We start from the raw sequence: 288,358 nt of genomic DNA, 5'->3' as shown, positions 1-288,358 counted from the left end.
GAGATGATTGATATTTTTTATAACAGAACTTATGATTTCTACCAGAAGCAGGCAAAGTTTAAGTCAAATCGTAAGTGTTCGGGGTCTTTTGAGTTTGGTTTGATGTCGCATGTTCAGTGTGTTATTACCCCTGCCAAACACCAAACGGTGGCGGGCAGTTACCATGGTAATAGATGCAAGAATTTGAGAGTGCCAAATGGGGTCACCCAGGTCCGAGCCACCGGTCAGTAGCTCAGAGGTCTAACCATGGGACTTCTGCGCCCCAGATTTTAGAGAGATTATTTCGAAATTAATTATTGCTTATGAGTTTTAAGAACACTAGACATTTTATCCGTCAATTATCTCTCCAGGGCGTAGAATCGTAAGTACCAGCATTAAAAATGTGTACTTAATGAACTGATGGTATAAATTTATTATCAGAAATAAAAAGCAAAGTCGAAAATCAAAAGGTACATAATGCGAATTAAATCCAGTTAAAGCAGTACGGATAAATTGGTCCGTACTATGATAATGTTAACTGTGGGACGTCGAAGTTCAGGGGTTGAGCGTTGAAGTCAAGGGCACGGATTCAATTCCCGGGTACGCCCCTCTGGGCACTCTCAGCTCAGAGTTGGGAAACGATAGCCGCCACAGAACCAGTATCCGCCCTCTTATTACCCTCATGTGTGAATTCCACGCGCCGTTGGGCTTGGGATTGGGTGAACTCTAGCACCACCCACAAAAATGGCATTCGGTTTGATTACTGTGCTTATGACTTTCATATTATAGCTACCTTGAATTCCTGCATTATGCAAATTAATCAAGAGCAATGATGTAGAGAAAAAAATCTAAAACTTGGTAAAAACAAAGAAAATAAAACGAAAACATATTTTATTGATAGAAATGAGCTCTTACGGCTAGTAATATATAATAAATTTGAAACTCCAATAGCCGTAAACAGTTTACCTTTCTAAACAAAGTGAAAATGAAATTAATTGGCTAGCGCCACAAGTCAAAAAGGGGTAAAGGTAAAAAAGGATAATGAGGTAGGTAAAAGGGGTAAAAGGTAAAAAGGAGAGGATAAGAAAGGTGAATACGAATACGCGTATTTCGGCCACAAAGTAGCCCTCTTCAGCGTACTGAAGAGGGCTACTTTGTTACCTTTACCCCTTTTTGACTTGTGGCGCTAGCCAATTAATTTCATTTTCACTTTGTTTAGAAAGGTAAACTGTTTACGGCTATTGGAGTTTCAAATTTATTATAGAAAACATATTTGCACAAGTTGGTTGCAATTATTTCTATTAAGCATGCCAAATAGACCGGAATACACTGAAGGTTTACATAATATTTCCCGAATAGCAAAAGAAAGCTTAGGAATCAGCGTGGATCTGAAAAACAGCGTTGAAACAGATCCTTAGAACTCAAGTCAAAGACAGAGAAGAAAACGAAAGATTTTTTTGAGAAATTCGTCAGAACAGAAAGACCATACTGATCAGCTCGGAGTGCCAAAAATAACATTTCACATGAACGGGGAAAAAAATGTCTTTACATTCTAAATTACAGGGAAATTATCCGAATTTCGAATAAATACTTAAATAAAATATGTAGAAAAGATTTCAATTTTTTTGTTTCGTAGAATTACCCGAGTACTGATACAACTTAATAGCATTTTCCATTGATTTATGATTCATTATAACTTTTTCACAAATTCCTTCAAATGAAACACCAAGAATAGAAAACAATGCAGGGTAACCAAGTTAAACCTTTGGCAGTTGTAGAGTGCATGTATATATCATGCATGGTTTGCCCATCGTTCAACTTGGTAAACGATGGGTTGGGTACGCAAATCAGATGCGAAAAAATGCATTGAAATAAAATGCTACTGAAGAAGCGTTTACTTAGAAAAACATTTTTAAAATACCTATGTGCCCCCTTGTGGCTTAGTAAATAAGCAAAATTTTCGTTTCCGGGAGACTCACAACCCTCGCGAATTTCACCCAAGACCTCTTCATAGCCTCAAAGTGACAGTTTGGTTCAAACTGTTACTATGAACTCTGTTCGGATTTTTGAGATGCTGGAGAACTTTTTACTTCCCAAAATGGAAGAGTATGGTGAGGAATATGACAGAGAAGCCTGTTGGTTTCAACAGGATGGTGCCACGGATGATACCGCCCGTCGTCCACGCCAAATCCTGCAAGAACAATTTCCCGGTCGCCTGACCTCCTTATGAGGGGATGTTCCATTGCCCCCTCGATCCCCGGATTTGAGCCCCTGTGATTTTGGGTGCATCTCAAAGCTTTTCGTTTTCGACCAAGGACCTTAGAAGCTCTTAAGGAGGCAATTACAGATGTCATCTCTGGAGTAACACAAGAGAGAGAGAGTTTCGGAAAACTTTTTGAATGACTCGACATATGAATCGCCCACCAAGATCGTCACCTGGATGAAACAATTATCAAACTCTTGTGAAAAAATATTACATTGGATGTAGTTTTCATAAATCAAATCCTTTTTTAATTATCTTTAAAATTATTATAAAAAAATGAAGCATCTATTTCAATTTGCTTATTTGATCAGAGGACCGTCAATTAAAATAAAATACATCGAATGGGATTCCAAAGGAGTTCTTAAAGGAAGTCGAAGTAAAACCTTGAAGTTGAATATCATAAACTGGAGCTTTGCGTTTCCACAGAATGTTCACATCCCAATGGAATTCCATATCGGCCCCAACTATCCCTCAAAAAAATGTCTAAGAAATGTTTCGGACGAAGATAGTCAAAGTAGAGGGGAAGAAAAATAACTGCGCTACGGAAAGTAAACTTTTAAAAAGAGGTGGGAGTTGACTCAAGGGACCTTGTTTAAGAATACAAAGAAATGATTGGTGTTAATATGGAACGTAGTTTTGTACGAAACTTGGCCATCGAGGCAAGAGAATGGGCAAGTCTAGGAGACTTCGGAGACGTGGGTATAGAGAGAAATGTAAACTGGAAAAAGTGAAACTTACCTGAAGGAAAACAAATAAGGAAATATTAGGAATGGTAGAATGAGGGAGAGGGGCTGTATGAGAAATTCAAAGGTGGCAGGCGATGTTGGTACAGGTCGTTTTCATTGGCGATTGAATGTTGACTTAATGCAATGAGCATGCTGGACGGAATGAAAGGGGGCGATAATTAGATGGAATAATTGAAGAAGGCTTTCACCGTACTTTACGATGCCGCTTGTCAGTTGTGACTTAGTAGCAGTGGTTAACCAGCATCCAAGGCCTATTTTTAACAATACCTCAATTAATAATAATGAAATAATTGCACAGATCAGCCCTTAACATGAAAGGGTTATTAGCCTGAGATTCGACTTAAGTGTTTGTTAGCATCTTCTAGCATTACTCTAATTTACTATAATTAGTATAATTTACTCTAATTTGCCAGTCTTCTTGGGAAACACATTCACGCACCAGAGAATCACTAACGGAAAATAAATGTGAAGATAACTGTAGAAACTGAAAGTAACTGACGTTTAGTTATGATTAGTAAAACGAAGAAAAACGTCATATCTCGCATTAAAGAATAAAAAAGTGTTGAGGAAATGCTGAAGAAGAGAAAATCAACCTCCTCGGCCGAAAGAAATAGAAACAGATTTTTTTGCACATTTGAAGGCGAAACTTTCTTTATTTTTTATTAACTTACTTTTATTTTTCCTTCTATTTCATTAATTATTATTATTTCGCTGTTCCGGGGTAATTTTCAGCGCTAACCTATAATCAGCACTCAACGCCGATAACGAAGAGAAACAGTTATCCAATGGAAGAAAAACAGCAAAGTTTGCATTGTTTTCTGACACGTAAATCTCGCCAAAACTGTACTTGATCAAAACCATATCGCTCTTATCATCTTTTAGTGAGTGCTGATAACTCTACGGCTTGATAAAATATTCCATTTTACATATAAGTGTATGTAAGAAGGTAATCGTAAAAATTGAATTCGTCTTAGCCAAGTTATTAACAAACATATTCAAACATTTTTCTGATGAAACCACGCAATTCAAATTTAATTTGAAACGAATTATCTGGCAGGAAGTCCAAATTAATCTGAACCAACGAAATTTCGCTGCCAGTAGTTCGCTGCCAATAGTTCGGAAGCAACTCCATAAATCACGCCTCTTTCGGTTGAATTCACCGAGCACTCGTCTGCGCAAAAGCTCGGCGAACTTGCTTTCCGTTTTTGTTGTCGCCTGCAACAGACTTTCCTCAATACGGAAAACATTCATGATTTGTGAACATGCTTCGTGACATATTATGGAATAAAGCTAGAAAATGCCATGCACTTTTTTGTTGAGACATTTCATGAATCCTTTTTACAGTATAAACACTAATGAGAACTCTTGCGATTTTCCACTAATTAAAGATTTATTTTCAACTAATTTTGGTGTACTACATAATTTTCAAGTCTTCAAGCAATTTTTATTGAGTGAAAAATTGCAACAGTTCTCAACTCTGTTATTATGATACGGTTCCACCACATCGCACCTGAATCTGTAATTTATAACATAAAGAAATGTACTCTAAGAAGCACAACCTTAAACATTACATATTTAGCATACAAAAGCGATACGTTAACGGCAGCAATACCAGGTGTAAAAGTATGAATTGTTTATTTTGGACAACAGATGGGTGGTGCATCAATGCAGTTTGTGGTATAAATATTTGGAACTTATGCCATTTTGTTGTGCCATCAATAAGCGTTAGACGCGCACGAGTGATAGATTGAAAAGGTTTTTGCATAGTATTGCGTTGCTGTGTTCAAATACGTCGACATTCATACCAAACAAAGAGCATTCGCGGACAGTATTAATTTTTTTGTTTTCATTCGAAGAAATCTGCTGCTGAATCACAGAGCGATTACTTCGAGAAGCTTATGAGGAACGTGCTCCATCGCAAGGTACATACTGTGTGAACGATGGTTTCAAAAGTGGTGACTTCGATGTTGCAGACAAGGAACACGGAAAACCGCCTAAAACATGTGAAAAAATTGCTCGATGGCTGGTTCGCGGGAAAAGGGAAAGATTTTTACTGGCGCGCTATCCACAAATTGCCCGAAAGATGGGAAGAAACGTCAAACTAGTAATGGAGCTTACTTTAAAAAAAACTCCTATTATCATTCCTCCAAATTTTAATTGTTTTTATAAATCCGCATTTCGTGCTTGCACATCTGGCAAAAAATATAGGTCAAATCAGTATAAAAATTAGGGCACCACTATAATTCATAAAATCTGTTTACTATAAGAAAACTTGAAGTTGTTTTTTTATGATGCAATGAGCAAATGCTGCTAAGTAAAATAACTAAGGCAAACAATTGAATGGAGTCTGAGTACATACAGGACCTTGTGATGGAAAAAGTAAAAAACGACCAACACTTTATTTAGAAAATCCATAAATCGACGCTGCGAGCGAAGTGACAGGTGGAAGTCACGATGGCATGACTGGAGAGAAGCCGCGGAAATGGTTTCCCTTTCCCCCGAATCGAAATATTTTGGTTAGTGCTCTCAATTTGTGAAAAGATAAAAAAGAGCGTGTCATATATGTAGGTTGAATGACCTGAGGAACAAAAAACAAACAAAATTACAGAGAATCGGCTCCAAAACCAAGACATCCATCAACGAATTGTCATTTTCATCCATGTGGGCTGAAAACACATTTACCAGAAATGGAGGAAAAAACGCCACAAACCTCAGAGGAAAGTCATTAGTAGTTTAATTTCCAGATTTCGAACAGAGTCAAAAACTGAAGATTCAGGTCTTCCGGGATTTACTCGGCGTCGTCCCATATTGCAGGGACAACAGTCACGCTGGCGTTGCAGTCGGCGTCTTCAGGTCGGAAGGACCTTTTAGCTGTAACGCCAGCGAAACTGCTACACCCGCAATATGGACCGGCATGGCACATACACCACCTTTATGGCGCTAACTAATTCTAGATTCACACGAATTCAATTATAGAGAAAAATTAAAAAGGCGAACCAAAACAAAACATCTTACTTCAATATTTCGGTACTCCCAGCCACCTTCATCAGGGTACAAGTAGTTTTTGTGTCCATCGCTTTATAAGTACATATATATATATATATATATATATATATATATATATATATATATATACACATATATATATATACTCATATATACAGAAACATATATAAGGAAAAGGGATAGGAACACGTATAAAGGACGAACACAATAGAGGTGGGGAAGGCGGAATCGAACGGATCACAAGAGTAAAAATATTTCCTCAACCGGGACTCGAACACCGGATCTTTCCACTTGCCGGGCGGATGCTCTTAACCACTTGAGCTATCGAGGATATGTAATTTACCCTGAGATCCGTGGGTCTTATATGTCGCCAAGCGCCCCGATTCTTTAGCCAAGAGATGGCGTCAGGGGGCTGTTTCACCCACCAAAGGAGAAATAGACAATACACAAGAGGAAAGGCCAGTGGTTAGAATTCATACAACATCATACAGGAAAAGAACAGTGCGTTTCGTGGCACGCATAGCCAGAAGAAAGAGATGAGCCACATTGGCCAAATACACATTCAAACAGGAAATCCCGCCAAACGGCGAATAAATACTCATATATACAGAAACATATATAAGGAAAAGGGATAGGAACACGTATAAAGGACGAACACAATAGAGGTGGGGAAGGCGGAATCGAGCGGATCACAAGAGTAAAAATATACGTGTTCCTATCCCTTTTCCTTATATATGTTTCTGTATATATGAGTATTTATTCGCCGTTTGGCGGGATTTCCTGTTTGAATGTGTATATATATATATATATATATATATATATATATATATATATATATATATATATATATATCTATATATAATGGGCTGACACAATATAACACAAATAGAATAGAATAGCAACATTTCAAAGACACTCCAGAGACAGTCTCTCTTGAAGAAGGCCGCTGAGAGGGCCGAAAGCTCGAACAATTATCCGTGTGAGTGTCTTTTAAATGTTGCTATTCTATTCTATTTGTGTTATATTGTGTCAGCCCATTATTGTGCCGCTCGTGTGAGTTTTTCCGTACAATCGTTATATAAATATAAATATATAAATATATATATATATATATGTACATATAAAGCGATGGACATATATATATATATTTATATATATATATATATATATATATATATATATATATAGTATATATATATGTGTGTATATATATATATATATATATATATATATATATATATATATATATATATATATATATATATGCACATATAAAGCGATGGACATATATATATATATTTTTATATATATATAGTATATATATATGTGTATATATATATATATATATATATATATATATAGCTACAATTATTATTTATTTTTTCATTTATAAATTTCAAGTTATCGCATCATCTCTGAAACTGTTAAACAAATCTAACACAAGAACATTTGGTTCCCAGTACCTTACCCCTTACCTTTTGAGCATGATATTATTCATCTTTATTAGTTTGGGATTTTGATATTAACATTTTTCTTTTTGTGTCCATCGCTGAAATATCTATGCAGCAAAACTGCATATTGTCTTAATAAAGAGCTAGGTGAGATCCATGACTGAAGAAAAACCTGAAGTCAGCCAGCAAAGTTAAAAAATCAGTTAGATTTACGCATTGTTATCATTATACAAATCTCGTTGTAACTGGGCAATTGTCCAGGTGGCAACGGTCAATTCTGGTCAACGGTCAATCTTACAATGCACATGCATACAAAGACGAGAAGAATAGATATGAGGCAAGATGCCCTTGTGTACAATGACACTTTTAGATAACCAACCGCACCTTTACCATCAAACAAGGGCTAGGTTCACACCATACCTACAACGCACCGTCCATCGCCACACACCGTCCATAATCACGCACTCCTCAATTTCACATACCGATAAAAATTACGCACCGTTAATACATCATTGACTTTTGAATACAACTTCTCACGCCGTCCACATCACATACAAAGAATATTTTAATTCAGTACAATAGTATAATAATCACTGGTCAATGAAGTTTATCACTCAGTGGTTGCTTTACACTTCTTCTTAAAACTCCTGAAATTGGATGAAAAGGGCTCAAATAAACCTCCAGGCAGCTGGTTCCATTCAAAAATAATTTTCTGTTTAAAAAAGAGAATTTTTTCTTATTTGCTTTTTGCGTTCTTATATTTATTTTAAAACAGTAGTCGTTTTTTCCCTTAAAGTTTGGTTTTTCTATATCTTTCCATAAATCTTCCCATGCTTCGTCATTTTTAACAATTCTATAAATCGCGCCTAACCAACTCCTTTTTTTCTTCTTTATTTCTAACTCTCCCATTTCAGGATATCCAACATTTCCGTGACACTATATGTTCTTTTGAACATTCCGAGTACATATCTTGCTGCCTTTCTTTGAACTTTTTCTGTCTCTTTAATATGTCCCACCTTATATTGTTCTCATTCTATGAACGAGTATTCTAGGATATGGCTAACAAGTGCCGTATATGCTTTCACTTTTGTGGCTTCGCGACTTCCCAATATTCCAAATATCCCATTACCCAACGAGGATCTTTAAATGTCTTCCGTGTCAAATTATCTACTTGGGCTCCCCACCCAAGATCCCTAGTTAAGAAAACGCCTAAATATTTGCAATGACTGCTACATGGGCTGCATTTGAAAAGAAAAATTAAAGACGGTGTATGTAAAACTTCACTTTCTCCCGGCGGATGATGGCAGTGAATTCTTCTCGGGATTTCATCCGGGTAATCTCCTCCATCTCCATCGCTGCCTACGTTTCGATGAATCCTTTTCCATCGTCATCAGGGCCGAGGAGATTACCCGGATGAAATCCCGAGAATAATTCACTGCCACGGTGTATGTAATATCAAATTACAGCTGTTTTCGAGGTTATTACGAGTTTTTTACATCTTCCTCATTGCTTTTTATTTCAAAACCGCAAATATGCAGATTTAAAGAAATGTAAATATTAAGTCGTCAGTACCATAAATAGTTATTAGTAATCCGTAATCCCCACACTTTGCACACCCCCTCGTACTCAATAAAACTTTCATCAGCCTATGCAATGGCGGACACTTTATTGCTGCGTCAAACCAGGGCCCCTAAACAGCTCCGCCTTGCAGGGGGAGAGCAGGAGAGACTGCGTTGAGGCGTCGCTACTCATTCCAATGACTGGCGAATGCGGAATGAACGCTAGGACGACCGACGAAGCTATTGCAAAGAATACAAGTCCAAAAATCAGGTACAAATTAAACGATCAACGTCTATCAATTACTATGTCCAAAGCATTATCCTGGCCATTATGCAAAACTGATATTTTCCCACAAATATTGTGAATTTATTTGGCATTTATTTCTTTTATCTATAGAACTGAGATTTCACTTTTACAACAAGCTTAATTCTTTTTTTTTATCCATTGCTAGATTTTAAAAAAAGTTAAAGTTTCTTTAACCTTTTTCTATAATCACTCAGGATGTTTTAAAAATCATTTAGATTGATGAATCTTTTTCTACATTTCAGTTTTTCTTCCGGAAAAAGTAATTTGTTCAACTTTGATCATGGATAACTGACAATTTAACAATATAGTCAGCGTCGGCCCTCACGATATTTTTTGTAAGACTTGCTTTGAAAAAAGGCTTAAATAAGTCGAAATCCATTGGGTGATTCAGAGTGGGTCTATCCAGTCCACCGTGACTCATCAACCAAAACTGATGTACTCGAGAAGCAAGGGGGGGGGGAGCGTTCTTCCACTATGGTTGTCATATTGCCAGAATCTTGGAAATAAAAGTCTCAGAACCATACGTCTAATTGAAATATTCGCCTGAATATAGCTAAGTGGGGTCGGTGCGTAATTTGACTCAGAGTCATCCGCTGCAACTACATCATATGTGAAAAGTTGCAGAAAAATTACGATTACCAGTTCTCGTATATAACAATAAGAATTAATGATTATACACACACTAGTGCAACTTTATTCCTTCAATTACAAAATATTTGAAATTTTTTTAAAAAAATCAACGTAGAACTGCATAATTAGCATTGCCATCCTTCGGAGGAATAACTAAATTTACTTAGGTCGGCGGTTAACTTACTGAGATGAAGATATAGCTTGTAAAGGTATGAATTAGTCTAGGATACTTGGCGAAAGAGAGGTTCTGTTCAAATTCACTCGCTCTATACCCCAGCCAACAAGGCTCTATTGATTAAATTTGATGTGACATCAATACCCAAAAATTGATATCAGCATCGACATTTTCCTGTGGAAAATACTCCCGATTTCTAGATAGTAGAGATAAAGAAATTAATTAGCACGCAATTAACCAATCCAATGGCCGCAATCGACATTCGTGAAAGTTATCCACGGTCATCTTTGCTCACATTCATCGGCGGTGCTTCACCGCGAAGTGAGCGCCTCCCCGTCACTCCATCTCTATTCCCTGCGGGAGCGAACCCTCTCGCGACCCGGTCGATCTCGCTCAGGGATACACTACGATATCCCCAGGGCGGACGCGGCGGAAGCGACCGGCGCCTCCTCCGGCCGCGCCGGTCCGGTGAAGTGCTGCGGTCTTGCTACTAGTTGCTCGCCCCACTCGCCCCCCCTCCCACCCCCTCCCCCGTGGCGTCCGTCCATTTTCCTCTTTTTACCATTCGTCGCGGGCGGAAAGTGTGCCATCTGCAGTCAGCCGTCCATGCGTGCGTCCATCACGACGCGTGATGGACGCAATTTAAGGGCAATAAGTAAAAAAAAGACGACGACTCGGCGACCGAGTCTTGTGGCTGAAATGCAACGTGGAGACAACGGAGAAGGAGGGGTAGGAAGGTGGGGGAAGGGGGAATGCTACAAGGCGTGGAGGGAGGGGAGGGAAGGGTCCTCTCGAAGAAAATTTCCACCGAGGATGCGGGAATCTCCCCTCCCCGCAAATTCCCCATGGCACGGAAAGTGACGCTCCGTTTTCGGAGGTGTTATGGTTGCCAGATACTATTTGGTGTATTAAATCAGGTCAAAAGAAATCATTAAACTATATTACGCTGAGGAGTTGATTACGGTGTCTTCGCACAAACATCGCACGTATTTTGGTGGTCCATAGGAACAACAAATATATATTAGGCAAGATTTTTCGAGGACGGTCCAGAAAGTAATTTACATTTGAAATAATCTATGAACCTAGTGACAAGGCAAAGTTTTATGATATAGTACATTTGATTGGCAAATTATCAAACCATTTTTCTACATAGTCTTTAGGCCAATTGAGACGTTTATTATAACAAAACTACAACAAGCACAAGCTTTTAAATTCCGTCTCTGAAGAAATCTACCGCCTTAAATCCTAATCACTTGTTTACAACAGCAATCAATTCTGCGTCACTTTCAAAGCGCTGTTTTGCAAGCCACGTCTAGCGAGAGATCCGTTGTCGTAAATCTGCGAATTTTTCTAAATGTTTTCGTTAATTTTCACCGTCAGTTCATCTGTCACGAGACTGGGTCGACCACTGCGGCCCTCGTCGTGAAATTTGGTGCCGTGGCCATTTTTGAACTGCACCACTGCCTCACTCCACCTTCACTCATTACTCCGTAGACTCCGTAAAAAGTTGCCTTTGCATTTCAATCGGCTTGCGGTTTTTGCCAGTAAAAACCTATTCACAGATCGCACTTCACAACTCGCTCGGATTGTCTATTGCAGCGCACATTGCAAGAGTTCGCAGTGAGCAAAATAGAAGAACCACAGTCTGCACACTACAAGAACATGATGCGTGCTGAGTGTAGGGACATTTAGACACCCAGATGGTGGCTCCAGTCCTACCCACCGCCACGCTAGACCGAAACGTAAATTACTCTCTGGTCAACCCTCGTACATACGCCCTGTCTCGGATATTTCAAAATTTTCAATGTCTTCCAGAATAATACTTGGCCGCCGAACACGAGATCATTTCATCACAAAGGTTGCGTGGATAAGTTACACAAAGTCTGCCATTTCAATAATAATCCCAATCTCGAACAAAGTAGTGTCAGAAAGCTTTGAACGTTTTCGCCTCGATTTAATTTTTCGGATAAATTTCAAAGGAATTGCAAAGCTGATCAGTGAGAATTGCAAAATACAAGTTATGCACCCTAATTTTTCTTCGTACTGCATAAAATCAATAATGGAAACTTTATCAATCTCCTTAACTTGCCAGAGTTACAATTTTCATCAAACATAAAGTGGTCATGTAGCCGAGTAGTTATCCAAACCCTCCTGTTCCTTACAAAACCTCTTCATTAATTCTTCTTCAAGCGTGATGCAGACGAGCTTACAACGGAGTCGATGAGCCTCCAGTTGAGGCGGTGGTGGTCTTCCATCGCTCTAATCACCGCCCTCTCACATTGTGCAACACGCTTGCAGTGAAACGAGTGTTCCTGTTTCCTCACACCGTGTTCTCCATCCTCACCCTTGAGAACATCCAGCCACCCCTGCCCTGGTTATTACACGACGTCGCCACCCACCTTTCCCTTTCTTGACATCATGCGAAGAAAAGAGCCGGACTTCCTTCCTTAGAGTGAATTGAAAGTGCTTTGCAGATAATAATAAAACGACTCAAAAAATGTTTCCACACAAAACATTCGGATTCACGAAATCTTAGCTCAACAGGTTTCCTCCGACAAAATTTCAACTTTTACGCGTGAAATGTCTGTGAGTCGAAAATGAAAAGGCATCAGAGGAGAAAAATTAACCTCGAAATGCAGTAATTTGTAGATCATCGAAACTGGCACAAAATCCCATTGGCATTAATATTTTCACATTTATGGTGAATTTTTCTTTCATTCTAGGCCTTTTATTTTAAAGTATTTTAATGCGCGTTCGATTTTCGTTTTACAAGCCTAATGCTTGATGTGCCCGGCATTTTCCAAATTTTCCCACCTACCTAAATAACTTAGGAAATGAAAGCAGAGAGCAGCGATGGAGAGAGCTCTATGGGAAACACCAGGTTATTTTCCGCTTGAATAGATTGCGGTTGATAACAGTGGTTAAGGAATTGCCAGCCAGCTATGCCAAGGATGAAAGCACATCACAGCTTGATTTAGTTCGGGGTCAGCGCAGCTCGAAGTTTGGGCATGCCTATTTTGGGATCAGGATCTATTGGAAGCATAATGCCACTCTTAACTTTGTTGCATTATTCGAAGTCAGTCACGACATAACCTTTGCTGATACTCCCTGTCAATGCAAACGTCTACTCGGATGTGTTGAACATCGTCACCATTTTTCCATCAGTGCGACATATAAAGTTGCGAATGCTACGGCATGAAAACATATAAAAAACAACGACGAATAAAATCATACATGGTTTGCATAAAAAGTATAGGAGAAAACTTTCAGAAAAATGGATATATTTGAGACATTGCTACAGTGCCTCCAAATTCTTCAAAGTACATCCTTTGAGCGCCGACTTTGCAAGAGGCTATTCCACGACTTGAAGGCTCCCTGGTGGGCGGATTCTGGAAGGTCCTTAAGGCTGCGCGTGCAAGGTTCTTTGACGGCACTTAGGGTCCCATGGTGGTGTCCTTTGAGGAAGGATTACACTTTTATAGGGAATAAGTAGTAGAAGTATTTAGGGGAGGCGACCGATTGCTGAGGTAATTTGCGCCATAGGGGATGGACAAGAAAGGACGAAGGGTTGAGGGAAACCCGGCGTCGGCTTTAGCTTACTCTTTACGAAAGGCGCCAAGGGGTTCGCAGCTTAACGTCCCATCCGATGGACGGCGTACTCACTCAATGTGCCCTCCACAAAGCACCTCAAGTAGGGATCGAGATACCTCTGAAAAATATTCAACACCGCCGGGATTTGAACCCGAGCCCTCTGGGTGGGAAGCAAGTACGATAAGCACCACACCAATACTGATCCCATTATAGGGAATAAGTAATAGTCTGCTGGTGCCAAGTCGAGACTGTAAGGGGATTGGGGAATCGTCGCGATGTCGTTGCAGAAATTCTTCGCAAGCAGACAGCCTACTTCACTCTGCTCTTAGTCGTCCATCAACACCTTCGGGGCGAGTTTAGCGTAAATCTTTCGTATCGCCAAATATTTAGTAATAATGGTGTGTGTACTATCATCTTTTCAATTGCAATACGATCTGCGATCATGCGCACACTTAATCGACTCTCCGAATTCAGCAATCCACGCACACGTCAGGAAAAAATTGTTACCGATAGCGATTCAAACATTATATGCTCTCAACAAATAAAAAGAATGCCTATAATGTTACGTAACTGGTAAAAGTAACAGTGGCGGCAATCAATTATCTAAACCTCACTTACTTTTACGAAAGAGAATTTATTTTAAAGATAGCGACTCAAAACGGACTAAAATAGCTCACTTCAAGGTGTACTCACAAATAATAGCAATGCAGTCAGTCCACTCGAATCAGGTTCAGGAGTATTGGATATCGCTGTGAAAGTTAAAATAAAAACCTTGCATTTGCAGTTAAATTCACCCATCCAACAAGCCATATCGCGAGTCGATATCGCGAGTCGATATCGCGACTCGCCGACTGCTCAAACTAGTTTCAAACGAAATTCTTCAATAAATAGTTTATTAGCCTTACATGACAATTCATTTTCATTACATTTCGCTGGATAGAAGCTGACCTAGATTACTTAAACTACTACTCCAAGGCAAAATAATAGCATTCATAAAATGCCTATCTAAATGTTACTTTCACCAAAGAATCTCACGAAACATATGCACACATACTTCACGTGGCCTTATAAACGTCCTCGACAACAACTTAACCTGGTTTGTGTAAGAAAAAGCGTCTATTAGTCTCTTCCGTCGGTGTGTTATGATAATATGATCCCAATCGGAAAGTAATAAGACACAGAATAGGGTTAATTCAAATTTCTATTCTTAATAATGGAAAATAGTGCCGGGCTTCACTCCGAATTTAGATGCCACACGCAATTACCAGCTCATTAGGTGTGCCAGCCGAGACCTGAGGAAAAATTCCATTGTGTGGGAAAACAGGCATTTAAACTAGAAATGTAGTTTGGGACTACAATATTTTTAATGATTTAGCAATTAGATACCACAGGGCCTCAGTCATATTTCGGTTTATATTCTATTTTCTTTCCCAAGTGCATTTTGGTAATGACGTTCCTTTTATTCATTCATTCATGATTTATTTTTGTGGAATCATTATTCAGTTACATGAATGCTTCACTTCGCCCAAAAAACCTCAGGCCATCAGAGTTTAAAAATTAAATTGCTCAAGTGGGGTAGAAACTAAAGCCTTTCATTTTAATATAATTTAAAGCAAAGTATAATGATGTCCCTATTTCCACTAACTACTGTACTTGCGGTAGGTACGAGTGAGCCCTGAAACATGTGTTGGAACTACGATGATCGAGATGCAGCTACTAGGGACAGCAATAAGGTAGTACGTAGTATGCTCTACAGTTGAACGTAGTAATTTTTATCATTACTTTTCACGCATCCCTTGTTGTTATCGGCATGACTTTGTGTCGGCATCATTGTAATTTTTTTTGAATTCGAAGTCACATGAATCAGTAAATTTTATAGAAGTACCATGAGGGCTACTGACAAAGGAAACGGAGAGGCATACCATAAGATATAAAATGAGATAGATTTCTGGGCTTGACCCACGTTCATTGGAAAAGTTTTCAATCATGACGATGAGATGAAGAGAGGTAATAGGTAGCGAATTAGGGTCAAAGAATAAGGTTAAATTGAATGGAAGAGTGACCACACAACTATGCTGTTACTGTACATTATTACTATGAATGAAAAAATTAGTTATGCGCTTATATGAAATCGTGTTTTTCTAAACCTGTAAATTTATGATTACTTTAATATATTTTACATGTTTAAAATGATTGTGACAAAGACAACATTTAAAAACAACGGTAAATAAGGTTTAAAAACTTCAAACTCGATTTTATCGTGCAATTTGCCAGGGTGCAAACTCATATAGGGTTCTAAATTATAACATGCTATAATAATTATAATGAAGAAAGTATAAAGTTTCCTGTCTGGATTGTAGAATTTTCCATCTGAAAAGTTGATTGGACAAAATTCAACGTAGGACCTGTGGATAGTTAACTGTAGATCAACTCTACCGCTTTCCCAAATTCCAGAGAAACTGCGGGAGATGCTGCAACAGTAACTTTTAACGGAGTCATCCGCTATTGGTCTACCGCTTTCATTTATTTCTTGTGTACCGCTTTATTTGGTGTCGAGCTTTTTCAATAGATTCCGACCGAGTATTATGATATATTTATTAATGTTATTAATGTTATGTAGATAGAATTATATGTAGCATTATAAATATGGAAACATTCTAAATAATGAAAATATTATTTTTCGGCTAAACGAACTTTAATATAGGTAAAAACAAGCCCAACGAGAAGGAAGCATCCGTTCCCTTTTGATATCCTTTAAGGATATACGAGTTGCATTGCTTGTGGCTCGTCAACGTTGAGGCGGAGCAATTTTATTTTCTAAACGATAGCTACCAATGGTATCTCGCTGAAAAATACGCCTTCTCGATCGTGACTTGACCTAAATTTAATTTCTGACTGTCGAAGATCCTTTCACCGTGTTAGGAGGTCCGTTATGTGATTATCATGCTTCAACTATTCGTTCATTTCTATGAATACGCTCTATGAAAGCTGCCGAAGTTCGAAATAATTCTCTACGCAGAATGCACAGGAGATGATAGGCTTTCTATAGAATTAGAACGTGAAATGTTTCCGAATAATCTCATGGTCACCTTGTGAGCAGATAATGAAGATCTAAGTCTTCCGAGGGCCCATAATGTTGGGACATGTTTCGCCGGCTTTGCAGTCGGCGTCTTCAGGTCAGAAGTGTTATCCTAACAACATAGACCGACGTGAATTAAATCCCAGAAGATCTTCTGTTCTCATGGCCACCATACAAACCCTGGGAAAGCCAGTATCATTTAAGCTTTTATAACCGGCGCGTAATTACTAGCGAGGAGTCCTTTTTTTGAGAAAGTTGATAAAATTCCTGTAAGGTAAAAATTCCGAAGCCTTTACATCCCATTCAACCGGGAAAACCAAATAAAACTCTTAAAGGGCAAATGGGACTCTAATTGGAAAGGTCTTTTGATAAGTAGATGAAAGTTATTTCAGCCAAACGCTCCCTATCTTATAGAGTCAAAAAATTTCTCATAAAATAGAATTACACATTATTGCTATAGATTTAAATTCAATTTTAAAGGAAAAACATATTTTACCACAACATAAAACTAAAGATGGTAGGCTACAAAAATAGACTAAGATTATCCACGTGTTCTCTGTTCAAGAAAGTAATTATAGTTGTGTTACATAACTCAAATGTCTTCTGGAAATAAAAAAAAATGCATCATATTTATAAGTGTACTGAGAACATTCTTGGGTGTATTCCACATGGGAATGTTAGGGAGATGCAGTAATATCTTAGAGCAATAGTAGAAGGAATAAAGCTAACGTTTAAACAAAATTAGAGTAAGTGGAGTACAAGAACGCTGAGGCCATTGACGCGTTAAGGACTCAGAAAGTGATTAGAGGCCAGGTGGGGCAGTGAACATAGAGTGGGAAAAATGTGGAAACAGATCATACGCCGGTCATTAGACTGAAATTGCAGAAGAGCACCAAGGCGTCCACAGTTTGACGTCTCACCACAAATCCGTTGGGGAAATGGAACGGAAGTGACCCACTATGAGCATCCTAGTTAGGGTCGACGTGCCGATGAAAACCGTCCTCGTGGGACACGAAACCGAACTTCGCCCTCTGAGCGACGATCATGTCGCAAATCCGATTGCTGCCCCAGTGCTTTGTGAAAGTCGCTCGCCATTGAAAATGGATGCCATCGAAGAGACTCGAGGACATCCCTCGACTCCGCGTGACCCAAAGTCACATCTAGGCCCCCCACTCCACCCTCTACCTCCACCCACCGCCGCACTCCCTACACGTCCACCCGAATCCAATCAATGCCTCTGTCCAAAGGCATCCTTGCCGGTTTTCTAACAATCACTGTGATACGGCACAAACACACAATACAAAAGGTTTCAAACTCCACGAGTCACCATGACAATCACATATTTCCTCAGAAAATAGGCCAACTTTACATATTGAAAAGCAAGATGCTATACAAGTGAATTTCTAGCAAGGTGGAAAAGAAAAATATTTTAAATAAATATGCTCATTTTAAAGAGTTCAGAAGAATTTTACCAATGCTTTGAAGTATTTTTTTTCTATCGAGCGAAATGTACTTAGCATTTGAGCTGCAATGATTTAGTCACTCTAATTAGTTAAATATGAGATACTACATAGAGTGAATAACGATAGAGTTAAAAAAGGAAATATAAATAAATATATAAGACTCTCACACTAAAACACACGCAAGTCAGATCGGTCAAGTGAAAAGAGATATTCGATTTTTAGAAAATACACGTAAGAGAATTTCGAGTGTTGATCAAACATTATTTTAAGAAAGGCAAATGGCCTCAGGGGACCAAAGGGAAACTTGATGAACATCATAGTGAATCTGCGCCTTTGATTAGAATGTTTTAAAAGTGATTTCAGAATTTTCTGAATGGCCATAGTTTGCGTACAAGTGGCGCTTATTTTTCTGGGCACCCTTTTGAGGTCAAACCCCATAAACCATTGCTAATATCCATGATATGATATGAAGAATGATAGAAGAGTGACGGTGCTTAGGGCTGCTCACTTCATGGCCATCTTGGAATGCGAATGGGGACGCAATATATCCCATTAGAATTTGGGCATGAAAAAGCAATGCGCAAGTTGGTCCAAGTTGATTAAAAACGAAATTCTTTAACATGTTTCAAGTCCGGTTTGCAGCTGCCTCATGACTTGAGGCGTCGTCACGTCACCGTGGATAAGACACGGACATACAACTACTCGCCAGGCAGAGCAAGGAATGGGTTGCCATTGAGGATTCTGGATCAAAGAAAGCGAGGACTACTCCTTCACTTGGAAAGATTACGGTGCCTCCGTAATATTTGCGTATGCGTCGTAATTAGACCACTTGAAAACCCACCTGCAAGAAAACCGTTCACTAGTGTTCCACAAAAAGTTCTAATCCACCTCGACATAGCAGCCACTCACTCCCCTGCAGTTGCGTCAGCGTACGTTGACGGAGTTAGGGTTACTACTCGTACCACATACAAGTCAAGTTTCTCAAGACAAAACGCTAAAAATAAACATTGAACAGTGTTACTACGAGTGTAGGCTGAAAATTAATGCACACGTGCTTGTAGACCACAAACAAAATGACCTTCAGAAGCACTCCTGGTGGCAAGTGGAAGAAACATTCCCCCTAAGCACGCATGCACAAGTTTCAGGTCGTTCATTCATCCAGTTTATTTTGAGAAGCGGAAGTATGGAGACGTGTTCTAGTGCTATGTCAACCCGAGTTATACAGCGTGCTGTTATTGATTTTTAACTGTTGAAAACTTACTCCTACTGGGATTCATCGTCGTTTAAAGGCTGTAATGGTGACAATGCTGTTGAAATGTCTACTTTAAATCGATGGGTAATAAAATGTCGTGGTTGCGAGCCTGGAAAAGCCATCATTGTTGATGAAACACGCAGCGGACGTGCGATCACTGCCACAGACTATACACATCGCAAACTCGTCGAAGATTTGATTCGAAATGACCGTCGAATCACTCAAAAACGTATCACAAACCATTTTGGAATATCCAAGGAAGGTGTTGGCTTCATTATTGAACGATTGGAATACCGTAAAATCTGTGCACGATGGGTTCCACGCCATCTAACAGACGAGAACAAACAAAACCCTCCTCATTCCCCCGATCTTGCGCCTTGCGATTTTTATTTTTTCCTCAACTCAAGAGACACCTCAAGGCTAATCATTACACCTCGGACGATGAGGCGAAGGCAAACATTCGATCACAGCACGCTGTTTAACTCGCGTTGACATAGCACTAGAACACGTCTCCATACTTCCGCTTCTCAAAATACACTGGATGAATGTAACGACCTTAAACCTGCGCATGCGTGTTGAGGGTAAATGTTACTTCCACATGCCACCAGGAGGGCTTCTGAGGGAATTTGTTTGTGGGGGCATGTGTTCATTAGTTTTCAGCCTACCCTCGTATAAGGGCAGCGTTACTACGTTGGGTTACTAAGTTACTACCGTTAAAGGTAGGTTTTGGATGTACGGCACATCGATACATTTCTTAGCTTCTCCCAACATAGCACCACCTGGTATCCAACACTACAATAAGCCCCTCTTCACCTCTGTGGACTTCCTTCCGTCCAATATCCCTATTCTAGTCCTGCCTCTTCCTCGCTTGACTAACATTGTCCCCTCTATAACAGTCTTCATCATACCATTGCCTATCAAAATGCCCTGTATCCACCTTTCCTTTAAAGTTAATTATTAACACATGTAAAAGGAATGAAAGTTAGAAATGCATTATCAAAATCCTCAAACTTAAAACGTTGCGAAGTAAACAACCAAATTTAGCGCAGGGATAAGTTAATTTTATCGCAATGAAGCCGTAACCTATGTAAATGAAAGTTATCCAAATAAGGTAACTTCATTTTCATCGTAAGGCTATAGAGACTATTTCGCACATATTTGTAACAGGGTTTGCAAGAGCGAAAAAGTTAAACGACGCTATCAAGTCTAGCGGGAGCAATCAGAATATCTATTAGTCGGAGCGGGTACATGACACATGCTCACGCCAACACTCTGCGCTCTTAATACCATGGAAGCCGCGCTTGGTTCATTTTCGCCAAGGAGCAACCCATGGAAATGGGACGGACGGGTGAGGATGGATCGGGGAGGTGGCCATGACCCAAGCGACGGCCGCGTCCCCTGGGGCGTCCGGAAGAGGCGACGGGTAGGGGTTGATGGTGGGGGGAGGGAGGCCACGGATAGGCGACCACGCGTCAAAAACCGCTCTTAAGCGCTCCACGATTCGGAACGACCGCTGGCGATGATTGCCCCGCAGAAGGAACCGGTGGACGCAGGGTCCCATCCCCGGACTGGATCCCACGCTGATAACTGCGAGTTTTTCCCGATAACCGTCGATATGGCCCAAATGGAATGCAATCAAATAACGGGCATTTCTAAGTGTGCGAGGAGGGGCCGTAAAGTTTTAATTATTACTGCAAAATAATCGAGAGAGAAACTTAATTGTTATTTGTTAATCTTAAGACTTTTCCACATAGTCATCACCGTCCGTCATAATAGAGCTCAATAGATTACGTCGACAACCATCGTTCCACCTCTTGCATGACGTCATTTTTGTTGCAAAATCTCCAACACAGCAATGGTTTTTGAGTTTCGGGAATAAGAAAAAGTCAATTTGGGCGAGATCAGGGGAATAGGGTGGGCATGAACAAATTTCAAAGCAACATCACCTGGTAAGAGGTCGCACCGTGTTGAATTCTGAACACTCATCTACATCTACATCTACTTAATACCCCGCAAGCCGCCGCAAGGGCGTGTGGCGGGGGGTGCTAGGACACCACCCATAATTTAGAAAAGAAAAAGAAAAAAAAACCGCATGCAAATAACGACAAAATCATATATATAAAAAAAACATGGCATACATTCATGCATGAACACTTACATCCCACACACATGCAAACACTCAAACTACCAACTAACATACACATGCACCTGAAAGTATACCTAACATCTCTATAGTGTTTAATTTTGTTCAGACTTGTAAATTCAACGTTTTTAATATTTCTAAAGTGACTTCGGTTTCTTGCTATTATGATTACTGATTGTTCGGGGAAAGAATGAGTATTTGTACCTATCTGTCTTGGAATCTATCTCCCTTAGTTTATCTTTGTGGTCTGATCTACCTAAGTAGTGTGGGGCCATTATAATTCCTTCAGTGTCATAGTTAAACTCGTTTGTTCTGAACCTTTCTAAAAGTCTAAGCCTCGCTTGTTCTCTCCGCACTTCAAGTGGTTCCCAGCCTAAATCCCCTAAGAGACCTGTCACACTTGTGTTTTTATCATAACAATTTTTAACGAATCTAGCGGATTTTCTCTGGACTTTATCTAATTCTAATTTTGCCAAATTTTCTCCCACGGATCCCAAATACTTGCGGCATATTCCAAATGAGGTCTAACTAGAGCAAAATAACACCTCTCTTTAACTTTTTCATTACATTTCCCCACCACCCGTTTTATGAAGCCAAGTTCCTTTAAAGCTGATCCGCATATTGTCCTGATATGTGCTCCCCATGAAAGGCGTGGTGTTAGAACAACCCCCAAATATTTAACTTGATTTGCCGTAGTCAATACTGAACCCTCTATTTTGTAGTTTATATCCTGTTCCTGGCTTCCTTTATTCCAAAATTTCAAAACTGCACATTTATCTATATTAAGTGTTAATCCCCATTTATTGCACCATTCCGAGATATTGTCTAAGTCTCTAGAGAGTAGCTCGCGATCTAGTTGGCTCCTTATTTCCCTGTATATCACCGTGTCGTCAGCAAATAACCTTAGATTGCTACTAACGTGTGTGCTTAAGTCATTTATGTATATTAAGAACAGAAGAGGCCCTATTACACTTCCCTGTGGGACGCCCGAAGTTACATCTCTCTCCGTTGAGCACAACCCATCTATGACTACTATTTGTTTGCGGTTTGACAAGAAGTCTCTAATCCAATTAATTATTTTCTCATTGATCCCATAGTATTTAAGTTTATGTAACAATTTATTGTGTGGGACTTTGTCGAAGGCTTTTTTGAAATCCAGGAATACTGCATGGACTTGTGTGTTGTTTTCTCCCGATCTAAGTATATCGTGAATGAAGAGACCAAGTTGTGTTTCGCAAGATCTGCTTTTCCTAAATCCGTGCTGGTTGTGGAGTCAGTAGCAGTGGAACCCAGCGTGCTGACACCATTGACATGTGTTGATCGTGGTGAATAATTTCCGCACACTGCCCTAGTTATATCAGTCTCATTCATGATCATTTGGATGGTTGCTCTTCGGTCTACAATAGCATAAAGCCCTCCACTTCTTTCACTGTGATGAGGATAGAGAAAGAAACTTTGCACTTCCACATAAATATTTATTTATTCACACGACCATGGTTTCGATGTTGTGCCTCATTATCAGGTGGCATGCATGAAAAACTTTTCAACTTATATAGCCTGGCTCCAGGAGAGGAGGAGTAGGTGGAGTGGAGGGAGGTAGGGGGAGTAAGTAGAGTGCTGTTGCGGCAACCTATTAGTGGGCTAGGGGGGGAGGGTGTTTTTCCGCCATGGTTTGACCCCCATTAAGTGACAGTGAATGGTCATGGCTGCCTGGGTAGGGGTAGGCTTCGTGCGGAAAGATTTTGGAGTCTTTTAGAAAATTTAGAAGGGGGAAATGGGAGATGTATATTGCTTCGTTGACCACCTCATATCTGTCCGACTGAAGGGATTGCCAAATTTCCAACTCCTCCAAAGCATTCAGCCTGCGCCCTCTCATTTCTTTGTGAAGAATGTCCGGTGTTAAGTTACTGGTATGGTTCTTTTCCAAGAAGTGTTCGGCGAATTGAGATCTAGTCTTTCTTTGTGAAGCTTGATCGGTGTTCTTTAATCCTAATATCATACGCAGCCCCCACTACACGCCCTTACGACAGCTTGCGGGGTATTGTGTAGATGTAGATGAATATCAAATGCCCTCCCTGTCTGTCCAATGTACTCATAGATGGCGTCCCAGCCCGCGCAATCGAGTTTATAAACCCCGCTTTGTTGCATTGTCTATTTTTTCTTTGGGTGAACCCATATTGTTTTGTAAAGTGTGTTTGTTGTAATACGCTGTCTTTATTTTGTTCTTGGAGAGTATTTATTGTATTCTGAGTGAAATTTGGCCAAGAAATAGAATTCTTCGGTATCAGTGCTCGTCAGGGTTAAATGTATGGTATATAGCTTTCTGGGCTATCTGTCTTTGTTCTCTGTTGTACATGTTGTCAATCATTTTTTCCCTGTACCCATTATTGACTCTGCAATTTGTTTTATAATACGGAGTTACCCCTGTTTGTTGTGTGGGGATATTGCATGCCCTGTATGACATGGCATGAAAAGCCGCACGTTTTTGTGAATGGTGATGCTTGGATGTGGAGTGGATAATTTGGCCGGAAAAGTCGAAACTTTGATTAATTATTTTCACAGTGAAATCCAGGAAATGCAAGGCACCGTCGGCTTCCAACTCACTTGTGAATTGTATACATTCATCTAAAGAATTTAATAAAGTCAAAAAATTGTCCAATAATCCAGTGGACCCAGTCCAAACACAGAAGATGTCGTCAATATATGGGAACCATAAAGCACATTTTGTTGTAGGGGATGGTTAGAAGCAAATAGCTGTGTTTCCCAATTGTCTGTATAAATGTTCGCTAGGATGGGAGAGAGGGGCGATCCCATGGCAAGATCTTCTAATTGTCTATTATGTTTACCGGCGAACACAAAACTACTTTGATTTTATGCATAATACTAATAAGTTACACAATTCACGCATCACAGGAGGTGGTGTTTTATCCTTTACGAGGGATATCTATGCTATATTTAGGGCTTTCTTCCTTGGGATGCTTGTGAACATGTTGGCAACATCGAAGGACATCATAATACATTTTGGCGGCAGTTCTATATCAGATAACCTACTCGCGAGCTCGTATAAATTCTTGATACCGTATTTTGGGGAAAAATGAGCATGCTGTCTGAGTAGGTTGTTTAACTTAGCTTAATGAGCAAATAGGTGGGCACTAGATACCACTGGTTGGATAGGGATATCACTTTGGTGTATTTTTCGGGGACCAAAGAATCTGGGTGATTTGGGATACATATGTACAAGTTTGATAGTATCACTCGGCTTTAACAACACTTCACATCTGGATAAGAATGTCTTGACATCTTTTTGGTGCTCTGCAGTAGGATTATGACTGGACTGTCTATTTTAATTGATGTAATAAAGTGTTCACATTTTTTTGCATACGACTCCTTGTTTAATACAGCGACTGAATTCATCTTATCTACTTTCGTGGCAATTAGCTTATTTCTTGAAATGGACTTTTTAAGGAATGACGCAGTCTTAATTACTGTATTTACATAATTTATGACAGCAGGTACACTACAATATTAGTCTCAGTACTCAAAATTACGCATTAATTACCCTGCTCCAAACATATTTTCATCCCCCCTCCTCCCCCATCACCTTCTACATTTTCCCCACCCTTCTAACGCTGCCACTACCAACCCTTCCCTTTCGAACACTCTCCCAGCCTTCCCTTTCATCCATCGCTCCAGCCCTCGTATTCCCTTCATTTCTGTCCCTCTCTATCTTGATAAAGGTGGCCACGACCACCGAAAATTCGAAAAATAGTGAGTCTCGTTTTTGTGTGTTTCTGTGTTTTTGTCTGTTTCCACCACTGCTAAGTGTTATACATTATTATTCACGTCCGTGAGTCTTTCAAAAAGTGTTATATATATATATATATATATATATATATATATATATATATATATATATATATATATATATATACCAGATTGGTGAAAATCCCACTGAATGAAACAATCTTTTAAAATGATGGAACTTGATAAAACATATGGCCAAATTGAATGGATACTAAACAAAAATTTTTGATTTTTAATATTAATAAAGCCCCTAATAGGTTTTCAGTGTCAATGCTGCCAACCTAGTCCCCATAGAAAATCCGAAGAAACGGTGCAGACTACCATTTTTTAAATATTTGTTTTGCTATGTAGATGTAGAGAGCAGCCAGGATAGGGTACTAGAATCATAGCATTACTCCACATCGACGTGAATTCGATACTTTTTATTTATTTATGAAAGTGTAAACTATGGTGAATTTACCTCAGACAAGTCCGAAATTCTTTTCTCAAGTATGGGCAAATTTTAGCTGAAGAAGGATATGAAATGCAGAGGGAGAGTTAAGGAGGGTTTACATTTTGTAGATCGATTGAAGTCAATTTATTTACAGTGCATGTTGCCCCATCTGGAATCGGATATTATGTGATTTGGTAGGTATAAATATTTCATTAAGATTGCATTTTATGATAATAATAAAAAGCCTATACTTGGGAAGACAATCTTTGTTTGCCACTGTTCCCGGAATTCCCCTATCCTTTACTTTTTCTATCTTTATTTCTAAAGATTCTATTTTTATAGTTTTCAAATAAAACTGACTACTTGCCAGAACTAATGCATTCCCAACTGTCACGCGATGAAATGTTTCGGGACGGACTTAATGATACGACAGCTGACACAGTTTCGTATTTAGGCAAACATGATTTTTTTTAACAAAACATGCTGTATTTTGAAAATTATAATTTTTTTTATTATTAGTTAATCTACCGGTTAATGTAGGTTTTTGAATGGACACAGCTCCTAAATAAATATTTTGTGACTCCTATCAAAACACAAAATTCAGAATCCTACTCTACATCAGGTCCATCTTCATCTCTGAGTACTTTCTTCCTCCCTTCATTCCATCCAACATTCTTATCCTGTTCCTTCCCCTTCCTCTTTTGCCCAACATTCTCCCCTCTATCGCAGTCTTCAACATCCCACTGCCGGTCAATACCCCATTCATCCATTTTTCCTGCATCCATAGGACTTCTCCCAAAAAAAACCCTCTCTTCGACCACCATACCAAGTACTTCCTCATTTGTTTTCTTCTCTGTCCATTTCACCTTCTCCATTCTTCTCCACACCCACATTTCAAAAGCCTCCAATGTACGGCTATCCTCCTGCTTCAAAGACCACGATTCCGCACCGTACATAGCTACGCTCCATATCAAAGTTTTTACGAGTCTTTTCTTAACATCCTTATTCAAAGTCCCCGTCATCAACTCCCTCCTCCTTGTGAAAGTCTCTTTGCCTAGCGCAATTCTTCTCCTTACGTCCCTACTACTTTGACCGTGTTGGTCCAAGGCACTACCGAGATACGTAAACTGTTCTACCTGCTCTAGTTTTTGCCCTTCTATTTTAATGTTTAGCTTAGCCTTTTTCTCTCTAGAAAATCACATAACCTTTGTTTTATTAATATTGATCTTTCATTTGTCACCTATTATCTTAACGACCTTATCTCTAACTGTTAGCATAGATCTCCCTTTCTTACTTCCCGATAAAGATTTAACTTTGCTGTACAGCGCACCAATTGCACCCTTCCTCTGCAGACTTTCCATATCCTCGCACTGTGTCTTCCACCATGCTTCTTTTGCTTTATTTGTTGCCCGCCTCAATTTATTGTTTGACTCTTTCTACTTCATTTGGCCTAACTCTGTATTTACATTCTTCCATTTGCTCTGCTCATCCATCTTTGTAATCACCTTATCCGTGATCCATGGTTTCCTAGTCCTTTTAGCGTTACCGTTTCCAAAAGTGTCTTTTGCGGCTTTCGATAAACCTTTCTTGATCCTTTCCCATTTTTCTTCGATAATACTCAGTCGTTGCCATCCTCCATGATTTCCGCTACCGCCTTATTATACTCCTTCCTTTTTACACCATTTAATGCTTTTAAATTCCATTTTCTAACCTGCCGCCCCTGCCTTATCTTTTTGAAACGGACGCTACATTTCATAACAACTAACTTGTGGTCAGTGTCCGCATCCGCTCCCGGGAAGCTGTGCAAATTTATCACACTGTTCGTAAACCTGTATATAACAAGAAAATAATCTAGCTGCTACCTCTCTGAGTCACCTGGCATTTTCCATGTATACCTGCGTCTTTTGTGGTATCTAAACTAAGTGTTGGTTATGACTAGCCCCTGTCTCCTGCAGAACTCAACTGCTTTCTCCCCGCGGTAATTTCTCGTGCCTAAACCGGAGTCCCCCACCTGACCACCATCTCTTCCTTCGCCTACCGTCGCATTCCAATCCCCCATCATTATCAAATGTTTCCCTGCAGGAACACACGCGATTATGTCCTCTAATTGATCGTATATCCTATCGACCTCTTCTTCCTTATGGTTGCTCGGTGGCATGTATACCTGAATAATAACCAAGTTCGTCGGTTCTGCTTTTATCTCTACTAGTAATGCTCTATCCGTTACCTGTTCTATGTTGACTACGCTTCTTCCTACCTCTTCATTTAATACTATGGCAACCCCTCGTTGGCTCTCGTCCCCGCCGCTGTATATTGTTCAATACTGATCACTCCAGTAATCCCCGCTATCTTTCCATCTCACCTCGCATAGACCTAAGATATCTATTTTTCCCCTTTCCATCTCTCGCTTAACATTCTCCAACTTCCCTGTCCTCATCATTGTCCTAACATTCCACGTTCCTATTCTAACTAATTTCGTCTTCTTCTCCTGCGTGTTCTGTCCTGCTGCTGCTGGTTTTCCCTTGCAGGGTTTCGTGGGATGACGACCTCGGAAGCCTTGCCTCCCCCGCTGCCGGGCACGACACACGGCCGATTGGGCCGAGCCCCGTGGTTGCCAGGACTCAAAATATCTCTATTGTCCATCATATTTTTCTTGGGAATGATAATTGAGGTGGTTTCCCGTTGCCTTCCTCAATAGGGTTTTTAACGTGACACCATCACTTACTGGCCGCCCCACTGGGGTCAGACGCCATTGCAGCCGCCTCACTGAGGAACAGACGCTGCGTGGACTACCTTTCATCTGGCTCCTAACCTTCGACCTATCTGGCGTGGGTGACCCTACCAGGAGCAATTATTATTACTCCCGCCAGCAGAGCTCTAGGGGTCATCGGAACGCACAAGCCCTTCCACCACGTCAAGGTTGTAGTCCGGGGAGGGACTTTTCAAAATATATTCTATGAAATATTTTGCTACTGAATTTACTTGAGGCAATTTATTACATGGACTCGTAAAGGAACTGGCCCCCCACCCTGATGTTTGCATTTCACACGCCGTCGGGCTTAGTACTGGGTGAACTCTACCATCACCTACCAAATCGACATTCGGGTTTATTACATCTACATCTACTTAATTCCCCGCCAGCCGCCACAAGGGCATGTGACGGGAAGTGCTAGGGCACCACCCGTAATTAAAACCGCATGCAAAAGCCAGAAATTTATTTAATCCACAAACAAAACAAAAACACAAAACAACACAAAAATGGTATGCATTCAGGATAAAACCCTTAAAACCTACTCACATGCAAATACTCAAGCTACTAACTAACATACACATACACCTGTAAATGTACCTGATGTCTTTGCAATGTTTAATTTCCCGACTTGTAAATTAAATGTTTTCATTAGTTCTAAAGTTACTTCGGTTTCTAACCATAATGATTCCTCATTGTTCTGGGAAAGAATGAGTGTTTGTACGAGCATCTATGAGTATTTGTATCTAACTTTGTTTATGGTTTTTTAGTCATATATTAGATAGAGGGGATTGAGTACACGCGCAAACATTATGAAACCAAAATTTGACAAAAATATGTATGCTGAGAAAGAGCATAATTTTTTTATAACTAGTGCTTTGCCAAATTTTCAAGCACTAACATGGAAAGTACAAAATGATAAAATATTTAAGCACAACTTTCACCTCTACGGTGGATCCGGTTTTGGTCTATAATGGCCCGGTTATTTTATACTTAATTCAAAAGCGTCAAATTTTGTTCCGTTCGGGTGAAAACATCTTATCTAAATTATCGTGCCGAAAGAATCGCAGTAACACCCACACGTGTGATGGATATGAATCGACCGAATGACATCTCGATGTGCTTTTTTTCGTGAATACCATCCTTTCTCCCTCACCTGCGATGGAGAAAGTGAGAAACCATGGACTGGAAGTCAGGCAGTCACGTATATCCCGGGGAAACGGAGAAATCCTTATCGGGTGAATTAGGCGGACAAATGGACATTTTTTACGCCAAAAACTGTCCCGTTTTGACTGCGTTCTCGGTGAGGAAGGAGAGTAATTTGAGGAGCCTTCGTGGTTTCGATCGAGGTGCGTGGCGTTCGAGGATACAGCGGGAACGCCAGCAGAAGTGGGATCAACTCTCCACCAGCCAAATCTACGGAACATATAAACTCCACGAATCGGCCAACAGACACCGGATAAGAGTGTTTGAACAAATTTCTGACATTCTTAGATATTCTCTCGAGACCAGAGGCTGCTATGTTTTGTTAACATATTACGACAGTGTCAATCTTGAAGTTTCTTGGTGTGATACTGAGTTGATAACCCACGCCACCACGGCACTATATTGACAGGTCAGGCGAGGGTAGCAATACTGAAGCGATACACTATCGACGGTTCGTTTTTCCTTCTTGCAAAAAAAAGCAATGGACGGAGGCACAGACTGGCGCAATAATTTAATTTAATGAAGATAAGACATGATTGATACCCATATAATTTAGTATTTCATTACACGGATAGTAGAGTGCGCATGAGACGCTCTTGAAGGGAAGGCATGATCAACTCAGGGTTGACATTGGCCATGACGCAGTGGCGCAGGCGACGGTAACGCTGGCGGTCTGTCTTTTTATTCTTGGGTACAATGGTTCACGCGTATCTCATGAGTGAGATAACGGTTTAGGCTGGGTACGAGAGTACTTTTTTTAAAAGTTGCAACATGATATGTAATAATTTCAAAATACTATAGAAATAAATATTTAATAGCATTATACTTGTAAATCTAATATATATATATATATATATATATATATATATATATATATATAATGGGCTGACACAACATAACACAAATAGAAAAGAATAGACACATATAAAAGAACACTTACACGGTAAATTGTTCGAGCTTTCGGCCCTCTCAGGGGCCTTCTTCAAGAGAGACTCACTTGAAGAAGGCCCCTGAGAGGGCCGAAAGCTCGAACAATTTACCGTGTAAGTGTTCTTTTATATGTGTCTATTCTTTTCTATTTGTGTTATGTTGTGTCAGCCCATTATTGTGCCGCTCGTATGAGTTTTTCCGGACAATCGTTATATATATATATATATATATATATATATATATATATATATATATATATATATATATATATATATATATACACACATATATACATTCAAACACGAAATCCCGCCAAACGGCGAATAAATACTCATATATACAGAAACAGATATAAGGAAAAGGGATAGGAACACAAAGGACGAACACAATAGAGGTGGGGAAGGCGGAATCGAACGGATCACAAGAGTAAAAATATTTCCTTGACCGGGACTCGAACCTCGGATCTTTCCACTTGCCGGGCGGATGCTCTTAACTATATATATATATATATATATATATATATATATATATATATATATATATATATATATATATATAAAATCTTCGAAATGGAACGCTCTTCGGCGACGCACAAATATATAAAAACACAGATGTAGATTTTTAGAATATAGAGACACAAAGAAAGGACAATCACAATTTGTGATTTGACGTTTCGACAGCACGGCTGTCGTCTTCAGATATATATATATATATATATATATATATATATATATATATATATATATATTCATTAGGTTTTAATGAAAATGCGTAACATACTTGTTTAAAAAGCTAGCTTATCTTGTGCTTTAACTTTTTCATGTACGTATAAAAGGCCTATTTTGTCATTCATGCCAAGATTAAATTCCGTTTGAGGACGTGAAACTAGTAGCTAAGTACGATGCCATTTTCCATGTATACAGTATGGGGTTGTATAGAGGTGTGAGGTCATGCTCCCTGTGAAAAAGCTTAAATCCGAATTTCCTTGATATTTGTTGTCTTCCGAAGAGGTGGGCTAAGGATTCACGACTTGATGGCCTCAGGTTCCTCTGCAGACGACGGAAGAGGGTGGAATTCACTTAGATTGAGGTCTAAAATAAGTTCTTTTAACACACTTCCATTTCCTTCTCCCCAGGGACTGTATTGGATTTTTTTCTGATACCTATCTTTCGGAAAAATTAGCATTCACCTATTCGCTCTTCTAATGCAAGCAGATATTATTTGATACATACGCGCGTGACATATATAGTATGCAAGGTTTTTCTCATAAAAAAAACAAACGTACTTGTTTATACAAGCATCGTTGTATTTGTATGGTCAGTCGTATAAGTAATCACAAAATCTAGTAGTTTCTTGTTTCGACTCTTTACGAATTGTGCAAATCTGTGTTTACGCTGCATGAGATCGAGTACGTAAACATTTAACGCCAAAACATCTTCATTTTACTTCATGCTTCATTTTTAAAGAAGCTTCAATCGGCTCAAGTGGCAATGAAGGGCTTCCGCTACAGACGCTTCACAACTTGTTTTACTCGTACTTTTGGAGAAATTCAATTTTGATCATTTTAATTTCGGCATCCCTTATTGGGACCGAGCTGTTCGTAGTAAGAAAAACAATTGCCATTTAACCTCCCGATGTTCTTTTCAATGATTCACTTCTAAGTGGCGAGGGGGTGCTGCTTTCACCCGTCACTGACCCAGTACAAGTGTCAGATAGAACTATCAGAGTGCAAAAATAAGGGATTTTAAAAATACAGTGCATACAAAAACACGATTCACTATTAATTTTTTAGATAACATTTTTAGTTGATTATTTAATAATATTTGGTACTTATTTAGAACTTTTTAATCAATATTAAAATCAATTAGCAAATTCCAATAATAATGTAAAGTGTAAAATGTCGCGTATGATCTCGAATAAAACTTCGTTAAGTCTCTAACTAAATTTAATATAATTAAAAGTTAAGATATATAATGTTAGATTTATGAAATCCTACGAGCCGGCACTTTCTTTCACATGCTTTCTCGCAAGCTGAGAAATTAAAGGGAATACCATAAGCAATTTAAAAAATAGCCTTGTTTCTTCGAAGTTCTGATGATATTTAGCTCTCAATTTGACGGTATGTATTTCTATACAATTAAAAAACCATCTTGCCTTCGATCAGTTTCCCCGGTCAAAATTTTGCGGCTTACAGATTAAAGCTTTTTTCTCTCTAAATCCAGTTGACTTCAGAAATTAAGAAACTCCTAAGTCCCCTGATCAATAAGTACTTCAAAATCAACACTGATTTCGAGCGCAGCAATAATTATCGTACTAAAACCGAGTTAATAGTCCCGGCCTCTTATCATTGTTACATTACAATGCAAAGTATCCCCCAAACCACCGCTAGGGTTTGAGGCAGGGGGTGATAACACCCCAGACTACTTTTGACCCAAGATATTTTTAGCGGGAATGGGGAACGTTATTTTGGCCCCTTATCCTTGGTGGGAAAAATGACATCTTGACTCTACCTGTTCTACACTTAATCTTACTGATTTTATTGATATGACCTAGCCTAGCGTAGTACAATGGGGCTAAAAATAAATTTTCAACATCACTTCTAAAGAGACCTTCCAATTTATGCAAGAGATAGGAATTGTAAGTTTACCTTTGCTCCGTGAGTGATCCCCCGCTTAGCTGCTCTAATATTTTGGATACGCTCCTGAGTTTATCATAACGTGTTACAAATCTAGCTGCACGCGATTTAACCAGCGATAGATAACATTGAGCTTTACAACTTTATTCATATTTCCCCAATACTCTAATAAATTCCTGAAAAAAAAACCCGAACTGCTGATAAATCCTAATTATTTGTTAGTCTGTCTACATATATTTGTTTCCGAGCTATTGATAGTGATATAACCCTTTGACTGGATCATCTCCGCCCAAGCTAGCATCGTAAAACCTAAGCGACGAGACGCCCTGGATCTCTCCGTTACTGGTCATCTAATGCTGCCACTGGATTTATTTCCTGCTTTCCCCGTCAGCCTTTCTACTCTCGTGAAACACAACTCCTCACAGGGAGGTTAAACTTCGGCGGCCGGCCACTCTCCTCCTTCCCTTCCGCTCACCCCCCTCCCCTCGGCAGGTAACCATCCTATACCCCACTCTCCTTCGACGTCACTCCGATTGTTCACATCCATCTTATACATTCATCACCGCTGTCAATATTTCCTTCCCTCCTGAAAGTCACTGAGAATGTGATTCGCTTCAGAAATTTCGGAGAGCATTGAGTGGATTGAATAAACCCCACCATTTACTTCGTAAAGAATTATCAGATTTATGTAATGGTCAGTTTATATGCCGTTAATATATGCAGCACCTACTAGGTGTTTGCAAGACGCTAGAGGAATAATACCATTTTTTCACCAATAAATGACATAAATGAACAGCAAACAACTTCAACTTGCAAATAATATGCCATGGACTATTGCAATAATATTTGGTAAACTACCTGTATACATTCAATTCATGGCTTTATTCCCCTCCGTATTTTATAGAAAGCTAGTGATAACACCACAGTACTCTAATGCCGATATCTTTATTCATTTTTGCAGATTGAACACGAAATCAGGGAGCTTCCTGTCGAGGCCCCCGGTTCTACTGCTGGAAGAGATTTCATGTTTGGAGCCAATTCGAAACCAAAATACTTCCAGAATCTTGTTATAATCAGATCCTACAGGAATTAAATCTTTAAGAGGATTGCAAGGCAATTGAGTGAAAGTCCCGGGAAGCAGAGTGTCTAGCTTGCAAAAGTCCGTGCATCCATCAGGCGAGAACGGGAAACATAATAAATCTCGCTGAAGTGAGAAGTTTCGAGAGGTTGACCTTTGGGTTGGATGGCGGTGGTACCGACAGTATCGGCACCCGCCAAAGTGAGAACGTTGACTCTGGGAGGAGGACATCGGAGGGCGTTTCCCGCCCCGCGAGTATTGCATCGTCGCCGTCAATTACCCAAAGCAAGATATTTGGAAGAACAGGCATGGCGAGCGGAGACGGCAGTCAGAGTGGCGCCCTGTGTTTCTGTTCTCACGTTGAGAAAAGTGTGATCGACTGCGTCGCCGACAACTGCTCCCAAAGCCGCAGCAGCAGAGAAAGTGTCGATGAAAGTGAGCCCTACACAGCTTGCCCGCGCGAAGGATTCCGTATAAAGGACGGTGGGAAATGTGAGGACGTTAGCTGGAGTGATAAGGTTCCACCAGTGGACGAGGTGCGCACATGTCATGGTGGACCAATGGACACTGGTAGTGTGGACGGCGAAAAGTGCGGATACCGGCCGAGAAGCAGCGACGAAAAAGGCCCTCCCGATTCAAGGGAAGCCCAGGTGGATATCGATGAGCAACTCGGTTTTCTCGAGACGTTGCTGGAAGGAAATCAGATCCCATTGGATGCGACAGTTTCAATGGACGCTCGCCCAGATTGGTTCGATCAGGAGAAGGTGGACAGGGGAAGGAAGTTCGCAGTGAAGTACTTACTGGCTGTCATATACGCCGAGATGGTGTCCCTGGCATTCCTCCTGTCCATGAAGGGAAGTGTGCAGGCTCTGGTTTTCACCGGTAAGTCCCACACGCCCCTGACGGCCTTCAAGCGGTACATGTCCACTGTGTTGAGGGTTATGACGTGGTACGAGGATGACATATGGGGCGGCAAGGGTGAAGCGTGGAGAAACTTACAAGTAGTGCGGAATATGCACGCTTCGGTGTCGCGTCGGATGAATTGGTGCGAGCCCGAAGAGCTCTCGCGCCAGACCACCCTGGAGGGTCAAGGAATCGGCATGCTAAGTTCTCCCGAGAAGGACATTCAGAAGGACTACGAGAGATCCTTGGGCAAGGTAGACGGTGACTGTCCGTTCGCCGAAGTCGCTTCCCTAAGCAGGGGTGGTGCCCCTGGGCGCGGTGGAGCGGTCCATCTTAACCAGGTGGAGCTGTCGATCACGCAGTTCGGCTTCATGGGATTGGTGGTTCTGTATCCAGAGAAGTTTGGTGTGCACGGAGCATCAGACGAGGACTTGGAAGGCTTCATTCATCTCTGGCGTTCCCTCGGATACTGTCTGGGCATCAGGGACAAGTACAACTTCTGCTCCGGAAACCTGCCGGAGACGAGGCAGAGATGCAAGTTGGTTTTGGACAAATGGATGAAGCCAATAATGAGCGAGGCCACGAGGGAGTGGGAGCACATGTACCGATGCGTGGTGGAGGGCACCAACTACTACGTGGGTTTGAACACTTATGGGGGATCCCTGCTGTACCTCAGCTGGGTTCTCGGAGTGGAGACCCCGCGACTGCTGGCCGCAAGCAATTGGCTCGAGCGGTTCACCTTTAAATTGCAGAAACTCGTATTCATCTACTTGTGCAAGATGTATTGGGTGATGGCTTTTTTAAACTTCCTCCTGAGGATCGCTCTTTGGCGTGGGAGGAAGCTGTCGACCGTTTGGTTCAAATCCCTGGAGAAAAAGGCATCTCGTCGCTATGAGAGAGTGGAGAAGAGCTTCAGCACTCGACTATAGTTGTACTCAAAGGTTTCTGGTGATACCTATGATTTAAAAAGTAACATAAAAACTTTGAGAGCAAAGAAGTACATATGTCTGATCAAGTTTTCTATTGAAGAGGGTGGGATTACATTTCTAACGCTACCAGAAAATTTCTATACGAAATTGACACTATAACGTGGAAGACAGAATAATTAAAGTGTAAGAGACATAAACAAGCCAAGGTGATTAGTAGGAGTATTAATTTCAAAACATTACAATCAAATATGTAAATACATTGGATGGCATAGTAATCATGTAAATATTTGTAAATTGAAACTTTTGTAGCTTGTTCAAGGTACTTTTTTGTAAATAAAATGTAATAATTACGAATTCTAAAAAAATGCTTTGAAATGTTAAATAATTTCTTTTTAAAAATGGGTCAGATTAGACACATTTACTTCATCTGTGATACCAACTATTGTGTCGTTTGTTATATTAGAAAGAGTGTATTTAATATGATGCACTGCCTTAATGGCAACTTTAATTTAACTACTCAAAGGTATTGTTATAACATACTTTTCAGATCTAAGAAATAAATTGAATTATTAAAGTTGGGCCACGCCCACTCTTCGAAAAACATCCAATGGGCTGACGCCCTTTGTGGTGCAGAAAGCATGTGTACGAAAGTAGAGAGATGAACTGTTCCGTGAACGTAAACAGGAATTTTTCTCCTTTTTAGATGGACATCATGAATTTAAAAAAATATAGGTGTTGTTTGGACTGATTCCAGGACTTTACCAGCAGTTGCAACAAAATCATGTCATTTTTATTACGCGATGAAGGATTCAGTCAGCAAAAAACCGGACTGGTAGCTACATGTGAAGTTTGTTTTCATGAAAGACGTTGTGCATGGTTTACCGAACGGCATACGGCATGTAAATTTAATATTTATTATTCTAACTTATCGCAGAGAAATTTACGATGACCATCCAGTGGATATGTGAAATTGTGAAGAGAAATATGTATACCCACTAACAGTGATATAATTCATTATACTGACAAAAGTATGCTCATTCAATTATCCATATATGTACATGTATACCTACCTACTTACGTGGTCACAGTAGTAGGCTGTTATTTGTACAAATTCATTATGCTAAGTGAATGCATTTGCGGTTTTTCACAGATATTTAAGCTCACTCAACGCCTTTTGAAGTGAATCCAGCCGATCATGAGGCATGAAATAGCACATTGTAAGTAGTACTAATCACACGGTCATTTTTCACGTATGAGTTTCACGTATCGTTTGTGGTCGTTCAAGTGACAGAGTTTAATTGATCGTGAAAGCCGATCAATTATAAGGATGGCGGTAACAACAGGGCCTCCCCTTCTTCTGTGCTTTAAACGGTCCTTCCCACCCCTAAGATAAGAAATTTCATTTTAACCAATCAATTCGCACCGTACCTGAGCATCGGTAAATGGTGGCCATGGCGTCACGAGTGACTAACACCCAAGTCAATAATACTAAAAGAAGATATTTGTCTCTAACTTCTAAAAATTTTATTCTTCTTTTATCGAAGTAAATGCTATGAATTGATGTTTTGATATGATGGAAAACACTGCTGGCTTTAGCACTGGACAGCGACACCGGGGAATGTTAACATCAAAACACGTATTCTTCTGTCGTGCTTTTACGGCAGCATCGGGAACGTCGGCAATTCTAGTAAAGCACTTCACATGCGTTTATATGTACTTTTAAAATTATTGATAACCTTGATACCACTTCCGATCATTACCGCATGAATAGCCAAAATAATTCCTCGATTCTGTAAGATCACCATTCGCCATTGTCCTGGATCAAGGGACCCCCACCACGTGCCCTTGCGGCGGCTTGCGGGGCATTATTTAGATGTACGTAGATGAAGAGACGTACACATTCAAAGGCAGGGATATGATAAGAGCGGGACCGACGAAGTGATCATGTGAACGTAGTAATGACCGTCGGGGATTGATACCTGATCAGCTACAGCTAAAATTAACTCAGGAATCGGACAGAAAAATGATACTTTGCACCTAATATACTGCAGATACCAGATGATGAAGAGTTTTGAAATAGAAACGAATTATACGGAATAATAAATAGAAAATTAAAAGTTTCTTGTTTAAAACATGTCAACATACAACGTGCATGCATACTTGCATAAAAACATAAATCTATTCTGGTCAAGGAGTCAGAGACATTATCAAAATATGATCGTAAGAAATTCATCATGAGCTTTTCGTGAAAATGACCAACCATTTGAAACAAAAACTATCCAAACTCCATCAAGCAAGCACTAGCAATATCATGCACTTCATACGCCAAGAATATGGTGTTCTGTGAGAAATCAATTTTTGCCCCGAATTCAAAGCGCAACTAAAGAAAAGATATATTTTCTTAAGGGCTAAACTCAACGAATGCCGGAGTTCACCCTGAAAAACGTCTAAACAAACGTTAGTTGAACTTGAGTGATCCCATCTATTATTTAATACCTTTGAGGCTTCTTTGCTTGAGGATTGTGTTATTTCATACCCTTGGGACAATTGTTTCGTGTGATACGTCGAATAAATCCTCAGAAAAACTTGTATTCACTGAGTTTAGTCGCACAGATTGGTCATAAGGCGTGCTCTGGCGGACGAGAGGTGAAGCGCGAGGCTCACCAAGGCTGCCTTAATATAAGCGAGCACCTCGGCCGGACACTTAATGAGGCAACCGAATTATAACTAGAACATACGTGTACACAACCTTTCAGCTAGCAGAAACTACATCAAACAAAAACACACCTTTCAAATTATTAGGCAATAGACAGGATTATTAGCCAGGTCGCAGTACAGGAGGCCGGCGGCGAACTCTCTCCGGTCGCCTTAATGGGAAAGAGATCTCGCTTGGAATCACGGCCTTCGAGACCATCCGAGGTCAAGAGTTACAGATAGGACACTTAGTCATCCTCCCCCAACAAAAGACGAACAGTGCTCCTCTAGGTCATCTGAACCATTACAAATGGCAACACTAATATTGATGGTTATTCGGTGAAGAAATCGAGAGTTGAGGTCATTTGTGTCATTATCCCGCCATATGACATAGTTGTGAGGTGAAACGGAAATTTTCAAGCCGGCCACATCCGAGACGATCCAAGAAGTGGAAGACCATCATCACTCTCGAACGATGCTGCCATAGTGAAGAAAGCGGAGGGCTTTATCCAATCCGACCGAAGAGCAACCATCAAAACGATAATGAAAGAGAATGATGTTAGTTACGGCAGTGCGTGGAATATTATTCTCAAATAAATGCACATGTCAAAGATGTCAGCACGTTGGATTCAACGACTCCTTTTCATAAGCAAACACGGCGCGACCTGCAAAAGTGACCACAGTGCGACCGGCAATCAAAGCGATTTGGCTCTGAAATTTTGCCACATCCACTCTATTCTCCCGTTCTCGCCCCATGCAACTTATTCTCATTCCCAGAAATCAAGAAACTATAGCGGGGTCGGAGATTTGGCAATACAAATGGCGTCAATCAAGAGGTGGCACAATGATTGTTGACGCTATCTTCTGAGTTCTATAAGCGGCCTTCGAAAGGTCAAGAAACGCAGGGATAAATAAACTCTGGATGGTGACTTTATAGAGAATTCTTAAGAATAACAAATAAATACCAAGGTTTTATATCCATTATTTTATAGTAATGATTAAAAGTTTACAAGATACTCTTAATGAACATCGGTAGTGTATATATTTTGTCGATATTCTTCATGTTTTGTAACATACCCATCTTTTTAATACTCCTTCCGCATTATTTGAATATATGTGTCCCGTCATTGAATATTCTAGCATGTAAGTGCCTCCTTTCGTTTGATTAACTTTCATCCAGTGCATTATCGACCTGATATTTGTGTAGAGGTGTCATGTTTGCGATTGCGCATACATGGCTGGTGACCTGACACCCTCCGCCACACACCCTTGAGGTGGCTTACGGGATATTTTGTAGATGTAGATGAATATGCCATAACTGCATAGCGGTATATGCGAGTATAATTCGTCCGGCAGCGGATACTCTTGTTTCATTGAAATTTCACATGAATTTATTCCAGTTGTCGGCCACATTTACTTTTGAACGAGGTTATCACAAATGCTGGGAAAATTGTCGTGGTCCTTCAATTCCCAGGGTTTCATCCGGGGAACTACGCGGTGGAAAAGTTTTGATTCCCTGAAAAAGGAGTTGCCTCAATGTTCAAACACTGTTTTAGAATGCACTTTTGATGGTCACCAAGCACCTATTGCACCAAGGCGATCGAAGCTAAGCTATATATTATTATGAGATTAATGGTGCATCGCATTGCAAAATCTATGGCTCTATTACTTTTAAAATTCTATAAGTTTCAAAAAATTTAAATTAATGTATTTTCATTTTCATAATAATAAAAGTTATGATGAATGGAGTTAAATATTATTTTGAAAATATTTGCTTGAAAATTTTGAATTTTGGTCATTCCTAGGATATACTTAAAAAACATCAAGCATGTATTTATCAAATAACGCAGTCTAATGCAACAATTTCAGAGCGTAAAAATCATTCGCCTTGACTGGGACTCGAACCCAGATCCCTCAATATCCGGTCGAGTGCTTTAGCCACTTAAGCTACCGAGGCGTCCTCTTAAACTCTGAAATTTTTGGGGCTTTTTTAGAGGAACTAGATGTTATGACGAAATACCGTACATACAATGTCACATGTATTCGTAGTCGTGCGCGAGGCGCCACTGTCCACGAGGTTAAAGCCAACTTTAAACACGTATGGTGTTTTCCCTTTGACAAATTCCAAAGAAACTGCGGGAGATGCCGCAACAGCGGATGACTCCGTTAAAAAAGTTACTGTTGCGGCATCTCCCGCAGTTTCTTTGGAATTTGAACGCAGTCTAAGTTGAGCACCGAGTTGTTGGGAAATATTAATTTTCATTTAAAATTAAGGGAAGCGCACAAACTATTTACAAAAGCATTTTATTTATTATTGTTGGTTCTTTTATTTCATATGTGCATGCCTCATACAACTTATGAAAAAATGGCTTTCCCACTATCACTAATTAGGGCAGAAAATTTTTAAACCAGTCACAGCAATATGAATTAAGTGTGTAAGCTACAGTGTGCGTTCCGAAAGTAATGCAATTATTTTTTCTAAAGTAATTCATCGAACAGATTTTCGCAAACACTTAAAATTATTCAAATTACTCCCCTTGTGCCTCTACACATTTTTTCCAGCGACTCTGACATGACCTCTGGCATGCGCCCTGGAAGGCGTCTTCGGGGACCTCTCGCAAGGCCTTCGCCACGGCTGATTTGATCTCTTCTATGTACGAAAAACGGGTTCCTTTCAGGGCTGACCTAATCCGATGGAACGAAAAGAAGTCTTCTGGAGCGACGTCAGGACTATAGGGGGGTGCGGCAGCGTTGGCACCTGGTGTTTTGCCAGGAACTCGCGGACTCGTAGCGCCTTGTGGCAAACACCTTGGGCACGAGCTTAGCGCACAATTTCCTCATCGCTAAATATTCAGTCAAAATGCGAAACAAACAAGTAGACGACAAATTCAGTTCATTGGCAACTATCTTGATATTCTCAGTTTAGCGAAAAACTTAGTAATCGCGTAACGTTGCTCGATCGACGAGTCCATTTTTTTCGTGGCACGGTCGGCTCGCAGAGGTTTACAATAACTGACGTTATGCCGCCTCCACAGCTTGGAGAGCACTGAGGCCGGTTTCGCGGCAAAGCTTATCGTCCCTTTCAGCTACTCCAAGTGGTTCAATCCCACTTCGACCAATGGGAGCGGGGCGGGGAATTTAATTTGCATTACTTTATGAACGCACTCTGTATTCATTTTCATGAAATAACTCAAGTCTATGAAATATCCCTCAGTAACCCGAGGGAGTCTCACAGTATTCGAAACAGTCTCTCCGAATATGCTTCCACTCGCTCTTGACATCCCGACTCCTTCGCCCCTCGAAATTGCGCAGGCGAAACGAAGAAGGTCCACCCGGCGCATGACGGACTTCGTGTGGAATTCTTCCTTCCGAAGAATTCCACCCGCAAACTGGGTCGGACTTGAGATACACATATAATATACATTCGGCTGCTCGCTGCAGGCCTGCCTAAACCTGTTCGCCCCGCAGAGTGTTCTGGCATCTTCGGCGGAAAAAAGGTTTGTAAACACACTTTAAGTCCAAGTGCACGGATAGGAAACCGGTTGTCAATGAGAACTTACTTTCATTCATGGGTGGGCGTAAAGCATGGATTTTGGAAACACCGATAACATTTGTGAATTTTTGGTGCGAAAGTAAGAAATTATTTGAAATTTTACCCAGTTTGAGACTGCGTATGGAATAAAACCGAATGAAACGAAGAAAAGAATACTCCAAATTCCAGAAATATGCATCGAGAAATTCTTTTACTACACGTGCCACTAACGGGTACCACGAGGTGTAAAATGAAATAGGTATGATTAGTTATATTGGATAGAAGCATCACTTGCACTCAGCACACAAGGAAATGTGTTTGCTGAAACTGTACATAATAGTGCATTATGTATGTTCGTTGCAAGGAGTATTAAGATAAGCTTAAGGTAACTAGCAAGGTATGGTGGGGAAGGAGAGGGGATTGTAAGGAGTAATCATAAGGAGGCAGGATAAATGAATGGTAAGCATATTGCTCGGGAGTGGGATGTAGAAGGCTCTGAGATAGAGGAGACTGTTCGGCAAACAAGGAATAAGATAGGGATGTTGGACGGGATGAAGGAAGTATCCGGAATCGAAGGGGGGCTCAAATAAGTGTTGGATTGTGTCAGGTTTTGTTTTATTAGGAGGGGCAAGGCAATTGTTGGTGTACAATTTGGTAGCTTGTGTTCATCCAAAACCTACCTCAACAGGTAGAGTACCGATAATAATAATTTAAATAATCGTACAACAACAATTATTTTGACCAAAAGGTGGGGATGCACACAGAAACGTTATTTTTTGGTTGAGTCAAATCGCAGTCGCAAATGGCAAATCTGTCAAGAAACGGTGATATGAAATATCTAAAAATGCCCTCGTCTTTATTGCATTAGAGGAAACTTTCGTGCGAAGAGTTTATTGTACGCATTGCCACGTGTTAACCAAAAATAAATTCCGAAGCTTCAATGAATGTGGCCGCTAGGTTCAATTACCACCGCCATTTTCATCTTTATTTCACATTTGCATCTGCTCAATATAGCATTAGAAGTAGTAAGGTTAAACAACAAGAGCTATACAACTAACACATAATGATCATAGCATTTTCAGGTTTAACCTTGAGGAATTCTTCCATGATGAGGGTAAAAAAAAGAAACTTTGCACTTCAAAATAAATATTTAATATTTCACGACCATGGTTTCGCGACCTGACGATGATGCGAAGGGAAATGACCATGATAGGTAAATATTAAATCTTTATGTGGAAGTCCGAAGTTTTTTTTACCCTTAACACATAATGATATTGCAAATCAAAAGTTGTGAATGACCTGATGAAAGCCAATATTCAAACCGATGAGCAACAGATATTATTTCTTCACGCATATTGATTTAATTAAACATAAAAGAAAGTATTTGGAAAATATATTGCTTCAAAGTAGTACACTTATTTGATAACCTTCCATCTTTCAATTGAATAGCGAAATTCAGAAGTCCGTAAAAAATAACCAACGCCACTATAATTCGACATTTTGCTTCTTTCATTCACTATTATCGTTGAAGAGCTCATTATTCGAATAAGATGCGGTAATATACCTGCTCTTCAAATTCGTTCATCTATCTCACTCAAACGACTGCCAAACAAGACCTGAGAGAAGAAAATGGTTGAAAGATTGGTGAGTACCTTCAAACGCATGCGCAAAAACATTCTACAACTTTTGTTGTGAAGAATTCCACCATTTTCATGTTAAGGTCGGAAACTTTTCAGATATAATAAATTCAGACGTCTGTATGAAGTGCTGTATTCAGGCTTTCGGTGTGCGCATGATTGCAGATAGTATTATTGGCATTGATAAGATGACAACACACACCATTATCATTGAAAATTTGGTTATGCGAAATATCTGCTCTAAAATCGTCCCGAAGGTCTTCTGACGGATGGCCAAGAGCAGAGTTGAGTGCAGGCTTGCGAAGACCTTCTGTAACGGCATCGCGATGATTCCCCATCCCTCTTGCAGTCAACCAGGTACCAGGTAACTATTTCCTATTCCCAGAAATTTTATCCTGCCTCAAAGGACAGCTCCTTGGGACCCAAACTGCCAACAAAGCTGGCACGCATACACTTAAGGACCTTCCGGAATCCGCCAGCCAGGACCTTCGAGTCGTGAAAAAGCCGCTGGAAAAAGTGTGTCAAAGCTCAAGGGATGTACTCTGAGGAATTTTGAGGCATTTCAAAAATATAGCATGTGAAATAAATCTACATATATGCGCGACATCGAATCAACAATATTTTGGTTTTGTTCTTTGGAAGTTTTACGACAGATTTGATAAGAGAAGTGAACAATATTTCCAAATAAACTATTTCCTCACGTTCAATTACGCCAGTGAAATATTTAATCACTGAACAGCAATTGTATTGATTAAAGTAGAAGAAAAAATTTAATAATTGAATTATTTATTTACATAGACATTAAAATATTTTAGTTTCATGCTGTATTATGTACGATGCGCAAATAGCTAAAACTTTTAATTAAAGGTATGAAATGTTTTAATTTCTGAATGTGAAAATACTTTCCCCGAGACTGTGATTCGAACCAGGATTCCTCGCTGTCCGACCGAGTGCATCAGATAGCTAAGGTACAGAGGCGTCTCCCATTACACCCCGAAATTTTGCTGTCTTTAAGGGAAGAAGATGTTATGACGAAATACAAGTGTGTGGGCAAGCTAAAAAAATTTTGATTTATTAGGAGAGCACTGGGTAAATGTGAATTAAAAGGTTAAAGAGCAATGCTATGTATAGTTTGTTAGGCCTGCTATTTTATGGGATCCTCACGAAGTTAGATTGATTGCCGGATTGGATCGCGTGCAGCGTAGAGGAACTGCATTTGTAAAACGTTGTTATGATCAACTTAGCAGAATATCCAACGTATTAGAGCAACTAGACTGGGAATCACTCACGGAGCGAAGGCTAAATTACAGATTTGAAGCTCTTGCATGAATTGGAAGGACGCCTCTTTAGCAGTGGCGTTGAAAATATATTATTACCCTCATCGTACTACGGTAGGAGAGATCATGTCAATAAAATTAGAGAGATCAAGTGTAGAAGAGATTTAAGATGACATTTTTCCGACGAACGATAAAGGGGCAAAATAACGTTGCCTGTTCATGCTAAGGGGGAAAAGTAGTTTAGGTCAAGAGTAGTCCGTCATGTTATCGCCCCCTGCATCACACCCTAGCGGTGGCTTGGGGGATACTTTGTATTGTAATGTAATAATAACGTTGTCCTACCGCGCTGGGAGCGAAGTGTTTCTGATCAAAATTAGTCTGGTGTTCAACCCCTGCCACTTACCATATAAGGGCACTAAAAAACAAAACATTTAAAAATTTTATCCGAGTAAATAATTGAACATTATCCTCGTTAGGGAACCTCTTACATGGAGTCCTTATTATTATTATTATTATTATTATAAATACACATGTGCTAATAGACACTGTCAGGTGGCACACAAGTCCCAAACAATTGCAAAATATAATACATAAAACCAGACAAACACAGATCTCTTTAACAAACCAAGTGAATCCCCATCCCATTTACAACCATTAACCAGCAAGAAAAAAAAAGATACATAAAAAAAATTAAGCTATAACATATAATACCATACACCACACATAAATCAAATTTTTACATATATACCTTACATCTATTCTTAAAAGTATACACTCTGTTAGGAAAGGGCTCGAATATTTTTGCAGGTAAGGTGTTCCACTCAACAATTGTTCTATTTAGAAATGAAAATTTTTTTTTATTTGTCCTCTGTGCCCGGCATTTTATCTTAAATTTGTGATCATTTCTGCCTATAAAATTTGGGTTCCCCGCCTCTTTCCTAAGATCTGCCCATGCTTTCTCCCCCTTCAAAATTCGGAACATTCCACAAAGTCTGCTTACTTTTCTTCTAGATTCTAGAGGTTCCCAGCCCAGCGTTTCTAGCATGTCAGACACACTCTCCATCCTCCTATGCTTCCCCAGTACATATCGGGCAGCCTTTCTTTGCACCTTTTCCAGTTTTTTAATATGACCTTCTTCATGAGGGTCCCATACAAGAGAAGCGTACTCTAAAATTGGTCTTACTAGGGTCTGATAAGCCTTCTCCTTGGTTGCTCTAACGCTCCCTTTTAGGTTTCTCATTACCCAATGAAGAGTTTTGAAAGCTTTCTTATAGATGTACTCCACTATTGATATCTATCTAACAGTTATTCATTTAACTGAATGTTAAATATCCTTGTAAAAATTATTTTTGCTTGGATCATTTGATACTGAATCATCGAGTACAAAAACTTGAATTAAACTGGACCAAGATAAACGATTAATACCTTTTTATAGGTTCTCAGAATGAATATGCTTATATATTGAATCCATGGTCCACTGATTTTGATGCCTGCAACCATTTGTTTATACAACATAAATAAAAATAAGATTTAAAATGAGAAGAACAATACGAAGAAGATTTAAGATGCTTACAGTCATGAATGATGCGTCCATCAAGCACTATGCTAAGGAAACTAGAACAGTAATTAAAACGTTACCGAAATGCTAAAAAAACACATAATCCGATATATTCGGCCAGAAGGAAACATGCACAACCAGGAAGAAGACTGGCTTTCTCGAGCAGCAGGTGCAGATTTACTCTCTCCACTTTGGATGATTGATTCAAGATAATTTATCAGGAGTGAGCACCATTTGTCCACGACCGATCGCTTTCGGATTACCACTTTTGATGCTGGCACCTTTTACCTCCTTCTCTTTTGATGACTCAATTGGCGTCGGGTTCAAATGGAAATGTAGCTATCACAACCTTAAACAAAAGATAAGCAAAAGGTCCGTTGTTAATTTATCTCTTAAAGATCAATTTTCGGCATTATAAACTCATAAGCATAACGCCTCGCTGCATACGAATGACAAAATCGGACGCTAATCTTTCACACTTGGAGAACAAGCCCACTGGGTGTCCAGACAAGCTTCGAACGAATATGTATTATATTTCTGCATCATATTTATCTCCACACATATTTAGATATTAAGTAATCAATATTAAAATATTTTCACTGTTAACCAATAATCTCTAGATGACTTCGTATTTAATTCCGGTGGCATCTTTTAACACAAGTTATCATTCCATCAAGTGGTTCATCTTTTGAGGTTCTCCATGCTGCTATCCTTCTCAAGTTCCTTGCACTTGGATATCTCCACTAAACATCCACAATTCGCGATTTACCCATATAAGGTCCCACTTCTTCTATCGGTATATTTCATTGGCTTACTTGGAAACCATCTTCATTCGCTGGAGCGCGCCCATTTTACTTTAACCAATCTTCTTCAGCGGCACATTCTTTTTCAGTCTGTGTCATCTCCAGTCAAACAGACGCCAACTGAAGTATATATTCCACAAAGTTAATGAAGTAAGGAATAATATCAACACTTCGTGCTTCCTGTATTTCCAACCCTTTTCCAAAAAAATAAAATCAGCATTTTTTCGAAAAAAATTTGATATCATGAGACTCAGCTTCTTTTGTTCATTTAAGCATGATAATATCGGGGAAACAATATAAAAGTTACCAATTATTATTAATTTGACAAAATAGTTTTCGTTGGAGTTTTATGCTTTGAAATAGACTTGTTTCTCCCATAAATAGCAAAATAAACTAATTCATCGAAAGCAATATTTCAGTAATGAATCAATGAAGAATATAATCGGCTCGCAAAATTCTTCCTAAAAACCAGCGATTAGTAGCGCCAAAACTGACGTAATATTTAGTGAGGCCATTCCTTGACATTCCCACGGGGATAAAATTGCTGCAAATTGCCATTATTATAAATTACACTTTATCATTATATCAATATGGCCGAACATGCTACAGGCTAATCGAACATCTAGGATGAAAATTTTTATATTTGCAAATACATGCAATCACGTATTACATGCCGGAGTTTACATGCATGCATGCGCCATCCTTTAGCATCCATGCTCTCATTAGCGAACGTGTCCCATTTGCTCCCTTGCCTTTTCTAAATCGAAATAGGTCTTCTTCTCCTATTCTATTTTAAATAACCATTTATTCAAACCTCCCTTGATGATTCTCCATACTAGTTTGGCCGTTGTAGATGCTAAATCCCAAACGTAGTTCTAGGTTCTATAGTAATCAGATATTGCCACATGATGCTTTCCCGGATGTAGCTGAAAACACTAAAATAAAATCCTTTTCCCAAACTTCTTCAAAATAAATTCTAAAAATAAGTCCAGAAGCTTCTATTCCATCCATTATTGTCAAACCTCTGTAGGAAATCGGCGAAGCCATGCGGCCCACATGGCTTCATTTCTCTTGGCGCATTTTTCCCACTCGCTAACCACCATTCCTGGAGCCAAGCCATGCCATTCCAGTCCATCTAAGGCCTATATTAAACGGTTTACTACCGTTAAAGTAATACTAATCTAAGGATTATCTCATGCTTTCACTTTTCCGCTTCTTTTTAAATTTGTATCCACCACGATTCACACCACCCCAGCCACCCAAATCTGCCAGAGTCATCCCACGCCTCTCTTCCCGCCATTCCCTTAACTCACACACACCCACTCAGCCATCGCATTTCCTCTCTTTCTCCATCTTGACATTTCTACTGCTCTTTCTCCGCTAAGGTGTGCTTGGAAAGGGAAACAGCCGGCGCCAAAGTTTGCGCGGATTTCTTTGTCCCAGCAATGATTGGAAATCATGGCACAATATAAGTAAAACTAAATCGTTTCCTAAAAACCGTGAGTGTGAGTGCGTGCTTTGGCCTCGAGAGGGAGCACGGGTGGATGGCACAAGCCATATTAGAATTAATCGATTCATCCGTATATTTGATATTTCCTATTCCGTTATTCCTTGTGTTTGGTTGGTCGGTGTCGCTGGAGCAACTTACCGCTAACCTTTGAGTTTCCGCCCGATTGGGCCCCAAAAAAAGGTCTCTCTCCAGCACAAACCCAAGTAGAATGGCAGTCATGCCGGGCCATACCTCATGTTTTAGTAGTGCCCAAGTATCATTAAGGTCGCCTAGATCCCAGAAATAGGCACTTAATGATGATCATAATTCGACGAAGGGAAGCAATGTCACGACTCGCTATTGGGAAATTACTTATTGGGGTGAAGCGCTATTATTGGTGTTTGGAAATTAGTATACTTGTGATAGCAAAAAATCAACTTTCCAAAACACATGTTGATTTTTCTTCACACTTAAATTAATTGTTTACAGAAATCCTTGCATGTTACTATAACTTGCGTTCCTACGATTCTGACTAAAATTCCATTTTGGTCTTGTCACAAAGATTCAGTAGAGCGTTTTTTAATAGAATATAATTACTAACCTTACCCTCCTCGTCTTTGTAACAATTCAGGCGGCACCGTAGTGACATTCATTTTTGAAAAGCATGCTTAAATGGCGGCTGTCAAAACTTTCCTTTACAAAGAAACTGTTTGTGAACTGAACAGTTCAGGGTGCCATTCGGTCTGCCTTTCCTCGTAAAAGTTCCTAAGATTAGCATTCTACTACTACTACTACTGTAGGGCATTGGGTATTGTCAGGTCTTATAGTGGCACCGCAGTTGCATTTCTTTCTGAAAAGCACGCTTAAATGGCTGCTGTCTAAACTTTCCTTAGCAAAGAGCAGTTTTTGCGCAATTACCTCCAGTGTAATGGCTGGAATCGGTAATTTTCTTCGTAGGTTTAAAAACAGGCGTCTCGCGCGCTCTTCTCCATTCGAATCGAATATGAAATTAAGCTTCCATTTTTCTCCGCGAGATGACGTCTCTCTCGACTGTTTCGGGTTGCGCGACACGCGTGCTGCCATCTCTGGGACATCGGAGGGGATACCTCGGCGGGGCGAAGAGAGAAAGAGAGCGGCAAATATCGCCCGCTCGCTCGCCGCAGTCAAGTGAGTTAGTTGGTTGGTTACTGGTGGGCGTGACCACGAAAAAGTTAGTGAGTTGGAGGAAAGCGTCTCTCCGCCGTCTCCCAAGGCTCCCGACGTCCGCTAGGATGGGACGGTGCTCGGCTCGGGGCTCTGGAGGCCCTGGACTCCTGCCCCTCGCGATTTGGTGCTCTCTACTGCTGGGGGCCCTTGCCAAGGCCGAGGAGGTGGACCAAGGTTTGTGTCCTTTTGTGCCCTCCAAAACCACCTGACGCCTGAAGATTTCACTCCGTCTCGTGCGTCAAATCAACGCCGTGCTCTTGTTTACGGTTGTGCTCTCGCGTTGATTGCGGTGACGACACCCGAAGGTACTCCGGAGAAAAAATAGCACTCTGGTTTTGTTTTGCGCTGACAGCTCAAAAAGTATCGGAAACCGTCGTATATTCTCCTGATATTCGATATCCATCTTCTACAGATTTGGAAACAAACCCGCTTCAGTCGCTATGACAAAAAACTGACCCCAAAAAAATTCCAATCGAATTATTGCTTGCACCGTATCGAGAATAGCTAATGAAGACGTTTAATAAGCAATCGTTTTTCCACAGGTCTTCACACGTGTTATAATGAGATGGATAACTGAAATTATTAAGATTCAACGGAAGCCTTTGCATGTAACTGCTATGACTTAACTTGGGTGGGGTCACACGGTTGGAGGCATTTACGATACCAATCTGGTGGGCTGCACTAATTTGTCACATTTCGCGTCGCAAAATTCGGAAAGAAGTCCGCACCAGCCGGTTTCCCTCGCGTGCTCTCATCTCATCCCACGACTTCCGCCAAAGTTGTAGCTGGTGTAATTGCAAACTTGCAAAGAAATCAACCTTAGGTTCAACGTTCCCCTTTCATTTATTTGGGAACACGTGAAGGGTAGTGATAAATGGTAATAGAAAGCGGTGGCACATGATGAACATCCGCCTGTAATACGTACCATGATCCGTCGCGGATTCAAATGAAGTAAACAGTGGTAAAATTTATATATTTACACATAAACAGAACACCATTTTTGTGTACATTTACACAATTTTGATAAAGGTCAACTGATTAACGAGCATTAAAATTGTATATACGATTCCATCCACGAATGCGGTGGGCAATACCGTCAAAGTCGATTATGGATGGCCCTGCAGGAAATGGGAAATGTGTACAGCCGTCAACCACGGAAACTGAATCTGCTCGCAGGGTGCTCCAATTTATTGTGTTAATGTGCGCCTTTAAACAATATCACACCTTGGTCTCATATTCCCCTTCCTCTCAGCCAAAAGGGGTCATGTGCGACTTCCACTTCGTGATTATTTACGGGCGCCTGTACCCTTATTTTGGTACTAGAGAGATGCTATCATATTTAAAAAATTGGTCATTTGTTCTATTTTCATTGCATCATAATCTAATCTGACATTTATCCGTTATATCTAAAAACAGGCATTTCAACATCAATATATATATATATATATATATATATATATATATATATATATATATATATAGGTATTTTTACTTTGTTGCTTCCATTTTTTCACTGGCCAAGCATAAGTAAAATCTGCGATTAAATTGGTGAGCGAAACTGATCTATGTGTGTTTTTGACTTAGACCAGATGTGTCGGGATTTTAAAGCAACTGGACGATTTTCAGGTTGTTCAAAACCCACTGACCTTGGTAACGTAAAATGCACCCATTTATGAGAATTATGAAACAATTTATAAATAAAGTAAACTACTTCTGGCGTAACATTGCGCAAGATTGGAATTCCCATATTTCCTTTGGCCGCAGTAAAATCACTGGGAACGATGGCGAATAATTTTGTGGGGAAAACTTATACACACACACACATATATATCTCACCTGAAGCAGGCCGAAAGTTTAAACTGTCTGAAATGTGAGTTTCCTTTTACGTGTTTTCTATTTATATTTTTGAGTCCTATTTTGCCGTCCAAATTCTATATTGCTGTCATTAGTACTTGTACATCATCGATGTATATATATACATATATATATATATATATATATATAATTATTATTATTATTAGGTAATCTACCGGTTAAGGTAGGTTTTTGGATGGACACAGCTACTAAATAAAACATTTTGTGACCCCTAGCAAAACACAAAATCCAGCACCCTACTCTACATCAGGTCCCTCTTCAGCTCTGAGTACTTTCTTCCTCCCTCATCCCGTTCAACATCCCTATCCTGTTCCTTCCCTTTCCTCGTTTGCCTAACATTCTCCCCTCAATTACAGTCTTCAACATTTCACTGTCGGTCAATACCCCCTTCATCCACTTTTCCTGCCTCCATAGGATTTCTCCCAACAAACCCCTCCTTTCGCCCACCATACCAAGTACTTCCTAATTTGTTTTCTTCTCTGTCCGTTTTGGCTGTAACAATTTCAAAAACACTGGTGTCTTTGGACAACAATATACGCGTAATAATGCAAGAACGCGAAGAATATCGTATGTGGTGCAGAAAATATAGAAAAACTTTAATTTTTTCTTAGAGATGTACATATATATGTGTGGGTGGTAGTGTAATTAAATATACAAATAAATAATACATTGATACATTTGTATGATGCACATATATATAATTTTTTAGGGTACCAGTTCTTCCTGGGAAACCATAGGCGGCACAGTCAAAGGAACTGGCTCCCCTACCCTGATGTGTTAATTTCACACGCCGTTGGGCTTAGTACTGGGTAAACTCTACCATCACCTACCAAACGGCCATTCGGGTTATATATGTATGTATATATATATATATATATATATATATATATATATATATATATATATATATATATATTACGCGTATATTGTTGTCCAAAGACACCAGTGTTTTTGAATTTGTTACAGCCAAAACAATAAAAGTATTGATTTAGCAAAACATTTAAAATTTAAAAAATTGTAAATAGTTTCATTCGGCGATCCTGAAAATAATTTAACATGCAATTATTGAACACCGTTGGGAAGCAAATGAGCGAATGCATGCAAACTATTCATCAAATCTATCGTATACGTAGTATACTAACTGCAATTACCTTGAAAGAAATATTTGTCACATAAATACCTTCAATATTTACATATCTGCTGCTTTATTCTTGTGAAACTTAAATGGCTTTATTTCTCCTAGCGGAACGAAACCTAGGCGACAAGACCGGAGCTGCATACCCACGAGCAATTACAGCTTTTAAATAATACAATGTTCATCATAGTACATTGTGAACTCAATACTTTTCCAAGATATTGATATCAATTCATAACCGGTTTTACTGCCGTAATCAATTGAATATTTTCGTTTAAATCGGTATTACTTCAAAATTGAAATACGTGAAAATGTGCTGAATAAGTATTTATTTCGGAAATGCTCCATTTTAATTCTTTTCATGGCATTCATTTCTAATATGATAAAGTTGAATATCGAAGCGATTTCATTTGCAAACACGAGGTTTAAGCAAGCGCTTCTCGAGTCTTATCATGCTAATTCCTTCCATTCCAATTAGCATTCATATGATAAATACGAAAGTCTCCCGAACATAATAACTACAACATAATTATATCGATAATAAATGAGCTAATTGTCACATCATACACTTGCATTGTATCTAAAGATAAGATAAAATACATTGAGTTAATATCCGTCAGTGATTTAACAGAGGTTGGTCATAGTTGTGCTTTATTCCTCACCCTCTGTTTTAAGGTAAAGCGGTTCGCAAATGAAAAGAGCTGTGCTCATTTCTGACTTTAAATCCTCTTTAAGACACTTTACTTATTTAAAAAAATGTAAATCCTTGTCCTTCCGGAATCCGATGATCGATTTTTTTAACGAAGAATGTCGGTGGGCGAAGTAATTCTCTTGAATCATTAAGTTCGCTACCTTTATTTCCCTCGTCCTTACCTAAATGCAGGAACAGCCTTTTCATTTTAGTTCTCGAATCCCCCCTTTTGCAATAATATTTCGAAACCGAGGGAGGAGAGTGGACAAGGGCACCCGGAATCCGATCATTCAAAGCGGTCACCCATCACTGTGCCTCACGTACGGTGACCGCCGAACCTCCCCGCGACTGCCCCACGGCGACAGAGCACGCATCTGCTACCCCCCCCCTCGCCAAATTCCCTTTTTCCGGACACCACTATCACCCATGCATCGTCAGGGATCATATCTCGCTCCTAATTTGTTATAAAAATGATTTTGTTGGCTCGAGAGTTCAAAAGTCAACGAGCGATATCAGTGGTAACCGTCATTTTATCAGGCGATGAGCACTACACGAAGTCAATTGTGAATAGAAAACGTGAGTTTTTGGGCGATCCGCCTCTAAAAGGATAGAGGTGCAGTGGAATCTCATGGCCATAGAAAGAGAATTTCACTTAATTTAATTTTATTCACGCGCGTGGAATATCAAATTATTGGACGTTTATAAATATCACAGCTTCAATAATTTTCATTTGAAAAAAGCATACGATATCTTATCATCACATCACCACCAAAAAATCACGAGTAACTAATTTTTACCTTTGAAATGCCTCATCTATGGCCTGAAAGGACATCCGTAAGGGTCGAACCAACAACGGGTGCCACAGCCGACGTGGGGAGGATCCGTGGTCAGATGACCACACTCGCCCCCGCAAACGGAGATCAACAATTATCCCTCAGAGGATGTTCTCGGCTTAACTGCCTTCGAGGTCACAATTAACATTCTGTTACTGCCAACAGAATAGCATTAATACAATGAGTCCAATTGGGCCTTAAAGCAGTGCCGTGAACCAGGTTTGATATGCAATGTTAGGGATTAAATGAGGAAATTCGATTTATTTGCTCGTTTATTTGTATTATAATTTTATCGCATGCGTATGCAACGAATTATTCATAAAAGAATCTTTAAAAAAAATAGAAAGAATTCACGCGTTTAAGTAATCCAAAATATTTTTGTAGAATATATTGTTTAACCATGACTGAAATAAACCATAAACACAGCAATCAAGTCGAAGGTCGCTTTGATAATTTTTGATAGAACCCACCGTAAGCCCAACGGTGTCACATATCTGGGTAATAAGGGGGGTGGGGGAATCCTTTCCCTGGGCTACTCATGGTTTGTCCCGATAAATCACGCAGCTCGGGTAAAGATAAAGGTAGTCGGAGATGCTTGCCCGGGATTCTAACCCGGACCCTGTTGTCCACCATGTTGACTTCCATGTTCCCTGACGACTAAAAATACATACATGTATAACAACTCATCAGTAATGAAATCTTACTGAAAAAAAATATTAATGGAATCACTCGTATTTCCCCCTGAAAATAATGATCATGTAGTCAATACGCTGAGTACCAAAACAATTAGCGTCACAGATAAACACGGGAGGGTCACCTCGTCCCGGACAATTGGGGCACGCGAGGTAAACGAGCACGCGGGTTGTATCCGATCCGAGGAATGTTTTTGAATCCGCTGCGTCCCTCCGCGATAGCTCTTTGGATTGCCCTTCAAAGCCCCAGGTTGCCAATTCCCATCTTTCCCTCCCCCTCCTGATACTGAAGGGTGCCCATACTCGTGGATACAGATATATAGATTGAGGTTGAAATTGAGACCTAATGGTCCCTTCTCTCATTTAACCCATTGTCGTATACATACTATATTAGGCATAAAATTTAAAATAGCATGCAAATATACACATAAATACAGATAGACAGATACAAATACGTTATGCACACATTTGCACATCTAAAATAAAAGGGGAAAAATACGTGTGTATGTGTGTGATATATATATATATATATATATATATATATATATATATATATATATATATATATATATAGGTAGGGGGGCCAGTTCCTTTCCCTGTGCCGGTTATGGTTTCCGAGGAAGACCTGGCACCTGAAAAATCACTTTAGCTTGGGTGGAGCTGCAATCCCGGGAATCGAACCCGGGACCCTCCGGCCAGCAGTCCACCGCTCTACCCACTGGACTACAGCGACCCGCATATCTATCTATATATATATATATATATATATATATATATATATATATATATATATATATATATATATATTATATATATATATATATATATATATATATATAATATGTAAAATATATATATATGTAAAATATATGCACATCCATGTATACTCATTCAAAGTAAATTACAGTGGTTAAATAGAACAATGAAATAAAGAAAGTCTTAGCAAAGAATGAGGTTAGTGGGAATAGCCAGGGAGAGCGTGGCATTGCTTATCTAGTAAAAACCCACGCAGGAAAAAACCCTCGAAGAGGAGGGGGGTGTGAAGAACCTGCGAAAACCCTATTAATTGGAGGATAGAGAGCGGAAGAGGAGCCAGGGTATCCGTTTGGGGTCCTTCCTTCCCGTTCTGCCCAGGGCTTTTCTTTTCGGCACACGTGGACTTTTCAGATATGGCGCTCCTTGGGTATTATATCCTATCGCCGGGGCATCGTGTGCCCCCTTCTTTGTGTGCTTGGGTCATTCTTGAGGTGGTGCTCCTCCGTTGACTCTTTCGGCGACTGGTCCTCTGGGTCGCCGGTGGTCGCTCTTGGGCGACGAAATTATCGCCCTTCAACCATTAACGCACCCACTTCGATGTCACTGTCGATCTGATGGATACGCTATTAGCAATAGTAACATTCATTAACATTTTTATTCTTCTCATCGGGAGTGGACACTTAAATTTTCCTAGAGACTACAAAGTTTGTATAAAAAGTATCGGTAACAATTTTTTCCCGACGTGTGCGTTAAGTGCTGAATTCGAACCGTTGGTTTTAAGTGTGAGCATGGTTGCAGATCGCATTGGCATTGATAAGATGACAGTGCACACCGTTATCACTGAAAATTTGGCGATGCGAAAGGTCTGCGCTAAACTCGTCCTCCCGAGGGTCTTTGGACGGACGACCTAGAGGAGAGTCGCGTGTGTCTGCTTGCGAAGACCTTCTGCAAGGGCATCGCGGCGATTCCCCAACCCTCTTGCTGTCCCAAATTGGCGACAACAGACTATTTCCTATTCCCTTAAGTGAAATCCTTCCTTAAAGGACACCTTAAGTGTCGTCAAAGAAGCTTGTACGCGTACCCTTCAGGGCTTTCCGTTATCCGCCCACCAGGGAGCCTTCGAGTCGAGGAAAAGCCGCTGGGAAAAGAGTGTCAACGCTCAAGGGATGTACTTTGACGAATTTTCAGGCATTATAGCAATATCTGAAATTAATCTATTTTTACGAACATTTTTCCGATACTTAATATGCAAACCATGTATATCGCTCGGCGGAAGTGCACATAGGCAGAGAGTGTATTAAGATAAAGTCTTCACACCACAAAAATTACGGCAATAGTAGCTCTACCGTGTTTACATTCGTCCAGTAATCAACTCCTTTAATCGCCGTTTCCCCTTGAAACTGCTACTTGAAGAGCACGAGGACTCTTACTTTTGAAGAGAAGTTCGCGGAAAAAGATTAATTTATTATCATCGAAGCATTCTGTCCGTTGAAAACTGACATTTGGGATTTCGGCTCTGATTCCATCCATTCTCAAAAATGGCAATGAACGTTCTCGGATGAAAGTGACTAAAGTGTGAAAGCAATTAGTGCATTCTTTTATTCCACCCAAAGAACAAAAATTATGGGAAATCAGAGAGAGAAAAGTGCTGGCGCGTGTTTATTTTCTCCTCCTCCGTTGGTGGCAGCCCTGCCGAGCGTCTTGATTTCTACGAGACGTCCTCAAAACACACTAGACTCGCAAAAAAAGGTACACCGAACCTTCAGAGAAACTAAGTCTTCTTCGGGTAATAATTAAATTGAAACCCACGAAAGTGAGTTAGAATGGTATGAATTACCATATTAACACAGGCATGACACGTATTTTACGTTGTGGTGGCCCGAATATAATGCTCTGTTCCGATGGTGTATTCACGGACTGGTATGCTAATGGGAAAATTCGAGAGAGTATTGTTGCGGCACTGAAGTCTTCCAGCGAAGATGAACCTGATGTGGCAATAACGTCTATAAGACTCGACCGCCTCGGTTCTTTCTACTGCGTCACGTAGCGATAACCGGTTCGGGACGTGCGAAGCGTTTGCGAGGTCACTAATATAAATATCGATTCGTATGGAATGGAGTAAAAAATATACCGCGTCCAAATGCGAAGTGTATTTTACACGGTCGAAAATCCTTTCTCCCTCTTTCGCGTATCATTGCTTGTAAAACTTATCCCACTCCCCTGCTCTTTATTACCCCGGCGAGAGAGGAAGTCTCCGCGGCCACGGAGTGTTATTAATCCAGGCGAGAGAAGGCGTAGATGCCGCGCCGCTTCCCACCCGTGGAAGAGAGTGCTGTGCGTGTTTTACGTGGTCTCACTTGTGGGAAGTTAAAAGGGAGTGAAATCCACACAACAAATGGAATTCAAGAATCCAGTGGAAGGGATCTGGTTCATCCAGCACTTTGTACGCTACATCCGATAGGGAGGTGGTTAGCTTCTCAACACGAAGAGCCAAGTTCAGATCCCATTGTACTGCGAATGAGTTGCGATTATACAAATACAATACACGTACCGCGTAGAGATCACCTCGCGTGAAGTGCTCCGTCCGTCGGATGGGACGTTTGCGAGATCTGACCCTTGGTCGTACCCTTCGGTATCACATGAAAAACCGACCCTGGGTTTGCCCCTCGATCCCCCTCGACCCGTTTCCTCTCGGTACCTCGCCTAAGGAGGCGCGGGGAATGATGCCGAGAAACATTTGCATCGCTCCGGAAGAATGCACCGATTGCCGCGGGGGAAGGGGGGAGATGGGCGCGGTCGCTTTTCTGCCGGGGAGGGCGGAGGGAAACAAAAGAAGGGAACAGTGACGTCTCCGCTGGAATCCATTGTTACAGATGTTCTGTTTTCCCGAAACCGTTTACTAATATTCCCTCACCTCCACTCTTCCTCCAAATTACCGGTCCTGCCCCTGAAATTGCACTTTCCCACTCACGATTTCTCTACATATAAGTGCTCCCTTGTATACCTGTAAGTCTTACATGAATATTGATGTGCGATGTAAAGGATTCCCGTGGTTTCTTCCATTACTGAGAAATTGTGTGGCTAAGATGTTTGTTCTGTTTTGCTCAATCTTGAATTATGTATAGCGGAATGGAATTCAGATCCTTATGAATAATGTCGCCAAACCTTCGGCTCAAAATCACTTAGCGTGAATTTCGAATCACCACTCCGAGGAAATGTAATGAATGTCGGAGGCGGCAATTCACGGCTGCTTTGCTCTGGGTGTCCAACATATTCGTGCACAACCCTTTTGAGAGCCTCTTTCTGTCTAGACCAATGAGTTTCGTTATTTCTTCCTTTTGAATCACTACGATTGAACACCCTCAATATCCTATCCACATTTCACGCACATCTATAAAGGCGTCAGGGACCACCGATGGAACTGAATATCCGTCGGGGCCTTTTTGACATCAGCAAGGCATTCTACCGGGTGTGGCTCTGGAAGCTGGACTTCTTCCAGTTTCCTCGGCGGTGGACAGCGATTACGGTGTCGTGACTTCAAGGCAGGTCATTTCGAGTCAGCTGTGGAGCAGCTGAGCCACAGCAGCGGCAGATACGAGCAGGAGTTCCACAAGGAAGCCTGCTGTCTCCGATGCTTTTTAACATCTTCACTGCAGACATCCCAGCTGACTTTAGGCCAAACGTCATCCTAGCGACGTGTACAGAAGACGTCGCACTTCTCTCCAGGTCACTACAACACCAGCTAGCGGGCCGCAACCTCCAACAAGCGGTGGACATCCTGCTGAAATGGCACGGGAGATGGTGATTCGGGGTCAACGAGAGGAAAACCCTGGCGATAGTCTCCTCGAAGGGGAGGAAGGAGCCCGACTAGGTCCTCCACGGCGCTGCGGAAATCCCTAGGAGGAAGGCGGTAACCTACCGGGGGATCACCCTCGATAAGCACCTAGGACTAACACGCCATGCCAAAAGGGTTGCGGCCAGATCTGCAGGCAGAAGGCATCAGCTGTGGCCGATCTCCGGTAACAACCTCGTCCCGGTTCGCCAGAGACATCCTCTTTACCAGGCTGTCCTGCATCCGATCCTCGCGTATGCAGCGCCAGCCTGGTGGGACGTCACGGGTATTACTAATTTTGCGAGAATACTAATTCTGCGGTTCTCCCGTGGAACAAGCACCCACGGCCCAGAGCAGACACCGACATAGCATCCGACCAACCGCCGCCGCCCAATATGGGGTGGGTCTCCAAATCTTGGGTGATTCGGAGGTGAAAATACACCGACAGAATTAACAACGCTGCCGGAAAATTGGTCGAAATTTCATTAATCGCTGAAGAGCCGCTAGAGCTGGCAAGCGCATTTTTATGGGTACATTTAGACTTCTAATAAATAAGTAGAGCCGATGGTCCAATATTCCCAACAAATACATTTATTCGATTTATTGGAGATCATCTTCTTCTTAAGTTGGCTCAGCACTTTCCTCTCCACTGCCGTCTTTCTCCTGTCATTCTCGTCACTTCACCGCAGTGGCTAGTAAGGAAGGAACTCTTTCCTTCTCTTATACCTTTGAGTTACCCACTTCTATTCCTTGAGAAAGGTGGCTTGTACCACCGAAAAGTCGAAAACGAGTGAGCTTCTTTTCTTTTTTGCGTGTCTCTGTATGTTTGTCTTTGTTCGGAAGTGCTAATTTCGTGTTCGCTATCCTTAAGTGTTCACGTCTCTGCACCACACTGGAATACACCCCACGCATAGCATTCCCGTAGCCTCTTTCTTAAATCTAATTCTAAATGTCCAGACAACATCCTTGTCATTTATTAAACACCTACTGCGACATTTTTATTATAATCTTTATTTTTTTCTCACTTTCGAAAACTGACGTCAACGAAGATCCAAGGTTTCTGACTAAACTTTCCAACCCCCTCAATTTCTGTATTCGTCATCATCAAACTCTAAAGGCAGTGGTGCCCTGTGGCAATAGCCTCCCTGTTCACCGCTGCTTCCTTCAGGCTAACATTCGATCTGAAGTACATCTAATGCTCCGTATTCTCGAAGAACGCAGAACAGGGACGCTCTCTTGGTTTCTTCCACACGACTTTTCCTTCAAAGATGCCCTTAAGGAATTGGTTATGCCTTTGTAAAAGTCCGATTAATTTTGCTCTTCTTTGTCCTACTATTCTTAAGAGCGATGTCTTTTCTTTCACTTCGGCTAATACTTTTTCATTACTTGTTATTTCTACCCAACTTGTTTTTGTTATTTTCCTCCAAGCCCACATTTTCATTGCCCCAAGCTTTTTTTCTTACCGATTTCCTCATTGTCCATGTCCCACTCCGAACGAAAGTCATTTCGAAATGCATTCCCTCTGTTTCATTTCATTTGATTTCTTCTTCACTATAATCATTAATCAATGACTAGATGAACAATAAGAAAAACCTCATTGTGTAATCTTCGTAACTAATAGGTAAAATTTTGCCTGAAAATCTTAGAACAGGGACTGCGGAAATACAGAGATCATTTCTGAAGAAGCAATCTGTCATAGACGCGATAGCATGAACGCTAAAGATCCCGGCGCCTCGCAATTGCCTTAGGCCATGAATGCCATGCACCAGAGCTGCGATGGCCTGCTTCAAAATTTAAGCCGTTAATTCTTTTTTACCGGATGTATCAATCTGTGGTATCATTTAGAGAGCATTGTATGGTATATAAAACAATGGTGAACTATCCAAAAATATACTAACACATATGCTGAATTTTGAGAGGAATTTTCATGCGGGGTTGAAAGTTTTCTGACCACGGTCCCTATACTGCCCTGCTACAGATTCGGGCGTTTCCCAGGTTACGCGAGCACCCCGCACCCTCGTGTTTTGGTGCTCCGCTGGATTGGCCTTTCCAGTTGCCTGGCGATGCGCCGTCGCCGTTCTCCCAGGGTGTGTTCAGTGGGTTTACCCCATTCGGCGAGTCTCCCTGCCTAAGACCCAACCCCCTGGCTTCATCTCCGCTGCTCCTCCGCGAGACCTCATGCCGAATAGAAAGAGGGGTCGGCGATGCGCGGTTTAAGGTGGCCCTGGCCCCGCTGACTCCACCATGCCTCGCCGGTTCGAGTACATAAATATAATATCAACTGTATTAAATCCGGGGCCAGAATCGCGGTATCTTGGAAACCTGGGAAAAGAATCGTTTGAGATGATATCTCATGTTATAAAATTAAAAACACCAATGTTTAATAGTTTTCCCTCTTCCTCTATCTCCTTAATCTCTGACACACATGCTAGTGGTGGCCTGCAGGGTGCTACGGAAGTATAATAAAAATATAATGTTTAATAATCTAGGTTCCCTTAATAAAAAAGTATACCACCCCAGTACTTCGTGGGAGAGGTAGTGATCACCGCTTTGAATTGGAAGACTGATCGAGCGGCATCCATGGTGGTTCATGTTGTATCCTCAATTGCACTTTCCAGAATTCTCATGGCAAGGTATTCAAGGCTTACGAGTTTCTCGCCGGCGTTCCACTTGGGCTGGGAATTGACGGTGCGCTACAATCCACAATATTGTCATTTCCAATGATTTGTTAACCTATACATATACTATTGTTTAAATTTCTTCTTTGTAAATGCTTCTTTTACGAGTTATGTTTCATTTATTTATACATATCGTGCAAGCAACCGCCAGGGTGTGTGGCAGGGGGTGAATACCCACCAGAATAATTTTACCCGAACATGACCCTACCGCGGCCGACCGACCACAGATCAGGTCAATCTATGAAAAAACAGTCTGATCGGACTTGAGCGGTCTACTTTCGAAAGAAAACAAATATTTGAGCTGTTTGTCAGTAATGAATAAGAATTACTTAATTTTTCCAGACAATCTTTTATTCGGCGGAAAAATTAAGTAATTCATATTCATTATGAATCGTTTCCACAAAGTGACGGCGGATACTATACAGTGTTTGTCAGTATTTATTCGGTTGGAGTAATCGCATCCATTTCGATCGATCGCTTCTGTCTCTACATTCGCATTTTTGTAAATTCACGGGACTGACATGAGTGAGGCTTACTCAATAGAACGTGGTTCTGTTGTAGAAACAATTTAAGCCATGCATGATAGAGCTGTCGCAAGAAGTCGGAGCCTTGAGGCTACAGCCATTGTTTCGCGCGCACGGCGGAAGCCGAGATAAAGGAGGAGAAGGGAGGGGAGTCGACCGGTAATCGGCGACGACGCAGACCCCAAAGGGGAAGGGCGGGACGACGGGGTTGGTGCATTCGCACGCGGCGGAATATACGTCCTTCTCCACCGCCTCAGGAAATATTTAGATTTTGTCCAGTTCGTGATCAAATTAACACTTTCTCGTTAACATTTCCAGGGTAGGGGACGTTGGAACCTTAATGCTTCTGAAAGAAGTCATAACTGTTCGAAGGACGAAACGGTTGGGCAACATTGTCTTAGAAGAGCTTATCGATAACGATTAAGGAAATCGATATCTCAATGATTTCAGAGAATACGCGCACCGCTGCTTTGATTACCTTAACTTTTTTCGAGGTATTCAACGAAGAACATTTCTTAAGCGTTCGACAGCTATGGGTTGGATAGGGAGGCTACACTTCATCACAATAGCGATGAATACCAGCCTGTAAACATGAAACCAGGTGAAATGAACCTTTTGCATGCTGGAATGTCTCAGGTGTCTACAATTTCCAATGCACATGCTCGTACAAGTATATAGATTCAAGTGAAAAAATATTTTTCATGAAGATAAATGGAAAGTTCGATGGCTCGATTTTATTTCGGTGGTGTTGCGTTGGTAATTGACGGGAAAATTAGAAAAGGGGTATTAGGAGGATAGTTAGATTGAGGACCGTACGCAATAAGTGATTAGTTGTTGAGAGAACAGAAGAGGAAGGTGTAAACTAATAGGAAAATTTAATCCGGGAGGTTGGAAAGATTTGAATAACCAGATACAAGCTAGGTTCCTTAATTAGATTAGTGTGGCTGAAGAAGGGAGGGAGGAAATAATGGACACTTCGTTGTTTTAATCAAAACTCCGTACTCATCCTACTCTGTTACTACGTCTTAAATGAATTTCGGTCAAACGCCAACGCGCTCGGCGGGGAATTTAAAATCTATTGAGCACAGTGGCCTAGCGCAACCAAGAGAGTAAATAGAGGCAAAAAAACAAATGTTTACGATGGGAAATCGGGGGATAACAATCTCACCTCGTGGTAAAGACTCTCACACCCCACACCACCTCATATTTCAGTCTCTAGTGAATTCGGTGATTGTCATCATGTCCCAACGGCTTGTGCTACATTTTCAGCAATAATTCCTTTTTACCATCAATGAAAGTAAAAAAAAAGAATGGAAGTGTCATTTTGTCACAATGTTTGGTTGTCAAATGAGGTAGATAAAAATTAAAGTTGAAACAAATAATAATTCGCGGACGACAAATGTTTAAGATGCAAACTCGTACTGCAAGGATTTATAACTGGTGGGCAACTGGTTTACAACTGGCCTTCAGGGGGAGGAGGGGGAGTAAGGTGTCTGCTGGTGTCCCTCCCATTGCGTGGAAACGGGGGTGAGTCGCCATCATAAGAAATTATTCAGCAGAATTAGCCCACTCAAGAATGTTTTGTCGAGGCGGCTTCCTCAGAGATTTAAGTAGTGGGAACCCACTACCGACAATGCGGGGAAACGTCGCACTGTTGGTGCAACACTGGCGCGGAAGTATAAGAAGTGATTCAAAATGAGTACATTCACCAGATTGGGAGCCCATAGACAGCCTCAGGTTAAAGCAAAGGCAGCGATAGAGATAGACTCCCGTATTGAGAGAAAAAAGAAATGTTTTTCCACAGTGGCGAAATTCCCCACCGCAGCACAACGAGAGGGTCACAATCAAAAAGCAATACGCATCTCCCCGTTGAGGTCATCTTAGTAGCGCACCTGCTTCTTCCCATTCCAGTGTTGGTGACCAGCGTCTTAACAGCCCCTGCCAGCCAGAGGTGGCTCTGCAGTATCTTGGAGGGTCATTTTGTAGACGTGAACGAAGGCAAATCTGAACCCAAGCACGCAGTGCCACATCATTTTTATTTTGAATCGAAGTTCACCGCACAGAAACAAAAACAAATTATTCATTCAAGGAATCACACGGCCGGTTCCGCCACTCGGGGATATCCCAGTTAAAAAAAACATAACGGCCGACGAAAATACATCGCGGCAGACTTCCAAGGAAATGTCCGGATGTCACGGATATTAGCAGACCGCTCTGACTTAGGAGTTTCTCGGAAGGATTCAGTGCGCCGGGTTCCTATGAAATACTACGGCCAAAGAGCCGGGTCATCGTTTGCTCACTCCCAATGTGAAAAGTACTCCATTCGCGATGGAAAGCGAGCGGGCCTTGGAGCGGATGAGGGTGGAGCGGATGGCTCTTCTTATTTCTTTGCGGTCGGAATGCAAGAGGTGGAAAATGACGGAAATGAAAGCTTAGGGGAGAGCATTGTTTGTTTCCAGTCTTACACTCGGGCGATAGGGAGCTGCCGAATCTCAAAGTCCATGAGTCACGACGGGCGTGAGTAAAGAGCTAAAATAGTGGCCGGTGGAGCGGGGGAGGATTGGCGGCAAATGCCAAGGGCAAACCCGCCTTTTCAAAATGTGGTCACGGACTGATTCCCCCACTAAGGACTGCAATTACGGCACTCGACGCCTGGAATCACCTCACTCCATGTCACTCACTTCACGTCGCACGACTCTCCACGAAGAGAAGGTTTATTTATCTGCATACCGTAGTAAGGAGAGCGGTTACGTAAACGTAGCGAGTGCTGAGTTTCTAATCAACACTCGCCATCTCCTTTAACACCCCGCGGCTTCGTATGCATAGGATATATATGCGTACATTTTCTGACTTAAAAAGAACCTTGGCGAAAGATTCCCGATTCATAGAAAGTCAACTATCGACAGAATTTTAGGAAGACCAGGGATGGGATAAAAAATAATGCTCAGGGCTTGTAAGAAAAACACTCATGTTTCATCCTGATTTCAAGGGGGCGATTTAACCTTCAGATGACTGGGAATTGAGGCGAGAACAAATGTGGATGTGAATAGATTACAGGGCCGTCGAATAAGCCAATAGTCAAGGGTTCTGATATAACATACCCTTTTACTTTTTGCTATATTTATAGTACGTACGATAAATACGCGAACTGGTGCATTCTGGTGACCATTACGCCGACTACGTAGTCTGACCTATAAATACGCGAACTGAGGCGTAAAAAAATCTTGATAGTGTGCGGTCCCTTGTCCTTACCGTAAATGCTGAGTTCTACCTTACAGTTCTCAAGCGTTTGAGAAATTACGTGCGTTTTGTGCGACCAAATTTCACTCGAGACGATGGTTGGATCTTTCACCATGACAATGCACCTGCACATTCAGCATTGATTGCTCGCTAGTTTCTGGCAAAAAATTCAATCGCCATCCTCCCTGGTCGCTAAATCTCGCCCCCTGCGACTTTTTCCTATTCCCAAAATACAAAAATGTGATGAGGGGACATCACTGGAAAGATGTGGACACAATAAAGCAAGAAATGACGAGAAAACTAAAAATCCTAACTGCCGAGGACTTCCAAGGGTGCTTTAAACAGTGGAAAAGAGGATGGAATGAGTGCATAGCAACGAATGGAGAGTACTTTGAAGGGGCCAAAATGGATGTAGACTAAATTTTGCAAAATAAAGTTTTTATGGCCTAAGTTCGCGTAATTGTTGGAGAGATCTCGTAGTATTTACGTTGTTGAAAGGTGAAATCTACATGGCAAAACATTTATAACAAATAATGCATCTTCTTAACTTGCTCTATTGAATATTGTCCATTGGTTAGTATTGATTCTGTCTCAAAGGAATCTGATTTGACGAAACCAAAAACCTATGATGCAGTAATTATTTACAAATTTTCCTCATCCCGCGTCCAGACTAAAGTTCTGTGGGTTAATCGACGATCTCACGTTCAAATATATGGAAGGCTGGAACTTATTTAACGAAGAGAAAAAGGTTTGGCCACTTTCCCAGAATATTTGAGAATCTAGAAATTCACTCAGCCTGAGTGTGGCTGGCGTTGGTCCGCAGGCATCACCCGAATGTGAACCAGAGAACCATGGGATAAAAAACAGAACACCCCCTCCCCCCCCAACAGGCCACCACGCCACCAGAAGATCAACATGAGATTAATGAAATCTGGGACGGTCGGAAATCTAAATAGTTTCGTTATGCCATCGGATTTATTGAAAAAGAGAACTTTCTTTCTTTTGCAACAAAAGGACAGAGATCTACATTTGAGTTCGGCATAATGGTGTGGAAAAATGCGTCACTATAAACTTAAAATCGAAAGCATTGCCAACTTTGGAGTGAGGTGCTAGTTGGGTGCCTGTGGCAAGCGTCATTTCCGACTGTACCTTCATAGTCTGAAGCGTAAATAAATGAAGAGTAATGAGGCATGGCATATCATTCGAACCATCTCCTCTTTTCACTTCGTTAGCATGATTAGGACTGCCACCTCCTTAAAAATATCTCTTGGTGCTACACAAACGAGTCTATTACACTCTCTCTGCAGAAGAAGCATCGGACGAACCTAATGCTTGGGAAGTATTAGATTGATAAGGGGAGATTAAATACATTTTTGCAAACATTTCCTCACAGTTCTTTTATCCGATGCAACCATTAAAACAAACAGACCTCTGTGTCATTAGTCCGAATATGCCTTAATTCCGCTCAAATGACGAATAGTTTCATTGTTATTTTCTGCATTCACTGTAGAGGGGTTTGCTGGGAGAAATCCTATGGAGGTAGGAAAAGTGGATGAAGGGGGTATTGACCGGCAAGGGGATGTTGTAGATCGTAATAAAGGGGAGAATGTTAAGCAAACGAGGAAAGGGCAGGAACAGGATAGGGATGTTGGACGGGATGAAGGGAGGAAGAAAGTACTCGGAGATGAAGAGGAACCTGATGTAGAGTAGGTTGCTGGATTTTGTGTTTTGTTAGGAATCACAAAATATTTATTTGGTAGTTGTGTCCATCCAAAAACCTACCTTAACGGGTAGATTACCTGATAATTTATTGATAGAAAAAAAGAGGGGCCCTTTTAATCCATCCCAGTTAGATAACACATAGGGCATCTGCCATTTTGACGGGAATACAAATACACTCTTCGCTATTTTTTCTCTTGGATAAGCACGTCAACTTTTTCAATTTTAAGTACGTATACAGTTACTGACATATTAGGACGATTAAATCAACAATTCACAGCCTAATATCAAAAATAGAGCGCATTGAAGCTGATAAAGAACTTCAAAATATACAAAAAAAGACATTTCTAGTAAAAATATCAGAGGAGTTGACCAAAACCCAGGATCTCATGACGAGAAGCCAGCGCACTAGCCACTGCAATCATCAATTGGATCCACGTGTTTCAAAGCAATTCTAACCTCCTGGCCGCTTTCACATGACTTGTGTCACTTGATTCTCAAGTCTTTACTACCTTTGGCAGCGCAACATCAACTAAATAAATTTCAGCGTTGCTCTTATCGTCCATATATCATCCCCATCTATCGGGGAGAGTTAACATCTTCAAGAAAGGCACTTGCTACCAATGGCCTAATGCAATAAGATTGAGACGTATATTCAATGAAGTCACAGTCGTAAAAATCCAGCGAAAAACCCCAGGCCCCATTTCAGCTTAAATTCATTTCATCAAAGGAAGGAATGAGGAGTGATTATGGCTGAATTTCACAAATGTAACTTTCGCAGAAACATAAGCCTTAGACCATACTATTGTCATTCTTTATGTGCCGTTTAATGGGTTCAGGAAGAGTCTTATTGCCGGGTAAATCCGACAATGCAGAATTTTAATTGAAAACACGGTGTGAGTTTTTATCGTGAAATGAAGTGTTTGTTTGGCATCGCTTCAACACGATATTAGTAGCAAGCATCGTGTCAACACCATGTCATTAACCTACAGCGTGAACGATGTGTGAAACCCTTATAAGTAAAATCAAATTCGATACTGAAAACCGAATGATGGAAATGGAGAGTAAACATTAATCAAGATAAAATAAGAAATATAAATCCTATATATGTCAGGTTGGCTACTTTTTATGCATACGTACTAAAAACCCATCCCTAATTCGAACTTATCCATATTGCAAGGTGTAGTGGAAATTGAAAATTTATTAGGTAGAAGTTAGGCATAACTTATACCTCATAACTCCTGGTAAATTAGTTTTTATATATAGACATATTTCTACGCTATCCCAACGAGTTCTGAAACTTTCGTGCAGTATTAAATTTCTCCAAAAAAATGCCGCCGTTGCCAAGGAAACCGTCCAAGATTCTTGCGCCACCAACCAAATACCTCGCCGGCGTCTTCCCTCGAATACTTGGAATGAATGCGCTCTGGGCGATTCAACTTTTCTATTCCGCTCCGAAACTGTCAATCTCCGTTTATCGATATTGGACATAAAACATTCACAATTACACGATACTAGAGTTGCACTTCTGCGTGGACAAGTGTTGGCTTCTCTCCGAGTGAGAAGACGTTTGGAACTGAAAATGAAAATTACACCATCATTTAATTAACAATCGCGCTTCGAGATTTCGGTATGTCCGAGCCGGTTGCGAATTTTTGGCGGAACTTTCCAAATCTCTATTCCTTAGATCTCAGCATGATCATCAACTATGTCTTTTCCATTTCTTTAAGGATCTGGGTGTTTCCTTTGCTGCTCATGAAAATGAATTACTTTAAGATGACATCGAAATTGCGAAGTGCAAAATCTAACGAGTCGAGATTTCACTTTGTTTGAAGAACAAGGTTTCCCGTCAATGTATCTTGCCCATTCGCGAGTTCCGACTTCACTTTTCAGTCCCCGAACAGCAACAACAATTTCCATAGTATTCACAGACGACGAACCACAGTCCATCGAGGGAGATGGATGCATTTCCTCCTCTGTGGAAGCGATTTTATTGGAGTTTCTTGAATGCGGAAATTCTCAAGTCTTTTGCCGTTGGAATGAATGAAGCGTTCATTCCCTCACACCTCGCTGGGGCACCATGCATGCACTCGACTCGTGCTCGACGCGTGACAGAGAGAGCGAAGGTGCGGGAGAGCACGCCTCCGCTCCTTTCTCTCGGGAGCCATGAAACGCCTTCACGGCTGCATGGCGTCACTGCGCAGCATCCCCCTGGCGCCCCCCCTCCCTGCCCCCAGGTCGACGGCGGCACTCCATCGGTCGGGCTGCAGAACCAACGCAATATTAATTGATGTTATTGAGGGAGTAATTAATGCACCCTAGAACTTCTTGCTGCTTGTAATGAGTGACAGCAAAAAGAATTCTGCATGTCCGGGTTTTCACCGCGTTGTTGTTTGAAGCCGACAACAGTTTCGCCGAAGTTTCATCCGGCGTCTTCAGGTCGAAGATGAGGGACTCAGATTTTGGCCGTCTTTATATAGGTGGTCCCGTCCAGGTGCTGCTCTCTGATTGGTCCTTTTTCGGAGGACTCTCTTCCACGCATTGTGGAGATGGTAGCCTTCATCTCTATTGAAATTCGCCGGGTTTTTGGCTATCTCAATAGCTTCTCTGATTAGGCGTGGGTAATATCTACTTTCTTTACTTATGATTGTTGCGTCATGGAATAGAATATCATGGCCGGGTTCACTCCACTTATGCTCGGAGATATAAGCTCGGGAACGATATGGTCCTAAAAAGGACCGCCAGGGAAGAAAGGCGAAGACGAGATTCTGACAAGTCAATCAAGCAGACGGAACCGGACCCAAAGGCATACGCGACTATCCCCTTCGTATCGGGAACATCCGAGAAGATAGCCAGAATCCTTAAAAAGCACGACGTGGTGACAAGATTCAACTGCACCAAGAAAATAGCGGACGCGCTCCCCGGACCGAAGGACAAAATCTCGAAAGACCTATACGAAGGGGTCTATCAAGTACCGTGTTCATGTGGGAAAGCCTACATCGGGGAAACATGCCGAGCTATGAAAGTTCGGATGAAAGAACACCTCCGGGCTACTACGAACAAACAGTTTCACCTCTCGGCCATCTCCGAGCATAAGTGGAGTGAACCCGGCCATGATATTCTATTCCATGACGCAACAATCATAAGTAAAGAAAGTAGATATTACCCACGCCCAATCAGAGAAGCTATTGAGATAGCCAAAAACCCGGCGAATTTCAATAGAGATGAAGGCTACCATCTCCACAACGCGTGGAAGAGAGTCCTCCGAAAATGGACCAATCAGAGAGCAGCACCTGGACGGGACCACCTATATAAGGACGGCCAAAATCTGAGTCCCTCATCTTCGACCTGAAGATGCCGGATGAAACTTCGGCGAAACTGTTGTCGGCTTCAAACAACAACGCGGTGAAAACCCGGACATGCAGAATTCTTCAAGCCACCGCCGCGAAAATCTACGCAGCCATGAGTGACAGCGGTTGACAATTACACTAAGGGGCCATTACTGTTACACGTCAACGCAAATAGGAACTTAACGTCTACGCTGGCAAATAGTTAGCACTAACCTATGTTATATAATTATTATTGACACTCTGCCGGTTAAAGAAAGTTTTGGATGGACACAGCCTGCATGGTGGTTCAACGATCCATTTCCAGACCTATCCAAACAAAACAGTCCGACATCCTACTCCACGAGTAACCTACTCTATTATCTCAATAGATTATAGATACTGATTCGGACTAATTTATTTTATATGAATGCAACGAAAATCGATTGGATGACTATTATTTTAATCATTATTGTATGGACATTGGATTGGATCAATATTATTGGATGGACACGACTATCAAATAAATATCTTTTCTCACCCTCTGCGAAACACAACCCAACATCCTACTCTACAGCCAGCCCCTCTTAATTGACGTGTACTTCCTTCATCCCTTCATTCCATCCGACATCTCTATCCTATTCCTGCTCTTTCCTCGTTTTCCTAACATTCTCCCTTCTATCACAGTCTTTAACATCCCTACGCCAATCAATATGATTTGCATCCATTTTTCCTGTCTCCTCATGATTTCTTCCAACAATCCCCTCCCCTTCCCTTACTTGCACTCCTTCCTTTGTTTTTCTCTCTAACCATTTCACCTTCTCCATCCGTCCCCACACACATTCAAAAGTGTCCAATCTATGCCTAGCATCTTGCTTCAAGGACGGGACAGGATGTTTCTATGGCGTCCAAATCACGATCCATGTCAAAGTTTCTCTGTTATAATTAGGACAAAAACTCACGTGTGATTTACGGATACTTCAATGAATTTACAAGATTAACCTTGGCTATAAACGATGTTTGTCTTACGCGAGGAAGTCGGAATCTAATCCCTGCATTTGGCAATACGCCACGGTAAAGTTGCTCATTTACAGTTTATTGGTGTGAAAGATTTCACCCATAGATAAAAGGGTTAGCCGACGACGGCACTGGCCATGATCACTTGAAACACTTTGAATCCGTCGAGTAACTTGTGTGCCCTGACGTCAAATACAGACTTTAATACCGGGCATGGGTAGTGTTGCCCCGTACATTAAGCTGATCGTGAGGTTCTTACGTAGGTGTGAAATACAATCGGAGGGCTTAACAAACCGAAATACCCCTTCAGTGTCTCAATGAGATAGAGCCGATCCCAGCATCAAATGTATGTACGCATTCATGATTTGTATAAAAAGTATAAGGAAAAGTTTCGTAAAAATAGATTTATTTCAGATATTGCTTTAATACCTCAATATTCTTCGAAGTACATCCCTTTTGCATCGATGCACTTTTTTCAGGTGCCTTTATGCGACCCAAAGGCTCCCTGATAAGCGGATTTCGGAAGGTCCTTAAGGGTACACCGGCAAACCTCTTAGACGACACTTAAGGATCCCATGGTGTCTTTTGATGCAGAATTTCATTTTTATAGGGAATAGGAAATAGCCTGCTGGAGCCGAGTCGGGACCTTAAGGGGGTTGGGGAATCATCGCGATGTCGTTGCGGAAAGCCTTCGCAAGCAGGCATACGAGTCTGATTTTGGTGGTCCATCATGACCTTCGGGACGAGTTTAGCGCAGATCTTTCGCATCGCCAAATTTTCAGTGCTAATGGCGTGTGCACTGCCATCTAATCAAAGTCAATGGGACCTGCGATCATGCATTCACTTGACCAACGGTCCGAATTCACCACCTCACGCTTACGTTGGGGCAATATTGTTACGATACCAATGTTGTTATTCATACAAACCTGCCATACGCACCAACCGACCATTTTAAAGAGAGAAAGGTTTCTACGCGGCGGGACCCGTCGCGCGTGAGCAGGGGCTCTTTTCCGTGAGCGTCCGCATTCCGTCCAAGGACCGTCCGTCCGTCGCTGGAGAGGGAAACTGGACACTCGGCGAAAGCGAAGCGAGGCCGCGGGCGCCGGTGACACACGCCGCAGGTGTCGCGCGGTTCGTTCCCAGAATCGAAGAAAGTGCTCCAGAGGGTTCGAAGCTGTAAGAAGGAGAGACGTCAAGCAGCATTCTTTAAAAGTGAGCACCACGACAGCAGATACTCCTTTGAGCCTCAAGGAAAAGATTAGCTTTCCTTAAAACTTTCCAATGAAATTCGGAGTTGTAAGGCTCAGAAAATGAAGATGAGGAAATGCGCAGAGGTTACATGAGAGGATTGCGAAGTACGGGAATGGAGAAGAATAAAAAAAATAAGTTGATCAGATAAGCGCAGGTATGAGTAGTGGTTCAAGAGAAGAAATAGGATGGGGAAATTCGAAGAAATTCGAAAAGGCCGAGATAGAAGGGATTGATTCTTATGAGCTTTGGAGGGCATTGGTTAGAAGATGAAGTGTTATCTCAATAGTTTCAGCCTCAACTTTGTGGAAGTTCATTTATTAAGATGAAGTGTTTATTGTTTGTTCAGCGCATTATTAAACAGAAGTCTAAAAGAGGAGGGACCAGCAAATAATTGACTTCATCTGTATGGGAAATAGTTTTATCTCCATGACAACAATGCTGACGATTTCTAAGAGACGCCTTTCCCACTATTCAGTCATTTTATTAAGGTAATACGCTCTAAATTTCAGGCAGCGGATCGGTGAAAGTTACTTTGATATGTAATAATGCAAATAAGAGAAGGATTTTCACTTTCCTGAGGAGAAAATGATGTGATGAGGGTAAAAACTGTACAAATTGATAGGTGCAGAAAAGCAAATGAATGCGAGAAAGAATATTATGCTTGGTGAGCTAGCAAAAAATAGAATTATGAGGGTTGGCTGAAAACTAATGCACGCATGCTTGTAGACCATAAACAAAATGACTTTCAGAAGCACTCCTGGTGGCATGTGGAAGTAACATTCCCCCTCAATACGCATGCGCAGGTTTGAGGAAGTTACATTGATCCAGTATGTTTTGAGAAGTGGAGGTAAGGAGATGTGTTCTAGTGCTATGGCAACGTGAAGCGTGCTGTTATCGAATTTTTAACTGCTGAAAAAGTGACTCCTGCTGAGATTCATCGTCGTTTTAAGGGTGTTTATAAAGGCTCGTACATTTTATGGGAAGAAATACTGAAGATGTGGAAAGGCGGAGAGGTGGAAAAATATGAAGGGAAGTCAAATTAAAACTATTTGCTAGAATATCCCATTTCCTGTATTAAAGCGATTATCCCTTTTTTGGTTCAGTAATGCCATACGTAGAAATTAAGAAAACCCAGAGTTGCACAAGTGGAAATGAGCATACGACAAGTAATGGGCGTGCACAAACAACGCCGTAATCAATTACGACGAATGCTCGCGCGGCCCGCTTTGGGCGTTTCTATCCGTGAAAGTCCTCGCTTAAAGACGTCCAGTAATTAATAGATATTCCCCGGAAATGGCACGCGTCACTTATCAAGAGGGTTCACTTTCCACAGGTCACCGGTAAGAATCTCATTTTGAATTTTTAAGCGCAACTAATCAACTTCAAAAGACACCCAATGGCACGTTGCTTTTTACCTGTTTTTCGGGTTTCCTGCCAAGACGTGGGGTTGTCCATTATTTTGTAGACGATCAGGGCAGTGAAAAGATCAAGATAAATTCACTCGAAGAACATCTTAACAGGCAATATATTATATTTATAAAATATAAATTTTACTATTTACAATATAAATTTATTACTCCTTCTACTCATTTATTTATCAGAAACAATACATGCAATAAAATCGTCAATACATTACTTTAAATTTCACTCTCAATTATTTCCAATGAATTCTGCAATATTGCAGAAAAGACAAAAATCATCAATACACTACAATTTCACACTGAAATTAGCAAAATAAAACATTCATTTTCTCCAACACAGTATGGATGAAAATGGCAAGGAATACGGTGAATATTGATTAAACAAATTACGAGGAAGTCGACGATCTTGAACATACGGGAAAACTCGAATGTACAAGTAATTGGCGTCTTTCGAAAATTGAGAGCTACTTGCATGATGTTTAAAAAAATACGCAGCCTTTTCTCAGTTGCATTTAGGAAAAAGTATTTTCCGAGAGAGCTGTAAAGGGAAAACGAGAACCGATTAAGAGACTGAGTGAATACTCCTATGTAAAACGGAAGACAGTCCCTCCAATTTATTTGTTTATCTTGTGCCAGAAAATCTGATAAACACTCGTGTTTACACAGCTCACACTCATAACAGACTGTCATCTGTCATTGATATCCCCACGTTAACGCCGCGACCTGATACCACTGCTTCTTCCAAACAAAGACTTCATTAGCGCCACCTTAGCATGGTGACCTATTTTACCTTCCTAAAAGTCATCGACAGCAGACGAGTACAAGGCGAATGTTGGCTGTTTCGCTTCTTCTTTTAAGAAGAAGTTTGGTCGTTAATGCGACGTCATCTAAATCGATTTATTCTGTCTATTTGTGAGTCTTAAAATGCAGTTGTTCTTCACGAACAACTATTTAGATGTACGTGACTCGTTCGAAAAGTCATTAGGATAAAATAAAATAAAATTTAATTTGATTTTTCCAGCATATGCTTCCTTTAGCTCTATACACTTTTCACAGCGTTTCTTCAAATTTTTTAAGCCACCCAAAAAGGAGGATTTGGAATGTCCTCAAAATGGGGATCAGTGTTGGCGATGACCTCCACCTTCGACGTGAATCGTTTTCGGACGAGCCATTTTTTTCAAATTGAGGAAAAAGGTCACCGGGGGCCAAATCTGGTAATTACGGTGGATTTTGTAATATTTCGAACTTTGATTTCATACTTTTCGCCATCGAAACTGCGCAGGTGTGCACCAATGCATTGCTTTGATGACAGGGAATTTTTTCTCTGGCGAATGAGGAATTTTTCTTGATTTCTTCGTTCAACCGGTGCAAATAAGGAAACATAATAATCTTCATTTATCTATTGTCTTTTTGCAAGTAATAGATGCAGATGATTCAGCGTGCATCCGAAATAACCGAGGCCCGCGGGCCATCACCTTATCGGCCGATGTCACGTTCTTCGCCTTCTTCGACAAGTCACTTCCACCGGACGCCCCGGACGATTTCCGTTATTTGCGGGTATACGGCCACGTTCGAACTTAGTTCCTCAATTGCAAACAAATGAGCAGGTCTACCATTAAGTTCATCCATTTTGGCTTTGATCTCTTTCGGTGTTGAATCTTTTAAATATATGCGTTTGATCACCGTACGAAAATTATATTTTTCTAAATGAGCAAAAGTTTGTGGCTTCAATTGTCTATGAAAATTAAACCAAGTCATTGATATTGCTAAAGCCTTTAACAGCAGTCTGATCATAGATGTGGCTTCCTAGAAGCAATCCTTTACCGAAACTACGAGTGCCATCTCTTGGATTTTCCAAGGAGTTATTGAACGATCCACGTACATGGCCACCACATACGTTATTCAAGAAGTTCTCTCGGGTTTCCCACCGGGTCAGGTTGTAGTGCACCGACGTTTCGAAGGCTGACTCTGCCATCGTCTTCCGCCTGAAGACGATGGCAGAGTCAGCCTTCGAAACGTCGGTGCACTACAACCTGACCCGGTGGGAAACCCGAGAGAACTTCTTGAATACCATACGCCGGGAAAACATGAAATCCTTCACATACGTTATTGTTTCTCAGCGATGTTAATGACATTTCATTCGAGTAGTCATCTGTTTTATCTTTGATGCTGTCAAGAAGGTCATTTCCAAACTACCGGGGTGGACACAGTGATAAATTTTAGTTACAGGACAGCAAATACATTCAATATTCGCGTCAGAATAAATTTTTCATTCGAAACTAAATATGAAGGTAATGAGATTTCTCGTTAGCGATGAAAAAACCTTCAATATACCTGCGTGGCCAATCTCTCTCACAACTCGTGCGTGGAAACGCATTTGGTTGATGCATACAACGAAGTAATTTTTGAATAACATGTTTCTCTGGAAAATTTCTACCCATAGATTTCTTCCGTATCCTATCCGCATGTACGTATCCTATCCTTCCGCTGTTCTGACGGTAGTTTCTTTCGTAAGCTGTTTCCCGTGCTATTAGCGCAAAGGCCGCCTGTTCAACATTTTCCTTGGGGCCATCCGGAGTGAGAGCGTGGCAGAATGCGAATTCTGGCCGAGGGCTTTATCGCGGTCTCAGCTGTCTACGCCGCTGCGTCGCAAAACGGCAAAACCGGAACAGAGAGATTTCCCATCTTCCACTGCGTGCGAAAGTGTTTTCGAGTCCACACCAAACGCGCTCAAGCTTTTTAATCTTTGTGGCCTGCCGTGACGGAAGGAGTGTTTTGTGCGTACTAAATTTAACTTTTTCTCACTCGATAAAAAAAGTCCATGCGACTCTCGTCCTCTCGGCTGCGCTCGCGCGAAAATACCGAGCGAACTTTTTACAGCACACAAAAAAACGGTAACCTTGACAAAATTCGACGGCTCAGTAGACTCGAGGATGAACGGCGGATATTCGCTTTACCAAAAATAAAGGATAATTGTGTGGTGGCGTAATTAGGGTTCGTTAGTTACAGTACAAACCGCGAGGCGTCTACGTCCCACAATTTGGACAAAGGGCACCCTAAAATGCCCGACTGTTGAACCAGTTGATTGTTTCAGATATACAATTATAGGGCACTGAAGAAAAAAAAAGGCCGAAACTGCGAAACACATCGACGGAGTACTCGAACAGTTTTAAATTTACGAGATATAATTGCCTGAGTTTGACAGCTTTATTTCCAATTTCATATCATTACTCTAACGTTAATGGTCAAGGTTTTGCAAGCAAGTTTCCTTCTTAAGTATCTGAGACAGAAAGTAGTAACGGAGGTTGAGTAAGAATACGTGGAGGTACGCTTGGGGCGCCCCAAAAAAATACTTGGGGAGAGCAAAATTATTTGCATTCCGCCCACCTGAATGGAAGAAATGAAAGCACTTCGGTCAAGGTGGATAGCTATAATCTTCTTCAACTAAGATTTCTCGGGTCTTCAACCTGGTCAGGGGTTGGATGCTGACCGACTTTTCAAAGCTCGATTCAAGCATCGTATCGACTAGAGAATCGTTTGGCCTCGGACATCTCATCGACTCGAGCATCGTTTATTTCCTTCCTTCGTAACAGTACTGTGAACTTTAATCTCGTCCGCAGCTATGACAGTTTATGCTGGACTGTTCCTCACGATCTGGACTATAAGTACCGTCTCATAATAGTGACACAGTGTTGCAGCATTGGTGTGGTTCTACTCGTAAGAAACATTTCTCATCGTTATCTCGATCCGAATAAATCTAGAGAACGAAGTTTTTAATTGAATAAATATTTTTGGCTTGAACGGCGTTTGAACCGAAAACCTTCGTAGTCTGACTAGCTACCTCCAGCCTACGACTGACCATATTCGTGGCTCTGTTAATGAAGACGGCGAGGACGCCGGAGGAAGACCCGGGACTAAATACGTAGGCACAGTCTTCGTTTGTGTTAGAGCGGAGCGGACGTAAGGAGGTATGCCCTTGAGGAGTAAGGGAGTTATCAACAGCAAAGCACAGTGCTGTACTAAAACAACCTCCCAATTTGAATGATGATGTTATTCGGAATGCGAAAAAGGAGGAACCAGAGAACTCTAGGATCTAAGTTTTTTACCTATTTTTTCATATTCATATAGTACCCTGCAATGTGTGGCAGGGGGTGACAACATACCAGACTAATTTTGACCCAAATATGACCCTAGCGCGGTCGGACAATGTTATTCTGATCCCTTATCGTTCATGAGAAAAATTAAATCTTAAATCTGTTCTACACTTTCTCTCTCTGATTTTATTCACATGATCTCTCCTACCGACGTACAATGGTGTTAATGATAAATTTTCAACATCACTGCTTAAGAGACATCCTTCCACATAATGGATGAGACTTAATCTATATTTTTTTTTGTAAATATTGCCGTGAGGAAAAAATCTCAGGATGATGTCTGCGGAATTCGCTACTTGTGTTTGCGAACGCAAAATTGTTTATTGTCTTGCATATTTGCGGGTCTTGGGGATTTAGAGTTACCTTCCGTTGAACTAATTTGTGAATCAAACGACCGCTTCCCTCGTCTTGCCTTCCATTAGCGACGCCGAAACTTATCCTCCGCGCTAAATGCAGAGGTAGGCGCCGGTCAGGTGACGTCATCTGGACTACTAAGCAAACGCGAGTAGTGGCAAAAGGGGAGGAAGGGTGAAAGGGGGAGGGCAGGCGTCGCGACGCGTCGGCGTCGGCCTAATGTCAACGAAAGGCCGCCGGTCAGTCATGCGTCGGTGTCTCACAGTCAGCGGAAGGTGGCTGTAAGTACTTCGCGTGAAATGTCCACCCATCAAAACGGTATTCGGATTCACCACTGGCCCACCGCCACTAATACATACAGTACACCCGGACCTGACACGTTGTGAGATGGACGACTGCTCAAAAGATGTCGAACCGAAAATACGAAGAAATTCAAAAGTCCAAATTACTCTTATTTTCTAATTAAAGTCATTTGTGAATAAAATGACATAACTTCTTCTGCTATTAAATGGGTTGCCGTGGGAGTGAATCGGTAGCGTTTATAATAGTTCGGGGATGCAGTTTCATTTTCTTCGGCGATGAATCGACAGGGAGCAAGAAGGCATTGGTTTCGGTGAAATCATTTCCTCCGAATTGAATTTGTGGCCTTGGGAAACGAATCTGTCCGTCAATGAAAGCAGCGTCTCCTTTCTGCTGAATCACATTTCGAAATCGAGAAAATATCGACTCTAGAGAAAAATTGGGAGTTTAGCGGGAGAATAAGTTTAATTTTGAATGCGAACAAAAACCAACCGGGCGAGAATATAATAACCGTTGACAATAAATGACGCATTTTCGGGCGTAACATATCTGAAGATGTTACGCTGTTACGAAACCTAGGTCTTGATAAAAAAAAATTCTACGTCGACAAGCAAAGTGTGTTCTTTCATCATTTACCGTAAACCACAGGGGGGGGGGGACATTCAACATTAGAGCAGGTTGGATCTTTGTTTGCCTGGACGAGCGGAAACTATAAACACGTTCTGCGTCACTGTGAATGTCGAATCGCGTTAATGTATGTAAATATTTCACTCCTTTGACTCTTAAGTCAGATGTTAAAATGTAATACAAAAAGTTTGTCACATATTAATCTATATTACGAACATTTTTTGCATTTACATTTACTCTACGACTAGTGACCTTGTGTACATTTAAATATATGTAATTAACGACTGTTATTATTCTATCATGAATCACTCAAGTACGAAAATCGGGTGTGAAATCACATTTCAGCTTCAACGAAAATGATCGACAAATGTCCTCTATTAATCAAAAATTGCTCTTTCGATTGACTGAAACGGCCTGCGTAAAGAAAAACACAAGAAACTCCGTCGGATGGGACATTAAGCTGCGGAACCCTTGGCGCCTTTCGTAAAGAGTAGGCTAATGCCGACGCCGGGTTTCTCTCCACGCTTAATCCTTTCCTGCCCATCCCCAATGGCACAAATGACCTCAGCTGTCGGTCGCCTCTCCTAAATACTACTACTACTAGGAGACTCTTTTGGTCCCCAAGATCTACACCCCACCAATGTTAGTTATGCAAACTTTCTAATGCACGAATGACATCGATAAAAAAACTACATCTCTGGCGAATACAGAATAATGCAAAAAAACTTTGGGTGTCGTAAATCCATTATAAAAAATGCATAGATATCTTAACAGACAAAATACCAGCGGTTTATCCTTCTAAATTATTGTCATAAAACTCGCTTTGTCGACCTCACTTATTATTATTCGGTATTCTGCCGGTTAAAGTAGGTTTTGGATGGACGTAGCCAATACAATGGTATAGCAATACATTCAATTGCCTCTCTGAAAAAAACACAACCTGAAATCGGACACTACAGTACGTCCTTCTTCAACTCCACATACTTCTTTCCTCCCTTCATTCCATGCAATATCCCTTTCCTATTTTTGCCCTTTCCTCGTTTGCTGAACATTCTCTCCTCTATCACAGCCCTCAACATCGCATTGCCAATCTTTAACGCCCTGCATCGATCTTTCCTGCCTCCTTATGATTTCTCCCAACAGTCTCTTCTCCTCACCCACCATACCAAGTACTTCCTTGTTTGTTTTCCTTTCTGTCCACTTCACCTTCTCCACACTCACATTTCAAAAGCCTCCAATCTACGGTTATCATCCCGCTTCAGTGACCATGTTTATGCTCCGTACAAAGCCTCGATTCAAATCAACGTTTTAAAGAGCCTTTTCTCATTATCTAACTTAACGTCCCTGTCATCAATTCCCTTCTTCTCGAGAAATCTTCTTTTCCCATTGAAATTATTCGACTTCACTTATGTGATAATTAAATTAACAGCCATTATACTCCATTAATATGTACAAAAAATCCGTTTGGTGTATCATTCGATTATATTACCATAGAGCTAATGATAAGATTACATGCTTCCCAAAATATCTTTCAAAATATTAATTCTCTCTTGAAGTGGTTTCCCATTTGAATCCGTTAATCCATATCAAATGGCAATTCAAATCTCTAATAGTCTAAGAAGAATAAATGCAATTTTGGAAGGATTTTAAGTGCAGTTAGATATTCCGAGAAAAAATCCAACCTTACCAGTATTTTTCTGAATTCGGGTAAACATTCTCGAATTCATTTTTTCCCATGAATAGAAATGCGAGAAGATTTCATGGGGCTTACTAGCACTAAATACCAGGAGTAGGGGGCCAAATCTAGGATTTTAAAAAACCAACCATAAGAATATTCACTCACTCAAATATTCTGATTAAAAAGCAAAATTTTTCTGTAATTTCTCCTATGTATTTATAAATGAATATGATTAGATACATTAAAACGTATTTGCCGTCGCGGAGAAAGCACAACGTGAATCATGGGTTAGATAACATTGGTAAGTTACTCTTGTTGCGCAGAGAGTTGCAAAGAAAATCAAAATTAGAAAAATTAAAATCTCTATAAGTCATTCCCGATAAAGCATGACTGATATATTGTTATTTGTACGAATTCTGTAGCAAAACATGAAAAATTATAGACCCTTGCGTCCCATTCGCCTATACTAAACGTATACTGCAAATATAAAACGTCTTCCTTCTTCAAAGGAACAGTTCCCTAAAAAGCTAATGCGTATTGAAATAAATTTTATTCTGGAACTAAACTTACCGTCAAATTCCAATATAGTAGTTGGTTATACCCTACAATTTTTTCAGTAACGATATTCATCTTACGCTTCATGCATTAAAGGCAAATTGAGAATTGAAGTTAGTGGCTCTGGAGGTTACAGTTTTCACAACATTTTTAAATTGTTTTGACGAGTTGTTAACTATTGATAAGTAAAAATGCCCTCTACGGGATAATAGCCAATTAATAATAACGGACATAATAACAACTTAAATAAACCGTTAAAACTGCTCACGAAATGGAATTGTTTTTGCGACGTAACCCCGACTTTGACGCGGAGCTCCGACGCCAAAGAGGATAAAATGGCATACCACCCTCCGTGGCCGGAAAAAAATAGCCATGGGCCTCTGGAGATAGAGAAAAGCATGCCGAGGTCTCTTTCCTCCCTCCCCGCCCTATCTCGGCCCGACCCCCTCCCTCACCGTCCCCCACGAACTGCTACCCTTATCTGAAGCACTCCAGCAGCCGAGACCGGAAGCATCAATCCCGAAGCTCTGCCCCGATTTCCCTCACCCTCACTCCGGAGAGGCGAGATCTTTTAAACGGGGCGGCCCCAGGCGACGTCGTCCAACAACACTTGGGTCTTCGACACTACATCCTTTTAACTGTCACTGAGCGGTGAAAGGTTATGGGCATTCAAGGAAATGACCCGTTGCGTAGAAAACTATCGAAAGGTTTTGCTGAATTCCACGAAACCCCTTCGGAAAACTGATATCGTAGATAAAATCTACCAGGGAAAATTAACGTTCAGAATATCGCACCTCTTTGGCGTAGCTTTTAATGGGTGATGTCTCAGCACCTCTGGTCTAATGCACGGCCGTGTGCGAAACTCGATGCCGTTGGATGTCGGGGTGTAATTTTCTTTGCCTGTTGCCGTCCGCAATTCACTGGAAAAAAGCTGGCACAGAAAATCAAGGTTTTTGATTTGGTAGTTCAAAGATGTCACCCGAGTATGACCCAGTGTCTCTCTAATTTGCGGTAATATTTCCCATTTAAAACACTCCACCGTCTATGTGTAATTAATTAGGGAGGTGCGGTTTCTGACATATAGTGAAGCCATGGGCAATTACATCGACTCGCTCGTGTTATCTTGTGGCTATTTAAGTTCTAACCCGGCCAGCTTATATCGTAGGTGTTTCATTTCCTGGAATTCTTATGATATTTTGAAATAGGAATTATTTTTATGTCTGAATACGGTCATTCTCTTGATTAATTTTTCATTATTGAGTTAAAAATAAAAATTACAGTGAATTCTGTACATGGATTAACTAATGATTCCGGTTTCAATTCTGAGGCTAAAATTATCCAAATGTTTATTCTTATTATTTAAGAATGTATTTGATACCTCAATTGCCATCAGCTAAATGGTTGCTCCGCAGTGCATTTAAATTAAGGTATTTCTAAGAGAGGCCATTCCTGAGGCATTAGTAATGTTATCATGAAGGAATAAAGGAAGAAATATCGTAGCAAAACCCTTGCATAGCGAGGTTATACTTAACTACAATTATTATTTCTCTAGAGCCAGAATATCGTTTAAAAATGAGAGGAAATAGCCCAGTTAATTCTTTTATTCAAAGTTTATGATTTTCAAGTAAATAAAGTGGCCGAATTAAAAAATCCGGACCGACTGCCGAATTCCCCCAGAATTCAAATGTGTCCGCCAAAATCAGCATCAGTAGTAAAGCAACAGGTTGTCCCCATTAATGGACTAAAATGTCCGTTTTCTGTAAATAAAAGGCATCTTCTGGCCTTTTTTTAATGTTCTTGCGCAGGCGTTGGGTGAATTTTGCTGACATCCTTTCTCATAGGACGTGTGACTCAAATAAAATCCCTCCCTTTGTGAACAGAGACAAAATCTCTTGACTTGGCATGTCGATTTTGCCGATAAATCAGGAAATTATCAGTTCGATCGTTTAAGTCGAAATGGAAGAAAATTTCACGAAATCATTGATATTTTATGCCCCTGTTCCAATGTCAGCTCTTCTAGTCTAAAAGATTGTCGCGAGAGAAAAGGACATGGCGAATCTTGTGCGAGTTTTCCATGAGGTCAATTTCTTCACTTCCTTCACCAAATTTCCGACGTGTGACTCGCCCTTTGTCCTCAGGAATCTAGGAATAATCCAAGGGTTCATAATTCATCCACACCTTTGAATAAAGAGATTGACCCGGCTGTAAACCCAATACTTTTCACACATAGCAAATCGTGTTTTCACAGCACAGTAGTTGGTAGTAAACACATGAGGCGTGACAGTGGACCATCGAATAAACAGTATTTACTGTTGACAAAAATATTTCTGATCAAGCCAATACAGCCCTTGGGATATGAGGAATAATTCAACAGATTGGGTTGTATAGTTCCGAGAAATACGCTTTCTGAGGACAGTTTTCCCTTTTGCGGGAGCACATTTTGTACAAGTAATTCAAGTTAAGTTTGAAGAGGGCTTTTCTACGGGAAAGTTGAATAAAACCGCTAGAAGAGGTAATTTTTATAGTTTGGTTGTTAGTTTTAGTTATTATGACATTATAGTTGGCCTCAAGCGTGTTCCCCAACATAACCATTTTTGTGACGGCAAATATTTCCGTATTCGGGTAAATAGGTTACGTAATGAGAAAGATTAGGGGTACGCTGTGATCCAACACACCGTTGTTACTAATATGCCATTTCTTCCACTCTAAAAACTTTATTATTCATATCGGATCACTAGGGCACTTGAAATCCAAACGCAAGTGTAGTCAGATGAATCAAACGCATGTTCGAGGCTATCTTTGCACTTCGACATATCCGTTATTTGCTTTTGACTAATTGGCAAAAGAACGCTAGGTGGGCAAGTAAGAAAATCAACTATACGTGGAAGACAACTTTTGACAGAGGACGTTGCATGAAACTCGCGCGTCTACAATCCACGATTCCAGAGAATGTAAACAAAGGAAGGGGTTGCTAAACATATCTACTCCTCGAAACACACGCGAATATCCGGGCTTACAGTCAACGCTCCGGATGTTTACGACTCAGGAGAATTCCTCAAGGAAAATGTCACGCTTGCTTGCTATAGTTATGATCCCATATTTTTTTACGGAAGCAAATGTAGAACAAATCTCTGACGGACAGCCGCAGGAGCCGGTGCCCTCAGGCGTACGGAGCTATCACCCAATAAATCACGTTTCCTTCGTTCCCGGTCTGAAACAAGCCTATCACCGCATCGCCAGACAGAAATTATTTCATAGAAGGAGGTCTTAGACCCATTACTATGGTTTTGGCAGTCATAAGTCTCCCAATCTGTGTGAGATTGAGGGCTAACATCACCATGTGTGCTGGAACAATATCTATGTATTTCGGCCCTGCGGAGTTCCTCCGGGGCCTGGATCGCATGCTACATCTCCTTCGAAACCAAAACGAAGTCCCCAACACTCTCCGATGTGAGAGTTTCTTGAAAATATGTCCCTAGTCTTCCTCTGTCCTCACAGAAACGGCATTAATGGACGAACACGTGTTCAACGTCCTCACGCATACCGATCCATTTCCGGCTGCGTGGCTTTACCGAACGTGTATACTTCAAAAGATATTTCCGGAAATATCCATGGCCTGATGTCAACTGCGTCATGTAATAAAAACGCTCCGACCATCTGGGTATCCATCAATCATCTTTCGTGAGAGTGAAGAGGTGGAGTATCACCTTGAGGGTTATATTCCACCTCTTCTTTTCGTTCGTAATCAACATCACATCGGTTTTATGCTTCGCGTAGCTCAGCCCCAATGATGGAACTACTCCCGGTATTATTCTGTTATTATTATGATTTTATACCCCGGTTATACCCTGAGGTATATGCTATAGGCCATCCAGATTATTTCTCAAATATCACCAGACCAAAAGGTCGCCTGAAACAAGAGATTTTCTTCAGGAAGCCAGGCCACGAGAAACTCATTGCACGGATGTTTCAGTATTTTGGTCCACCCACAGAGCCTTGGAGCACGCCACCAATCAATCTGTACCTTTAATGACCTTCTTCGGTCCCTTGTATGGTACTCTATTTCTGAAATGACTTTCTAGACCCTCTATAATCACCTCAGTTCTTTTCTCTAAGGCCCGACAGATACAGTCCCCATTTGTGGAGTTAAAGGCGCTTTCAATATGTTAACAGCCACGACGGTGCAAAAATGTTTCCTTCGTTTTTCTACTATTTCCTCCCTTTTTTTGCCTAAGACATTTTTCATTGCATCTACAATTGACCCGATATTTGTAAAAATCATAACGATGCCCACGAAGGCCACTATTTCGCTCATTTAGCTCTTTAACTTTGTATCCAGTATGCGCTTTAATGTCTTTAGTGCTTAGCAGACAAAGTGGTCGTTCGGCTGGAAGGCCACCCGGTGACTGGTGTCCTTACGGAGGAACACCGGCATTTATTTCTTCCGGTGCTCGTGGAGTACTCCTTCAGTGAACAACGCATGGCTTACACCTAGGAATGAATCTGGACTTCCTTTAATGAATGATCTCTTTTGAAGCGACACTTGGGATGCCATTTAGCCCCCACACCCTATATGTATGTACCGATCCTCCTGCATTCTCTTAGCAATTCCCCTCCAGTGACCAGGTGCGTGGCTTTAATGCTGTTTGCTTGGTGAAGAACTACGTTCAGAATCAATGCAACAATTTCAGAGTGTAAAAATCATTCGCCTTGACTGGGATTCGAACCCAGATCCCTCTAGCTATATTTAAAATTTCAGAGTTTAAGAGGACGCCTCGATAGCTTAAGTGGCTAAAGCACTCGACTGGATATTTAGGGATCTGGGTTCGAATCCCAGTCAAGGCGAATGATTTTTACACTCTGAAATTGTTGCATTGGAATGCACATTAGCTGATGACTCCGTTAAAAGTTACTGTTGCGGCATCTCCCGCAGTTTCTTTGGAATTTGTACGTTCAGAATGTTTCGCAAGCAGCTTTTATAGTATTCAAAGCAAAATTCAGCACATCTTACAACTAAGAATACACCATTGATAATGGTCAACAATTTAGGCAGCCAAGAGGGGTAGCCTTCCTCATTCAAAAGTAGTTTTGGTCTTGACTCTTTCAATCCTAGTGAATGGAAATAATTGACGGAAATAAAATAACTCACTAACACCTCACTTTGCAGTGTTTGATGTTGAATCTTCACTCACCATCAAATCAAACTTAATGGTCGCCAATCTCTTCAGGTGAATGCGTAGCATTTAAGAATTTAACAGGCCGGATGGCACGCATTCCGGAAACGATATATGCTTTCCGGTGGTTTGTTTACTCTCATGTTGTTGGATGTTAAATATCCATAAACATGAGACCGGAATTGAGAATTTACATGGGCGAACACTATTTTCCACAACCCACATTACTGGGAACATTGATTTTTCAATGGAAAACATTCCATTCATTTAGCGAGCACATAACAGGTTCGGGACAGAGATTTTTCAGCTCAGTCAGAAAAACAGCGAAATTATATCAAATATCCGAAGTTTCAATTAGGTATTAACGAAAACTATTTAAAAAACAGGATGAAGTGAACTTTGATTCAATTAATACTCCTAAAAAAACTGATTTCTTCGAAAATTATACATACTTTTCGTGGTAAATAAGTGGGGTGGGTCATTATTGAAAAAATATAATATAAAAGGCGAAAGAAAAACTAATTGTCTGAACGTTGTAAGTGCGATTTGAAAGATTATTTCTTACTAAGTAGACTTTAGAAACGAAATATGCATGCACTTAGGAATGAAATTAGGAGGATATTATTTTCAAAAACCGACGCAAGCCTTGGCTTATTTCTAATAATCGTCCAACTGTTTTCTCGCATTCACTATTAAAATGTCCTTTCTGCCCTTTAAATGATGGTGACTTAATCTGCAAATGTTTTTAAATAGAGGCGCACTTACATTCGTATGGTGATCGAAGCAGTGTTCCGATTGATACAAACGGCAGTTGCCAAGCGAAATCATTATTGAGCGCATTATAGGATCAAAAGGAGATACGTAGATGGATCAATTAAAGACATCATCGGGAATCAATGAGGTAATACATAAGTTACGAAGCTGAGATAAAAACGTTGAAGAAGTTAACAATAAATTAGAGCTAATTAAATAATTCTCCGGGCAGAATATCAGACAAATTTAGCTTTTTACCTGGGAATATCGGGAATACGATTGTACGGATTGGACTTTTGACTATTGAATACTAGACTACAGGGTACGCTCCAAAAGTAATGCAATTGAATGTCCCGCGACGGTCCTGCATTGACTTTTAAAAATGAAGAGTACCAAAAAGGGAATATATGATCGCCATTTGAAGAGTATAGAATAAGGAATGTTAGAAAAGACCTTAATATGGAAGGTGGCCTAGTGTTGACCAAACACTTGGGAGGACGGAGGAGATGCGATGATTTCGTCCTTTTGGAGTACGTTTCTTTGGAGAAGGATGAAAAATCATGGAGGATTATGGTATTATAATCACAAATTGCTTTTAAATAAAGCGCAATTAAGAGGAAATTAATTTTCTTTTAACAATTATATCGTACATATTCCATGATAAATTTGTAACATCATTGAGTAGTGAAATTATATAACAAAATTTAAAGGCTGGCGTGGAGAAGCGATGAAATGGAATGGTAGGAATTAATTTATTAATAGTTAACACAAATTTAGAGTGAAGGAGAAACAAAGAATTATTAGATAATTTGAGGAAAGAGAGGAGTTAGCTGAGAGAGGAGTTATGTCTAGCATGCGTAAATGCTAAATGGAAGAGAATTTACGATTCAACGGGATTAACTAGGCATAAGTAGCCAGAAATTCATTCCAAACGCTATCAAACAAATAAGAATACTGTCATGAAGGAGGCAGGCAGGATACCTAAGAAGTAGAACATGGATTTTGCATGACATGAAGAGCATTATAAGCAATGGAGCTCCGAATATGGTAACTGTTCAGATCAGAAATTGCTAATATTGCGTAAAAGTACGCATTATGGGAACATTCAGTGATAAGGCTTTCGCAGCGTCTCGTATTGTCTATCACTCTCGTGCTTTCTTCTCGTCTAAGGCCTTCTCCAAATCCACGAAGCAAACAGTGCCAACCTAATTTCTATATTCTCTATTTGTTCTATTTTGGTTCGTTACGTGATGAGTGCACTGCCCATTCCTTCCCCGAACTGACCTTCGTATAGGTAATTACTTGCATTATTATGCAGCCCTCTACTGATGATCTATGCACTACCCTTGTTGTATGTAAAATTAAAATTTCGTTGTTCTCACAAGTTTCTGCTTGCATCCTGTCTTGCGTCAGGGATCAAAATGAATCCAGTGAAGTTTCCCATCCTCGTAAATGTTGGAAATTAATCAAAACAAAACTCCTCCTTCCGTTTTCTCCTGAGCTCTTCATTTGATGCCTCCTTCCCCTCTCCCCCTTTTCCCACCATTGCGTTATAATATTTAGTCTCAATCATGTTCCCTTCCCGACACGATCCCAATTATTTCTTTTAATAATAAATACTTTTCGTTATTCCTTCGATGTGAATCAGTTTTAAACAAGCAGATACACCTATGATTCAAATATATCTATTTTTTCCGAGCAAGGTCTTCCTTGCCCGTCGAAGCGCCACTGGCCTTCCCTAACACATACATAAATGTGGTTTGAGGACATTGTAAAATATCGAAATGTAGTATTCGGCAACAAATTTTCGTTCGACAAGCGTTGGATAGTTTTGGAAATTTTAATTGGGTCATGCATACATTTAAAAACATATTATATCGGTTCCCTATTGGCTACTCCCGGGCTTCTACGCCACTCTTGGTTAGGAGAGAAAGACAATTGAGAGACGATATTCCGCATCGTCCAACGAATTTCTCATCCACTCGAAATTTTACTCCCGGGCACACCGGAATGTCTCCGGCCTAGCGGAGGACTTTGCCTCGGGACGCACGCCAAAGCTTTCCCGGCTCTCGTTGTGACACCGAATCAGTTTGCCCACCACTCCCAAGAGTAACGTAATCGGCGGCGGCCGTCTTCCTTCGTCCCGCCGAGAGTGGCCCCCTCGCTCCACGTGTCGCCCCCGCCCCGCCTCTCCCGCGACCACGCACTCTCTTTCCGGCGACGCTTTCTCTCCCAGGCACTGTCGCCACGAACACTTCACACAACACACATGTACCGTTGGAACGAGGGAAGAATTGATTAGCAAGTCTCCTTCGTCCTTTTAAAACTCCGCCTCTCGTAAACACACTATGCCTCAAGTCTTCGTTTGCACTCGAACGTCGGATCCCCCGATCGATGTGGGCGGGGTCCCACGACTGAATCACATTTATTTTCCATCGGTTAATACCCAAGGATGTTAAAGTCATTCCCTGCGTACTTTTTTCGGCTCTCGCCAATGAACTTGTCGAGCTAATAGTGATGAGATTCGAAATGTCACAGCATTGGACGACTTTTCACTCGAAGCAAACTGCTCAAAAGGTTAAGGAAATCATATTCCCGGTTGACGCTTTTTTTTAAAGAATAGGTGAATACGATGCTGGGTTTCTCTCCCTTCATTCTTCCTCATTTCCTGTATATTCTGCTTCTATCTGGACCCACTTCAACGTTCTGGCGCACATGACCTTAACTGTCGCTCACCCCACCTAATTACTCAACTACTACTGCAAGAAGGTAAGAAATATAAAGAATGTAAGAGATGTAAGAAATGGAAGGTGGTCAAGGTAATAGACCACTGATTCGGCGAGGTAAATGAGGAAGGTCATTGATAGAGCTAAAAAAAGTTCATTTGAAGTGGAGAGAACGCGTACAGGTGTCACGGTTAATAGATTAGAATGGGCCCTTTACGAACAACAAAGGACTGTGATGGAAACGAGGATAGCTTGGGGGCAACGAGTATCAGATAGGAACCTAGAAAAATGAAGTTGATTAATGATTTGCGAATAGATGTTATCCCGAAAGAAGAGCTCAGGAAAAAACAGGACTGGAAGAGTTTTGTTTTGATTAACTGCTAGCGTTTATGAGGATGGGACAACGCGAACACTTCATTTGATCAATTTCGATCCCTGACGCAAGAAAGAGTAAAAACAGAAACGTGCGAGAACGATGAAAACTTCAATTACACATACAACAAAGATAGTGCAGAGAACATCAATAGATGATTGAATAATACAAGCAACGCACGTCCTGTAACGGAAGTAATCACCTATGCGAGGGTCAGTTTGGGAATAGAAAGGGCGGTGTGCTTATACCGTAGCAAACATTTGATGGAAAAAATATAGAATATAGTTACCAGGTTGGCACTGTTTTCTACGTGGTTTTGGAGAATTTCTTAGACGAGTAGTGGTGGAAAAGTTTTGAAATTCAGAAGTAGAATAGAGGGATGGCTGACTTATTCGAACCTAGTGCATGAATCAGAAGACACAGGAAGAGTAGATGAGGAAATCATGATGGACCTCAGTTGGAGGCGTCTCTTTTTTATTTTTAAGTGGAATAAGTGATAAGTGTACATCGGAAGGGCTTGAGTTGCGAATAGAATTGGGATCAAGAAATGAGTCATTTGGACAGCCATTGTAAACACTGTTCAGTGCATGGCCAATACGAGAGGTATGCAATGAAGATTAACCATAAGAAAATCAAAGGAACGGGATTCTTTAGAATTAAGAACGCCAAGTTTAGCTTTTATAGAATGAATAAACTAAAGTTGTAACATTTAACGTACGTACATTGGAAAATTTTGGAGGAATATTAACTGGCAGAGAGATTGTTTTTCCCGAAAAATTTGCAGGAGAAGGGAACTGATGTCATTAACGCTAAGTAAAAACACGAAAAAAATATTATTAATGGCTATAACATTTAGCCTATTGTTTAACGGATCCATAAGAACTTTGCTATTACTTTGTATATTGAAATATATGCATTGTTCGGCGTAGCAAAGGGTTATCGCTTTTCTCTTGAATGAGACACCAGACTACTAATTTCCGTTGCACGAAATACCGAGGGTCAACAGGACGTTGTCGTTCGTGCGTGTTTAATCTTCCCACGAGCGAAATTTTCGGACAATTTAATTTGATGGAATCGGGTTAAAGAGAACGTGTGACGTCACTTCACCGTCATTTTCCTGGAATCCATTATCTTTAAATTTTCGGTTAGGTCAGAGGTCAGGCACGTCGTGGTAAATCATTTCGGTTTATCGGTTTATTTTTTTATAGAAGTACGCTAGCTGTGCGTCTGGCGTTTAAGGGATGAAATGGTGTCGGCGATGGGTAAACACCGTCAATGAAGTCACAACTTATTTCGTTCGCTAATGTTAGATAGTTAGAGAGATAGATAGAGGTCTTTATTTGGGTGAAATTGAGACCAAATGGTCCCTTCTTTCATTTAACCCATCAATTCCACTAATGTTGGCATGCTTTTAACGGATCGTGTGGATGGAAGTCTACTAATAATGACGGCAGGTCAAGAAAGTCATAGCCCCCTCTAAGCTCACCATTTCTTGCCACTCACAAATATTATCCTTCGATTCATATGCGATGAATTGGCACTATACGACCCACTTGATGACTTTTATTTTGATAAAAATAATGTCTGCTATATTACACGTAAAATATGTATTAATTAGACTGAGGAAATCTTCGGAAATAATTTACGCTACAGAAAAGAATTGGATACCTAAGTTTTAATACCGATTGCACCTTATATTATCATTCAATCTGGTTACACGAAAGCTCATTTTCAATTTTTTACAGTGCTATTCCTGACAGGTATGCATTAAGCAAAACTACCGATTCAAAATGAAAGAACGCGCAAGCAAATATTTGACGAGACATAATAATCCTCAATAAATCATTACACTATCGACAAATTAAAGTGAAATTGTGACTAATTGAAACATCTTCGCGATTGTAACGGAGAGATATCCCTCAATGTAAAAACAAAGAGCATCCAACATAAGTTTCCACATCAACGAACTTCATGAGCAGAGTCGCATTTAACCAAACAATTTATTCTCTCCGCTATCGAGTGTCATTCATGTTTCTGTGGTCGCCTGCTTGGAACCATAACTTGGGAAATTTGGGAGACATAAAAAAAATGCTTCATTGCAATCGGGGTATTAACAGTGTTCACTCGCGAAATTCAGTTTGAAATCGACGTATTCTGATCTCTTTTTTGATTTTTTCTAAACTCCTAGAATGAAAAATTAGGCTCATTAAATCATCGCACACTTAAGATATTAAAATAAACGGTAGCTAGTCATTGAAACAAGCGTATCCGCATATGCAATATCATATCATGCATGATATGTAATCATGAAATAGTTATCCATTATTATGCACCTTCTTATTAATTTCCAGCCGTTAATTTTCTTAAAAAATCTGGAAGTTTCCGAAAAAGTAAAAAATTCTTTGAGAAATTATTTTTTGTAAAATTGGCAAGTTTTTACGCTGAAAAATGATGAAATGCGTGTAATATCCTATACATTTGTTTTATGTTTGAACGCGAATTTTTTCACACTCATAGTGTTAGTATTTTAATATTCGGCCAAGAGTCATCAACTATTGGCTAGTTGCGCAACAAAAACTAATGATATTTTCGGTTAATTATGCTAAAGTTAGGGTAAAATATATTTTAAACTCTCATACCTCTAGATTTTCCTTAGTAGAGAGGATCTTAGATGATATTCGGCGATTAAAAATAATGTAATATTAATGAAGAAGAAATATACTCAATTTTGTCATTCGCTTGCAATGAAATATCCACCGCTCATCCATAGCAGTTGGCCTTCTCACATCACGTCTATTTAACAAGATAACACGAGTTGTCAGCGAGGGCAGTCAAGAAAGCAACTTACCTTTCGAAATATATACCTATTGACAAGATAAGGATTTACTATATACATTTGAAAGGCACATTTTAAAACTATTATTACCTATCAATTCCAATTGGCTTGTATTAGTTTTTTTGTCTGTAGATACTTAATCACATATGTCACTTAACGACTTGCGGGATTTTCTATTGCATCGAACATTTTAACAGTTCGCAGTGAGCAAAGTAGAAGAACCGTAGCCCGTGGTTTGCCACCGCAGGATGCGTACTAAGTGTAGGGACGTTTAGACGCCAACTCTAGCCCTCCAAACCGCCACGCTGGGTGGAAACTTAAGTTACTTTCTGGCCAGCCCTCGTACTTTCCTTTTATTCATTTAATAAACGCATAAAACCTATCTTCTGCTCTGTAATTTGCTGCAACTATAATAAGAGACGAATAAGAATATTTACTGGCCAAGAGATTTGCGGTTGGAATATTAACTTTCAAAAAGGGACTAACGCTGTTTTACTGACCGAGGATGTGAGATAACGCAGTGGCACTCAAGGTAGCCTTCCTGTGCGTGTATTCGTGCTGTCTGGTCGCTTCCCTAAGATAAGAGTGAATTTCGTCTTTTATCGGGGAGGGCAGCTTCGAACACCGTGACTGTCTGTTCCTCACACGTGAGTTGAGGCGTGTACTTGTAGGGGATTCAGCAAGTAGTGATTATGGAACGGACCCCGAAGCGACCGTCTGCCCAAACCGACTGTCTGCAGCGCGTGAAGAGCATTCCTTGCAAACCTCTCACTTCCACACACCTAAGTGTAGTTGAGACTCGTTAAATTCAAAGCTAAACGCTTAGGTAGCAATAATTCCCAGGCTGCCACAAGTCTCAGAATGGATTTCGAGAAAAGTTCAATCTTTTTTACAAGTTTTTTATAAAAAGTATCGATGACAATATTGTCCCGGCGTGTGCGTGTGGTGCTGAATTCGGACCGTCGGTTTAAGTGTGCGCATAATTGCAGATCGTATTGGCATTGATAAGACGACAGTGCACACCATTTTCACTGAAAATATGGCCGTGCAAAAGATCTGCACTAAACTCGTCCCGAAGGTCTTTGGACGGACGACCATAAGCAGGGTCGAGTGTCGGTCTGCTTGCGAAGACCTACAACGGCATCGCGACGATTCCCCAACCCCTTTACAGTCCTGACTTGGTACCAGCAGACTATTTCGTATTCCCTATAAAAGTGAAATAATCCCTCAAAGGGCACCACCATGTAAATCGTAAGTGCCGTCAAAGAAGTCCTAAAGTGCCGTCAAAGAAGCTTGCACGCGTACCCTTAAGGACCATCCGGAATCCGTTTACCAGGGAGCCCTCAAGTCGTGGAAAAACCGCTGACAAAAGTGTGTCAACGCTCAAGGGATGCATTTTGAAGTATTTTGAGACATTGTGGCAAAATCTGAAATAAGTCTACTTTTCCGATACTTATTACACAAACCATGTATAAAGTAGAAATCCACCAATTTGGCTGCACTGCCTCATCCCTTTCTTTGATCCCTCTTCCCATTCTATTCGTCTCTGTAATATATGCATACCCTGCTACGCATTTTCTGCGCACTTTCCCGCACAAACTCATACGAGTAGATAGCGTAAGCTTTAAAAGCTTCGAAATGGTGTCCTTGCATAAGTGTATAAAATTATGCGGTGTGTGTATAATGTAATACTCTAATTATCTATCATTGAATTAGTTTAATTCACCCTCACTTAGCAAATCGACCTTTTCATTTTGTGACAGTGTCTTCGATTGATCATAATGGGAAGGAAGGAAGACGGGCGAGACCAAACGGATTTATGAAGATGAACATGAAAAGACAGCCAATAAATTACGTTAGCCACAAAAGGGGAAGGAAACCTTCCAATTGTCACGCCCATTGCCAGATCCAAGGGGTGCCAACCCGCGATAGTTTCCGAATCCGCCTCCCCGCCCCTTGGCCCCAGTACGGTTCGCTTCCTAGCCGTGGCACGCGATGGCACGCGGTGCCAGCTGCCTTCCCCAGAAGCTAGACACATGAAAAGGCGCTCCGAAACGATGCTTTCCCTTACACTACGGCAAATTGCCACCCCTGGGAAAATGATTCAAGCACTTATGTAAAAATGTATAAATGGCTGCAGACTAATATGTTGACGAGATAAGCTGCTGTGGCGAAATTCTAAGAACAATCGTGCATTTATTATGCCAAGGCTACGAAAAAACATTAGTTTATCAGAAGAGCTTTTTTAAACTCACGTTTTCGCTACATTTTAGAGCAATGCACTTTTATGCGTCTCAAAGTAATAATCTCTGAGTTTTTTAACCTCGGGTATTAAACAAAACTACTAATTTTGTAACTGCTGTGTTAGAAGTTCAAATATAACAAGTTTTAGTCCGGCTCAGTCCTGAGTTTGGCTGATCATGCATGAATATCTACGATTATTAATTAACTTCGGATAGGGCGCGAATTCTAAAGGGATAATCTGTTCGAGAGTTAAAATACGATACTCTCACCTCACTCATTCCAAAAGTGCTTTTTAAAATTCTCATCAGTGCTTTTGCAAGTTCCTTAGGGCCGTTTGAACAATCAACATAATATAAAAGCTACTAAAGAGCCACTGAGGAGCCATGGATAGCCACTGAGTCTTCCATCACACTTATTTTGCTCAATTAGCAACCCGTCTCAGTTAATTTTTTAATATGTTTTGCTCTCATATACCTGATTCTGTGTTTACATTCTTATATTTCATTTTCACATTCATTTTAGTATCATTTCGTCATTAGTCCATGGCCGTCTTAACCTTTTACTATTTACCGTCCCCATAATTTCCCTTGTGGCATTCGATATCCCTTATTTTAATAATCTATTTTTTCTTCGATTTAACGCAGCCTTCTTTCCCTATTCATGACTTTCTCAAATGCATATATCACTTCCTTATCGATACGGTTTATGCTTCTACGTTCCATTTCCTTTGTCGTCTTCCCTGTATTACCGTTTTGAATTTGACGTCGTACTTGATTAGGAATAAATTATGATCGGAATCCACATCTGCTCCCGGAAAACTGTGAAAATTAATGACGCTCTCCATAAATCTGTTCCTGAATATATTAGAGTCTAATTGATGTCTTCCTGAATCCCGGAGCATTTCCCATGTGTACTTAAACGCCAAATGTGGTTTTTGCACCAAATTGTCGTCATGATTAGGCCCTTTTCCCCCCAGACCTCTACTACTTTCTCCCCTTAGTAATTCCTTTTTCCTGTAAACCTTACACCCTATCTCACTTCCATCTCTCCTTCGCCTACCGTCGCGTTAAACACCACATTACTATCGAATGTTTTCCTCCAGGAATATCCGCCATTGTGTCCTTTTATTGATAGTATAAAAGCATCAGCTGTCATTGACATTAAATTCTTAGGAGCAATGCCGTCGAACACGACTATATGAGTTTGAAAATACTAAGGTTCGCGGGATTTTAGAAAACCCATTTTCACTACCCATGTTTCCACCTGTTTCCCATGCTAACCCTTGGGACCCGTACGTGAAAGCCTATTTAAATCCGTGGAGTAGAAGGGGATGCAAGCCCTTTGCGAAACCTGCTGATTTTAGAGCTCCCAGCTTAATCAGCAGCATTGGTCAGAGGTCGTGGGCGGGTGATATCCACGTTTACCATCACCATGTTGGTAATTGGTCACCCTAATCATGAGCACGGTGTGGACGATTGGACCCCAAGCATTCTCCACCATCCCTTAGCCTCCGCTCCGCCCCGCAGACGGTGTGCGCTTGATGCTTTCCGTCAAAGAGCCATTGGCTCCATATACGCCTGCCAATAGCACAATTAATGTACTAAAGTATCCGTGATATCTTGCTCCAGTTCACGGATCTCTGTACTGATTCCACTCTTCCATCTTCTTCCATTTGTAATAGGTTCGGCCAAAGACGAAAACATGTGTATCTTCCATAGTTAATTAATTCAGATGTATTTCATTTAAAGTTGAATGACTGCTCTAGGTTTAATCAGTTGAAATGATTCTATCTATTCCTCTTCTTCCCATTTCTCTACCTCGCTACTTCAAATATTCCTCCACAGTAAATAATCGCTGCTTAATTTATGGACTAAAATTTTTATCTGATTCATTTCGGTAAACCATGCTATAATATTCGAGAGTGAATTTCACTCTCAACTACGCCTTTCGGTATGAGATTCACACTTCCAGAGTTAGATTCCTTACCCAGAGCCACGATTGGGTTTCCCCCTTAGATCTGTATTCCGCTGTGAGAACGTCTTGGTTTGCAGATAGGACTGCCCACAGGCCTCATCACCTCCGGATCAGCAGTTTACCTGGGGGTCCAAGGGTCATCGTAGACCCTCGGGTACTGAAATCCTGCCTCGCCATAGCACCCTGCTGTGAGGATCCCAATTTTCATGCCAAAACTGCTATCCAACGATGTAAATAGTACCCCCCAAGCCACCTCTAGGGTGTGTGGCAGGGGGCGATTACATACTAGGTATGAAAAATCAAAAATTAGGTTTTTATTAGTTTTTAGTCACATAATATATGTAAAAAAAACTCAATGTAGATCATGATGACTCCAGGTATCAAGCACTCCGATTTCTAAGTGAGGTATAATTCTCTACGCATGAGAGTGGTGCCTTTAGTAACCGGAGGGACAATAAATAACCTTGGAAGCAACAGTGGCAACACAATAGGCTACTCAAAATAAAAAAAATGAAAATACTTTTTCCCTCTTAGAGCGGTCGAATAATTCACTAATTCTGATCCCTTTTCGCTTCTGGGAAACGTGACATCACAGTACGCATGGGGTGATGGGAATATGCATTTATCATCGTTTGCTCATTAGCAATCCCACCGTACTTTCTTTGGTTCCAGTGTTTCCACACATCACGGCAAAGCCCTTCCTCTCCCATAAACACGCGGCGGCGATTCCTGCGCCTGAGATGAGCGTGTTCTCACCCCCGTGCCACGGCACGCGTGCCCACACGCCCCACCCCGCCGCTTCTTATTTTTAGACACTCTCGCCTTTTAGACTTTTTTTTAATTTTTTTTAACGAAATTTTTAGACTTCCCGCCTTCGCTCGCTTGTGAAGAAGCATACTTGTTTAAAAAATCACATTAATCATTTCAACGGCTGGGGCCAGGCCATTCGATACGCCCGGTAAGAATGCGAAGTTGAAAACATTATCAGGAACATTTATTTTTTAATTTATGCAATCTGAGTTGTTCCTTCTGAGGAAAAAATAAATTGAGGATCATAGTCGTATCTAAGGAGTCATGTCACGAATCCTAAGGTGGAGGATGGAAGGGTCCCGAACACGAATCCAGAAGAGGATTCCGATGAAACATGCGGTAACTGCAGTGAGGCAGCGATTCAGATATGGAAGCAAGAGGGGTTGGGGAGAGCTGTTTTGGGTCAAGGAACGACGAAACCCCTTCTCCCCCCCCCCCCCCCAATGGATGACGTCACACAGCCGGTTCGCCCAATTCAACCACGAAAACTTTCAAGGAAGATCCGACTGACGTCATCGTTGGATAGCTGCGCCCTTCGAGTCGAGACGTGAGTCGCAGGAATTAAAACGCTCAGCGAGTGGAGGGGAATACAAGCTCCGCCAGCAAAAGCAAAGAGCGGTGAAAGTTGTCGCGTTTAATTTTTTCCTTCGGGTTTCCAGCGTAGTCGCTTACCAAGGCCAAGCTGTTGAGAAAGCTCTAGAATTTTGCGGAGGGTTGGATCTAACGTCGGAGGATGTCCACGGCTTCTGCTTTCGACAGCAGAAGGATTCCACGGCAGGCGATGGCCTCACCATTCATGCGGGCTCGGGGCGATGCTTCGAAGTGGGCCAAGCGATACGGTGCTCGAGCCCACATGGTCCTGATGTCACTCAAAATGCAACGGGTGAGCGTCCGAGGATTTTCATTTAGTTGGCTGCTTCTATAGTGGAGAATCAATTTAGGGAGACGGCGCAGCACGTACTAAAACAAAACGCAATCTGATAATTGTCATTATGCGGGATAGTTTAGTGGCTAGGCGTAATGACTTTTACGCTCCCAGAATCGAATGAGGTGTCCTGGTGGATTTCCTCTACTCAATTTGAAATTAAAACCTTTGCGACACTAACTCTCCCAACCTTCATCTCCTCACTCCCATTCCTCTTGCTTGGATCATTCATCAAAATTCTTCAATTTACCGTAGTTCTCCTCTACTAGCTTCCTAATATCTAACAAAAATCTCGTTCATCCTTCTTTTCTCTCTTCTGCAGATATATCCCAGGCCTCTCCTCACACATCTATCGAAGTGTGCTCTGTCTAGCATCGTTTTCAACTCCTTCTTCATAATCCAATAACATCTGGACTCACTCTTTCCTCAAAGACCGAATATGAAGCAAGGCACAATGCTGCGCAGTAGCTTTAAAATCCTAACTAAAATGTTTTTTATCCCTCCACTCCTAACAACCGTTTTGATAGCTTCATTTTGAGAATGAGGTTATTTAATAATTTCCTTACTGCCGAGTCAATTTTCTTCCAAGGTTTTGCCCAATTTCAGTCACCCGATTAGAGAAACAATTTGCACCGAATTCCAGATCGAGTCACGAACACTAAGTTCCTAGAGATCACTCGCCATTGAGAGAAAAACCGTTCAATTCACAGCGTTATTCCGTGAATATTGGTATAATTATGACGCTTGCAACTAAACCACCTCAAAAAAGAAAAATGAAAGCTTTCTAAGATTATTATTTAACATTCTACAGTCGATATGACGCGCCATCTCTTTTGGTGGCGTATATGAGGGACGGATCACAACCGATGACACTCAGAAAGTCACGGAAATGTTACTCCGAGTGTACAGCTAATGGTAGTTTTTAGGGGAGGCGACTGACAGCTGAGGTAATTTGTGCCATTTGGAATGGATGGGAAAGGAGGAAGAGTGGAGAGAAACCCGGCGTCGGCATTAGCCTACTCTTCACAAAAGGCGCCATGCGGCCCGCAGTTTAACGTCCCAATCGGGACGGCAAGGCGCACTCACTCCGAGTGCCTTCCAAAAACTACCTCACGTAAATAATATCTGCCGTCTCAGTAGGAAGCCAGTAGGTTAACCACCGTACCATGCCGATCCCCGAGTGTACATCTGCACGGAAGGTTGTGCCCAAGCAATCTCTCGGGGTTGTTTCAAATCATTGTTCAGGTGTGAACATGCTCCCGTTTCTCAATAAATTTCATCCGTAAGTATCCAAGACGTGGAACTCTGTCCTATTTTCCTGCTCTCCTAGAAAAGTGGGTATCGCGCAAAATTACTAATGTTGCGAGTCAAGAAAACTTATGGAAGGGGAAGAGACACTGCACAAGTAATAGTACAAAACAGCATTACTCTATTATTGTAACATGTGCCCCGATCAATGAGTAGGTACGATATTCCCATCATTGCAGCCGAATGGCAACGACTCAGATCGTTAGCGCATGCCTACAATTTAGCAGTGGAATGAATGGGTGTAGGGTGACCGGTGCTGACCGAAGGAACGCTGTTTTCGAGCCGATTACTCCATCTCTTGGCTACCGAAAGTTCGTGTTCGCCTAAGACGACACTGTGAGAGCATTCGCAGCAAAGGTGGGGGGAAGCGGGCTAAAACACCCTATCGCTGAGAGATAAGGACTGTTTGTCGCACAAATAAACGGCCACTATATTTTTGAAAGGGAGTTTTCTGAATCAAAATTTCGTTTAATGCCCTTGAATCCGCCTTTTTTCTCTTCATATTTTTTTGGGTTAAATTAAAAGAACTTGCACTTGCTTCTCGGATATGGAAGGAATCACTACTTGCAGAAAAATTCATGAAGTGTAGCCATATCTTTTGAAACCGGAGGATGTCAGCTAACAAAGTATTCGTGGCCTCTTGATTATTCTACGGGATAAAGTACGTCAGAGGTGGTGCAATATGTTATTACAAGCACTCCACCAAGCTATATTTATTCTCTATAGAGAAGATTATTTTATTTTTAATGCATAAAGTACATCAAATCCAAGAAAAATAGCGTACTAATAAATATTATATAAGTATTGCAGCGGACGTTATTCAAATTAAATGACAGTTGTATTTCATCAATCGAGAGATAGACCTTAGACTTTTCTGTTGATATGTGATCGTTAAGAAGCCGAACGTAATCCAATGAAATATAACACGAAAATGTGCAACGCTATTTGCTGTTCGTCGCTAACAGAAACTGTAGAATGACCTTTTCATAATTCTGTGGATATTTCACCTTTTACCATTATTACCAGAAACCGAATTTTCATCAAAACCCTAACGCTGAATCTTTAAGGGAATATAATGTAACTATTTTTTAGTTTTCCTGACATAAAATAATTGTATGTATTGAATAAAAGGTACAATAGTCATTGCTATGTGGAGACTAACAATATTTGATCCTCCAGCTAACCTTTAGGCTGTTTTATTCATGGAGAGAGATAGTTTTCACTTTTTCTTTGATGATTTCACGGCATGACATTGACGAATCGAATTTTTCGTATTGTTCTGTACTGCCTCTCCACCCTTTGAAACACGTAGGGTTTCGAGAGCCAACGCGCAATTCTTGCGATGCACTTGCAACTATTTACAGTTGGTCAAAATTTGAAATCGAAGTAGTCTCTTCGGTATAATCGCGATGTAGCTAACATGATGAAAAAGTTTTCCCTGGGAAAAAATGTGCATATCATCATCAACATATCGCCATTAAACCCACGTCGTAAATATTTATGGATCCACTCTTGTATTATTAAGCCCGGCACGAAATCTTATGAAGAAGCTTGCTGGAGTTTTCCACGGAGAGAGAGATATGCGTGGGTCACACTTAAGTAATTCAGACAGGAGGAAAGGAGGCGTAGCGAGCGGAACTAAATTTCACCCTGCATATGTACGCGATCCCTCCCTCACTTGTCCACCATCACGCAACAGGCTAATCCAACGCCGTCCCACCTTCACTTGCTTCATTTATCTCACTCTCGTTCTTCCCCGACACGCGACCCTATTTCAGATGTCTCGCCGCATTTTTATTTCCTCCTCTGTTGAACTTGGAATCCCAGACGCGGCTCTTCAATTTAAATGGAACATTCACGGAAACGGCGTTCGAATACAGGTAAATGCAACATGTTAATTTTTTAAATTTTATAAAGTCACTTTTTTAAAATTTAATAAAGTCACTTGACTGCTCTCAGATTATTGACACCTTCAAAACTCTAGTTTATTGAATTCGCAAACGGCAAGTACGTATCCTTCTACTTGAGGCCTTAAAAAGTACGATAGTGTCTCTTAAGACGATTGGCAAACCGTAGAACTGTCTCGTAGAGAAATCAACGATGATACGTACTTTTTTATGCCTTTAGCTCGTGATTTCGGAAAAGCTAATGCGGTATCAGAACAGCACAGAGACAAGTATTTAGAGTTAGGCTCGCAATTTATGTCAGCTCTCATTTTTATCTCCATGGATATGCATTCTGAGTTTACGTACATGAGGAAATGATAAGGTCGCTTTGACGTGACAATGTCGACTCGACGTCAACTTTGCTGATTCGTTCACACGCGCGCTCTTCGACCGAGACCGATTCAAGTGATTCTAGTTTCGGCCGATCGTTTAACGACGGACTGAGAGTTGCCAAAATTTACAGGTTTATTGAGCTGCGCGCATGGGCAGTATGTCTTATGTATCTTCGATCACTACGACAGAGAGCAAATAATGATTACGCTTGATGTATTTTTTGTATGATGTGGGCACAAAATTGATAACTATGCTTTATGTTTTAGTACGCGATGGCTTCACTATGTCTATTAGGTTTTAAATTATGAATTTGGTAAATTTTACGCTGTTGTAAACATAACATAGGCCAAAATTCATTCCATATTAATTGCAGTTGTTGGCCCAAAGTAACGAATGAAAGCATGAAATGTATGTATTTTAAACGAATTCGATATTTCGTCTGCCGCAAAATAGTTAAACTTTATAATTGATAGAGTTAAACCTGGATTTTATAATGAATGGAAAAATATACTACCGTAAAAAAACGTATGAAACTCTGAAACAACTGCACATCGTCAGAATTTTTTTTTCATTTTGTAAACACGAATTGCGAATAAAACGCACTTTTAATTCCTACTTCAATCCATCGACCAATGTTACGTATCTGTTAACAAATTACATTCAGTGGCTTATTACAACTCTTGAGCCCTCGTATTTATTTATTTATGTACTCTGCAAGACACCGCTAGGGTGTGTGGCAGGGGGTGAATACACTTCAGACTAATTTTCCCCGAAAATGACCCTACCGCGATCGGACAATGTTATTATGATCCCTTGTCGTTCGCGGTAAAAATGAAATATTAAATCTATCTGTTCTACACGTAGTTTACTCCTTTTATGATTGTAGTTGTTTCATCAAGTAACCCAATACAAACATAAGGGGAAGGGACTTAAACCACAATTACGACAGAAAATTATCTTAAAAATGTTTCATTAATTGCTGATTTTGACAACTAAACAGAATCAATTTGCCGAGGAATTGTTTAAATAGTAAGAAATAATTTCTTGAGGACGTAAATGTTGTTCACAGTAAAATTGTATTGCTTGTATTTTTCTTTATTTTATGACATCTTATCTTTTGCACTGTAAATTTCACATTCCGGAGAATTTCCTGATTTTCCTTGTTTTCATGTTTTTTTGTAGGCGTTCCGTTTCTCGCAAAATGACTTCCTGAGCAAACGGTTAAAATTGAAAAAAAAATCTTGGTATTTATCGTATTAATCAAATATCGCGTATTTTATATTGAAAAAAGGCAATATCTGTGAGAAAAAGACACATTACCAGTGGTTTCAGTTTTGAATTATTTCCTTATTCTGCGTATCGATTAATGCTCATTAAGAGTCGAATACTTACAGCATAAATTACGCAATGCCTGAGACATACGACGTACCCGACGGGAATTTTCATTGTAAACAGTCGACCTCTTACCATTCATTACCGTTTGCTTTAGTCCCTAGGAGCACGTTTGGTACCTGATAAACCTTTTTGATCTCATTTCGAGCAAGTATAAGGATGCTGCGGATTTAAAGAAGCGGACTAGCTAATGCAACTAATGCAATTTAGTGACGGGGAATGAACAATTCAAGAGATAGGAAACTTTTATGCCTTTAGGGGTGGTCTAGACCCTTTCAGAATTAACGACTCAATTCTTGGGAGGACATAATCATTTCTCGTCTAGCCTATTTTATTATTTCTGCTGGTTGTCATTTCTGCCACATTGTCAAAAATACTGCCCCATATCTGAAATTTTATCTTTTCGCTGCGCATTTTATGGCCATAATAATTTTCCGGAGAGGGTGATATATTTATGGAGGTACCATCGGAGGCAGAAAATAAATACCTTCCAAGCGAAAATTCATTGGAGTACTTTTCGGGTAATTCACTTTTCATTGGAAAAATACCCGCGTGAAAATTTCCGCTGGTCATCTCTTGTGTATGCACTGATAAAGATGGAAACTGTTTTCATTTATTCAAATGCAAACGTAATGTGCAACTTTAGCACGGATACGCAAATGGGATACGAGGACTTATTATCAATGCACTACTGGCAGTGTAAATGCCGGAATCCGAACACCTTACAGCAAGATGCAGAATTAACATTTAGCAGGGTTGAAATTGCAAAACAAGGACAGGGAATCTAATTAAAGCTGTCTAACCTGGGTAGGATGATTTTTATTAACTGTAGACAATGTTGATATTAACTGTGGACATTTACAGTGTGTGGATCCCTGTTAGACTGGGCCCCTGTTCGACGGTCACGTCAGGAATTCATGATGCCACTTTCCATGGAGCATTGACATGCGATAAAATTTTGCATTACGCTTGGTAATTGGGATCGGAGACCATGGCCATGGTTAAGGATGTTTATGGAGATGGAGAATGGTCCCAAAGGATGGTTTTTTGCCTGCACAGGATGTTCTGGGAGGGTACCGGGGAGGTTGACGATGAGGAATGCCCTGGACATCCATTAAAAACTCAGTGGGATAAAAATGTGTAAAATGTGAGACGCATGCGCAATTCCGATTGATCTCCAAGTGTCAGGTTGTTAGCAGAAGAGTGCTTCAATCAGAAAACCACAGTGCATTGCATTCTTACAGAAGAGTTAGCCACGAGGAAGGTGTGCCAAGCTGGTCCCCAAGGTGCTGTCGGAAGATTGATTGTGCGACAATCTTGCCATGGGCCTCTTGGACCCTGGTGTAAGTGACCTGCAGTTTTTAGAATGGGTGGTTACCGATGACGAGACATGGTTCTTTGAGTACGACCCAAGTACAACCCCTTTGAGTACCATTTTGAACCACTGGACAATGCCAAAGAGACCATGACGAGGTGATGTCAAAGAGGCTTCCAGTGATGTCTTACAGGAAGCGTAACACAACTGACGGAAATACTGGCATTAGTTTGTCGATACATAATGGGGCTCTTATGAAGAACTTTAGCAATTTGTACTTTGATCTGCAATACGTTTTTTCCCCAGATTTATTCTGCCTATTTTGGGGACAGTCCTTGTGCATTCTATAAAATAATATTAGGTGCATTCGGCTGCTTCGCCATGATGAAAATATACTATAATTGAAACAATCCACTGCGAGGGCAGGAGTTAGGATATCAGAGTGACCTCACGACCACCCTAATTTCGTTCCGCGGAGTTGCGTGTGCCTCTCTTCAATCAGGGAGAAGAATGAGGAAGTGTCATCGCCGCTGCAATAGCACGAGGATCCCCCAAGCCGGCGGGCCCAAGTTATGCGCAGCGGGAGAAACAAATGCCTAATGCTTGCGTCGCCCAAGGACGCTCGAGAGTCGCAACTCAGCCGCAAGGAGACGCCGCGGTGACAGCCTTCGCGAATGTCCCCCGTGCTAGCGGAGGGGGGAAGGCAGGAGACGTTGCCTCTCTCTCTCTCGACTCGGAAACACGTCTGCCCTCTCGGAAGGAGGAGGAATTCAAGAAAATGTTTTTGCCCAAAAGGGAAACGGTTCCGAAAATAAACTGCCCTATATGTATTTCCGGAGAATATTGAGGAAAACATCATTTTCTGAGGAAGGAAAGCAGACAAAAGCGAAGGAGTCATCCTTCTATGTTCTTTATCATAGCTTTGGATGTTCAACGAAACCTCAAAATTTAATCAGATGGGAACATGATTCACAGGGAGGGGTTCCAATCCATCATCATCCATCATTGATCATTGAAACTGTTGCGAAAATACTCTGGTTGTTTGTCATCCCTTAAGTCAACGGTCTAAAGCATAAACGCTCTTAAACGCATTTCCGCAACTTAATATTTTCTGAATCAATGCCTATTAACGATTAGCTTGAATGGAGAAATGAAAATAAACGTTTTTTTTATTTTCGATGCTTAAGTAAGGAGGACACTTCAGAGGAAAGCATCATAGATGGCACTAATGAAATGCCGCTTGCTCCGCCGCCCTCTCTAATTGGGTCAAAAGTAGTCCGGTAGTGGTGTAATCATGGGTCAAATATTATCTGGTGTATAATCACACCCTGCCATGCACCATAGTGATGGCCTGCAGGGTACTGCGTAAATAAACAAATAAATAAAATACACCCGACTGGAGATGGACGGTGGTTGACGTGCCAATGGACGGTAGTGGCTAATCCAATGGTTGCGGGTTCGAGTCTCGCCTAGGGCGTGGGTGTTACGTCCGGGTGGTTTTCACCTGTGGAAATCCCACCTATGGAATTTACTCTCATTATGGAAATCTTGGTAACAATCCAGGAATGGCTTTTGAAATTCCTCGCGGCAGATAAAACACCAATTTTTTTCCAGAGAGCAAAAATAATACGCACTTTTGCGTAACTAATGCATCCATCGTGCATCACAGATACACGATGTAGAATTGCATTGGACTAACTCCAGGGGAAAAATAAGTTCGGCATTCATTTAAATTTACCAATAAAATGATATAATAAAAATAATTATGCATGGGTTTACAGACGATAGAAGTTGCATTAATGAATTACCTGAATCACACTGTTATAATTCGGGGGACTTTCAAAAATTTGGTCGCAAATGTAAACTGGATTGTGTAAACTGTTTAAACACATCGGTCTCAATTGTATAATTACTTAAACATACTCTAAAGTAAGTTACCGAAAGATACGCCGAAAGCCAAGTTAGAAGGGCTCTCTTTTCTCACTTGAGACAATATTTAAAAAAACTAAGGTTCATTACAATGTGACAGTTGCGAAGTGTAAAAATAATCATTCGCCTTCACCGGCATTCGAACCCGGATCGTTCGATGTCCGGCCGAGGATTTGGATAATTAACCTAACAGGCGGATGATCTTAACACTTCGAAAGTGTTGCATTGTAATTTACAATTAGCGGATAATTCTATTAAAAGTTACTGTTGCGGCATCTCCCGCATTTTCTTGAAAATTAAGGCTTGTTTTTCCTCGGGGTGTATAAAAAAGTAACCTGAATTACTTCCATTTAAACTGTTACCAGTATCCTAATATCATATTTAAAAACGTCATTCAATTTAATGCGTAGTATTTATGATTCAATTCACCAATTTTAGGGACTAATTATGGAAAAATTAGAAGAAAATAGTCACTCTGGCCAATAATTAGATCGGAAGAGCGGAATAATGAACCTGTGGTGTGACATATATTCCATTGATGTGTGAAAAGCGGCGGAAAATAATTCGGTGTTAAGTAAATATTATTATAATTATTCCGTATCGTCATGTATACTCACTAAGGACGAATTCTTAAGCAGCCTATGACAGACAAGACATTGTCCGATTGCTAAGTCAATTCATAAAAACTGACTACCAATTTAATGACCGTCAGTTGAGAAAGAAATGAGAGCCCATAACCCAAAAAAAATCTCTTACATTTCCTCCACGCCAAAAAAAACCGCATCCAGATGCCGATCATTTTTCGCCCCGGCCTCAATGCTTACCACATCTGGGATGCGAATACCGCACCGATCGCAATCCAGCGGGGTCTTAATGAAAATTCAGCTCGCTGTAGGTTCAAGGGCAACGCGCATTTCCTTGGCTGATTGTTGCCTGGGAGAGAAAATCACTCCCAAGAGTGGAACAACATTCAGCAGGTTATATGTAGATATTAGGCTCATGAGCAAATTCTGTGTCACACCGTGGTCGCCGTTGAAGTAATTTCAAAGTATTTCCAGCCTGCTAGTGGCTGTATGTGGAGTCAAAAGATGAGGGACCAACGTTCTACTTCGGAGCCGTAATGGTAGTGATGATAAATGAGGATAACATTTCAGTGAAAGTTTGTGACGAAGGTTTTCGCGATGCTAATATGATTGACACTGGTTTCCTCCGCGTTGACCTTTTATATAAATGACTGGCAATCCCCATTTCTGCCTGCCCTTAGGACGCCTGCTTCGGAGCAAGTGAAACGCCGTCAAAATGAAGCCAACGCGGAGGAAACCCGGAAACGTGCTTAATTCATTTCAACGAAAGTTAAAATTTGAAGTTTTGTAATGTTTTCATGTCATGTACTTCAATCCGTGGCCCCTGTCCACTAGGTTAATCCTAAATCTCATTCTCTCTCCCGGGGGACGAATCGGAAATGCGTGCGGGCGGCACGTAGCTGCGTATAGTTGCTTCCGAAGCGCCCCCCCCCTCCCCCGGGGTTGGCATGTCGACTTTCCTATCATCACAAGTTTTATGCCAACCATCGCCACCAAAAGGTGTCGGCTATTATCTCGCACGTCCAGACAGGCACTGAGATTCGTCGGCCCGAATTCGAAAGCGAATTCAATGAAAAACTATTGTGAACCGCCTTTTTCGACATTTTGTACACTTTTCATTTCCGCTGAACCTTCTGATTTCTTTTTAAATTAACATGAGTACTCATGCCCGGTGTGACTTTTGGACAGTGAATATACTATTGGTAAAAATATGGTGCGTTTGTGGATGGCAATTTTATTTTTTGCCGCTTGGCTCCCAGATACATAAAACACGTAATATCTATGAAAACATCCAAAATATCCTGATGACTAGATGTAAAGATATGGGAAAGAACTCGGATTGGTTATCAAAATTATATTTTCGTCTCCAGCATGCCTTTTAGAGGCATTGAATGTTTGTAGAATCGCTCTATGCTCCAAATGCCTTCCGTTGGCATAATGCGTGGGATGGACTTTCTAGGGGCTCTGCTAGAGCAAGATCAATTCATGAGAACTCTCAAGGAGATATATCCTTGTGCAAATGCCAACATTTCTGATTTATGTTATTTTCATGATCATCCGTTGGCTTATTATGCTAATGCAGGGCAGAAATGAGTACACAGAGCCGCGTAAAAATACTTTGGGGACGACTCCGGCAAAGAGGCTAAAAGGGGATGACTGACTCAAAATATTCGCCAGAATGCATTTAATAACATACGATTCATCCGGTGGATAAACGAAAAATTATTCGAATCGAAGATTTAAAGAGTTAATTTTAGTTACACTCCTCATACCCCTCAGCATTCGAGTATTTGGGACATTTGACTTAAAAGTATCGGATTTTGGATTTAAAAAAATAAAAATTGAAATCTGTTGGATTCGGAAATATCGCTAATACTCGAGCAGACACTGTCGTCGCACTCTCGGTCGCTTGAGAGCTTCGGGTGGGGGATGGTGCACTTTCGGGTTGCTGGCCGTCCGCCAGCAGAAGTGCCCCAGCCTCCAAAGTGATGCTTACTACTTCAGCGTACGAGAACCTTTTACCAGGCTACTCATTGGGTTTTTAATGTTGCGTGCGTATTGTCAGAATGCTGAACATTTAGGAGCAATCATAGGCGACATGCGCAAGCACATTTCCTTTTCCCGAGAATCATTTCGTGGGTTTTTCTAAGGCGACCACGCCTATTCAACCGTATTGGAGGTTGACGACTGTGGGCTTTCGAGAGTGAAATATATTTCCGTTCGCTACGATTTCATTATGGTTCAACGCCGGCGAAGACCACCGCGGAGATTTGTGAATTGTCGCAAAAAAAATAATCGAAAAGGAATGCGCAATTACCGAAAGGAGACAATGGAATAATTAAGGCGGTAGGAGTGGTCAGAATGCCGGGAACTGTGTGAGTCATCGTGCCCGAAATGTCATTCCGGAGGGAGATGTGGATTCCGCCCCTTTTACGGAAAGGCGGGACAATGAGTGTGTTCGGAGCATCCGAGCAGGGCGGCCGGGGGGATGGGACTGGCGGCACGGCACTCGCCGACGGGAGAGACCAACTTCCTCGCGGTAGCACTGAGCGCATCGCCTCCGTTCACCAATTCCTCGGAAGGCGCAGCAGCAGAGGAGGGCGGATTCTGCGAAGCATTCCCTTTCCAGGTCCAGGCGGTTACTCCGCACGCGCCGAACGACCTCCAAGGATTTAAAAGCTTAAGCGTTCGTCTCGTACAAATCGCCACACGTGTCGTGGATCTGAAAAATCCTTTTTCCCTGGAAAGGATAAGAATTGTTCCCGGATAGGTAGTAATGAAATCTTGGTCCTTCCGGTATATTATCAATCGGTAAATATATACAGGTACATATTTCCATGCATGCCTATACATACAGGTACATATTTTATTCATGAAAATTATGGACTCAAAGAGAGCCTGAAGGTATTTTTATCAATTGGTAATAAAGGACTTCTATTTTAACAGCATTCTTAATGTTTGAAAGTGGTACTTAATCATTTTATGCAGGAATACCTGTATCCACGGCGTTTTCCTCAGATGGTTGAATATACCATTGCAATGCTTTCAACGAACTAAAAATTCTCGTCTGTTTTCGATTGGCGGTTGAGGCTTTTCCTTTGAACAGCACTCAGGAGGAGCATACACTGGAAGCATCTTACCCGAGTTTTTACATTTATACACTATCATATTTCTATTGAGTTAATTAGGTACTAATTACTTCTCCTTATTCGGAATTTAAGTATTAAATAAGCCTCTCCGATCAAGAGAAAATGCATAATTTCCATTTTTTCATAAATGTTTTATTCGACGTGTTTTGATCATTTTAAGCGACAAACCCTGCATTACTAGTGCGTGTCGCAGTTCCTCTCTTGAACTATGAAGTGAAACGAGACGGTTGATGAATTTCTTTTAACCAAATGCCTAAGCATCCGTGATTGCGATGGCTGCAGCCGAACCATTAATGAAGTACCAGGGCAGCAATTCGAAAATGCTAATTTTAATTCCTCTTCGTGCGCGGAGTCTGTGTTCAAACATTCATTATGAATTTAAGCCGGAAGGGTAAAGCTAAGGAAGGAGGAATCGGGCTACATTGCATCAAACCATGAAGCATCTGAATCCGGAATCTTTCTCGTATTTTTATTTTTTAATAGGCGTGAGGTATAATTTAAAGTATATCCCATAGAATTCCATAAACCTTTTGGTCCAATCTCGGATATAACTCATAAAACGTCATTATAACTAACTTACAACTTAATTTATTATTTACAGGGTTGTATTTTTAGTAGTCATTTTAATTACATGTTCTTTTCAAATGGATTATCTTGTTTTATTCGGATAAAGAGCGAATTAACCACAACGTAAGCTAAGTACTCAGCAGTGTCCATTATCTTTTCCCACTCGCTATGTACATATGTGGGTTATTAGATTGGAGTCCTCCATTTCCTCGTTTTCATTTCAGACTCTTCCGCATGGGGCCACAATGCAGGCAGATTGGAGTGAAGTCAAGCTCATATCCACGAAGGCACGGGAAACGTGACGCAAAAGCACTCATCGTCCGGCTATCGCCAGGAACGGTCTCGCGTCTTCGACCCTAATCCTCACACGAACTCACATCGCTTATCTCCCTCTTAAATTTTATGAAAGCCGTTATTAGCCAAATTTGACCACACCCTAGGAAGCATCGCATCGCATTAAATGCTTCAAATCCACATATCTGATGCCCTGGGTCACGACGACTGTTCAGCACGAACGTTGCTGCTGCCCCCGGTGAAGCGACCTCACCCATGTTGGCGTGTCCCTCCCGGTCGTTCCCTCCGAGATGCCCTCTGAAGCTTAGGGGCAAAGGCTTCAGGAACGAAAATGGAAGGACATTCCTAACAGGCATTATACTTCTGTATGGGAATGAACACGAGGAAGTTTGTTTTCACATATGCGTGATTAAAATGCTTGATTAAATCTCTGCCGCGAGGGGAAATGAAAGTGCGGGAAAATTATTCCTATGAAAAGAAAAATACTTCTACACTTGTCTGCGAAATATTAGCCCTTACCAATGTAAACTTTTCGTTTTTGCAACTGTATTAAAATTCCGCATCAATTCACAGCCGATAGACACTGCTGGAAATGTTCCAAATACTGCACAAGGTGCCATCGTTGTGCCCAGACTGAAAACACTTGAGAAGAAATAATTCCCTGGGAAATGTGCCAAAAGAATTTTAAGGCCAAAGACACGAGAATGCTAAAGTGCTAAAAAATGCACTCATTTCTTTTTATAAAAAATCAGGGTTCAATCGGTAGGTTTCGGTTTGAAAATCAAATGTCTGACTTAACTTCATTTTTCATCTCTTTCGCTTAGTTGCTATTGTCAATAAAAATTATCACCGTGTTCCAAATCTGGGCAGTAAAAGAACAAATCGGTTTTTCACAAAACTAGCCAGCATAGAGTTAAACAAGGTTACAGTAATCTTAATTAGTAATCCTGACGCCAAAGTGAGAAAACCAATTAACTTTGGTGGGGCTGAAATCTTTTCATTTCATGTATTTAATATTAACTTTAAAAAATACCTATTTCAACCTAAGTTTGTGTTTCCCTCGGCTGAATCCATTGACCCGAGTATCAATCGTGGGATTGGTAGTCTTTAAAAATTGCTTGTCTTTAAGATTTCTCGTTTTTAGTATGTCGTCCCCTGTTTTGTAACGACTCATGTTCCCATCCTGTTGGAAATACTATTATTATGCTCAGGAAGTTCTCTCGGGTTTCCCACCGGGTCAGCGTGGTGTGCACCGACGTTTCGACGGCTAACTCTGCCATCGTCTTCAGGGTGAAGTGCAGAGCAATGAATTCGCCAAGTATTTATACCCTGTCGTAGGGTCAGGTGTCATCCGATTGGTCCGATGTGTTCCCAAGTGCCGAGCCGCCCCGGTGACGTCTCGTACTTTCAATTTTTCTCAGCACAGGTCTCCACGTGCTGCTGATCTGGAAGCCAGTGTCCCTGTTGAAGGTATTCTGTCCTTCCAGTCGGATTTCCACGGCTTCCTTCGCCACTCGGTCCCAGTAGCCGTTCGTGTGACAAAGTCTTTTGGTGCTCCCCCAGTCAATCCGATGACCATTCTTCGAGTCGATTACTGTGATGGATCAGTGGTCATCAACGGTGACACGCAGATGCCACGTAACTCATCGTAGTTCTCCAGGCTGTACACGCGAGGTCCTGTATCAAAGATGATTCTCAATAAAAAACGATGAATGGTCATCGGATTGACTGGGGGAGCACCAAAAGACTTTGTCACACGAACGGCTACTGGGACCGAGTGGCGAAGGAAGCCGTGGAAATCCGACTGGAAGGACAGAATACCTTCAACAGGGACACTGGCTTCCAGATCAGCAGCACGTGGAGACCTGTGCTGAGAAAAATTGAAAGTACGAGACGTCACCGGGGCGGCTCGGCACTTGGGAACACATCGGACCAATCGGATGACACCTGACCCTACGACAGGGTATAAATACTTGGCGAATTCATTGCTCTGCACTTCACCCTGAAGACGATGGCAGAGTTAGCCGTCGAAACGTCGGTGCACACCACGCTGACCCGGTGGGAAACCCGAGAGAACTTCCTGAATACAATACGCCGGGAAAAACTGAGATCCTTTATTATTATGCTAATTATATTACTAATGTTGTTTGGTATAGCTTCACACGAATAAACAAACCACGAACAGCTTTATATAGTATATGAGAAATTAGATCTTAACACAATTTGTTCAGAGTTTCGTAAAATATTTTTATAGAGAAAAAATACACTGGTAGACCTGGGCACAAATGTATTGTAACCACGACGCATCGGGAATTGTAAGAGTGAAATTTATTTCATGGTAAAGTGGTGGGAAAATGTGAATCGTCTCTCTGGTGAATTATCTCTGACGAAGGGAGCGTGCCTCACTTCACTATGAGCACGCAATACTGTGCTGGGAAGTCAAGTAATTAAGAGAAGTGTGGGAGGAAGTACGGTGAGCATAACTCCACGACCTTATAACCCGATGACCTCAAAGACGGACGCATCATGATCCGAGTTTAGACGAAGCGACAGATGCAAAAACGAATGGCCACCGAAAAAAATGGCCAGCGCCTCGAAGAAAAATGTGATTTCGTAAGAACAACACCAGACGGTTTTCCATCCTTGAATCCGGGAGAGGCCTCGAGGGATGCACCAGTTCGGAGTGAAGACGACGAAGGGGGGGGGGGAGACCCAAGTTCCTGGAGACATCGCTGTCCAGGGAGCATCCAAGCAATCCTCCCTCGCGGGGATGCTTTTTTTCCAAGTTCACTTGGTGGAATTGCCAAAACGAAGAGTTAGGGTTATACCCATTTTTTACTCGTTCCGGGACCTTTCTATGAAGAATCGCGCATTACTTTGCATAATTCGTCATTTTTTCCATCGCGGATTTTTAGAATATACATATATTTTCCTGTAACGCATCAAGAAAAGAAAGCTCTTCTTATGCTATCCAAATTCTCGTTCAATTTCATTTTTCAGCTACTGAGAATCAGCATCCTTGTACTTAATCAAGGGGTCATTGAATGCCTAAGAATAACCTCTTAAAAAAGTTCACGAAAAATTAAGAAATATAGAGGATGTACCTAGGATCATAAACGACAGGGAGAGGAATAGGTTAACTTTTAGTGCTGGAATGGGGGATGGTCTCTTTAGCCCTAATAACAAGGATTATGGGGTTATATAAATAGAATGAATGTCTTCGCTCTGTAATACCAAGAAGTCCCTTGTTTGGAGTAAATTGAGCGCAAACCATGAATATGTCGCTGACGAAATGAGTACACTGAAGGGATAAGATGCATGTCTCAGCCTGCACATGGACGAATATTTGTTGGATAATCAGAATGAGCATGGTTGGGGGATGAGGCAGGATACATGATTATTCCCTATAGCGAAATATAAAGAAAGCTTTCAGAGGGAAAATTAACATGTGCGACAGTACATGACTATGGGGAAAAATATTCCATAAATCTATGAAACTTGGGAATTATGTCTTTAAAGTTATGTTTTAAACCTGATCGCAGAATACATGGTTTGTAAAAAAAGATCCGGAAAAATAGATTAATTTCAGAGATAGCTACCATGCCTCACAATTCTTCAAAGTACATCCCTTGAGCGTCGTCACACTTTTGCCAGCGGCTTTTCCAATAATCGAAGGCTCCCTAGGAGGCGGATTCCTTAAGGATACACGTGCAAGCTTCTTCAACGGCACTGAGGGTCTCAAGGTGGTGTCCTTTGAGGAAGGATTTCACTTTTTGGAATAAGAAATAGTCTGCTGGTGCCAAGTCGGGACTGTAAGGGGGTTGGGGAATCGTTGCGATGTCATTGCAGGTCTTCGCAAGCAGACAGACACTCGACTCGGCTTATGGTCGTCCATCCAAAGACCTTCGGGAGGACGAGTTTAACGCTTTAGATGTTTCGCATCGCCAAATTTTCAGTGATACTGGTGTGTGCCTTCTCATCTCATCAATGCCAATACGCTCTGCAATCATGCGCACACTTAACCGGGAGTATAAAATTCAGCATTTCTTCAGGAAAGAATTGTTATCGTTATATTGTATACATAACCTTTTATGCCTCCGTCTCTCAATTATAAATCATATTCAGTGTACTTACACTTTTTATAATTTATTTCAGTTTTATTTCAACATGCATATATTTTTTTTCTGATCGCAAAGAAATGCCAAAGAGCATTATTACCGGATTTTTTAACTTATTGTCTTTCCAGAATTAGATTGCCGTAAACTGTATGACCGTCTCGACTTCAACAACTGCCATCACCGTCATCAACCGTATCTTAAAAATACTTTGTACACTCAGTAGGTACTCTATAAAGGCAATTCCAAAAGCCATATAGACTATAGTTCTTTAAAATTTGTTACTTCTTCCTTATCAGTCACACGATTAACAAAATCTGATTTCATTATTTATTCGTCTTCACTGGATTGCGCCAAATATTCAGCAATACTTACCATCAAATATGGTGCCTAAATTTTCATCAGTAAATAAGAAAATAAGTATCAGCAAATACGCATTATTACAATAATTAAGTTGTGGGAGGTGGCGATAAATCACGAGGTAAGAAAGTCGTTGGTCAGGAGTGGCAATTGAAAAATGACCTTAGTTTTACCCTTGTATATATGTATTAATTCATATAAATAAAGATAGTTACGCTTTCAATTATTTTGTCCAGAAATTAGCACCAACAATCGCCTAAAAAAACTACAATTATCAAATTTCTGAAAACTCATATTTATGAAAAAACAACTTGGCCGTTACGGCGAGAGAGGGGCGCTGTTGACGCACTCGCCTGCGATGCTATCTGCGCATCATATTGGAGGGAGCGTAAAGGACTCTCCTCAATCCACGGGAGCCACATCCTCCTCCGCCGACCCTGAGTCGCTTTCCATTGGCCGCCGCGAAAATACGAACTGTGACACACCGGAAAACATGAAAAACGACACTTCTGTTCACGCATCATGACTTCGAAATCGTCCCCTCCGTCCTCGTGGTAGCAGGGTTTCCCAAAGTGAGGCGCGCAAGGTGATTTTAGGCAGTGTATGGACGACCATTCCTCTTTTAATGATCACATTCGCGGGCGAGATGCATAGGGAGAACGTGGGAAGACGGTGAATACAGGTGATTAAAAAAATATAAAAGTTTACCAAGGCACCAACCCGAGATACCACTTAAAGAACCCATTATACAGTAACAATGGTTAGTAGTATGGTCCCAACGGGGGACACTAACCATTTTTGCTATATACATATATATATATATATATATATATATATATATATATATATATATATATATATATATATATATATATAGCAAAGTTAAATCTTTATCGGGAAGTAAGAAAGGAAGATCCATGCTGACAGTTAGAGATAAGGCGGGTAAGATAATAGTTGACGCCGGGAAGATCCAAGAAAGATGGAAAGAATATATAGAAGAACTTTATAGTAAATAACTCAGACCAACAAATTTATGTATAGAAAAGGAACATGAGGTAGAGAAAGATAGCTTAGGTCAACGCTTACTTGACGATGAGATAGAAAGAGCATTAAGGGAGATGAAACTAAATAAGGCCGTGGGGGTGGATAGCATTCCTGCGGAACTACTGAAATGTATAGGAAAAAGTGGGAGGAAGAGGCTATATGGGCTGATCCGTAGTATCTATGAGGAAGGAATCTGGCCGGAAGACTTTGTGAGATCAGTGTTAGTTCCTATTCCGAAAAAGGTAAAGGCAACGTCATGTGAGGACTACAGGGCAATTAGTTTGATATCCCACGCAACTAAAGTTGTTCTTAGGATCATAAACAAAAGGATAGAGAGATGGGCAAATGATTACTTAGGGGATGATCAGTTTGGGTTTAGGAAGGGGAGAGCTACGCGTGATGCCATTGCAGTAATGAGATTATTAATCGAGAGGAATATAGAACACAACCAAGAGGTATTTGCCTGTTTCGTAGATTTCGAAAAAGCGTTTGATAGAGTGAATTGGGAAAAACTAATGAGTATATTGCAGAAAATAGGAATAGATTGGAGGGAAAGGAGGCTGATCCGCAACCTGTAAATGTCTCAGACTGCTCAGGTGCGGGTGGGAAACGGGGAGTCAGGATGGGCAGTGTTAGGAAGGGGTGTAAGGCAGGGTTGCCCATTATCACCGTTGCTGTTCAACCTGCATGCAGAGGAAATGATCAAAGAGGCATGGGAAGAACTGGAGGTAGGAATGTAATTGGGCGGGGAATTCGTAAAATCAGTTAGGTTCGCTGATGACCAAGCTTTAGTTTGTCAGTCAGCCAAGGGGTTACAGGCATTGCTGAGTGAATTGGAAATTCAGTGCGACAGGTATGGGATGAGAATCAATATTAATAAAACAAAGGTTATGCGATTTTCTAGAAAGAAAAAGGCCAAGCTTAACATTAAAATAGGAGGGCAAAAACTAGAGCAGGTAGAACAGTTTACGTATCTCGGTAGTGTTTTGGACCGACACGGTCAAAGTAGTAGGGACGTAAGGAGAAGAATTGCGCTAGGAAAAGAGGCTTTCCCAAGGAGGAGGGAGTTGATGACAGGGACGTTGAGTAAGGATGTTAAGAAAAAACTCGTAAAAACTTTGATATGGAGCATAGCTATGCATGGCGCGGAAACGTGGTCCTTGAAGCAGGAGGATAGACGTAGACTGGAGGCTTTTGAAATGTGGGTGTGGGGAAGAATGGAGAAGGTGAAATGGACAGAGAAGAAAACAAATGAGGAAACACTTGGTATGGTGGGCGAAGAGAGGGGTTTGTTGGGAGAAATCCTATGGAGGCAAGAAAGGTGAATGAAGGGGGTATTGAAGGCAGTGGGATGTTGAAGAGTGTGATAGAGGGGAGGATGCTGGGCAAACGAGGAAAGGGAAGGAGCAGGATGGGGTTGTTGGACGGGATGGAGGGAGGAAGAAAGTACTCAGAGATGAAGAGGGACCTGATTTAGAGTAGGATACTGGATTTTCACTTTCGTGTGTATTTGACTAGATTCACATTAGCGAATATCCGCCATTCCCACGACAACACACCTGAAACTATTAACCAGTTAACACTCTTTTCGATATCATCTTCCCCGCCAATTTTCCAGAACTCATTCGTACCGCAGGCATTTATAGTCTAGCTGTCTTCCAAAATCGACGTTTGTTTGTGTGATTCTTGAATGACGAGGTAGACAATTTTAATATATTTCCTTTATTTTCATACTTAACGCGAATCACTAAATTCCGGGCGTTCTTATTTAAAAAGCGTGCAGCATGGAACTTGACCCATAACTGAATTATTAATGTTGTGATGTTCATAAAAAATGAAATATGATTGCTGTCCTGATATTTTCTACTTTAATAATTTTTTTTAATGTATACTCAACACAATTGATTCGTGTTTATCTCTTTTTTGACAAGAAATATTGCTGTCGATGATAGATGAGAGGCATTGAATGAACTAGGGCGTTGGACAGAGGAAGCTCGTGAGCAACCTTTAACCATTTGATTAAATAGTCGGATATATATACGTGATGAAGTTATGCATTTCTTTATTGCACGCATAGTTATCATATCATTTCTTCATGGCCCTAATATTCAAATTTAAATAATTGTACGGATAATAATAAACGTAAATCACCTCGCCTAATGAATTCACTTTTTTCGAGACCGCCTATTCCGGGATTGCTGGTAGACATCACAAGCAGCCAGGAATCTGATTTATACACACACTTTCAAATAAGATTTAATCATTGGGGAATCGCATCTCTCTCACACTAATCCCGCATCAACATCAAATTTCGTCACATCTCCTCAGACTAACGTCCAAAATGCTATTCCTTCCGGTCTTTTAAGGATTGTGAAATTCGGCAACACAATAACGCATGTTAAAATTGAACGTGGTAATGTCTACAACTGTTACTTCGCAAAAAAATTTCCCCGCATATAAGAGCTTTTAACATGTTCGCGTGAAATCGACCGTTGAGGCTTCCGTGTCGAATGGCGATGGCCTTTTAGCAAACACCCTGAGCTCAGGGAGCGTGGTTCCTTCTTTCAGTGATCGCGACTCTTTCACCGTGGCGACGCTGTCCTCGGAAGAGGTCCTCGACCCCCCTGGCCGTCACGATGCGGATGGTTAATGGAACTCCGTAAACGTTTCTCTTTGCCGAAACTTGGAATGGAGCCATTTTTTCCCACGCTCTTTCGCTGACAAATCTCGGGCCCCCGCCAGATACGAGTACCAGCTAAACGATGAACTTTCAATGGACGCTTCCTTCCACGGATTAAAATGAGGCGCTCTCGGCTGAATGCCACGCCGATCATGAATTTGGGCACTTATGGAGGAATTAATGCCTTCGTTATGTTGGCCTAAGTACCAACCTCTGGAGTCCATAAGTAACTCACGAGCACAATATGTGAAAAATTATTTGCTCCAATTTTGCTTTCCCGTTGCATTTTTGGCCTCAAAATTATCATACTACTGATACTTCTTTGGCTTTAAAGTTGAAGAAACTCAGGAAAACAAGGGCAACCAATATACTTTACACTTTCAGGCTCCATTTGGAATTGTTTGATATCCATATTAAATGAGTTAAGTGTGTATATACGAGATTATTATTATTTTTCATGGTATATTTAATAGCTTACTAAATTAAAGTTGGAGATTTAAAGATAATGCATATCCATTCTAAAACTGGCCGCGCGCACAATATCATGGGTTGAGATGGCATCTACAGGATATTTTTAATTGACTGGTACGCGTTAAAATACCGATTTCTTTGAGAAATACGTGGTTATGGGAAGCGAAGGCGATGGACCGCTATGAAACATGGCACACGCTTCTGCAAATGCTGATAATTTGTTTTAACCGACTGTGTTTAGTCTTCTGCGACGCTGGATTCGGAAGGATCTTCGGAGGGGGCAGGTGCTGCAGGGGCACTCCAACAGCGCGCCCCCTTCTTCTCGCCCCGCACACCCGCCTCGCCGCGTGGGCGTGTTGTCCCTCGGGGGCACCAGCGCGTGGTGATGAGGCGGCCGGCCGTGGAAGTTTCGCCGCCGTCTCCCTGGAGGAGAGGGCCACCCGTCCCTTGCGCATTTGCGGGTGACGTCACTCACCGTATCTCCCCGTTGAGGACAGAGCGAGGGCTCGTCTTCCGTCCCGTTGCGTAGACGCGCTCGCGAAAGAACACTATTCAGAATTGATTGAAACGATTTGATTTGCTAGTATGTTAGGTGCGAAATGTTTCCAACTCGACTGTTAATCCCGAATAATGAAGGATGACAATGGGGCGAGATCGGTGCATTGGAATGGAGAACACTCCCGTAGTGGAATGTGGCGTGATTGACGGGAAGCTTAATTCCTTAACTAGATCAAAAATAGAGAGCACAAAATTATAAAACTCCTCCACCATATCGTCCTCCATCGATTGAATGTGATTTCGATTAATTGTACTTGTTAGAATGCACCAATTTCAGGTTGTAAAATTGATTCACCTTGACCGGGATTCGAAACCAGCCGAGTGCTTTATCCATTTAAGCTACCGAGACGCCTTCTTGGATTCCGAAATTTTGGGGGCTTGAAAGACATACAATGTTGTGACGAAATGCCGTACATACAATGTCGTAGTCGTGCGCGACACAGACTACGAGGTTAAAGGCCAAAGACAAAGGTTGACGTAAAAGTTTAAAGTTGGCTTTAATCTCGTGGACATTGGCAAATCGTGCACGACTGCGAATGCCTGTGATATTGTATGCACGGTATTTCGACCCAAACATCTTGTTCCTTTAAGGCCCCAAAATACCGTAGTGTAGCTTAACTGGATAAACCACTCGGCCGGACATCGAGGACATCTGGGTTCGAATCTCGGTCAAGGCAATGGATTTCCATGCTCTGAAAGTTTTGATTATAATGTAAATTTTGCAGATGACTCCGTAAAAAGTTACCGTATCGGCATTACTTGCATTTTCTTGAAGTTTTTTGTACTCGAGACAAAAATCACAAATCGCATTTTCTGCTATTTGAGCAATACACCTCCGAAGTTTTCCCAGTCTAGGTCTAAAAATGTTTCATTTTGGACAGCTACGGATATCACTTCCCATATTATTGAGTTCGCCAGACATCACGTAACTCGCCATAATCGGAGTCTCGAGGTGAACTCACTGATATAGATTCAAGTATCCTTCTTTGCCTTGCCTTCAGGTGCACAGTCTGAAGTCGAATAAATTCGCATTTTGACTTTTCGTAAGTACTACCCCGAATCCACCGCTGCAATAAATAACCTCAGGACCTTCATTGAGATCCTTACGATATTTATTCATAAATCTTAAGTGCCGTTGTACTCAAAGTTCACCACTCTTGAAAGTGAGAGAGGGCCGTCAGGCATGATGTATATATATATAAGTTCAAAAGGTGAGTAGGAAATTCGAAAAGTGGTGAAAAAATCCCATGACGTAACCTAAGTGCGCATGCTCCCTGGTGGCCATCCATTAACTGCTGGAGCAGACGCCGTCATTTCCCGACGCTAAGGCACCCCTCGCTGTACCACATGGCATACTCCAATCGAGGCGCAATAACACAGCACCGAAACCAAGTTCAATGCGAAATGCAACCGAAGGCCTTTGTGTTAGCATCTTGACGACTGCTTCTAGCATCAATGGCACTGTCGGTGTTCTGTCTGACGTAGATGCAATGAAACACAGGGTCAAAGTCTATGAACCTCATTGTACACTTAGCGTGGGCTTTAACAAATTAGTCGCTAGGTGAAAAAATATCAGGCAGTAGAGCATTCACTGAGACGAATTGTGAGTTTTCCTACCGTTTCTATTACTAGGCTCGTGGACTACGTAAATTTTAATTCAAAATACACCTAAAGGAAATGTTTAAAGAAAAAATCAGTTGATAGCTTAAAGAGCAATCACTATTAGACTTGCCCGAACCCTGTCAACGGAACCATTGAAAAAACACTCGATAAAATCCGATGCTTGATTATTTAATTTCATGTATAACACTTAAAGATTAAAAAATTAATGAAAAAAATTAATGAAATCTATTTCGCGACTTCAAAAATAGCCGAATCGTCTATTAATCTCTTTTATTTTTTTACCCAATGGAGAGATTTCAAAATATTACGTAAACCTATTGATCCCCTAATATCCCGTCGGAGCGGTATGGTAATTAACATGCATAGGTGAGAACCTTCTTGCTTATTTTTCACTAATCTGCCAAATGATGGATACTTAAGCCTTGCAACGATATTGGCTGCCACTGAAGGCGTCCAAATTTTAGAAATTGTGAAACAATATTCAGGGATCCCTGGGAACGCAGTGTGACCTCAAAAACAAGTGCCCTCCCACCCCCCATCCCTTTCCGAAAATTTCTGAAATTTGCCTCGGGACAACTTGACGGAATGACACGACGATGTTCGAAATGTCTTTTTGCTATGGAGTAGAGTAATGAGTAAAATTGAGGAATTCTGTGAAATATTTTATTATTTAAAGACTATAATTATTAAGATCAGTTTACCGGGCAAGATACGTTTTTCATGGGCCCAGAGACAACGCTCTGCCGCATTTTTAAGGTCAATCAAACACGGCACTAAATACAAGTATTATTACATCCTGTAATAAAGTAGAAAATCCTTCAACGCAAACTCGTACCTACTACTTCTCTTTCTTCAGTCCAGTATACCAATTCTTTTCCTCCCCCATCTGGCTTCCTAAAATTCTTCCCTTACCATCAGCAAAGATTTCACCATTCATTTTTTCACGTCTTCAACTAAAATTCGCAACATCAACTTCCTTCCAATCTCAGTGAAATATTCTCTACCGAACGAAACTCTTCTCGCGATGTTCTTATACTTTTCCCATCTTCGTCTACAACGCCAACTAAATAGGCGAAATCTTCCACCTGCTCAAGTTTTAATATTTCCTGACCTCCAGCTTTAATGTTTTACTTAGCCTTCTAATTTCTATAGAGAATTTTATTAAATTATTTTATTTATTATGATTAAATTTATCGACGCTCATTTTCATACGAATCACATTGGTTTAGTAATGGTCTCAACCGTGGTTGCAATCCAATGGCTGATTGGCAGACTTAAACTTGATTATCGCTATATTTACATGATTTGTGGAGTACCCCGCCAAACCAACCTCCACCAATTCTCATGGCTTAAAACAAACTATTATATGCATGTCAGTTATTCATTATTATAATTCTTTATTTAGGTTTACTTACGCGCGGTGATCTTATCAGAGGATCTACAAATGTATTAAAGTACACACTCTGGGATCGTGAGTACACTTCAGTTCCAGGAAACGCCCGTCATTTTGGTAGCCGGGGCCTCCCGGGGAAGGGCATAGCGGAGGAGTAAGATCTGCCGACGGGTGACTTTAAACTCCAGAGAGCTTTCTGCGAGTTCTGCCATCTCACCCATAAACCGAGATTCGGAGGAAAGTTCAAGGTCTTTATATCCAACAGAAGGATTTGTGAGGGGGGATATTTAGCGGGTTGATTCAGAGGTGCGTAATTGGACAAAATGAGCGTTCATTTGTCTTCTGGAGACATTTTCACCATCTTCCTTTCATACTAACTCAAAACAAATATGCGCACGAAATATGTTTCAGGAGTTCACATCGAATTGCAAAGAGCTTGATATGCAACAGTTGCAAAGCGTAAAAATCATTCGCCTTCACTGGGATTCGAACCCGGATTCCTCCATGTCCGGTCGAGTGTTTTCGCTTGTTAAGCCACCGAAATTTTGGGTGATTTAAAGGAATGCATATTACCGGATGACTCAGTTAATGACACCGTTGCAGCATCCCCCGCAGTTTCTTAGAATTTAAAGCGAGCTTATTTCTTCTACTATCATGTCTCAGCGAAAAATATTCCTGCAAAGATTAGCCCAACCTTTTTGTTTATTTCCCATATGCCATTACACGTTTGTAACATAAAGTATAAAAATTAGTTTTATGTTTATCCTGAGAGGCAACTATACTTAAATTCTGATATGTAACTATTCTAGGAGACAATATTTACATTAATATTATGTTCATCCTTTTTACTACCAATCTCGTGGCATGAAATTAAAAATTCAATTATACGGCAATTTTATTATAAATGTGTCCGTACTATGGATATGGAAAAACATTTACATTCTATCGGCACGCATTTATCGTCATTACTGAGTGTTTTGGACTTTGAATTAATTACCCTAAGACCCCAGCACTCTTTAGAGATGTCAGCGCTAATTATTCAATTTCGTGATCAGGTTTTCACCACGGAGGTATCGAGTAACTTACGCTCGGTTTTTCCTCTTCATTTATTGTGCATGAAATATGGCGAGGAAGGGGGAAAACCCATTTGTTAATCGGAAACCGCTCTTACTAGAGGTCACCCCTAAAGAGAAATGTGTTTGTACAACTTGCAAGGTTAGTTATAGGCACAGGTAAGGTTTTCAGACTCATTCATCTGTCATCGGATCCATGCCGGAGATGCATGTTCTCAAACTTTTCTGCGAAGTCGTCCTTTTAAAACCGGAGATTATATATTCGCGAGTAAAGGATATCGCGTTAGTCGTGATCATAATTGTAGCACATAAACTGTATTCCATTCATATGTAGTGTAGATGACATTACAATGTTCATGAAAAAATCTCTACTGGGATTTCAAAGGGCGCAAACGTTTTCAAGTCCCTTGAACACGTTTAGGCCACCTCCTCGTTGATATCTCCTCCAACGTGGGTGCGTACACGTTTTTGGGAATATGTGGACAATGGTTAGCTAGAAAAGACGAGTTTATCTAATACAGGCGAAATTTATGTAACATATATATCGGAGGTGACGCCATACGAACAGTCATTGTAGCAATTTATTCGTTCTCTAGATTAAACCATAGAAACATTTACATAATTCTACAATTAAAATTGATGGTAAAATTGTTTTACCTAAAATTTTCATCGAACAATTTTCTCTTACACTTACTTTTGCGGAAATATCTAAATTCGTTCAGATTTTTATCAATTCGTCTTCTTGTTCCGCATAGTAAAATTTACTGAAAGTAATTCAATAAAAAATAAAATTCTATGAAACTTTTAATCCCAATCCAAATTGTATTACCAAGCTAAGAAATACAGCAATGACGATTCAATGCCCATTCAAAACCTAACTTAAACGGTAAACTATCAAAAAAATTACGTAAAAACTGCTATGCCAATATATCAAGGCAACCAAAATACGCCTTATCAGAACTAAATGGCAAACAAATTTTAAAAACTTAATCCTCAAAATACGCGAACGTCCTCTAAACTTGCACATTTTTCCTTTACGACGCCCAATATGAACGCGGCATCTAGAAAGAGTAGACATTTGTGTTTTTTAAACGCGGATTATTCACAATAGGGAGTTGCACGAGGACTGCGGTTTTGAAATTTCCGTTAACTCTATAAAAATATTCATTTTCTAAGCTGAGTTATATATTTAAAGCAATGTTCTTTCCACTGTAAGAGGTTGCACTATTGCTTGAGGCCACGCTAACAGGAGCACTTTCCATCAAGTGATCTTCGGAGCAAGAAATAATGAGCTCTACGGCCTCTCAATAAAGAAGAAAGGGGAAGAAAACTCCAATGGCCGTAAGGATTAGTTGCCAATCTCTCGTCAGACCAATTGTTGTGTTGGTGTGACGGGAATCACGTCAGGGACCAACCACAACCTCTCGACCAGAATACCCTCTGTGGTGGTTTACGGGAGATTAATCCCCGTCAGGGACCAACACACAGCCACACGCACACTATCCTGCCTGAAATCCTTCACGAGGCTGTGAGACCCTGTTAAAGAATTTCAGATGGAGATGGAATCCTTCACGAGGCTGTAGAGTAGACCCCGTTAAAGATTCCAGGATATTCTCAAGCACACACTCTGTGGCGGTTTACGGGAGATAAATCCGCGTCAGGGACCAACACACAGCCACGCGCACACTATCCTGTCTGAAATCCTTCACGAGGCTGTGAGACCCTGTTAAAGAATTTCAGATGGAGATGGAATCCTTCACGAGGCTGTAGAGTAGACCCCGTTAAAGATTCCAGGATATTCTCAAGCACACACTCTGTGGATGGCACAGACCAAACACACACACAAGCACTCGAGAAACGCACACACACTCAAAAGGGCCCAACTTCTGGGAGAATCTGGACACAGGTAAAAAGCAACTAGGAAGTGCGTCGCGCGCGACGCACGCGAAGCACGACGCACTTCCTAGTTGCTTTTTACCTGTGTCCAGATTCTCCCAGAAGTTGGGCCCTTTTGAGTGTGTGTGCGTTTCTCGAGTGCTTGTGTGTGTGTTTGGTCTGTGCCATCCACAGAGTGTGTGCTTGAGAATATCCTGGAATCTTTAACGGGGTCTACTCTACAGCCTCGTGAAGGATTTCAGACAGGATAGTGTGCGTGTGGCTGTGTGTTGGTCCCTGACGCGGATTAATCTCCCGTAAACCGCCACAGAGTGTGTGCTTGAGAATATCCTGGAATCTTTAACGGGGTCTACTCTACAGCCTCGTGAAGGATTCCATCTCCATCTGAAATTCTTTAACAGGGTCTCACAGCCTCGTGAAGGATTTCAGGCAGGATAGTGTGCGTGTGGCTGTGTGTTGGTCCCTGACGCGGATTAATCTCCCGTAAACCACCACAGAGGGTATTCTGGTCGAGAGGTTGTGGTTGGTCCCTGACGTGATTCCCGTCACACCAACACAACAATTGGTCTGACGAGAGATTGGCAACTAATCCTTACGGCCATTGGAGTTTTCTTCCCCTTTCTTCTTTAAGTGATCTTCGCTTAAAAGTAGAAATGCAGATATCCTCATAAGGCATGGTAAACGTTTATTTCAATTACAAATTCATGCAAATTTATTTTCTTCCAAGACCTCATCACAGTGTTTAACATTCTATTAGTGATCCAATTGATCTCCATTCTGTACCATTCCTGCCTCCTTTGTCTTTCTCCCACTAACCCTTTGAACATCATACCCAGTACTTCTTCGTTGGATTTCCTTTTCGTTTACTTGATCCATCTTCAACCTTCTCCACACCCACGACGATACACTAGAGCAGTATGCTTCCAGTTGAAGTGCTTCGAAGGCCGCCGCAACGCGCTTGTCGTTTGTTTACAGTAGCGAGACAAAATGAGCAATACAATTGGAAACGCCGCCAAATGTAAAATCCGTTTAGTGATAAGGTTTTTACTGGCAATAAACTTGAATGCTGCTGACATTGATCGTCGGGAAATTCGTGCTGCACCGACTAAGTGGTGAGTGTGACATTGTTGTGCATCAGTGGTGTTGCTAGTTTAAGAGTGATCGGACAAATGCCCTTGATGTCCAAAAGCTGGCCATCCGTCGTTCCATCTGTCACAAGGCTAGGTCGACCGCTGCGTTCCTCGTCGTGAATATTGGTGATGTGGCCATTTTTAAATTTTTACACCGAGATGGTGGCTCTAGCCCCTACCACCGCCGCGCTAGGCCGAAACGTGTGATACTTTCTTGAGAGTCCCCGCAATTCCAAGATAGGTTAACACATCCTCACGCTATAGTTTATACCGTCCTATTTTGACGTTCAACTTAGTCTCCCTCTTTTGAGAAGATTGGAAGATTGGTGTCGGGAGAAGGGAGAGATGGGAATGAGGTGAAGTTCAACGGACTAGGAACCAAGGATGACCGTGGGGTGGGGTGGCGGAACCTGGAAAATGCGTCAAGTTTTAGCACTTAAATCAAAGACGTTATTTAGACCAACAGAAAAAGTTCTTCGCTATTTTTTTACGTTCTAAATCCATAGCTTCCTTAGGAATGATCTTTTTGCATATACATATGGTTAGTAAGCTTAGATTAGAGATCTCTTTTGGCACTAAGGCAGACGATATTTGAAAATATCGCTATTTAGGAAAATGGTGCCTCGGCCCTCTGCTGGGAATGTCCCGGGGGTGGATGGCATCAGGAGTATCATCAGATATCTTTGAGCTTGGAGACCCTGCGGCCGGGAATCGAAAGCTCTACACACTATTTTACACGGCAAGACCCCAAATTTTCATTCCTACCCAAAAATAACCCCTAACAAAGAACTTACTGGCAAATTTTTCATGCAATTTCTGAGTGCAGTCCAACTAGATTTAGAATTTTTACAGTAAAATATTTGTCGTAAATTACGATTTAGATATTCAATTTCATACCAATTTATCTTGTTGGTCTACTTATTGTGGTCCTGAATAAAAAAATGCCGCTTGTAACTTTCGCAAGTCGAGTGAACTCTAATTGCCGTAAGATATTTTACGCTCATTTGCAGCGAATTTTAATGATTAATGAATTATTTAGTTTCATTCGCGAAGGAAATCCAAAATGCTTCAAGCATTTATAATTGACACAGATTATCAAACCTACTCAACTTTTTCACCCGAGGATTTTCCACTAAATATTCGTTTGATGACCTTTTTTTGTAGTTCATTGATAGTTTTGCATGTAGGTCGAGTGTTTCGTTAATTTTTTACTCGATATTGAGACGGTATCACAGAATTTCACTCGCTATGTTGCGTTGTTTGCCCCTCCGAGTTCGCAGCAATGTCGGACGACGGTGATGCGCAATAATTTAACTTTATCTCCCCTAACAGGAAAGTTCTTGAAATATTCTTTCCTGTTTTCAGAAAACCGAAATTCACAAATATTCCTAGACGCTAGATCGGAAGGACATCTACACTGCTGAATGTTTTAAAAATTCGCGCCGAAAAGTCGCATCGGTCTTTGCTTATCAATGGGTGATGTTTTAATTCTTGCTCACCCGTCACCGATGGCAGTAGTGTACAAAGCTATTCCAGAGGCGATGCAATCGACGTGCCGTTAGTGACACCGTCTCAACTCAACACGTACAGGCATGTAATCAATTTCACGGGGTTCATTCAGGACCGATCGAATGCAGGGGGATCGAGATGGTGCGGGGGCTAACGTACTGGCTTCCCACCATGAGGGCGCGGGTTCAAATCCCGGCGGTGTTGAATATTTTTCAGAGGTATCTCGATCCCTACTTGAGGTGCTTTGTGGAGGGCACTTTGAGTGAGTACGCCGTCCGTCGGATGGGACGTTAAACTGCGGACCCCTTGGCGCCTTTCGTAAAGAGTAGGCTAATGCCGACGCCGGGTTTCTCTCCACCCTTCATCCTTTCCTATCCATCCCCTATGGCGCAAATGACCTTAGCTGTCGGTCGCCTCCCCTCAAAACTACTACTACTCGAATGCAGGGAGGGAAATCGCGGGAAACATTAAGGGACTCGAGTGTGAAATAATAATTCAAGATTTTATTCAACTCTTCGGATAACTCAGTACACTTAAGCAAGCATATTTTCAGCCATCAGCCACGAAAGCAGCCTTCAAATATTACAATCTTCGAAATATTTCAAAATATTCCCCAAGCTGAATACACGGACTTTTTTTCCTATGATACCGTGGTGGAACAATGTTATTATGATCCCCTATATTGCTCTTTCGGCAATTCCTCATTTTTTGAGGTTTTTATCATCTCCTTCCCTCTGGACCAAGCTCTTCTCCAATGAGTGATTTTATTTATTTATATACTCTGAAAGCCACCGCTAGGGTGTGTGGCAGGGGGTGTATACATACCAGAATAATTTAACCCGAACATGACCCTACTTCGATCGAACAATGCTATTATGATCCCCTATCGTTCGTGAAAAAAATGAAATCTTAAATCTATCTGGTCTCTATTTAATCTCTCTAATTTTACTAACAGGATCTCTCCTACCATGGTACGATGGGAATAATAATAAATTTTCAACATCACTGCTAAAGGGATCTCCTTCCAATTTATGCAAGATCTTCAATCTGTAATTTAATTTCGTGAGTGATTCCCAGCCTAGCTGCTCTAATATTTTGGATACGCTAATAAGTTAATTGGAACCACGTTACGTCCCCTAGTGTTGTCCGCCCCATAGTGTTGCCCCGGATCTGAGCCTAAGGTACGCTTCGGGAAATTTTGAAATATATATTCCCTCCAAGTGAAGATGCTTGAAGGTGCACCGAGGGATTCTTTGTCCCGAGGGACTTGTTGTCGATGTTTGACTAGCCACTATTGTCCACCGCCCATGTAAACATAGGCCTTTGAGTGATTGATTTTACGAAGAAATTAGAAGGAATTCATGCTATTAAAATCCTTATTTAAACATTGGGAGTTAAAACATTAAAAGGAAACTAGTTTAATCATGATAATAAAGTAGTCCCAGTTTCTGAGATTTAGAGCGGACGTTTTGTGGTGTCAAATGATGCTTGATTAGCAAGTTTTTGATCAACGAAACCTATAATTATGTGCCTCCTTAAATTGTCAGACCCGAGCCAAAATCTCCTGGAGGACTGCCACGACCACCCTCTTACCGAGAAGACTTCCAACCAGTGCTAATGGCGCCACGGTTTTATAACCCTGACCAGCATCACTAAGAGAAGCCGCCAAGAAATCTCGATTTACGAACAAATATTTGTTGATGACAATCTAGCGCGGTTTCCGAAAGGGTGGATCTTACGAGACTCAACTTACGCTTTTTGTTCGTGAAAAACATGGTTTGGGAGGGAACGATGTTCCAGTGGACACAGTTTTCCTATATTTCAAAAGGGCTTTCGACAAAGTACCTCATAGTAAACTACTCACAAAGCTAGAAGCATATGGAATAGATAAAAATATCCGGGGTGGGATAAAAGACTTTTTGAATGGTCGGGTACAAAGAGTGGGTGTAGATGGCGTTAATTGAAATGCAGTGAAAGTCAATTCAGTTGTTCCCCGTGGAAGTGTTATCGGACCTCTTTTATTCCTGCTTTACATTAACGACATTAACTCCGAGGTTAATGGTAAGATACGTTAATTTTTCGGCGACGCTGTAGTGCATAAAGCTATATTTCATATTTTAGTACCCTGCAAGCCATCGCAATGGTGTGTGGAGGGGTTGGATATAGACCAGACTAATTATGATTCGATTCGGTTCGTTTGGTAAGTTCGACCCTAATTTTGTCCGACCTTACCACGGTCGGACAAAATTCATAATCCTGAGGATAAACAGCTTTAGCAGATGACCTAAGCTCCAGAAAACTTCGTTATGACACTTGGCAATTAAAATTAAACTTCAGAAGTATGAGGAGATAATTTTTTGGAACAAGTAGAAATTCCCTCCCGTACGCCTACTGCATCAGGAACCCCAAAGTTTAAAGTGTAGACTCCATTAAATACTTGCGAGTTACCCTCACTCACAACTGCTGGGTGAAACATAAACGGGGAATATGTGGACAAGCTTACACAAAAATGAACATGAACAAGTATTATAGGAGTATTGGGGAAAAGTGATTGAAAGTTTAAAGAAAAATGTTAACTTTCGCTTGTTAGACCTCATTTAGAATATGTTGCTAGTATATGGGATCCTAACGAAGTTGGATTAATTGCCGAATTGGGTCGCATGAAGTGTAGAGGAGCTAGATTTGCGATACGTTGTTATGATAAGCTGAGTAGCATTTCAAGATAATTAGAGGAACTAGGCTGGGAATCACTCATGGAGCGATGGCTAAATTACAGATGTGAAGCCCTTGCGTAAATTGGGAGGATGCCTCTTTAGCCGTAATGCTGAAAATGTATTATTACCCTCATTGTACTATGTTAGAAGAGATAATATCAAGAAAATTAGAGAGATCAAGTGTAGGATAAATAGATTTAAGATGTCATTTCTTCCACGAACGATAGGGAATCAGTAAAACATTGCCCGGCCGTGGTAGGGGGAAATTTAATTTAGGGTCAAAATCAATCGGGTTAAACCGCTGCCAATCACTCTAGCGTTGGCTTACAACTATACTAAATAACTAGAATAAACTAAAAGAACGCATTCTTGTTCCCACCAGCAGTTACGCACAGTGCTTCGGTAGTGTTTCCAGATAACCTATCTGCAGCCTTGACTGAAGACATCTAGTTTCTAAGACCCAGGATTTATTGCCGTTTTGGTATAATGTCTTGACCTAGAAATGTACGCTCGATGACATAAGCGTTTGATACATAAGCATGAGCCGTTTACTCATTTTATGTTTATGTTCTAGCAAATAATTTAATCTATTTCCTGCCGCGGATAAAGTCTGGAATACACATTGATCAGTTTGACCGACGTGCCACAAGGGAAAAAAGCCGAGGCCGCGTTCTGCCCATCGCATTGGGTGTCGTTTGAGGGGAAAGGAAAAGCGATGCCATGCTAGGAGCAAAAGAAACCTCTCGACTCTTTCTAGAGTTTACGTTCACCTCGATTAACTCCCATTTGTGCAATGATAACTGCGGCGCCTTACATTTTGCTGCTCAGGAAGTTATATCTACGCGTCCGTGTCGGCGGAAGGAATCCAATGCAAGAGGAATACGGTTGTGTGCATTCAAAGGACACGAGGAAACTGCTTGCCACCCAAGATCTTGTCGGGGCCAATATTTGACGCACATTGTAATTGCAATGGCCTCGCCGCCGTCTGCCGTCTGCCGTCTAACTGGTGGAAATTGATGCGCCGGTCTTCGGGTCGCCCGGCTATTTTAAGCAGCCAGCCAAAAATAATTCTCCCAACTGGACCAGTGTCCTTACGGCTCGTTTCGCCGTATATCCCACGAGATCCCAAAAGAATTTGTCGAACGTTGAAAATTTTTTGGAAATTTTGAAATTTGGAAATGATACACTTGAAAGAGGTTTACCTGGTAAAAATAGGAGAGATGTAGTGAGAAATTTGTGGGCCATGAAATCAGGTGAAAACAAGTAAAGGATGAGCATGAAATGAAAGTGTTTCAATTGAGTTGAGAGTATGGACGAGAGTCGTATGGTCGAACACGTACGAAATGTATCATTCCTTTTATCAGAGCAAATGCTTGGAGGGGAAACATGAGATGGAGAAAGCCGTGGGTGAAAGTGCTCGAGGAGGTTCTCTAGACTAGGAATATTGCAAATCATCTCTGGAACAGAAGATAATGTATGAAACCCTCATGAGCGTGGCAGTAGTGAATTTTCTCTGCATTTGTACAAGAAAAGGATAGTTTTCAATAAATTAGAATACATAGCAGAATAATTTGACCCAAACATGGCCCTACCACGGTCGAACAATATTATTATGGTCCCCTATCGTTTGTGGAAAAAATGACATCTTAAATCTATCTGTTCTGCACTTAATCTCTCTAATTTTATTGGCATGATACCTACCGTAGTACGACGGGGGTAATAATACATTTTCAACATCACTGCTTAAAAGAGACGTCCTTCCAATTTGTGCAAGATCTTCAATCTGTAATTTAACCTTCGCTCCGTGAGTGATTCCCAGCCTAGCTACTCTTACATTTTGGACACGCTACTTAGTTTATCGTGACAGCGTTTTACGATAGCTCCTCTACGCTGCACGCGATCCAGTTCGGCAATCAATCCAACTTCGTAAGGATCCCATATACTTACAGCATATTCTAAATGAGGCCTAGCCAGCGACAGATAACATTTCTCCCTGACCCTTTCATCACATTTACTAAGTACTCTTCAAATAAACACTAATTTTTTGTTAGATTGTCAACATATTCCCCGTACGTGTTTCACCCAGGAGAGATCGTGAGTGAGAGAGTAACGGCGAGGTATACATTGGCCAAATACACATTCAAATACGAAAACCCGCCATATGGTGAACAAATACTCAATGTATACACACACATATGCAGTTATACACATACAGGGGATCTACATAGAGGGGTCATTGGGAAGGGTGGATGTTATCAGCTAAATGACATGAAATAGTTTATTTCTACAAGGGATCCACACGCGCATGCGTATTCCGAAATTTTCAGCTGCACGAGTCTCAAAGTCCCAAAATGGGAAGAGGAGATGTAATCAGTGAAATGATATGAACTGGTTTATTCCTATAATATGGATGATAGCCTAAGGCATCAGGAACATCGAAATAGAAAGTGTACACTACATGGAATACTTGGGCTTAACCCTCACCCGCGACATCCCCTGGGTGAAACAAACGTGGGGAATATGTGAACAAGCTAGGAAAAAATTGTATTTAATGGAAGAGTGATGGGGAAATATGATGAAATGGTTAAAGAGCATGCTATATATCGTTTTTTAGGCCTGCTAATATATGGGACCCTCATGAAGTTGGATTGATTTCCGAATAGGACCGCGTTCAGTGTAGAGGAGCCAGATTTTTAAAACGTAGTTATGATAAACTTAGTAGCGTATTCAAAATATTAGAGCAGCTAGGCTGAGAATCACTCACGGGACGAGGGTTAAATTACAGATTAAATCTCTCGCATAAATTTGGAGGATGTCTTTTCAGCGTCAAAGTGTAAAATGTGTTAATAACTCCGCTGTGCTACGGTAGGAGAGATCATGTAAATTAAATTCGAGATTTTGAGTGTAGAATGGATAGATTTAAGAAGTCATTTTTCCGACGAACAGTTATGGATCAGCATTACCCTGTCCGACCCAGCTAGAGGGAACAATATTTTGTGTCAAGAGTAGTCTGGGTTGTAATCAACCCCTGCCACGCGCTTCAACGGCGGCTTGTAGGGTACTATGTAGAAAAAATAAATAATATATATATATAGAACATTTTTCCAATATCTTCCTTAAAAAATAAATCCAGAAATTAATGAGCAAGTAGAAATTGACAAAAAACTGCTGCCTGTTGTGAGCGAGGAGAGAAAGACAACACTTCAATAATCAGGAAATCTATGAACTCTAATGGCCGTGAGATTACTGACAAAGCACGGATGGGAGGACATGGAAGGCAAAAAGGAAAATATGGATGCTTGTATATGTAGTCATGGGAAGGATGTAGGAACTAAATGACGAAGAATAGGAATGAATAACTGCATACTTTGTGGATAACGTACGTGTTAATGCTCAAGGTTTGGAGTAGCCAGTTTGAGCACTATTTTATGTCCCAAACCACAATCAATAGACGTACTTCAACCCCTTCACCTGAGCATCGTCCAAAAGTTCAAGTTTCTGCATCGGAAGAGAATCATGAAGTCACTTCTGGTGAGGTTTGCTGTTTGAGGTGCAGCTAGGTTTAAAAAAAAGTCTTGGAAAGATACTGAATCTGACACTATCTTCTCTGATGCCTATGATGACGATGTAAAATTGAGGGCATAGTCAAAAATTAACAATAAGAAGTTCCATTCCACCCATTAGAGGCCCTAAACTTTGGGAGGGACACAGTACACCCGCGCAACTGTTTGTCAAAATTCCTTCGGTAAAAGGTAGACGGTGACCTACAAGTATCGATTTTTTGTATATGTATTTTTAGAATCCTGCGAGTCACCGCTAGGATTTGTTGTCGGGAGTGAATACGGACCATATTAATTTTGACCCGAATATTTTCACCCCTACCGCGATTGTACAACGTTATTCTGATCCCTTATCGTTCGTAGGAAAAAATGACACCTTAATCTGTTCTACGCTTAATCTCTCTTATATTGTAGGCTTAATTTCGCCTTCCGTAGTAAGATGTGTGTAACATTTACATCTTCAACTTCAATGCTAAAGAGGCATCCAATTTATGCAAGAGATTTAATCTACCACTGATGCTGTTTTTATGTTAATAAGTAACAGTGTCATTGGATACTCACGGTGAGGATATACGTTAATGTTGGCACGGTGGAAATTATGAGTGTCTACCAAGATGCGGTTGTCCGGATTGAGCGGAGGCAACTAAGGGCGGGCAGGAGTAACCACTCTTTCGAGCGACGTCTAGCTATTCTCTGAAAACGGGTCGTGACCGTCAATGTTTGTCATTGATGCCATGGCTCTTTCTTTTGTATCTCGGTTCGTCACAACGTTCAGGAGCGTAATTTCACAGCTCGTTAAGAATCTATTGTTATATCAACGTGGTACAACAAAAACCAGCGAGTGAAGCGCATCTCTCTTGCCGAAACCGCCATTCTGTTGCAGGAGAAAGCGACAGATGGTCGTTGCATTCAGCGGTCTTTAATTACAAACGATCAAGAGAATCTGCTAAGATAGCGAACCGAAAAATGTTGCTACTTTGTTTTTACTAGTTATAAAATAGTGCATTCTAACCACTGATTATGCCACATCCTGAATTTGCCATTCGTTTAATAGCATTTCTTCTTTTCCTTCTAGGTGAGTGAATCAATCGCTGCACGCCAGAATCAATGGAGTAAGTTCGCCACCTGAAAAGCGGTAAGATTGAATATTTATGAGACCCTTATTAGAAATGCTTGATCCACGTCCTGAAACCTGATTGGTATTTGTTTTTCCTTATTATTTAATTGCGAAAAGGAGAAAAAAATCATATTCTTAAGTTCCAAAGAAACTGCGGGAGATGCCGCAACAATAACTTTTAACGGAGTCATCCGCTAATGTGCATTTCAATGCAACAATTTCAGAGTGTAAAAATCATTCGCCTTGACTGGGATACGAACCCAGATCCCTCAATATCCGGTCGAGTGCTTTAGCCACTTAAGCTACCGAGGCGTCCTCTTAAACTCTGTAATTTTTTGGGGCTTTTAAAGGAACAAGATGTTGTGACGAAATACCGTACATACAATGTCACATGCATTCGTAGTCGTGCGCGAGGCGCCACAGTCCACGAGGTTAAAGCCAACTTTAAACACTTACGGTGTTTTCACTTTGACAAATTCCAAAGAAACTGCGGGAGATGCCGCAACAGTAACTTTTAACGGAGTCATCCGCTAATGTGCATTTCAATGCAACAATTTCAGAGTGTAAAAATCATTCGCCTTGACTGGGATACGAACCCAGATCCCTCAATATCCGGTCGAGTGCTTTAGCCACTTAAGCTACCGAGGCGTCCTCTTAAACTCTGTAATTTTTTGGGGCTTTTAAAGGAACAAGATGTTGTGACGAAATACCGTACATACAATGTCACATGCATTCGTAGTCGTGCGCGAGGCGCCACAGTCCACGAGGTTAAAGCCAACTTTAAACACTTACGGTGTTTTCACTTTGACAAATTCCAAAGAAACTGCGGGAGATGCCGCAACAGTAACTTTTAACGGAGTCATCCGCTAATGTGCATTTCAATGCAACAATTTCAGAGTGTAAAAATCATTCGCCTTGACTAGGATCCCAGTCAAGGCGAATCATATTCTTAAGATTCAGCTCTTCCGAGTCCCCGATTTCCCTGACTGTGTCAGCAAATGAATCGAACTAAGAGTTTAATTCCCAGCAAGATTTCGAAAATGATAAAATGACTGAACGCTAAATTTTGAGAGGACAATATACAAGAGTTTCTCAACCTGGATTCTATGCCCCAAAAGAGGTCTGGTCTGTTATCACCCCCTGCCACACACCCTAGCGGTGACCTACAAGATCATATGTACTATTAAAACTAATAGTAATAATAATAATAATAAACCGGGTGCCAGAGGGATAAATATTCTTAATTTCTACAATCATTAATTTTAAAAGAAGAATTATTTAATAGCAACAATTGCTCCCAAGTGCCCTAACACGGGAAGTTTTCAAGAGGCTAACGGTCGTTAACCAAGCCGGGAAGGAGGGCACCAAATAAGGTTCATCGGTTCATCGTATTATCTGCACTCGCTCGCTCCGCCAGTTGAGGTCACCTCGGGTTGGAATAAAAATATATTCAACTCGCTGGAGTGAGTCACAAAATCCGCACCCAAATTGGATGTGCTCACCGCCGCTCCAAATGTTAATAAACAAAAGGGCAAGTCGAGGCGATCTTCAGGTAGCAGACATCTCTAATTTCGCCCTTTATCATCTTCTTTGCGGTGCCATAATAAATCCGACTCGAGACACAGGGTAGATTTTTTTATGCGGATGAAAGTTTTCTATGACATAATTGTGATTAAAGATTGCATACAAAAAAATGCCTCTATTTAAAAACCCATGCATTCACAGATATCAATTATCCCTCCAAACGAGAAGTGGTGCACTCATGAGAGGAACCGATATTGGTAGACATTTAGTGCTTAGATCTGCATGTTCCTTTTGATCATTCAAAAACTAGTTATCCGAGTAATTTTAATGAATAACTATCTTCGTGATGCTGAGAACTATGCTTTTATACAAATGCTTGCTAAGTCGCGCAATTCAAATAAGCAGACAAATATTGAATGAATGCTCTGAAAATGCAAAGATAACGAAATTAAATCTTCTAATTTTAGCGATAAATATATTTTAGGGCTCATCTTATGCCTCGTTCATGTTTCATGAATCCAAATGTTCCCATTTCGAATCAGGGCAGAGAGAAACAATCACCACAATATTGGCTTCTGATGAAAGAGCAATGCTGACAGCAAATATGAAATGTATATGTAGAGAATACCGACCTCCAAGACATAGATAGATACAAGAGGGAATAAAATTCAAAATCTAAGAGAGTACGTAAACAAATGAATTCAGACAAAATTGTCAAGGAAAGAAGAAAATAGGCCCACGTCATAATGAATACGTAAGTAGCTGAAGTTGGAAGAAAATGGCGAATTGCAAAAGAATACTTATATTGCATGATCAAAAGAAATAAAAATTTGTGAGAGCAAAAGGTATAATTTTCCTATTGAGTCATATATTTGAAAAATACGAAAATAAAATGATATGCATACTCGTTGATTCAGAGGTGAATTCGTAAAATCAGTTAGGTTCGCTGATGACCAAGCTTTAGTTAGTCAGTCAGCCAAGGGGTTGCAGGCATTGCTGAGTGAATTGTAAATTCAGTGCGACAGGTATGGGATGAGAATCAATATTAATATAACAAAGATTATGCGATTTTCTAGAAAGAAAAAGGCCAAGCTAAACATTAAAATAGGAAGGCAAAAACTAGAGCAGGAAGAACAGTTTACGTATCTCGGTAGTGCCTTGGACCAACACGGTCAAAGTAGTAGGGACGTAAGGAGAAGAATTGCGCTAGGCAAAGAGACTTTCACAAGGAGGAGGGAGTTGATGACGGGGACTTTGAATAAGGATGTTAAGAAAAGACTCGTAAAAACTTTGATATGGAGCATAGCTATGCATGGCGCGGAAACGTGGTCATTGAAGCAGGAAGATAGACGTAGATTCGAGTCTTTTGCAATGTGGGTGTGGAGAAGAATGGAGAGGGTGAAATGGACCGAGAAAAAAACAAATGAGGAAGTACTTGGTATGGTGGGCGAAAAGAGGGGTTTGCTGGGAGAAATCCTATGGAGGCAGGAAAAGTGGATGAAGGGCGTATTGACCGGCAGTGGGATGCTGGAAACTATAATAGAGGGGAGAATGTTAGGCAAACGAGGAAAGGGAAGGAACAGGATAGGGATGTTGGACGGGATGAAGGGAGGAGGAAGTACTCAGAGATGAAGAGGGACCTGATGTAGAGTACACTGCTGGATGGCGTTTTGCTAGGAGTCACAAAATAATTATTTAGTAGTTTTGTCCATGCAAAACCTACCTTATACGGTAGATTAGTTAATTATTATTAAATAACTCTTTGAGTTTAATTAAGAATGACAGCCAAATAATGTCGTCTTCGAGGGATTTATATATGTATTATTTATTAAAATCTTCTTTTTATTTATTGACCCTGAATAATTCCGTTATCAATAGTGCAATGCTTGAAAATGAAATTTTTATTCATCGACTCTGAGTACTAAACTTTTTCAGACTTTCTGCTTAAAAAATACGATTAATACCGCGGGCTATGGAGAAATAAACGGATTTCGGAATATAAATTTACTCTGTACACGTCGTATAATGATCATAAGCTATCGACCAGTATTACTACTTAAGGCTTGCGCAAAGTGCCATGCTTGAATCCTTAAGAGCATTAAACGTCAAGGCACGTTAGTAGTAGTTTTGAGGGGAGGCGACCGACAGCTGAGGTCATTTGCGCCATAGGGGATGGACAGGAAAGGATGAAGGGTGGAGAGAAACCCGGCGTCGGCATTAGCCTACTCTTTACGAAAGGCGCCAAGGGGTCCGCGGCTTAACGTCCCATCCGACGGACGGCGTACTCACCCAAAGTGCCCTCCACAAAGCACCTCAAGTAGGGATCGAGATACCTCTGAAAAATATTCAACACCGCCGGGATATGAACCCTCAAGGCACGTTTGGTACCCTAATAAGTTCAAGAAAGACGAAAATGCTCGTAAGTGTTGGCTCATTATTTTTAAAATCATTTATACTGGTCTTTGTTGAATCTGAATGTTGAAATTGATTCGGATTGAAATTGACAGATTTGGTAAGCGCACCTCTCTAAGCTTCGTCGGGTGGCCTTATCCTGAAATGTTTCTCATTTTTACTTCTACCAAAATGAATTTTGACAGAGCTCCTAGAGGAGGTGTAAACCAGCGACAGATAACATTTCTCTTTGATCTATTTATCACATTTACCTAGTGTTCTTCTAATAAATCCTAATTTTTTGTTAGTCTGTGAACATAATCCCCGTATATGTTTCACCCAGGAGAGGTCGTGAGTTAGGGTAACGCATAAGTATTTAATCGAGTCTACACATTCCATTTCGGTGTCCCTTCATCTAATCAGGAGACACTTTCTCGAACCGTCCAGTGGCGCCCCAAAAAAACAAACGGAAGGAAGTTGAATAAGCGGTGGAGAATTGCGCGACAGAAGTGAGTCACACATTCCAATCCACTCCGTAGAGGGGGATAACAGTGGGCGTTAGGAGTTCGCTCTCCTTCCGCATTGGGGCGCTTCTCCTTGCAAGGACCCTCCGCCCGCCGGCATCGCCGTCACTCCCCCCCCCCCCCGATACCGCAAAGGAGGGAGAGGCCCAGGGCGAGAGAAGAAAGAATAGGGGGGGGATGTCCCACGTCGAGGACGCAATCATTTTCCGCGGTTGGTTTCTGCGGTTTCGCGATCAGAGGCAGGATGGATATCGCGCCCAAAATCTGCGCTCTGGGGGAATGAATGAGTCAATGCACAAATAATCATAGACGTATATTTCTGAAGTCCTCTTCCGCCCCAAATGTTCAATGTGATTCGATTAATTTAAAATTTATAATTTAAAATGAATCAAGTGATATCCTTCCTCAGATAAATTTGAGACAACATTCATAGAAATCCCCTATGTTGGCAATGGGAAATTCATTGAAGTCAGTGAATCCCCGAGGGAATTTTAATCTGAACTAATTTGAAACGGAGGCGCCGATTGTAAACTTTTGAAATAAAGAGAGAAATGTAATTCGGGCAGAGAGAAAGGCGGGAAAATAAAGTTCTGAATGGAGTGAAGGGAAGAGAGGAAAACGACGAATTTTATTCTAGGAAAGAGTAGAATTAAATGTAGGAGTATTTGAGCGACATGAAGACGTTATTTTTTGGGGCAATAGAGAGAACAATTATTAGGCGGGCCGAGGGAGGAGAAACCGAGGCATCGCGGTCAGTAAAAAGCGGCATGGATGGTGAACCCAAAAGGACAACGCTCAAAGGTGCAAGGCCAATATCTTGTTTATAATGACCAAAGAGTCCAAAGCATATCCAATCATTTTCACCAAAGTTTCACAGCTTTACTCTTCACGATGTTATTTCGTGGGTCGTTCAATAGAAATATAGAAAATAATAGAAAAACAAAATATTTTTGATAGAATTTTTAATTTTCCAACACAATCTCCTTTAAAAAAATAGCATTTCAGAATATCCTTAAAAATGGGCATCTGTGTTGGCGATGATCTCCTTGTTCGACGTGATTCGTTTTCCGTCGAGCCATTCGTTCAAATTTGGACGTTAAAAAGTCACCGGGGGCCAAATTTGGTGAATACAAAGGATGTTTTAACAATTCGAACTTTAATTCCATAAGTTTCGACATCAAAACGGCGCAGGTGTGCACCCGTGCATTGTCTTGATGGAAGGGAATTATTTTCTTCACCAAATAAGGAATTTTTTCTTGATTTCTTAATTCAGCTGGTTCAATAACGAAGCATAATACGCTCCATTTATCGTTCGTCTTTTTTTCAAATAATCAATGCAAATGATTCCGCTTGCATCCCGAAAAACCGTAGCCATCACATTGCCGACCGATTTCACCGCCTTCGCCTTCTTGGGAACCGGATCGCCTTTAGAAACTCACTGTTTCCACTGTCCCTTTGTCTCTTAAGTGTAAAAGTGTATCTATGTTTCTTCTCTAATTATATGTTGACGCATAAACTTGTCAAGATTGCGTATTGCACGTATTGATGATCGATTAGCGTTCATAGAGAGGCTCTGAAGTAGTAATGAAAACCATTAACTTTGAAAGCATCCAGCTTCTTTTTTTTTAATTATAAACCTTTTTCTCATACTTTATTACCCACTCACTTCAAAAATACTTATTCTGTGCCTCTTATCTCCCAGAAAACCCAATGTTCTCTTTTGTATCAGCCTTCATCGTTCTCCTAAATATATCTCCCATCCACCCTTTGTTTCCTCCCAATTACCCCTAACTTTATTTCCCCCCTGCTGTTTACGTTTATTGGCTCTCTCTCTCCATCTATATCTCTTTCTCTCTGGGTCAGTATTTCCTCTTCAATTCACAATATTTAAAAGACAATCGACATCCTCAGTGACCAATTTTTCCTCGAGTCTTGGTCCGCACAGCACAATAATCCGCGTCCTAGGTTTCATTTACTGTGTCCTTATTTAGAGTTCCCTTGGTTACTTATATCCTCTTTGTGAATATTTCGTTTGATCGCGCAAGTCATCACCAAATGACTCCACTCCTATACCCGTTTTCATTTAAACTCCAAAAGGTTAAATTATAGATTAAATCTCTCGCATGAATTGGAAGGATGTATCTTTAGCAATGAAATTAAAAATGTGTAATTAGCCCCATTGTATTATGCTAAAAGAGATCATGCTAATAAAATTAGAGAGAATAAATATAGAACAAATAGATTTAAGGTGTCATTTTTTCCAGGAACGATATGGGTTCAGAATAACATACTTCTTTAATGTATCCAGCCTTCCTATTTCCTAAACTCTTTATTTTATTTTCCTCAAGATAAATTTCCACCATTACGCATTTTTAATCGATATTAATTTTCAAACCTGATCTTGAGAAAATCAAGTTTAGGTCCTGAATGAAAGTTCAGCTCTCAAACTTTCCAGTTTTCTGTTCGTGATTTCTTCCTTTTCCTGAACTTCATCCGGCACTGTGATGTCCCCTGACGTCCAATAATGTTCTCTGGGAATGTACGTATGGAATGAGGACTCGAAGACAGGTTTCGATCATAAATCTCTCCTCTTGTCCGATTCCACCCTAATTAGCGCTGATTTGCCTATTTTCTACCTATCAGTGTTTGCCTTCTTTTAACCAATACTATGAGAGGTCACGTGCCTATTTTCCCAGAGGTCTGCTTCGATGACTGCCCCGTCCCCTAATTGGTTTCTGGAGACCAAGCATTATCATTATGTATACCACTGCAACCAGCAACGAATCTTAGCGAAAAGTAGTTTCCAATATAACTTTGACCTGAATATGGCGATGAAATGGTGTATAAGCTCCGTATTTGAATGAAATCTTCATTTGCGTCATTTATCCCAGACCGCTTCCCTTCCGCTGACGAAGACCTCAGGCAGTGAATGAATGTCTGGACGCGCTTCTTCTTCGCTGCCCTCAATTTCTCGCACTTCCCGAGATTCCAGTCGTGAGCCTGAGGCAAACTGCGTGCACAAGAGCGCACCGCGCACCGGCGAACGACGGGACACAAGGCCTCGCGATCGATTGAGCGATCGCCGTCATTATTACGATCAGATTCTGTTTGTCAGACACCCACCTGATCCCCGTCGAACTCTTACCATTCTCTCTTCTTTGAACGTAAAAAAATGAGCATTTTTTATTGGACAAGAGACGGGACGGACCGGGGGAGAGGTGCGCGGGTGGGGAGAGACGGTTTGCCCGTCGCATCCACTCCCATCTTGTCACACAAGGTCCTTCCCGCGATACGGTGAGGGTAAACACACGGTCGGCCACGCCGATGTCGCATCACGCTCGCTTGCTCGCCGGTGGGCGCCTCTTTCCAGGGGGAGGGGGGACGGTATCGGTTGAGGGGGTGATCGAGGGGGGGGGGCAGGGGGGTTGGTTAATCATTGCTATCGATCTGATCGACGGAGGAGAGCGTATTACTTCCAAGGAAGACGGATGAAGTTGTTTTTTCTGCCATACTCCGGCGTCGCTTGTCACGCAGAGGGAGGAGTTGATCGAAGGGGATGTTTGCGGAATAATACCACCGGGGCTGATTGAGGAGAGAGAGGGTGGGGGGGCACCGCGGGGTTCCGTGGAACGTACACAGTCCCGAAAGTCCTCGGAACTGTGATGTCAGCTCGAATATTTCCACGAACGACGGCGGGTATGACCCCACGGGAACGGTGATGAGCTGGATTCCCTCGCCCGTGAGACAGGATTCGGCCCCCTCGCCCCCTCTTTGCTCTCGCATTTGGGTGAAGGGCATGGGCGGGAGAGCATCTCGGATCTTTCGTAGAGAATCCAGGCTGGCATCATCCCGATTTGAACGTCCCAAGATGGTCGATGCATCCACTTCACGACTCCAAATGCGCGCATTGGCTATACCGCGTGTCACTCAAATTAGAATGCACGACTCAAAATATTGACCACGCTTGAATCGTCTCACAATTTGTAAATTGTGGTATATGGTACAATGATTTATATCATTTTATGACATCGTTACATATATTATGCTCAAACTGCTCGTTTTATCAACAACACCTCCTCGTTTCTTTACGACTTTATTCAATTCCGACGGAATTTCTGGTGTCACCCATTTCTTATTTACGTTGCAATGTAATGCATCCATTATTCGGCAAATCGATATATATGAATATAAGATCGGTCTGCAGTAAGTATAGCACTTGATGTATTACGATGTACCCCTCCTAAGTCAAGATGTTACGAATCAGCCGGAGATGTCATTAGAATTCATTCATTTTATAAATAAACCATTAAATAATTGAAAATTTTAATTAATGGCAGTTGGCTCCATTGAGCGATTAATGAAAACGTTGTCTCATGAGCGTTATACCTAATTTTGGCTCGCAAATTTCTAAGCAAAAGTGCCGAAGTAAATATTTTCAAGCATAGAAGGACGAAAAAAAAATCTCCAACGGTATCGAGAAATAATCTATTGACCTCAATACAGGTAGGTTCACTCTAAACCTGTCCTCTTAGCGCTGAATACCTATAAACATAAGCGATACTGAATTCAACTATTTGTCAGTATTTCTACTTTGGAGGAGTAGTTAATTTAACTCTCATTATCATCAGTATTTCAATACTAGGATTGGTTTACTGCAGCCCTCCATTCTACTCTATTTGATGTCAATTCCCTCAATCCCTGATACCTACTCTGTTTTACGTCCTTCTTAATTTGTCCTATGTACATGTCTCTTGGTCTTCCTCGTGGAATCTTCCCTTCTATGTTTCCTTCTATTATATTCCTTATCAATCAATTGAGCCTCAATGTGTGTCCAATCTGTGTCTATTTCTTCTTTGCCGTAGAGTTCTCTTTATGTGGTCCTATCCCCTCCTGCTCTTCTCTTTTATGTACTTTCTCGTACCTTACTTTGTCTGTCCATTTAATCTTCAGCATTCTCCCAACAAATCCCCGGGTACAGAAAATATGCCAGCTAGGGTGATAAAAGATTTAGCTCCTAACTTTGCCCCGTACCTCAAAGTTATATTTAACAAATTCCTTACAGAGTGTATAGTCCCTAAGATTGGAAAACCGCGCAAATACTATTTTTAAAATTGGTGAAAGGGAGGACCCCAGTAATTACAGACCTATATCTCTCACTTCTATGCGTTGCAAAATTTTGGAGCACATTATTGTTTGTTTCATAATGAGATGCCTTGATAACATTAAGTTTGTAAGTAACAATGAAAACGGATTCAGGGAAACCCGCTCATACGAGACCCAGTCAAGATTATTCACATATGACTTACTTTTATCGGGTGAGAGAGGTAGGCAAGTGGATGCGATCTTTTTAGATTTTCAAAAGGCATTTGATATGGTACCCCATGGTAAACTTATTCATAAAATAAAGGTCGTGGGTAAACAAGGGCGCAATAAATTGGGTTGATGACTTTCTTTGAGAGCGGGAACAGAGGGTAGACCTAGACGGCGCTAGTTCCGACAGCGGGCGAGTCACCTCGGGGGTACCTCAGGGAAGTGTAATCGGGCATTTGCTTTTTTGGACTTTAGTTGACGATTTCAACCGCGAAGTAAAAAGTGAGATTAGGATGTTCGCGGACGACACGGTGATTTTTCGGGAGATATCTGGGGATGAGGATCGTTTCATTCCAGCACAGGATGTAGATTGAATTACTAAATAGTGTTCTAAATGGGGATTGTCATTAAATTATAATAAATGTGCGTTGGTAAATTTCTTTAAAAGATCAACGGGATTTGTTCACAAATAAACTGTTTTTTTCCGAGAAGTGGTTGATACGGTAAATACCTAGGTGTTACCATCACTAAAGACCCACATACGTAAAGTCTGCGGGCAAGTATATAAAAAACTGGGATTTATTGGGCGCATTGTTGGTAGAAGTGACTCCAAGTACATATGTGTAGTATATCACCGCCGTCGCTCCAGAAATCGTTCGCCCCTGCCCACTTAATTTCGCTCTATCCCAGGATGTCTATCCCCAGCATATCCATCTCCATCTTTGGATTTTCTAATTTCCCGCACACCCCTAGTGACCTAACGTTCCATATCTCTACTCTGCATTTTCCATTCACCTTGTTGATGTTCCCCTCCCAGTAGTCCTCACCCGGATGTCCGATTGGGGGATTAGTTTACCACTGGAATATTTTACCGAGAGGAAAGCCATCATGTCCTATTTTAATGCAAGGCTGCATATTCTAGGGAGAATAATGTCGTGGTCCCCCGTTGCCTTTCACATCGCAGTACTGCGGCCTATTCCATGAATTTCTCTCTCGCCCGCAGCTGTGGGCCTAATATTCTTAAATATGATAACTGAAATTCGCTTGAACATTAGTATATCTGTGATTTTCATCTTATTTCGATGAGATTCGAAAAAACAATAATGTATCTCCAAACAGCGTCCCATGAGCTTGCTGTGAGAATTGACTCATGAAAAACTGCATCTAAATTTCAAAGTTTAAGAGGATGCCTCGATAGCTTAACCGGCTAAAGAACTCTGATATCGAGGTATCCGGGTACGAATCCCGGTCAAGGCGAACGATTTTTACACTATTGAAATTTTTGCTTAGAACTGCATCTAAATATTGTATGTTTCACCACCTCAAGCTGTTTGAGGATTAATAACTAGTCAGTCAAAATATAAGTCAACTCTTTCTCGGATATTTGGAATATTTCTGGTAAAATTTGATTACTAGGTTTAATCACACGATTGTGGATTCCAATTCTCTCTTTAAAACGAGTAAGCAAAACACCCGTCAAACCATTGCTATGCTCTCTCAATGAGCATCTTTAAATTTGATGCTTATTATCATTCATACCTTGTACAGCATTCCCAATTTCGTTTTTTAATAAATCCACATAGATACATCTTTTCCTTAGCTTTAGATCTGATTATGTCATTACAACGAACTTCTGGTATTTATTTGCTTTTATAAACGAGTATTTTTTTCGAATCCGCGTTTTTTGTCATTCAGTCCGCCATTTCCTTTTCGAGTAAAAAGCGGAGAAACGCTGAAGTGTTAAGCATTGCGGTAAAAGGGTCTTATTTGGGCATCAGAACACCGCTTTTAACAATTTCGGTCGTATGGCTCTTCAACCGCATTTCCCACGGCGTCGCGTCGGCTGGCCATGCAGCCTTTCCTGATGTCTCGATTCCATCTTAAGTACCTCCACGTTCCCTCTTCGCCTTATTCGAGCACGCAACGAAGAAAACCACCGGCGCAATGGAAATCAAGAGGTAAAGTAATCATTGCGGTGTGTTCATTACAATTTTCAAGCGAAAACGGAGAGAGACCAAGGAAAGGGATGAGGCAGTGCAGCCAAATTGATGGATTTCTACTTTATCCATGGTTTGCGTAATAAGTATCGGAAAAAGATTTATTTCAGATATTCCTTCAATGCCTCAAATTTATTCAAAGCACATCCCTGGAGCGTCTGATTATTTTTGCCAGTGCGGCTTTTCCAAGACTGGAAGGCTCCCTGGTAGGCGGATTCCGGAGGGTCCTTAAGGGTACGCGTGCAAGCCTCTTTGACGACACTTAGGGTCCCATGGTGGCGTACTTTGACGAAGGATTTCACTTTTATAGGGAATAGGAAATAGTCTGCTGGTACCGAGTCGGGACTGTAAGGGGGTTGGGGAATCGTCGCGATGACGTTGCAGAAGGAAGCACTCGACTCAGCTCTTGGTCGTCCGTCAAGACCTTCGGTACCAGTTTAGCGCAGATATTGCACATTGCCAAATGTTCTGTGATAATGACGTACACTGTAATCTTATCAATGCCAATATGATCTTCAATCATTCATACACATACCCGATGATCTGAATTCAGCACTTCACGACCACGTCAGGACAAAATTGTTGCCGATACTTTTACCACCTTGTATATTTTGCCCAAGGAATAATTTTCCTCTATAAACCAAATCAGCAAATTATATGATTTTTTCGCATCAAAGTGAATCACAACACTATTTTCGTTTACATGAACACACACATAAGACATTAAGTTTCATATTTTTTATATCCGATTCAAGAGTTGGCTAATTTTCATTGGTTAGCAGAATAGATCGATTGGTCAACAGATGAGGAATTGATAAATACCTTTCCTAGCAAACCGATTGCTGGCGTATTGTTTGGCATCACCCCTCGATGTTACGCCGGAGGTGACTGGGTCCATTCTCTACCAATTCGCCTTCATCTTCTCTTCCATTCGTTCACGCCCACGATTTGTGCCTACGGCAAACAGCGAGGCAAATGCGTGCTCTCTTATTTAGGGGACGCTTTCATTTAATTAATGCTATGCGTACCTTGATATTTCGTTGCATCAGTTGCTGATTATATTGCGTACAAAATTATTTGGTATTCATTATTTGTATCTCTAAAAATTAAAACCTTTAAGTATGTAGTTGATTAATAAAAGTTCTTTATTTTAATTAAAATTTATTGAACTATATCATTGGGCCGGTTTTTCCGTGATTGGGTGCCTTTAATCATTGTTATTCTTTCGCCATGGCATGATTCAACGCAGAAAACTTTGGAGATTGTTTATTCAAATATTTTCAATGTAAATTACGCGTAGAGTTAAAATAAAAGTGTTACACTTGTAAGTACAAAGCCACGCTTTGCTGGAATTAATTTTTTAGATTTCTGGTGGATAATAAATAATTTCTGGCAATGGGCCAAAAATTCAGAAATGCCTTCAAGGATATCTTGGCGTGGTATGGAAAATAATGACTTTCAAATTAAACTTTTTCTTCCCAATTAAAGTCCGTACTCCTTTCGAAAAATTTAGCACAAGCAACTGTAATGCTTGATGAACATTATTCATGGCAAATAAAAGATAGGATATGAAAGGACAAAGTCAGATGGTAATTTGACGCAAGTGAATTTTAGTGAATTGCATATATTTAATTTTTTATATATAAAATTCAGTGAACCTTAACGATTGTAAATGCCATTATACGGATGTAACACAACGTTTAGAGTCACGTACTGAATATGCATACAGAGCATAATTCGTCTTAAACAGACTTTAACGAAGGTGAACTTTGCATCGCGTTGATACAGTATGGAATGATAGATACAGAGTTCCAAGCCTAGCATGAGAGTGTGTTTGAAGACCTGGAAGAAAGCCGGTACTTAATTATTCTCCCCGTACGTATCGTTTTTCAAAATCGACCACTACCCTGTGACGAAGTCTAACAAGCACATGAGGACATCATCAACAATATTCAACATTCGGCCGACTGCCAAACCTGAAATCAGAACACGTTTGTTATGGAAAATGCCATAAGTTCATCATGTCCACGGGTAATCAACTTACGTTCGTGTATTCTGTATTTTTGATAAATCAGTAAAATACTCTCTGATAGTATACTCTAAAAACCTTCCCTTGACGGAAATAAATAATTTAATATAGTGATTGATGGTTGAGGCCGAGACTTTGTGGTAATCCATTGCGAACAGGGGTTTCACTAAATAACTTTGCAGTTTCCACATAAAATAATTGATTTATTTTCAACTAGTTTCGCTACACTGTAGCATCTTCAGGAACGTACCCGAAGTACGTTCCTTAAGATGCTACAGTGTAGCGAAACTAGTTGAAAATAAATCAATTATTTTATGTGGAAACTGCAAAGTTATTTAGTGAAACCCCTGTTAATTTAATATAGCCTCGCGCAGGTTCCATGAAATATTGATGTATGGATTTCTGCAAGGTTTTCTTTTAATTTAGCATCTTTGTAGCTTTCAAACAACGCGTTTAAAACAGATAACCTTGTTTGGTAAATGACACAATAGTTCAAATGGAATGAAATTGATAAGAACATCCGAGGTTCGTAAATGGCACATTGGAATCAGCAAAGTTTGGCGTCCATTCATAGCGCCTCTAACGATCTGAGTTATCCGTTTATGGAACAATGTATGTCATGCTTAGAAGAGAAAGTAGCATTTATTAAAAGTGACTTCAACAGAAATCTGAGGATTCAGAATATTTAAACCAATATCTCTCTCACTCCATTCCATTTATTATTCATTTCCGTTTGAGAGGCTCAGTAAAAAAAGACAATATTATGCATTTAATATATATGTATATAATAAAATTCCTAATGAGGATATATTAATAATCGTAAATCAATCGTCAATCAATGTTGCTTCTTAGGGACTTCGAATCAAAGGCTGAGTGATTGCCACCACGTTCTTCACTACGCCCAACGCCTTATCTTGGAGACGGTATACATGGTGGATTTTGGTAGCGTCTGGAATTCGCTGGCTTTCATAAGGTTAAGAATGAAATCAAATCATTCATTCCTCATTCCAATATGTTTTATAATAAATATTACCAAAATAAAAATTCCATACTGAGGCACAATAAATTTAAAAAACCTCAAATCAAATGTAAAAAATATAGAAAATAAATAATTTAATTAAAAATAAAAATCTAAACATTCCTTGTTCTGGTCAATTAAATATCAAAATTCCAAGAAACTGAGATTACTGAGGGAGATGCCGTGACAATAACTTTTAACGGAGTCATCCGCTAATGTGCATTTCAATGCAACAATGTCAGAGTGTAAAAATCATTCGCCTTGACCTGGATCCCGGTCAAGGCGAATGATTTCTACACTCTGAAATTGTTGCATTGAACATCAAAAGTTTTTTTATCAATTTATGGTGGGTAATTATATGTTTATTCAAAACATATACCTTAAAATCAAAAGGCATAAAAAAGGAATGATATAACCAAGGCAATTTGAAGAATATTTAGCCCCTTAGACTTTGGTAAGATAAGTTTAATATCTCAGTTTCGCCGATGTTCATCACTAATTTTGTGTGCCTGGATAATGAAATTTAAAATTTACTATAAAAGGGAAATAATCTAGCTATCTATCTAACGCTAAAAATGACAAATATTGGTGTGTTTAAATTATAGCCCCGAAATGATGGCAAATATTGGTTTAGAATTCAAGACAAGTTCTCGGCGAAATGATAGATGGTGTAGTTATGTTTGATTTCTTATACGTTATTCAGCAGCTGACACAAGTTTTCGTCAAAGTTATATTCAGAATTACACCACCTCTCCAATTCATCTTTTTACATCGAATGTCGTTGAGTTTCACAACAATCCAAATAAGCATGTCAATTGGGTCACAACATTTGGGAAATAAATTCATCGGAAGCATGCCCTCGGTGATATCTCATTTCAAAGTCCCATATCCAGCGGATTGTCATGCATCGACGTCAAAACATAAAATTTATTGAGATTATTATTTTTCAATTAATCATATTAGACCTACAGTTGAGTATTATTATTTTTGTTCGGATATCCAATTGTTTTTAAACATCAAAACTATGATTAACCATTCCTATTGAACATGTTAATAATTAATTCAGAACAAAATCACCTTTAACAGATCTAGGACTCCAAATACAATATACACGCTCTAATTTTTCTGAAATATCCATAATTTAAGATTCCTAATATTAGTGTGTCCGTATTGTCATCTCTAAGGACTCCATCCGTCCAAAAACACAAGCGTTATAGCAAATGAAAGACAGAAAAGTAAATAATGAAAGCAACGAGTTCATATTTTGTGCGAGTCGGCCAAAAAGATGAAGAAGCATCTTTCGTCGGCCTCAGAAAAGATTCCGCTAAGACAGGAAGCAGGCGACAATGACTTCCGACTTCCTGCTACTGTCTTTTGTTAATATTTTTATTTTGATATCTCGATTCCCCTCCCTCCCACTCACTCGCCTCGCTCCCGCCTCGTATCAACCGACACACCCCGCTCATCCACTCATTCACTCAACGAGCGCGATCAAGCCCCGCTTAGGCCATCCAAGAATCGATCGAACGGACACCTTCTCATTATTATGTCTATTCGGATGCACGTTAACATAATATCTGTCTTGGATGCTGAACGTTTCAATTGAACTCTGCGATTCGATTGAAGAGGATAGAAAAAAAGGCATATAAAAAATTGGGATTTATTAGACGCATTGTCGGCAGAGGCGACTCCAAGATCAAGGAACGTTGTTACCACGCTCCTGTAAGGCCTCATTTAGAATATGCCTGTAGTGTATGGGGCCCGAGTGAAACAGGCCTCATTCGGGAAATCGACATAGTTCAGCCCGTTTCGTTAAGATTACGATCAAACGAAAACTGTCCCTTAAATGCTTCTTGAGTTGGGGAAGGAATCATTAGAAGAAAGACAATCCAATGCTAAGTTGAACTTGCTAAATAAATTCAGATCGTATGTTTTAGCGTCAAGGTCTCGCAAATTATTCGCACTACAACATACATCTACATAATACCCCGCAAGCCGCCGCAAGGGCGTGTGGCGTAGGGTGTTAGGTCACCAACTGTAATAGAGAGCAAAACCATATGCAAAATCAACACATCCATGCTAACCTAAACCCATAGTGGCCTATGCATTCATGCAAAAAACCTTTCAACTTACACACTGCAAATACATATACTATCAACTAACAAACAATTGCACCTTATGATGGTGTAAAAATTTATCTAATAACGTTCAAACTATAATTTGAAAAGTAAGAGGGCGAAATCAATGAGGACATGTATCTGAAAGCATTACTACTGAAGAAAAGGTATCAAAGTGCAACTCCTCGGCAATTGTTTTCATAAAGTTATGCTTTCAGACTTGCATATTAATTTTTAAAAAAATTTGAGACTAGTGCCTGTGATGTCAATATTTTCAATTCGATAACCATATTGTCATCAATTGTACCCTCATGAAACATTTTCTCGGTAACCACTCGGCTAGAGATCTTTTTACTGGCTTATAATATGATTAGTTGTTTGAGGCAGTAAGCCCGACAGATCTATATGGACTTCACCCTTATTGAAAAAGATTTATTTAATCCTGCCCTCAAAGAGCTGATGTAACGACCAAATAAAAGAAATCCATAAATCCTTGGCCAAACTGATGTGCCAAAAACTAATAATCCCTGAAGATGAACTTCCTTCAGCAACGGTCCAATAATTTCATCGGTCAACTCCTTTGGAAAATTTGCTGTCGTGTTATTTAGCATCGGAAATCATCTCCTTATGTCATTTTTTTCTTTCAATATTCAAGCAAGAAGGTTTAATCGAAGACTTATTTGTATTTGTGCAAAATTTGTTTAAAATCCATTCCGTTCTCATACTTCATACTTATATTAAGCAGTAGGATATAAAATATCATCCGGTACAAATCTGCTTGACCGAATATTCGCTTCTGAAAACTGGAGTCATGACAGCTATACAGGGTCCGTACAATAAGTATCGGAACTGGTTCCAAAAATCAAAATTTATTGCAGTTATCGTTACAATTACTTAATAATCTTTCTTTAATTTAATTTTATTTAAAAAATTCGTTTCATCGAAAGAAACAAACTGGGAAAATTTTTCCCTTCTTCGCCAGCGAGTTGGGCGTGGGGCTTTGAAAACCGGCTCCTACATCGATACACCTGTAGTTCGGCGCGTCTGCCAGTTGTCAAAAGCCCGCTGGAAGTTGGTTTCCGGAATACTGTTGAGAGCCTTTGTCGTCGCCGCTTGAACCGCCTCGATGGAGTCAAACCGATATCCTTTGAGCTCCTTTTGAGTTATCTTTCGAGGTAATAACGTTGTCAACAGAGTCTTCATCTTCCTGGACGCAGTCCAAAATGTCTTGCTAAATTTCCACCCGCAACAGTTTTTGTTCTTCGCTCTAGACTTTCGGCACCAGCTTCGCGCACACATTCCTCATCGCAAGATCCTCTGTTACAATGGTGTGGACGGTTCCGACTGAAAGGCCGGTCTCCTCGTTGATAAGGGCGATGGTTAAACGCCTGTCAGAGTCCAAAACTTTTTTTACTTTGGCCACCTGAGCATCGGTTCGAGCGGTCGTCGGTCGCCCGACGCGGTGGTTGTCTTCGACGAGCTCTCCATAAGCCTGTTTAATGAGTTCAAGGGTCTCCGGCGCGAATTTACCTAGTTTGAAGCAAACCTTCACAGCGTAGCGTTACTCGACGGTGCGCTCATTGCTGGCACGACGACACTACAAACAATCACACGTCACAAAAATCTCACATCTCCTGTCGCAACGCGTGTCCGGAGGCGACTAAACTAAAGTGCGCCTGAGTGGTGGTGGACCCCTCTACCGAGCCGACCGGTTGGACCCCCATCCACCGCTCCGTTGAGGCTACAGCGAACCAGTCACGATACTTACTGTACGGACCCTGTAACAAGTGAGTTAAATACTTACTCTTATATCTGGCCTTTCACTTTATGAAAACAGATCATTCAAATAATTTTTCTTTGGCACACTGTGCTTATCATACAATAAATTGCCTTGGTCCTAAAGCATCGTTCAACACCAAGTATTCCTAGAAAAGTGATCCATTATGACCACTGCGTGTCTCAAGCCTCAATCCTCCTCCAACCCTATACCCATGCAAACCCGACCCTTTTCCAATTACCGCCCCCACCGCCTGGTTTTCCTCCAAAACGGAAGCTTGTCCAACCCCTCTCAGCCAAACCATGGATGTCTTTCTCCATACTTCCGATGAAGAAGCCCTAAAACTCCCTTAACCTCTGGTGAAATATCGCTTCTTAGCAAGGGTATTTCTTTTTCCCAAAATCATCCATCTTACAATTTTTACCGATCCCTCAATTCGCGCCTCTAGTTAAGATGAAAGACTTTTTGGAGAACTCATCCAATACGCCAAGAGGAGACCAGCAGTATCCACACCGCCTTAATGCAATTTAAGAGGCCCATTCCTCGGCAAACCTAAACATTCCCCCTCAATCATCCAGTAGAGATCATTATTAACCCCCCTAATCCAAAATCTCCACTCCTTCCTTCCTCATTTCGTTAAAACTCAAGAACAATCATTCCACATCTGGATCATTTGCTTTGAAAAAGCTCACCAACAATCTCAGCATCGTCATCACTTCGGGAGATGAAGGCTCCACAGTTGTAGTGCATAGCAAAACAGGTTACATAAAAGAGGACAAGAGACATCTTATTGAAACATTCTCAAACGCAGGCACTCCCATCTACCCAAACCCTAATTTTCAATCAACGATATCATATCCTTTCTTAAAGACAAGAGTCCCCCTTGAAGACCTATCTGGCGGAGACATCTCAATTTTCTTCCCACTTAATCCCAGTTCCCCATAGTTCTAAATTCTCCTAAATATTCATAAACCTAAAATTCCTGACCGTGGGATTGTTTCCTCCCGTAAGTTTCTTGCAGAACTTTTGCTAACTACTTCTCCAGCCACTTTTCCACTCCGTGCCGTCATTCGTAAAATACACCAATTCCGAGAAAAACTTAATTATATCTCCTTTTCACACAATACAGACTTAATTATGGCCAATACTGATGTGAACTCCTTATATACATGGTTTGTATGAAAAGTATCGGGAAAAGTTTCGAAAAAATAGATTTATTTCATATATTGCCACAATATCTCAAAATTCTTCCAAGTACATCCCTTGAGCGTCGACACGTTCAGTCATTCATGTACCAATTCCTACCTTGGACACCTTGAACAAAGTTTTTTCTCGGTGACCAAATCCTGGAACCCTTACTTTGGCTTAGATACGCACATTGGCAACGTGTTTCACATTTGGCAACAGGGCATGGGCTCGCTTGTTATTTTTCGCAAGATTTTATCGCTTTCCTCAATGCAACATCCTCTGTTTCTTTCACCTCCACCAATTCTTCCACTAACATCGCATTTTTAGATGCACTAGTCTCCCTTCTCAGTAATACATTCCATACCTACATCTACATCTACACAATGCCCCGCAAGCCACCGCAAGGGTGTGTGGCGGGGGGTGTTAGGTCAGCACCTGCAAAAGGGAACAAAGCCACATTCAAAATCAGCACATCCATGCAAACCTATGCCCACAGTGGCATATACATTCATGCTAAAATACTTTCTTTTTACACGCATGCGATCACTTTGCCTCAGCTCATATTAAACCCAAAAATAAACAACTATATCTTCATTTAAATAGCCCTCATCCTCTCCTCACTAAACAGTCAATTCCTTACTCTCTAATTCCAAAGAAACTGCGGGAGATGCCGAAACTGTGACTGAATTGAAATCTGTACTCTCTTTCTATCCGAAACCACCGTATCTGTAACAACCGTGGTTTACTGAATTAATTCCAATAAAAAAAATTTCTATGCCCCTCTCCTTTGATGGGGGTCGAGATGGTGCGGGGGCTAACGTACTGGCTTCCCACCGTGAGGGCCCGGGTTCAAATTCCGGACGATGTTGAATATTTTTCAGTGATTGTATCTCTGTTCCCTACTTGAGGTGCTTTGTGGAGGGCACTTCGGGTGAGTACGCCGTCCGTCGGATGGGACGTAAAGCTGCGGACCCATTGGCGCCTTTCGTAAAGAGTAGGCTAATGCCGACGCCGGGTTTCTCTCCACCCTTCATCCTTTCCTGTCCATCCCCTATGGCGCAAATGACCTCAGCTGTCGGTGCCTCCCCTAAATACTACCACTACTACTCTCCTCTGACGTGGTTATCAGGACTCCCTTCTGCACAAAAAATCCTCAAACACACATACAAATCCTAATTATCCCATTAGAAGAAGTATGACACTCTGTCCATTTGCACAACCTACTCCCTTGGAGTGCAGTCCCTGAAACTTATTCTTGGAGATATTTTTAAATCCTGCCACACCCACGAACTAAATTGTTCCCATTAGCTGACACCTTTCTCTCAAAAACCAATCACCGATCACGTATTCCTCTGTGTTTAACCCTCTCACCAACGTTCCCTCGCATCCTTATCTTCCCTTCAGTGACTCCTAGCACACCGATGAAGGAGGCTGGAACCACCGAATTGAGTTCGATTCCCGGACCCTCCGAGTAGGATTCCCGGACCCTTTGGTACAAACTACAGGTTTGTAACAGAAGGTGATGCAGTGCATCGAAACTGGTCGTGTAAGAAATCGATAATATCCTGTGATCATTTGTTCATTGTTATCTATTTCGCTTTAGAAAGACTTCAAGCCCTGCGGTTCGATGGCAAAAATGAATGTGAATGTGTGAATCTCACGTCAAGAGATCGGATGTTGGCAGAGGAAACTAAGAACCGAGAAAAAGTCTCGCGCTATTGCTCTGAAGACGGATAGATAAAATTCCTGGCACCAGGAGCGGCACCAAAGTATAAGGCACCAAGCAGAATACTAGAACCAATGTTTAATACCTGATACCTCGCTGCCGCTGTGTGTTCTTTAATCAACTGAAACAAATTAAACCAGAAAGTTATGAAATAAGCACGTTAAAAATTATTCAATATTTTTTTAAAAACAAACGAGGAGTAATTACGTAACAAGATACCAAAATCATTAATTTGCCGAACCACATGCTCACCACTGTAACCTTAAGAACTACGAAGTTACGAAGAAGTGAGTTTGAATATTCAGTGGAGTTTTCATGCCGTTGACAGCTACCATGAAAATATATTAATATACCTGGGATTTTACTTCGTGGGGAAAATAATGAATGAACCTCGTGAAGAGGGCTCGTCTGAGCTTACTGGAAAAATCCACTTGGAGCGCACGAGCGTGGTTACTGCTCGTAAGTACTTCTTTCACAAATAGAGTAAAAAACTAAATGAAACTCGACCGTTAACAACAGCGAACCTTCTCTTCACATCGCGATTACGCTGGTTGGCAATGAGTGCGAAGCGCGTGCGGTTATTTTCGCCAGCGGACGGCGAACCAAGACCGCCGTTGTAAGAGCACGAGTGATGCTGTTTGTTCTTGGTTCGGGACGAGGGCAGGCATTCAAAGGCGTCCTTGAGAACGATATTGCGAAAGCGGCACCGCAAAATGGCAATCCTTTTCCTCCGAAGGAAGTGTTCGACATTTGCGGAAGTGAGTGGCGAGAGTAACGGGATGCGGAAGCGGGGGGAGGGGGAGGGGAATGCGAGAAGGGCATTTGGGCCGAGCAGTGGCTCACTGGAAGGGACGGAGAAAACCAAAAACCATGAAGGAACGGTCACCGGATCCATTCATTCACGCGCCTTCGATGTTATCCATTAATAGGAGGCGGAGCCCGTGATGCGTATGCATCACGGCCATCTGAAATGCGTAACAGGGCACTCCATGGATCATACATTTGTCGCGAAACAGGTTTCGTCGCTTGAGCCTTATAAAATGGTGGGGAGAAGAGTGGTCGTGAAAATGGGTGTCATTTAAGACCAATTAGGGTGAAGTTTACAGTGATGAAGTCGGTGGAAATGAGGCAGGTGGAGTGGGATGTACGTCTACTTAATACCCTGTAAGCCTCCGCAAGGGTGTATGGCGGGGGGCAATCATAATGGATGGCCGAATCCGTGCGAAGTGACGGCTTCTTGGTCGAAACAAATAGCCGATATATGGAAAACTAAATTGCTAATACAATTTTAATCCCAGTATTCAGCTAATCTACCCGGAAGCTCCTGAGGCTGTCCCTTGACTTCACATTGAAGCTGACTACCAATAAAAGACGAAAACGCGGAGAAAATCTGACTTGCTTGGAAATGAAAATTATTATGGACACAGTGTCTAAAGGCTATTGATAAGTCTGAATATTCTTCCTTTTGGATAGCGAAACTCGCATTTGGATTAAACTAGCTGAATATGCATCAATATTACCATTTTCAAGACAGGCAAACAATGTGTTTTACACACATTGTTTGCTTGTCATTGCCGACCCCGGTAGCGGAGGGTGACATCCTCGTCTGCCAGCCCAGAGGTCGCGTGTTCGATTCCCGCCTGGTTGGGGTTTTCTCCGTCTGGGGCTTGGGTGTTTGTAATTGTTTCCTTTGTTATATCATTGTTAAAAGTCCAATATAAAGCTCAAAGCACTGTTTTCGGATTTATTTGGAATAAAAAAAATGAAAAAAGCCTCCTTTGAGGGTTCAATCATTCTAATAAAAGAAATAAGTCGCATAAACAAATAATAAATGAACAATTACACGTTCTCTCCACGTCATCATCTGATTTCAGTGACGTCATGAATGATATCTGGCTGTCATACTAGCCATCCTTTGCACTGCCAATCTCTTTACTCTTTCATAGTTTCTTGCGCATATGGTTTCTATTTTATCCCTCTATTACTCCATACTTAACCTTCTTCTGCCCTTATTTATTTCCTTGAATTCTTCCTTGATGATGATCGAGGCAAAATGATGCCTAAGGATCGGCGAAATCAGTTTTCCCGTTTCCTTAATTGTGTCTTCCTTAGGCTTTATTCACTCTTGTTCATTAGTCTGGCCAATTCTATTACTTCTGATATTGTTTCCTTCCTTGTAGCCGTAGTCCATGTTCCTCAGTAGTATAAATGCGAAATTAATACAGGAATTTTTACTAACCAGAAAATTCTCTTTGCTGAAACTAGCCGTATCTTCTGATGAAAAAGAATTTCCGCCGAAAGTTTTCGATGAATGAAATCTTATAAAACGCTCCATAACACGAAGCAAGGATCCTGGCAACTTGGGAAGGGGAGTGGGAGAGAAGACCGCTTGTTGGTGGCTGGTCTTCCACTTCGCCGTGAGCGTCGTGACAGACGCCCAGTCACGTGAACAGCACGCCGACTTCATCGCCTGCTGATTATCACGCGCAATAACGACTGAGGGAGTGTTCCAGCCTCAAAGATGAGTCAAGTGAGTGACCTGTGAGAAAACTATGCAATTGAGTAAGTCTCAATATTAATTTTCTTCCAAGGTGACATCTACGGCGAAACTTCGGCGGAAGGTACATTTAGAATTGGTTTACTGTCCTTTTGACATCATTCAAACCGTATTATTAAACCACTTACAACACTCACTCTTGACTCCATTTCCGGAGTGGACGCAATCAGCAGGATAGGATTAATTACAGTTCTGTGGTCGAAAGATACGTCACTTTCATGGCACTGCAAAAACCACAATAAGGCCCGAAATATAACCGAATTCGAGGGGAGTTCCACTAATTTTGAGGAAAATTAATTCTTGATTCATCCAATTCCCTCTCCTGCTGCACAGTGATGCAATTAGAACAGCGAGACTTATTTTTAACGATGCACGTCCCTTCCTCTCGAATGGCCTCTCGAAATCAGAAAGAACCCTTGGATTCTAACAAGGAGTTCGGACGATCTCGAGGAAAAAAAGCCGAGTCGTTGGTAAACAAAAAAGAGACAGTGCTGCTTTTGGTGCGGGCAATCAAGATCGACCCGGCGGCAGCATTGTGTCAATATTGGCGGAGCGCTCTTTTAACTAGGTCATTGCTGATTGTAAGTTGATTTCTCCGCCTGCTGAGGAAACGTGGGCAAGTATACGTAGAGTGGATGATAGAAGCGGTAGAGGGGAGAAATCCGGAAACAGTTTCATCCTCCTGGTGAATTAAGACGGTCTATGCTCAATGATCATGACAATGGTATGGAAAATACATCATTTAAAAAATTAAGTAAAATAATTCACGGCAGCAGTAATATTAAAGGGTTTTTAAAGGAACACAATATTTATTTTGAACAATGCATAAACTAATTTCTTAAGTATATATACACATTCAAACACGAAATCCCGCCAAACGGCGAATAAATACTCATTTATAAAGAAGCAGATATAAGGAAAAGGGATAGGAGCACACATAAAGGACGAACACAGGAGAGGTGGGGAAGGCGGAATCAAGCAGACCACGAGAGTAAAAATATTTCCTAGACTGGGTGGGAAAATATATAAATAAATATATATATATATATATATATATATATATATATATATACACACACACACGCATACACCCAAAAACAGTAATTAACCCTAAGGTCGTATTGGGAAGTTATGGATTCGCCCAGTACTAAGCCCGACGGCGTGTGAAATTCACCCATTAGCAGGGTAGGGGAGCCAGTTCATTTCCCTGTGCCGGTTATGGTTTCCCAGGAAGACATGGTACCCGGAAAATCACACAGCTTTGGTGGAGCTGAAGGTGCCCAGAGAGAAGAGGGTTGCCCGGGAATCGAGCCCAGCCCCCCCGATGAGTAGTTCAACGCAATGCATTCAAAATATAGAAATACAAAGAAAGTACACTCACTTGTATTGTGGCCATATTGGTGTTTTAAGGAATTATGATGGAGGGAGAGATACAAATATTTGATTTCAGAGGGAACGGAAGTCGCTATGGGATGAAGGTAGTGCCCTATCACTGCGGCGATTCTTTCGGTGGGTGAGTTGATGCTGGAGACAATGGGGATTCCCTGGTTATTCCATTTTTGTGTTCTGGATTTTTTTTAGGTAATCTACCGGTTAAGGTAGGTTTTCGATGGACACAACTACCAAACAAATATTTTATTACTCCTAACAAAGCACAAAATCCATCATCCTACTCTTTATCAGGTCCCTCTTCATCTCTGAGTACTTTCTTCCTCCCTTCATCCCGTCCAACATCCCTATCCTGTTCCTTCCCTTTCCTCTTTTGCCCAACATTCTACCCTCTATCACAGTCTTCAATAATCCCACTGCCGGTCAACACCCCCTTCATCCACTTTTCCTGCCTCCATAGGATTGCTCCCAACAAACCCCTCTCTTCGCCCACCATACCAAGTACTTCCTCATTTGTTTTCTTCTCTGTCCATTTCACCTTCTCCATTCTTCTCCACACCCACATTTCAAAAGCATCCAGCCTACGTCTATCCTCCTGCTTCAATGACCACGTTTCCGCACCGTACATAGCTACGCTCCATATCAAAGTTTTTACGAGTCTTTTCTTAACATCCTTATTCAAAGTCCCCGTCATCAACTCCCTCCTCCTTGTGAAAGTCTCTTTGCCTAGCGCAATTCTTCTCCTTACGTCCCTACTACTTTGACCGTGTTGGTCCAAGGCACTACCGAGATACGTAAACTGTTCTACCTGCTCTAGTTTTTGCCTTCCTATTTTAATGTTTAGCTTGGCCTTTTTCTTTCTAGAAAATCGCATAATCTTTGTTATATTAATATTGATTCTCATCCCATACCTGTCGCACTGAATTTACAATTCACTCAGCAATGCCTGCAACCCCTTGGCTGACTGACTAACTAAAGCTTGGTCATCAGCAAACCTAACTGATTTTACGAGTTCCCCGCCCACTTTAATTCCTACCTCGAGTTCTTCCCATGCCTCTTTGATCATTTCCTCTGCATGCAGGTTGAACAGCAACGGTGATAATGGGCAACCCTGCCTTACACCCCTTCCTAACACTGCCCATCCTGACTCCCCGTTTCCCACCCGCACCTGAGCAGTCTGAGACATGTACCGGTTGCGGATTAGCCTCCTTTCCCTCCAATCTATTCCTATTTTCTGCAGAATACTCATTAGTTTTTCCCAATTCACTCTATCAAACGCTTTTTCGAAATCTACGAAACAGGCAAATACCTCCTGGTTGTGTTCTATATTCCTCTCGATTAATAATCTCATTACTGCATTGGCATCACGCGTACCTCTCCTCTTCCTAAACCCAAACTGATCATCCCCTAAGTAATCATTTGCCCTACTCTCTATCCTTTTGTTTATGATCCTGAGAACAACTTTAGCTGCGTGGGATATCAAACTAATTGTCCTATAGTCCTCACATGACGTGACCTTTACCTTTTTCGGAATCGGAACTAAAACTGCTCTCACAAAGTCTTCCGGCCAGATTCCCTCCTCATAAATACTACGGGTCAGCCCACATAGCCTCTTCCTCCCACATTTTCCTACACATTTCTGTAGTTCTGCAGGAATTTTATTCACCCCCACGGCCTTATTTAGTTTCATCTCTCGAATTGCCCTTTCCATCTAATCGTCGAGTATGCCTGGACCTAAGCTGTCTTCCTCTACGTCATTTTCTTTTTCAATGTCTCACTTTGTTGGTCTGAGTTCTTTACTATACAGTTCTTCTATATACTCCTTCCATCTCTCTTGGATCTTTCCTGCGTCAACTATTACCTAACCCGCCTTATCTCTAACTGTTAGCATAGCTCTTCCTTTCTTACTTCCCGATAACGATTTAACTTTGCTGTACAGCGCACCAATTTCACCCTTCCTCTGCAGACGTTCCATATCATCGCACTGCGTCTTCCACCATGCGTCTTTTGCCTTATTTGTTGCCCACCTCAAGTTATTGTTCAATTCTTTGTACTTCATTTTGCCTAATTCTGTATTTACATTCTTCCATTTTCGCCGCTCATCCATCTTTGTAATCATCTCATCCGTGATCCATGGTTTCCTAGTCCTTTTAGCGTTAACGGTTCCAATAGTGTCTTTTGCGGCTTTAGACAACCCTTTCTTGATCATTTCCCATTTTTCTTCGATAGTACTAAGCCCTTTACCATCCCCAATGATTTTCTCTACCGCCTGTTTGTATTCCTTCCTTTTCAACCCATTTAATGCTTTTACATTCCATTTTCTAACTCGCCGCCCCTGCCTTATCTTTTTGAAACGTACGCTACATTTCATAACAACTAAATTGTGGTTTGAGTCCGCATCCGCTCCCAGGAAGCTGTGGGAATTTATCACACTGTTCCTAAACCTGTGTCTAACCAGGATATAATCTAGCTGATATCTTCCTGAGTCACCTGGCATTTTCCATGTATACCTGCGTCTTTTGTGGTGTCTAAACCAATTGTTGGTGATGACTAACCCCTGTCTCCTGCAGAACTCAACTGCTTTCTCCCCGCGGTCATTCCTCGTGCCTAAACCGTAGTCACCCACCTCATCACCATCTCTTCCTTCGCCTACCGTCGCATTCCAATCCCCCATCACTATCAAATGTTTCCCCGCAGGAACACACGCGATCATGTCCTCTAACTGATCGTATATCCTATCGACCTCTTCTTCCTTATGGTTGCTCGGTGGCATGTATACCTGAATAATAACTAAGTTTGTCGGTTCTGCTTTTATCTCCACTAGTAGTATTCTATCCGTTACCTGCTCTATGTTGACTACGCTTCTTCCTACCTCTTCATTTAATACTATGGCAACCCCTCGTTGGCTCTCATGCCCACCGCTGTATATTATTCTATACTCATCACTCCAGTAATCCCCGCTATCTTTCCATCTCACCTCGCATATACCTAAAATATCTATATTTCCCCTTTCCATCTCTCGCTTAACATTCTTCAATTTCCCTGTCCTCATCATTGTCCTAACATTCCACGTTCCTATTCTAACTAATTTCGTCTTCCTCTCCTGCGTGTTCTGTCCTGCTGCTGCTGGTTTTCCCTTGCAGGGTTTCGTGGGATGACAACCTCGGAAGCCTTGCCTCCCCCGCTGCCGGGCACGACACACGGCCGATTGGGCCGAGCCCCGTGGTTGCCAGGACTCAAAATATCTCTATAGCCCATCATATTTTTCTTGGGAATGATAATTGAGGTGGTTTCCCGTTGCCTTCCTCAATAGGGTTTTTAACGTGACACCATCACTTACTGGCCGCCCCACTGGGGTCAGACGCCATTGCAGCCGCCTCACTGAGGAACAGACGCTGCGTGGACTACCTTTCGTCTGGCTCCTAACCTTCGACCTATCTGTCATGGGTGACCCTACCAGGAGCAATTATTACTACTCCCGCCAGTACAGCTCTAGGGGTCATCGGAACGCACAAGCCCTTCCACCACGTCAAGGTTGTAGTCCGGGGAGGGGTGTTCTGGATAGCAAACTGAATTAGGGGATCTTGGGATTTGGTGGGAAATGAATGGATGTATCTCTGGATGAGAGGCCTTGTTTGGGTAAAAAAATATCCCGAACCTTTAATGCTTATTCTTTCAATACCAGACTTAAACACCCTTTACAACCCACCCCATCCTCCACCGGGTTTTCTCCGGGCGTCGGCCGCCAGAGCCAGTGACCCCTCCATATCCTACTCCCCGAGTCGATAACGAACTAGTGGGCCTTTCGTCCGAACCTCTCGAAAAATGCGAGCCTCGTTACTCGGCAAATGTCTCTTTCTCCCCCACCTCTAGAATTAACCGAATCAGGAAGTTTGAAGCGTCCCCGACGCTTCAAACTTCTGCCGAAATCCCCGCTGGCACATATATTGGAAATTCCAACCTTGCCCATCGAACTTCTCCACCACTTCATTTCTCTGATTGGCCGAAATTTGACCGCCCCAATTAAAACTTGCATCTTCACATGCTTTCACATGCCCTTAATTCGGCTTTGCATTTTGCGTTCTTGAGCTATGCCAAAGTTCTTGCAATAATTATTGATTACGTGCATTTCGACATCCTCGTCGTGCATTCTCCCGCCAGTAATTGGCTTTTAAATATTTCCATAATACTAAAAGAAATTTACCTTATGTAATGTTTTAATTGCATATCTCTTGGATATTTTAGTGCCCTGCAAGCCACCGCAAGGGTGAGTGGCAGGGGGTAAATACACACCAGACTAATTTGGACCCGATTATGACCCCTACCAAAGGCCATTTTCTACCTACCTGTTAAAATTAACGGCAAATATTAGAAGCTGAATAGTTGAGAAAACATTGTGTTATTGCCACCAATGTGTAACCTAAACTGAAATAAGTTCGCTTATATTTTGCGTGAAATTTAACATATCAGGAACTTCATTGAAACAACGGCAGTATACGGCACACTAATAAAGGAATGCATTGGTTATATCAAGTTCTGGATGATGAGCTGGGCTGCTCCTTAAGCCTTTCGACCAATCTCGCGCAGGCGAAGAAGTGAAATTCAGTTACGTGTTTGAATCACTTTCCTTGCACATATTTTGCACAGAAAGTGTTATCGGATATGATGCACTGAAGTACAAAATACCAATTTATCTTTCCACTAAATTTTTATTCGGTACAACTAGTTTCCACAGCATGGCCATCATCGTCAGAATATATGTGTAATACATGTATGGTGGAGGTAAAGAGGTGGCCGTAATTGGCTAAAGTTGGTGGGGGTTGTCGAGGGTGGAGAGGGCGAGGGTGGGATTGTAAGGGTAAGGTCCGAGGAGAACGGAGGTGGTCAGGAAGGTTCACGGTTGGGGGTCACAAGGCATTTTCTTAATGAGAGAGAGGTTGTCATGAGTGGGGATGACTCCGATGCGTCGAAACTAGTACCGAATAAAAATTTATCGGAAAGCTGCATTGGTTTTTTCAACCTTAGTGGCAATGGATTTCCACAAAGTTAGGCTCGAACACATCGAAGATACGGATATGGTGCGTTTAAAATGCACTTGACATCTATTATGCACTTCTGTAAATGCTCCTGACCAACATTTGGGAATGACTATTGTCACGCGCATACACATTTCAACAACCACCAGCCCAATAATTATCAACTATAGCAATCATCAAAGTATTATGTGTATATCTGTGAAGTCTACCTCAATAATTCTCAATGATTAGTACATCTCTGGCTTGAATACTGATTTAATAATCGGTTAGCATGCACCAATAAAATGTTGGCAGGTATAAATGCAAAAATGGCTGAACATTAAGTATTTTGGTAGTCAGAAGTGAGGACTTTCAGACACGGCTGAGCTCATTTCCGAGCGCGAAGAGGGATGGGCGTATCGGTTTAATCAATAGAAGGATGAAATTAGCGGAGAATCGCGTAGCTATGGACTGCGATGGACGTCGGCTGTATGAATCAAAGACGGCGAAAGTTCACGCAGCGCAGCGCCACATCCAACAGACAGAGATCATCGATTGAATGCACTCCATTCAGCGCCCAATCAGGAAATGGATTATCGCCAAAAAATCCCTCACCGCCCCAACTCGATTCAGGGTCTCCAGATTAATAAATAAATTGTCGTAGACTCAATTAGTTTTGAACTAATGTTCAGTCATTATCTGTCTTTCGCAAATATTCTAATTCAATTCATTTCATTTTCTCTTCCATATTTTACACTTGCGTATAAACGGATGGTATTCATGTAGCCAAATTGCTTTCAGTACTCGTATTTCCTTAGTGTAATTATTTTGTTGTCCATTCAATTTCCCATGGCTAAGGTCCAAATGGAATAAGGGAGCATGCAGCCTCGATTTCATTACGAATCATTCGTCTGTCTGCCGCACTACATGCGAGATCGTATCGGGCTCTACGTCGCGTGTCCGGACGCTGTCAAGTATGATAATTAACTCGGATGGCGTCCTCACTCTCGGTAGAGGCATCGCATGGGAAGCATGCAGTGCATGGCGTCCATTGGCGGACGCTTCGTCGGCCGACTCCCAGGGTCCACGAGGCTCCAGGTCACCTCGGCGGTCATCGCCGTCCGCCGCCACCGTTCACCCGCCCCCGCTTCCCCTCCGCCCCACTCGCCTCCCCCGATTTCCTTCCTCTCGTCGGCAATCACACGCGTCCAGCATTCGCATCACGTACCCCCAGCCGAGGTCGGTGCGGTGGGCGGCCGACCTATCGTTCCGGCCGTCATCAACGAATCAAATGAATATCCATCAACGCCCCCCCCCCCAACCCGTAAATACGAGCGCGCATATACTTACTGAAGACATTCGAATATTTTTACTCCAGCCAGATCCTCTCACAATAAAAAAACACGTGGCGTGTAAGTGCACACGCAAAAGGTGCACCCACCAAATGCCCCCGCGCGATTCACCCCGGTCCCTCCTCCGGGGAGGAGGTCGATGACTCCGTCACTCGGTGTTTTGCGACACCCGATGGAGCGACTCATTCGCCAGCCAGTTGAGAGAGGGGAGTGGCCCGAAGGAGCAGGCCAAGGGACTCAGTGAAATTTCGAATGCCCTACCCTTCAGGACCGTGTGGAATTCATCAAATTCCAGAAACATTTTGAAAAATAATTGGTAAAATATTCAGCAATGTATCCCATAATTTTTTTCAGTTAATCAACTGCGGGAAAAATGGATATAAAATTGTTTTACCGATTATAGGATTCGTCTATCTAATAACCACTATTGTGTGGAGGGTGGGGTAAGCAAATAGTCACAGGGTGATGCCAATAATGTTTGTATCTATTGTGTGGCAAAGTATCAGTGAGCCCACTTCAAGTAATTTATTTATTTATTTAACGACTTCATTGGGGCGAGATCGAGACTTCATAGACTATTCTTCCACCTCAGCCTTATAAATTAGATAAAAGGCAATCACACACATTCATGCCCTGTGTGGAGGAAAACCCACTTAGGTGGCACTCGAACCTGCTATCTCTGGATAGGCAGGAGAGGGCGTTACCCCGACGCAAACGAGCTCGGTAAATGCTAGATTCTTAATGACAGTGGTATACATTAATGGTTTATTTACCACTGGTCGTGGCAACATTATTAGTATGTATTAATTTTCCCATGCCATCACACTGTGACACTGGTTTTTTTTACTATTTTCATCATTAATTGTTGAAATGACCCTTCGCAAAATGATTCACATGTTAACTTCCCCATCATCTTCTGGAGGATGCATCGACATCATCATAAATATCTTCACTGTCGCTGTATCCTCAGATTCTCCTTCCTTCTTAGTCAACAAGAATCTCTAGCTACACTTTCATGTCGAATTTAATCTTCTCTCACAATCTTCAATTAGTATGATGCCTACTCCAGTTATCTTATTATATTCTCCTTAGTGCATCGCTCTCTATTAATTAGTTGCTCACGAAATCGTCCCTCTCAGCCCACTTGATTCCACCGGTCCCTAGGATATCTAACGTCCTTGTTTGTACATGAATACTCTAGCGTTGCACATTCTACGTATCTTTCCAGTCACTCCAAGTGATCTCAGGTTCATCGCCCTTATGTAATTTGTCCACTGTGGCTGATGGCTCTCTTCCAGGACTGCCCTCCCCGGGATTGAATTTTAGAACTATTTCCATGGTGGGAACACCATCTCATTTCTGAATGCAAGGCTGCATCTTCTGGGAGACTAATGTGAAGGCTTGCCTTTGCCTTCTAAGTCCAGTAATGCGACCGATTTCGAAATGTTGACCCTCACCCTCTCAGCTACGGCCGCTCTGAGGTCGAACTGATGTTCTCGGTCTATGTATGTCATCAGTGCATTGTAGTGAAACTGCTGCCTCTCAGCAATGATACAATACAGCTTTAGGCGAAGGAGTCATTTTTTTCTCGTTGTGTCGTCTCGAAAATATGAGAGTTATTTTTTCAAAAGGTGAAATATTTTTCCATTTTTCATTGGAGGAACCTTTGATGTTCTCTTCGAAATTTCAGACAGCATGTGAAATATCGATTCCTGCAGCATAGAAACAGCGATCTCAACGCAGGTTATTTTTTGTTCTTAATATCATGACATCGTTAGTCAAGTATTTTTCACAAAACAAAACGTTAATACCGAGTTTGGTTAGCGCCATTTTATGGTCTGCAGGGGACATCCCTTGATGCCTGCCTGGATCGAAAATCCATAAAAAGAACAGAGAGAGAGACGCAGTTGGATGTCAATTGTTTTCCTGCGGACGGAGATGAACTTCGATATGAAGTCGCCGCGCGAATCAGCAGAGTCCACCTCTCCCATAAGGGTCGGCGCTTGGGAATAGGGGCGAAGGGTTCATGGGGGAGGGGGCAGAGGAGGCGGGGCGGCGGCAGTGGGTGGTTGAGAGTCCATGAAGACCAATTGCTGCGGGCTGGAAAACATTTGGACTTCCCACTCATCCAGCCGTCAACTACCCCACGTCCAACGCAATTTAGCCCTCGTGAGAGGCCTCCCTAATCACACTCCCCCTCCCCTGCCTCCTTAACTGTTCCCCTTCATCCCCTCCGACCCTCCCACCCAACCCTCACAACCCTTGGGAACCCCACCCTCCCTCGGCCTTCGCCCGGGCACCTCAGGAGAGCCGGGTTGATTAAGGCATCCAGTCCATCGCTCCGGCAAACTCCCCGCCCACCCTCCTCCCCACTTGGGACTTGCACTTAATTGTCAAATTACTCCTTCGGGAAGTTGACACTGATTTTCCCCGATGTTTTCATTTGTGTTATGTCCGAATAGGGTGCACCCAATATTTATATATATATATATATATATTTCATGTAGAAGCACTCACGAGAGCAATATAACATTTGGACGGCACAATAGAACACAAAATAAAATAGATAACACGTAAAGGGACACTCACATTGCAGATTGCTTGAGTTTTCGGCCTTCTCTGAGGCCTTCTTCAGGTCAGACCCTTTTACGTGTTATCTATTTTATTTTGTGCTCTTTTGTGCCGTCCAAATGTTATATATATATACCTGTATATATATATATATATATACACATAAATATATATATATACATATATACATGTGTATATATATATATATATATATTTTAGTTCACTCCCTACCCTCGTTTATAAAAGACACCTACCACTTCCTCAGATTGCTTCACTCAACTTCCCTCCCTCCTGATACCCATATTACTATGGCTACTATCGATGTCACCTCCCTATACACTTCCATTCCTCACCAAGAAGGCCTTTCTTCCCTACGTTACTTCCTCTCCAAACGCCCTACCCCTCAAATCCCCAGTACCGATTTTCTCATTGACCTTTCCGATTTCATTCTCACCCGCAACTCCTTTTCTTTTAACAATAACCATTACCTCCAGATAAAGGGCTGTGCCATGGGTAGCAGATTCAGCCCTTCATATGCAAACCTCCACCTTGGTGTCCTAGAAGAGAATTTCCTTTCAAACTATCCTCTGCAACCCCTCCTGTGGCTCCGATACATTGACGACATCTTTCTACTATGGCCACACAGCATAGATTCCCTCAATTCCTTCATCTCCCAACTCAACGATTCCTCATCCCTGTCTTTCACCTCGACCATTTCATCCTCTCAGATTACCTTCCTCGATGTTAATATTACCCTCAGCAATAACAAATTCCTTACCTCTGTTCACACCAAACCCACTAATAAGCAGCAATACCTTCATTACAGCAGTTGTCACCCCTCCCATACCAAGCGCTCCCTCCCTTACTCCCTCTCTATCCGCGGTCACCGCATTTGCAACCATCCCGAATCCCTTAAGAAATACCTCAACAACCTTCACCACTCCCTCCTCCAACGAGGATACCCTGATTCCCTCCTCCATAAAAAAATACTTAAACATTCCTACACCCCCAAGCCTGCCTCAACCACAGACTCCCAGCCTCTCTCAATCTGTACTACCTACTTCCCAGGCATTCAGTCTCTCAAATTCATCCTCAAAGACCTATTCCCCATCCTCAAAAATCACAACACTTCCTCCAACCTTCTTCCCAAATGCCCCTCTGTCACTTTCAAACGTCCCGCCAACCTAGCAAATATCCTCAAATCCACCAGGCCGCTCTCAAAATCCCCTCACACCCCCAGAGCCATACCCACTCCATGTCATCGAGCAAGATGCAAAACCTGCCCTATTTTCACCACTCCACCCCACTACATCCCACCATTTAACTCTCTCCCGCCCTTCCCCTATTCCTCTTGCACTTCCAAGAATGTAGTTTATCTTCTTACCTGTAAACTCTGCCCGTCATTTTACATAGGCCAATGTTCCACACCACTTAACATTAGGATTAATAACCACCGCGCCTCGTGCAATCCCTCCTCCCCGTCCGCGGGTCTCCCCATCCCTAAACATGCTTCCCATCATAATACCCCTTTCAACCTGTGCTACAATGTTTCCGTCCTGGCCTCCCTTCCCACATCCGATAACCCTATACAATTAAAAACACTTGAAATGGCATTCATTTACATCTGTATGGCCTATCAGCATCCGGGCCTCAATGTCGTTCACTGATGGGAGTGGCCTAAAATTGTTACTTTGTGGAAGCCCACCCTCACCCCTCCTTCGCCTCCCGTTCTCCCCTTCTCCTGGCCCCCTTCCCTTTCTCTCGCACCCCTCACCTCAACAACTCCAGCAGTCATTACTTCTATATCTTCAGAGGAAGACGAATTGTTTCCGTCGAAATATCAAGAAATAACGTGTGAGTGTTCTTCTCTTTTTTTGTGTTTCTATATTGTGTGTTACTGTGTATTGTACTATTCGGCACTTCCGTGTTACGTCTACGAAAGCATATATATATATATGTATATACACATAAAATCCGGAGCTTTCTTTAATTAGACCTCTATGAAAGTCTTTTTACAACCACGAAATATAACGAGCGGGAATACAAAAATGCCTATCATTAGACCGCACTACCCGATCATCGTATGAAATATAGTTCAGTATGAGGAATAGTATTTCATGTGACCTGTAAATACAAATCTTGTTGTGAGTGAATTGGTGATATTTGATGGCTGTAGATATTTTTATTTCAGCGTAGAAGACGGATTTCAACCCTATTCCAACTCCACTTTTTACATTAAGCGATAGGAAATGTCTGGTCATTAATAGGGCACCGGAAATATTCTTCGAAAATTAGCTTTAAAAAAAAGATTTTTCACTGCATTTAATACACACAAGATGTGAAACTATTGTTCCCAACTTGTTGACGCGAGCATTAACGATAGTAATTGGATGAAACTATCAAAGAAAATGTGAAACCGTTTTTATTGTTTCTTTTGTCATTTCTTGATGAAAAGCTAGACGCAAAGAGTGGATTAGATCAAAAATATTAGTTACCTTGCGCTGGATTAAGTTTACATAAACTTATATTAGCAGCAGAACTCATTCGGTCATGTGGTGCATCATACCTTCTACCAATATCGACAACTGGCTCAAGCCACCTTGATTTCCATGAATTTATTTCATATCATCTTGATTATACAAAATAATGAAACGGGAAATGCAGTTACGAGATGTTGTACACGAGGAGGCAGATTAAACCCCTTTTCAAACCACGAGTGAAAACGGTCAGGGGCTCAGGACGAGAATGCGATGTAGAGAGACCGACGCCTGGCGTGTGAATTGTATTAGCCGCAGCAATTGTCGCTGAAATTGAATGGTGAGACATGATGAATCAGAAAATTACAATGGAATGAGGCTGTTGAAAATCGATCGTGGAGAATGCGTGGGATGAGGCGATATCGAAGAGCAGCACACTTAGCGGGAGAGTAATGGAAGTAAAATATAGAGAATTAGAAAAGAAAATCGCAGAAAAACAAGAAAGTCGTGATAATAAGATCCTATTGCATACACTCCTGCTCATATTCGCCATGGAATTAGAAAGATGGATAACTGATGGAAGCCGGCGCAGATTGTAGATCAGAACGCGGATAGAGCTTGGATCGTTTTTTAGACAACGCCTACAATGGCAGTTTTTCCTTTGGGACTCATCTTGTGACCTGAGCTTCCTGATCAGCCACACTGCCTGAGCTCGTCGTCAGACTTCCCGGAGGTTGGATCATTAGGCTTCTACAACATCCACGCAAGGGATTCGAAGTGAATGCGCTGAATAACCGCGGTAAATTGCCAAAACACCTTCAAATATACAACAATTAGTTGAGTCATCCGCTAATATGCATTTCAATGCAACAATTTTGGAGTGAAAAAATCATTCGCCTTGACCGGGATTCGAACCCGGATACCTCGATGTCCGGACGAGTGCTTTAGCCAGTTAAGCAATCGAGGCGTCCTCTTAAACTCTTCTCCACACCCAAAAATTTAATATATAATGAAGATTTTACATTTTCAATAAAACCCCGCAGGATAAAATACAACTCAGTCTTGTTCATGAATTAATTACCATATTGGTTATTTAATGAGTTTATCTATTCTCCATACATACTTCGCGAATTATGGCCGATACCAGCGTAGGTTGAAACATTACAATTTACAAACCTACAGATCCATTTATCACCATTCTTCGAATCCTATTTTAAAACGTAAGGATGATTTGCATAGATTGGAGACTTTTAAAATGTAGGAGTGGAGAAGGATGGAAAAAGTGAATTGGACTAAAAGGAAAACAAACAAAGAAGTGATAGGTATGTTGGGGGAGGAGAAGGGATTGCTTGGAGGAATCCAAAGGAGGGAGGAAAGATGGATGAAGGGCATTTTGATTGGCAGTGAGATGTTGAAAACTGTGATAGAGAGGAGAATATTAGGTAAGCGTGGGAGGGGCAAAAGTAGGATGAGGGTGTTGGACGGAATGAAGAGAGGAAGTATACGGAGGGGCTTGTTGTACATGGAATATGTCGGCCTGCTATGTATTTTTAGGTGAGAGGCAATAGAATCGTGGATATACCGTCGTGTAGGTTGTGTCCATCAAAAACCTACCTCAACCAGTAGATTATCGGTTATAATAACTATGATATGTTCAATAAAATACGATGGAATGTGGAAGAATATGGGTTCACTTACTAATCGTTGAAGTGAAAACTGAAATTGAAGAAGAACATCGGAATTTAAGGCTTGAATATATGGACCTTATCCATTACAGAAAGAAAAATTATACCTTTGTGAATTCCTCTTAATTTAGCAAAACTTTTTCAAGAAGACGATTCAATGTGAAGACTTTATTAAGAGGATAATGCAATGTGATGCCCCGGCCCCAAAACCCTTCCTCCTTCCAACCCCTATCGGCTCCAAGCCAACGGTCCCATGCGCCCACAGCCGAGATGGAGGCCCACATTCCACATCACCCTTCATTTCACAAACCTCTTCCTCTAACCCCTCACCCTGACTCCTGTCCAATCCCAATCCACACCTCCTTCCGCCCCCTACCTCCGCCCACATAACCAATGTGAATATATTTGGAGAAAGAGTTTAAATGTTTACCTAAAGAGGATATTATGTATTGAAAGCCGGGTCGTACGATCAAGCATTGAGGAGAATTCGCAAAGTTTTCTTTCCGTAAAATTGAAGAGACTGCAAAATGAATAGCTGCGTCTAAGTTACGCAGAAGCTTTCTTCTACTACACGGATGAATCGTTTCTAAGGTCAACTGGATGGTCTTCTTCGAATAATAAAAAAACAAAAACATTCAGAAAATCCACATGATGACATTGAACGATCGAGTGATCCCTTTTTTGTCCGTGAAATTGTAGTCTTTATTGCATTTATTTCTATTATTGAAATTTTACTCGTCCCAGTTTACTTATATTGTTTTTTTTTATTTATGTACCCTGCAAGCAACCGCTAGGGTGTGTGGCAGGGGGTGAATACACAACAGACTAAGTTATACTCGAAAATGACCCTAGTGCGGTCGAACAATGTTAATGTGATCCCCCATCGTTCTTGGAAAAAACGAAATCATCAATCTATTTGTATTACATTTAATATTTCAAATTTTATTGACATGATCTCGCCTATCGTTGTACGATGAGGTAAAATGATACAATTGTAACAACATTGCTGAAGGAACACCCTTCCAATTTAAGGAAGAGATTTAGACACGCTCCGTGAGTGATCCCAGCCAAGTTTTTTATTTATATTTTAATTATAATACTATGATGAAGATAAATTAAACAACCTCCATTTAGTTGAGAAGCACGGTTATGATAATTATTGCCATGCATCGAACCATGTAATAAACTGAAGACTCACGATCGTTAGAGGCTGGATAAAGGGTATGAAGGCACGCCAACATTCAAATGAAAAGTAAATGAACATCTTTAGGATTCATAAAAGAAAAATATATCTATCAGTCTCTGATAAAATGTTCCAGATATGATCTGATGCATCTCAAAATAAAATATCCCATTTACTTCCTATTGACTATGAATACAACAACTTATATTTAGCAATTAAATAGATACTGTTAACTATTTTTGTTGTAAATGTGCAAATTATTCTAGGGTATAATCTTCCTTAAGTAAAATTGTTCAACATATTGTCAGTTTCAGGCTGCAATTCAGTCTTCGCAGCAGGGGGGACACGCAACTGGCGTGAAAATGAATGGCACGAGCATACGCTTTATAATGTAGGACAGAGACTGCTCCTCGACCATGTGATCGCGAGGAGAACACTATTCTCGCCATGGATCCTCAAATAATAAAAACGAGATGCTGCTCTTAATTCCTCTTTTGGGACAAAGTGATGCTCCTACCTTGGAATAAAGTTTTTTCCTGCTCCACGTATCGAGGAAATCGAAAGTAATCGAGATGCCCGCCATTATGTCCGTAATAGGTTTCGAACCCTGCTTCAGGGGAAGAGCATTCAGAACCAACTCGGAAAATCATCCAACCAGTTACTGACTTCATTTGACCCTAAGACTTTAATGTGGTAAATGCTCCTCTAAGCCTATTGGTTCTATGATGAGTTGGGCTCTTACTATTTGGAGTGAAGTTGATTGGGTGCTTGACACTCGATTCTCTTCAAGAACTCTGATGGCACTTGACTTGGGATGAAGAGGTTGAAGTCACGGAGGACATCCGCTCCACGAAGCCGGCACGATACTTCACGTGTTCCTTCCTAAACGCTTCGGACGAAAATTGAGCCCATGTGGCAGGATTTTCATGAATTATTCTCAAGTTTGCTTTCATCCACCCAAGGTAGCTGAGTTCTGAGTGATTATATCTTTAAAAATAATGCCTGCCTCTGCACATTTGCCAATTTCTTTTCGCGGAATGACCCTGACTCGGCGCAGTCACTGTAAGCAATGAGTAATACTATTTTTTGGTGATAATTTTATGTATTTCAACTTATCAGGAATTCTATACAACTCTCCTTTCTATGGCACCCGTACTGGATAAAAGTATTCATTCTACTCGTAAAACAATTTCAATTAAAAATATATATGCTGCTTTCAGAACTATAAAACCTTTTTGATCGAATAATGTACCTTTGAACGCTATGGTTCAATTGCAAATAAGATCGAACTCTGTCTTTAAATTAGGAAAATGAATATTTTAATATGTTTTCCTGTCTGACATGTCAAAAGGATATTCTGGTGCGTCAGGAACAAAAATTTGGACTCATTATTCGGGCTTTGCGCAAATTCGACGAAAAATTAAAGGCGTTAATTCACATTAGTTAGGACGCAAATAAGAATCAAAGTTTCATGGTAATAAAGGCCGTTGTTAAATTTCTAGTGTGATCCAATAAAGTTATGAAAATTTTTATGAGATAAAGCAAATGCAATTATAAACTGAAGAACGGTAACTTCGCCATCTGAAATCAATGTAATTTTTACAAGTCTGCGTTATAATGTAGGGTACGAAAGGGGTACTTGGGTAAAAGGCGATAAAGTTAGGGTCGCAAATTTATGCATCTAAGAATCAATATTATTTCACACGGCCCATTCGATCGGGAGGAAAACACCACGATTTCGTTGGCATGTGAGTCTTTTTTACAAACGTTTTTACAACGATGCCACTTAACCAAGCTACTCTTTATTAAGATTAGGCACATAACTACATATTGGTGGCATAAATTCCTTTTCTGACGCTCGTGTGGTGGTAAGCAGAGTACGATAAAGATATATATGTATATTGCAGCAGCTTAAAGGAATCAATTGCATTAGCATCTAATGGTTGATATCGGACGGTATACTATTATAATAGAGAAATCCCAAGTGAACAGTTTCCCGGACCGGAATCCCGGGCAACGCGATTGATACTTACACTCTGAAATTTGCTGCTCTGTGATGCACCTTATGTGGCGGATGACTCCGTAATGCGCTTTAGCGAATAATTCCGTTAAAAGTTACTTTTGCGGCATCTCCCGCAGTTTCTTTGAATTTGATAAATTTTTAATCATTAAAAAAAAATAAAATGCCTAGGGCGGCTAAAAATAGCGAGTAATCTGCTCCTGATTTTTGTTTCGAAAGTCTATTTTCTCTTAATTAAGAGGGATTACTTTTAGCAAAGTTGTTTCTTTATTTTTATGTAGAAGCCGCATGGACTAGGCGTTGAAGAATTTGATGATTGCATGTAAAGCGTATTATATTACGAACTGTCTCTTTCTCATGAAACGCATACATCTTGTCTTGCTAATTATTTTAGCAAAAGGTATATTTATGAAGTACACTCACACCGAATAGGCTGTTGATGTATTTAAGAACGAATGAGGAGGAAGGAGAGGCGTTACGCCCATGTACCTTCCGTTTACGTTACTGAATCACAACAAATGCGCACCTCTAATGCTCGCGAAGGTGCCCAAGGCAGGTTTAAGACGCGGAGAGCATTTTGAGGAGAGCTCACACGGGAGGCGCCTCAAGGCGCTCGCTTCCTGGAAACAGAGCAAGATTCAGGGGGAAGCAAGTGGTGACTCAGAGCGATTTCCCATCGCCGCTTAAATGCCAGAAAGTCCGCAAGCACGCTCGCGCAAACTGGAAGGAGATGCTTTCGCCACTCACACTGCTTGCTGGTCACCATTGACGGTATGATCGAGCAGAAGAGAATGGGTCGCAAGATGCAAGACGTAATCCAATAAATGAACAGAGCGAATGCATAATATTCCTGATATTGGATCATTTTATAATGCCGGAAAAATGTTTACATCTTAACAACAGCTGTGCTGGCGTGAGAAAGAGCTACAATGATAATTGCTAATGGTTGGGTCATATGTGTTCTTTTTTGGGTCACGATGTCTTATGTGTATAGTGCTCTGAGTGTGTATATATAGGCTATACACACATGTACAAATACATATATATATATATATTTTTTTTTTATTTATTTATTTACAAAAACGAATACATAGTTTTTATTATTATTAAGTAATCTACCAGTGAAGGTAGATTTTGGATGGACACAACCATCAAATAAATATACACACACACACACACACACACACACACACACACACATATATATATATATATATATATATATATATATATATATATATATATATATATATATATATATATATATATATATATATATATAAAATCCCATCCCCGGACTACAACCTTGACGTGGTGGAAGGGCTTGTGCGTTCCGATGACCCCTAAGGCTGTGCTGGCGGGAGTAGTAATAATTGCTCCTGGTAGGGTCACCCATGCCAGATAGGTCGAAGGTTAGGAGCCAGACGAAAGGTAGTCCACGCAGCGTCTGTTCCTCAGTGAGGCGGCTGCAATGGCGTCTGACCCCAGTGGGGCGGCCAGTAAGTGATGGTGCCACGTTAAAAACACTATTGAGAAAGGCAACGGGAAACCACCTCAATTATCATTCCCAAGAAAAATATGATGGACTATAGAGATATTTTGAGTCCTGGCAACCACGGGGCTCGGCCCAATCGGCCGTGTGTCGTGCCCGGCAGCGGGGGAGGCAAGGCTTCCGCGGTCGTCATCCCACGAAACCCTTGCAAGGGAAAACCAGCAGAAGCAGGACAGAAGACGCAGGAGAAGAAGACCAAATTAGTTAGAATAGGAACGTGGAATGTTAGGACAATGATGAGGACAGGGAAATTGAAGAATGTTAAGCGAGAGATGGAAAGGGGAAATATAGATATTTTAGGTATATGCGAGGTGAGATGGAAAGATAGCGGGGATTACTGGAGTGATGAGTATAGAATAATATACAGCGGTGGGCATGAGAGCCAACGAGGGGTTGCCATAGTATTAAATGAAGAGGTAGGAAGAAGCGTAGTCAACATAGAGCAGGTAACGGATAGAATACTACTAGTGGAGATAAAAGCAGAACCGACAAACTTAGTTATTATTCAGGTATACATGCCACCGAGCAACCATAAGGAAGAAGAGGTCGATAGGATATACGATCAGTTAGAGGACATGATCGCGTGTGTTCCTGCGGGGAAACATTTGATAGTGATGGGGGATTGGAATGCGACGGTAGGCGAAGGAAGAGATGGTGATGAGGTGGGTGACTACGGTTTAGGCACGAGGAATGACCGCGGGGAGAAAGCAGTTGAGTTCTGCAGGAGACAGGGGTTAGTCATCACCAACAATTGGTTTAGACACCACAAAAGACGCAGGTATACATGGAAAATGCCAGGTGACTCAGGAAGATATCAGCTAGATTATATCCTGGTTAGACACAGGTTTAGGAACAGTGTGATAAATTCCCACAGCTTCCTGGGAGCGGATGCGGACTCAAACCACAATTTAGTTGTTATGAAATGTAGCGTACGTTTCAAAAAGATAAGGCAGGGGCGGCGAGTTAGAAAATGGAATGTAAAAGCATTAAATGGGTTGAAAAGGAAGGAATACAAACAGGCGGTAGAGAAAATCATTGGGGATGGTAAAGGGCTTAGTACTATCGAAGAAAAATGGGAAATGATCAAGAAAGGGTTGTCTAAAGCCGCAAAAGACACTATTGGAACCGTTAACGCTAAAAGGACTAGGAAACCATGGATCACGGATGAGATGATTACAAAGATGGATGAGCGGCGAAAATGGAAGAATGTAAATACAGAATTAGGCAAAATGAAGTACAAAGAATTGAACAATAACTTGAGGTGGGCAACAAATAAGGCAAAAGAAGCATGGTGGAAGACGCAGTGCGATGATATGGAACGTCTGCAGAGGAAGGGTGAAATCAGTGCGCTGTACAGCAAAGTTAAATCGTTATCGGGAAGTAAGAAAGGAAGATCTATGCTAACAGTTAGAGATAAGGCGGGTTAGGTAATAGTTGACGCAGGAAAGATCCAAGAGAGATGGAAGGAGTATATAGAAGAGCTGTATAGTAAAGAACTTAGACCAACAAAGTTAGACATTGAAAAAGAATATGATGTAGAGGAAGACAGCTTAGGTCCAGGCATACTCGACGATTAGATGGAAAGGGCAATTCGAGAGATGAAACTAAATAAGGCCGTGGGGGTGAATAAAATTCCTGCAGAACTACAGAAATGTGTAGGAAAATGTGGGAGGAAGAGGCTATGTGGGCTGACCCGTAGTATTTATGAGGAGGGAATCTGGCCGGAAGACTTTGTGAGAGCAGTTTTAGTTCCGATTCCGAAAAAGGTAAAGGCCACGTCATGTGAGGACTATAGGACAATTAGTTTGATATCCCACGCAGCTAAAGTTGTTCTCAGGATCATAAACAAAAGGATAGAGAGTAGGGCAAATGATTACTTAGGGGATGATCAGTTTGGGTTTAGGAAGAGGAGAGGTACGCGTGATGCCAATGCAGTAATGAGATTATTAATCGAGAGGAATATAGAACACAACCAGGAGGTATTTGCCTGTTTCGTAGATTTCGAAAAAGCGTTTGATAGAGTGAATTGGGAAAAACTAATGAGTATTCTGCAGAAAATAGGAATAGATTGGAGGGAAAGGAGGCTAATCCGCAACCGGTACATGTCTCAGACTGCTCAGGTGCGGGTGGGAAACGGGGAGTCAGGATGGGCAGTGTTAGGAAGGGGTGTAAGGCAGGGTTGCCCATTATCACCGTTGCTGTTCAACCTGCATGCAGAGGAAATGATCAAAGAGGCATGGGAAGAACTCGAGGTAGGAATTAAAGTGGGCGGGGAACTCGTAAAATCAGTTAGGTTTGCTGATGACCAAGCTTTAGTTTGTCAGTCAGCCAAGGGGCTGCAAGCATTGCTGAGTGAATTGGAAATTCAGTGCGACAGGTATGGGATGAAAATCAATATTAATAAGACGAAGGTTATGCGATTTTCTAGAAAGAAAAAGGCCAAGCTTAACATTAAAATAGGAGGGCAAAAACTAGAGCAGGTAGAACAGTTTACGTATCTCGGTAGTGTTTTGGACCAACACGGTCAAAGTAGTAGGGACGTAAGGAGAAGAATTGCGCTAGGCAAAGAGGCTTTCACAAGGAGGAGGGAGTTGATGACCGGGACTTTGAATAAGGATGTTAAGAAAAGACTCGTAAAAACTTTGATATGGAGCGTAGCTATGTACGGTGCGGAAACGTGGTCATTGAAGCAGGAGGATAGACGTAGGCTGGATGCTTTTGAAATGTGGGTGTGGAGAAGAATGGAGAAGGTGAAATGGATAGAGAAGAAAACAAATGAGGAAGTACTTGGTATGGTGGGCGAAGAGAGGGGTTTGTTGGGAGCAATCCTATGGAGGCAGGAAAAGTGGATGAAGGGGGTGTTGACCGGCAGTGGGATGTTGAAGACTGTGATAGAGGGTAAAATGTTGGGCAAAAGAGGAAAGGGAAGGAACAGGTTAGGGATGTTGGTCGGGATGAAGGGAGGAAGAAAGTACTCAGAGATGAAGAGGGACCTGATATAGAGTAGGATGTTGGATTTTGTGTTTTGTTAGGAGTAATAAAATATCTATTTGGTAGTTAGTTGTGTCCATCCAAAAACCTACCTTAACCGGTAGATTACCTAAAAAAAAATATATATATATATACAATCTTATATACATATTATATATATGTATATATATATATATATTATATACATATAATAATCTTCTTAATTGTCTCCGAGTGAATTGAAATGTCCTTCGAAGAGTACTAGTCTGGTATATATTCACCCCCTGCCACACACCCTAGCGGTGGTTTGCAGGGTGTCAGAAATACTAATACTAAATACTTTGTGCCTCGAAACAGCTATTTTATCAGCTGTACCCCTCCCTTGTAAATCTTATCCGCATTACTTGTCTTAGCATTGTCTCCCGCGAAAAATACCGGTAGATGTGTTTCGGCGAAAAGGTAAACTTTCAATGTAAAACAATTAAATTTTTACATCATTCATTACAATCACGTGGTTTTGAGGCCAGGAAAATATTCCGCAAAATCTTCAATATGCAGTCAAAAAAGTGCTGTGATAATCCCCTCACCATCGATCTCTCCAGATTTTGCTTGGTGTCTCGTGAAAAATGCGACCACCTGATTTTAAAGATACACGCAAAAGCTCCGGGCAATTTTGAGGAGATTCGACGCCTGTTGCTCCACGGACGAACCTTAGGCAATGCATTTGATTATGTTAATCCATTTTATTTAATCCCTTTTTTTCTAAATCATCAAGAAAAAATGTGTGAGACTAGGAAAACAGAGGAAATATGGAAAAAAATAGTTAGGAATTTTCTCTTTCTTTTACACCCAAATTCGAACTATAATAAATGAATATTAAAAAACCTCCAAGACCCTCCTGTAATATTTAAGTCTTTTATATTTTGGAATTTTCCTCTTAGTTTCAGGCTTGGCTATGTGGAACTAATTCATTACGGAATGAGAGAACAGCTATGTGAATTCCACTTAATTTTAAATTGAGTGGAATTAGCATAGCTGTTTTTTCTTTCCATCTTTTATTTTTACTTTCCCTTTTATTTCGCTGGGGTACGACTTTGATTTCACATCGAATAAAATGAAATTCTCAGTTTTATTTTAATTCTTACGATAGTGAGTTCAAGTATTATTGATGCTGCAATAGATTCAGCGCCAAAATACCGGGAAATAATAAAACGACAGCGAATCACTTAATATATTCCGAAACTAATCGATTTCCAAAAAACAATGAATGAGTTGACGGAAAGGTATTTTCCAGGCCAGCTAAACTTATAATTTGCACCGTAATTGGATCATTTATTTGTGCTGCTCTAAGCAGAATAATATTTTTTCGGCCAATGTCATTCATCTTTATTTCGCTGAATAACTCGTGCCGTGTTATCGATACTCGGCGAAATGAAAGTTGGAGTTAATTTCGTCCGACAATATGGGATTTTGATGGAATAATATTGAAATGGTGGGCATCGCTTCTATTTTATCTTTTCACGCGCATGGCAGCCAAGCATTTCCGCTTGCATCAGCTCTGTTATTCACATATTGACGACACTTTGATCCTTGCTTACGGCCCACTTGGAAACTATATAGTTAAATGGAATCAAATTACCTCACGATTATGCAAAAGCTACCAATATCAATTTCGCAAAAAATTTTACTACCATCCAGTACGCTTTCCGAACTTAGTAAAATTTTCTGATATTAACATGAATTCGATGGAAAATCCAGGCACTGGACAATAAAAAAATTACAAGCTGAAATAATTTTGAACGCATACATCGAGCGGGAATAAAGAAACGGCAAATGTGTTGACTTCATCTTCACATCCAAGGGACAGCGATGATTATGGATAGTAATTTCCAACGGCAACCGAATCATTGTGAACCAGTTTCTCTGACCATGGAACGTTTGAGCGATATTTTTTTAAGGTTCCCGAAGGTGTTGCAGCAATCCATGTTAATCTAAGAAAGCAGTTAGCATACGTGTATCAGACGGCGCATCTATAAAGGAAAATGGTATCATCCCAAAAAACGACGAATGTGGGAATGTTTGCTTGCAGTGTTTGGCTCTTTTTATCCGCATCTCGCTTCATATAAACCAATAACTGTTCAGGGACATGAACTGATAGGAGTGGAACCATCAGATTGTTTGCATACGGTATTGCGTAACATCTCGCGCGAGATATGGGGCTTGTGTTTGGAATAACTATGGTATAAAATTACTTTCAGCAATAGGAATACAGAGTATGTTCAGAATTATATTACAATTGCCAACTTCAAGTTTTCTCTTATTCTTTTAAATTGCTATTATTCACCTGAACCAAAAGTGTATGCGCTCAATTTTTCCGCCAAGTGGTGGGTGGTGGTTATTCGGGGAGGCAACCGACAGCTGGGATCATTTGTACCATTAAGGCTAGGTGGGTAATTTCGTAGAGATAGGACGTTCAGTGAATGGGGGAAGGGTGGAGAGAAACTCGTAATCGTCGTTAGCTTAACCTTACCAAAATGGGGTCCGTAGCAAGGGGTCCACAGTTTTAACGCCCCATCCGACGGACAGCGTACTCTCTCCAAGTGCTCTCCACATATACTTACCCTAAGCAGGGATCGAAATCCCACTTTAAAAAACCTACCACCTTCGGAATTCGAACCCGAGTCCTCGGGATGGGAAGACAGTACACTATTCACCGAACCAACCTGATCTTTACCCACAAGGTAAATGCATTACATTTGCATATCAAATTAATGTTTATTTCAAACTTTAATGCTCTTCAGTTCCCCCTGCGTCGCTGCCAACAACACCCAATATTCTTTTCCTCATAATATCCTTCGCCAATTGAAGCATGAATGACCTTATTCCTTTGACAAATTCCAAAAACTGTGGGAGATGCCGCAACAGTAACTTTTAACGGAGTCATCCCCTAATATGCATTTCAATGCAACAATTGCAAAGTGTAAAAATCATTCGCTTGTTAACAGGACGCCTCCATAGCATAACGGGCTCTTGATCCTCCCTGGTTTGGAGGGATGCGGGATCGAAACCCGGCCAAGGCGAATGATTTTTACCCTCTGAAATTGTTACATTGAAGTATACTTCCTCCTTGGTTCTCAAAGAATTTGTATCTGACCTTCAAGAAGTAAGTGTGTGAGAGTCCAAGTTTCAGTTTAAGTAAACATCAAAATAAATTCTTCAGTTGTTGCTCATTTTTCTTCATTAGTTCTTCTTCCGCCTTTCTGGAGCCATGTTTCCTTATTGCCTCTCCAGATTTCAATTTCCCCCTTTGGCGATGATGCCCAGTAGAATCCGGCGTTTGAAACTGACACAAACTTTATGTCATTACCATTGCCTTTACTCCCCAGTACCGTTAATTTTTCATCAAGCATTGACTCTTGCGCATGCAGTAAAGCTAAGCCAAAGCACGTGAATAGGAAATATTCAGCTGCAGTTATTTCAAACAAGGATAAGAGAGATTTTTTTGGAGCTCACTGTTCCTGTGCCTTCTGCTTTTGCGGTAACATTTACTTTTCAAAATACAAAACTATGGAGTACCTGCCGTTGATAAAAACCCTTTCCCGATGAACCGTGAATTTGGAATATTTACGAATAGTTTTAACTCTCTGCAATATCAAAAGGCAAGGAGTACGATGCAAAAGTAGTGCCTGTGTGAATTTATGAATATACGTACTTCAGGAAAAAATGTACACTAAGCCATGCGTATGAACTATTTCTAAAAAAGGCTAGTGAAGGGGTAACCAAGTAAATTTATGCCCATGAATCCCATTTACTCGGATCCAGGAGAGCTGGTGGAAACGAGTTCGGTAATGACTCTTTGACCTTCAAAATTACAATTGAAATGGGATGGTTGCTGGTATGAGGCACGCCTGTACGTGATTTGAATTCCAGAATCAAGCGGCGTTTTAAACCTACCGGGCAATCAGGCCAGCGGTAAACCAGTAGCACCATGCATATAATCAGGTCAAACCATTACGTCACGCGTTTCTCCGAGATCTCTCAATGGATTCAAAACCAAGCACAGATACGCGCACACGTGATCCGAGTCCCGAAGTTTCAACCTTCCGACGTGAAAGAATGATGTCGCGAGTCCCGAGGACTGCCAACGATACCTCACCTTCGGCAGTTTGATCAAAATGTCTACTGCGTCACTACAAAATCAAGAATCAAGGATTTGTGGGGACGCTCCTTTTGATTCCTCTCGCCGTGACCAACGATCAACGGGCGCCCCTTCGCTGGTTAGGCCTCATTTAGAATATGCTGCAAGTATATGGGATCCTCACGAAGTTGGATTCATTGCTGAATTGGATCGCCTGCAGCGTAGATGAGCTTATTATATATATATATATATATATATATATATATATATATATATATATATATTTATTTATTTATTTATTTATATATATACATACATATACAAACATACATTATATATGTAATGTATGTTTGTATATGTATATATATTTTATGTTTGTAGTTAAATATATAGTATGAATATATATATAGAAAAAAATCTATAGGCTTATTATATAGATTTATAAAGCGTTGTTATGAAACTAAGTAACGTATCCAAAAAATTAGATTACCTAGGCTGGGAATCACTCACGGAGCTAAGGTTAAATTACAATTTGAAGCTCTTGCATAAATTGGGAGTCTTTTTAGCAGCGATGTTGAAAATTTATTATTACCCACGTCCTGCTACGGTAGGAGACATCATGTCAATAAAATTAGAGAGATTAAGTATAGAAGAGATGGATTTAAGATGTCATTTTTTCCACGAACGATGGATGATCATAATACCTATAACATTGTCCGACCGCGGTAGGGTCATGTTTGGGTAAAAATTAGTCTGGTGTATCTTCACCCCCTGCCACACACCCTAGCAGTGTACTAAAAAATAAATAAAAATTAATAAACTGGAACGAGTAAAATATCAATAATATACATAAATAATTAATAAATAAATAAAATTCCCTGTCCATTCCAATCGTTCGGACGTTTTCTCTTGACAACAAAGAATACTGCGACCATTAATTAAGTCTTTTATGTCCACTGGTGGCGGAGAAACATTTTATTGGAATGGATGTTGCACTTGGATGGCTAAAATCTAAATACAATCCGGACATCATGGATAATTAATAAGTGAAAAAGGTTTAGAGTTCCATAAAAAGGTTCATATTAGAAATGATGACACGCAGAATGGGTTAAACGTCCAGTCGTTAATGTACATAATATGGGTACAGATAAAAATGGAGCATCCATGTCGAAAGAGTGAATTCACGTCTCACGCATTTATCCGTAAAAACATTGTGTGCACAGTCATGGCGGCAAGCGATCTTTTCTTCTCACTATGCTTTCTATATAAAAAAATCACGTTGCCTTTCACTCTCACAGTAGTCATACTATGTATATTTATGAAATTCTTTTCTACAGTTCGTCATTACCATCATTCGGAAAAATATTTATTCACTCGCAAAACATTCTATAACTTTTCCATAGCCTTTACATTCTTTCAAGAATCCAAAAATTAGCATTTTGTGTATCCAGAAGAGTTAGAGGAGCGACCAAGAGGGCGATGAAAGTCGGAGCGTGGAACATTTCCAGATCCTTCGTAGGAAGATGGATTTATATATTTTAATATTTTATTTTGAATTAAAATCCCCTCTCGAAATGGGAGTGCAGAAGGAAAATTAAATACCCATTCAGTATCAATCTATTAGAAAAAATAATTTCTTAGAAAATGATGGTGCAGCAATTAGTGTTCTTTGCAGTGAATTTCAAAGTATTTCAATGCAGAATCCTTGCAATTCTGATTTATTTCATGGAATGTGCCCAATGGTGAACAGCTGCAATTCTTATTTGCTTTAGATAATTTCTGATATTTATAAAAATTCTGAATTGATTATTTTTTGCCTTAATGCTATCGCTAAAAGGTTGCAATACATTCCATACAACAAGTATTAAACTTTCCATCACCTGGTTTCCATTAATTGTAATTTACTTATGCAAAGCAATCCAATTTCAACTTTCCCGAGGATTTCCCGAGGATCAGATTATAAAACATTTTCCAAAGATCAAAAGAGCTTCGATCCATACATATAATACCATATGATACCATACATACCTAAATCATTTATTTTGCTGAGACTATACGACTTTTTCATATGAACAACACTAAAAAAACACCTCTATTAACCGGGATTACCCTCTCAGGTAGAAAACGGAAGAGAGTAGAGTCCTTATTATGCTGTACACTAACAAGCAAAAACATTGCTGTATTCACAACAGCCTTGAACTCATTTGCAACAGAAAAAGTCTTCCACGTCCGGGGAAACGAACTTCATCTTCCGACATGTATCGCAATTACGAGAGCCATCCCATCACATCTACCATTCTGTTCTTTCGAGGCAAAATATGACACGTTTACATGTCACGGTTTTCGTCAGCGTTTTCTTCGTTGGTAATTGTGAAGGAGGGAAGGATCAATGCGTGAGCGAAGGAAGACAATAATTGTGAAAACAATTATTTCTCAATCCAGTAACAGATAGATTAAAGATGTCATTTTTTCCACGAACGATAGGGGATCATGATAACATTGTTCGACCGTGGTAGGGTCATGTTAGGGTAAAATTATTCTATTGTGTGTTCACCCCCTGCCACACACGCTGGCCGTGGCTTGCAGGATATATATAAAATAAATTAATTAATTAAACTTAATACAGCTCCAGCTCTTCTTTCTGGACAGGATGTCCATCTCTTTCCTTGTCGATTAGTGTCCCCGTCCCCTTACGGTACGTCTCCGTGAGGCTACATGGAAATGAATCATTTCGTCTCCGGGTGATTCATTCCACTTTTCAAGGATATCCAACTTATTATTTCCAAGTGGATCGAAGACTAGTCCGCATGCAGGTCGAGGTGATTTTCTTTCCCCTGCTTCGCTCCGAACACCCAACCGAGTGTCGAACTGTCTTTTGCTTTCGCAGCCTTCCTGCCTCGCCGACCAACTTTTCGGAAACGGTGGTTCTTCTTACTGAAGTGAAAATGTCGGTTCGAAAGGGGAGAGACGGACAGGAGAGCGACGAGAACACCTTTCCACGTAAGTTGCGCCATGTTCACACATGAGCCTGCTAATGCGGAAGTTGTGGGAAATGTCATAGAATCTGACGATCACATCGTGACCTTCCTCGATTGAGAGGGCTCGAAGAGAACGTCGACTGTTCGAAGCCTCGAGCTTCGAGCACCTGAGGATGTGCCAGGGAACACTGATGCTGTGACTGCGGCCAGAAACCCGGTGTCTTATCGATAAAGGAGAGCTCGGGTATAGATTTTAGTGAAAAAGTTCCGAGTTTGAGAAGGGATCGGTCACACTGTTTTTCGGAAGCATTCAAATAATCCAGCAGTTCATTGGTTAGTCGCCTAATAGCAATCTGTCTAAGACCATCGCATGTGGGTAAAATAAACCGTCGAAAATGCATGATCAAAAATGGAAGGTAGAAGTTTGTTTGTGAATATATTTGTTTTAGTGTTTATTAGCTAATGTCTAATGGGTTAGAGTAGATTTTTGATGGCACTACACACTACCGTACTAGTAAACCTTTATTACTAACATGACCCAAGAAATCCTTAAGTCACGTATTGCACTTAAAATAACTCATTTTTTAGCTCTCCAAACTTCCTACCTCTGGAATTCCATTCAAATCGCCAATTCCCTCCCTCCCTCTGCCTCTCTTTCCCAGTTTTTTTCTCTCTTCTATTACCGCATTCAGCATCCTGTTGAGACCACTGTCAGCATCTCCTCACTTGACCTGCCTTCTTCGACTTTCTCCCGAAAGCTGTCTCTCTTACCCTATCATCGTTGGTTTTCATTTCCAACCATTCTATTTTCTCCACTCCCGCTTATTGAAAGCCCCCCAAACCATAGTTATCCTCTTTCTTGCATAACGATCAAGTTTCTGAGCCTAAATAAAAACCCGTGATCCATATTTAAGTTAGATATTTATTATGACATCATAACCTGATGTGTTCGAATGCAATTTTCCTTCCCTACTTAAATGAATTTCTTTACTGCGGTTCCCTTGAATTGAAGTGTGCTACTCAGGTCGATTTAGTGGAAGCGATAAAGAATTCAGGGAGATATCGTGCCATATTGCGTCGTTGTCGTATCATTTCGTCGTCGCTTTCCAAGACTTTCGGCGCGTACATTCGACCTGCTATTCCACCTCTCATTCTCCACCTTGGCAAACTGATCAAAGTTATGGTAGGTTTGGAGCGTAACCATAAATGTCAGACATCTTACTTTAACATCCTAATCATCTCGTGTAAGTATTCATGCTCTTCTACTTTAAAAAAAACTCACATAAATATACGACATGTATCTAAAATCCTGCGTCATTATTAGGTGACTACGAATGTTTTATGCGGGAATACTCCCGCTGAAAGATGGGGAAACTATCCATATCGATCTCCGTGGGATATCGCCTAGTAGGTTAATAGGGGTTGTCAATTAGTTAGGTAAATAGGGACACTATTATTAATAACTTAAAAGCATAAACCTTTGACTATCGCTCCGTATTGATGGCTGAGGATCAAGGGAATCTGAAGAGGACTCTTATTATATTAGAAAAGGTGATTAACACGCACAACCTGAGGATTAAAATAAAGTCAAAACCATGCAAAGGGTCAGCAGCAAAAGAAATTTAGGCAACACTAATTTACAGCGAGAAAAGAAACAGCAGGACAAAGTAAAGGATTTCTACTTGGACAGCGAGCAATGGAAAAGATAGCGAGGGGATCAGCATAAAACATAAAGAAGGCATTCTGCGGGGATAAATCTACTCGCGGCACAAATCACATCCCTCGAAATGGAAAACACACTTCATCAAGTCATACACATGGCGTATATGTACTTCGCTACGGTTGTGAGACCTGGAGTGGGAGTGGTGCTAGCTGCAGGAAAGGGCGGAATTGTCTTATGGAAACTCGGTGCTATAGAATAATGCTGAGAGGTATACATATATAAAAAAATGATAAACTTAGTTACGTATCCAAAATATTAGAACAACTAATCACTAACGAAGCGAAGGTTTAATTACAGGTTGAAGATCTTGCATAAATTGGAAGGATGTCTCTTTAGGAGTGATGTTGAAAATGTATGTGTGCCCATAAACTCTCCTACGGTAGGAGAGATTTTGCCAATAAAATTAGAGAGATTAAGTGTCGAACATATAGATTTAAGGTGTCATTTTTCTCACGAGCGATAAGGGATCATAATGCGCTACGGAGGGATAGTACTTATTTTGCGCCATAAGAAGTCTGTTGTGTAATCACCCCCTCCCACACACCCTAGCGGTGACTTGCAGGGTACGATGTATGGATGAATAAATGTATGAATCTTCTCCTGTCTTGAATGTCATCAACATTCAAACCATGTAACCTACGAAGCGACAGCCAAGAATAGACTCTAGAGCTCCTGTCAGCTTCGCACGAGAGCGAACTCATTGTATCTTAAAATTTGTCGTCAACAGTCGATAATCGAAACCGCAGGACATCGACATATTGACATCGCTGGCTGCCGACGTAGCATCCATCAACAAAGGACGCGTCAACAGCCAAGACGTTGTCAGGACGTCTCTTACCGCGGGCGCGCTTCCCCCGCCAGAGCGCATCCTTCCCCCACTACCAACAGTCACCGCCTCCTCCCCTCCCATCGCGATTCCAGGTAAAACCGCTCACCAGAGAGCGAGTGACGCGCTCGTTTTCTCGGGAGGGAGCGCCGGCTGGCCCCGAGACTTGGGAGACTTCTCCATCCCGCTCTCCCACCTTCGCTCGAGCGAACAGTTTCGATATGGCAGTGCCGCTGGATGGTTGAAGTAGGATAGCCCTCTCTGCCTCCCGAGTTTTCTTCGCCGGTGCCTTAGTGACTAATCGCCCAGGGATGAAGGTGTTGAGTCAGTGGATTGTGATTCTCCTGGTGATGGCCGATTGTTTCCAAGGTGCGTGGTCAACGATCAGTTAAAAGTAGTTAAGAATTGAGACCAACCCATAGGAAGGCAAAAGAAATGGTTAAACCTCCGTTCCTTAAAGCGTGGAGTACATGCAAATAGTTGAAATGGGAACTTAGGCATACGGTGCGACTGTAAGCAGCCATCATAGTGTAGGCAATCCTTTTTCTAGTTACTAGAATGTATCCTGTTAGCACGCAAATTAACTCATTTCCTTGGTTTCCCTTTTTTCCGGTACCTGCGAGCACGGAAAATAAGAAGAGCTCTGCGAAACTAATAGAGAAAGGAATGAAAGTGTGGTTATTGTGTCAATGTTTTAATAATGCGAATAAGAGGATAATATTTCCGGTCCACGACATTTTGGACGTCAACACCAATTCTCGGCATCCCAAAGGGAAAGACGCGTAATTTTTAAATGTGCACAGGTATTTTGCTTTCTGGTGATTCAGGGATGGGGGGGTTAAATTCCCGTGTGGAGCCGACGCATGTCAGTGGAATGCTTGTGCGCACGTTACTTGGTGTACGAGGCTTTCGCCGCCGATGGGCGTGGCCGGCGGCTTCGCCACTTGCCGCAATGTCTTCAGAGAGGGGTTCGTTTTAGTGTAAGGAAGCGTCGTCACCAACTAACTATTGTGTTGGCAAACATTTCGCGACAAGCCAACTATTGCGTTTTTGCGGAGATGACACTCCGTATGACAGTGCGGTGGAATGCGTCTTTCGGATCTCAGGACTTGATTAATTTCATCGTTCAGAATGAAGAAGTAAATACACTTCTACTTTAACCGTGTGTTTATATTTTCAACTTTGATTCATCGCAACTGACCCAAGAGCGACGAAGATCGCGCCACAATTCGTCAAATTTGAAACCGTTATCCGGAAAGTCACGAACCATGTCTATTTTTCTTGGTGGAACAAGGCTTCATGAGGAAAACTTTGAGTTAAAACAAGGAACTCCCTAATAAACATTAGTGTTTTAATGGTGAACGCAAGAAAAACGTAATATTATAAATAAGCCTAGCAGCATACAAAGCTTGAAAGATGCTCCCTTTATTTTAAATGGTTCACCGGTCAAATCATTTCCTGGACCTCAGATTTAAATCCCTGGGGATGGGACAACAGCGTCCATAGAACCGCAACGTTCAAAGGATGGGACCCGCAATTTGTTTGCTTGGTTTGTAAATGCTTAGTGATCTTATTCATGATCTCCAAACAAGTGACGATATTATACAGGAGAGGTTTACCGACTAAAAAGGAAAGGCGCGATATTTTACAAGCAACATGTAGTGACGACGAGAGACATGTTTTACTTTGTCTCTCTCCATGTTTTAAATCATAGTGAGATCATTATTCGTAAATATTTGTTTATCCATCTTTGTTATCACATGCCAACGAAATGCATTGGTAATTCTCAAATTTTTCAGTCCTCTTCGAAACCTTCACAAGTTCTCGTGAAACGTAATACTATTATCTGGCAATTTCGTTGGAACGAATTCTGCTTGTAAAATCTTTCAACCCAGAATGTGTTCGTTGTTTCCTTGTACGACGGCAGTTCCGCAACAGAACGGAAATGTGTGATCTCATTTAGCGACTCATAAAACTACTGTGCTTCGTTTTCCCCAATATTTGAGCAGACAGAGTGCGCGCGTTTTTCTTTCCGACTGAAACTTCCCGATACTGCAACATTGCGATCGGTGTATGTGCGCTCTTCACATGTGTTATTTTCAAGTTTCATGATTTGTCTGTCGAAAGAGGGTCGAAATTATGTACTCTACAGGACTTTTCAAAATCACAGTCACGTTTTGCTAACGTATTTTGATTGGAGTGCTCGTGTAACTTGGAAACATTTTAAAATTAATTTAATTCAATGAGCTATTTGTCTGCTAGAGACTTTCATTTGTTGCTTCACTCAATTAATACATCTTTTAATTTCATTCAATCTTTTGATTGAGGATTATCCTTATTCACTATTAGAAGTCTGTAAATTCACCGGAGACATTCTTCCTCATTGTCAGCCAGCAACTTCTTGAAGCGATAAGAAAACCGCAGTAATGAACCCGAGAGCCGATTGAATAAAGTAATTCGCATCGCATCAACCCTACGTTCTGCGAAACTTACAGAGCTGGGCAGGGCAGCTTTCCCTGTGCCATTTGCGAATTCCTAAGAAGAATTGAAACCCAGAAAAACACGCAGATTGCGTTTAGCTGTAAGTGTCAACATGCATCCTCGTAACTGCTCCGAATTCTCTGGGCAACCACGCCTTCTTGGAGCAGTGTACCCCTATAAATAAGCGGGTCATATCTACCCCCGCCTCGCTCCAGGTGTCATCTGCATCATTACCGTGTGTCATCAATCCTTAGATTGGTATGACGCACCTCTGCACTCAATTCTTCCATTCTCTTCACGTCTTCACACATTTTTAATCTGTGTCGTCTGTCATTGCTTGTTCCACGTATCTCATTCCTCTTCACCTTATCTCGTACGGTTTGCCTCGACGAGAGTCATCTCCAGCCCATCGAGTTTCAGAATGTGTCCAATTAGGTGATCTCTTTTCTCACAGATTTCATTGGGTTTCTTTCCTATCGCACTCGTTGTAGTAACTCTTCGTTGGATATTCAATCCTTCATTATTCTTCGTCCTTTGCCTGCAGCACCACTTCACCAATGCGATTTTATGTTGTTTCATTGCTCTACCAAATAAAACCAAACACGATAAAGATACACGCTTTAAGGCGGTGCTTCCTAACTTCCAGGCCCGCTTGTCACTGTTATTTCCGTTTGGTCGAATGGCTTCTTGGTGTATAAAAAACCATAAACCATAAACACAGTAATCAACCCGAAGGTCGGTTTGGTAGGTGATGGTAGAGTTCACCCAGTCCTAAGCCCGACGGCGTGTGAAATTCACACATCAGGGTAGGGGGGACTCGGTGTAAATCTATAGCGAAATGATCTTAATACATGCACCAAATTCTTTATCGAAATTTTCACGGAAAGACTTAAAAACAAAGCTCTAGATGAGGTAAGAGGTTTTGTGGAGAATGATAAAAAAATTAATTGGACAACCGGAAAGTGTTCAAAGGAAGAGATATGGGCTGTGAATGAAAGAATTAATAGGGAAAAGGATTTTCGAATGGTAAACATTGGCAATACAAGAGTGATGATATTTGGAAAAGGAGAAGAAACTGTTAATTTTTTACTGGAAGGAAAGAAAGTGGAACACAATAGGACATCAAATGGGAAATCTGTAGAATGGAATCTGTACAGAAGAAGAAAAATGCACGATGGGTATCGAGACGGGAAATATTACTTGTAAGGAGGGTGAATGGGTTGCTGATAGTTGGAATAATTTTAATAGAATCTAGAAAAACATTTGCGAAGAGCTTCATGCCGAGTGTAGTAACATACGGACGCGGACAATCAGAAAGAGGTCGTGTATGTGTGTACTCGGAGGGAACTCAAATGTGATCGCTGTGAACAGTACAGAAGGTGAGATGGACGGGTAGGACGAGATGCTGATGTCGTTGGGAAAAGGCAGAAGCGTGATAAAGGTAGTAGGAAATGTTTCCAGGGGTGGAGAGGACAGAGGGGAGAAGGATGAAGAGGAAGAAGGTTTGGAATGCTTACATCCTCGCTGATTCTTCTCCCTAAATAACAACGCCCCTCCTCTCTCACAAACGTTTCACAGTCCCGCATAATATCTGTTCGGCGATCTGATCTTGTACCAGAAACCATATTTTATTCATATGCTATTGTTTTTCTTCACATTGTAACCCTTCATTCTATCTCCCAGCAGACAATCATCTTCGATGGATTCCCTTTCCCCCCCCCCCTCTCTCTCTCTCGGGGCCACAGCAGCTTTACCGTCGGTGAAACCAATAAAATGATTTTTTCTCCAATATGTTGTGAATTTTCATCAATCTCGTTAGGCGATATCAACATTTTATCTTTTCTACGTATATACTTTCTTCCGAGTTAGTATATACTACATTAAGATTTCTGACGTAATAGTCAGCATGCTACACACAACGTCTTCTTGGTTAACTGGTCGTGTCTTTGCGCTGACCCACCTCATTGGACCAGTTCGAACGGGCGCCAGAATTTGTCCTATTGTTTCAGCAAATGACCAGCGACTTCTTAACTGATGATTTTGACTGGCATTCCAGTAAAACCATCGCCAAGTGAGATGGGTTAACGACCAGCAAGCATTACGGAATCATCTTGAAATCACCGCAAAGGCCTTAATATCATACGAAATTAGAGTTTGGATGTTTTGAACACGAGCGGCACCACAATTTCAGAGCGTAAAAATCATTCGCCTTGACCGGGATTCGAACCCGAGTCTCTTGATGTCCGACCGAGTGCTTTAGCCAGGTAAGCTATCGAGGCGTCCTAATACATTCCGAAATTTCAATTTTCGACCGAAGGTGAATGATTTTCACACTCTGAGATTGTTGAATTGCAATGCACATACAGTGGTTGACTCTGTTAAAAGTTACTGTCGCGGCATCTCCCGCAGTTTCTTGGAACGAGCATTACGTTACAGGCAATGCAGGTCAATGGTGAATTAGGCACTATAACCGTCCGTAAAAGGAAAACAAAATACAACTAAGCATTCATGTGCTACGGAAACCTGATTTATGCGATGCTATGAATTACAACCTCTAACATAATTCCGAATAGTAATCGTAAATAGAAGCAACTGAAGAATACAGCCCATCGCGAAATTAAGTGTGCTTCACCTACAATGCCAATTTTTAATAGCCACTGTGGAAATTTCCAGCAGCAAATGTGAAAGGGAGGGGATCCATAAAATGCTGAAAACGGAAATTCCGAATAATTCATCACAGCGAGGAAATCAGAATCGAACTCGAAGAAAGGAGATAAGACACCTATTGGCGTCATTAATGTTGAGGCGATATAATGGTTGCATGTCAGCCAACTTCTCAACAGTTTTCGCATGTAAAACTTAAATAGACCTCCCACAGTGAAATGTTTTCCTGTGAAGTTGAAACTCTATTAATGATACCAGAATTTGCAATAGGTTTTTACATGTACATTGAATTCAATAGTTTACCAGACCGAACCATTATATGTTGAATTATGAAATGGAAATCTTAGAAATATGGGAGCTTTCAGTGACGCATGCTAAGTGTTAAAAAAAACATCAGGCTCCCAACCTGGATTTATCTATAGTAACGATCAAAAACTTTGCGACACAACGTACATCTAATGTAATCCGTTCACTTTCCCACTTCACTACACAAACAAGATGACGACTTTTTCCCACCTTGGAGTGTGGCTCCTTCGTATCAACTTCCATGTCGTAACCTATAGCCTTGCTGGAGATGCAGCCATGACCCATCTTGTTCATTGAGACAAAACAGATTACACGGTCGAAGATCAGTAGGGAATATTTTATTAAAATGCGAGATTTGCGTTTACTCGAGAAGAGCCACGTCGCAGTTTTCAAGATTTTTATCGCGGAGCGAATTTTAAATTACAGATTAAATATCTTGCATGAATTGGATGGATGTCTCTTCAGCAATAATGTTGGAAATGTATTATTGAGACCCATCGTGCTACGATAGAAGAGATCATACCAATAAACTTAGAGTGATTAAGTGTATAAATGATAGATTTAATATGCCATTTTTCCACGAACGATAAGGGATCATAATAAAATTGTCCGACCGCGGTAGGGTCATATTCGGATCAAAATTTGTCTGGTGTTTTTTTCACCCCCTGCCACAAACCTTAGTGGTGGCTTGCAGAGTGCTAAAATATGAAAATATGATATCAAAGCCGACTCTCTCCGATAAAGTCTCGCGGTGCTTGATGACTTCTCCTTGTGCGGTTCATTTCGTTGTTAAAAGTTGCTTAAAACAAAAATGGGTAATATTACTGTAAACATGGAAAAATGATTTCTTAATCGTTATCATGCTGTTAAATATATCGCAAAGGACCTGCGGTTTTAACCTTTTCTCTATTCTTGTTCGGAAAAGCATCCCTCCTAGATCTCCTAACTCGCGTTGCCTGTGATCAAAGCGTAAATCAGCTACTCCAATGAGATTGTTGGAATAATTTGTGAAAATAGCTTGGAATTATTATTAATATTCTCAAAGGCTGCTTTAAAAGTTGATCAGAAAACCTTCCCTATACATCCATTTATCAGAACAACGGTACCTGAATGGTACCTGTTCCTACAAGTTACCAAATGCAATCAGGGTAGAAAATACTAATAATTACTTACTATATTAAAATACTAAATAATTCTTGAAAACAAATCTTAAATAACCCCTTGCGACTCACGGTGAGACTGAATTCGTTTTTCCTAGCTCTATAAAAATCTATTCCCAGAAGTCAATTCAAGTTTCAAGTTAATTCACTTCTAAAGGTAAATTCCATTATTTCTATCCGTTCAATTCTCTTGCTGTAACTACGAATAAATGGTAAAAATCATATTCAAGTTAATTTATATGACGAAATGTTACGGTAATTTCAGTTTCAAACTATGATTTGATCAATTTTTACCCGTAGTAATTGCAATAGTGCTAGTTTTAAATGCATAAGTGGAACAACAGAAGGCGTCTAAGAGAGCTAAAGTGACATGACTTTGATTCGATAATTAAATTGCGGGCATATGCGATTTTAGTTCTTCTTCGTCGTGCAGACGTTTTAGTTAGACTTTACCTAAATATTCATGCGGAATAATTTTTTTACGATTATATTAACGACAAGCCAGCGTTCCTCGATTCATTCATTCAATTCATTCAGAGACCCCAATGTGAATTACGATTATTTTAAGATGGGTAAATTACTGCTATTTCCATTTGGGAATTATTAGGATAGTTAAAGACATCCAGCAATCATAAATAAGTAAAGGCTTATATAATACTTTTGATTTTCTCTTATCTGCTCATAGTTTCTTACATACACTTTAAATTAAACACAGGGACTGATACTCGTGGCTGACATGCTCCCTGGTTGCTTACTCTGCTTTGCAAACGATATCATTCATGCTGACCAAAAAAGTAATAGTATAAGCGGATAGCTATTAAAATACAACCTTGTGTGGTAGGTGTGATAGCGTATTCTGAATATTAATGCAGAGTACGGGAATTAAAAGAGGTCGCGGTAAATTATGGTACTAGTAAATGGCGATATTGTCGCGGCCATTCTCAGACCCGATCATCTTGCCTCCGATTAACCGTGGGGCACACAGCATGCCCCCTCCGTGGCCTCGCCGCCCCTCGAGAGAGAGAGAGGCGGGAGGCCTGCCCGACCCCTCCCCCAACCTTCGCCGTCCCGACCGTTTTACTCTTCAATCGGTCAAAAATCTCTTTGCGTCGGTAACTTTCCGACGGCCTTGTTTTGCGACGCGGCGGGGGGCCCCCCCACTCCCACTTTCCCTCGTTCGCCGCCCCTCCCCTTGACTCTCGGGAGGTGGGTGGGGGCGTGAAATGGGCCGAGGGACCCGTCGCGATGCTCGCCTCCACGCGGAGGAATCGCATCGTCGATTGCTGACGCGCCAAACTCGACTCCAGATTCAGCTGCTTCCGCACGTGCCCGCGAGAAGGCCCGCTTTTGTGATTGCATTGATGCAAGCCGACCGAACACCTAGATGTTCCAAGGGAATTCTGGCCTTAAGAGCGCGAATGAAATCCGGAGAGCGAGAGGAAAGATTAGCTCATTTTCACAATCAAAGGATGAAAAAATTTCCATCAGAAGGTGTTAAAAAGCATTTTTTTTGTTGGAAGAAAAGGTACATCTCCACGAATTAATGGGTTAAGTTGACATACTTTGAGTACAGAAGTTTAGACATTTCTCCCAACAATACATTTCTCCCGGCAATACAAGCCCTGTATTTGAAATGATAATTGCCAAGTGGAAAAGTGCTACGATCAGTTGTTCATTATGTTAGATTCTGATTGACTTTGAACTGATATTTAAAGTTAACCAAAAGAGGGATTTCGTTTGATTTGTTTGTGTTGACAAGCAATTGCAACATCATGAATTTGATGCAAATGAGCTACACCCATTCACTACACTATTTGCTGAGGAATCTTTGGGGCACACCAAAGGATCTTTATCTTTCAATTGAAGATTTTGGAAAATACCATAAATCTACAAGTGCCTCCCAGCTCTTAACTCCATCAATCACCTTTGGCCAAGAGTATTAGTGTGTGCATATTCACAACTTCCCTAAGTAACTCAATGATCAATTAATTAATCTTCAAGTACAGGTAAAAATAAGTAGAATGATTTCTTGCCACCAATGAAGATGGCTATGGTGGGGTGATTTGTGTTGGAAGAGTGATTGGAGATCTTGGGAAAGAAATGTGACCCCTGTCAGTTTACTGTGGGTATTTACAGTGTGCGGATTGCTGCTAGCCTGGACCCCTGTTTGACGGTTGTCAGGAATTCATGATGCCAAATTCCATGGAACATTCATATGCGATAAAATTATAAAATTATGCATTAAGCTCGGAAAATTGGGTTTAGAGGCCATGTCTATGGTTAAGAATGTTTATGGAGATGGTGAAATGTCCCAAGTAATGGTATTCTGCTTGCGCAGGATGTTCAGGGAGGGTAACGAGGAGGTTGACGATGAGGAATGCCCTGGACACCCATCAACAACACAGTGGGATGAAAATGTGCAAAAAGGGAGACAAGTGCTCATTTTCCATTGACCCCTAAGTGTCTGGATGTTTTTGCAAAAGAGTGCAATATTCAGAAAACCATAGTGCATTGCATTCTTACGGAAGATTTAACCATGAGCTAGGTGTGCCGAGATGGTCCCCAAGGTGCTGTCGGAAGATTGCTTGTGTGACAATCTTGCCTTGGGCCCCTTGGACCAAGGTGAAAGTGACCGGAATTATTTAGAATCGGTGGTTACTGGTGACATGGGTTTTGAGTACGTCCCTGGTACAACCCCTTTGAGTACCATTTTGGTCGACTGGATTATGTCAAAGAGGCCATGATGAGGTACCTGAACAAGGATCTAGTTGATGTCTCACAGGAAGCATACCACAACTGGCAAAAGCACTGGCATTGGTGTGTCAATACAGTATGGTGCTCTAATGAAGAATTTTAGCAAATTGTACTTTGATCTGCCATACATTTTTTTCAGTATATTTATTCTGCTTCTTTTTGAGACAGACTTTGTATGTCTACCAGTTGGTTCCAAATCGCATCCCAATACTACTTTGCCAACTATTGTTGGACTGCAGAATATCTTGTACCAGAGGACTCCTGTTTGGTTTTTTTTATGACACCTTTCCGTAATGACAGAAATGCTTGAAAACAATAATATTTTCTCAGGTTGGAAGTGTTATGTATGACAAAATTACAATTGAACGTAAAACTTCCTTCATTTTTTGTGCAGTAACATCATAGAATGTTTGTTTGCAGAATCTAAATACTACCTTGAACAAAAAGTTCCCGGAATAACCACCGTGTGGCGCTCCCATCGTTCCGATTTGAGTTCTGTTTTTTTTGTTAAATTGGTACATCTGTTGTTGATATTCCCTTTAAATCTTAGTGTCATAACTTGACATTTGCAAAAGTTACGTAGCCAAGAGTACATCTATCTCTGTGTGTGTTGGCGATTTTTTACAATTTCAGAAATGGATTTAAATTTGCAACAACGAACTTGTATTAAATTTTGCGTAAAAAACGGATTTAGTGGCGCACGGACGTTGGAAATGTTGGAAAAGTGTTTCGGCAACGATTCTCTAAAAAAAACGGTCGTTTACCAGTGGCACGAGCGGTTCAGAAGTGGTCGTGAGTCAATCGAAGATGATGAACGCAGTGGCAGAACATCGACATCGAAAGTCGGTGAAAAAATTGATAAAGTAAAAGAAATGTTGGTCAATAACCGCAAATTAACCATCAGAGAAATAGCGGAGGACTTGAACATTGCCTATGGATCCGCCCAAGACATTGTGGTTAATGATTTGGGTTTCCGTCGTGTAGCAGCAAAGTTGGTGCCAAAAGACCTCAATTTCATGCAAAAAAGAGACCGTGTTGACGTCGCAAAAGACATGATTTGCGAGGCTGAATCCGATCCCACATTCATCAAAAGGATCATTACTGGAGACGAGACGTGGGTTTATGAGTACGACACGCAATCCAGACATCAGGCAAGTGAATGGCGTTCACCAAATGAGCCGAGACCAAAAAAACCACGTCGTTTTCAGTCAAAAAAGAAGGCAATGCTGACGGTTTTCATGGATTACAACGGTGTAGTGCATCATGAATTTTTGCCAGAAGGCCAGACAGTAAACAAAGAGTATTATTTGGGCGTTATGAGACGTTTGCGTGAAGAAATTCGCCGAAAGAGACCAGAAATGTGGGCAGAAAACTCGTGGATTTTGCACCATGATAACGCACCGTCGCACAGTGCTATCATTATTCGTAATTTTTTGACGAAAAATGCAACAAATACCATCCAACAGCCACCGAATTCACCTGATTTGGCTCCCTGTGACTTCTTTCTGTTCAATCGAGTTAAAAAACCATTACGGGGAACGCGTTTTAGCAGCCGAGAGGAAGTAATGGAAAAATCGCAGGAAGCACTGATGGACATACCGAAAACCGACCGTAACTTTTGCAAATGTCAAGTTATGACACTAAGATTTAAAGGGAATATCAACAACAGATGTACCAATTTAACAAAAAAAACAGAACTCAAATCGGAACGTTGGGAGCGCCACACGGTGGTTATTCCGGGAACTTTTTGATCAAGGTAGTAATGCAGTCCAATATTAGATCTCCCCTTCTCCCCCATTCTCCTGTCCTCGTCTTCATTGGTAATCCTATGAACTAGTGGTTCTTCCTCTCTCTTTTCTACGGTAGCCTTCATCTGATCCCTGCAGCCTCTTTCTTTATCAGGCAGCTGTTGACGGACTAACCAACCTCTTTTTCAATGGTCTACCCATTTTTTCTAATTTTCATCTCTATTTTAGATATGATTAGAGAAAGAGATTATTTTTGCTTTAGCCACTTGCTATAAAAAGGATAAATAAGAAAATATTCCTAACCTTATATTTGCCTCACAGAAATAAAAAATGTAGCTTTTATGCATTTTATTTTATTTTTTAGAATGTCTGAAATTTTACTTATTTGTTCAGAATGTGGTATAATGAAAAATCATACCAAATATCTATTTGATATTTTAGCACTCTGCAAGCCAGTGTTAGGGTGTGTGGCAGGGGGTGAATACACACCAGACTAATTTTGACCTAAATACGACCCTACCACAGTTGGACAATTTTATCTGATACCTTATTGTTTGTGGAAAAAATGATATCTTAAATGTATCTGTTCTTCACTTAATCTCTCTCATTTTATTGACATAATCTTGCCTACCATGGTACGATGGGGGTAATAACACATTTTCAACATCACTCCTGAAGAGACATCTTTCCAATTAATACAAGAGCTTCAATCTGTAATTTACCCTTCACTCCATGAGTGATTCCCAGTCTTTCTCCTCTAATATTTTGAATACGCTACTAAGTTTATTAAAGCAGCATTTTACAAATCTAGCTCCTCTATGTTGCATGCATTCCCATTTGGCAATCAATCCAATTTCGTGAGGATCCCATACACTATATGAGTATTCTAAATGAAGCCTAATTAAATTCATATCATTCAATAGCATTCCATATATGACAGATTTTCAGTATTAGGTACATAAAAATAACTTGAATACTGACTAAAGACTAAACATAGATTGCAGTGTTAAGTTTTATGTCATATAAACCATATTTACCATTCTGTTTTTGAATGAATCTTGTTCCTCTAAATGGAAGAAGTTGAAGAATAACCCTTTTCCAATGATTTTGGTGGTTCCTTGATTGGAATTCCAAGGGTAGATGAATTCTGTTTGTGCAAGTAGTCAGATATTCTAATTTTAAATTTTTACAAGATATTTTACAAACACAACATTAATATATCAATTATAAAAATTTTAATAAGGTTCAATAATATGTTATATGTCACAGTGGATAAAGTGAAATATATTTCAAATCTTTCTATAGTGCCATAGGATATATAATTGCATAGTAGAAAGAATACAATTTAGTTTTGGTTCAAACTATATAACAATTTGAAAAACTAAAAATAAACTTATTTTCATATCATAGCTTAAATTTTTAACGTGGAAATTTTGATCGAAAGTTATTATTATTATCATTAAAAATACACATGTGCTGATAGACAGTGTCAGGTGGCACACAAGTCCCAAATAATCACAAAAGATAATAGATAAAATCAATCAGTAAAACAAAAGTACACTTAGGAAACTTCCAAACACAAATCTCTTTCACAAAACAAGAGAATCCCCATCTCATTTACATCCATCAATCAGCCATTATTAATGATAAAATTGTGAGGTTGATGGGTCAAACTCACCTTTTGTTACACCAAATATCATTTAGAGTCCCGCTCTTTGGGCAGTGTGATGTGAGATACTTCCCCAGTCTTTTTTCTTTCTTCCCTCATTGTTTTGATGCACAGAGAAGTTTTGAAGACAGAACTGGACTCCTGGCATCTTATTCTTTTGGTTAATCATCCAACAATCAGTCATCAACTCAGGTATTTCCAGGGTCAAGGAATAGTAAAATTCAGCATTTGATTTTCCATTTTGAGCCTCAATTATCAGGAGCAAAGACATGACAGAAAAACAGTCCTAGGAATTTTAATTATTTCCCAATGTTAATCACAAAATAACAATGAAAGTTTCAGAAAAACAGGTACTTATAAAGTCTAGCAAATGACTTTTAAAATATTGATTGAGTGATGTTTATTGGTTCCTAAAAGACATGTTTGAGACATGTATGGAGCGCATCACATTGCTTGCAAATATTACAGACAGACACTAATATAAGTGCAATCGGAATGTGAATTCAAATAATAGTCACAAATAAAAAAGAAAACAGTAAACAGGAGAAGTAATAGCATACATAAGAATTAAAATTATTCATCAATGGAGAGAGATATGAATTATCCACAGTATTGAATTAATATTCCCAGAGGATCTGATTAAGTTTAGATTTAAATAAAAACAAATATTCTATTTCCCTTAGTTTTCTAGATGCTGCTTTCAGGAATTTGACACCAGCATAACATGAGTTCTTAGCAAACATAGCTTAGTTGTAAGTAGTTATCCTCAAGTCATTACATCCTCTTGTGCTGAGCTTTTATTCCATTGCAACTGATGGTATGTAAATGATTAAAATCATTCACAATGTCAAGCTTAATTATTAAGGAAAAAACTTCTTCTCACAATCATCAGTGATCTCCATTTATTTGTGGAAAATATATTTGCATATGATTAGGGCAGCTACAAAGTCGTATAAACTTTCCTACCTGATGTATCTAGATCCTACCAATATGCTCAACTCATATACCATCTTCTAAATAAAATATACTCTTAATATTATGCCTTTTGTTGCTGGATATTTATTGTATCTTTTTTATTTCAGATGGAAATACCTTTGTGAAATTTAAGCCTCCAAGACTATACCCAAATAAGGAAGAAATAGTGGTTTCTCAAGGTGACACAATTAAATTATACTGTGAAGGGAACAGGCCAATAAACTGGAGCATTCCAATGTACACAATGTTTGTGGATGAGGTGAGAAATGCATGAAAAATCAAATGAATGATTCCTATAATTCATATCAATGATATTCCCTTCTCAGGAAATTCCTCAGGTAACTTCAGTTAATATTCAAATGCACCAGTATTCTGTTCTAAATGTTCGGGTTTAATCATAGAACAACCTGCCCATTGGTCTAACCATGTGCCCAATTAATGTTTGAAGTAAAGCTTTGGTGCTTACTCTGTAAGACTCACCTGCATGTCATATTCTAAAAGTTATAAGCCATTCCTATCATCCAGAAGGAATATGGTACTATTTGAAGGGGTTCCTTCCCTAGTATGCTTAAAAAATTAGTTTGACTTAAAAGATATTGAAAAGACTAGATGAATAGAAATAGAAAAGCTAGAGGAATAAGATGAAATTCATGAAAAACTTTGTTTAAAAAATTGAAGAATATGACAATTTCCTGTATTTATAATTACCATTAATTTACTTGAAGTACCTAGTTTAGAAAACTTTTTACTCAATAATATGCTATATAGCTATGGAAAGAGGAAATATTCTAATATCCATGTCAACCTCTGCTAAAGAAGGATTGCTTCATGAAGTCCTACTGCTTCATTCATAAAAATGAATCAAAAACTCTCTCTTTCCCTAAATGAAGGGCAACCTGACAAATTTAAGATTATTTTTATTTGGTAGATTACTGTTTAAGATAGGTCTTGGATGGACAGACTTAATACAAATACACTTACCCTATTGTTTTATATTTTCCCTAACATTGCGTTTCAAATAATACAAGCATTAAATTTTCACAATACGTAGAATACAGGGAAATCTTTTTTGCATTTTTGGCGTGCATCTCCACATATGTGCATGTGCTACATGAGCACCATATGCATTTGTACAAGCTGTGCTATTTTAACAATTGCATAGCCAGGGATGTGAAATGATCACGCAAATAAAATGTTTCATGTGTTTAGATTCATTGTGGGCCAAACTGCATTAATAATTTTTGCTATACCATCTCATTTTGTTTCTGATGTGCCAACAAAGTCTATAGTAGTTATTTACCTAAAACTTATCTATGCTGCATGTACTGAATCTGTTGGCACAATTAACTATCTCCTGTACATCGTAATTACACTTTCCCCATGAACTTTCACTGACACTTACTTTCTCATGAAGCGACACTTTTGTCTGTTTCCATCTGAAGAAATAATTTGATGAGTATTGAGAGGGGCTGTACACTCATGGTCCACCCCAAGTGGCAATAATAGCCGTTAATACTTGCAGTGCATCTACTATTATTCAAAATCCATTTTGCAATTGAAATACTGTTTCACGCCTGATAAAAACCTATTGCTCTAAATAAATTACTTTGCATTTTTTTTTTAAATACCAGCTGATGAAAATTCAGATTAAAATATTTGCCTGCTCCTTTTATTGTATTTTTTATGCTTTGTATAATTATGAGATAGAATACATAACAACTATCCCACCAAAAATGGCTTAGAGTTTAGTTTGTCAGTAAGGATACTTCCAATTTCGATCCTGTTACTTTGTTCACGACTGTAATGTAAACAATGGAACAAAATTGAATGTAAACACATAATTGATTTTCCAAAAGAAAAGACTATATTTGTATTTTGCTTTGCAGAGTGAACTGGCTCACATCTCAATTAATTTCTCCAGAAACTTTGACTCTGAATACTCATTTACATCACATTTAGAGGTGAGCAATTCATACTATTTGGACACTGGTTACTATCACTGTCACTACCGAGAGACAACTGACATGGAAGCAGTTGAAGATGTGGATAAGATCTATGTGTACGTGAATAGTAAGTATACTCCTCTAAATTGACTACTGCACAAATTATATAAAATTTCAGGTACATCGCATTTGATGATCTAAAGCTGGAGGACACTTCAAAATGTGTAAATGTATTTGTTGTCCAGGGAACAGGAATGCAAAATGAAAAAATCAAAATCTTGAAATTGGTTTTTTGTACACATCTATTTTCCATCAATGTATTATGTATCTCATTCTATCTAGTCTGTATCTCTCTATCTCTTTGCAAACTTTCTGTTTCTCATGCTTAATGCCTTGATAATGAGTTTCTATATACAAGGTCCAAGAGGAGGAAAAAAATGGATTTGTCTTGTCATCTCAGAAACCAGACTATTGGCATCACTCCTTTGCACATTTCCCAATTTATCATCCAAATACGCATGTAAATAAGGAATTACTGGTTTATCTCATAAACTGGTTTTTCAATGTAATTGGTGTCATTGTATATTTATGAAACACATTCTCTTGATACCAAATTTTTTTTCTTTCAACCCAAATAATATATTTTGTGATACCTTGTGTGTACTTAAACCTAATTCATATTGAAAATGAGTTAAAATATTCGATTGATATTCCAAAAATTAAGACAAACCAAGGCAAACTCAAATTAGGAAAACATTGAAAAATAATAGCGACAAACCTCAAATTGATCACATACAGCAAATTTGCTGTTTTTACCGTGGTTAGTTCCTATAACTATGATCAATAGCCCAGGAATTTTACTGGTAGGATGAATACTACTGTCCTATTCATTGCCATATTTTTAATTATATCCTAGCTTATGCCTTAGGTCACAGTTTCATAATCATTTTACTCCCATATGCCACTGAAAATTATCTCACTTGCCCAAAAAAAAGATAATTATAAATCATGACATTTGATTGTGAAGATGAAATCACTGGGAGGCATCACATGCCTCCCCTTAAATATTCAAATATTCTCCCACCCTTTCTGCAATTCCTTTGAGGAATCACACATATGTTTCAGAATCTCTCCGATTTGGTGTAATTCATGGAGAGCACTTGAGGAGTGGTATGAATTGACTTGGATGCCATTAAATATATCCCTATGGATGCCCATCTTTGATACTTGTAACAGTCTTAAGTAGATCTTTAAATATCCTCCTCAATTTAATGCTGCAAACTTAGAAATAAATCTTATTCTTTTGCATTTTCAGACACCGTCCAACTGCTGGTTCATAATGTTAGTTATGGACTTGTAATGCAAATTGAATATGAACCTGCCATAATACCCTGTAAACCTACATCTCCAGATGTCAATGTGACCTTATACAAAGATGGTGAAGTGGTAAGACCTCTTGGTTGATTATAATGCCAGATGTATATTTATAATAACTGAAAAGCAACTATCTGTACTTCAATTTTGTTAGACATTGCCAAAATCATAATTCAATAATTTTAAAATTTCTGCTAAATGACATACATCTGTCAAGTAGGCCAAGAAGCGATTAACTTAAATGAAAGAAAGTGTTGCATAGTTAATTTTCAAAATAAATATATTTTGCCTATAAAAAGGAGCAACGAGGGTAGGCTGAAAAGTAATGCATACATGCTTGTAGACCACAAACAAAAAGAAATAGCCATGATCGGGCAAAAGTACATTCAAGTGCAATTCTTAAGTTTCAAAATCTATTTTTCAGCATAGTCACTGTTAGGCTAAGATATTTTTCTCAATGTGTAATAAGTTTTTCATTCAGTCAATGAGAAACTCTTCCAACTTTTCTCGAATCCAGGATTTGACAGCTGCCTTCACCTCATCACCTGAGGTGTAATGATTACCCTTGAAGTTTCTCTTAAGTTAAGGAAAAAAATAAAAATTACAAGGCGCAAGACCGGAGGAATAAAGAGGGTGTGGAATGGGTTCAAATGTCAGGTTTCACAGAGCCTCTACAGTTGTGCGCAAGGTGTGTTGCCATGACATCGAAGGTGTTTTAGAGTCTGTATATGCTGAGCAGAATTTACTGTTACCCTTCGTTCTAGAAATTTGGTCACATAAACTTGGTATGCATCCCGAAACCATGTTTCATGAATAATTATGGATTTTCCAGGCTCGCAGCCACGAAATTTTACTACCCATCGATTAACAGTACACCTACCATCAGTATCATCACCATTAACAGCCTTTAAACAACAATGAATCTCAGTAGGAGCCACTTTTTCAGCAGTTAAAAATGCAATAACAGCACACTGTTTCGCTCGCGTTGACATAGCACTAGAACACATTTCCATACTTCCGCTTCTCAAAATACACTGGATGAATGTAACGACCTCAAACCTGTGCATGCGTATTGAGGGGAATATTACTTCCATATTCCACCAGGAAAGCTTCTGAAGGTCATTTTGTTTGTGGTCTACAAGCATGTGTGCATTAGTTTTCAGCCTACTCTCGTATCAAGTGATCTACCATTTTTATTTTAACAAACTCAGTTTGGTGCACTGCATAATCTTAAGGCCATCAAAGAGTTTTGTATACTATGCTCTGCCTATTTTAAGGACTGCTTTGCCTCAAACAAGTATTTAGAAAGGGGAGGAGGTAGGAGGGACTAGTGGGGTGGGAGCTCACGTTACTACCTACGCAGAGACTATTAAAGAGGAATGAGTGGAGAACGGTTTCTTTTTAAACACAAGGACCTACAAAGTTTTGGATAGCTGATATAAAGCAGTTTAAAGACTACAGAGTTTACCATTTTTTTTGCTGAAGCTCATACAAAAAGATTGAAAGCATACTGTTCTGTCCAATAGCACAGAAAATCATCTGAGTCATCAGTCTCTATATGCCAATTTGGTCAAAAAAAGATAGCATTAAGTTTGCAATGATTCTTAGAGAAGATAAAAAATCACTTTAAATGAACAATTTCTTCATATTAACGGTTGAATGAAGCAAATAATGGAGAAAATTTTCTGAATTGATGCAGTCCCTTGTTAGCACTGAAATCTTCGATTTGTATCCAGAGAGTGGATGGCTTTTTCAATGGTATGCCACTCCTCCCTGTCTTCATTTCTGGATGCTACAGGGCTCATCTAGTACAGCCTTCCTCCCATTGAATCGGACCATGGCAAAAAGCAGCTCTTGTTAAGTGTAGGCTAATGATAGTGGTAGTTGCTCCTCTCAACCCCACCTTTGACCCCTAAAATACTACCCATACCTAGATTTTTTGATAAAGCAATGGCACACATGTTTGAGTGATAGTAGACAGGATCTAGTCTTGAAAACAACAGTTTCTTGTGATAAACCAGAATGAAATGTGTAAAATAATTGATAAGAAGAATAATTTTTGTGATATATGTAGAAAGTAAAATAGTAGCAATAAAAGCAAACCATGAATATGTCGATGGCATTGTTAGGTATATACCATGTATTTTCATTCTTAAATTTTAGCTCTGATGTAAATAATGATACATGAGTGTTTTAATTGGTAAAATTAATTAATTCTCGAACACCTCCATTGATGCCAGTTCAGTCTTCCAGCTTTTGAAATATCACATATCGCCTTTCTACAAGTGAAATATTTTTGGAATCCAAAATGGCCTTTCGAACTTTCAAGTTAACCAGAAACAGTATTCAATGAATGTTTAGGAATATCTACCAGTTCATAATACCCATGGTATATTTCACTTTCTAAGGACTGGCCACATAGTTTATCTGCAGCTGAAGTTTTTCTGACATAAAAGATAGGACAGATTAATTTAGATCTACAAATAGTGACTCAGTATCTACAATATATAAAGTCATGAGTGGCGAGAAAGCAGTGACAGAAGAAAATCATCTCTCGGTATTTTTATTGCTATTAAGCTCTGCTTATACAAAAATCTAATGCAATTGTGTTCATTTTTAGGTACCTTGCTCAGATGATTTGGTGACTTACGATCCTAAAAAAGGATTTCTACTTAGTCCAGTAAACATGAATGATGGGGGATTATATGAGTGCAAGGGTATAAGAGGGGATATGGAGAGTTCAACCAGTTTTATGTTAAATATATTTAGTAGGTATTTTTTCAACCCCGCCTAACTATCGTTACCAATAAGCATATGTGACACATTCCAGAGATTACTAAAAAAGAAAGGTTTGAAGATATCATGCCAAAACACATGCAATAATGTAATTATGAATTTTTAGACCAGTAAAATGATCAGGGATTTATGTCAGAGCATTGATATTTTACCATCCATTTGATAGGTTGAGTGCCAGTGCAAGAACTAAAAGCCAACTCTCACCTTAAATAAAGACTACGAAGTCACTGTACACAGTAATATTTGACCTCGCAAAATTATTCATAAATTAAATTTTCTTTAACCTGTCCTCTTGTCATCCAATATTCAATCATTTTAAACCTATTTTGCAGATTGAGCTTAGTGATAGTGGATATAGCTATAATCCAAAAGAAGGTTTTACCATTAGGTATCCTGTAGTGGCAACTTCAGGAACTTACACTTGTGTTGCCGAAAGAGGAAAGTTCACTGAACGAATTCCCATTACTGTAGTCATTCACTGTAAGTATATCTCTAGGATTGGGATACTTTTTGTTTGCATTTCTTTGCATGTTGTTCAAGTTAATAATTTTGAATATTTTGGATGCTTTTATGTTTTTTTAGCTCAACTGTGATGGAATTTTGGTATTTTTCTCTCTAACACACAAGTCTGTTCCATTTTTGCTTTCACTGGAAGATATAACACATGGGCACCTGGTCAAACAATGAACACAACATCTGCTGAACACAATTCACAACGTTTGGAATGTGATAACCCCCTTGTGTTTTGTACAAATATTACCTAGTATTGTACTGGCTGACTCACACCTATTAACAGCTTTGTTAGTTTATATCCTATTGTAATTCCTAGCCAATCCCTTGTGGTGTAGTTGAATGTGGGATATCCTGTATCAAAGGTACTGAACCCATTCTGTTTTCCTTTGTGAAAAGAAATCATGGTCTCTGTTTAGAATGTGTTACATGTGGTGTTTGTTTGTCTGAAATTTATGTTCTTAGCATGCTCAACATTTAAAAAATTATTTAATGTCTTTATTTGTGATTTATTCATTTATTATTCCCAATTTCAATATTTTCCTTATCTTACCTTGTACTTTAAATATTTGCAGCACAAACTAATAAGGTAGCTAAACCTAAAATTGATGAAAAAAGTATAAGACATGTAGTTCTTGGAATGGATGTGCGAATTGAATGCACTGTTCAAATTGACATTGGGATTGTTTTCAAAATGGACTGGAAAATACCTAACCCATCAGGACTAATGGTAAGTGTTCTTCTTCAAATTCATACAGGTAGTTCCACCTAATATCTGTGAGCTTATTTTTACCTACTTCTAATTTTTTCCCTACCAAATAGAGTGGAAGAATAATTAAGGGGAATGCAACATCATCAAAACTCACTCACAATACTGTTCAATATAGAATTGGATCAATAGATTTGATCATTCAGAATGTGACCCATGATGATGAGGGATATTATGAGTGCACTGTACAAGATCACTCACACAACACCAACAGTGACAAGAAATTCATGCAAGTATTTGGTGAGTACCAATGGCAATACTATTTCCTCAAGGCTACCACTTTTAACAATGGTACAGACATAATTTAATATGTTTTCTGACTAGAGAGGACAGATGAAGCTTGAATCAATCGTTAACATTTTTATTTTTTTGCACCATATGGGTAAATTCAGTTCCATTACATCCAATAAACATATTTTGTTAAACTGCAGGCTACTAAAACCACTAGAGGGCAGATATGTGCATACATATATGGGAATGGGGGTTCAGTTTCAATATTAGAATTTAGTTACTAAGCTAGCTGACTACCATCATTATAATTGATCTCGTACAATATCAAATGAAAACACATAGTCATGATCTTTCAATTTAAAAAAATTAGATTTCTATGGCAGGTTTGAGAGGGTCTTATTGGACTTCAGTCATCTTACATGGCATGAGGACAGTCCCTCAAATATTGGCCTCAAGTATCTTGCATAATATACATATGTATGGCTCTATTGCATTAGTGTCTTGTGACTAAGAAATGGGTTTCAGGTCATTAAACATTATATTTTTACATTATCGGCCAGAAATACAGTTGAAAGTGGTAGAGCTTACAGAAATATATCCTAAACACCGATGAATGTCGAATTATTTTTAATTACTGCAGACAATAACTGTGGAGACATGCAACTATTTTTCAAAATGAATTGCTGAATGCCCAAATTTTACTAGATTGTTACTGTTAAAAGTTGTTTTTATTAATATTTCCTTTATACATTTTTAAAGACAAGTACTCTGTATTTGCTTTGCCTTTAATTGTTTAGTTAATAATATATAGTCAATTTTAAGGAAATAAAAGTAAATTACCTTAAAATATTTCATGTGGGATTGACACTCTTAGACAAGATTGTCACCAAATGTTCATGCAAGACATTCATTCTTCTCTCCTTTTTCACACATTATATTCATTGAAGATACCACCCCCCCACCCCTCCCTCTAATCAGCACGAGTATATATTTGCCAACATGCATGTAATTTTCACCTGAAGATGACACAAAGTGTTGAAATCAGGGTCCTATGAATATAAATAGTATATTGGAAATAACAAATATTAATTATCATTTCTCTTGAATATAAAGCAATACAATGTGTGAGTGTGCAATGAATATTACCTAACCTACATGTGCAATATGGAAATCAAATCAATGCCAGCACTATTTATTGCAGAGCCCAACACTAAATACATCAACTTCACTGTCCAGGGGAGTAAAGAAATTGTGGTGAATGCTGGAGAGCATAAGGCACAGTGGGTTGTGAATGTGGCAGCACACCCTCCACCCGAACTGATTTGGTATGATCCAAAGGGAAAGGAAATCTCAATGGCCTCTACTAAATATGAAGTCAAAGCAGAGTCCACTTCGATTATGCTTAAAATATCTGACATAATTGTCAATGATGCCGGCATATATCAGCTGAAAGGAATCAATGATGGCATGGAAGCAAGTGTGAATCTGACTCTAATCGTCCATGGTAAGTATCCTGTAGAAAGTTGGTGAGATTATTTCATGCTACTTTTTGCTCTGAATCTCATCTATCATAAATATATATTCATCCATGATTTCACTATTTCATTATAACTACTTAATTAAAACTGTACAGTCTCAAGTATGCCGGCTACCAATACTTCCATTTTCTTAAAAAACCCAGTCATACTTCATTAACATAACCGCCTGTCCTGGCTATTAAATTGGGCAGTGCACCACACCCCTCAATATCAGAATCAACAACCACCGAGCCTCATGCAAAATCTCTTCCTTAATTGATATGCTCCCTATCCCCAAACATACCTCCGAACACAGCACTCCCTTTGATAAATGCTATAGTGTATCCATCATAGCATCCCTCCCACCCTCTGATCCTCCACTGAAACTGAAAACATTAGAGCAATCCTTCATCTGGCTCTTGGAGTCCTGGAATTGGCCAGGAATCAATATTAGGCACTAATTACCTGCTCCAATTATATTTTCATCCCCCTTCCATCCCCATCACCTTCTACATTTTCCCCACCCTCCTAACGCTGCCCCTCCAAACCCGTCCCTTCGGAATTCTCTCCCCACCTTCCCCTTCCATCCATCGCTCCAGCCATCGTATTCCCTTCAGTTCTGTCCCTCTCTTCCTTGATAAAGGTGGCAACGACCACCGAAAATTCGAAAAATAGTGAGTCTCTTTTTTGTGTGTTTCTGTGTTTTTGTTTGTGTCCACTAGTGCTAAGTGTTATGCATTATTATTCATGTCCGTGAGACTTTCAAAAAGTGTTTCATATATATATATATATATATATATATATATATATATATATATATATATATATATATATATATATATATATATATATATATTATTTATTTATTATTATTAGGTAATCTACCGGTTAAGGTAGGTTTTTGGATGGAGGTAATTACTAATTAAATAATTTGTTGCCCCTAGCCAAACACAACATCCTACTCTACATCAGGTCCCTCTTCAGCTCCGGTACTTTCTTCTTCCCTTCATCCCATCCAACATCCCTATCCTGTTCCTTCCCTTTCCTCGTTTGCCTAACATTCTCCCCTCAATTACAGTCTTCAACATCCTGCTGCCGGTCAATACCCCCTTCAGCCACTTTTCCTGCCTCCATAGGATTGCTCCCAACAAACCCCTCTCTTCGCCCACCATACCAAGTACTTCCTCATTTGTCTTCTTCTTTGTCCACTTCACCTTCTCCATTCCTCTCCACACCCACAATTCAAAAGCCTCCAGTCGACGTCTATCCTCCTGATTCAATGACCACGTTTCCGTACCGCTACGCTCCATATCAAAGTTTTTACGAGCCTTTTCTTAACATCCTTACTCAAAGTCCCTGTCATCAACTCCCTCCTCCTTGTGAACGCCTCTTTGCCTAGCGCAATTCTTCTCCTTACGTCCCTACTACTTTGACCGTGTTGGTCCAAAACACTACCGAGATACGTAAACTGTTCTACCTGCTCTAGTTTTTGCCCTCCTATTTTAATGCTAAGCTTGGCCTTTTTCTTTCTAGAAAATCGCATAACCTTTGTTTTATTAATATTGATTCTCATCCCATACCTGTCGCACTGAATTTCCAATTCACTCAGCAATGCTTGCAGCCCCTTGGCTGACTGACAAACTAAAGCTTGGTCATCAGCAAACCTAACTGATTTTACGAATTCCCCGCCCAATTACATTCCTACCTCCAGTTCTTCCCATGCCTCTTGGATAATTTCCTCTGCATACAGGTTGAACAGCAACGGTGATAATGGGCAACCCTGCCTTACACCCCTTCCTAACACTGCCCATCCGGACTCCCCGTTTCCCACCCGCACCTGAGCAGTCTGAGACATTTACAGGTTGCGGATCAGCCTCCTTTCCCTCCAATCTATTCCTATTTTCTGCAATATACTCATTAGTTTTTCCCAATTCACTCTATCAAACGCTTTTTCGAAATCTACGAAACAGGCAAATACCTCTTGGTTGTGTTCTATATTCCTCTCGATTAATAATCTCATTACTGCAATGGCATCACGCGTACCTCTCCCCTTCCTAAACCCAAACTGATCATCCCCTAAGTAATCATTTGCCCATCTCTCTATCCTTTTGTTAATGATCCTGAGGACAACTTTATATATATATATATATATATATATATATATATATATATATATATATATATATATATATATATATATATATATATATATATATATATATATATATATATAAAGTTGTCCTCTTTTATATACATATATATATATATATATATATATATATATATATATATATATATATATATATATATATATATAAATATATATATATATATACATATAACACCATAAACACAGTAATCAACCCGAAGGTCGGTTCAGTAGGTGATGGTAGAGTTCACCCAGTACTAAGTCCTATGGCGTGTGAAATTCACACATCAGGGTAGGAGGGCCAGTTCCTTTCCCAGTGCTGGTTATGGTTTCCCAGGAAGATCTGGTACCCAAAAAATCTCATAGCTTGGGTGGAGCTGCAGGTGCCCAGAGTGCCTAGCCTGGGAATCAAATCCGGGACCCTCCGGTCAGCAGTCCAATGCTCCACCCACTGGACTACCGCGACCCACATATATATATATATTGTGCCATTGCAGTATATATGTATGTGTGTGTATATATATATATATATATATATATATATATATATATATATATATATATATATATATATATATATGCTTTCGTAGACGTAACACGGAAGTGCCGAATAGTACAATAGACAGTAACACATAATATAGGAAAAAAAAAAAGAGAACACTCACACGTATTTTCTTGATATTTCGACGGAAACAATCCGTCTTCCTCTGAAGATATATCATATCTTCAGAGGAAGACGGATTGTTTCCGTCGAAATATCAAGAAAATACGTGTGTGTTCTTTTTTTTTTTTTTGTTTCTATATTATGTGTTACTATATATATATATTAACACACACACACACATATATACTATGGAAGACGACTCCAAGTGCTGAGAGATTTATAAGTATAAGTTAACAGAAAAATCATGATTCTGGAATAATTACTAAGTTTTTAATGAACTTTCTCTTATAACACTGCTTTCGCCATTTTTCAGTGGATTTTCTTGATTGTATAGGTAAGAGTAGTAGTTGTAGATGGAGGGGAGGTGACGAACAGCTAAGGCTATATGTGCCAATAGGGATGGATGAGAAAGGTGGGGAGAAACCAGCATAGGCATTAGCCTACTTTTAACGAAAGGCACCAAGTGGCCCGCAGTTTAATGTCCCATCTGACGGACATCGCACTGACTCCTAACAACTCTCCACAAAGCACCTCAAGTCTGTACTTCTAAAAATAATGGCTAAAATAGTTAAGTTTTATGATTCTTCAACTACTTCATATAATCGGGATACCACTGAAAAAATCTGTAATCACCAGGATTTTAATCTGGGCCCTCTTTGTGGGAAGCCAATTTGTTAGCCACTGCACCATCCCAATCCCAAAAAAGAGCAATTCTAAAGTTGAAATTTATTGAGGACCATTGTTTTGCCACTGTGGCATCATCACTTTTCACTAAATACATCTTCACACTCAACCATCATAGTACCTTCTTACCCATCTCCCTTGACCGCACTGCATGGTCAAGAGGAATGGATGAGGTAAGGGGAAACAAAGGGGGGGGGAGTGGGAGGGTTGCAATAACCCTGTGAGCTGCTTAGCAGCCCCTATCCCCTCTACCCCTGCCCCACTCATCAACAGAATACACCACTTCTTCAAACCCTCCCCCCCTCACTCCTCCACCCACACCCCCTTCCTTCTGAAACTGTACACATGCATACCGCTGACCTAATGCTGTATCTTTGCACGATTAGCTGCACGGTGGGGAAACCAAGGTCTTCAATAAATATTAACTGTGGGATTGCTGTGTTTCTCTTATCAATACAATTTACTTTCTCACTTGTACACAAGGGTGTGACCAATTTCTCCATGAATATAACTTGTATGCACATATTAAATTAGTGATATTTAATAAGAATAAAAAAATTATTTTTATATATATCAAACGAAAGCTATATTCTTTCTTTCATTTCATCACAGAGAGGTTCTCCTCAAGAAGATTTTATTATCCATCTAATTCTACCGACTTCATTTCAGATAAACCTGCTGTGGACATGGATGAAAGTACAACTAAAATGTTTTACATGTATGGCCAGCAGCACAAAATAAAATGTGATGTAGTTGGATACCCTGTACCCAACATTACATGGTATTTCAGAAGTTGCGGACATTCCTATCCAAACTGTGAGGAACATGAAACTGCTTTTGAGGTATGACAATTGAAGTTTAATTTGTATCACTAATCATGTTAATTGTGGAGTAGGGGGAACCAAGTATTCTACATGACACCGACAAATTTACTAAGTGGACTAGGCTAGGTCATATCCTGAGGATCTTTTTTCTGATTTGACTCTATAGCCAATTTTAATCAAATATACCCCTTAGTCTGAAATATACACAGAAAATATGTATGCATGTATGTGCTAGCATTTTGGTCACCTGATGACCATCTTCGGTTAGGAATGTTATACACCGAATACATATATTGGGCAAAAAGGCATTAGCCATGAACAGGTGTATGCCTAAGTATGAAGTTTAATGAGTTTTACATAAACTTTGAAGTAATGCTCAGTTAGAGACTATGTATGAGTAAATGCATCATTTCCTACTTATATTACTTCTTCAGTGAAAATGATCCCCTGACTGAAATATTAAGGTACCCATAGCATTTGGGCATTTGCCCTCTACATAATGGCTTCAGATTATCTCTGATTAATTTCAATATCCAACCAATAGCTCACCCATATTAATGATTCAACTTCCTAATCACTGGGTAATTAGGTTACATTTTAATGATTATATCTGAAAACTACACATATTTTATGCTAACTACATTGGTGCAATTGAACATCATCACTGGTTAAGAATTGAAGACTATGAAGTGATAGATATGGATACATACGGATAAATAACTAGATGGTAATGGTTCATGCATCTAAAAATATATGAAATACTTGATTGTCATAACCCTTCTGCAACAACACTAGGAAAGAATTACCTCATCTTCTTTGCTGCTCAATGCAACAATTTCAGAGTGTAAAAATTCTTCGCTGATTGTGATTCGAACCTGGATCCCTCAATATCTAGTCGAGTGCTTTATCCAGTTAAGCTATCGAGGTGTCCTCATAAACTCTGAAATTTTGGGGGCTTAAAAGAAACAAGATATTGTGATGAAATACTGTATATACAATGTCACAGGCATTTGTAGTCATGCGCAACGCGCCACAGTCCACAAGGTTAAAGCCAACTTTAAACACTTGGGCTGTTTTTACCTTTGAAAAATTCCAAGAAACTGCGGGAGATACAGCAATGGTAACTTTTAACAGAGTCATCTGCTAATATGCATTCCAATGCTACAATTTCAAAGTGTAAAAATCATTTGCCTTGACTGGGATCAAGGGACCTGTATCAATCATTCTATATTATTATAGCAATAGTAGCAGTAGCATATAGTACCTATTTCACTTATGAAATATGATGCTATATGTTATATTTTTCACTTAAAATTAACGTGAATAAATTTTTCATTTACAGAAAAAGTATTATGAAGAATTTCAATTGGAAGATGGAGGAAGAAAGAGCTCAACCCTGCAAATACAAGCTACTGATTCAGGATATTTAACTTGCTTGGCTTGTAATGAGGTTGGATGTGAAAATGAAACAATCAACTTCTTTCTAACAGGTAAATATTTAAGTCCACATCTGTAAAGCAAGGTGGGTTTGTATTACTCAGCTAAAAGTTGCCAGTAGGAAAAGCAACACGCTATTAGGAACTACAAGTTTTTTAGGGGTAGTTGAGGTCAATACTTTGTGGAATTCCATTATAATGAAAAATAAGTAAAAAATAAGATTTTGCACAACAAATAAGGCATAGTGGGAGATGGCACACAATGGGATGAAAGTGGCATTGTAGGACAACCAAGAACAATTAGCCATAATGACCCTTGCATGGAAGAAGGAAACTATGAACACCCCAAATTGCTCCCCCTCCAACAAATTCCATTCCTTAAATACTTCCTAGCAGAACTTTAGGGAACCAACTAATGACCTTCCTGCCCCTACCTGGACCCTGAGACTAGCCTCCATGAATCCACCGCCCTCTCTTGCTCCTACTCTCCCATTACATGTTAATGCCCAACTCTTACCCCACCCCTTCCTCCCTTCCCATCTCCCACCCAATCTCACCTCTTCATTTTGTCAAGATGTGAGTGACCTGTCTAATACCACTAGTGCCAATGATACTACAGTAAAACTAGGGGAAACCAAAATTCTATCCTGTGGAAATGCTGTCTTTTTTGTTGAGCTATTTTTCTCTCTGAAATTCTTTTTCATTACCAGAGCTTTTTCTAATTCAGCTTAGCACTTAAAATCATAGCCTGCAATAATAATTTTCCCTTGGTAAATAAAAATTTACCAAGAGTTTTCTACAGCAAACAAGGAACTACCATTTATATTCCTATTATTTCCAAGTGAAATAATTATTTCCCCCCTCACATTATAAAATAGATGTGTTGAATTATTAAATGCTTTTCTATTCAATATACGTAAGGTAGAAGTATGTCATTATGGCCAAGAAGCAGTGATAAGTATAAATGCTCTAGGCTGTTAACTTTGGATTATGGTCAAGATATAAAGATTATGGCCTAGGAAGTTTTTAATCATTATTTGCTTCTTCAAAATCTATGTCTGATTCATCAAAAATCCTAGACAACACAATATAAATATACTGTTTTTTATATTGCTGCAACTTTGAATCTTTCAATAGTACTTTCATCTTCTTGTAGGAATGCTATTTATTGTTGTCCATGATTGTAAAAAAATTATTTCAAAACATTTCAAATTCAATTCTTGTTTGTAATATGTTGTTTCTTTCTTAAACTGAGTAAATTGTTTTTATCTTGCATGGCAATGGTATAATATTATTTTACTTTGCAGATATAATCAATGGATTTAATGCTGTTGTACAACCAAGTCACCCAGTTGAGGGTGATGATGTCAAGTTAATGTGTGGAGCTTCTCCATTCAATTTTACCGATATTATCTCATGGAACAAATATAATTCAGAAAGAAATGATTTTAAATTGCTAGAGGAAGGCCCAAGTAAGTGGAAGCTTTCAATCATCCTCCACATTTAACTTTGTTCTAGATCATGCATGTGTAGCTATGTATACAGCTATGTGTGTATGTGTGTATATATATGTATATGTATATATATATATATATATATATATATATATATATATATATATATATATATATATATATATACCTGTATATATATATATCATTACTTCTATTTCTTCCGATGAAGACGGAGCTGAATTCCATCAAAATGATCAAGAAATAACGTGTGATTGATGCTTCTATGTGTTCTTATATTGTTTGTTGCTGTCAAAGTTTGTTATGCAAATATATATTTATGTATATATATATATATATATATATATATATATATATATATATATATATATATATATATATATATATATATATATATATATATATATATATATATATATATATTTACACACACATATATTAATATGCATGTATGTGTATTCGATTGTTTCTGGCTCAGCTTCATGTTCCTTAAATGAAGAACACAATGTATTTTTCCACTGTTCTTTATTTTGGTACTACTAATTTCAACACTTAGGCATCATTATCAGGTACCTGATGATGATGCTGAAGCATTCAAACTAATAGTACCAAAATAAAGAACAGTGGAAAAATAACTTGTGTACTTCATTTGATGAATATATATAGCTATCTTGAAGGAGGGTCACCTCGCCCTCAAAAGAATGCCCAAATTTCACAGCTACTGCTATCACATATACTTTGTCACTAAAATGATTGGTGCTACAACTGCTGTCTGATTTCATTCTGAGGTATGTTAACACATATGGCATAGTGAATGTAAAATGTCTAATATCTTGAATGACAACAAATTTTTTTCAGACTACAAGATTGTAAAGAGTCAAACAGACTATTCTTATCGAGTGGATGTTCTAATCCATAATATAACCTTGGATTATGCAGGAAATTATACCTGTTCAGTGCGCAAGATATCAGATGACCTAAACGATTCTGAAGTCATGGCTGTGGAAGTGGAAGTGCTAAGTAAGCCTAAATTTTTCTCCTAAAGCATCTATGACTTAACTCTCCCCCAAATAAATTTCATCTACTGGTTTTGAATATAATGTATAGAAAGAATACATATTTGTAATTAAAACATTGAATGTATATTTCCTATACCCCAGTACCTGCATAAAAGAAACAAAACTATCCAGTTCGTGGAAAAATTGTGTAATCATAAATGTATATTTTAAAATTAAGTTAAATTTTTAAAATACTATGATATTAAAAAGCCAATTCCTGTAAATTTTGAGAGTGGGCCTTAGGATTTTGATGAAATGAGGTAAAACTATCATTTATGGGTGGAAAGAAGGTATCCTTTCATCAAGAGAAGTATTGATGCCTGAGATTAGCCATTCTCAAAATCCAACTCAGTATTAAAAAATCCTTAAGGTACACCGATATACTACCTTGATCAAAAAGTTCCCGGAATAACCACCGTGTGGCGCTCCCATCGTTCCGATTTGAGTTCTGTTTTTTTTGTTAAATTGGTACATCTGTTGTTGATATTCCCTTTAAATCTTAGTGTCATAACTTGACATTTGCAAAAGTTACGTAGCCAAGAGTACATCTATCTCTGTGTGTGTTGGCGATTTTTTACAATTGCAGAAATGGATTTAAATTTGCAACAACGAACTTGTATTAAATTTTGCGTAAAAAACGGATTTAGTGGCGCACGGACGTTGGAAATGTTGGAAAAGTGTTTCGGCAACGATTCTCTAAAAAAAACGGTCGTTTACCAGTGGCACGAGCGGTTCAGAAGTGGTCGTGAGTCAATCGAAGATGATGAACGCAGTGGCAGACCATCGACATCGAAAGTCGGTGAAAAAATTGATAAAGTAAAAGAAATGTTGGTCAATAACCGCAAATTAACCATCAGAGAAATAGCGGAGGACTTGAACATTGCCTATGGATCCGCCCAAGACATTGTGGTTAATGATTTGGGTATCCGTCGTGTAGCAGCAAAGTTGGTGCCAAAAGACCTCAATTTCATGCAAAAAAGAGACCGTGTTGACGTCGCAAAAGACATGATTTGCGAGGCTGAATCCGATCCCACATTCATCAAAAGGATCATTACTGGAGACGAGACGTGGGTTTATGAGTACGACACGCAATCCAGACATCAGGCAAGTGAATGGCGTTCACCAAATGAGCCGAGACCAAAAAAACCACGTCGTTTTCAGTCAAAAAAGAAGGCAATGCTGACGGTTTTCATGGATTACAACGGTGTAGTGCATCATGAATTTTTTCCAGAAGGCCAGACAGTAAACAAAGAGTATTATTTGGGCGTTATGAGACGTTTGCGTGAAGCAATTCGCCGAAAGAGACCAGAAATGTGGGCAGAAAACTCGTGGATTTTGCACCATGATAACGCACCGTCGCACAGTGCTATCATTATTCGTAATTTTTTGACGAAAAATGCAACAAATACCATCCAACAGCCACCGAATTCACCTGATTTGGCTCCCTGTGACTTCTTTCTGTTCAATCGAGTTAAAAAACCATTACGGGGAACGCGTTTTAGCAGCCGAGAGGAAGTAATGGAAAAATCGCAGGAAGCACTGATGGACATACCGAAAACCGAATATAAAAAATGTTTCGAGGATTGGATCAAGCGCTGGCATAAGTGTGTTGCAGTCGATGGGGATTACTTTGAAGGGGACAATATAGATTTAGATGAATAAACTTGTATTTTTAATTTTCTGAATAAATTCCGGGAAATTTTTGATCAAGGTAGTATGCTTGGAGAACTAATTATGTAATTATGGCCAAAAAAATTGGTACAATCAGGATAGATGATAGAGAGGAGGGAAGTATGGTACCAAAAGACAAGCTTTTACATGTATAATAGTATTTTTAGATGACACTGGGTATAATATAACAATTAAATATTACAACTTCAATAGAAAGGTAATATCATTATCAATGCCCGCTCAAAAAAGTTTATTATGTTCTTTATTCACAAATTCACTATTTAATACTAGCATTTCACCATGAATTGCTGCTGAAGGTATAACTGTATAGTTTCTGATGAATTGATCAACTTTTGTGTTTATGCAAAGCACATTGTAATGCACAACTCAAGAATTGTATTGATTTCTCAAATGATGAAACCTACAAACCACCCAGCTGTCAATAGTACCTCATACTTCCCACTAAATACTGGTAAATTAGCCATTCACACGACCTGAATTTTCACAAGGGTAATCTGACAGCTTCAATTGGATTTGAACCTGAAACCCTCTCATCTCTGATGAAATACTCTTTGCATATGGTGAAGGATGGAAAGTACTAGCTGTGAGGAAGATATAGAAGTCATGCTTAGGGTGTTGTAAAAATAGATAACAGTTGCTGGTGGATACATTTTCTGGTGGGAAGTTGTTGAAGTATCTTATAGAAGTGAGTCTGTTAGATAGCTAGGTAAGGAGGGAGAGAATGTGCAGTTAGAATGTCAAAAAGGAAGATATAAACTGTGGGTCATTGAAGTATGAATCATAGATTGTTATATGGTAGTAAAACTAAGTATGAGTGCTTTAGACAGGTGAGTCAAGGATGAGTAAATATTTTATAAAACAGTTACAAGACACATATCTTGAAAAGACAGGAAAAATGCAACCAAACAAAATATTCAAAAATCGGACACTCTCTTATGGTAACTGGAAGATTCCTCAGTGAGAACAAAACAAATATGAGTTGAGTGATTGCTGAGTATTTTGTTAATAAGTGTGTAATTATTTTTCATTTTCTTAATAATAAAGGAATGTAATACATGTTATTTATTAATGAATGTCATATAAAATAGTATAAACCATAAGCACAGTGGTCAACCTGAAGGTCGATTTGATAGATGATGATAGAGTTCACACAGTACTATGCCTGATGGCATATAAAATGTACACATCAGGGTAGGGGGCAAGTTCCTTTCCCTGCAATGGGTACGGTTTCCTAGGAAGATTTGGTACCTGGAAAAACACACAGCTTGGGTGAAGCTGAGGGTACCCAGAAAGGCTTGCTCGGGAATTGAATCCTGGCCCCCTGGACAGTAGTCCCACAACCTACCCCTGGACTACCACAACCCACATAAAATTATATTATTTATTATTAGGTAATCTACTGATTACGGTAGACTTTTGGATGGACACAGCTACTAAATAAAACATTTTGTGACTCCTAACAAAACAAAAAAAATCCAGAATCCTACTCAATATCAGGTCCCTCTTCATCTCTGAGTACTTTCTTCCTCCCTTCATCCCGTCCAACATCCCTATCCTGTTCCTTCCCTTTTCTCGTTTGCTTAACATTCTCCCCTCAATTACAGTCTTCAACATCCCACTGCCGCTAAGTACCCCCTTCATCCACTTTTCCTGCCTCCATAGGATTGCTCCCGACAAACCCCTCTCTTCGCCCGCCATACCAAGTACTTCCTCATTCGTTTTCTTCTCTGTCCATTTCACCTTCTCCATTCTTCTCCACACCCACATTTCAAAAGCCTCCAATCTACGTCTATCCTCCTGATTCAATGACCACGTTTCCGTACCGCTACGCTCCATATCAAAGTTTTTACGAGTCTTTTCTTAACATCCTTACTCAACGTCCCTGTCATTTATTCTCTCCTCCTTGTGATAGCCTCTTTGCCTAGCGCAATTCTTCTCCTTACGCCCCTACTACTTTGACCGTGTTGGTCCAAATCACTACCGAGATACGTAAACTGTTCTACCTGCTCTCGTTTTTGCCCTCCTATTCTAATGTTAAGCTTGGCCTTTTTCTTTCTAGAAAATCGCATAACCTTTGTTTTATTAATATTGATTCTCATCCCATACCTGTCGCACTGAATTTCCAATTCACTCAGCAATGCTTGCAGCCCCTTGGCTGACTGACAAACTAAAGCTTGGTCATCAGCAAACCTAACTGATTTTACGAATTCCCCGCCCAATTACATTCCTACCTCCAGTTCTTCCCATGCCTCTTTGATCATTTCCTCTGCATGCAGGTTGAACAGCAACGGTGATAATGGGCAACCCTGCCTTACACCTCTTCCTAACACTGCCCATTCGGACTCCCCATTCCCCACTCGCACCTGTGCAGTGTGAGACATATACAAGTTGCGGATTAGCCTCCTTTTCATCCAATCTATTCCTATTTTCTGCAATATACTCATTTGTTTTTCCCAATTAATTCTATCAAATTCTTTTTTGTAATCTACAAAACAGGCAAATACCTCCTGGTTGTATTCTATATTCCTCTCAATTAACAATCTTTTTGCTGCAATGGCATCACGCGTACCTCTCCCCTTCCTAAACCCAAACTGGTCATCCCCTAAGTAATTAATAAAAAATATGATGGCCACTAGAGAGATAAAATTATATATGCATGCATATTTCTATCTAATCGCATATCTATCTGTCCAAAAAATTATTGAAATTCCAGAAGTTAGAAACATTCTCAGCAAATTGACTGATTAATCTGCTGGCTACATGCTCCAGATAATTTCTCAATATGTCATGGAATGAGGACATCTAGTATAGAAATATGTATTAGAATGATATCACCTCATTAATAGCATAAGTACTTAATGCATGACTCAGTATGAAACTTGTGGGTTGAATTTCCACAATTCTTTTCATTTATTTTGATGCTTTCATTTAAGTCTTCATTGAACATTTGAAACAGTGTGCTTTCTTTAATTTTCACAGAAATTCAAAAGCCTGCATTTAAGGATAGCAACATGAATGGTTCTTATTACTATGTTGGATCACCAAGTGGTGCTGAATTTAAATGCATTGTCGGAGGAACACCCAAACCAATTATTACATGGTACAAGGTAAAGGTTGCCAATTATTTTCCTGCTAAAGTTATTGACTAAATTGAGTAAATTTTACATTGTTATTATTAGCATTAGTCTACTGTATTCTACCTTTTTGATTTACTCAGGTCAGGCTTGTGACAGGTTGATTGAACCTGGCACTAAACGTTACCATACTCCTAAGCTCTGACTCACCCAGCACAAAATATTCTTAAATGTGATTTGTACAACATATTACAATTACTCATTCTTTATCCCAGCAATTTTTCTACCTCTATTAATGCCATCCAAAATTTTTTATTTTTCCATAATTCTCTAAACTCTTTTCTCAAAAACCTCCGCTCTTTGTCACTCATCGCCAAGTTTTGAATGATGTAGCAAAAATTACCATAATTTATTTGAGTTTCAATGAATGTTGTATATTAGTTTTTATATATATATATATATATATATATATATATATATATATATATATATATATATATATATATATATATATATATATATATATATATATATATATATATATATATATATATATATATTATTACTTGAAATTTGTATTTAAAAAATTAAAAGGCTGAAAATGTTAATATTACAGGATGGAGATTTATACAATGTTCCAAAGAATAATACTAGAATTGAATTCAGTGAAGACAGACAAATTTTAAAGATAAAGTTTGTGAGCATTGAAGATGAAGGGAAATATACATGTCAGGCGAAGAATAAGGCTGGCACCGTTGAGGGCTCAAGAACTTTGGAACTTAAAGGTGAGTGTTTCTAACTCACGAAGATTGCTTCACATCAATGAAAGGATTGGTGAACCATTCTGGCCATTAGCCCATAATCTATTTGTGCCAATCAATATTGTCCTGGTGATTTTCTTCAATGGCATAGCTTACAACCAAGTATTTCTATCATATACCCTGGTGAATTTTTTTAAAATGTTTTTGCCACAAAAATTACCAGTAAAATTGCTCACTCTTATTTTTCCCTAAACTTTGATTACTCCCTCAATTTCCATTTTTGTCTCACTTAGCGTAATACATTTGTCCTCCTGTGACCATTGAATTAAGATTGTTAAGTTGGAATACTGACAATAAATTAGAATGCTTGATGAATGGTTAATATAGGCACTGTTGAAACATCCCACTATCCACTCAATACATTGATATAAAAAGGATTTGCATTTGTAAAAAGCTATGAAGAGTAATAACGATAATTTTGGACTGATCACTTTTAATGCACTCAGTACAAACCTTCAATTCAAATTATGCATGTGCATATTCCTCAAATAATCCAACTTTCCTCATAATTCCTCAAATCTGTCACAAGTTGTGTTCCAAGGCTTGCTGCTGATGATGCCAGAAATATTGCAACAGCTCCTAATCTCCTTTCTCAGCTTGTGTTCTTTTGTGATATTTGTTCTCATAGTTACTTATGAGTGATTATAGGACTTCTTTTGTGGTGGTGATCTGAGGTTTTTTAAATTCTATAATTTCACTCCAGAAGTGAATTCAGCGCTCAAATAATTTTGTGTCTAATTACACAGATATCAAGGAACTCTTTAAATCTAAGATTCACTGCAAACAATTTTCTGTTGTTAAATTCAAACATTTCAAATTAATACAGTAGGGCTGTAACACATCTGTATATCTCTGGATTAAAGAATTATACATATATTGCCTACCTTAAACTGATATGACAGATATTGGAATAGATTAATAACTCCAAAACTACTGTTTAACCCTCTTAGTGCGGCGGGGATTCCAGGGGTACCAGTGAGAAGTGCGAAGGGTAATTTAAGAAAATGTATCACCATAGGAAAAAAATCATTATGAAGTTATTTGTTCAGATATCCATATGCAGTTTTTTTATTTTAAAATAAAATATTGTAGTTAATAATGATGTAATACATTTACATCATCTGAAAAATAAATGTAATTATCGCAGCATTATAAATTTGAAGAATACTTTTTTAGCAATAATATTTCGATTTTTAGACACAATAATAATATTTTTTTAAGAACATCTTGCAATAAAACTACGATATTTAAATATAATAAAGAATCAAAAAGACATGTAGAAAATATTATAAATAAATAAAGAAAAACCAGTGAATTGCAAATTTTTTTGTCAACCTCTGCATAGTTCGATTTTGTTGAAAAGGCTGATCTCACTGAGTCAAATTGGGACTTTTTCCCTTTCCTTGAGACTGCGGCAATGTGCTTACAATCTAAAGGCAGAAAAAAACCCAGTTCTAACTCACAGAGAACTGCTGACAATGTAATCCAATACACAGGGCGCAATTGATTAGATCGGATGGACCGCAAGAGAAACCAAAATGATTACAATGCAGTGCTCTCATTTCCATCGTATCAACAAAGTCTGAATAAGCAGCCACATATCAACACCACCACAACATAACACATTCAAAAATTACAGATGAAAACAGATTAGTAGCCTTTCAGTGGCTTTTCATAGCGGAAAGACCACTCAGAAAAAAAAACGAGCAAACAATTAGGCTGAGCTTCCCGACATGTACAAAACTAAACGAAAAATTATAGTAGGAATTATACTTTTTGAAAAGCATTTAAAATTGCTAGTAAAAAGTTAAAAAAATACTTATGTAATTCTATGAAATTCGACCTATCGATAGCACAAAAACCATAAATAATTAAAGAAAAAAACCATAAGTTACAAAGATTTAAACAATAGCCTACCCAAGAGCCGATATATCGGCCCGCCGCACTTTTCTCCAGGGATACGAAAGCCGATATATCGGCCCGCCGCACTAAGAGGGTTAAGTGATATTGAATTTACCACTTCGAAAGTAAAGAAGATACAACTGAATTACCAGCAAGTGCTAGTAATCAGGAATAAAATGATATTGGAGCACAAATATTATTGAAGATGCATTTTAGTATGAATAATATATGCAAATGTTAAATACACAATACATGTACTTATAAGTAGTTAGTAGTCTCTCTAAACCATTATCTGGTAACACTACATATTTATATGAGTATTTAAAAACCTAGTGAAATCTATTAAATCTAATTTCTCAAGTGACTCTTTAAGGAATTTTCCAGGCTGGCTAGCAAAATTCAATCATGAAACTAATTCTTAACAGGTTGTCAAAATAATCGTTTAACTTCCTCAAAAAGAGATGGGAAACATTATTCCAATGAGTATGATGGCATATACCTGTACCTTGATTATTTACCTTTCAAAATGTTAATGGCCATGAAAATACAAGATATACCACTCTTCATTGACTCTACAGTCAATTCATTTGATCACCATCATTCTCCTGCAGCAAAATTTTTCTTTTGTTTCCAATCTTCTCGTGGAATCACCAAATTTTTATTTATAGTTCCTCTCTTCTGTGACGCACAACAATCCATGATTTTGTTTACTGTTTACTATTTTTGGTGCTATATTATTTCCTGCTTCATTTAATCATCTTCAGCCTCTTCCTTACAAAGTGAAAAATGGCCAATTTCTTCTAAATGCTAAACTAACAGTCTACATAAAGTTAAAACTGCCATAATCATAAATGCTTTATTCAATTGCAGACAAAAGTGTTGTCAGTACTGGACTATGGATTGGACTTGCCCTTGGTACAACATTCCTCTGCCTCATAATTTTATACCTCTTTATAAACAACAGAAAAGAACAGGTGAGAAAACATGATTTGTTTCCATAATGAATATCAAAATAGATGAATTTAGTGTTAAATGCACTTATTAAAAATTGTGATGATAGTTGATTACTATGTAAAATAGCAGAATGAATATTCTATTGGTACCCAAAAATAATTTTTCCTTCCAGAAACTGCGCAAAGAACTTATGCTGGCTGGTCTGGCAAATTTTGAAGAAGGTGCCTTAGAAAGCATTAATCCTGAGCTGGGAGTAGATGACCAAGCAGAATTACTACCCTATGATAAGAAGTGGGAGTTCCCCAGGGAAAAGCTGAAGCTTGGTGAGGAAACCACTTTCTCCACTCAGCAAAAACTTGCAAAAAATTCTGTAGCATATCACCCTGAATGGTGGGCATGATAGTCTAGCTAGCAACGCATTTATCTACTGACGGCAAAGACTGTGCTTGATTCCTAATGACTTTGAACACCCTCAGCCTCCATTGGGTGTGTGAGTTTAATGTCATATAATGTCCATGTCTACTTGGGTCTACTTCTACTTGGGTCTAATATGTCGCCAAGCGCCCCGATTCTTTAGCCAAGAGATGGCGTCAGGGGACTGTTTCACCCACCAAAGGACCCACGGATCTCAGGGTAAATTACGTTTCCTCGATAGCTCAAGTGGTTAAGAGCATCCGCCCGGCAAGTGGAAAGATCCGAGGTTCGAGTCCCGGTCAAGGAAATATTTTTACTCTTGTGATCCGTTCGATTCCGCCTTCCCCATTATTGTGTTCGTCCTTTATATGTGTTCCTATCCCTTTTCCTTATATCTGTTTCTGTATATATGAGTATTTATTCGCCGTTTGGCGGGATTTCGTGTTTGAATGTGTATTTGGCCTATGTGGCTCATCTCTTTCTTCTGGCTATGCGTGCCACGAAATGCACTGTTCCTTTCCTGTATGATGTTGTATGAATTCTAAAACCACTGTCCTTTCCACTTGTGTATTGTCTATTTCTCCTTTGGTGGGTGAAACAATCCCCTGACGCCATCTCTTGGCTAAAGAATCGGGGCGCTTGGCGACATATTAGACCCACGGATCTCAGGGTAAATTACGTTTCCTCGATAGCTCAAGTGGTTAAGAGCATCCGCCCGGCAAGTGGAAAGATCCGAGGTTCGAGTCCCGGTCAAGGAAATATTTTTACTCTTGTGATCCGTTCGATTCCGCCTTCCCCACCTTTATTGTGTTCGTCCTTTATATGTGTTCCTATCCCTTTTCCTTATATCTGTTTCTGTATATATGAGTATTTATTTGCCGTTTGGCGGGATTTCGTGTTTAAATGTATATATATATATATATATATATATATATATATATATATATATATATATATATATATGTATGTATGTATGTATGTATGTATGTATGTATGTATGTATGTATGTATGTATATATATATATATATATATATATATATAACACTTTTTGAAAGACTCACGGACGTGAATAATAATGTATAACACTTAGCACTAGTGGACACAGACAAAAACACATTTGTCTTTTTGTCTGTGTCCACTAGTGCTAAGTGTTATACACTATATATATATATATATATATATATATATATATATATATATATATATATATATATATGTATGTATATATATATATATATATATGTATGTATGTATATATATATATATATATATATATATATATATATATATATATATATATATATATATATATATATATACAACCGCCCCCGATGTAAAACCTGTCCTCTTATTATGCCTACTCCCCTCTCCCTACATCCCCTCATAGCCCCCCCACCTCGTTCCCACGCTAATTGCCTCTCAAAAAATATTATTTATCTTTTATCATGCAAGCATTGCACTTCCTTCTACATAGGTGAATGCATTACGCCCTTATCCATCCGAATGAATAATCACCGGTACTCCTGTAATTCTGCCTCACTCTCTTCTCTTCCTATCCCTTCACACGCCAATTCCCACAACCTTTCATTCGACCAGTGTTTTTCCCTCAGCATCCTAGAATCCCTACCTGATTCAGCTACCAACATAGAGGTGAGAACTCGTGAATCCGCCTACATACTATCCTTCCGTTCCTTTAAAATTCCCACCCTTAACCGCCATATTTAATTTCCCTCCCAGCATTCCCTCCACACCTCCCCTCCACACCTCCCCTCCATGCCCATAACTCTTTCCCCTCTCCTGTTCCATAGCATATTTTCAGTCTCTCTTGAAGAAGGCCCCTGAGAGGGCCGAAAGCTCGAACAATTTACCGTGTAAGTGTTCTTTTATATGTGTCTATTCTTTTCTATTTGTGTTATGTTGTGTCAGCCAATTATTGTGCCGCTCGTATGAGTTTTTCCGTACAATCGTGATATTAAGCTACCTAGCTACTGTTCCTGTCTCTTCTGTGTTCGTCGTGGGATCCAGCACCAGGTTTTGCGCCGCGGATTCTGCTCTATTTTGAATGTGCTATCCTTTCCCTCACCACTGTCTTCCTTCGTTTCCTATTTATTTTCCACAACCTTCTCAATCGCCTAAAACATGGACCACCCTCATCCCATTCCGTCTTGGATCCGAAATTTTCGCCGTCACGCCTATAAGCTCGCCAAATACACAAGCCACACCGAGTTTCTCACCTCCTGCCTGTCCTTAGGAATCGTTCCCAACGGTCTAGTCATTTCCCTACCACTATCTGCTACTCTTCCTGATATCCACCCCATACTTAATGCATTTTCTTACCAAAAATCTTTAGAATACACCCACCTTATCCTTATGCAATACCAATGCATTCGTGAAAAACACAAATCAAACCTTTTTTCCCTCTTTAAAATAATCTCTTTGGCTTCTGCTCACCTAATTCCACAACTCAACGCCATAATTTCGTCTGCCCTACGTTCCCTCCAACAAAAACGTCAAACTCTCCTTAAAAAGCTGTCCAACTTGTATATTTCCTACTTCCGAGTTGGTCTCAAAATTCCACACTCTCACCCTTTCCCGCCACCTCCTCCTCAACCACCCCCACTCTTTCAATATAAGCCTGACCTCCGCAGCATTTACAACCTTCCCCCTCCTCCCAAAGGCCCTCCGGTTTTTCCAAAACGCCAGCCACCACCGAACAATCCCAACACCCCCCCTCCCTCCGACAATGCCCATGACATTGTAAACCTTTCAAACACCAGCCTTTCAGACAATGAAATATCCGTTCTTAGCAAAGGCCTATCCTTCTCCCCTACACCAAAAATAAACCACATAAACATACTCACTGATACCCTCAATTTCTGCCGAAACCTTCGATGGCGCGCCTTCTGGAAATCACAAAGTAAACCTTTCAGTAACCTAAAAACCAATCTCGCACTTGACAAATTCCGCCCGGCTTCAACTCATGAGCCAAAACCCCTTCCTAGTAACCATCCTGTCGAAATTTTTATACGTCTTCTCATCGAAAAAGTTTCCAATCAATCCTTCAGAAAACATCTCAGACCGAAAAATAACCTCTCCATGAACGAACGTCATGCCCTAAAAACCCTACAGTCCAATCCTAACATCGTTGTTACCTCCGCCAACAAAGGCTCCTCTGTTGTAATTCTAAACACCAAAGATTATATTTCCAAAGCCCTCGCTCACCTGAATGATACATCCACCTATACCACTCTAACCAAAAACCCAACACAAACTTTCCAAACCGAAATTCGGTCTTTTCTCCTCCACTCCGGACCAGAAGAAGGCCTCACCTCCCAAGACATATCCCTACTTTCACCCCCAAACCCCAGAACACCCCAGTTTTATCTCCTCCCAAAAATACACAAACCCAACATCCCCTGTCGTCCTATAGTTTCCAGTTACAATTCTCCCACCGAAAGAATCTCCGCATTCCTTGACCACCACCTACAACCACTTGTACTCTCCTTGCCCTCCTTCACGAAAGACACGTACCACTTCCTCGACCGTCTAAATTCCGTCTCTATTCCCTCCACACCCAACCTACTTATGGCCACCATCGACGTTACCTCACTCTACACTTCTATTCCCCATGCAGAAGGTTTATCCTCCCTCCGGCATTATCTTTCTCTGCGCCCCCTACCCCAGCGCCCCTCAACGGAATTTCTCCTCAATCTTGCCACTTTCGTCCTTACAAAAAATGCATTCACTTTCCAAAATTGTTTTTACCTACAGACAAAAGGCACAGCGATGGGAACGAGGATGGCACCATCATACGCCAATCTCTTCATGGGCCATCTCGAAGAGACCTTCCTGTCACAGCAACCCCTTCAACCTCTTTTCTGGGTCCGCTACATAGACGATATTTTTATTCTCTGGACACATGGCTCTGACTCTCTCAACAACTTCTTATCCTCCTTAAATTCATCTTTCACGGTTAAATTCACCTCTTCCATTTCAGACTCCACTATCACCTTTCTTGACACAGACATCTCACTTCAAAACAACAAATTCACTACTTCAGTACACATCAAAGCCACTAACCATCAGCAATACCTACACCACACTAGCTGTCATCCTCAACACACAAAACGCTCGATTCCTAACTCTCTCTCCATCCGCGGACACCGAATTTGCAACACCACAGCCACTCTCAACAAATACCTTGCCAATCTACACCTTGCACTCCTCAAACGCGGTTACCCAGAAAAGTTGCTACGAAATAAAATCCACCGTTCCACCCGACCACACAAACCACATAATAACAAACCCACATCTGACGCAGGACTCAACCTTTGCACCACCTATTACCCCGGATCACACAGACTGAAAACCTTCCTTAAAGAACTGTTTCCAATTTTACATGACAATGACGCGACTTCATCCTTACTACCCCAATGCCCATCTATCGCATATAGACGACCCGCCAATCTCAAAAACCTTCTGAGGTCCACCAACCCTTTGGCGCCCCCCCGTGACAAATTTCCCAATATTTCCCCAACTTGCAACCGCCCCCGATGTAAAACCTGTCCTCTTATTATGCCTACTCCCCTCTCCCTACATCCCCTCATAGCCCCCCCACCTCGTTCCCACGCTAATTGCCTCTCAAAAAATATTATTTATCTTTTATCATGCAAGCATTGCACTTCCTTCTACATAGGTGAATGCATTACGCCCTTATCCATCCGAATGAATAATCACCGGTACTCCTGTAATTCTGCCTCACTCTCTTCTCTTCCTATCCCTTCACACGCCAATTCCCACAACCTTTCATTCGACCAGTGTTTTTCCCTCAGCATCCTAGAATCCCTACCTGATTCAGCTACCAACATAGAGGTGAGAACTCGTGAATCCGCCTACATACTATCCTTCCGTTCCTTTAAAATTCCCACCCTTAACCGCCATATTTAATTTCCCTCCCAGCATTCCCTCCACACCTCCCCTCCACACCTCCCCTCCACGCCCATAACTCTTTCCCCTCTCCTGTTCCATAGCATATTTTCAGTCTCTCTTGAAGAAGGCCCCTGAGAGGGCCGAAAGCTCGAACAATTTACCGTGTAAGTGTTCTTTTATATGTGTCTATTCTTTTCTATTTGTGTTATGTTGTGTCAGCCAATTATATATATATATATATATATATATATATATATAAACTTAATTGGGAGACTCACATCAGTCAGACCTGTAATAAACTTAGTAAAGCTGTTTATATGTTAAGAAAGCTCAACTTTATCATTTCAAATGAGTATCGTTTAACACTTTACCATGCCTTCTTTCAATGTCATTTGAATTATGGTGTTGAGTTATGGGGTCATTCCCCTCATGTTAAACAAATTTTGCTACTGCAAAAGAGAGCTATTCGCTCTCTTGCTAATATACCACCACGTGATTCCTGCAAACCTTTTTTTATTAGGTATAGAATCATGACTGTATTTTGTTTGAATATCTTTAAGGCTCTGATTCATGTGAAAGTTAATCTAGAAACTTACCAATTAAGATCCAACCTCCATAACTATTCCACAAGAGGTAAATCGAATCTAAATACTACTTATTGTAGATTGTCATCAACTTACAACACATTTCACAATATGAACATACGACTATATAACTATCTGCCTACTCAGTTGAAATCAGATGGTATTCAGAGTTTCAAGAATAGGGTATATACCTGGTTACTTGCTCACCCACTTTACTCATTGGATGAATTCTTTTGTGACAATCTTCATCACATTTAAGAACTTATGTTTATATATTAAGTAATATTATGATTGACGACATTTAATATGGTTGTACCATTTTTAAAATGAATAAAGTATTATTATTATTATTATTATTATTATGCATATTGTGCATATTGTGGTTATTCATTTGTTTCCCATTTGGGATTGGAACATTTTTCCCAAGATAGATCGTCTCAATTAGAATACCTCCATTCTATTCTTCTTTTACCTTCAACCATAACTTCCATGTCTGTTATTCATCGAGAATTAGTCTTTCAATGGATGTACAGATGAAAAAATAAACAGAAGAAAATAAAGTAATTTGATGTCCTCCTTACAAAAATATGAGTTTCTCTAATTCTTTTTTACATTTACCATCATCAGTTAGACAGTTACATCTCATTTTGCTCATTTTTAGGTAAACAACTAGGATCAGGAGCATTTGGAGTGGTAATGAAAGCAGATGCTTGTGGAATTGTTGAAGGTGAAGCAGTGACTACAGTTGCAGTGAAAATGGTGAAACGAAATGCAGACTATACACACATCAAGGCCCTAGCATCTGAATTGAAAATAATGGTGCATCTTGGAAAACACTTAAATGTTGTCAATCTGTTGGGAGCCTGTACAAAAAATCTAACTAAAAGTAAGTGGGGAAATAAGTATCTAAAAGCAGTACTGTGATTACTATGTATATGAAAGAACATGAGATACTTCTTTCATTAGATATACATTTGAAAATAGGGACACTATATGTCATGTTATCTTACATGCTTCTGTGTGAATACATGCACATTGAATTTACAAATTTCTAGGGAAAATATTGAGCATATGAAATTGAAATGTCTGTGCATATATTTTATGATTACTAGAACTGGGTTCACTGCACAGAAGCCCTTTTGAAATTAAAAACCAGCTCTTTGTACACGCTAGGATTAAACTCTTGCAAAGTTGATAAGATTTAAATAATTTGTCAAATATATCTGCTTATTTACAAACCAAAAATAAGCCATAATATAATTCATTCATCCAGGCAAGTTTTTATAACACTGCCAAAAACCATTACATTTATGGTCAAATTAAAGCAGAAGAGGAAGACAAAAGTGTAACAACTGGCACGATGAAAATGCATACTGTTTGCTTACAGGAGAGTTGCTTGTGATTGTTGAGTACTGTCGCTTTGGAAACCTTCAAAATTATCTTTTACGCCATCGTGAAGATTTCATAGATCAAATTGATCCTTCTACTGGTAAAGTTGATCCCCAGAGAGGAATGGAAGGCAATATGCAAGGTGCACCATCATCATTTAAAACTCAAGAAGCTGGAAAAGCTGATCCACGGTATGTACCTTTCACACTTTAATAATATTTGAATAAAATTAACCCACATCATGTTTGCCATGACAAATAAGTATGGAAAAATTCTGCAGCTTGCTTCGTATTCCAGTATATTTACTATATATCACTTACGTATTTCACATGATAAATTTAACCATATCATGAGTGACTACAAATGCATGGAAGGCTTTCCTTGAGAATCAATCAATAATACACAATTCTGTCTGACATGAGCTGCATACTTTCTAGCAAAAGAATGGCATGAGAAATTCAAAGTATAAAAAATTTTTATTTAAAAAAATCTTGTTGATTTATTTTAAAAGATTCTGTTCTGTCGATATAAAATCAGCATGTCTTTAGCATGCATTTGAAGGAAAACAATCTTGCATACCCTTCTAATAAATCATTAAATACACAAAAGGAGTTTTGATACCTGAATGAGTCCATTGCATTATATTGAATAATTTCCCTCTCCAGCACAGCTCTATAAATTCACCAAACTATGAATTGAAGTAATGAATATAATTGCTAACATAGCCTTTTTAAAACAACATTGCTATAACCTGTATGTTGGCAAAGGGTTTCCTGAATAATTTCACCAAAAATGCATGAATTTAGCATTCTAATGCCTGCGGGTAATGTCCTTATTTGTGGGCCCTCTGAAAAACAGAGATCTGCCTGTTGTTTGAGCACTGTTGCATCAATCCACCATGATGATGGTTTCTACGTTGATGCATGAGTAATGACTTAATCTTACCATACTGACATTTCGATTCCTGGCATGAGTTTGTGGTTGTGGAGTAGCCTGCTCATTAACAAGATATCTCCCCTGCCTGCTTGCACTGACAACTCACAGGATTAAATATGCAGCGCTGTCCTTCTCCACCAGTGCAAGTAGCCAAGGAAGCCAGGGATCTGTACAGGATTACAGAGCAGCACCAGTGGTGAAAGTGGATGACACAGCTTGCCATGGCAGCAATGGGCAAATCCTCAGCACTGATATGAGCTTTGTCTCCATGTCACCATCAGGCAAGTATTTCATCTGGAAAATGAAAACATCCTCATTAAAATGTTTGCAGAAAATGGTTAGCACCCTGTTCTGATTCACCCTTTATGCTTCCAAAAAATAATTCGAGGAATATCTAAAAAATTTCTAAGAATGTAATCTGAAGGAGAGAAGATCTCCTAATTAAGAATCATGTAAGGTAATATATAGTAAGAATAAGTAGTCTAAATATGTCTCCTTATTTCTAATTACTGCAGGAAACGTGCATCTGAGATCTTATAGCATCAAGTATTCATTAGATATGTAAGGAAATTTAAATGCAGCAATTTAAGGGTGTAAAAATCATTTGCCTTGACCAAGGCAAATGATTTTTTACTCTGAAATTGTTGCATTGAAATGCACATTAATGAATGACTCTGTAAAAAGTTATTGCTGCAGCATCTCCCGTAGTTTCTTGGAATATGTAAGGAAATGTTCTAATGATTGTTTTATCCTTACTGATGTCAACTGCTATGGATTTATGTTCCCAGTTTCAATCATTGTTTTAATAATACGCTAAATGAGGTTCCTGGAAAGCATCTTAATCAATTTCCATCTAGGAGTGAGAAGAAATCCTAGTGAATTCCCTATTCCACCCTGAGTAGATTAGTTTATACAATTTACATTTTTCAAAATTTATAAAAATTGAATTCAAGCCTCTGAGGTATCCTATCAAGCAGTCATCTTTTATTTGAGGTGTTATACAAACATTGCAATTGTATAACCATAAATCCCTGGTACAATTGGCCTAGCACACATATTCCATTCAAAGTTGAACCTTAGGACCCATTATGAATATCTTTCATGGCATTATCAATTACATCTATATAACATATATCTCTTCTCATAAAATGACTGAGATATATGAATAACAAATGAGAAAATTAACCATGAAAGTATGCTCAAAGCATCAAACCCTAATATTTCAAATAAACCACCATAAAATCACAGATACATCAGACAAAAATAATACAACATACATCAACAATAAATGATACACTAAGCAGGAACTTAAACACCAATATCCACTACACCGTTCAATTGTGGGCAAACTATTTTGCGTAGTCATATTTGGGACAAAAATGGCAAGTAACTAGTACTATACAACAGGATGGAACAAAATACAGAACACAGAATGTCATAAGAGTTATACTGATCTGTCCAATAAATATGCAAACTGGGGCCATAAAAACTTTATTTTGTAAAATTTAGTCTAAAATGATTTTGTCCCCTTCAAAACTAAGGGGACAAAATTAGCACTCTTTATTCATTACTATGCACTTATTCCATCTTCTTTTCCATAGTTTAGAGCACCCTTGGAAGTCCTCGGCAGTTAGGCATTTTCGTTTTCTCGTCGATTCTTGCTTTCTTAGGTCCATATGTGTTATGTGTTCACATTTTTGTATTTTGGGAATAAGAAAAAGTCACAGGGGGCAAGACCTAGCGAATAAGGAGGATGGTGATTGAATTATTTGCCAGAAACTGACAGACAATCAATGCTGAATGTGCAGGTGCATTGTCTTGGTGAAGGATCCATCCATCATGTTTGGTTAAAATAGTGTGCACTGTTGATTTTCCTAAATTCAGTTCATCAGCTATCATTCGGACAGTTTCTTGACAATTGGTAAGAACAAGAGACTGCACACAATCAATGTTGTCGTCAACACAGGTCGTTGAAGGTCATCCCTACCTTGCATCATCCATGGAGTCTTGTTGGCCATCTTTAAAATGCTTGATCCACTTGAAAATGGATGTTTTCTTCAGAGAATTATCATCGTAAACAACTGTCAACATTTCAGTAATTTCTTGGTAAATTTTACCGCACTTCACCAAAAACTTGATGTTGATTCGTTGCTCCATGATTTTGCCAATTTCTATTTTCGACAAACAGTAAAAACTCGACAATCCGGCAAGCGCAGACGGCTCATTGGGTCTCAGGCAACTAGCACCGCTAGTGGGCAGGGCTATAATCAGCGCCATGGCCGCCAGATTGCACCAGTTCGCAAATTTATTGCACAGACCACGTATTTAAGTATGCTTGTCAAGTATAGTCAAGTTGTGGTCTGATATTCCTCATCTTTTAGCCCTACTCCCTGCCACCCTCCTTTCCCACTCATAAGACCACTTAGTGCATGATAGGTATCCCCCACTCAGAGATTCGACAGAGGAAGATGGAAGTGGGTCAGGAGGCGATGGCCCAGATCCACTAACAAGTGTTGTTGAAGAGTTGAGTCCCATGGTGGGGTACGGCACAAAAAGAGAGGTAGGGGGCCGGGTGGGAGAGGGAGGATGGGCTGTGGAAACCTAGCGCATGTGGAAACGGAGAAGTGTGTAGCCCTTTTGACCGACTATCAGGAGTACATGTCATGCAAGAGTGAATCAAAAATCCTTTAAAGTGCTCTAAAATTTCAAAATGGTGTCCCACCGTTTTGTTAGTTGGCAATAGTGATAGCCATGGTTTGATGAGTGTCCCACGGTTAGCAGCATGATGCCAGAAAGCAACAATATGGTGGAACAATAATGTAAACATGGCAATTATTAATTTGCAACACAGAGGAACAGCACTGTCTCATTTGTTTGTTGAATAGTTATGAGGAGAAACATTGAAATTCATCAATGAATGAAAGTTTATGATTCATCTCTGCCACTCCAACAAGTTTACATGTGAACTAGGCAGCTCTTGAACATCATTACTCCTCTCTAAGAGACTCCCCTTAACCAGGTCAGGCACATCAAGTATTGACACCGGTGGCATTTGTAGAAGTCATAGCTTTTCTAGAGGTATGGTCAACTTTCAAAGTGTCTGAGTAACGTTCATGTATGTTGCATGCCATGAAAAGTACATATGAAAATAATATACCCGAGAATCTTTTGGGTTCAAGAAATCACGTGGTTAAAAATATTTATGATTCAAGGTTTTCATTTCACTCTCCTCAGTACATACCTCAGCCTAATTATGGCCACACCTAGCCTCTTCCCCCTCCTCCTTCCAGGATGGCACCCAAACCATCCCACCCTGCTAACATACTTGAGCAATATACATCTTGCAAGCTTCTGCTGAATGGGAGTATGTATGACTTGGGTGTTTGCTGAGAGATGAAAGGCAGCCGAGCCATTTCAGAAAATACAAAAGAACCTGACTGTCACCTGGAGATATAATCCCTCAACAAAGGCTCCACATTTTCCAACTCATCACACCCACATCCACTTTTTCCCTTCCTTACCAGAAGGAATCACCAATGGTAGGGCAGCTGCCACACTATTAAATATTATTTTCAATTTTCTTTCATTATTATATTTAGTTTACATTCAGCATCTTTAGAGGAGCCAAGTCTTTATACTTCAATGCCTCTAGTTAGGTCACAATATACCTATTTTCTTATGCTATCAGCCAAATGGATGAGCAAGATGTTTGAAAATGAAGGAAATTGGCAAATTAAGGAGTATACATATTTAAGAATGTGGTAGAATAATGGTATCTGTGTGAATGCAGTGGGTAAGCACAATGTCACTTTAAAGTGATTGATTTCAAAAGCCTTAATGTGAATCTGATCTATCATCATCTACAATGTTTTCAAAAAATTTCACTGAAAGGTTGGTCAGAGTGGGTCTCAGAAATGGTCCATCGATTCTGTGCAATTCAAAATGCTGTTAAAATTAGTACCGTCATCCTTACAACTGTCCCTGTATCTGGCGAAAGACAAGTCTTCTAGGTGTTACATGCTAGTCTGAACCTGCTAACTTCTGGTTTTATTTTGATTTTTAAAATCAATCTTATTTTTCTTATTCCATTAGCAGGTGATGAATGTGGAGTCACTGGTGGCAGCGGTACTGAACCTGAGTGGAGGACAAACTACCGTGGTGATTACGGAAGACGAGAGGTTCGTCCAATATGCACCAGCGATCTCATTTGCTGGGCTTTCCAGGTTGCTAGGGGAATTGATTATCTGGCATCACGAAAAGTGAGTACAACCTACAAGAGCCTAGACCTATTCAGTCTATTCTGGTGGCATTTGGCAGATATGGCTTGAGAGATTTATATTGTATAAATTGACAATATAATTTCTACTATACATTTGAATGCCTATAACATTGAAACTTATTAGCTATGGCAATGGAGTAAGTTTTCATCGTCATGTTTCATGGCACCATGAATATTTGCTACTTCTGAAAATCACTTGTTCAGTTCTCAGAAGACTTAATTACCAAAAAGTAAGAAGACCGATTGGTATGCAAAGTCATCTACCGATAAAAATATTTTGTTAAATTAAGAACATTATGAAATTTCCTATTTATTTAAGTGGATAGCTGGTACATTAATCTAATTTTTACCTTGCTAAATAAATAAACTTGGTATTTTTTCACACAAAAAACTTTATTATAATACTACCGGTTTCTACGCATAGGTGACATCTACATAAGGTATGATGCTTATTTTTTCAGTGATCATGAATTTTCCCAATGTAGAGGCTCAAATCATCGAATTCTCCAAGTTTTTCCTTCCGTAAACATAAATGGCCACCATATTATTTCATGTTTGTCCTAATTAAGGGTTGCTTGTGGGAGAATGTGGGCAAAGCAAAGTAGAAGAGGGAAGAAAAGACTGGAATTCTGGATAAAATTAAGGGAGATAGAAGTATGTATGCAGAGATAAAAAATGAGTTATTTTGATATGTAGAATCTAGTTTAAGGATATTTTGTGCCCTATGAGTCAGGGCTTATAAGTGCAGTAGTATATAGTGACAAGGTGTCATAAACCTGACCTGGGTCTATTGGAAAACCTATTCTTATCGAGTAGGCAACTGCTAAAATAATATTTATAATGTAAAGTTTCTTAATTTAGTAAATAAATTTTTAACCAAAAAATGACTGGCTAATGCTTACCATGGACTATGCAATAATGGGGTCCATCATGAATCTACTCTAACCCAAGAAACTACTGCTAGAAATGAATTTAACTGCCCAAAGAGCACTGTAATTGATTCACTAAGGGGGCATTAAAAGTACATTGCAACATGCATGGCTATAAAATGATGATTATTTCTAAACATTTCAACCAGAAGATAAGTAATTCATCAAAAAACTTACAAACCTCCTGATTAGCCATCATTTTTAACCAAACCTATGTCGCAAATATTCCATCAGTCACAAATGTATCACAATATCAATCAATCAGACATTCTAGCTGATATATATGAATATACCCCCTCCCTGGACTACAACCTTGATGTGGTGTAAGGGAATGTGCATTCTGATGACCCCAAAGCTGAGCTGGCGGGAGTAAAAATAATTCCTCGTGGTAGGGTCACCCATGCCAGATAGGTCGAAGGTTAGGAGCAGGACGAAAGGTAGTCCATACAGCGTCTGTTCCTCAGTGAGGCGGCTGCAATGGCGTCTGGCCCCTGTGGGACATCCAGTAAGTAGTGATGGTGTCACATTTAAAACACTAATGAGGAAGGCAATGGGAAACCACCTCAATTATCATTCCCAAGATAAAAATGATGGATATTACAGAGAATATGAGTCCTAGCAACTATGGGACTTGGCCCAATTGGCCGTGTGTCATGCCCCACAGCGGGGGAGGCAAGGCTTCCGCGGTCGTCATCCTACAAAACCCATGCAAGGGAAAACCAGTAGCAGCAGGACAGAAGACGCAGAAGAAGAAGACCACATTAGTTAGAATAGGATCGTGGAATGTCAGGACAATGATGAGGACAGGAAAACTGGAGAATATTAAGCGAGTGATGGAAAGGGGAAAAATAGATATTTTAGGTCTATACGAGGTGAGATGGAAGGATAGCAGGGATTACTGGAGTGATAAGTATAGATTAGTTAACAGCGGCAGGGACGAGAGCCAACGAGGGGTTGCCATAGTATTAAATAAAGAGGTGGGAAGAAGCGTAGTCAATATAGAACAGGTAACAGATAGAACATTACTAGTAGAGATAAAAGCAGAACAGACAAACTTGGTCATTATTCAGGTATGCATGCCACCGAGCAACCATAAGGAGGAAGAGGTTGATATAATATATGACCAGTTAAAGGACATAATCGCGTGTGTTCCCGCAGGGAAACATTTGATAGTTATGGGGGATTGGAATGTGACGGTAGGTGAAGGAAGAGATTGTGATGAGGTGGGAGACTATGGTTTAGGCACGATGAATGACCGCGGGCAGAAAGCAGTTGAGTTCTGCAGGAGACAGGGGTTAGTCATCACCAACACTTGGTTTAGACACAACAAAAGACGCAGGTAAACATGGAAAATGCCCGGTGACTCAGAAAGATATCAGCTAGATTATATTCTGGTTAGACACAGGCTTAAGAACTGTGTAATAAACTCGCACAGCTTCCTGAGCTGATAAAGACTCTAATCACAATTTAGTTATTATGAAATTTAGCATCCGTTTCAAAAAGATAAGGCAGAGGCGGCGAGTTAGAAAATGGAATGTAGAAGCATTAAATGGTTTGAAAAGGAAGGAATACAAACAGGCGGTAGAGAAAATCATTGGGGATGGTAAAGGCCTTAGTACTATCAAAGAAAAATGGGAAATGATCAAGAAAGGGTTGTCTAAAGCCGCAAAAGACACTATTGGAACCGTTAACGCTAAAAGGACTAGGAAACCATGGATCACGGATGAGATGATTACAAAGATGGATGAGCGGCGAAAATGGAAGAATGTAAATACAGGGTTAGGCAAAATGAAGTACAAAGAATTGAACAATAACTTGAGGTGGGCAACAAATAAGGCAAAAGAAGCATGGTGGAAGACGCAGTGCGATGATATGGAACGTCTGCAGAGGAAGGGTGAAATCAGTGCGCTGTACAGCAAAGTTAAATCGTTATCGGGAAGTAAGAAAGGAAGATCTATGCTAACAGTTAGAGATAAGGCGGGTTAGGTAATAGTTGACGCAGGAAAGATCCAAGAGAGATGGAAGGAGTATATAGAAGAGCTGTATAGTAAAGAACTTAAACCAACAAAGTTAGACATTGAAAAAGAATATGATGTAGAGGAAGACAGCTTAGGTCCAGGCATACTCGACGATTAGATGGAAAGGGCAATTCGAGAGATGAAACTAAATAAGGCCGTGGGGGTGAATAAAATTCCTGCAGAACTACAGAAATGTGTAGGAAAATGTGGGAGGAAGAGGCTATATGGGCTGATTTGTAGTATCTATGAGGAAGGAATATGGCCGGAAGACTGTGAAATCAATGTTAGTTCCTATTCTGAAAAAGGTAAAGGCCACGTCATGTGAGGACTATAGGACAATTAGTTTGATATCCCACGCAGCTAAAGTTGTTCTCAGGATCATAAACAAAAGGATAGAGAGTAGGGCAAATGATTACTTAGGGGATGATCAGTTTGGGTTTAGGAAGGGGAAAGGTACGCGTGATGCCATTGCAGTAATGAGATTATTAATCGAGAGGAATATAGAATACAACCAGGAGGTATTTGCCTGTTTCGTAGATTTCAAAAAAGCATTTGATAGAGTGAATTGGAAAAATTAATGAGTATATTGCAGAAAATAGGAATAGATTGGAGGAACAGGAGGCTAATCCACAACCTGTACATGTCTCAGACTGCTCAGGTGCGAGTGGGGAACGGGGAGTCTGAATGGGCAGTGTTAGGAAGAGGTGAAAGGCAGGGTTGCCCATTATCACCTTTGCTGTTCAACCTGTATGTAGAGGAAATGATTTAAGAGGCATGGGAAGAACTGGATGTAGGAATGAAAGTGGTCGGGGAATTCATAAAATCAATTGGGTTCGCTGATGACCAAGCTTTAGTTTGTCAGTCAGCCAAGGGGTTGCAGGTATTGCTGAGTGAATTGGAAATGCAGTGCGACAGATATGGGATGAAAATCAATATTAATAAAACAAAGGTTATGCGATTATCTAGAAAGAATAAGGCTAAGCTAAACATTAAAATAGGAGGGCAAAAACTGGAGCAGGTAGAACGGTTTACGTAACTCGGAAGTGTTTTGGACCAACACGGTCAAAGCAGTTGGGCGGCAGAGTGAGGATATTAAGAAAAGACTCGTAAAAACTTTGATATGCAGCGTAGCTATGTATGGTGTGGAAATGTGGTCATTGAAGCAGAAGGATAGACGTAGATTGGAGGCTTTTGAAATGGTGTGGAGAAGAATGGAGAAGGTGAAATGAACAGAGAAGAAAACAAATGAGGAAGTACTTGGTATGGTGGGCGAAGAGAGGGGTTTGTTGGGAGAAATCCTAAGGGAAGGAAGAGGATATGGATGTTGGAAAGGATTGAGTGAGGAAGGAAGTACTCAGAAATGAAGAGGGACCTGATGTAGAGTAGGATGTTGTGTTTTCCTAGGGGCCACAAATTATTTAATTAGTAATTACGTCCATCCAAAAACCTACCTTAACCGGTAGATTACCTTATAATAATAATATATGATTATACAAATATTCCAGGTACTGCATGGGGATTTGGCTGCAAGAAACATTTTATTAGCAGAAGATAATATAGTCAAGATATGTGACTTTGGATTGGCCAAGAGCATGTACAAGTCTGACAATTACAAAAAGAAGGGAGATGTAAGTAGACACATAAAAATAATTTATGGCATTGGTTTCCAATTTTTTCATTAGGAGATACATCACCTACATAGTTATGTCTCAGCCAGAGATATAGGAAATAGGCTAAAACCTTTGCAACTGATGTAATTTTGATTAAAAAAACTAGAATCAGATGATTTTAAGGTTCATTAAGATTACAAACTAAGAGTAAAGTCAAGATTTCATTGAGGACAATTAATTATTGAGCAATTGATATTTCGACTGTACCCATATCTTAATTTTATTTAATTGATTACAAATAAATTTGCACCACTAAATTTATTATATTACAAAAACGTCAATTATTATATCATTTTGCTCTGTCTGAACTGACTTCTAAACGAGTTGAATAGTTAATGTTACGAAACAATAATATGGTTTTTTACCACTATATAGCTATTAAGTCCACTCATTTCTTGCTTGTGCTAAGTTTCACATGATTTTTTCAGGGGCCATTGCCAGTCAAATGGATGGCTATAGAATCCATAAGGGACAGGGTGTTTTCCACCCAGTCAGATGTGTGGTCATTTGGTATTGTCTTATGGGAATTTTTCTCTTTGTCCCGGACTCCATATCCAGGTAATGATGTTTTATTTTTTAATGTTCTTTCGAATGACTTTGTTATGGCATTGAATCAAAAACAATTTATATCTCTTGCCTTTTAGGAATGGAAGCTGATGAAAGGTTATACAATAAACTTGTTGCTGGTTACAGAATGGAGAAACCTCCATATGCCACAGATGATATGTAAGTGAAAAATATGGAATTAAACCATACAGAAACACCATAAGATACAAGTTGATATTTAAAAACGTTCATATTAATCATAAGACTAAGTGTTTTTTTAGATATTTTAAAGCCACACCATGTTATTTGGTTAGTGATGGAATTATATCACACTTTCTTGAGTATGAGTGCTGCTATTTTGAAGTAACCATACGATTGGGTATTATTATTTCAATTGGACCAGATAATGTTCAAAAGAGCCAGGAGACTTTTTAAAAAAAGTTTTTGAAAGCCCTTTATACTGCAACAGATGTAGGGGAAACTATATGTGCCGTAATTAACTAAAATAATATCTACAATCAATTGATTTATTTTCACGATGTCCTCTAGGCATGAACATAAACATAATATTTGCTTGAATTAATTCAACTTTAAAATGAAAATTTGAAAAGTAAATATGCTAAAAATTACCTTTTTTGCAGATACACAACAATGCTTGATTGCTGGAAGGTTAAGCCAAATGAACGACCAACCTTCATGGATCTAACAGACATTCTAGGTGGAATGCTTGAAGATGCAGTCAAAAGAGTAAGAATGCTATTCCTACATTAAGAATACATATAGTGGGTATTACAGTATCTGCTTTACATTGGAATTTAAATTACCCCACCACATAATACCCCGTGTGCAGGGTATTATGTAGATGTTAACTGAAATTGAAACTGGCTTTGAAATTATGCTTGCATAGGCACTGTGGGCAATGAGGAATAATTTCTCATGAAAACAGCCATTTCTAAGTACTGTAAATTCCCAGCATAAAGCTCTCCAAATTTCCCTGGCCTGTTTTCGTAACTAGTCTGGAAGAAGGCAGTCCATGTTAGTTTAATATATTTAGGAGTTCCCCATATGTCTAGGAGAAATAACATATTTAAGTTGATTGTGAAAATGTATTTTTATCCAAATGTTGGTTCTGGCCCTCATCATAGAATATTTTTTGAGTTACCCTCATCATAAACTTAATACTTATAATTTGTGGGCAAATATTAATCCCTGTCTTTAAAAAAAAGGGTTATGTACTGTAGTGATAGCATAGTCCATAGTCCTCTTATTTTCATCAAGTTCTTGATGCTACGACCTATAGAGGAGCAGTTTTACACAAAAATTATTGCAGATGTGTATTATTAAGTTATTCTTCTTGAGAGTGGTCATCTTGTAGTTATACAATCACAAATGCATGTGCAATAATTGAAAGCAGTTTTGGAATTCATGTAAGAATCTTTTTTACTGTTGGTTCCATACCTTTATTGCATGAAAATGAGAAACTAATTAATTATCATTGTGTTTCAGCACTACATTGACTTGAACAATCCATACATGTCCATGAATGACCAACAGAAGGAGAATGCGGACTACCTCGGGATGATGAGTGAACCCAGTTATGCAAATGCAGTCAGAGAAACAACACCTCAAAGGGAATATGTTAATGTGCCCATCAAGACTGAAGATCCAAATGAGGATTACATGACAATGAGCAGTCCTGTGCCACAATCCGAGGATGGTGCAGAGAGTGAATCTGGCTATTTGTGCATGAGAAGTGGGTCCTTGGGAAGTGGTGGAAATCCTTCAGTGATCTTTAGTCCCAGGCCTGTTGCCCCACAGACCTTTACTTTTGAAGTGCCATCGCCCCGAAATCCATCAAGACTGTCCCCTCGAATACGACCAGTTGAAACTAAAGGTGCTGAGGGACCAGAGTTAAGCCCAATGCTTCCTGGTTGTGTCTCCAGCAATGAAGGCTCCCCCATTCCAGGCCCACAAACAAACACCCTCCGTAAAGAGGACTCCCTGGACTCAGGGATGGGCAGCCCCAATTCCTACTTTAACCCCACCTATCGGAGCCTTCCAAAAACAAATGGCCAATTACCTCCCAATCTTGAGGTAAATGAGGCTGGCTACGTGAACATTCCACAGAGTAAGGAAATCTCAGCCAAAAGCAGGCAATCTGACCGGTCAAGCGGTTTCCAGTCAGAGGTGGAAGAAGGGCCACCAGCAGACACTTCTAAGAATGTTTCCCCTTATGAAACACCAATTCAAATCATGACCTGAGGGTAGATGGGTTGACCTGTGAATTCCAAGGTTTATTGACCGTACTGACCTGACATGCTCAAGAAGAGCATCCCATGTGTAGAGAAGCATACTCCCATGTGAAGTAACTGCATTTATGTGTGAGAAGTTGATTTTGAAAGGCACAATCATATGTAATTACCTTTCAGTTGATACCCTGCTCAATGCAGAGCCTTTAGATTAGAATTTTTCCTTTGCAGTTAAATGTGTACAAATGTTGTTGAAAAGTTTTGCAGTGGATGGGGAATCTAAGCATTCCTTAGACTTTCTACTTGAGTGTTGATTGCTATTTTCTGAAGCTTGAAGCTGACCTGAGACATCACTGGAAAAAATGCTGCAAAGGACAACCCTTGTCATTTCATTTACAAGGAAGGAAATTTTTGTGACACATACTGAGCGTACAAATGTATATAGCATGATAACATTATAGCTGGTGAATGTTCATGAAATTTGGATGCATAAAGATCTTGCCACAAATTTCCTAGTCAAATACTAAGTCTTATTATTACATTTACAGAAGAAATAACTCTCTTGAGCATTGGGATTGAAGTGTCAAATAATGTGTTCAATTATTTCTTTCTATATTCAATTATAGTGCAAAACCTGTCATTTTAATTTTATAAATTTTTGTATATATTATATTTCAATACAAAATTCATGTATTTTTATTTATTTCATCTTTTTCAACAGAGCTTTTATTTGATAAGGGCCACTGATAATGATGAAAAAGAGAATAAATACATAAAATGAGGCATGGGAAAAAGAGAAAATTGTTGCAGGATAAATTTTTCTATGGTTAATTTGTTATGCAGTCCTTTGTTTACCTCAACGTATCTCTTTGAAGATGGCACACAGTTACTTTTATCTTGAAAGAGTTTCTCTTAGGGATTTCCTCTGGCCATTTAAAATTTTATTAGGACAGGGCAATTCATGAAGACAGTGCATAACCTCTGGATGTGGTAGGGCAAACATAAAATCATATGCCTCCATCACAATCTAAAGGCATGCACTATCTTCCTAAATAATCATATCCACTCTCGCATTTATTCAGTTTTGAAATCTGTTAAACATTTTAGCAGTAGGGTCCTACTTATTTTGTAGGGACCAACATGTTAACTCCTAGTTTTATAAATGAGGAATCATAAATGATTTTACATCATTTACACTTGTGGTTGTAAGATACAATACGAACAAGAATAATTTGGGAAAGAACTTGTTAATTTCATACATATTATGTTAATTTGTAAAACCTCGACCCCCTCTTATTTGACTTGACCAGTTATCACTGACTCCCTCAACACCATTTATCAAATTCGTCTACACAAAGGAATAATGCATAGAAATCCATAGCTGTGAGGGTTAGAAATCTTCATTTAGGCTCAAAAGATTCTAACCTGGGGTTTATGATCTATACATACCCTAAATACATATCTTCACCCAAAGATAACTCCTAAATTCTTTTTACCGTCAATATTAAATTACTTTAAATGAAACTGGATATTGCCAATTCTGGAGGCAAAAATGAAATTGGTATATATAAATATATCCCAATACACTTGTATGTTTACATATTAATTGGGTAACCCGTAATTGATGCGTAACGACAATTCCAGGTATTCATTTACAGACTAGAGCATATTATTTTTTAATAGATTGAACAGCTTTTTCTTGAAAATAGGTGGTTTTGTTTCATGTTTGATTTCATGGGGAAGTTTATAGAATAACCCAAAGCCCATTGCTTTGGGCCCATGAGCAGTATTGTGTTCTGACAAATAACATTGCAGTTCCTTGTGTAGTGACTATGGCAATTGTGGTTGGACTTGTCCTGAGAAATATTACCCTTTGCATGCAAGATGACATTAAATATATATATATATATATATATATATATATATATATATATATATATATATATATATATATATATATATATATATATATATATATATATATATATATATATATATATATATGCAAGGTACTGGCAATAAACCAAGTCTTTTGAAGAGAGTTTTACATAATGCATTGCTCATAATACGTATAACCCTCCTTTGGATTTTGAATATTATGCCCACATGGGGAGAGGAACCCCAGAAGAGGATACTAAAAGTAACACGGGAATAAAATTCACCATAGTAAATGGATAGAAGGACCTCTAAATTTACAGAATATTTAATATTTCCAATGAGGAAGCATAGGGAAATTACCATTCTACGTAACTTGAAAATGTGTTCCTCCCAAGACATGTTTCTATGCAGGATAACTCTCAGGAATTGGATACCGGAATTTTGGGAAATGCTTACACATCCTACATCCATTGAGATTATAGTGGAAATGGTATTTTTATTAGTGAAATAAATCAGGCTGGATTTGTTTTAATTGGGTTTTATGAAGTTAATAAGACACCATTCATTGAAAATCTGAGCTACTTCAGCTGCTCCCTGTCAAACTGTCTATGGAGGAAGCTGACATAATAATATTTGCACTGTCAGGATACAGTAATGGGTCTATTCCCTTAATGAACTTAAGCTTATCTAATAGATCATTGGTATAAATTAAATATAAATTAGGGCCAAGTGCAGAACCCTGGGGAACACCCAGTGTTACTTCTCTACCAGGAGAAATAAATTTGGAGCCATTTCTCGAGAGCTCCACATTCTGATGCCTCAAATGCCCGGATTTGTGGAAGAACAAAAATTGGGTTTTGCACCATGACAATGCCCCTGCTCACACATTGTTACTTGAGCTGGCCAAAAATAACACACTAATGATGCCGCAGCCACTGTATTCCCCAGATCTGGCCCCCAATCACTTTTTCTTGCTCCCGAAACTGAAGAGCCCCATGAAAGGACGACGCTACGCTATGATTGACGAGATTAAGACTGCATGGAAGGAGGAGCTGAACAAGATCACAAAAGATGATTTTTTGAAGTGCTTCGAGTATTGGAAAAAACATTGGCACAAGTGTATACTATCTAATGGGGATTACTTTGAAGGGGGCAAAATAGATATTCATGAGTAAATAAAAACATTTTGAAAAAACACAAAAGTCACGATAAATTCTGAACAGACCTTGTGTCTCTGCAAGGAGGTAATATGAAGATTATAAATGAGTATGTAATACATACAATAATGTATAAAGGTATGTATTTTATCTCAGAAGTTGTTCCTGTCACATTTCATATGGATCATCCTGTATGGAAAGAAATTGATAAATATTAAGGACAGCGAAAAGGAATAGACACCTTTGAAATCAGCCTAAACTGTAAACCATACAAAAAAGTCAACCATAAAATGTCCTAGTATACCAAGTTTCGTAAATCACTTCAACTTATCTCTAATTAAACAAATGATCACCTTGTTGGAGTGCACAAATAAATAGTAATTTCAGCGCACATGTAGTTCTCCATTATTTATTTTTAAATAGTAAATTTCTTTATCAATAAAGCTGCAAATAGGTTATCAAACATTCAATTGAAATAGTTGCATTTCAGGGTATTATTTTGTAGTCAGAATGACAACTGAGGAAATAATGTGTTACACCTTAATTAATGCTTGGCTAATTATTGAAAAATATATGTGACAAATATAGATCACAAGATTTGTTTAAATTTTTAAGTGAAAATAATACTAGAAAATGGAATATACTTGTATGAATTTAAGTCACTTATTTCAACTTGAAATTAGTATTTATAACTTTTAAATGAGCGAATGGATTCATTGAACAACAATTTTCTAACTTATAATGACTCCATTCAAAATCAATGAAAAGAACAAAAATATACTTTGGATAAAACAGTACTTGTATGATACTTAATTTATTAGTAAATGAAAAGAATTATTTGTAGTTAACTAATTTGTGGTGAATTAAAAGATAGACTTAAGAGCAGTCACACAACACCCTCGGCATAACATAGATCTCATTTACAAAATACCCCGCAAGCCGCCGCAAGGGCGTTTGGCGGTGGGCTGGAAATGTTTCCCTTCCTTCGCAATCGAGGTCACCACTTGTAAAATACTTACATCTATACCCATCGATGACTACTATTTGCTTGCAATTTGACGAGAAATCTATAATCCAATTTATTATAGTCTCATTGATACCGTATTAACGGGTGTATTCAAAGTATCACGTAAAAACGAGTGGCCGGTCCTCAGAGAAGTTGGGGTCCCGATCGAGGGAATGGACTGGAATGTGCACGGGTGGCTCATAATGATCCGCTATTTATATTTTCATTAAAATGTGAGCATGCAGACATTGTCAGGTAACACAGAAGTCCCTAGAAGCGTGATTGATTTCACGCAGAGCAGTAAAAAAAAGTGATAATTAACAAAATCAATCATTCACACAATCATGAAAAAAATCAAAACTAAACCTCTACAAGGGGAAACACAAAGTTATCCCAGGCATAGCCCCGTCTTATGAAATACCATACGTGGCCCACCATTGCATCACGCCGAGAACCACACGCTGTCCAACATCAAACCCCGTCCACAATCACTCGCCGTTAAGCATCAATACTATCTTACACGTGGTCCCAAAATTTCAACACGTTAAACAGTAGTTGAGATGAATACAACAAGTGTGTTCACTGTGCATGAAGGATTAGAAATGGCTAACAGATTAAATGAAAAATGGACATTGATGCTGATGAATGTGGAATATGCAGTTAGTGTGGAATCATCATACTGCTCAAGATGTAAGAGAGATGATAATGATGGACGGAACTAATTAATGACGAGTGAGGAAGACGGCTACAATGTATCAATATCACACCAAAATTTGAGGAATAAAGATGATATTCACTGATTATTTTAAGAGCCCACATTTCCCTGCAATAGTTTTAATGGACCTACTAACACACTCTCGTCTACTGCATATCAACGTGGCCTCGCCATTAGTCGATGAGTTTCCTTTAGTCATCGTTTACATGTCTATTTATTTCACATTAATCCGAAAACAGCACATCGGACTTTAGCAACAACAGAACAAAGACAATTACAAACACGCAAACCCTTGATGGTGGAAAACTCACCTAGGTGGGAATCAAACCCGCGACCTCTGGGTTGGCAGGAGAGGACGTTAGTCCGCCGCCACTGGGACCGGTATATCGTCACAATGGAACTGAATTTCGATGAAACATAGTTGCAAGCAATGTAGAATAGCAGGATGAGGTATAAGAGATTCGTACGCGAGTGGAAGTAGACCCCGGCTCTTCTTGACAGTGCGCACTCCGACAGGGAAGGCCTCGTAGTGTATTGGATGCATTTATGAATGAGTAACACACTAAATCATAATATAACTTAACTGGGCACAGCGTAAATGTTTAACTTAAAGTTATTCCTATCAGCTGTAGTCTCCGAAGTCCCTTTGACTGGGTATCCTTTATAATCTTTCTGCACTTTCCCCTTCCGCAACAGTAGAGCATTCATTACTCCGTGAAATTTCGAAGAATCCTTTTATATTCGCACCATTTAAGTCACTGAAATATTTTTAAAAGTCACAGTTAAGACCATCGTCATTTCATGAAGGCAGCAAATTCAAATTTTTGTCCATTTACAATTTGTATACAAAGAATACATATACCTCGTAATTACAACATTCCTCGCCTAATGCACTTGATATTCTGTTCTGCTGCTGTCGGCTTTACTTTTCTAGGGCTTCGTGAGATGACAACCGTGGAAGCCATGCCTTTCCTGCTGCCGGGCACGACACACAGCCGATTGGGCCGAGCCCCGTAGTTGCCAGGACTCATATTCTCTGTAGTGACCATCATATTAATCTTGGGATTGATAACTGAGGTGGTTTCCCGTTTCCTTCCTCAATAGTGTTTTGAACGTGACACCATCACTCAATGGCAGCCCCACTAGGGTCAGACGCCATTGCAGCCGCCTCACTGAGGAACAGACGCTGCGTAGACTACCTCTCGTCTGGTTCCTAACATTCGACATGGGTGACTTACCAGGGGCAATTATCATTACTATCAGCAGCACAGTTCTAGGGGTCATCAGAATGCACAAGCCCTTCCACCACACAAGGTTGTAGTCCATGGGAGGGAAATAACCTTTTAGTATCTATGAAATCTGCTGCCCTTAAGTTGAAAATATCCTCTGATTCATAATTCATATCTTCTTATAATCACATTTTCCTATTTGGGGCTACAACTTACCTAGCATTATCTGGGAAAAGAAAAATGAAGGTGTGGCAACAGCTGGTTGTACTCCATAGACCACAGTGATAATAGAATGTTTCTACTTCCTGGATTTAAAGCAGGTTAATGGAATGCACAACTAGATTTGACCTTCTCAATTTGTGAGTAAATGGATTCTGCAGATTGAAACTATTTCATTAATAATAATTAAATTAATTAACAATGGAACCATTTTATTGGGTAGTAACATTAGTTGGCAAAAAACAAGTGATACAAATATTACAGGAAATGAAAAATACATGTATACTAAGACATGAAAAACACACTGTCACATAAAATACATACATTTTTCACAACCTGGTTGTAAAGGTCCCAATGTTACTTTGGATGGGCTCAAGGATGCTTTGGGGAAGAACAATCCAATATTCTGTCTCGTCATTAAAAAAGGAGTGTTTACCTGAATAAGAAAAATACTTTTGCGGTTCAATTTTACAACCAGGAACCTTCCTCTCCAGACAACAGGGCTTTTCCCACCTTTCTGAAATATATTTCCAAGGGGCATCCTCAATCCAAGATTGATTAGTATATACACTTCAATCATGATTTAGTCCTCCTTAATTCAAGCAATTCCCAGCAAATTTTTTTTAACATTTGAGTAATGCTAACTTTTCTTAAGAAATTTCCCATTGCTAATCTTGCAAATTATTATTGCAAAAGTAACATCCTTCGATTGGACAACATTCAAAACAAATTAATTAGCATATTCAGCGATAAATTCAGATTAGGAGTTGCTCATTATAGTTCAGAAGAACTGAGGCAAAGTCATAATCTTCCTGCTCTTTCAATACATATAAAACATCTTGGAATGTTTTTCTTGCATAATTTACTTATCAATAAAGTTGAGTCTTCTAAATCATTATCTATGATAACCTTTAGGGTTCCTTCAGCCAATACTAGAAGTTGCACTCTTTTTGAAGTTCCTTTCTCTTATAGTATTTACCAATGCAGGCAGGCAATGCAGGAATTCAATGAATAATTTAACAACTATGGTACACACACACAAATGATGAAAATATCCACCATAGAAAGGTGAATGAGGAAACTTCACTTACTGCACTCAACATATATTTCCCCTTGATAATACAGTTATAGGTAATCTAATCTACCAATGCTCCAGGGGGGCGTGAATTATTTCCTCAATGTCATAAAAAATTAATGAGAGTGTCTCTGAAATTACTTTAATTCCGACTTACTCTGGAAATATCTACTGTTTGCTGTAATTGTATGGTCCTTTTCTCCTGCTAAGTATTTTACTTCTACATATAATATTTAACAGGCTGAATAAAGCTTAGCCATTAGTAATATGTTGGAAAATTTTTAATACATTATGCAATTTCTATTCCGATCTGTGAGAGCACAAGCATGAACTGTCACAAATTTCTACATTCATCATCACTCTACCCAAGCTTAACTTTTCAAATTTATGAAATACTTCTTTCATGACCTGGAATTGCATATGTTATATTACAAATTTGTTATGTACTACAGTAGTACTTAACATCTCTATCTCAGTAACCTTAAATTTTTTGATTAGGTCGGCATTGATCCTTCTGGGCACAAATATGTTATCTTGTGAGAAATAATGAAGCAGTCTGTTAATGAGTCGAGTTTTTTTCTCAACTTGTTACTTAGTGACTACTCAATATTTGAACATCTTCCAATGTTATGAAATTGAATACTAAGAAACTTAAATGTTCTGGACTTTAAAAACAAGCTCAATAAAAAATAATCAAAATTGAATATAGCTCGATAGCAGTAAGCAATGGTTTCAGTTATTGCATTAAACAACCATGCTTTTAATTGTAATTATAACAAAAATTCAAGTAGGCTCTCCTTTGATAATTTCTTTAAGTTAGTGGTAGAATTAATTTAAGGTGCATCAATAGATCATTTTCCACTTTTGTTTAAATGAAATTGGCAGAAGAAAATGTATTACAGCAAACAGTGTCCTACTTACAAATACAATATATTTAAGTTCTGTTTGCCATTATTGTCTTATCATCAAAAGGCATTCTACACATAATTTAATAATGCATTTTTTAAACTACAAATACAGAAAAATTTGTTTCCTGGAGGAATTTTCAAAATTTATTTACCTGAAGAGAATTGCCAACTAAGGCATGGCTTGATTCCCAAGATATTTTGCAAAGGCCAGGTAGATATTTGTGGCAAACTGTCATCAGTAGCCCTATACTCAAATAGGATTTGCAATCTGGGCTTTATATTGGCTTTTTCTAATGAGTATAAGAGTAAGAGTGTGCCTAGATACTATACTTCATATAACCCTTTCTAAAAATTCAAGAGAATAAATTTCTTGCTTGCTAAAGCAGCTTCAGAAACTTGAAGAAACTCAGGAAAATGAGCCACCTGATATATATTGAGACCATTCAACATGGAAGTATTAGACTCTTGTCTTACAGTAATAGTACTGACGAGTTCAGAGTAGTAGTAGTTTTAGGGTAAGCAACCAACAGCTGAGGTCATTTGCGACAACAGGGATGGACAGGAAAGGATCAAGGGTAGAGAGAATCCTGGCATTGGCATTAGCCTACTCTTAATGATAGGTGTCAAGTCAGCCAAGGTATTGCAAGCATTACTAAGTGAATTGGAAATTCATTGCAATATATATGGGATGTGAATCAATATAAATTTTAAAAATGTTATGCGAAAGGTTGTCAACCAAGGGTTTCATAGTTTAATGTCCCATCTGACGGATGGCTTACTCACTCAAAATGCCCTCCACAAAGCACCTCAAGTAGGGATCAGGATGAATTCACAGGTATCAATGGATACTGCAGCTACCTTGATTTAATGATTGAAATTTTTGAGTGAGAATCTAGTCTATTGAATGAAATTAATCACTGAATGAAAAATAAATAAAAAGAATGCCATTTCAACCAAAAATATTATTGGTTCTCCCAAAATTGCCTTTCACTCCATGTCTCACATTTAGTCTGCATCTCAAAATAAGGATTGAAAACCGCTATGGAGTATAATTGCATGCAAATCAATGTAGAGAATGGTTATCAGGTCTAGTAACTAAGTGCACTCCAGAGTATGAAATATCAAAGAAGATATCTCACAGTCCGGCCGCATGCAGAAATTTACAGCCGAAGGATGTGGATACTTTTATTTACCAAACATGACTCAGTAAATTTATATAATAGATAAAATACTGATATTCTTTCATCATAAAAGAAAAAGTTCAAACTCACAATAAGTAAGCCTGAAGAAGCTGACAAATAATTAAAAGGAACCCCATATTAAAACATGAGACACTTCTAGTGGAACTCAGCATAATATCAAATTTGATTAAATGACTGGAAAGTATGAATCATGTTGAGATTCTCTGAGACAATTCCCAAAAAATTAGATGCTTATATATTATTATTATATGCAAACATTTAAAAGCATCCTATTGTCACAAATTACTACTCCATGGCAGCAGTTGCAACATATTTTACCTCTGACCAATATTTAAATTATTAGGGAGATCGATATGGTGAGGTGGCTAGCATACTGACTACCCACCCAGAGGGCTTGGGTTCAAATCCTGGAGGTCGCAGATCTTTTTCAGTGGTATCCTGATCCCTACTTGGGGTAATTTCTGAAGAGCACTTTAAAAGAGTACGCCATCCATCGAATGGGGCATCAAACTGCGGACCCCTTGGTGTCTATTGATAAGAGTAGGCTAATGCTGATGCTGGGTTTCTCTCTACCATCTCATCCATTCCTAATGGCTCAAATGACCTCAGCTGTTGGTTGCCTCCCCTCAATCTACTACCACTACTATTGAGCTGTTAGTCAACACAATATTATCAATGTGCTTATGCAAAAAAACTTTCTCATTTTCAAAATATAACTGTATAGTTAATTTCTTGCCAAAAAGAAAGTATGTATGGTGATAAAATTAATGATTTATTCTTAGCTTATTCGGTAATGCAATCTTTTAGAAATACCAATTGCATATACATATAAGGGGCAGTCATAGACAACCAAACACTCGCCATAGTACACAGTCTACACGAAATGTGGCAACACTGTTGTTTCATATCAATATCGCCATCATTGTGGTTGGAGAATTGCATAGTGACTACTCACAAGAGCATGCAGTTGCTGGGTCATATCCTCGTTGGTGAACCCACTGATCTAGTGTGTTTGTCTGTTAAGTTTTTATTTCAAAATACTGCCTCTTATATATTAAATTTTTCACATTTTCAGGAAAGAGAGTATGCCCTGGTGAGACCTTATCAAGAAACATTTTCCTGATCATCACTGCCATTTTGTAGAGATACCCACTTTAAGTGCCCAAAAGAAACCCTCAGCCCTCACAAGAGCCAGATGGGTACACTGCACCTTTCCCTAAACCATTCAATGTCAAGGTTCAATTAAGAAATGAATTATAGATGAGAAAACTATGAAAAGCATGCCTAAGAAAATTGTTAATATGATCATTCTATAGCACCCTGTAAGTAAATATGACAGCATTTCTTTTAAAACTCTGACATGTGTGCTTAATAGCATCTAAAAATTGTTATCAAACTGCAACTTCTCTCCTCTCTCATGAAATGTTTTCTGCGAGCTAACCTGTTCCTCCTAGTGTGTAATCTACTTCAAAATATAGTGGGTAGCTCTCAAGTGGGGCTATGCCAAGTTCCGTCTGAATTGGTAACTTTTGGCCATGAGAAATATTTGTCCTGATGATAATCATCACCCTTCTAATACCATTAATAAGAATAAAAATAGGAGATCAGCAGTAAGAAAATGTGTAAATCATCAGATTTAATAGCTGGGTAAAGATATCATCATCTTCTTCTTAGGGTGGAACCTTGTTGTCGCAGCCATTGCTCTCTCTCCATTGCCGTTCTTTTCAGTCCCTCGTATTTGGTTACTCTTTTAGTACTTCTTATATCATCTATAAATTTCTTATTTAACCTATCCTTTTTCCCATTATTTTCCCCTCCATTATATTTTTTAGGAAGTTGTTATGCCAGAGAATATGTCCAACAAATTTAATTTTCCTTTTTTTTCATTTCTTTTATTAGATTCCTCTCCTCTTTAAATTTTCTCAATTTTTCTATGTTACTTTTCTTGTCTATCCATATTGTTTTTGCTATTCTTCTCCACATTTCTATTGCTTCTACCGACCCCTTTCCCTCTTTCCAAATGTCCAAGATTCACTTCCATATAGTAATGTACTCCAAATAAACGTTTTTGCAAAGGATTTTCTAATTTCTAATAACATGTGTTTTTTTCCTAAAAGATTCTTTTTATTTTCATCTGCCTCCTTCGCCAAGGCTATCCTTCTTTTCTCTGCAGAGGCACATCTGTCCCAATCTCAAGGCTGCAGGACTCTTCTCCTTAGCTTATCCTTTGAGTCCCCTATCATGAAATGCACAGGGGGTTCTGTCCTGTTTCTAGATACTATCATAGCTCTGGTTTTCTTCACACTTATTTGAGTTTCCATTTTTCAAAACTGTGGACATGGTTTTGAGCATTCTGTTCTTCTCATTTGCTGATTCTGCCAGGGTCACAATATTATCTGCAAACCTAATCCATTGTATCTTTCTTCCATTTATCTTTGTACCATTTGTCTTCTCCTTCATTGCCTCTAGCCTCTTAAATATATATATTAAACTGATATGACAAAAAGTGGACATCCTTGTCTTACTCCTATTCTAATATTAGCCTTTCTCACACCCCTTTACTTCTATAAAAGTGATTTGGTTCTGGTAGAGGTCAAATACAAGCTTCCTATCTTTGTAGCCTATTCTATTTCTCCTTATGGTTTCAAACATAAGTTTCCAATCCACATTATCAAAGGCTTTCTCTAAATCAATGGAGGCAAGGAAAGCTTCCCCGTTCATTTCTATTCTTCTCTCTAGGATCAGTGCCAGTATAGCATCTCTCATTCATTTACCTCTCCGGAAGCCAAATTGATCTTCTCCAACATTTTCCTCCGCTTTATTTTTGATTCTGTTCCCTACTGTATGTAAAAGAACTTTGGAAGCATGTGACAGAAGAGCAATTGTTCTGTTATTCATTCATTCTATTGATTTCCCTCATTTTGGTATCATAATATTTTTGCTTTTAACAAAGTCTTCAGGTATCTCTCCATTTTCATAACATTCGTGCATTATTATAAATAGTCTTTCTTTCATTTTATTTCTAAGTTTTTGAATACCTCAGCTGATACATCATCCACGTTTGCATTTTTTTTTGCATTTAGCTTTTGAAGGGCATGCTCAAACTCCCTCTTCATGGTTGGGGGCCTACTTTCTCTTTTAGCTTGCTTCTACTTTCAATATCATTTCCTCTTATAGCTATATGTTTGCCATGGTATTGCTCCTACATGTATTCTTCCCATCATTCCCACAATTCTTCAATATCTACTAACAACCTTACCACTTTGTTATTAATCACTATTGACCTTATTCTTAGTTGATAATGTAGAGTACTGATTCGCTGAAGGCATTGGAACGTTGCAATGGCTGATGCGATGGATGTCCTTACTTACTTCCCACACAGAGGGCCCGGATTTGAATCCTAGAGGGGGCTTTTTCAGTGGTATCCTGATCCCTATTTTGGGCGCTTTGCAAAGACACTTTGAGTGAGCTCTATCATGGGACGTTAAGCTGCGGTCCCCTTAGTAACTTTTGTTATGAGTAGGCTAATGCTGATGCCGGATTTCTCTCCACCCTTCATCCTTTCCTGTCCATCTCTAATGGTGCAAATGACCTCCCCTAAAAACTACTGCTTTAATTTTCCCATACGTTAGATCTTGTTTTCCTGCTGGGATAAGTTCTTCTTTTTCCTTCAGTCTTGTCCACCTCTCCTTTTCTTCTCTATATTTTTCTGTTATCTCATTCTTTCCTCTTCTGTCTTTTTTCATATCCGTCTTCACCCTTTATCTTATTTCTCTTCTCAAATAGGTTTTAAATTTGCTCTGTCATCCATGATTTCTGAGCTCCAAGTTTCTTTTTATCCAGGACTTTATCTGCCTCATCCCTTGTTGAATTTCATACCACTCTACGCTTTCCTCCCATTTCTCAGCTATTTCATTTCATGTCTCTTCAAATTTCTTCCTTGTTTCTTCTTTCTTCCTTTCTTCCTCCAAAGATTGAATGAACTGAAGTGATAAAAAATAGAATAGCAATAACACTTATGAGAAAAATGTTTTATCTATTTGATGCCATGCAACCTAGGAAAAAGCAAGCACTGTCATCAAGAGTTGCCTAGAGCCATACCTGTTCAAAAATTTTGTATTGGCATATAATAGACAGACATCATTCTAACACCTAATGACACTTTAACATGTGATATCCTTATAGATTAAAAATAGTTGAAAGAATAGGTGTGTAGATGAAATTGCAAATCAATTTTCCATAATATTTTACAAAATTAAAATAAAAATATCAAGGCAAATAATAATATTTTAGTTATTATCAGAAATCAATTGTCTTAGGTTAGATTTTTATGGACCGTGGTGCTAAATATCACTATATTCAAAAGAAATTCACAGACACTCCTCCAAAGGCCTATATTGTGTCTTATCTCCACTTAAATCCTAACTTTTTAAACCAGATTTAATTGATGGCCAGGAAAAGTAGCTGCTTAATTCTCATTCTGTAGATACCAAGTCAAGACTAAGTAAATATTCACTGGTATAAATCAATGGTCTATCTGGAGACAATTTTTGGGTAATAAAGACTTAAGTTACAGGGAAAAGTTTATAAATTACATTTTCCTTCCTTGCTCTAGTCAAAATCGTTCGAGAGGAAAAGGCCAACCAAGGGGCAAAGTAATGGATATTTCGTAAGGCTACTATGAAGATTATTCACTAAAAATCATGTTTTTAAGTGCCATTACGTTTTGTTTACCCATGAGTATATGTAACGCGATTTGTGTTCATAAATGCTTTTAGTATAATTTTTCACTGATTTACTTCGAGAGGAGATTCAATAACTGCAGAACACTTGGAATTCCCATTTCCATTTGGAAACTTGCGAGCGAAAAGTGTGGTGAGGGAGGGAATTTCCGGAGAACTCATCTCGCCAAAGGAGGCATTCCTGAAAACCCTCGCTACCAAAAACACTTTCAGAGCTATTGGGACGATATTAATGAAAGCACGATTAATTCTAGGTGTGTTTTAAGGGATATTAAAATCAGGGAACCTTGTAGTGAAGAGAAAGCAGCAAGAAATACTAAGGAATAAACGCAGTAACTTTCGAGTGAATTTACCGGGTTTAAAAGTGTGACAATAACAGTGCCGTATTTAAAGGAAAAGTCACGCAAATTGCTTCCAAACTTGGATCTAAGGAATCCGTAGTAAGGGTTGGTTGGGCATAGATAAGCGATTTCGTGAATTTAATACGACTGCTTTCATAGGATTTAGTAGCAAAGGCGAGGAAGTGTGCGGTGATTCTGAGGCTTCCGCCAATTATCGAAATTCACAAACTGGAACATTTATTCAGCACCGACACAATAACTATTTTTCGCCTCCTAAATACCTGAATAAATAATGTCATATCTGCAGATATTCGGTGCAAATATTGTCTCAAACCAGATGGGAAATCTTTTACTATGGCAGTTTATCCTGTGTTTACTGTGGCAGTTATTCCTTTCAGCACTTGGTATGAGTCACTTCGTCATAATCTCAAGAACTTTAGCATAAGTAAAAGACACCAAGTAATTAGTGTGCACTAAAAATATTTCTGGGATACAATACTTCAATTATTATCATTGGTAGTCTGCCGGTTAAGATATGATTTTTCGATGAATACATGCTACACAACCGCGCAACGATAATTCCCTTGCCTCTGCCACAAAACGCAACCCGAAATCCAACACTACAATAAGCGTGTCTTCAATTCGGCATATTTCCTTACTCCTTTCATTCCTTAGAACATGCCCGTCCTATTACTTATCCTTCCTCGTTTTCGCAGCGTTCTTCATTCTACTGTAGCCATCCCATTGCCAATCAATACGCTCTGAATCCATTTTTCCTGCCTCCTTTGGATTTATCCCAGTCATTTCTCTTCCCCTAACACGCTTTATTCCTCCTCGTTTGTTTTCAATTCTGTCCATTTCACCTCCTCCATTCTTCTCCACAACCACATTTCAAAACCCTTCGACCTACACCTGTCATCCTACTGCAATGACCACATTTACTAGCCGGACGCTCCATATCAAAGTTTTTACGAGTCTTTTTTGTAACCTTCTTCCTTAACGTCCCTGTCATCAATTCCCTCCTTGTGAAAGCTTCTTTGCCCAACATAATTCTTCGTCCCTGTTGAAATTGTTTATTCTTTAAAATAGAAATCACTAGCTTAATTTCACACCAACGCTCACTACCAAATTCCTCTTTATTTGTTCTCTACAACCATTCTCAATATCCATGCCTATTTTAGATCATCCCCCATAGATCGCATGGTTGATTAATGGCAATGGGGAGAAGGACACCGTATGTTGGAAAACGACTACGAAATACATCACTGACACTTTTCGGAGCAATTCGCTATTATTTCCTCGTGATTCCGAATTTCGCAAAGAAATAATGAGTATTTCCCAAGATCTATTAGTTCTGGAGTTATTTCACTTTCTTTCAATTTCTACATGAAACTGTGCAATTCACTGATAGGTTGTGGCAGGGGTGGTTCATCGTCAGGTATGCGACATCCGCAATAAATGATCATTTATTCAACGATTCGGATGGTCTAATACTACGTGTAAAATATTTACAAAAATGTTACGTGATAGATGGCTAATAAGAGAGCTGGGTTGTCTCTACTAAGATTTCATTCATTCACTCGTAAATGCTACCCTGGGAGCTATCGCTAGGGTGTGTGGCAGGGGGTGATTACACACTAGAATACTTCTGACAAAACACTTTTTACCCCTAGCGTGGTAGGGCAACGTTATTTTGATCCCTTATCGTTCTTGGAAAAAATGACATCCTAAATTTATCCGTTCTATACTTAATCTCTCTAATTTTATTGACATGATCTCACCTACCGTACTACGATGGGGGTAATAATGCCTTTTCAACACCATCACTGAAAAGATAATCTCAATTGTAATTTAGCCTTCGCTCCATGATTGATTCCCAGACTAGTTACTGTAATAATCCTGAAACACTCCTCAGTTTATCGTGACAACGTTTTACAAATCTAGCTGCTCTACGCTGCACGCACTCTGTAATTCGGCAATCAATACAACTTCATAAGGATCCCATATACTAGCAGCATAGTCTAAATGAGATCTAACCAGCGAAAGATAACATTTCACCTCGCACTTTTCGTCAGATTTCCCCAACGCCCTTCTAATAAAGTTGTAAAGGAGGTCGCGAAATTTGAGGTTCGTACTTCTGGGTTCCTTCTAAGGGCGTCGCCACCATTCATTTGCCCTTGTCTCCCCTAAATCCCTTATTTTGATTCCTTCCATGCCTATTTCCTCTTCGGTCCACACTTCCTCCGCGGGTAGTTTTGCATTTCTAGATGGCGTGCGTATTTGTTCCACGTGAGGAGGTGAGTCGCCGTCTGAATGGGGAGGGGATCAGCGACCGAGCGACCCGGGGGACGTGTCTCCAGCGCGGAGGGGACCTCGGGCGACTTTTACGTCCCCACCGGGAAGCCGGACGACCAACTTGGGTCATCCATAAAAATTCACTTAAACAGTTGCCACACATTAAAAAAGCATTGATTGGCTAATTGAACTGAAGTCTGTCGGACCAATTTCTTGCCCATGCACAAACATTAACAACTACGGTAAAAGTGTATTTGGAATTCCCGTATAATGCTAAAAATATGCAAAGTTTCTTCTCCTTTACTGAGGGCTTGGTCAGGGTCGAGTCAATCAATCTTAACAAATAAACGTTGGAAATTATCAAACTTGATGCGGAGTTACCAAAATATCCTTTTTCTTCATTCACAAATAGATCTCGGATTCTTTAATCCATTGATTAACTTTCACATCAATTACCTGAAACACATCAGTTCCCACGCATCAATATTTAAAAAATAAAGGTATCCTTGACTACCAAAGATGATGTTTGGGGCGTTTCCTTTCCGCTTACGTAATCGCTACATAAGCATCAACTCCAATACCATGGCACACGCTTCTCAGCCCTGCCGCGGACAGCGGTCCGGATCATGGAAAAGGTGGACAAAGTCAAGTTTTCCATTATGATGAACACTTTTTAGAATTGCTGACTTATATGTATTATTGTAACAACTATATTTTAAATGGAGACAAGGAGGATCTGAGCAATTACAGACCTATTTCCCGCACATCTATATCATGTAAGGTCATGAAGCATATGATTGCTTGTCCGATAGTGAGACATCGCGTTAGGGAAAAGCTATTGATGAAAAAACTGACTGGTCCCCAAAAGGGTAGATCCTGCGAGACACAACTTGCGCTTTTTGTTCATGATATCCTTGGTTCGAAAGAGAGCAATGTTTGTTGGTAGGGTTTTTTCAGATCTTAATAAAGCGTTCGATAATGTACCTCATAGTAAACGACTCACAAAGCTAGAAGCATATGGCATAGATAAAAATATCCTGGGCTGGATTAAAGACTTTTTGAATGGTCGGGTACAAAGAGTGGTCATGGATGGCGTTAGCTCTAATGCCATAGAAGTTACTTCTGTTGTTCCCCAGGGAAGTGTCATCGGTCCTTTTTCATTGCTACTTTTTGTTAACGACATTGACACCGTAGTGACCAGTAAGATACGAATGTTTGCCGTCGATGCAATGGTTTACGGAGATATTCATAATCCTGAGGACACAGCAGCTTTATCAGATGACCCAAATGCTATACAAAGCTAGTGCGACGCTTGGCAATTAGAATTAAACTTAAAAAGTGCATTGTGATGAATTAAAAAAAAAGAAATTACCTCCCGAACGCCTAATGTATCCTGAAAACCGAAATAGAAAATGTGGACTCGTTTAAATATTTAGGCGTCTCTCTCATTCACGACCTTTCCTGGGTGAAACATATCTGGGGAATGTGTGGACAAGCTAACAAATGATCAGGATTTATTAGAGGAGTATTGGATATTTGATAGAAGTGGATTCGGTTATTTAATAGAAGAGTGTTGGATAAATGTATCGAAAATATCAAACAGCTATGTTATCTGTCGCTGGTTAGACCTCATTTTGAATATGCGGCTAGAATATGGGATACTCACGAAGTTGCATTGGTTATCGAATGGGATGCAGCGTAGAGGAACTAGATTTGTGAAACGTTGTCACAATAAACCGAGGGGTGTTCCAGGATTATTAGAGGAGCTAGGCTGGGAATCACTCACGCAGCGAAGGCTAAATTATGGGTTTAATCTCTTCCTTACATTGGATGTCTCTTTAGCAGTGATGTAGAAAATGTATGATTACCCCCGTCGTACTGCGGTAGGCGAGATCATGTCAATAAAATTTGAGAGATCAAAAGCGGAAGAGATAGATTTAAGATGCCATTTTCCCCACTAACGGTAAGGGATCAGAATAACGCTGTCCGACCGCCCTAGGAGGGAAAAGTATTCTGAGTCAAAAGTAGTCTGGTGTGTAATCACCCCCTGCAACACACCCTGGTAAAGTGTAGTAATAAATAAAAGTATAATAATAATTATGGCAACATCATCCATGACTAATCTGTGCGCGACTATTCAGCAAGTCTTTAAATAACATTAATTTTGCGATTTTAAAATATGAGGGAATATCTATTCCTGAATTATGTAGTCGGTTATGCGTTGTATTTTTAGATTTCCTTATCGTATATGGTTTTTTTCAGTGGTTTAAGGCAATATGCACGATGATTACGATTTATTAAACGTGAAAAATTGATCGTTTAAATCCGGTAAAGTACTTTCTTTGGGAGGGAATAAAAATTTTTAAATTCCGAGGCGGCGGCAAACATATTGCATTTCAACGCTATTCCGGTGGCAATGGAAACCTGTGGCACCAGTTTGACGATGTTCAAAAGTAACTAACAAGAGCAACGCCTTGTTTCCTCTATTGAGCGAGATTCGTTTTCGATATTAGTAAATTGTTGAAGAAATATTTCTCGGCTACTTTTAAAATCCACCTTGGTTATTTTCAGCCACTTTTGGTCTAAGAATTTATTGATTTGATGAATTAAAAACATTTCAAAGCAATAAAAAAATAACACCCGTTATTGTTTTATTGCTAGTTAAAATTATTCGATCTATTCCGCGTAGAATTGAACTTAAAAAAAGTGCGTTACCAGCAAGTTACAAGTGAGAACCAAAGAAATAGGGCAAGAAACATTAAATTGCAAATTACTTTTAACGATTTCCAAAAATTCAAAGTTCTGGATTACGATGCATCGCTAACTGTGCAATATTATTCCTCATAGCGAAACGTTAAATCTGTGAACTTTTAAAATACAACTTTCTTCAATCAGCCTTGATGTTATCCACACATTGGCACTCAAAATATTTTGATCGGCAGGTTGGGTGAAAACAAAACTACATAAGAAATATCATCGCGTCCTTATCAAAACTGCCCAATTCACGGAGGTATTTATTATTTGAGTCGTCAAGAGTAGGAAAGAAAAATAACTGCATGAGTTGGTAGAGGATTTTTCGGAGAATCAAGAGGAGTCGCTGGAGGTGTGTTGTGCAACTAGAGGTTGGGGAGTTGAAAGAACAAAACAGAACTCTCTGCAATGAGCGGCAGACTTCTTTGAGTGAACGAAGACCACAAATTAAATAAGGTGCACAGCTGAAATGTGAACAGAAAGTGCAGTTTAATGCAACAATTTCAGAGTGTAAAAATCATTCGCCTTGACTGGGAATCGAACCCAGATCCCTCAATATCTGGAAATTATATATTTGGAAATTAGAAAGTGCAGTGTTCTGATTCGCTAAAAAACGGGCAAAGGTCAACTTTTTGTCCCACTGTAACAAAGAGTCATCGAGTAGGTTTTTCAGTACGCTGTGCTGTGCTTTTCAACTTCATAGTTATTTTTATTAAGAGAGCTGAATTGAGAAGGTATATAGGAAAATATGTTTCTTTAAAAATTCATAAATTCAGCACCGACAACGGAATATGCTAATACCTTTCCATTAAAATAGACATTCAAATTTGCAGTCTGGTTATTCATATTTCATGAAAAGTCTACTTGATTTAAAGAGTTTCGTGTCGTTAGCCGAAAAATACTCTTAGAAAAAGACTAAACAAATGAAAACACAAACATAATAAACATGCTTACCAAATTTCATTTATTCAAATTATTGGATATATTTCTCATAAATAAAGAACAAATGATGGTTGAAGTAACTGGATGATAAATGATAAAGATACATGGTGACATTCAATTTCTCAAAAATTAAAATCAAAAACAGAAGATAAATAATTGTTACACAAGGAGCTAAACATTAAATTTGCTCAATATGCATGTAAAAGGTCTGTCCCAAAAGTAAAGGGTGGAGGCCGGTGGGAGTAGGCTCCCAGCCTATGCGGAGTGCGCATCGTCCGTTTGCCGAACCTCTATGACGTGACCTCGTTACGCTTTGTCATGAACCGGTTAATGTAACACCGCTACGTCATCAAATTTTGCGTGAAACTGGGCAAAACCGGGCAAGAGACTCATGACATACTCAAGGCAGCTTATGGCGATAGCACCAAGGCTAGATCGGGTGTTTTTGAGTGTCACAAGTATTTTTCGGGAGGGTATAGAAGATGCTGAAGACGCCGAACGTTCAAGGACCCCCTCGGACATCAAAAAGTAACGAAAGCATTGCAGGCGAGAAAATAGAAATCTTGGCTCTCTTGGACTGGAATCGCAGGTTAAGTGTTTGCATGGCTTACGATGAAATTGGCATCCCCAAACGTAATGTGCATTGACTCGTGACTTAAAACACAGGCATGAGAAAGGTATGTGAGAAGTTGGTGCCACGAGTGCTCTTAGAGTAACTCAGTCAGTAACGGACTACGTTGCCCTGCACAGCGTGGTAACCTTGCCTCAACCACCTTACAGCCCCCCACCAGACTCCTTCACCTTCCATCGCTTCAAATCCGTGTTGAAAGGACGTCACTACGGCTCGGAGGAAGCGTTACAACAGGTCCTGACGAGACAGCCTAGCAAATAATTCGGGCGTCGCCTTCCAGAAGGCGTACGAGGCGTGGAAAACCAGCTGGCAAGCGGTGTGGGCGCACAAGGGTATTGCCATTTCGAAGACTTTCGAGTGAATGTATCAATTCTGGCAATACATTTTTTGAATGGATTAGCTCCTACTACTTTTGGGGAAAACCATGTGGGGAAAACATACACGTCTTAGATTCACATCCGGCCTCATCCTCGTCCACTGATTCCTTGGATTGTTTGGGAAGCTGCCTCAAAAAGTCAAGGACCATTTGAGGTAGCTTCCTGCCTTACGAGATTTTAATGAGGCAAAACCCGAAGTTATTACTGTAGGGTCGGAGTGCAGAAGACTCCAAATACAGTTTCAATTATACACAGCCAGGATGTCTTTCCAACGTAATTTTCTAGGTATTTTCTCGAGTCATGGTTCCTTGACTCTTATTAGAATCGTTTGAACTGAAGTTAGCATATAATGCCACATTTGATGCTTTATATAAACCTCATCAGTTTCTTGAAATGTTTCATAGAAATATTGTTTGTGAGGGATATGGTAAGGTTTTTAAAATTAAAAATCTCACTGTGAAAGCTTCCATATATATGAAAATAAAATATTATTTTAAAATATTAATATGTAACGAAATAAAATCAGCCATTCATATGTAAAAATGATCTATTTCCAAAAACTATGTTGCGCTTTTGAAGAAACGCCTAGCTATGTTGCTACTATTTGATGTAGCTATCGTACTTCGATTTTGGTGAATGAAATAATGAAATGCCTATCTTTAAATTGATTCAAATTTATATTTTACTTTATTTATGAATTACATAATCATTTTTATCATCTTCCTGAAGATAGCTTTTTGAGTAATACCAACCCAATTAGTCTATTGTATATATTTGATAGCATACCGTATAAGATAGGTTTTCGGTGGATACAACGTCCACACACGGTACTACGATAATTCTGTGGCCTCTCCTACCAAAACAAAACCTGACATCCCACCCTCACCCAATTAAGGCCCACTATAAACCAGCATACTTCTTACCTCCCATCATTTTTATTCTATTGCTGCCCTTTCCTCGCTTGCCCAAAATTCCCCTCCCCTATCACAGTCTTTAACATCCCCTTAATAATCAAAAGCTTCTGAATCTATCTTTCCTGCCTCTTTTGGATTCCTCCCAAACGTTTTCTGTCCTTCCCCACCACGAATATTTCGTCCTTTATGTCCACTTTGTTTTCCTTTCTGTCCACTTCATATTCTCTATCATTCACTCCCAAAAAGCCTCCTATCTACTCCTATCATCACGCTTCAACGGCCCTACTTATGCGCTGTGCAAAACTTCACTCTACATCAAAGTTTTGACGAGCTTTCTCTTAACATCTAAGTCGTCAATTTTTTTCCTCCTTATGAAACATTCTTTGCCCAATGCAATCCTTCTTCTTATGTCAATACTACTTTGACCATTTTGGTCCAAAACACTTAACTATCCTGCTCTCAACATTGCTATAATATTACAAGTTCCTGTTTTAAATAATTTGGTCTTCTTCTCCTGCGTCTTCTGTTCTGCTGCTGCTGGTTTTCCCTTGCAAGGGTTTCGTGGGATGACGACCGCGGAAGCCTTGCCTCCCCCGCTGCCGGGCACGACGCACGGCCGATTGGGCCGAGTCCCGTAGTCGCCAGTACTCATATTCTCTATACTGTCCATCATATAAATCTTGGGAATAATAATTGAGGTGGTTTCCCGTTGCCTTCCTCAATAGTGTTTTAAATGTGACACCATTACTCAATGGTCGGCATCAAAAAGTCAGACGCCTGGACTCAGGCACTGAAGTCAGACGCCTTTGCAGCTGCCTCACCAAGGAACAGATACTGCGTTGACTACCTTTCGTCTGGCTCCTAACCTTCGACCTATCTGGCCTGGGTGGCCCCACCAGGAGCAATTATCGTTGCTCCCGCCAGTACAGCTCTAGGAGTCACCAGAACGTACAAGCCCTTCCACCACGTTACGGTTGTTGGCAAGGGGATGGGCTTAAAACGTGTGTTAGCTATAATTATCCTATTTCTCCTCCAATACTTCACCATTTTCTCCCTACCGTAATTCCTTTCTTCTTTAACTTACTCGCCTACGTCACTCCAATCCCTCTTTTCATCTAACACCAAGTTTTAGTGCAGGTATTTTATACTGATCGTAAACACATTCTAACTCTTCCTCCCTAAATCTCTTTGTGGGCATGTACAACTGGATAAATAAAAGGCATTCACCTGCTCCATATTTAATAAGCCTCTTCCAATTATCTACTTGGTATTATGGCTGATCGACTTTGACTTTCTATCCCTCCAGTAATCCCCGCTTTATTCCCATCCACCTCCTCAGGCCCAACATTCCAACGTTTCCTCTCTCTATCTCGCGGTTGGTTTTTCCTACTTTGCCATCCTCATAATTGCCCAAACATTCCAAGTCTATATTTCCATGCTGGTGTTCCTCTTTCTCTCTTCTTTTCCACTGTCATTCACTCGGCTTTTCAGCGATTTTGTGAGGTGGCGATCGCGTATCCCTTGTCTTCTCCACTTTCGGGGAAGACACTCGGCCCAGCAAGCCGAATCCCGTAAGATGCCAACTCATTGTGTGATTTGATTCCTTCATTTTTACTTGGGAGATATAATTGAGATGATATCTCATTGCCTCCCTAAATATTGACGCCAATGACTGCCCCACTGGGGTCAGACGCCATTGCTGCCGCCTGACTGAGGAACAGACGCTGCGCGGACCACTTTTCGTCTTGCTCCTAACGACACTGCCCCATCGTTGCTCCCGCCAGCACAGCTCTCGGGGTTATCGTAAGGCATTAGCCATTTCACCTCGTCAAGGCTGCAGTCCATAGGAAGGGAGTCTTTTCATTATAAGTATATGCTAAGCAAATTAACTATCTGAAAATACGTTTTTTAACAGAAAATTAGGTTGAAGATTACATTATATAAGGGATTATTGTTTTTTATCATTTCTCGATGCACGGAGTAACGCTGACTGTCTTGTATTTTAAAAAGCTTAAAAGGGTAGCATGTAATGTTTTTTTTTCTAAATTGTAGACGATCTTTTCGTAAATATGTGCTAAATGATTGATTGAGCAGACGGGCGCGTAAAAATAATTGGATATTTTACTTGCTTTCTGCTCTTAAAAGCTATTTTTAATGCTGTTAATGTCTGCATGTTCCTTTAACTTATTTAGCATACGCATTTATCATAATTCTACTTTCATTTGGGGTATTAGTGCCACTTGAACGGAAATAACCTAACCGTGGTATTGAATCAAAAATATCAGGAAACGTTTCCTCCTTTTCCGCGACTCGATTTCTTCGCTCGGAATATGGCATCGCCGTGCTCTATCGGGCCGAAATTCGAAACTCCGCAAGTCCCGCGTCAGATTTCACAACTATTTTGTTTTCCGTCCCCTCAGGCTTGGGAAGTAGGGTTTGCAGAGCGGTAGGGAGGGGGTTTGGGTGGGACGAAGGGGAGCCCCAACCCCCGCCCGCCTCGTGGGAACGATCTAGTGCCGTGCCAAAGCAAAGCGGTCGAGGGAAGTGGGGCCCCGTCGTCTGGCAACGCCCCGACGGCCGCGATTCTAGCGGAAGGGACGCGAAGCTCGGGGGCGGAGAGAGGGAGGGAGGGGGCGGGGGGGGGCGGTGATATAATTATAGCCCGGAGTCGAGGTCCTTCTCGCGTTTCCAGGCCCGTCCTAATATGGATCCCCCTCCTGGGAAACGAAGTCCTAGACGCCCTCCCCCTGCCCCCTTCCCCCCCCGGTCCAGCATCCCACATCTCACTCGACCGCCGCGGGACGAGGGTGGGGCGGATGCAAAGGGTTCTTCTTCTACGTCCCGAGAGCACTCGACCCGAGAACGGGCCCCCGATGTGACGCCGAGGGCCCGTGTCCGCGAAGACCCCGCGTTGGAACGTATTGGCCGTCGACATCTGTCCAAGGGAACCCGATGGATTCTCCCGGCGCTGCCATTTGCCGTCTAAGTTACGCGCAAAGATTATTAAGTGCGGAAAATTGGTGAAAAAATGGAGGAAAAAAAATGCCTAAATCTTCACTAAAAATACTCTTCCGGGCATTTCTTCTGGGCGAGGTTAATAAAAATTCCCTAATCTGCCGAGAATAGAATAAAAGCATTTTATTCTGGGTCGTTGATCTGTTAAGAATCACACACGCATCTCTACTGGGGGTTAGCATGCCTCATCAAATGAAATATGCGCACAATTCCGGTCTACGCGAATTGTTTTTTCGCTGTGACATTACTGCATTGTGCTGCACATCAGCGGATAACTATGTAAAAGGAAATCGCAGTATTCCCCGCAGTTATTGGAAGATGTATGACAAAAATTATTTGATATAATTTAAATTTTGTAAGTTCATAGAATTATCGTTCTTTACAATCACCTTAAGTTCTTCATTTGATAAGTACTTTTTGGTGTTTTTAGATAAACAAATATGCTAATATTCTAATTGACACTATTTTTGCATATTTTCTCTTTCGTGAAAAACAAAAGAACAATCACGTAACCATAATATGATTTCGCCAACATAGGATATTATCCTTTGAACGGTAGTTTTAATTAATTCATCTATCTCAAAATTCATTAAATAGAATTATCCCTTTTTTGAAAATTTAGCGAGTAATATAGAACTAACGAATTTGTTTAAAAAGAATGATTATATAGACAAAGATACCAGCATATTCTTACGAGTGAAAAAGGATTAGAAATTGCTACTACAAACACATTAGCATGGTCACACACAAACTTGGAAACCACTGAACACCGGAGCGGAGTGGGAAAAAATCCGTCGAAGAAAAAGCGCTTCCCTCTACCCTCTAGGTATCCCTCCAATGAGTTAATTCCACGTAGAGTAGGCCAAATTTTACCCTCAACCATGGAAACAAACTTCAGGGTTTATAACCACGCACAACCTTGTAACTCTAACGCTAGTTGCTATAATAAAGGACATGCCTAATGCTACCTAGTAATTGATCATGGTGAGTTCTACCAGATCAACACCTTATACCGTAGGTTAACTGTCAGGGTGATTGTCAATGAAGTTGACATTAGTGTTGCATCGTATTTAATCATTTTGACAGAAATTTTGGACGGAAGAGACAACAAATGTGGAAAAACAAGTCTTGATGGTTTCATCAAGACCACGCACCGGGACACCCATCATCGATTGTTACTGAGTTTTTGGCCAAAAACAGCACTCTGGTGATCCCCCTGCCACACTAATCTCCGGCTTTAGCTTCAACGGACTTATTCCTATTTCCTAAGTTGAAATCCACCTTGAACGGACGCCGATTTGAAACTATTGAAGACATCAAACAAGGTTGTACCGCAAACTTAAAGGCTATCCCGAAAGAAGCGTTCCATGTGTGTTTGCGAAAGCTGGAAAAAAACGTTGGGAGCATTGCATTGGACAGCCAAGGGATGTATTTTGAAGGCGATAAAGGGTAACTAATAAAATCAAGTATTTATTAAAACAAGTCTCATCTTTCTTTGAAAAAAATTGCATACTCTATGATAGTTGATTTATTAGGCTGAATATTATTGCAAGTTGATTACAAATCTCCTCCCTCTCATATCCAATATTTTTTCTCTTCCACCCTTGACTATTTGATTCAAATAGTTTTCATTGATCTTTCTAATTTGTTCTATCCTAATGATATTATTTAATTTTCCCTAATGACATCATTACCAATTCCATTAATAGGCATGAATCAATAATATTCATGCCGTATTATTAGGTTGTTCATTTAAATGAATTAGTTCAATAAGATTTTTTTAAATGCAGCATCCTTTCTCGTTTATTATTTTTTCAGCCCATTATCATTTCAACATGCACCTCAAATGCTAATCCTCGAATGTTTTCATTCTTTTTACTACCCCCGAGGATAGTCGAGCGGTGAATCAGAAATATTCAGTTGATTTCTTCCCTCTAGCATCAATGGATTTCTCCAACTCTAGATGCACAAAATTCCCAATTGCTATTTATTCGCAACGACATCACAATTGCTGCGGAATAGAAATAGCACCTGGCAAATCTCTCTTCGGACGTCGACGTCGCGAACGCCTCTGCGAAGCAATAAGCTCGACAAGTTTGTGGCGCACTGCGCAGTGACTAAGACGTACTTTCACTATCCGAAGGGCTCAGTGGGTTGACAAACACCCTGGGACGGACCGCCATCGCTCAAGAGCATCTTGGCATCCGATTCGGCGATTACGTACCTCGGGGAGGAAGGGGGGAACAACCCCCCAACCCCACCCCCATCCCTGCATATCTTTCATTATAATACTACGCCGCTCAGGACGAACGATTGGATATCTTACACAACATTTTCCTTTTTTCCTAAGCTGATCAATTTGAGTATTAGATCGAAATCCCAAAAGATGGATCAGCAAAGCTTCGTCACCAGAATAGGGACCAATTAAGCATCATTTAATGCGAATCGTGGGACTCACAAGATTTTCCCTTCCCCGATGAAGATATAACGGAATGGTCTACCCCTTGCTCCCATTCCCTCCCCTCTGTTTAACACATGTCACATCCAACTGTCTTTTCACCTTCGAAACCGTAAATGATGTCGTACGTGTATTTCAAACTCGAAATCAGCTCCTTATACCCAGAGGGATAATTAATTTAACGGAAATGGAAAACAAATTTTATCATTGGACAAATTGGGCAAAACATATCACGTTACCTTTACTACTCTTTTTACAGATCATGCGTGTTGCTAAATAACAACAAGTAACAGGAAACAAAACGCTCGATTGAAATTGCATTAATTATTGTGCAGATAGCTTTATTCATTTGAAGTGTGCATTCGTTAATCATAAATCGATCCTCATGACTTAAAACGTTTGAGTTTTACAGAAAAAATCAGCAGATGGAAGCATCAAAGCGAGAAATTATTAAAAAACACAATTTAAATGTAAATTCTTTCAGCATATTTGAGCCACAAATATTTACACTGGCTTGATTATTCATGTAAAATCGTAGGTAACGTAAAATAAACTTGTCACTAGGCTCTTTTTCGGATTTAAATACATTATTCTAAAGAGAAGTATACATTTTATTAGCCGTTGTCCACCGCATTCAGGTAGATTTTTGATGACACATAAGCCTACAAACTACTTTGGTCGTAGACCCCAACTAATACGTATAACACCAAATGTTCTTTAACTCCATCATACATACTGCAACAACTCATTTTTTAGCTGTGCGTACATCCTACTACTCTTAACTCCATCCAGCATACCCATTATTTCCCCCATCTACTGCCCTTCCCCACCACACTACACTCTGGTACCGTTTTCAGTATTCCACTGCCTCCTCTCAGTGTCTCCTGCATCCGCTTGTTCTGCCCAACACGAATTTCTCGCAACAGCCGCCTCTCTTCCCCACGAGGTCTTGAGATTCATCCTTTGTTTTCCTCGTGGTCCATTTCATTATTTCAATTCATTTCCTCTCCAGCATCTGAGGGTTTTCCAATCTAAGCCTATTCTAATGCATTAACAACCAAGTATAAGGTTTAATAGAGAGAATTCCGAGGGATACACTGGAAAATCTGTTTGGTGGATTCGAAATCCAGCTTATAAGATTACGACGCCTTCGTCACCATCATTCCAGCCGTTAGTCAACCTTGCTGTACTCTATTTCATTAAATGAATTAAGAGCAGCACGGAGAACGTTTTGCAGCATTTGTTTCACCTACATCTTCGAGGGTAGGCTTAAAACTAACGCACACCTGCTTGTAGACCATAAACAACATGACCTTCAGAAGCACTCCTGGTGGAAAGTGGAAGTAGCATTCCCCCTCAACACGCATGCGCAGGTTAGAGGTCGTTCCAGTGTATTTTGAAAAGCGGAAGTATGGAGACGTGCTCTAGTGCTATGTCAACGCGAGTTAAACAGCGTGCTGTTATCGAATTTTTAACTGCGGAGAAAGTGACTCCTACTTAGATTCATCGTCGTTTAAAGGATGTTTATGGTGACGACGCTGTTGATAGGTCTACTGTAAAATTTCGTGGTTGCGAGCCTGGAAAAGCGATACTTGTTGATGAAACACGCAGCGGACGTCCGATCACTGCCACAGACGATTGACATCTCAAACTCAGCAAAGATTTGATTCAAAATGACCGGCAAATCATTCAAAAGCGTATCGCAAACCATTTTGGAATATCCAAGGAACGTTTCGGCTTCATTATTGAGCCACTGGGATACCGTAAAATCTGTGCACGATGGGTAGCACGTCGTCTAACAGACGAGAAAAAACAAAACCCTCCTCATTCCCCCGATCTTGCGCCTTGCGATTTTTATTTTTTTCCTCAACTCAAGAGACACCTCAAGGGGTTAAAACCTCGGGAGATAAGGTGAAGGCAAATTCGATAACATACGAATTGCCAATTGCCAATACGATACCTGCGGTCATGCCCATACTCAACCGACGGTCTGAATTCAGCACTTTACGCACGTGTCAGGAAAACATTGCAACCGATACTTTTTATACCAACCTAGTACTTTGTATATAGCGTATGAATGTCTAATTTAAAAATATGAAAGACTCAAGCAGTCAATCAAATAGATATCGTAAGAAAATTTTAGCAATTGATCAGCGAGAAGCTTTCTATGCGATTATTTTAAATGCCTTTCGAATGAAAACTATTGATATGGATATATCGCCATGCCAAGCGCAGCCGCAGAGAATCCTCGCACGTGCCGTCGGCGGTGCAAAACGGATTCACTTCCTGGCGTGAGTTTCATTAGAGCAGCTTCTTTTAAGAACGGGAGCATTTCCAACCACGCCCGAAGGCGAAGCGAATATTTTTTCAAAGGGCTTATTCCCCGTGTTTATATGTATAAAATAGAGCATTAAATGATGCACTGGAAAATACAGTTATATATGATGGGATAATGCATATCAACCATATTTATATGAATTTTTACCGCACAAACATGAATAAATTATTGCGTTTAGATTAGATGGCGACACATTGACTGGAATTAAGATAGCTACTATTTTCTCCGATGCAAACTTTACACATAATGTTTTTCTTTGACAATAATTTTTTCCGAGTTTCATTTTCAAATTCAAATTCACACTTTTCGGAATTATAGGAATTCCCAGGGATTGTTCTTGGATTCCATAAGCTTATGGATAGCCTATTACCATACGATTTAACAAATAAATTTATTTATTGGTTGCCTTTTTTTGCCAGTAATTTATTTTATTTTATTCTTTGAAAATCGGTATTTAAATGTTCACCAGATCTTCGTTAAGTACCATAACACGACTTTTTTGTCTTTCACTAATCAGCTGTTCGTTTTCTTCCTGAACGACAACGCTGATTCTAATATACGAGGGCTGTTCAGTAAGTAACCTCCGTTTTCGTTTAACGTGAGAATTAGTGGAGGAAGCCGAATGGCCGCTGTATTGTTGCAATTGATAGGTCAGTGCACCTCGAACTGAAGTGGCTGGAAGGTCACGTCGCTTGTCGTTTGTTTACCATAGCGAGTCAAAATGAACAATACAATTGAAATGCCCACCAAATGTGAAGTTCGTTATGTTATAAGGTTTTTACTGATGAAAAATGTCAAAACTGCTCACATTCATCGGAAAATTTGTGCTCTGTGCGGACCAAATGTGATGGGTGACGAGAGTTGTGTGCGTCAGTGTTGTTCTTCGTTTAAGAGTGAACACAAATGTCGATGAAGATGACAGAAGTAGTAGTTGTTCACCACAGACAGTGTCCGTCTGTGGTGAAAAATGAACTGCAGCGGAAAATTGAAGAAAACGTTCGTGGAAACCGGCGTTTTATGATATCTGAACTCTTAAGTAAGTTTCCACAGATTTCGACGACTTAGTTGCATTGAGAGACGACTGAAAGGTTAGCCTACTGCATGTTTTCTGCTCGTTTTGACGAGGCTCTTCAAGGTGCCGTCATCGGCTGACTGCGATCTCAGGCGACAGAATTTTATGCTGAAAACCAGTTGAGAAATATATAACAAATGTTTAAATCTGTTTGGAAAATATAGTAGAGATATGGAGTCTTCAGATGAAAATAATAAGTGATTCGTATCCATTCCTGCGCCAAAGGAGTTTCTATGGATTGGATTAGGTAATGGGGGAACATTAAAGTATTGCTGTCATACGTGGGTGGGGGTGTGGTTTTTAAGTAATCATAACCAAGAAATAACCGAGGTATCTGGAGGAAATGTATTATGAATATTAACTGGTCCTGATGTACACAATGTTTTAAATTACGGCAATGAATATTGATTTGAATATATTCAACAGAATCAGACGAGATGTAGTGGAAGTTCGTCATTATGAGAAAAACAAAATTGCACTTTCCCACGGATTTATAGTATTGATTTGTTTTGTTTCATGAAGCCGTGGGTTAAAGCAACTCGCAACATGGAGAAGAGGCCCGTTGTGTGATTAAGTTCCTTTATTTGAAAGGTTTTAGTACCCGGCAAACCCACGATGAAATGATGGCCGTTTGTGGAAATGATAGCCCGTCATATGACACGGTTGTGTGGCGGAAAAGGAAATTTAAAATTGGCCACATGTTCCTTAAGGACGATCCGAAAAGCTGAAGACCGTCACTCACGGACGATGCTGCCACAGTGAAGAAAGTGGAGGACTTTATCCTATTAGACCGAAGCTCAATCATCCAAATGATCATTAATGAGACTGATCTTAGCTACCGCAGTGTGTGAAAAAATATTTACGCAAAACGAAAGGATACAATAATATGCAGAATAAATTTTACCCAGATATCTAGGTTATTTCTTAGCTATAATTACTTTAAAATAACACCCACACATACTTGCAGTAGGTTGTTAACCATTGGAATCGAATCGGAAGAAGATATCGCTAAAATCAGGGGTACCAACTCTACGAGGAAAAGTAGGTGCTTACGTCAAGTGCGAACAAATATGAGGCTATCCATTCGCGATTCTTCGGCGTGCCTCTTTGGAAAAATGTGACTGACGAAAGCGGCGCGGCCTCCCTTCTGTGAGCCAACAGCGCACACAACACAGCTTCGAGGGGAATGGCATCGCATTGAATTGTGGACATTGACTTTCGCCCACCAAGGGTACACTTGGTTCAGGACAGCAATTTGCTGGCTTCTTCAATAATGTAACAGTTTAGACACACCCAAGTTAAGCGCACTTCGAGCTATTTCATTTTCCTTTTTATGAGACTAAAGTTTAGGACTCGAATTGTGCTCATGCAATTAAGTAACAGTTAAATATTAACGCTAAAAAAATAACTAATATTTTTTTAAATATTCATATTATATATTTATTTTAATTTTGAAGGCATTCTTTACAGACATTAAATGGCTTTAAAGGCAACAATTTCTTTTCCTTCAGCAATTGTATGTCACGAAATGCTATCGTATTCCATTAAAATGCTTTCACCCATATTGTGGTTATTACCTTACCCAAGCGGGTTTTGATGCGGTTTTCTCCACGAGATAAGGTCGCAGTCACAGAAACCTCGTGTAATTTAAACCCAACAACGATGCTGTTATTATCATAGTGGTCGAAATTATTGATTAGAAATAAATATTTAATTAAACGTGAATTAGCAACTATTCCTCTAGTACTGGATAGGTACCGTGACATACTCCCTTCAGCACAGTAAGTAAGTGAGTACGTAGGCAGTCCATTCGCAGCCCACAAGGGCTCCCCTGGAAACAATTGCTAATACTAAATGCATGGGAAGACAGTTGTTGCACGACGCTGCCACCTGTCGGTTTAATCAGCCTAATTAAATTCTGGATGGCCCCAATTATTCATAATATTGCCTCGTTGAGGACTACCACAAAAGGTGGACCAGAAATACCAGAGATTATATGCAGTGCCAGTTAACATTCGTTTGTGCTGTAATCTGCGGCAGGGAGCACTCACCCCTCTCACTTCAGGAATAGAAGAATAGAAAGAACCGAAGTTGTCTTACCCATCTTAAATCGACAATAGTTTACATGAAGCATTATTCAACTACCCTGAATGAATTAAAATAGCATTAATATCGTAAATACGTATAATCACTTAAAATTTAAGCAATTCTTCTGCCGCCATTTATTTCTCCAGATATAACCGGGTTTTCCGTGATTAGGGTCTTTTATAAGATTGCAATAAGCCATAAGACCGATTCCACCTAGTATTGTGATGGCTGGAGTACTGGTATTATTTTTCGAGAGACTTGGCTCATGTCTTGATGGTGGTCGATTCTTCAAGTGCCATTCTGATCTTTCATTGGTCACGTCTTAGCAAACTTTCAAGCGTAGATCGTAAACCTGTG

The 288,358-nt window shown here is 40.0% G+C and overlaps 1 protein-coding gene across 5 annotated transcripts; it reads left to right on the top strand.

Annotated features, from left to right (window-relative positions):
• The first annotated feature begins 50,510 nt into the window (after positions 1-50,510).
• LOC139700717 (vascular endothelial growth factor receptor 1-like) lies at positions 50,511-255,431 on the top strand. 5 transcript variants are annotated; one of them, XM_071599165.1, is made up of 25 exons: positions 50,511-50,681; positions 208,942-209,093; positions 210,721-210,904; positions 212,093-212,223; positions 215,280-215,427; positions 216,033-216,187; positions 216,280-216,466; positions 217,659-217,961; positions 222,141-222,313; positions 223,638-223,785; positions 225,039-225,203; positions 226,062-226,223; positions 230,933-231,060; positions 231,644-231,812; positions 234,621-234,724; positions 234,877-235,027; positions 241,294-241,518; positions 242,020-242,212; positions 243,099-243,238; positions 247,050-247,216; positions 251,689-251,811; positions 252,282-252,411; positions 252,498-252,579; positions 253,041-253,146; positions 253,906-255,431. In XM_071599165.1, exons 1-25 carry the CDS (start codon positions 50,573-50,575, stop codon positions 254,659-254,661), a joined length of 4,491 nt encoding a protein of 1,496 aa, XP_071455266.1. In that variant the 5' UTR covers positions 50,511-50,572; the 3' UTR covers positions 254,662-255,431. The 5 variants fall into 5 exon arrangements, with proteins under 5 accessions (XP_071455266.1, XP_071455265.1, XP_071455263.1 ...); XM_071599164.1 differs by having other exon boundaries at positions 243,066-243,238; positions 247,053-247,216; XM_071599162.1 differs by having other exon boundaries at positions 243,066-243,238.
• The last annotated feature ends 32,927 nt before the right edge of the window (positions 255,432-288,358 follow it).

Source organism: Hetaerina americana, unplaced genomic scaffold, assembly GCF_022747635.1.
Source record: "Hetaerina americana unplaced genomic scaffold, ioHetAmer1.1.p SCAF_107, whole genome shotgun sequence".
Taxonomy (NCBI): domain Eukaryota; kingdom Metazoa; phylum Arthropoda; class Insecta; order Odonata; family Calopterygidae; genus Hetaerina; species Hetaerina americana.
Note: the sequence above shows the minus strand (reverse complement) of the source record. Positions and strands in the feature narration are given on the sequence as shown.

Excerpts from the sequence above, each read along its gene's own strand:
- LOC139700717 (XM_071599162.1), top strand. The coding sequence starts at position 50,573 with ATGGGACGGTGCTCGGCTCGGGGCTCTGGAGGCCCTGGACTCCTGCCC. Across the intron at positions 210,905-212,092 it reads GATCTATGTGTACGTGAATA|ACACCGTCCAACTGCTGGTT; the intron begins GTAAGTATACTC and ends TTGCATTTTCAG. Across the intron at positions 252,580-253,040 it reads CCATATGCCACAGATGATAT|ATACACAACAATGCTTGATT; the intron begins GTAAGTGAAAAA and ends CCTTTTTTGCAG.